Source organism: Canis lupus, chromosome 33 (genome assembly GCF_048164855.1).
Source record: "Canis lupus baileyi chromosome 33, mCanLup2.hap1, whole genome shotgun sequence".
NCBI lineage: Eukaryota > Metazoa > Chordata > Mammalia > Carnivora > Canidae > Canis > Canis lupus.
In genome coordinates this window covers 3221336-3501235 of record NC_132870.1, presented here as the reverse complement: position 1 = coordinate 3501235, position 279900 = coordinate 3221336, and the positions used below count along the sequence as shown (strand labels likewise).

The window sequence follows — 279900 nt, the reverse complement described above, 5'->3', positions numbered from 1 at the left end:
ACATATTTGGAAGTTGCTGAGACTAGGTCTTAAAAGTTCTCATTATGAGAAAAACATTGTAACTATGTGTGGTGATGAATATTAATTAGACTTATTGTGGTGATCATTGCAGTACATACAGTTTAGACCATTGTGTGTACGTCAATTATATCTCAATTTAAAAAAATAAAGAATAACAAAAACAATCAACAAAGGAGAAATTATTCTGTGAAATAAATAAACACATTCACAAAACTTAGATAAATTAGGTCCAAAATAAAACACCTTTAGAGAGAAATTTTTATCTTCAATCATTTGGAAATATTTTTCCTGATTTGGCCCATAAAAAGTAGACATAAGGTCTGTTGTACACATACATGGCCATGTAGAATATAATAGACCAGTTGTTTTGTGCTAATTTCTACTAAATGCTAAGAAAATGGGCTACCAAATTTTCCTGCCCATTCAAAAGTTGACCAATGAGCAACTTGCACATGGCAGTGGTCTGCAGAGGGGCTCTTTTTTGTAAGCAAACAGCTTTCTTTTCTGAATCTCTCTCAGACTTCTAAAACTCTATCTGTTCATGCCAAGCCTAGCTCTTGTTTATGCCTCTCAAGTCACCTTGCAATAATTTTGTATGGGAAAAGAAATGTAGAAAAGGTCCCAAAAAAAGTGGAGAGGGAGAGGATGTGTCAAGTTCAATGGTAATGAAATAAAAATTACAGAGATATATTATTCCTGAGACATCCTCCTGGAAAAGACAGCAGACAATGAATAACCAAAGGACCTCGGTATGACTGGCTCAGAGGAGAAACTGAAAAAAGACATTAGAGTTACACTCAAACATTTGAAGATTACCTACAGATTGGGAATGTAGAATTTGCTCTTTTTGTCTAAAGGTCAGAAATGGGATTAATAGGTGGAAGTCATAAAGTAGTAGATTTTGTCTCAACCTAAAAAAATAACTTTTGAATCACTAAAACTATGAAACTATTGCTTGCTCAGAAAGTGCTGTGCTTCCCATGACCAGCTATGAAAGATGCTTTAGGAGAAGGCATTACTGAAATGGGTGAGAAATTACTTTTAGATGATTTCTGAAACTACTTCAAACTTTAAGAGTTCTGTACTCTATAACAAGGCAAAAGCTAAAAAATTTTATGAAGTAAGCAAACAAATGAGATATTTAACAAGCATTTTTTACTTCTCTAAGATCATCTTCAAGGCCAACTTAAGTCCTATTGGACATTTTCAGTAAGGCATATCAGGTGAACTCTTAACCAGGAAGATGAGGTGAACTTTAATTTCATAAACTTTAAGTAATTTTGTTTAAAGAAACTTGAAAAAAAGTCAAGAAATTACAGTGTACTACTCTGTAAAGTGATTCTATCTATGCAAACTCCCTGGGACATTAAGATGTCCAGGTTTAAGTTATGCAGTTTCTTGGCTGTTTGGAATAGGGTGGTCATGTCAATTTAGTTGGGATAAGAAGCCCATTGTTCTCATTTTAAAGTCTAGGGATGAGATATTCATAATATATTCTCGTCTTCCCTCCCACTCTTCCAAGGCCTGAGAAGCTTCTGTCCCAAACTGTCTATTCAAATTGAAAGACTAACTGAGCTATTCAAAGCTCCCTCCCAGGCACTTAGGGCTTTGTGCTATTACCCAGCTATCTAATACTCTGGTGGATTCTGTGGTTCAATCTGTTCTAATAACCTCCCACCAGATGGAATGCATATCTTTAGCGTTAGAGTCTCTTTTGCATTATTTTTAATCCAGGCAGTTCATAGTTTGTTCTATTTTGTTTTAAAAAGTGTATTGTGTTCTTGGCCTACAGTATCAGGATTTATTTCAGTATATTTCAACTAGAATATAAGTATAATCTATATTCTATAAATAATTCTACTCTATAAACATAATTCCTAATAGAATAAAATGTATTTTGTGGGTAAAATTATTCATATATGGTGGGTAGGAACTGATTATGTTTTAGTCTTTTTCTATTTTCTTCAGCACTTGAAACCATGCCTTGCACATGATAGATGTTCAACTAAGGTATGTGAAAATTAATTAGTCTTAGGAAAACTACCTAAGAAAGTATTGCCTAAAAAAAGTAAAAAGTAAAAAAAGTAAAACAATGCTGAAATAATGACAGTCATAAAATATTATGCACTGAAATAATCTTTTTCTATTTTTCATTCATTTTAATAGTGACTGACCAATTCACTATTGATTGACAACTATTAAGATATTTGTAGTATCTGATCAACTACCATTTAAAACCAACTATCTTCGTTTTCTGGAATGAAAAAAGAAAGAAGAAAGCCTGACTGAAAAAAATAAAATTGTTTTTTTAGCAACTTCATGATTTCCCTATATGAAATCTATAATTGCTGAGTCACTAAATATTTTCAACAGAAAGAGTTCTTAGCAACTAACAAGTTCCAACTTCCTGAAGTGAGAGATAGATTATTATATGCTAAGGAAATGATTTGGGTTTTTGTTTTGTTCCTAAACAAAGGACCAAACTCTTATCTAGATTTTTAAAAAGCAAAGCTTGGGCAGGGGTCCAGGAGTTGGGGAAGAGGGATTAAGGAGTAAGGCCTTTCCTCTTTTCCTTCGAATGTTAGTCAATGTTGAGAACTGCCAGTAGCACAGCCTGAATTTCAGTGGTAGAGTTTACTCAGTGGGTAGCAGATGGTAATGAACTATGGAGGACATTCCTCCTCCTCCTCATGTTTCCATTTAAAAGAGGGCATTTCCACTCTATTCCTTAGGGAATAAAGCCAGGAAGAGCTACTCAGCCTCTTCCTCAACTCATTCCTCTCCTGAGAAGAGTAACTGATGCAGTTACTTAGTTGAAGTGACTAAGTACATTTGGCTCCGAATCTTCTGAGTCCCTCACTTTGAGAGCCAGCTTGCCTGAAGAATACAAACTTTTAAGCCTATTCTCCCATGATCTGCCTAGCAGATCAAGACCTACGTCTGCAAGGGGGAGCCTATAGTTCTGAGGAGAGAAGAATGATTTAAATCAGGTAATATATTAGCAAGCCCTTTTTGGCCATAAATATAAAGTAAGGTTCACTAATTTAATTCTTATGAGTAATAAGGATTTCTATTTGTCTGACTCCTGTGTCCTATCTCATCGTTGTTCCAAAATTTGCAACAAAAAGATGAACAGAACAGGAAGTCTCAATTTTTAAGCTTATGTATTGAATAATTCTAGATTATAAACTATCCTTTGAAATTACAATGATTTTAAAAGCAATATAGAAAATTATTTGGTAACTCAGCCTCCAAGTTTTCAACATTAAAATAATCTGTATTTCATTTTTATACTATGTTTCTTTTAGTAAAACATAAGAATTCAAATTGTTATTGCTAAACTTGGTATCCATTTTTATGAAGGAAATTTGTATTGGCCAGTACATTAACTGTATACATATATTTATAATTTGGGGCTTTGGAAAATAAAATATTTTTACCAGCTTATTTAAGCTAGCCTCAGAATGAACATTTATTCTTTTGCTATGGGAGACATTATTCCCAGGCACACCACATTTCAAATAGAACTGTATACTTTCAACTATCATCTTCATTATCTTTATCAAATAGTATTTGGGGATGGCTTTCACAATATTCACTTCCATTCTTTTATTCAACCCTTCCAACAGTACCATAAATTGGGTAGAGCAAATAGTTTTATCTATATTTTAATAAGGAAACAGTTCACAAAGAGATATTATGTGACGACTCGAAGTTACTCAGCCAGTAGTAAAAAGGCTGCTATTAGTGTCTGGCCTCCTATTCCAACACAATTTTTATATATTTATTATATTCTCTTTATATTACACACTTTCAAGGAACTATTAATTGCAAGTGACTAAAACTGTATGACCTGTGTTTAGTGTGACTTCTAAGAGCATATTAATTAAACATAATTAAATATATTTATTGGGTATCCAGCATTAAGTTTAGCAAATGCCAACAATAATAACAGAGGGCTCTAAATGTGTTAAGTAAATGGATAAATGGATGATGGATGGATGGATGGATGGAGAGATGGATATGTGATAGGCACGAAAACAGAAGAATAAGATATAACCTGTAAGAAGGATAAGTGTAATAACACACAAATAGCTAGAATACATATGATTTGTGCAATAATAGAGACAGGTACATTGTACCAGGGCAACAGACGACAGAACAATTCATGGTGCTACATTCTGAGATTATTCTACAAATGTTGTACCATACACCCATTGAAATGCTCTTTATGTCATAAAGAAAAGAACTCGAAGTAATGAAGCATGAAGGGCCCATTGTCAGAATTTTTCAAAGAAAATACCTTAGAATCCATGAAATCAACAAAGAATAGAGGAATTTGAAACCCCAAAGAACTTAAATGAAAAACCCAGCCCTACACATTTTTATAGAGCAGTGACCTAGATGGGTTCGAGGGCAGAGGGGAGACGCATAATGTCATGTACGTGTATATTTAGTAGTAAAAAAAAGCATTGAACCAAGGCATTAACCAGACACATTTCTAACCTTGACAAGAGGGTTGCAGGATGAAATGGCTCTTAGAATAAACAACACAATTGGCCTTATCTTGACCTGAGTCAGCAGGAGCTTTTAGAAGGAGTTCCGTCATGTAAATGCCCTCCTGAACAGAACACATTGTTCCAGTTGCTCAAACAGAACTGGTGATCAGTAACTGACACAAAGAGAACTTGGAGAGACAGAACTGGGAGAGAGAGGATCTTTCAGGAGGAGTATAGTGAGCATTAAGAGGATTTAACAGAGTGAAAGGAAACTATTCTGGGAAAGATAAAACGTGAATCCAAAATACTTTGGCATTTTAATCGAATATGCTGCTTAGGGAAAAAGCAGTCTGCACCCCAACACCTGCTGGACCTAATGGACTCTGAAATGTTGTTTCAGAATTAATCAAGTCATTTAAAATCATAGCTGCAGTCTCCATTCACTACTCCTGTGCATAAATGTGCTGATCCCGATACTAATCCATGTCGGGTGACTTGAGCAATATATCACCATAATTGCCATTTTAGGGCTGCAAATTGGAGCTAAAATAACCAGATGCAAAAGAGATGGCTGGATCATACTCTCAAGATGGATCTTCAAAGTTCAAGGAGAGTTCAAGCATGGAAGAGGCAATAGAAAGGGGTCAAGTGTAAGGGGATTGTTCATGTTCAAGAAGAATTAACTTTATAAATATATTGTTTCTGAGGTGGTAATTGTCCCATCTTACAGTTATTCATACCTCATTTACTCTTTGCATTCTCCTCAAGCATTTAATGAAATGAATTTGATTTTGACAAAATATTCTTTTTCAAAATTGCCATTAATTTTCAAGATTCTTTATTCTCCTCTAAATTATCTGCTTTAAAGAGATAGACACTAGTTTTGGGAAATCTTCTATTTCCCTCACTAATCTTCTGGCAAGACTCCATGTCAGTTTCAGATATTTCCTTCCTAGCTTAGTCAATTAAATCATTGAACTAAAAAAATTACCAACATCCTAAGTATCCCAAACTCAAAATGCTGGGAAAGAGTTCTGTCCCATGAGAATAAGACTAAGGCCGTTTTCTAGCTTTTCTGCCAGTTTCTTACTTGGGGGACTCTTGAAATAAGTAAATGAAAGCCTAATATATTGTCATCTGTTTATATAAAATTGAGATGGATTTGGGAGCTAGAGAACTCCTGTGAATACATCAGTATCAAAGTTGCTAAAAATGTGACTATTACTTGCTGTTTTGATCAACTCGCCATTTCCTTGATATATGTATAAAATAAACTACCATAAAAAGGAAGCACAATATACTACCTCTAGTTCAAAATCCAAATTTGCTAACATAGCCCTCAAGGACCTTCACAATCTGAAGCCAACTACTTAACATGGCTTTCTGCACAGCTCTTGTACTCCAGCTTCTGCAACAACAAATGCTTCATCATTCCTCAAAGAAAAAATTGTTGAAAGATCCAAGACTTTTCAAATTTTCTCTCTAGCTACATATTATTCCTCCCTTCTTCTCCAGCTGGTATATTTAAATTCATTCTTTAATACCCAGCTGAAGTGTCACCATCCTTGTCTGTCCAGCCACCCCAAAACAGATGATTAGAGCTTCATTATTGAGCTTTTCTCCTTTCTCATTGTGCAGAATGCAAACCTCCATTGTAATCACATATCAAAACATATTTGTTGTAATGTTTTCTTTGTGTCTATCACCCTCAATTACATGACAGTTAACAGAGTGGACTAATTTTTATAATTGTTTGAATTAATATATTAACTATAGGTCAAAAAATTAGCAAATGATAATCCAATATTAAAATTGAAGTTCTTTTGTTATTAGTATTTCTCAGAACAAACAATATATCATAACATATCATAGATATTTCTTTGTGTCTAATCTAGAAACCAGAGGGGATGTGGGATAAAATATTTGAAGAATAATGGTGAAACCTTTCAAAATTTTATAAAATTCTACACCTTACATTCTGAGAGAATCAAACACAAGCAAAATAAACACAAATAAAACCCCATCAAGGCACATCATTATTAAATTGCTGAAAAGCTAATAATAGAGGGAAAAATGTAAATGAAACCAGTGAAAAGGACATGTTACATAAAATAGGAAAACAAAAATAAGAATAACTTCAAATGTCAAAAAGCAATGCTATCCAAAAGACAGTGCAATGACATTTTTAAAGCACTGAAAAAAAATGGTAAAACTGGAATTCTATATCTGGAAAATATATCTTCAAAAATGAAAGCAAAGAAGTATATTTTAGAAAAAAAAAACTACACCTCAGATAATTTTCTTCCATCAAATGTTAATTAAAGAAATGTTAAAAGTAATTCTTCAGGCTAAAGAAAAATAAAACCATATGGAAAATTCAATATACACAAAAAAATCTATACATGCTAATATGGTAAATATGTAGCAAATATAGTAAATACTTTAGTCATGTGTAAAGTTTCTTCAAAAAATAAGTGAATATTTAAAAGTAATAATAACAGTATTTTGAGGTTTAAAACATGGGAAAATATGCACAATAATAGGACAAAAGATTAGAGGGGGAATGGAAGTATACAACTCTAAGATTATTACAATATATAAAAAAGTGTAGAATTATTTGAAAGTAGATTATAAGGTAAATAATGCACAAACTAAAATAAAACAGATATATTTCTAATAATAAAAATATATAGCTAAAATAAATACTACAAGAAACTAAAGTAATTCATATGGAAACTTAAACAGAAGAAAGAGGAAAAGAAAATATATAAGATAAAAAAAACAAATAGGATGATGGTAAAACTAAACTCAACCATATTAATAATTATATTACAGAGTATCTCAGTCAGTTAAGCAGTTAACTCTTGATTTTGGCTCAAGTTATAATACCAGGATCCTGGGGTGAAAGCCCATGTTGGGCTCCAATGTCAGCAGGGAGTCTGCTTAAGGATGAAGTTTATACCAGGTTTTCTTAGATAGGACCTAAAGTATTATTAAAGAAAACCTTGCTAAGCTGGACTTAATTAAAACTGTGGGCATCAAAAGTTTCCCAAAATATAAATAAAATTCTTACAGCACAATATTAAGAAAATGAGTTACTTAATTTTTTAAATGGGCAAAAAATGACATTTCATAAAGTAGATATATGAATGACAAATAAGGGCATGAAAATATGATAAACACAACTTATGCTTTTGGTCAAGATGGAGTTATAGAGAAAAGATTCTGAACAACTAAAAAACTGGATAAATATGTAAAACAATGGTTCTCAATATATTGGAAATCAAGCAGTGAGAGATCAGCTAATTTAATAAGATTAGCCCTATAATTTGCCCCAGCATACCACCTGGAGAAAATTTCCAGGCCATGGCACATAGTGAGGGCCATGGCACATAGTGAGGGCAATCAGATAGGACACAAAAGTCTTCTTGAGTTGAAAGAAAAAAAAGTTGAAAGTCTTTGGAGGCTAAGATAGCCAGTCTTTATAGAAAAGTAACAAAGAGAAAAGGACTACAAAGACTCAGAACTCTAGGGATCTGAAGAAGGACTCCCCCAACTATTTAGGATTTATGAGAAGAAACTACCAAAAACTGGAGAAAAAGCATCCAAAAGCATTAAAAAAAAAATCCCTGGAGAACACACAGAACCAGAATTAACTTCTGTTCTCACCAGATAGAGTATTCTCAAAAAAACAGAATGTTCTCATACTTCATGGGGCATTTGATGGCTGTTTAAAAGTGTTTTCCCTCAGTAATGGGATAAATTAGCCATAGGCTAAGTTGTGTTAAGGGGATGGTCAACAAAACTTAAGAGCAAGAAATGAAAGAACTATGCAATTTCCAAGCAACTGCACAATATAAATGCATAAATTATTAATAATAGTTATAAGAAAGCAAGATATCCAGGATCCAACAAGTTAAATTCACAGTGTCTGGCATCAAATTAAAATTAAAAGGTATGAAAGGATTGTCATAATAAGAAAAATCAACAAATTCAATCCAAAACAAAAATGACAGAGATGAGAAAATATACACATATATTAAAAAGTTATTTTAACTGTATTTAATGTGTTTTTTAAAAAGGTAGAGAAAAAAATAATATGCTAAGTAGAGACATAGAAAGTATATTCCTTAAAAGTACTAAAATTGAATTTCTAGAGTTGAAAATATCTGAAATGGGAAACATACAATTGATGGGATTAATAGAGTAGCTATCACTGAAGAAAAGATTAATGAGATTGAAAACATAGCCAAATAAAAAAAGCTATTCAAGAGTACTAGAACTAAATATTACTTGTACTAAACATGAAGTAAATACTATCAATGTAACTACTAAAATAAGACTTATAAGTAACAATAAAACAAAGGAGATAAAATTGAATCATTAGAGAAAATTTCTATTGGGGCATCCGGGTGGCTCAGTTGGTTAAGTGTCAGACTCTTGATTTCCACTCAAGTCTTGATCTCAAGGGGGAGGGGTTAAGCTCCATATATATATAGCTCTATGCTCAGAGTGGAGTCTGCTAAATATTCTCTCTCTCCTTCTCCTCCCCCACCTACACTCTCTTGCTCACACTCTCTTTCTCTCAAATAAATAAATTGGGGGGCAGGGAGAATATAAAAGACTTGGGGGCATTGGAGTGGCTCAGTTGGTTGGGCAGCAGACTCTTGATTTGGGGTCAGGCCATGATCCCAGGGCCCTGGGATGAGCTTGTCATGGGGCTTAGCAGGGAGTCTGCTTGAAGATTCTCTCTCCTTCTGCCACCTTCCCACTCATGTGCTCTCTCTCTTTCTCTCTCTTTCAATAAATAAATAAAATCTTAAAAAAAGAATATAGAAGACTTGAACAACTCTATCAACAAAATTGATAGACTTGGCATTTGTAGAACACTTAACCCAGCCATAGCAGAATATGCATTCTTTTCAAGTACACATGGATCATTTACCTAGACCGAACTATATTCTAGGTCATAAAACAAGTATGATAAATTTAAAAGAATTCAAGTCATAAAGGTATATTGTCTAACCACAAACTAAATTAGAAATCTATAAAAGAAAGTATCTGAAAAATTTCCAAATAACAAACTTCTAAAGAACTCATGGATCAAATTAAAAAAGAAACAAAAGAGAAGGAAGTATTTTCAATTGCATGCATATGAAAAATATAACATATCAGAATCTATGAAATGTTTCTAAGGCAGTAATTAGAAGGAAATATATAGCACTAAATGTCTCTTAAAATAGAAGTTCTCAAATTAATTACCTCAACTTCTTCAAAAAAGGAAGAACAATTAAACCCCAAGAAATTAAAAGAAAATAGTAAAAATCAGATATCAACTTAAATAGAAAAGAAAAAAATCAATGCTTCTCAAAGTGCTTTTTTAGTAAGATAAATAAAATCAATAAACTTCTAATAAGACTAATGGGGAAAAAAAAACAGAGTTAACACAAATTACCAGTATAGAGAAGGGACAGAGGCAGCTGAACTTCAGATTCCATACATACTGAAAGGATACTAATGGAATAGTATAATAACTTTATTCCAGTGCATCTGACATCTTATATTAAATGGACAAATTCCTTGAAAGGCACAAAAAGGTGCCTTTCTACTAAAGCTCCCTAAACCAGAAATATATATTCCAGATCGTACTATATCAATTAAGAAATAGAATTTTTGTTAAAAAAAATAACAAAACCAGTGGTAAGACTGCTAATATTTATACTATGCTGGTGAGAATTTAAATTGGTATATTCTTTCAAAATGGAAGTTGATCAATATGAACTTAAAAAACACAAATAAAAACCCACAAATAATCTCATATTCTAGCCCAGTCAGATTTGCACAACAATTTTGTTTAAGGATGTTCATTATCTCTGTATTTATAGTAGTGAATAAATGGAAACAACCTAGATACCCAACAAGAGTAATAATACACTAATATAAATACTTGCAGACCCAAAGAAGTTATGTCATAGAACAGCACATGTTCTTGAAAATATTCAAATATTATATTCACTATGATTCCAAATTTATAAAAATACATGCCTAGGGCATTTTAAAAAAAGCCTTGATATACACCAACATTGTATATATTACTTTCTGCATGCTAATCTTAAACGGGACTGATCTTTCCTTAACACTTAAATTTTCTATACTAAGAATTACTTTTATAATCAGAAATTACTTTTATGAATATGAAAGTAATTTTTCTCTTCCTTTTAGTCAAAAAATTTCACCAAGCATTCTTCCCAGTCTTCTGTCTTCTCATCTAGGCTACACGGGAAAGGACTATGTCCTGCCCATTGAGGTATCCCATGAATGCTCAGAGATAGAAAAAGAATGACAAAAAAGACAAATAAAAGTCAATCCAGGAAACATGGAGGGTACTGGAAGAGAAGTGAGTTACCCGATCTAACCCCACAAACCCAGATGCATATAAACATACATATTTTTTTTAAGATAGTGTTAGCTTTTTTATGATTTTATTTATTTATTCATGAGACACACAGAGAGAAGCAGAGACGCAGGCAGAGGGAGAAGCAGGCTCCCTCTGGGGAGCCTGATGCAGGACTTGATTCCAGGACCCCGGGATCATGCCCTGAGCTGAAGGCAGAGACTCAACCACTGGGCACTCAGGTGTCCCTAAACATATACTATTTATGTTGCCTGATTTTTCTCCCTCCAGCTTTATGAGAATAAGAGCCAATTAATGCTTTCAATCACTTAGTACCATTTACACAATTGGTACTCAAACCTCACCACTCAAAGTCACACAGAGACTCTGCTTAGTAACTATCTCAATTACAATCTCTTGGCATTTAAGAAGCAGCAAAGCATGAAGACAGAGAAGTTCTCTGGGGTAAGACTCCCCAGGATAAATGCTGGCTATAACAGTAGTTCCATAACCTTGAACAAATTACCTAGGTTCTCTGTGCCTCGGCTTCCCCTATGAATAAAATAAGGATGTCATTCACATTAAATGAGTTAATACAGTGACGTGTACTTAAAACAGTCTATAATAAAGCTACATATGGTGCTGGTAAAATAAAAACATAAAGATCGTATATAAACCAGGACATGTAGCAAATATGCTTTTGATTAATATTTATCACAAACAAGGCAGGATCAGTGTGTATTGACTAGACTGACCTGTCCTGACAAAGGATTCATCATTCTTCACTGGAAAAAATCTTTGAGGAATTAATTAATCCAAATAGATTTCTGAGGCTCTTTCAGTTTTCCCCTAAGCACTAAAAATAGTCAACCTCATTCCCGTTTTAACTTGCTGTAGACACCCAATCTGAACAATGCAGAAAACTACAAGTCTAAAAGTAATGTTATTCTAACAAGACATCTTTACAGTAAATATCTAATTATTCTTCATCAAAATAAAATTTCATCAAATTACAACTTTACTGTTCTTTATAGTTCCAGTTCTTAAACATGATAGATAGTTTAAGACTATGGATAGAAATAATTAGAAGACCTCTTTCTAGTTCCTTTCTGCTCTCAGGTATTTGCAGAGATAATTTCTAAATTAATTCAGCTATTAAGATCAAAGAGAAGTGACAGATTTCCATGTCTGATGCTTGCACTTGCTCTTCTTCTCTCTCCCTCTCCCTCTCTGAGTGTGTGTGTGTGTGTGTATGTGTGTGTCTCACCAACAGTTCCTGTATGTCAACAGAGATACAGTGCTTCGAGGAAAACTCGGTGTGGAGATCGGGTCAGACGCACAAAATGACATGTTTATGACAAGGCACAAACTGTTGTTTTACCTCATCTGCAAGATTTTGTTTGTGTTGTCTTTTTCAGCCTCAGTGGAGTCTATATTCAATATTAAGTGCCAAAGAAGCCCCCTGTGACATTCTGGAAAACTCATCCTATCTTAATAGTGGCAGAGTTAGTGGCTCAGAGCAGCCCAAATGGGCCAAGGGAACACATGGCAGCTGCAACTGCAAAACAGAGACAGAGAAAGGGAGAGAGAGGAGTCACTGCCTTTTTCTAAGCACCAAATGCCAACGATGGCTCCTAAATACAACCAACCCTTTTGGCAGAGCTTCTGCATATTAGGTGTGCAAAACAGTTGCCTGTAGGCTTGTGTAAAAAAATAGAAAAAAAATAAGTGAGCCTCTTAGGGGAAGGAAAAAACAACAATTAATTAAGCCATAGAGCTAAGGGGATAAGAGGTTTCCAGTTCTACCTCCATTACTAAATCAAATTTAATTTAAAAACAAGAATTATCAATTTCAATGTCAAATGAGTTCCATTCACTGCATGTCTGTTCTTCCCACTCGTAATCTACTATGCATGTTAGGTTTTATGCCTTCTGAAGAAAACTTTAACTTCAGAGTGAAGCTAATCCTATGTATAAGGCATGTCTCAAAATAAGAATATGTAGAAAAATCCTCAAGTGTCTAAGATTTCCTTTTTGCCATAAATATTGTCATTAATTAAAATGTCTTGGGCAGCACCAGATGCATGGAACTATTCCAGGAACAATGAAACAAGATTTGATATGTATCTCCAAACCAAAAGTAAGCTTAGAGTTTAAATATTTCAGGTAAATCTACCTTTTCTACTTAAATTACCCAAATTATCACATCAAATGTTCACTTATATTTTTTATGACAATTCAAATTATAAGCAAGTACCAAGAAATCTCCTTTTGGGATGAAAATGAATAACAATAAAAATAAAAACCTCCACCAATATCTACACCATCATCAGCTCAAGTAGGTTCACAGTAAGAATAAAAACACTAATATCAATAAGTAATGGTACTTAAATAGCATAGTCTTTAAAAAATTCTAAACATCCTTATGGATATCAGCAAGTTAATTTATGGCAGAATGGACAAGGATTGGTTATTACTAATTTCTTTGAAATTCATAGTTACAATTGAGACCATTTTATTAGAAGGGTGTCATATAATTGCAATATCTTTGTTATGTCTTAGAAAGAAGTAGGAGTCAATGTTATTGATATAGCTACTCATATCCATGAGTAGCTCCTATTCATTGTTTTTTCAGATTTTTAAGAATTTCTATGAATTTACCAATGCTACTTTGAGGCATATTTGGTCCCCTAAAGAGGAATATACATTATACCTCCATGAAGTGTCTGTGGGGATGGAAGTGAGGGCAAGAGGGTGACTTGAGATAATCATTGTTAAAATGTTTTATTTGCACATGATAATTTCTTCTTTCATAAATAGCAGCAAATATGCTTCTCTCCCCTCTGTCTCTCCCTCTCTCTCAGGATATCAGGCAGATAAGAGTTATCAGTAAAGGTCATCCTCAATTTCTGTACAGAAATGATCTGTCTCCGGTATGTAATAAACATTTATCCATGCCTTTATTAGCTATATTGAAGCTGACAGTTCTGTTAAACCATTTTCTTTCATTTTGCTAGGTCATGACGGTTAATGCTGCTAAAAAATCTCATCACTGCTTTTGATCACTGTATTGTCTTCCCTGTATTATCAGAATTTTGTGAAGGTAAGCACTGGCTGGAATGACCTATTAAAGTTACAGCCCGTTGAGTCTCTGGGGTTTTTTTTTTCCTCTTCTCTCTTTTCATCACAATAAAAAGGCAAAGGAGTGCAAAGAATAAATTTTCCTCAGAAGGTTATATTTAGTTGGGTAGTTGACATGTTCAGTCAACTCTCAATTTTCCATGGCAAAAAGGACTCAAAACATCAAATAGGAGTGAAAACCAAACAAAATCCATAATATTCATTTTGGCTGAATCTTTTACCAGTGTATTTTCAGGATCTAAAAAGACAACTTCACATTTTACTCAAATCCCTTTCTCATCTCTAGGGATCAGTTTTCTAGAAGTAGACAGACAAAAGAAGAAAAAAAGCAAAAGCAAGAAGAACCCACCCATTGATACACATCGTCAGACAAATGAGATGTGCAACAGAAAAACAAGATGCAGGGTACAACTTGCATCCATCCATGCCTTTCCATTTTTCCTTCATCCAAGCTACTTAACTTCTCTCCTCAGTCAAAAGAGTTTTTAAGAAAAGGAAAACAACAAAGTAGCCACAAAAACATCTGCCTTTATTAATGGACTAAGGATCTTATAAACTTATGAAACAGAGTTTAGTTGTCAATTTCAAGAAAATAATTCAGATAAATTAATAAACTGTCTGAAATTTCAAACATATCTCCTTTCAATGAAAGAAATGTTTATTGAGCTCCTAGTACATACCAGGCACTGTGGGTGATTCTAGGAATATAAAAATGACTCATTTCTGCTCTCAAGTAGTTCATAAACAAAGAGTCACAAAAATAGGTATTTAAAATACATAGAGTGATATTAAAGCACAGAGAAGCAGCATCCTCCTCAGTCAGGGGGATCTTGGAGGACTTCTAAGGAAAGAGGACGTTCAAACCAAATCTTGAGGGGCCAGCACAGTCACTCAGGTGAAGAGGCAAGAGCGAGGGAAGGTCTTCTAGGCAGAAGGAATAGTGTGAGCAAAGGCACAGATGTGTGAGGCAGTTCTGTATATTTGTAGAACCACTGAGATCTCCAAGTTGTCAGAGCACAGTGATCATAAACTTGGGAAAAAAGAAAAGGAAGGGGGCAGCCCTGTTGGCTCAGCAGGTTTAGCGCCGCCTCCAGCCCAGGGCGTGATCCTGGAGACCTGGGATCGAGTCCCAGATGGGGCTCCCTGCATGGAGCCTGCTTCTCCCTCTGCCTGTGTCTCTGCCTCTGTGTGTGTGTGTGTGTGTGTGTGTGTGTCTCTATGAATAAATAAATAAAATGTTTAAAAAAAAGAAAAAAGAAAGAAAAGGAAGGAAAAGCAATTGATGACACTGAAAAGCTGGGGAGAGTCCAAATCTTTGGGGGCTGTGTAACTAATTTAAATCACTAATCCTTCCAACAGCATTTATATACAATAAAGAAAGAACCAATATGACACTTTAAATTTATTATCTATTTGTTGTTTTAGTTATTCAGCAAGTTTTGTGGGTTTTTTTTTTTTTTTTTAAAAACGAGACACTGTTCTAGGTGTCAGTGGTACAGTGATGAACAGAACCAAGTCCTGAACTCATGGTGTGTTCATTTTGATGGGGAGAGAAAGACAACAAGAGCACTGACAAATCATAGCAGGTAGAGATAATATGTCAGAGACCATTTAAGCTCTAGTCTCTAGAAATAAAGTAAGGTTGGATAAAAAGGATAGGAATATGAAGTGAGAGAATGGAGAATATGGTGAGTATTTTAATTTTTTTAAAAAGATTTTGCTTATTTATTTGAGAAAGAGGGTGAGCAAGAGAGAGCAGAGCATAAGCCAGGGAAGGGGCAGAGGGAGAAGGAGGAGCAGACTCTCTGCCGAGCAGAGCAGAGGGAGCCCAACAGGGGCTCCATCCCAGGACCCTGGGAACAGGACCTGGGCCCAAGGCAGGTGCTTAACCGACTGAGCCACCCAGGTGCCCCACATGGTGAGTTATTTTATGCAGGGTGGTCAGGACAAAGAATCTCTGAGAATGTGACATTTGAGCAGAAACGAAGGAAATATATTTGAAAGAACTGCCTTCAAAGCATAGCTGGTCACAAATGCAAAGATCCTGAGAGGTGAGTGTGCTTGGCAAGTTGAAAGGAAGGCAAAGGGGTCAGGTTGGAGAAGGTGAACAAGAGAGAAGATAGGGGACTGGAGGGGAAGTGCAGAGAGATGCAGATCACTGCTGAGTGCAGTTTTTTAAACTTTTTCAATAATGATCTAAAATAACACATTTCACATGACAAATATATGTGTCTTAGAGATACATACTGAAATAGAGGTATTAAAAAAGTTTCAATACTATGTGCAGTGTACTCTGCTATTTTCAATTCCACTTCATCTTTTAAGAAATTCTGGTCATAATCCATTAAATTTATCTTATAATCTATTAATAGGTCACAACCCATAGTATGGTTAACAACCCACAGTATGGAAACAGTGCGGCAGGATCACATAGACAGTTTTTAAAAAACAGATTCTGGGGGCACCTGGATGGCTCCGTCAGTTAAGCGTCTGCCTTTGGCTCAGGTCATGATCCCAGGGTCCTAGGATGGAGCCCCACATCAGGCTTCCTGCTCAGCAGGGAGCCTGCTTCTCCTTCTGCTCCTCCTTCCACTCATGCTCTTTCTCTCTCTTTCTCTCAAATAAATAAATAAAATCGTAAAAAATATAAAGAATAAAGAAAGAAGAATTTTAAAAACACATTCTTATTAAGGTACCCAACACCTGGCCCAGCCCCAGCCCAGGGACAGAGGAATCATAATATTGTTTGATGAATGAATGAATGAATGAATGAATGAATGAATGAATGAATAAAAATAATTGGAAGTTATTTATAAGGCCCCAAAGTGCAAGGACTTCAAATTGAGCATTTCTTTTTAAATTTTATTTATTTATTCATGAGAGACACAGAGAGAAGGAGAGGCAGAGACACAGGCAGAGGGAGAAGCAGGCTCCCATGCAGGGAGCTCCATTCCAGATCTCCAGGATCATGCCCTGTGCTGAAGGTGGCGCTAAACCCCTGAGCCACCCGGTCTGCCCAGGAGTTCAGAAAATCTGATCATTACTCTGTAGAATATTAACGATCATTAAAATTAGTGCCAGGCACTGTTCTAAGTAATTTGCATGCATTATATCAATTTATTAAATCCTAACAATAACCCTGAAAAAGGTACAATTACTATCCCTAAAGTAGGAAACTGAGGCACAGGGAGCTAAAATAATCTACTATATGCTATGTTTGCAACACCCTATATGTATTAACTTCTTTAATCTTCATATCAGCCTTATTTTATTTTATAAAGAAGGAAACTTAGGCACAAGAAGGTATAACTTGCTTTGGATCATGCTACTACTAATTGGTGGAGCTGGGATAGAGCCCAGGGCAATGCGCTCCAGAGTCCATGTGCCTCATGACTATGCCATTCTGCCTCCTTTAGCTGTAATGTCTGTGCCAAGTTAGCACCATAAAATGTGATGCTTGCCAAGTGAGACTTTAAAGAAAATGTGAGCTTCTCAGGAGGAACCAGTGGCCCTTGTAGACATACTCAGCATCAATCATTACATGACAATTTTAATAAAATTACCACCAAGGACTTAGCAAATGTAACTTATGGAAATTTTATCTTACACTTTCCCCAATAAAATTCCCTACTAGAATTTTTAAATTATTTTGAGCTTGAATTAATTTAATTATTAATGTCTCTCTGCATCTGTTTTTTTTTCCCCCTTATCCTTTACTTTCTTTAGACCCAAGTTTACAATGTTGGGCCTTTTAAAAATTAAAAATGCAAACATCACATAGAATACTCAATGTGTCTATTTCACATCTCATTTTTTTTAAAATGATTATTAGATATCTAACTTTCAGTGTTCAAAGAGAGATGCAGACATCTACACATACTCTACCACAGCAGTTATAGCTTTTATTGAAAAAAAGAATTTCCTTCATGCTCTTCTTCAGCTGCTGTTCTCATTCAGCACTTTATACACACACATAGAACATACAAAGAAAGAGTAAGATATCACTCTTGATGATCTACCCCTTAACCTAAACTACATTCTTTCTTACCATGATAATGGTCATATTATTGGTCAGAACCTATTTCCTAAAGAATCTTTGTTCTCCATGGGGACTTAGCATAAATATACCAATAATAATTCATGTACAAATATTCTATGAAGCCAACTATGAGATGAAGACTGGTAATTATAATTCTTTTCACAATCCTGAGTACAAATGCAAACACAAAAATGCACAGAAAAACACAATGCCCTCTGACTTTCATGTGTGAGGTCACCAGATTCCAAAACAAGAAATGAGACCCCTGTGGTCGTGAAAATCTTAAAGGAACATTTCACACCACAACCTGACATTTGTTAATGAACTCACATTGCTTAAACTCTGCTCTGAGGTATGGTCAAGAAAAAAATCCCTTTATCAACAGGTAAAGCCTTCAAATTCTTAAAACAAATTCTGCAGTTGAAAAAAGTAACTGAAATATCCACTTTCCCATGGTGATGTGGTATTTTAAACCAGGCATTTTCAGTGAGAGCTTCCCACTGTTTCGATCAAAATGAATAAAAACAATGGACCAAATGTTTAACAGCTCTACTAACATTTCTTGTTCTTTTTAAAAGTATTTCTTGGAGACAACTCATGATAATCAAAAACCACATGGTGATCAAGTCATCCTAATTTAGCACTATAATCTTCTATATCCATATCCTTGGAGTAAACCACTATTTCCCCGTCTAAATCAGTTTACAAAGAAGAAAGTAGGGGATCCCTGGGTGGCTCAGCGGTTTGGCACCTGCCTTCAGCCCCGGGGTGTGATCCCGGGGTACCAGGGTTGAGTCCCACATCGGGCTCCCTGCATGGAGTTTGCTTCTCCCTCTGCCTGTGTCTCTGCCTCTCTCTCTCTGTCTCTCATAAATAAATAAAATCTTTAAAAAAAAAAAAAAAAGAAAAAAACAAAGAAGAAAGTATATTAATCTTCCCCACCCCCCTTTCCTTTCAGAAATACCCTGGAACTCATTGTAACAATTTTCCTCCAAATGTTTGTTATCGTATGATGTTATGGTATAAAAATATAATAAAATCTTTCATGTAATACAGATTAAGACAATTTCTCTTTACAGATATTCTGTACCATACTATGCCAAGATATAGCAGAGTTCACCAATCTATTTTCAAATGATAATGCCTTAAAGGCTTCAGGGAAGTTTATCCTCTGCACTGATACCAAGAAAGATACAAGAGTAGGAATTACATGAAAGAATAATTTTTCTCTTCTATTTAGCATCTTCAACATGACAGCTTAAATCTCCTGATACTGAGCAGAAATTTAGATGGAAGAGTTAAATCTACTTCATATATCTCCAGTTACAAAGTTTCAAAAAAAACAAAAACAGGGTTGCACACGCAACTTCAATATATCTAGTCCCTATCTTTTGGTGGATGTGTTGTCCCAATTTGGGGGGAAGAGACAAGTAGTCAATAAGAAGAAAAACTATTGATCTACTAACAACTTTAATACAACCTTAATACAATAGAAATCAATTCTGTTTAAAATCCAGAAGCCTCCCTCGGTGTAACAGTTAAATTACTGACTCCCAGGCAAAACAAAAATCCTGCCCTTAGGCCATTATCAGCATGATCCTTATTTGAAATCTTACAGGCTGTTCAAGGGACTACCCTGATGATTTGGCCAAAGGGAAACAACACATGGAGTAGCTCAATACAGGCCAAGCAAAATGGAGCCTCCCAGTATGAGAATATTAAATTATTATGGCTGCAACAGGGGGTACAATTGTTAGTGGCCCCCTCCCATTTATGGCCTTGTTCCACTCTTCCCTGCAGTGAGTGTTCATTGTCATATCTAATATTCAAATGCTTTGATAATAATAAGATTGTCAAGATAATAGCAGGAAACTTTCAGTAGAAACTCAATTTTCAAAAGCCAGCTGTGTTCTCCACTGACTGCTCTTCCTAAGAAAATGCCTTCAAAAAGCAAAAATTTTCCTATTTAAAAATTAAGACTTTTTCAAAAAAAGATTTTATTTATTCATTCATGAGAGACACACACAGAGACAGAGACAGAGAGAGAGAGAGAGGTAGAGACACAGGCAGAGGGAGAAGCAGGCTCCAAGCAGCCAGCCCGATGTGGGACTCGATTATCAGTCTCCAGGATCAGGCCCTGGGCTCCCTGGACTGAAGGTGGTGCTAAACCGCTGAGCCACCCGGGCTGCCCCTCTATTTAAAAATTAGAACAAAGTTCCTATTATATGTAAATACACCTGCACAGGGTCTATGTTTAAGAGTACAAATGAACATCAGCAATTCAATACTACAAATAATCAGGAGATTGAATCCCAAGGAAATTGGCCAGATAAGGGATAGGCCAGCAGAACTGGACAAATATTTCTTAATCTAACATCCTGTTTGGGGGAAAGGGGGGCGTTTCCACCACCCAAAGAGCTTTAAGTGGATGCATGAAGGAGACAAGGTCTTAAATCAGGGAACAATCGCCCATGTGGGCATTATTGATGGCACCTTGTTAGAAGAAACAGTTTGGATTTCTTTATTTCCTTTCATTTTGCATGACATTTCATTCAATAGACCCAGTGAGGTGGGGTGTAATGTGTTTTTTTGGAAGAACGCTAGTATTGTTAACGTGTTCAATATCTGTACTTCTCAAGGTTGATTCAGAAAACCTTGCTCTTTTGTCCCAATAAAATAATGGTTTTAGGATAATGCTACCCTTTTGCTTTCTTTTCTTAGTCAATGCTATTTGGTCTACAGCCATCTTAAATAAAAAGTTCCAGTGGATTGGGGGGGTGGGGGAAGCAGCAGCTGGAGACTAAAGCTCTGCAGGTGGTGGCTGATAAATACAGAATTGTAACTTGCTGGCATGAGCCCTCTCAAAATATTCTGAATACAGGTCAAAAGGCTTGTCAAATTCAGAAGTCAATTTTAAATTATAATCTACCTGCAAGTAAATCCTTATCCATGCCACCACCTAAAAGAATTTATTTTTTCGGGATCCCTGGGTGGCGCAGCGGTTTGGCGCCTGCCTTTGGCTCAGGGCGCGATCCTGGAGACCTGGGATCGAATCCCACGTCAGGCTCCCGGTGCATGGAGCCTGCTTCTCTCTCTGCCTGTGTCTCTGCCTCTCTCTCTCTCTCTCTGAGTGTGACTATCGTAAATAAATAAATTAAAAAAAAAAAAAAAAAGAATTTATTTTTTCTTTCCTAGTTACATAGAAAGAACAGAATTTAATTCACCTTTTACACATAGGCTCATATTAGTGCATTTATCAGTGTGACAGAAATGCATGGTTATTCCAGGGATTTAATAGCTTAGAACAATATGCCCATTTCTTTAAAGGGTATTAATTTTTTAAATTTTATACATACATATATACATATGTGTGTGTTTTAATTATATATATATATATATATCAGTGAATAAAATAGGTAAAATATTACTATCATCACTGAGTTACATTCCAGTTGGAGTAAATAGACACTAAACAAAAGATTAAAAGGTCATACGGTAATAATAAGTACCTTGGAAAAAAGTTAAGTAGAGAAGGAAGATTGGGACTTCAGTAGGTAGCAAGAATGGTTATAATAAACAGCTCTTTGAATTCCTGTTCTCATTTTCTTATCTTGAATGTTGCCTTTAAATCCCACTTCAGTCCCAGTAGGAATAGAAGGAGGTGAGATTAGAGACTAGAGTTGTACAGATGCCAAATACATATACAAGATTTGATTCCTATGGTGGGAACCCCTGTATCCTCTTGCTTTTACCCTGAAGCTACTCAGAATCTGCTCTGTCAAACACTTATTTTCAACTAAAAAATAATAACACTTTTAGAAAAATGTAGAACCTCTTCTACCAAAAGCACAAAATACTTGGAATTATAGTGCATTGGGAGCACCATATGATTCTGTTTCCTCCAAATTCAATATTGGTTGTAATGAAGTAAGTTTAACTCAGTAAAGGCCTGGATCCCTTAAAAATTCTTATCATCAGCAGGAATAGATCCAGGTTTTATGGAGCCTGAAGCTTACCTAATTTGGGAAGGCCATTTTTAAGAAAAGGATTACTGTATTGTGAATAAAAATTAGGTATGAAAGTGAACATTATTTTAATATTCTGATATTTATTTAAATCATAAAGAAATCAAAGCAAATTATGTAACTCACAAAGCTGATAAATACATCACAGAAGTTAGAAGAATAATCCAGACCATTTTACCAATCTGTAAAATCCACATTTTACAGACTAGAAACTAAGATTCAGTTTGATCTGAGACAAAAGGAGAGTAAACTTCAAGTCTAGGACTTAAACACTGGTTCTTCTTATGCTCAGCATGTTTTCTTAATGAAAGCTGCAATAGCTAGAAAATAAAAGAGTACGGGAGAGAGAAAAAAGAGAGGAATCACTAACAGAAGGATTTTACTAAACATATGATAAAAATTGGAACCAGGTAATAAGGTTAATATATAAATAAAGTACATAAAAGTATTATGGCACTTGGGTGCCCGGGGGGCTTAATCGGTTAAGTACATGCCTTTGGTTCAGGTCATGATCTCAGGGTCCTGGGATCCAGCCAGCATAGGCTCCCTGCTCAGCAGGGAAGCTGCTTCTTCCTCTCCTTCTGCCACTCCCCCCTGCCCCTGTGCTCGCAAGCATGTGCTCTCTCTCTCACTCTCAAAAATAAAACCTTAAAAAAAAAAAAAAGTACTATGGCACTGGATTGAATAGATTCCAACCTCCAGAATAAGTCTTAGAAAGTTCCTAATGTATCTTAAAATAGAAAGGACTCAAAGGAAATTCAGCTCACCCAACAGCCTTCTCTACCACCAACTCCCAACCCAAAGCTATCATCCAGACTTTTACCCTTTAAAATCCTCCAGAGCTTCTGACAGCTTTCCCTGTACCACTCTCTGGCTTCTTACTGAGTGGATCAGACTGTTCCCCACTGTTTTTCTGTGCCTCTCTATGCCTTTCCCTGTACCACTGTCTGGCTTCTTACTGAGTGGATCAGGCTGTGCCCACTGTGCCTCTCTACCAGATAGTCAAACATCTTGCCAACCAAAAGCATCTTGGAATTAGAAGGCCACTGGTATATTCCTGAAATGTAGTTTTTTAGCAAACATTTCATAGTAAGGTCTATGACAAAGAAGCTGAAGTCTTTTTGGAATAATCAGCCTGCCAAATAATATTACTGATGACCCTTTATTGCTAGGTACTGTTCAAAGCTCTGGGAGTTCTGCAGGGAGCAAGACAAGAAGATTCTCTTACATTAGGAGTTTACATTCTAATTAGAGGAAGCCAACAATAAATATTTAAACTAATAAAGAATTTTGAGTATGGATAAGTTTTATGAAGATGAAACAGTAAGGATTAGGGCTGGATGGACAGCTAAAGGGTAACAAGGTAACATTTGAGTTGAGTCCTGAATGAAAAGAAAATAGGCTTGGAAAGATGTGGGAAAAGAACTTCCCAAGAAAAATATACAAGTACAAAGTCTCCAAGGTAGAAATGAGCTGGACCTGTTCCAGATGCAGAAAGAAAGTCAGTAGAGTTGTGGATCCACAGACAAGGCAAACACAGAGAGAGATGACATCAGAGAGGTAGGCAGGACTAGAATACATAGGGCCCAGAGTACCCATGTGTTAATGAGCTTGGATTTTTTTCTAGGAACAAAAGAGCTCACCTAGTGTCTTTAGGTAGCAAGTGATGTGACTTCTTTCCCCTTTCTGAAAAGAACTCTGCTGCATGAGAGAAATGGTGCAAGAGTAGAAAGAGGGAGAGATCCAGGCTGGAAACATAAGTTTTAGAGACAAAACATATACAAATTTATTTAAAGTCATGGGACTGCCAGAGATCATCTCAGGAAAAGGGATACACTGAGCGAAAAGAAGGGCTGGGGACAGAACCCATGAATGTTTTAAGGTCTGGGAAAGGAAGTGGTTGGCATCTGTCCAATGCCTTGGCTCTCTGGACAATGAGCCTAATACCTCAGGTAGCAGGAGCCCACATACCTGGATGTTGCCTGTGAATTAGACAGAACCACCTTCCTCCATCTGCCTAGAGTTAGAATGAGCAACACTAGCTAGATAATGCCTTTCCATTGCTAATATCTGCACTGAAGAGACACAATGGACAGGGAATACACTACTGAGTTTCTTGACCTAAGAGAGTCTGGTGATTCAGGGTGAAAGGCTAGATCACATATTCCATTTGAGTAAGATGGACTCAAAGGAGAGAGACAAGCCAATGGGAGGTAGGAGTAGGAGAAGACGGATAATTAAGCAGGGAAGAAAAGAGGCAAGGGAAGAGGAGGGAAGGAGAGGGGGGAAAAACACTAATTTAAGAAAGAGTATGTCATAAGGGCAATGTTACGTTACAGGGTGTGCTGTGGGTGGTTTTGATGGTAGGCAGATTCTTAAACATACTTATGTATTATGTATTTCTTTTTTTTTAAATTTTTATTTATTTATGATAGTCACACACAGAGAGAGAGAGAGGTAGAGACATAGGCAGAGGGAGAAGCAGGCTCCATGCACTGGGAGCCCGATGTGGGATTCGATCCCGGGTCTCCAGGATCACGCCCTGGGCCAAAGGCAGGCGCCAAACCGCTGCGCCACCCAGGGATCCCCTATGTATTTCATTATTATCTTTTGCAATTAAATTGGTTATTTTGTTTTTCTTTTATAGGAGTGAGATAATATTTTCCTGTTTAATGCATTTATTTAAGAAAATAAAAATAAAAATCAGTTTAAGGAAAAATACATACTAAGGTGTTAATCTCTAGTATCCTCAAATTCCTTGTTATTGCAATGGGATATAACCTCCCTTCAGGGTTGCTAATGATGACTAGCAATCAGGGTTAGAAAGAACAACATCTAGCAGGTTCTCAAGGGTAGGGTGATCATTAATGATCATAAATTAAAGCAAAAATTGAAATTAGAAAATTAAGAGTTGATCTGAAGATATTGGAGGGATAAGAATAAAATTGGGAGTCAGGTACTATAGAGAATAAGAACATGACGTGGGTTTGAAGTGAAGATGAAGGATCTGGTCCCAAAATAAGGCAGGACTGATTAGGTAGCTAAACACAGAAGAGAAACAGAGGCCATGACCTGGGGAGCATGGGTGGGGCTCTGAGATCTCTGAAACCTCTAAAACTGTGTGGTAAAATTTTATATACACAAATATCAGAGAAAGCTTTTTTTTTTTTTTTAATTAGAGATGGACACTGAACTTCCATTTTTTAAAAAAATCAATATTTAAAGTCATTATTGCTTGAATCACTTATTTATTTAATTATTAATTTATTTGATGATTCTATATGCAGTTAAGTATTTTCAGTGGGCTCTGGGAGACTCTGGAAACCTCTAAAACTGTGTGATAAAATGTTATGGATTATGTATCAGGGTAAGCTTTATTTTTTATTAGAGATGGATACTTAGAAGAGGGTCCATGTGTCCCACCAGATTTTCAGAGATTTATGACCTCAAATTTTTAAGTATTGCTGACTGAGATATATCAGTCAACTGAAAACATCTGAAAGTGGACCTCTATAAAGGCACTACGCCAAGTTTGCCAAGCATTGAAATGATATACTTAAAAGTGTCTGGGGTTGGGGGTGCCTGGGGAATGAGGTCAGTTGAGCATCCAACTCCTGGTTTGGGCTCAGATGGTAGTTTCAGGGTCATTAGATCAAGCCCCACATCAGGCTCTACGCTCGGCATGGAGCCTGCTTGAGTTTCTCCCTTTCACTCTGCTGCTCCCACTCCCAAATAAATAAACAAATCTTAAAAAATAAATAAATAAAAGTGTCTGGGATAGAGGGGCTAAGTGTTGAGCCCAGCCTATAAAGACAAGTCATGGGCCCATCATCACTGCTTTTCAGAGTGGATTCAGATCTGATAAACAGGTTTGGAGCAGATCTGGCATAGCAGTTAGGATATAAAACATGCAGCCATGGCACAGAAAGAGTTTCCTTGGATGACAAGGAGACTGATCCTTGAGTGATGACCTTCTGGGGACCAGAGATGGCACTGAGCATGCCATAAGTTCCTGCCTTCATCAAGTGGCCCTGACCATCCCACTATGGGCATAGCTCTAAAGGAGATGTGGAGGCCAGGGGGGAACCATTTCCACACAATGATACTTCTAATTTCTGTCATGTACTTTGCACTGCTTCTTGCCTGGTCCAATAATAAACTGAAATTACAAGCAACTGTAAACCAAATCTAAGTCATCTTTCTACCAGCCCATCTTTAGGGAACAAAGAGTCAGCCAGCTCCAGGCAGCTATGCAGAACAATTCGGAGACAGCACTAAACCTATTTTACCACAATTCAGTGTTCTCATAAATATTTCATACATACCGGTAATTTCAGAAGCAAAGAGTTTAGCACTTCAGTTAAAAAATTGATAGGGGGGATCCCTGGGTGGCGCAGCGGTTTAGCGCCTGCCTTTGGCCCAGGGCGCGATCCTGGAGACCCGGGATCGAATCCCACATCGGGCTCCCGGTGCATGGAGCCTGCTTCTCCCTCTGCCTATGTCTCTGCCTCTCTCTCTCTCTCTCTGTGTGTGTGTGACTATCATAAATAAATACAAATTTTTTAAAAAATTGATAGGGTTTATTTCAATAGTTGTAGCTCATCCTGAAAAATATCTTCATTAGTTTCTCCAAAAAGAAAGAAGAAAAAAGTCCCCCCAAAAAAGAGAAAAATATAAATTCCAGAATATACTTTCAAATATCTGTCTTTCCTAACTATTCCTAGACATTTATAAATTTCCCTTATATTGACCTTCTTTTTTTTTACTACATGTTTTAAAGGTGAGAAAAAAAAAATGGTGAAGAGTGTGTTTCCCATTGTTAAAAGGATGCCACAGAAAGAATGCGGGAATTCACCAGAATTGCAAGGAATTCACCAGCAACTGGTCAGTAACAAAGCTTTTAGAGCACCCAAAGAAATTACGGAACAAAATACTTAATTACAAACGGACTCATCAAGGAAATTAATAGATAAATAAATAAATGATTCAGACAATAATGATTTAAACGTCGATTTTTTTAAAATGTTGATTTTTTTAAAAATGGAAGCTCAGCATCCATCCCTAATAAAAAAATAAAGCTTTCTTAGCTAAGATGAACAACAATCACAAAAAACTGCAGAAGCACATTTGATTAAGATCAGGATGACTAGCTATTGATGCTGTAACCTGTTGAAGAAGAAGATGAAGAACCTCACTTCAAGAATTAAGAGAAGCAGAATCCAAGCAGACATTACTAATATATGTTCACACCGAATAGTTTTCGTTTTGTGTGTAAATGTGAGTTTCTTTGTCATCTTGGAATGTATTTTCCTGTCCACTTGTTCAGTTCACAGCTAGGAAGGAAACCGGAGGTCAAGAATAGCAATGGGTAAGAAAAGCATAAAGAAGTCGATTTGGGAGAGCCAAAGTGACATTTGGAGTCCCGTGCCTCGCAGCTCTATGGGGATGCGAAGTAGCCTTAGTGTCTCCTTCCTCTGGGGACCCTTAGGAGCCTCAAGGATTTGGGTAACCTACATTGAAATGCACATTAGAGCTACTTCTGCCCCTGAAAGGGGTCTCTTTTTCTTTCTCTGAAGTTCCTCTCACCGATAGCAGAGTCGAGGCTCAGAGAGGGCCAGTGTGGGCCAGAGACAGGGAGAAAACCCCTTCTTCACCCCCGTGCGGCTCTGAGCGGGACCATCTGTGCCCCCAGCTGGAGCGCCGGCGCGGCTGGCACTTGCACCACAGCATATTGACACATCTCAACACGAAGGGCTACTGCCTGATTGTTTCATGATTCATTAGTCAGACAAGCTCCCCTCTCCCGCCAGCACAGCTGTTACAGAGTAAACCTTTGTCACTTAATAGGCCTGATTATTACTTTCCATCAAAGGTATTGATCTGTGTCACCTCTACTTAAGGGAACGGGGGATAAGAAAAAGGGGGAATAAAATGGACCAGGAAAACATGAACATGAAGAAGAAGGAGGGCAATAGAGGGACATTAGGTGGGATCAGCAACACCGGCTTCCTCCCTTGCTCTCTTCTGCGTGCCCTGGATATCTGCATCTGTGTCTTCAGCTGCAGGCACTGCCTCTCTCGGGAAGGGGAGCCCTACCTGACAGGTGTGCAGCCCCGAGCGACCCGCCGGACCACTGCAGTCACAGACCCTGACCACACAGACCACTGTGCGACAGTGGACACAAGTGAACTGAACCAGAAATTTGTATCAATTAATAAACCAAGCCAGTGTGCGGATCAAGTACAGGCTCGGGAGGGAATGTTTTCAGACCCGCTTTAACTATTTCCTTTTGTTTAACAAATAAAGTGAAGCTCTAACCCTGAGCTCTTCCCTGACTGTGATATGCAGCATTCATCCAGGTTGAGAGGTGCTCCTGTCTGGCTGCCAGGTGGGCACGTCAGGGCAGAGCCTTGGCTGGGAGTGCGGAACATCAGCTTGGCACCCTTGGCCAGTGCTCTGCTTCTTTCTCGCCTCTTTTTATCACTTTCCTCACTTTTTCCTTTCTTAGGGAAAAAACAAAAACAAAAACAAAACCTCAAAGGAGCAAAATATGAGAGGATTTCCTGGGAGGGAGAAGACAAAGAAAGGCTGTCAGAAATTACACCAAGTAAAAACCAAGGTTAGGATTCTTACCAACATCGCCACCATACCAACTATTTGGGAAGCACAGAATTTAAAAAAGGGAGACCAGAGATCATCTACCTAAACCCCTGATTTGCCCACAAGCTAAGGAAGCCCAACGAGGTTAAGAAGCTTCCTCTTATCACACAGCTTTTTGGGTGAGCCAGCTGAGTCTAAAAGAAGTCTCCTGCTCACCAGTACAGAGCTCTTTCCATTCCACTGGCCAGCCCTCCAAATACCAAATCTCAGCTCAGACAGGAATTGTTTTAATTAATATTATACTGCCCATGGCTTTATAGAAGATAAGATCATAAAAAAGGACGAGACCTTTGTTCATACATTGTGGAGTTAGCCTCCCTCAGTATATTCACACCTTTGTAACTGCATCCATGTCATAAAACAGTATTTTGCTTTTCTTAGTACACATCTGTAAATGTGTGGATATTACACACAGGAGCCCAATGTATGCATGCCTGCAAAACAGGCAATGGTCTTACAACCAAATAACAACTTCATTCCTCTGAGATTCCAACATAGGCTGGTTCCCTTCCTTTTGTCTCCATAACACTCACTACAATTGTTACTCAAATCTGGTATATTGATGAGACCTTTTTACTCCATTTTCCTAGCCCTCATCCTCCAATTGCAAGCACATTGTCATTCTAGTTCACAAAAGATCAACAGCCTTGCTAAGTACATCACTGTTTGTTTTATGTGGTGCTCACCAAAGGTGACGGAATGACAAGTCTGGACTCTGAAACCCTTCATTTATGTGACTGTCACTAGGAGCAAGAGTTAAGACTCATCCTGCCAAGTCGGTTCATTCAGAATTAAAGGGGGTGATGAGAACTCAGTTTCCTTAAGTTTCTATCTCCAAAAACATTGCTAATGAGTATAGCATTGAGAAATATCTGATGGGCTGTGGCCCAGGGGAGCTGAACAAGCCCATTTTATACTTATTTTATTTTCAGTAGGCCCTTGGCCAAGGGTAAGATGCTAATGGCTTACAATCACTTCTGACTCAGCCCAGATTTTAATCAGCAAACTGGCAATGAAAGACCCCCTGTCATATTTCCATGTCTATAGTTCTCCAGGTGGTTTAATTGTTCCACTTGATATCCATGTCCAGGGCCATCTAGTCTTCTCTCCTTCCCCAGCCCCAGTTCACAAATGGCATTGGGTATTTTACCTTTTGGAGCAGAATGTTAGTGAAGCATGCGGTGTATGTTTTGATATCCATAAAAACATTTTTAACACAAATAATACCCTTAATTCTTCCATCAAAAACAGAATTCAGATTTGGAAGCAAATGAAACCTTACTGATAGCCAACTTTCAGTTTTCGAGCCTTCCAAACCAGAGTTTCTTTTTGTAAGTTATGTCTATCAGTTGACAGGACCAATATGATTTTATGTGGGCACAGTTTGGCAAACAGGAACTCCACATAATATAGTGCACTTGAAATTCTTATAAAAAGAAAGCTGTCAGCAAGTGGAAACTGATTAAAATAAAGGGCATTTGTTCTTAACAGGGGAGGAAAATCAGCTTATAACCATAAAAAGGAAACTGATTGGCAAGAACTCATGTGAAAATGCCAAAGTATTAAAAATACATTTGATGTTTTCTCTGTTTATATTCCACTTGATAATTTGATTTTGAATCTAAATATGCATTTCTCCCAGTGTATCAACAAAAATGGACCTCCTCTACAAATCTACGTATGGTGGCAAATAGCATTTGAAAGTATCCTCTAAAAATAGTCCTTAAAATGTTTTAAGGCATATCACAGATGGTTTGTTATAACCTTAACCAATTTTGGTGAGGCAGGTAGTTGAGGTATACTATCTTAATTTTGCAAACAGGACACTGATGAGTTAAGTGATTAAGGATAGAGAAACATAATCAAATAAAGTTTATAAAGTGTGGGGAGCCACGGTCTGGAATGCAAAAGATCTATCAGTTATTAACTCCAAGAAGACCTACATAATGGTCTACAATAGAAAAAAAAAAAAAAAAAAGAACACCTATGACACCTATATCATTAGAAAAACTGAGTCTAAGGTCTTACCAAAGCCTTTGGAGAAAGCCTGGGAGCAAATGCACTTTCTGGCATCCAGTAGTGCTCACGAGTCCTGCAAGTATCCATGCAGAATGAGCCCTGAGTCTGAGTACTTTCTACACAGACTAAAATAAAACATATATGCAGTCAATTAAAACAATGTGCCTTTAAAAATAGGCATAACACTTGTTCTTATATAGCTACATTATTTAACTAAATATACATGTAACAGCTGGGACTGAAACCCCAAAAATACATATAGCAGATTGCAACGAAAACCTACGGTTGTATTTAGTTACCTACGTATTTTAATTTGGTTGCACACAACCCAAGCCAACAGTATTCAGGGTTGGATAATTGTGCTTTCTTGATCCTAAAAATGTCAACACCAAAGTATGTTCTGGAAAATGCCTTTTTCTTTAAACATTTTTTTTTCTATTTCTTTAATAGAGTGAATGTTCACAGAAATTTTAAAAATGTATTTATTTATGTATTTATAGTTCTCATTTCTAAGTTTAAACATCATCATGGTGCACACTAAAATGTCTCTAGTCAATGTGGCATAAATCTGGATTATAAAATAATAAGTAAATAAAGTCACAGCAGAAATTTATGACCCACTATGTGATACTCACACATATATTAACTCATTTAATCATCAGAATATCCTATAAATTAAGTTCTATCATTATCCAGATATTATAGATGCATAAACTGAGTCACAGGTTAAATATCTTCCTTACATTGTAAAGCTAGTAAGTGGCAAAGCTGGAATTCAAAACCAAACTGCCTGGTTCCAAAGTTCACGCCCTCTCACTAAAACTTACAAATAAAGATAACTCTAGAAACAGAGAAAGAAAGTGAGAAGGAGGGATGGAGAGATGAATAAAGGGAGGGAAGGAGGAATAAGAAAGCTTTAAAAAACTAAGTAAAAAAAAAAAAGGAAAGTGGCTGTTTGCCTTTATAATGTAATGAAGAAATCTGGAAAATGCTCCTGAGGAATTAAAGGAGGTCTTTTTGACAACTGGAACAGGTTTTTTGGGAAGAAGGGAGAAAAACAGGGGGGTTTGATGCCAACTGAACCCCATTATGACCTTGACGGAGGAGAAATGACTGCAGATTCAGTCTGTCTGTGCCAGCTCTCAGGGCCTCCCCCCCAGGAATGCATCCATCTGCCCCAGCATTCCGAGCATTTCAAACACTGCTCCTCCCTGCTTGGACTTAAGAAGATGTCAAGGGATAAGACACCCAGAAACCTAAAATACAAGCGTAGTGATGCATGGTCACTTGGCAACAGTGAGTGTACTTAGCTTCATGCCAAAGAATGGAGCCTGCCTTCTTGCCAGCAGCCCAGGCATTCAGCAAACAGACAATGTAGCAGAAGCAGGGGCACAGAAGCAGAAGGGAACTGTCCAGCAGAGGGGAAACCTTTTGCACATTTATGAGAAAAATAGATAAGAAGAATAGGTTATCATTGACCAAGCAGCAGGATTTTTGTGATAAGAGAAAGTACTTATAACTCAGCAGTAATGTGGATTATATTATCTGGGAACAGAAATATCATGTAATGATATGTCACTCAGTGAAAGCAAGGAGGAGTAGCCCACAAAAATAAGCAGAGATGCCAGTCAATTGGTTTTTGGACCTAGGCAAAGCTGGAAATGAAGGTCATCAGAAATATTAGTATAGATGCCTGAGAGTTTTGTGGTTTGATGAAGCTAAGGGTTTGCTCCATTTTCTTTTTTTCTTTTTTTTTTCCTTTATTTTCTTTGTTACATTAGGCTCCTTTGGGTAGCCTCCTCTGGTGTTTAGAAAGTAGACACAAAGCTTGATGGGCCATGTGGTTCTATTTGGAATCCTTTGTATAATCTTAGTACAGCTGTTTTTTTTTAAAGATTTTATTTATTTATTCATGAGAGAGAGAGACAGAGACAGAGACACAGGCAGAGGGAGAAGCAGGCTCCATGCAGGGAGCCCGACGTGGGACTCCATCCTGGGTCTCCAGGATCACGCCCTGGGCTGAAGGCAGCGCTAAACCGCTAAGCCACCTGGGCTGCCCCGTACAGCTGTTTTTAAATAAAGCTCGTCATACAATGCCTTCCAATAAATTATGGCCTTGAACATTTAGATAGTGATTTCATTGTGGTAAGTGGACCAAAATATTGAACATAGTATTAATAATTGCCATAGTTAACTATTTAGTGAATGCTTACTATGTGCTTTCAGGCATTATCTAAGTACTTTATGTACATTAATCTTCAAAACAATCCTGGGGGAAGTGCTATTGTAACCATTATGCGGAAGAGAAAAGAGAGACTCAGATTGGTTGTAGAACCAGTAAGAGGCAGAACCAGAATTCTACCCCAGATTCAAAGATTCAAATGCTCTTGCTCATAAATGTTGCCTTCAGAGACGTCTTCGGGAATATTAAAATAACTACACTCCAATAAGCAGTCCTGAGATTTACTCTCAGCACATCCATGGATAGACTGGCACCCTCAACTCTTGGACAATCAAGAGTGTGACAATAGCTCAACAATAGGAGTAGTACAAAGAGCAATAGACAAGATTTGAGAAGATTTGGGTTTGGGGCCTGATTCTGCTTCTAATTCTCAGTTTCCTGGGACATGTTCTCAAGCCCTATGAATCTTAGTTCCTGAATCTCCAAATAGTCATAATGAGATCTGTTTATGGGCCTCACCATTGGGTGATTAACTGAAAATCTGAAGCACTCCAGAAATGCATTGTTTTTCAACCTCTCTATATATGATACTCTTAGATTGTAACTCTGGCTTACATAGCCTCAACCACAAAAGGAGAGCAGTGTCTTCCCTTTATCACTCCTTGCCCTCCAACAGCAATCACAGATATTAGATACTGCCATGAGAAACATTTTCCAAACACTAGAAATTGTGCAGGATGAGCCTGAGCAAAATGACAATAAATTGAGTGTAAGCCCAGCCCTGGAGTAAAGTCAGAAAAAGAATCAATGATCCTTAAAGTGCTGTGTCACTTACAAAGGACAGAAAGGAATGAATATTCTCCTTAATTTTAATGAATATTCTCCTATTTTCTTAATGCCTGTTGTTGAGATTGGCATGTGTGACCGCAGAAAAACCAAATTCTGCTGCCTTCTGATTGCATCATTGTACAGAATGTGAATACTGCATCTATCTATGAGGTATTCAAAAATGCATAGGTCTATCAAAATTCCAGTTTGCCTCCATTTTGCCAAATCTTGCCATCTTAATTTCTAGAAAGCTGCAAATTCAGGGATCTCACTACATCTTATGGCTCCATATCCTACAAAATTGCATTTAAAAGTAGTTCTCAAAATCCCCAGATTCATACCAATGTAATCAAAATTTCCAAGGCTTTAAGTTTTGGATAAGGTACTCTTGAAAATCTGATAAGGGCAGCCCCAGTGGCCCAGCGGTTTAGCGTTGCCTTCTGCCCAGGGCGTGATCCTGGAGACCCGGGATGGAGTCCCGCGTCGGGCTCCCTGCATGGAGCCTGCTTCTCCCTCTGCCTCTCTCCCTCTCTCTCTCTCTCTCTCTCACTCTGTGTCTCTAATAAATAAATAAATAATCTTTTAAAAAAAGAAAAAAGAAAATCTGATAAAAGCCATGGATCCTCTCCCCAGATAAAAGCCCATTTACACACACACACACACACACACACACACACAAACTGACTGTATAAAAGATTACAAATTCTAAGGGCCCTTCAGTGTTTGCAAACCTCAAGCTAAGAACTCCCAGAGCTCACACATAGTTGTGCAGGTTGATCTATTTACACTATCATGCTTGGTCAAGGGGTGACGTAGGAACTGAATCCATCTCCTATACCATTCACTAAACCATGCTATATCCACCCAGAAAGGATACTATTTTCTAATTTAGGTGCCATATAGTGGTGGGGTGTAGTAGGACAGTCACACCAGATGTCAATCTGAGCTAATTGTGTGCATCTCCTCCCAATCCCATGTTCAAGGACGGTTACATTGGTAGCCCGAAATCAGCCATGGTGGGAGTATTTATATCAAGAAAATTAACAAATCCTACAGAGAAGAGCTGCTGTCCCCAATAAGAGAGCCAGTTGTTGAAGATTTACCAGCATTTCATTGCATATGGGCTAGTAAAGATCCTAAAGACCTCTGTCCTCTATTGTGATAGATTTGAAATAAAAGCAGAAAACATAATTTTAAAACCTACATCCCAGTTTCCCTTTCAGCCTGTCCTAATTGCTTTTAGGTCAAGGGCTTATGGGTCCTGACTTGTTTTTAGCACAGACTGAACAGCTAACAGATGCTAGAGAGGGTATTCAGTGAGGGCTGCTAGAAAAATTGATTCCCATTCAGACCCAGATCGCCTAAAGATAGTATCCAGAACTGGAAACCTATGTTTTAAAACATCTACAGCACTGGTAGCAGTAACTGCCATAAGAACCATCAAGAAAAAAAAACAAAGCAAAACAAATGATTGTTGCATATAATTCTTAAGATTGAGATTGGAAGGAGGAACTACGGGGAGAAGTAAATCTAAAGCCCAACATGTCTTGACATGCCAAAAAAGAAAAGCCTTGCTGATAGCAGGCATAAATTGTGGATTGATGTTGGGTTTCTTCTGTAAGCTTTTTAAATAACTGCTGTTTATAACTAAACTCTGACTTGAATTAGATACTCTCTTAGGAAAGAAAAATAATGAAATAAAAGAAAGGAAGGAAGGAATAAAAAGGGAAGGAAGGAAAAAAAAAAGGCAGGTCAAACGACTGGTTCCAGTTTTGAATTACAGAGGGCTATTGATTTTTCATTAAGGTTTCTGTGCTGCTCTCAAGAGGAGGGAGAGAAGAGGGAAAGTAATTCATTGATTAGAGCAGAGGGCCATGTTCATTTATTGGCTTCCTGCCACGTCCCATTATTCCCGATTCTAAATGTATATTGAAGTCAGTTTATTTTCATCAATGCTTCCTGTCACCAGAAATGTCTCCCAGTAACTATTAGTTTAATCATCCTTTTCTCACAATGGTAATGAGTAATAATATCCAACATGATCCCGGATTTGTGGATATTATTCATTGGATTACAACATTGCTCCTCTTGAGGCTCTAGTTAAGAGTCTGTCAACACTTTAACAGTCTAAAAGACATGAACAGTTTGATGATTTTTAAAAAATATATCTGAATTTAAAAACTGTAACATTTTTACTTTTATTTTTCAAAAAAGCTTTCCTGAAAGATCCATGATTTTTGATCACCCAAATCAGGCATCATGTATCTACACCAAGGCATTAGAAACCAATCTAGTAAACCATCAAGCACAGGCAGAATAAATCAGGTTTTCCACTTAGCACCATAATTTTATTTGCAAAACCAATCTTTAATTAGTCTGTACTGTCTTGACTCATACTTGAACTTCTCTGTTTTACATATTAACAAACTGAGTTCCCAAAAACTGAATCACTCAGGATCACCCTACAGAATAGCACAGTGAGGACGAGCACCCATGTTCTCTGACTCCCAGATCATTGTTTCACAACACCATGCTGCCATCCTAATAACCTACCGTCTTGGTTCATGTGCGACTATAATAGTAGCAGATAAAAAATCTGAAGCTGATGTTGACTTTACTACCAAATCCTAAAAATGTTGCTAATGATTTTTTCTTTCTTCCCCCTCTCAAGGTAAGACCATATTTCCCATTAAGCCCTGCCTCACACCTGAGTAAAGGAATTAGCTGCCCACTTGTACTTGCCTCTCAAGGTTTCCTAACCTCAATCCCTCCAGATCATCTGCCAAGGGGCTCGTGTACATTAATACTTCTGCAAGAATCTTCCCAACACACTCTGAAACGTAGGGGGAACTCTCCCATTTTATAGAAGATTTGGCCAAGGCTACATTGGAAGTAATGATTTACAGAGCCAGCACTCAGACTCCGGCCTTCTCATGATAGTCTCTTTCCACTACACCACAGCTCCCTCTGGTGCCCAAGTTAACAGTGGGAACTATGACAAAACTATTTAAAAGATGTATACCAGTAAATCGAGCTGGAAAAAAAATATCATAGAAAAAACATATCCCATTCAAAGTAGCAATCAAGAATATAAAATGCCTACAAATAACTATGTCAAAAACACGTGTGGGACTTATGTGACTAAAACTAGACAAGTTTACTGAAAATGTAAAATAAAATCTAAATAAAGACACAAGATACTTTAAATGTATCAGTCCTTTTCAGTGGGATACTTTGGGGAAAAGCAGGACAAAACTATTCTGAAATTCCTATAAATTAACAGACAATATAAACGCAAACATAAAAAGTATTTTGAAAAATAAGAACAGTGAAAGGGCACTCACTCCATTAAAAATCAAAATGTAAAGTTTCAGTATTTAAAACAAATTGAGAACCTGTGCAAAAATCAACAGACAGATCAATGAAACTAATAATTAGATGGCCATAAAACAACTGTAGCTTATACAGTAAAGAACATATTAAATAATCAAAGGAAAAATTATTACATATTTGGAAAAAAATAAATTGGAAACCTATTTACAAAGTACACCAAGACATATTTCAGAAGAATTAAAGAGTTAAATATTTTTAATGTTATAAAACAGAAATAAAATAGAGATCAATATTCAGTTTAAAGAAGTATTTCATCAGTATAAAACCAGTGAAAACATGATGAAAAACAGATTTTACTATATTAATATGCAAAATGTCTATTCAAACATTACAAACTCTAAAAATTAGAGATACAGTTACACACAAAACTGCTCGACCTCACTAGCATTCAAAAATATTAATTAAAATAACATCATAACATTTTTTAACTACTGAATTGACAAAATTGTTTTAGATAATAATAATCAAGGTTCTAGTGAGATGGATACTATCATACTCCTATGGGAGAATAAATTGGTAACCTTTTTGAAAAGAAATATGCCTCTAGGTTTCTAGAGCCTATAAAATATACTGAGAACTTGTCAGAAATTATATTTTTAGAAATCTAGCCCAAGATATGTTTCTAAATAATATGCATAGAAATATCATTTATAAAAACTTTAAAAAGAGGGAATCAGCTAAACAAAAATAAGGGAATTTTTTTCATTGAGCAGAACCATATAATAAAGTAGCACACAGACACAAAAATTGTTTTGAATGTTATTTAATAATATGAGACATGTTCATTCATAAAAAGAGAAAAGCACTGTGGTTCCAAATTTGTAAAAAAGTGTAACAGCAAGGGCAGTGAGGTAAAGGGATGAACCAGGAGAAGAATTTATTTATTTATTTATTTTGAACTTTATTTTTTTTTAATTTTTATTTATTTATGATAGTCACACAGAGAGAGAGAGAGAGAGAGAGATGCAGAGACATAGGCAGAGGGAGAAGCAGGCTCCATGCACTGGGAGCCCGACGTGGGATTCGATCCCGGGTCTCCAGAATCGAGCCCTGAGCCAAAGGCAAGCGCTAAACCGCTGCACCACCCAGGGATCCCTAGGAGAACAATTTAAAATTCAGAGTAATAAGACAGGATCCAAAGACTGAAAGGGGGTGTGCCAGTTGGATGTGGGGGGGGATTATTCCCAGGATACCGGCCAGGTGAGTGGGAGAGACCATGGCCAAACTAAGTACTACATGTGATGAGATCACAACTTAATCTAATGCTCTCAAATATAAGTGTTAAGCATTCTACTTTGTACTTGACTCTTTTCCTCTCGGTGGGTTTTAGCCCCTACTTTCATAACAGGCGTAGTTCAGGTCTTGGGAACATCTCACTGTCTTGCTCCTGATATCACAGGCCTCCATAGTCTGATAGTGTTGACATTATGTTCAAACATGTCAAACTGCAGCTATATGGAGATTAGATGGCAGCAAGATACCAAAGTTAATGCCGTATTGAAAGCTCCAGAGGTGGTTCTAAAAAGTTTAAGGACAGCCAAGGCTGTACAAAAGATAGTCTTGACAAAACCATTCAACAAACTACCAACCCTCTACTATACACATAGACTGAACCAGATGGCAAAAGGGTCATAATTACATAAGGGGCAGCGCTCACATTTCAATGGCCTTTGCCACTAAAAATCTTGAGTATGAGGAACAGTCTGAAAGAGAGAGATACTTTTTTCATAATCTCCATAAATTGATTAATTAAGCAAAGTAAGTATTTGTATTAATAGGAGCTTAAAGTAAGATTTACCAGGTCTAGTATTCAGATTGGATAATCAATGTGTACGTAATTTAAATTGGCTCTAGAGAGTGTGGGACAGTTTGTGTGCAACATGCACGTTCAAAAAATTCTTCTAACTTTCTCTAAATTATACATAAATTTCAACTTAAACTGCAAAAATTTTATACTTATTACTCAGTGATAATATTAATCCTCTCTCCCCCTAAAAACAATTTGTAGGCTGGATAATGGTTTCTTTTAGCATACCATTACCATTAAAAAACATTCCATGAAAAATTAGAACTTAAATATCCTGACACTGTTCCCTTGTTAAAGTTTCACTAAAAACAGGAATAATAATAGCTTGAATCCTGAAACAACAAAACTTAGTGAAATGAATTCAAGAATTGAAGGCAGCCACTCCGAACTTTCAATCTCTGTGTTTAAGGCAAGTCATTCAACTTCTCCGAAACTCAGTTCCATATCTATAATTTGAAGGAAAAAATAACTTGTCAGAGTGGCTGTAAGGACTAGAGATATTGCAAAGCATCATTATTAAATTAATAGTTTACCATCCTATATATTTCTGTACATTATTTCATATAATCCCCAAAATACTCCTTCTATTCTTTTCCCCATTTTAAAAATCATGAAACTAAGGCACAAAAAGGTAAAACAACTTGGCCTAGGTCACAAGCCTAGCAGAAGATCTGGGATTCAAACCTGAGCAGTCTGACTCCAGAAGCCAGGTGCTTAACCACTATACCTACTACTTCAAAAGGGCACCCTTTTTTTTTTTTTAAAATAAAGGGCACCCTTTTAAGTGTACTGTTAAAAATAATAACAGTTGTTGTTCTTGTTGTTTGTTGCTGTTTTTTTTTTTATGACTTGCATCAGCTGTGCTGCTTGTCAAAGAGCTCCCTACCTGTTCATGACCTTACAGGCAGTGTTGTTTTATATTTATTTTCAAATCAAATAGAACTAGAATATCATAAATATGTGTGAATTGGTTAAAAATAACTCCTTAAGTGGTTAAAAGTGTTACAAATATAAATTCAGAAGCTATTGCACCTTACAGTTCAAGGCAAAAAAGAATGGCTGATGTAAATTGTGCCAGAACACCATCAACATAAACCATCAGGGCACTATATATTACTGAGCAACCGCCACTCTGTACATATATATCTTAATACAAGCAATACTTTTGACACCAATCATTTCCCAAGATAAAATACAGTTTGTAGGGGAGTAATTTCAACATCACATAAAATGGCACCCTCCCACAAAAGAAACATTCATTTTCATACAAAAAAAGAAATTATGCTCACAGTGTTGAGTAACATAGCCACGAAACACAAAATAAATGCAATTCTGTACTTCCCTCCAAATTGCTATCATTTTCCAGCCTAAATATTAATTTCTTCAACATAAAGTGAATATTAAGAATCAGTCAGTTCAAAAAAAAAAAAAAAAAAAGAATCAGTCAGTTCTTAAACTTTGAGATAACCATGATTTTCCTCTATGCTTTTTTTTTTCACCCTTGAGTTTCCATGGAATTTCTTGGCTAAAATAAACCATGATTCTAAACCTGAGATACAATACTGGTTATTAGCAACAAATAAATTATTTCAATATACAGTACCTCTCTGTCTCTCACTCTCTTAACAAATCTTGCATGGATAATAGTAGTAATAATATCTACTCTTTGTTGCCTGATCTAAGGAGACTTTTCATGACCAGTACGTTTTATACTCCTGTGCCTAACACCAATGCTGATGCATTTGCATCTTATAACACCTAGCACGTAGCACATTTCAGACCTCTAAGAACCCCACAAACCATAAATGATTGTCTTCCAACCACTACCAAGAGGAAATACATGGTGTTGAGTTAGGGAACGGTTTTCAAAAATAGAAAATGAATTTTTCATATTTTTAAATATTAATTTGGTTCCATTAAGGTTAAAAAGTCCATAAGAAATTAGACTTTTAGGTATTCCTATAGTGTTCACTTTTTTAAGTTTCCCTGAAAAGTTTCCAATATCAAATTTGTCGGTAATTTTTTAATGTCATTCTGTATAACAGGCCACATTAGTGGAGCTGGAACCAAACTAATCATTTGATTTTAACAGTCTGTTCCTCTGATATACTTTAACAATGAAATGACGAGTCTATTTCCATACCTCTCTCATCATAAGATCACATGCATAGGTAAAGCCAAATCAGATTCATTCTGACCGTGGACCATTTTGCTGTGATTTACAGTAGCAATTACAATTATACATTTAAAGTCAATGAATATTAGGAGAAGCTTGGGACCAGCAAGAAAAGATATTTTTAATATTTATTAAAATTATAAGTTGTTCTCAGCCTCAATCCTTTAGACCTTGCCTAGAAACCCATATTGATTCACACAGTTTTCTCAGAAAAAGTGTTACCAATATTGGATCACTATCTCATACTCCAACCAGACTGGGAGAGGAAAAGAATGGGTTGGAAGAGAGGGAAGCTATACACTTCCAGCTGTCCTGGAAGGAAACAACCAGAATATTTGACTTTATGACTAGTTTATGGTGGATACATAGTTGAAATAGTAATCCCTAATTTAGGATGGCTCGACTTAGAATTGTTTGACTTTACAATGACATAAAAGTGATACTTATTCAGTAGAACCAAACCTCCAATTTCAATCTTTTCCAGGGGTTATGATATGCTGTATGGTACTCTCATTAGGCTGGTCAGCAGCAGGACTCATAGCTCCCGGTCATCCATGCAGTCACAAGGGTAAACAACCAACACTTAGAGTCATTCTGTTTTTCGCTTTCAATACAGTATCCAATAAATTACATGAGATATTCAACACTTCAATATAAAAAGGTTTTGTGTTAAGTTTGCTCAACTGAAAGCTAATATAAGTGTCCTTGGCACATTTAAGGAAGGCTGGGCTAAACTCTGACACTTAGTAAGTTAGGTGTATTAAATGCATTTTTGACTTAGATATTTTCAATCTGTTATAGATTTATTGGGACATAACCCCATTTTAAGTTGAAGATCTGTGCTAGTGTTTTAAAGAGCTTTGCTTATATATAATAGACAAGATATGGAAGCAACTCATGTGTGCATTAATAGATGAATGGATACACACACATACACACACACACACAGAGGAATATCATGCAGCCATAAAAATGAATGAGTATTTTTTGCCATTTGCAACAACATGGATAGTCCAAGAGGGTATCAAACTAAGTGAAATAAGACTGACAAAGACCATATGATTTCACTCATGTGTGGAATCTAAAAAACAAGTGAATAAACAAAAAGCAGAATCTGACCTATAAATATAAAGAACAAACTGATGGTTGCCAGAGAGATCAGAGGTGGGAGGATGGGTTAAGGGCAGTGGGAGGTACAGGCTTTCAGTTATGGAATGAATAAGTAACATAGATAAAGGGCACAGCATAGGGAATATGGTCAGTAGTATTGTAATAGTGTTGTACAGTGACAGATGATAGTTATACCTGTGGTCAGCACAGCATAACATACAACAAAGTTGAATCACTATGTTGTACACCTGACAATGATGTAACATTGTGTATCAATGGTAATCAAAAAGTTTTCTAAACAAAGAAAGGGCTTTGGAGCATACTTTTAATATGTCAAGAACTTGACTGGCATCTGTCCTTGTTCCTTTGAAGGAGACTCTAAATCCTTAGAATTTCTTATAGAAAGGAATGTCTTGATGGGATGAGCACTGGGTATTATTTTCTATGCTGACAAATTGAATTTAAATTAAAAAAATAAAAATAAAAAAATAAAAGAAAAGGAAATGTCTTTGATATTCATGAGCTTTTTGTCTCATAACCAAATTTATGCAAAGTAACTCATGGTAGAACCCTAGATAGTTTGCAGGGTGGCCATGCTCTTGGAGGATCAGGGCTTTGATCTGTGATACCAGCCTGCCTTCTCAACCTCTGGAGACTGAAGATTGAATCTTTGTCTACGTAATTGAATTCAATCAGCCATGATTATAAAATTAAACTCCAATAAAAACTCTGGGTCCTGAAGCTTGAGGGGCCTTTCTGGTTGTGAATGAACTGATATGCAGGATTTTGATGCCCCCTACTCCCACAGGGGGAAAGCAGGGAAGTTCAGCATTGAAGATGATCTCAGAGCCAGCCCTATGTGTCTCTCTACATTTGACTGGTCCTGGTTTGTATCCTTGGTAATAAAACTATAATCATAGATTTTTAAGTTCTATAAGTTATTCTGGTGAATTATTGGACCTCAAGGGGGTTTCAGGAACCCCCTTGGATTTGGAGTCGTTGGTCAGATGTGCAGCTGGCCTAGGGTCCCTAACATATTCAGCTGATATCTTATGTGAGGGCAATCTTATTGGGGACCATGTCTTTAAACCTGTGGTGTCTGATGCTAACTGTGGATGATCAACATCAGAACTGTATTGCAATAAACCATCACTGAAAAAAGAGAATGTCCCCGTCAGGTATCTAAATGCCTATTTTTCTTTTCTGCCTTAAACTTGTTAGGGAAAACTCAAGGACAATGTACCAACAACTATCACAGTTGTAGAACTGGAATACAACAGAAAGGAGAGTAAAACCCAACTCACCAAGACTTTTCTTCTACCCATAAAGAATGCCTTGCCATACATCATGGAATCATGTTTGTTTCTATCAGCCTATACTCAATTTTAACAACCAAAAATACATTGGTAATGTTCTATTATAATCCTGAAAGACATCAAATTTGATACTTGCCTCTAATGAGTAAGAGTGTAAATTCTGAATAAATATGTGAGTGAATAATACAGTTTCCATCTTCACATTTCATAAAATACTGATGGGGATGTTTGCTTACTAGATAAAAGATTTTGTCTTTTATTTAATTTTATCTAATTATATTTTTATCTAATCATACTTGAAATTCTTTGGACATATCCACTAGATGTAAGATTTATGGACATTTTCTGCTTCTTGATTTCATTTTCTAACACTAGTAATATGAATAGACTAAAACTTTACATTTGTCATATTCAGAACTTTAAATTCTAAATATGAGTCAAATTTATAATCTTATAGTCCTTTAAAACTTATGTAATGGCTTTACAAAGGGAGTCACAATACAAACAGGAATATAGATAAAATCAATTCTTTCATAATGAAATTTCTCCAATTGTGTTTTATTCATCTGTTTCAAGTCTCTCTTTAAAGAAAAACTAAAGTAGGGACTCTTGGGTGGCTCAGTGGTTGAGCGTCTGCCTTTGGCTCAGGGCGTGATCCCAGAGTACCAGGATGGAATACTACATCAGGCTCCCTGCAGGGAGCCTGCTTCTCCCTCTGCCTGTGTCTCCGCCTCTCTCTATATGTGTCTCTCATGAATAAATAAAATCTAAAAAAATTAAAATGAAGAAAAACTAAAGTATATTAAAAAATAAGATTATAATGTAATGAGTGTAGGTGTTACATTGAATCATAATATAAATCTACCTGTCTCAAAGTATAGTCAATATTGAACTCTTCTTCCCATTATAAATTACTCAAGGTTTATATTCACCATGTGATTCCTTAGGCAAAAATTTTCTAAATGTTGCATTCTTCATTATTTATAAAGTGCTTTATTTACTTTATAAGAGAAAATCCATTTAATACGTGTTCCTTATTTGATAAGAGAATCAGTAGAACAACAAAAATGAAAGACATCTCAGAAATAAGCAAAAGGAAATTCATAATTTACTAAGTCACACCATTAGTGAGGATAGTAAGTGCCAAAATTCAGGATTTTTGTTACAGCATTTGGGGTTATTTCTACTATATCACAATTCCATCATTGGTATTGTCAGTGATTTCAAGGAATATTTGGAAAGAAGCAATTATAGAATATAAATTACTTAAGAGTAAGCAATGAAATCTTGTCTTATTCAACATTTCATTTTGACCATTTTCAAATAAGTATAACTTAATGGTAAGAACTAACAAGTATTTGTATGACAACACAGAAAAAAATGTACAAAGGTACCCACCAAGTTATTAATGATGAAAATTGTACTGAGGAATGAGGTTCAACTTTGATGTTACACATTGCATATTTTTCATGATTTTAACTTTTTATAACACTTGTACCTCACTTTTATAATTATGTCAACTTTGAAACTCAAACACTAGACTTAGGATAAGATTTTTGCTGATTTTAAATTTTTTATAATTGTTTTTGGTGATGTTCAAAAACAAGTTGATTTACTTTTGCACAAAGAAAAAAAGGACAATGAATAAAAACACTCTACTCCACAGCTATAGTGTGCTAATTTCTGGAACAATTTTTTGATCCATAGTCATGGATAGTCATGGATCAAAAAATATCAGCTGATACTATAAACCAATGAGATTTTTAAAGCTTCAGGCATGGCACCTAAGAAGTCAGGGGCATTGGCATATTCCATTTTTATAACTAAGAAGTGCACGGGAAGTATTACTCAAATTTATAGAATCACATAGGACATATAGGTGACCACTGGTGCAGTTACCACACTATGAAAAACTGGAACTGAATCTCACCAAAGGCAAAAGGATGGAACTTTATTTTATTTTATTTTATTTTATTTTATTTTATTTTATTTTTTTAGGATGGAACTTTTAAATAAGATATTTCTCAACATAGCTAGTAGCACTATAATCTGTATTACTGAGGATAGGTTTAAAGAGAACAAATGAAAATACATTTAAAAAATTTTAAGCAGAATAATTATAAAATGTACACTTTTATATGTATATTTTATATGTATACTATATGTATATTTTATATGTATACTATGAGGGAGAGAGGGCACAGGAGGGGAGAAGGTCAGAGGGAGAAACAGAATCCCTGCTGAGTGGGAAGCCTGATGAAAGGTTTGATTCTGGGGCTCCAGGATCATGACCTGAGCCAAAGGCAGATACTTAACCAACTGAGCCACCCAGCTCTAAAATGCACATATTTGACAAATTAACATGTTTAGCCAAAAAACATGCAATGTAATATAACTAAGCTAATCACAAGATAATTACATGATTTTAAAACTCAGGGCAATATTGAAGTGTGGTAAGGAAACAACAGCTAAGGTTTATGACGAACAACCCTTCAATGCCATCAGCATATTTCTGAGACTGTATACAAATGATTTTAAATATCAATGAAAATACATTGATACAGTCTCTGAGACTGTATACAATGATCTTAAATATCAGTAAAAATTGGGGGGACAACTGGGTGGCTCAGTGGTTGAGCATCTGCCTTTGGCTTACATTATGATCCCAGAGTCCTGGGATCGAGTTGCACATCAGGCTCCCTCTTACAGGGAGCCTGCATCTCCCTCCGCCTGTGTCTCTGCCTCTCTCTGTGTGTCTCTTATGAATAAATAAAATCTTTTTTAAAAAGTCTAAATCGGGGTCCTTCATGCATATGAGATCTGAACTCAGAGTGCCAGCACCCCAACACTGTAAGTTTGGCCCACATTTCCCTTTTGAAAGTTACAATGAGATTCTACAGCAAACTTCTGTTGATATCCCTGACAGACAGAAAATATCATATTAGATTAACCATGGATCAGAAATACTTTAGTATCTATACTCATAGGTAGCCATTATTAATATGTCCTTCCAGCTGCAAAAATCCTTGAGGATCTTACTCAAGTGTTACAAATTCTCTCTCTTTTATAAGCCTACCTTCTCTGTTCTAGAAATGGAAAATTTTAATATTCAAATACCCAGAATAGACATTCCAATATGAGTGGTATCAAGATCAAATAATTTTAGCTGCCATGTACACTAGCAAGCAAAGATGAAATAGATTCCATAGACGATAGCCTAGTATAGATGAATGACAATATCCTAATAAAAAGAAGAAAAAAATAACAGGACAGAAGGCAAGAAGGAAAGAGAGAGGAAGCAGTGAGCAGTGCATTTGGGTAAAACAGGGAGTCAAACTGGAGAATTTATGCCTAAACCCATGGGTCTTCCATGGCAGAAGACCTGAAAAGCCCACATTGGACATGAGTAGTGTGATTTGGTAGAAACCGTGATTGATTTAATGTCAGAGGATTCGGCTCTAACTAGTAATGTGACCTAAGATGAGTCATTTAACCTTGGCCTCAGTTTCATTTTTAAAATAAAGGCATTAGATTAGATTATCTTTATTTCCTTCAAGATCTAATGTTGTGTGATTCCATTTCTCTTCTTGCTGTGTAGCCATTGTAATCAAATCAATGACAAAGAACCTCAGCAGATTATCACATTAATGAGGATAAAATGAAATCCAAGATTTAAAATATTCTTAAAAAGTATCACATGTTTTACAAGAGTTAAGAATTATCTCCATTATTAATACAAAGTATTTGATGTAGAAATTCTAAAATACAGAAGACTTTGGATAAAATTTCCAAATATCTAAAAGCAAGGCCATGTATTTCCACTTAGGCAAGTGTCAAATTTAGTATGTACTTAAACTTTATTATATCCTTTTCAAATCTCTACTTAGGGTTATTTTGAAGTTCTATAACAGAGTGATAAGTCGTTGATGTTTATGATTACCTTTTCAACTTGATCGTAAGCTTCTTTAGATTAGGAATTGTGCCATTCGTGTATACATATAGTTGATGTCACGTGAGAATAGATGAATGAATGAATATTCCTTAGGAACTGTAAAGAGCTATAGAGACTCCATATTCCCTGTAAACTATAAAGGACTATGTAAACTGCCTTTCAAACTAAAAAACAGAAAGAGAAGGAATAAACACTCAATGAATATTGGTTAAATCTAAATTTGTGTGTATATATATATATATAACAATGTATATTTGTGTGTATATATATATATATATATATAACAATGAGTCTACTACTGGTGAACCTCTCTCGTTTATTGCCAAGAGTTTGTTGGGTTAAGTTTCAATCAAAAAGCAAAAGGAAGGGGCAGCCCAGGTGTCTCAGCAGTTTAGCACCACCTTCAGCCCATGGCCTGATCCTGGAGACCCGGGATTGAGTCCCACGTCAGGCTCCCTGCCTGCTTCTCCCTCTGCCTGTGTCTCTGTCTCTCTCTGTGTGTCTCTCATGGATAAATAAATAAAATATTTTTGAAAAAAAGGAAAAATGTCTTTTAAAAAAGCAAAAGGAAGGATTTAACTCCATCTCTAGGGTCAGAATCCACTGAATATTAATTTGCCAAAGATGTCTAAGGTGGATAATAATCTGCTACCCCTGATCCTAATAAGAACTGTAAAGAGAGTGCTACAAGAAACTAAGGTTAATAAAAGTAGAAAAAAGTAAGAGAAAGATACATTGTGCAACAGATGGCCATTCTCTAGTTTATCAGTGGCTTTGTCTGTGTCTCTGCAAAATGTCTAAAAATAAAACAACTGGAATGTAATTCCTTTATGAAAACTTACACTCTATAATCTCCAATTCTGCCATTTTACCAGTATTACAATGATGTAAATTTGAATCCTGTGACTTACCCTCAACATAAAATTCAAACAGAAAAAAATAATTTGACAGAATGAAGAGTTTCAAAAAAGTAAAATAAAACATTTTTTCCAGACTTACACAAATGCCATCTCTGACTCACTCTTTACAGCAATCCTGATTATACAATTTGATGAAATTTATGTGAACTTTTTGTCCTCAATCTCCTACCACAACTTTGAATCAGTACAAACTCGAATTCCTTCCTACAATATTCTTATCATTCTTCTGAGTCCTTTAGTTGATGAGTCATTTGTTTTATTTTTTCCCCTATCATTTTTAATTAATTCATAGCCTTACTATTACTGCCCAAAGTACAATATCCTTTAAACGTGACTTTAAGAGACTACTATCAACCATTTGATAGTAGAATTCAACACACTGAATGCTTTTGTTAGTAATTCTAATACTTTCCTTTTTGCTCTATTGGGCATACTTGTGTTTTCAAAGCAATTTGCTAACAAAATGTCTATTACAGTTAGATACAGTAAGATAGCCTGGAAGGTATGGGGTCTCACCAGGCTTAATAGGGAATACCTGACTTTTATCTGTTTCCTAGATGAGAGAAAGCAAACCTGCATTAGGAGAGAAGTTCAAAATGTCAACTGGTAGAATACACACAATACCTGTATAATGGCAATCAATTCATCATCAGCCTCTATCATGATGACTTTGTCAACTGTTTATTCATTAGTTTCTCATGCACAAACGCTGCAGACAGATGTCAAATCATAATAAATGCCAGCTATTACATAATAGGAGGAACACTGTAAATAAGACTTCCAAATAAAAGAGAAATATAAAAAATTATAATTTTTAAAATTTAAATCTTTTCCTTTTGATAAAGTCTTTTAACTTCTACACCCCCAAATCTCATTTCAAAAACTTATAACAGGAGCGCCTGAGTGGCTCAGCCAATTAAGCTTCTGCCTTCAGCTCAGGTCATGATTCTAGGGTCCTGGGATGGAGCTCCCCAACATCAGGCTTCCTGCTCAGTGGGGAGCCTGCTTCTCCCTCCCCCTCTGCCACTCTTCCTGCTTGTGCTCTCTCTCTGGTTCTCTTGCTAGCTCTCTCTCCCTCAAATAAATAAAATCTTTAAAAAAAAAAACTTACAACAAAATTGCTGCAAAAATTTATTATTACTAATCTTATACTCCTATAAAACTTGTGTTAATGCTGCTAATCTGTATCCCCATCATTATTATTATTATATTTACAGGCTGGGCCATTGAAACTCAAAATAAATGGAAATGGTACTTCTAAAATGAATAAATTTAGAGAATATACCCTTTAAAATTATGATATTTACAAACTGGTTTTGGAAGGTTATTTTTAATAGAAAAATCCTTCTGGTGGATTTAGTATAGGGTTTACTTTGAAAAACATTTTAAATATAACTTCTTTTAGGAAACATACCTACTACTAGAATCTACAAATTCCTAATTTACTCCAATTATCTTTGGGTTTACTTAGGCAATTGCTCTGACCTAGGCCCTGTCCACCATATCATCACAATATCATAGCAACAATGTCCACTTGATTAAGAAAAACCATACAAGCTCTGAAATTTAATGAACTCAGCTCTGTAAAGTGAGCCTGAGAGACAAAGGGCTGGTGTTATTGTATGTGCATGGGGGGGTACCCACAAATGTTGCTGGAAAACATTTAGTGCTGATTTTCAAACTCACAAAATAAAGATTTCTCAGGACTCTATGCAGAGAGAAGAGGTAAAACATGGAAAGTTTCAATATAAAAATTATCCCTAAATGCATTTCACCACAGCATGTGACCTTTATCTTCTCCTATTAACATCTGGTAACAGCTAGCAAAACTGAATGTTACAAATCCTGTGATCACTTATGAGAAAAAAAGAAGTGACATATCCTAAATCCCAAAACAAGAGTGAAAAGGAGAAGAAAGCGAAGGAACATGGCTAATCTCAAATTCCTAAATAACCTAGTGACGGTCACATTTTACCAAGATATCGGAAGCACAGCTCTATTGCATTCTCATCCTTCGATTTTAGGCTTTAGGAACAGGGTATGCCTTCCCTCAAAGAGGAGGAAACTGGAAGGCCCTTACTATCTAAAACTAAAGGAAAAGCTGTTCATCTCCTCCATAATGGTATTATTTCATAAGGTTGAAAATAACCTCAGGCACCATTTGTACCAGCTTCTCTGCCAAACTCTCAAAATATATATTCTCCTACTTTTCCAGCAAAAAAAAAAAAAAATTCTTCTTTTAATGATAAGGTCTAAAATATGTTTCCTATCATTCTTTTTTTCTCCTTCATTCTTAGATACATATTCTAGCCATTCTCTGCTTTATAGGTGGCACATACACCAAATAACCTAAAGCAAAATCCATATCACTGTACATTCAATTCAACTGAACAAGCATTTACTTAATGCTGTGACTAAAAGCCTAGGCTTTGGAATCAGAGAGACCTGGGCTTCAATGTGACATGGCTTTTTATTAATCATGTGAATTTGGACAAGTTACTTCACCTCTTTGAGCCTCAGTTTTCACATACATAATATGGGAGTAATAAATTACTATGAAGATGAGATAAAGTGCTTAGCATCTTGTTCCTTGACCTCTAGAAGATGATAATCCCACTCCCTATAGGAATCTTTGCACCAGGTCGGTTTGCTGTTGAGTTTTTTTAAATTATTCTATTTTATACTTACTGTATATAAATATATATTTAATTCTGCTTTTGCTTCAACTGCTTTTTCTTTCTTCTTTCTCTTATCCACTTTTTCCCCCTCTTCCTTGTTTTTTTCTCCCACCTAGCCCCAAATCTTTCTCTCCCAGGTGAAAGTGGATAGAGGAATATGGAGACAAGGAAGGTTGCTGGAAGCACATAGAATGTGAAGAAAGAGCCAATTAATTTCCCATTCTTCTCCCCTCCATCTAACACACACACACACACACACACACCCATCTAACACACACACACACACACACACACGCATATACACACAAGCACACTCAATACTTGGCTTTAATTTATTCAAACAACTCTGAGTGACATAAGACTGTTTTAGGTAAAACACTGGCCCAGATACTAAAGTTATCAAATCTGAGTCACTAATTTGAATATATATCTGTCAGCAGCCTTAAAACTTTAGCTCTACTACCTTTTACCTTTTGGCAACAAAATGTTCTTGAAATCAGAAAAACAAATGAGAATAATCACTTTTCAGCTACCAAGTGAGGCTAAACAATATTGTGATTATGCAAAGTATTAAAAACCAAACATAAATATTCAAGAAATTAAATCCCTGAGCCTCTGTAGATTCCATATCAGATAATAACACTTAAGTAGTAATTTCTTAGATTGAAGGAGAACAATCAGTTGAAAACAGACAACCTGCAAGTCATACAAGCAGCAGCATTTGATTCCAAAACAGCATCCACTTTGGTATACAAAACATATGAATCTATGCACATACATCTTGTAAAATACTAGTATAAGATAAAAATTTTCAAGATAAATATTATCAATCAGAATTTTCATCATAGAAATACTCTGTCCAATAACAAGAAAGTAATTTAATTCATAATATTAGTATGAAGTTATTTTTATTAAAATTTAGAAATATTCAATTCCATGTTTTAAAAAATACCAACCATACAAATTATTCTGAACTTTTTTCCAAAATAATCAGAAATATAGACTCAGTCATCTAATTTCCTTCAAAAGTAACAATATAAGTAATCCAATCAATAGGATCTGCTATACCGGAGATTCTTGTACAGAAAAAATTTACTTTTATTTCGGATCATTGAAATAGGGAGTATGGGACTGTTTTAATTATCTCCTCATTCACCCTGACAGAGGCACAGCTAGCATATTAAAAAACAAAAACAAAAACAAACAAACAAACCTGACTAGGAAACCATCCATTATGGTTCCAGAAAGTATTAGGCAATTAGTAATCTTTTCTTAATAGCAGCGTACAAAAGTAGCTATAATAAAACCTATAATAAGAGAATAATTTATAAATTTTATTTTGCATTTCTGTCCATGAGGGTACTTTTAATAACAACAATGATAATATATGGTACTGTGTTGGTTGAATTAAACACTTGATTTAACATTTATACCACCCTCCTTATTCCCTTACCTGTTTAGTACTTGCACTTTATTTTCAGCTTTGTCTATAATACTGAGCAACTCTCTAACTCCTCTCTCTCTCTCTCATCTGAATAACTGATAAAATACCTTCTCAACACACATCACAAAGTTGTGGATCTCTATTCATTGAAAAATCTACCAGGTAAAGGAGAAGAGCTTTAATAGTCTTACATGTTCAACAGGAATATATCCTGGGAGTATTTACCCAGTAAGAATCAAATTTAAAATCATTGTACTCAAATTTCCATAGATCAAGGAGTATATTTCCTTTCTTATAGGAATTCTTCAAGAACTTTAGTTTTACCATGGTACTCTTTTCTTTAATTCATTTTACATTTTGGTAAATATAAATGCAACATCAGATTATATTATAGAAAACATAGTACATGCTTTCTTTAACCTTCTTACATATAGATAGTTTTTTTCCTCCAATTAAATAATAAACTCCAGCTTGGATATACTATGTGTTTTAGTCCCTCAAAAAGTACTTGACATATAAGGAGTGCTCAACAAAAAAATTTTATTCATCTCTCAAATATTTATTAAGCACCTACATGCAGCATTCCCTGAGCTAGGCACAGGACTATAGGAGTCAAAGACACAGATAGTTTTTGCTCTTATGGAATATACAGTGCAGAAGAGGAAACCTAAAGCAAATATTTGTTTAACCTTTATTCATCAAATATTCACTGAATATTCACTGTAGGTCAAAAACACATAATCACCCAAGCATCTTTCTATATATAACTGTGATCATTGTTCTGAATAAATGAAATACCTATATGAGATGCATTTGGTCACTGCAGCAGGTCTTTCAGAGAGATCTTCACTTCACTGTCTCCCAAGTAAGAGTTCCTCTGTATCCCATGCCTCTGCGCAAGATTCCCCTTTTACTATCTATGTACACATGCTTTACTATCCTCCAGGTGTCCATGCTGCTATCACCGATTTCTCTGTAATACTGTTTCCAGAATTATAAGAACAAAATTCAGATATACAAGTCAGGTAACAAAATCTTGCCTTTTAAAAGTACTACAGAATTTTTGGCTGATTATCAGGTGAGCACATGACTTGGAAAATGTTTTAGTGGCTGTTACATGTCTATTGAAATCTTCCAAGGTTCGTTATCAAAGGGGTCAGCAAAAGAAATAATATTGTCTCCAGTTACTAGTGCAAAAGTCTGCTTAGGAACCTGATCCACCCAGCTTTGAGATATATCTAGTTCGATGAGGGAGGGGGTGGACCGAGGGCAGGTCCCTACAGATATAAAATATGACTCTAAAGTGAGCTAAACTGCTTCTAATAAAGACCTTCTATTAATAACCCTTCTGGATTTGATGGATCACATCAGTGGGACAAATAAAAAGATGTTCCTTTGAATTGAGGGTGGTGGCTCTTCCTGACCAAAGATCAAAAAGGAGGGATCCAGCCCTATCTTACCTCTCTCTCCAACCCATTTACTACTGTTGGAAAGGAGCCTCCAGGGCCTCCAAAACAATTAAAACTGAGTCTGCTCTCTCAGTAGGGGAGGTCTGTGTGTGAAAGCCGGCAGGCATGGCAAAGCCCTTCCACTAGCCAAGTGCTGGCACAAGGGCTAAGCTGTGACATTACATGCTAGAGGACAAAATCACAAAAACAAAGTAGGGAAAATTTTGAAACCTGTTTTCCTTCTTCCTAGTCTGGCCTCCAATCTCCACGTCAAACACCAGCCACCCAAAATTAAACAACAAAAGGGAAGCAAAAAGATAAGCCCACCCCTGAGTGTGCACATGAAGATGGGCCAGAAGGGTAAGTCGTTTCTTTGAGCTCATCTCACATGCAGCCAGCTGAATATAAATTTCCCTCTATCTCATCAAGCTCTCACTGTTTGGCCTCCTCTGACTGATATTGGCTCATCATACTTAATCTAGGGTGAAATTTCCTCGTCTGAGCTAAATTACTCGCAGCCATCAAGGGAAGCGATATTTATTTTTCGTGGGGCTAATGACCTGTCCCCCAGACCCACCCACTGATGGTTATTTACTGGGGCCCAGATGCTTGAGCTCAAAATGAGTGCTAATGTCAGCAGGTGCCATCCCTCATTCAGCTCAGTGATTGAATTGGAGCGATCCCATTGACATTGACTCTGTGACTTTTAAGGCCATTACCCTCAGCCAGAGATGAACCTCTCATCATGGCTATGACAGTGACAGCTGATTAGCGACAAATTACAAGCAGGAAGGTGCAGAGGCTTTATTGGGCAGGGCAGGACCAGTGGTAAGGATGAGAAGTATGGGGAGAAAGAACAGGAGGTAGAGAAAGAGATGTAGGGGCAAGAGGAGAGGAAACAGAGGAAACATCAAACATTCCTCCTCTTTTCTGTGTGTGGTTTTATCAATTCTAAACTATGGCCCCCATGTAAATTTATGCTTTACCTCTATTTATGTATGCTATTTAAACACACAGAGATTCCTCTGTATACAAACAAATGCTCATAGTTCAGCACAAAAACCTTGAACAGGCAAGAACTCTCAGCTAGGGAATTTGGGTTGAAAAAAAGAATATAACATGTTAAAAAATAATCCACAGACTATTCAAGCAAAAGAATCTTTTATTAAACAAACCAAAAACAATTTTTTTCTTTTTTGCATATTTGAAATCATACTGACAAAAAAAATCTTTTGAAATTTGCTTAAAAAGTGTTTTTATAGTTTGTAGCAGATTGCTTTAGTAAAGCCTTATGTGAATTGATGCTTGAAGAACATGAATGTAAAGTTCTAAATATTATCTTAAACTGAAGATCATTTTAAAAAGCCATTCAATTCCTCAAACTGTTTATTCAGTAGACTTTAAATCAAAACTTTTGGATTTTAAACTTGAATATAAGAATTAAAAATTATTTCCTGAGTATCCTTTTAAGTTGAAAGGGTTTTTTTTTTCTGTTTTCTCATAGGGATGAGGACTGGCTTGGGGTGTTTTGTAGTTGTTCACATGATTCAGAATCTTAATATCCAGAATGGGAAAGTCTGATTGAGAATTGTAGGCAACTTGAGATTTTGAAAGCCAAAATCTGAGATTCAAAAGAAACACTGACAGTTATGTTAATTATACCTCAATCAATTAGGAAACCAAACACTAATATTGATTTTTACGTTTTTTTCTTCAAAACTTTTTGAGTATAGCTGGCACACAATGTTACATTGGTTTCAGGTATACAACATAGTGATTCAACTTCTCCATGGGTTATGCTATGCTCACAAGTGTAGCTACCATCTGAAGTGGCACTGATTTTCGAGGCCTGGATACTGGTTATTAAGTAGCAGTTTGGACAAATGCCCCATGTTCCCCACACTAGACACTATAGGTAACCACTTGAGAATGGGGCTCTAAGAGCAGCCACAGCTTTTCTTCAGCAGAGCAGCCTGCCTACCAGCTCCTCCTCTCTAAAACAAAGACCTGACCAGATCACTGTCCTGCTTAAAACCCTTCAGTGGCTTCCAGAACCCTTAATATGGGCTCTAAGCCCTAGCTAATCTGACTTGAGGCTGTCCTCTCCAAAGCCAATCCCTGATACTCCTCGTATCACATTCTATGATCAAGCTCTACTGAACATCCTTGAGTAATTTCAGTGCGCCATGCTCTCCTTTGCCCTTGGGTTCTCAAGTATGTTACCCAGAATACTCATTGTTCTTTCCCCAAACTTTGTGTACCCTACTCATCCTACAAGTCAAAGACTAGACAGCATTGCCTACAGGAAGCTTTCCTTGACCTCTCAAGGACAGCTGTAGATGTGTCTCCCTCTTTGGTACTCCTGAAGAGCCCTATAAAAGCACTTGCTGCACTGCATTCGGACCATTAATCTCTGTTTCCCTCACTAGCATCTAAAATTTGTTCAATAGTAGATCACTGATTCCCTGCAAGTGCTGTGCACATAATAAACACACAATAGTCATTGATTGCCTAGGTGAGCAAAATGGGTTAAAATTAATGGTGAGTCCTGGTACCTGGAACATGTTTGGCAGATTCCACAATGAGAGGCCTGCACCTTCAAGACAAAGTGGGCCTTGGATTTCATTTTTGGGGGGGGGGGGGCTGGAATTTCGAAAGGGACCCTGGGCCTCCCCCAGCTCCCAAAATTATTCTCTTCATGTACTCCTGCCAGCTTTGACATCACATTTTCCTGACCTTTCACCCTTACATTTACCAGGTGAAACTGATTTCTCTAGGGAACTCACCAACAGTGTCTTACCTGCTTCACCGTGATTAGGCTTCCTGATGCCCTCCACAGCCTCTCAGCACCTGACTCTGAGCCCAGGTACCCCAGCCTCACCTTTACTACTCTTGCCTATGCACCAACAGCAACTCATGATCATCTGCTGGGTATTTTTCTCAAAAAAAACCCCACAAAAACCCAAAACAGAACAAATCAAAACAAAAATAGTTCCTTTATACTGAAGCAAACGAAGAGGAGTAATTCCTCTCTGATGACAGGATCACATAGCTGTTTTGAATGCTGCGTATATAAGAGTTTCACCCTTCCCTCAATCCCTCTGAATCATATTCCTGTTGTAGGAAGAAAGAGCGAGACAAAGTTCTGCAGAGCTAAAACAGCAGCTGATATTTATAACCAAGGTAACTTAGATCACAAAGCCAAGGATATGAGCAAAGTGAAATATTGCATCAGAAAGCCAAGGTATAAAAAGAGAGTTCAGAGGCTCACTGAAACTGAGTGGGGTCAGAGGCATCTATATGAGTCGGAATATGAAAACAAAGAAAGATAAAAGCAAGTGCAAAGGAATCAGGAGGAAGCTGCAGGCACTTTCAAGGCCACACTCTGGAGTGGCCAAGTGTATGAGTGAACACTGAGAGTGTTGGTGACCCCAGCACAAGGAGGCAGGGGCAGAGCTCAAGCATATGAGAAACTATGCGGCATGAATGACCACTTAGAGCAATGTAACCCTGAGTGAGCTACTCAATCTCTCTAAACCTTAGTCTTTTCACCAAAAAATGGGATTAAACATACATACCTAATAGATTTCTTGTAAGAAACAAGGTAACATACATAAAGTGCTTAGGCTGCCTACATTCTATCCTGAAAAACAAAAAAAGTGGTCAGAGCATTACTTGGCACATATTAAGTATTTAATTAATTACAGTTGTTATTCTTGTTATTTGTTCTTTAGTTGGAAATTAACTCAGCAAGTGGCCTGGATCACACCCATATATTTTTCTTCATGTACCAGTAGTATTATTCAAGTAGTATTCCTCAAGATTTATCCCAAGAAGTCCTAGACCTATTGGGGTTTGGCAGGTCAATAATGAAATCACCTCGTTCTCTGTCCTGAATTTGGAACTAATAAGGTAGATGCATAATTCAGACAGATGGAGATCAAAATGTCAATTATATTACTGGTAAAGTTGGGCTGGAGAACACAGCTGAGCTTCGTAGCCACAAAGCTGGCAGACACTCCCCTAAATGAAACTCACCCACCTGGGTACAGGTACCTAGACCATCACAGGGCAGAACTGTGCTGCCAAGTTCACTGACGAGTGGAGGGAGCTGACTGGATTGCATCCTCTAGGCTGGCCTGGGATGGACTGGGCCCTGCTGTTTGCTTCTCCTCTTAACTAGTTCTCAGGACAGACTCCTCCAGCAACAGAGAAGGACCAGTAGAGAACCTCGAATCAGCTTCTTCCTTGGAGACAGGAGTGGGGAGGAAGTGCTCCCACCAGGGATGGCCATAGCCACTGTGCCCCCAGAATGCTTGGTACAGATCTCACTTTAGAATATATATTTCCTCAGGCCACAAAAACCCACGGAACTATGGGTTTCACATTAACCTAATTTTGCCTCCTTGAAAGAAAGCACCATTTAACTGCTTAATTGCATAACTTGCTGTGAGAGATGCTGAAGGACTGCAGATTTTCCACAGTGGCTCTTGCACATCCTTGCGCCCTGCCACTGCTCCTTTCCATCCCCTTGCACATGGGCTTATCCCCTAACGCTCTCCAGCCCTCCTGGTAAGATCCAAATTGCCCAACAGTCACTCCTCAGCTACAGAATAAAGTCCATGTCCCCTCAGAACTATCCTTAACCAAGTATTCCAGAAACTGGCTGAACTTTTGCCAGCCCCTTCTTTCTAAGTCCCACAAAACATTCCACATCTTTCTCCAAGTTAAAATGCTCCTTCAGAGTCTCCTCAAGCTTAGCCTCTCAAAGACATAGGCAAGGGGTGCTCTGGTTTATTTAATTCCACACTGGTATTCTCTGTGAATCATTCTACTGGATTCATGATCTCAAACTCCCCCATGTTCAATATCACTACAATGCATCTTAAATGTGATATACGAATCCATCAAACTAAAACATCTTAGAGAAGTATAAAATTCTAGGTCTGAAAGAAAGGGGCCATTGGCCTCACAAATAAACTGCGTTTCTTTAAATGGCCTTCATGGTCTGAAGCTGAAAACTACCTATTGAACTATGGCCTTCTTAGCAAATTCAAATACTCTATTAACCTCAAGGTGATTTTAAGCTTGACATGGCAAAAGGGTGTATATTAGAGACTCCACACAAGAAAACCTCAAAGATGATGGATAAAAAAATACTTCACCAACATAATCAAATCAATATAGTCCATATTTGGCAGTGCTTATTGCTTCAAACAAGTCAAAAGATCACTTGCTCACAACCTATTTTGTGCATCAAAAATCAAATGGTAAAAATTGACAATAGCAATACACTTTGTGGTATTTCAGATGGCCATCCAGTGAAACCGTCCCTGAGTCTCTGAGTGTGAAAGAACTCCTGAGAGTGAAAGCAGTAGTATTATCAGAGAATGAGGAGAGACAATGAGCCTGTGACCCCACAAAGGCCTACTCACCATGGTAGGATTGTGAAACCAAGTCTCTGAACAAGATAATGTTCTGCTCACCATCCTGACTGGTCAATTTGGATGACATATTTTGGGCATCTTCACTGATTCCATGACTGCAACTTGTACACCGTCCACAAATCCCCATCTGCAGCTACAGATGGTCCACAATTTTTTTCCAGTGTTTATAACAGCTCTTGGGGGTGGGGGAAATGAAGGTTTCACAGCCAAGCTGCCCTAGCCAGGTGAGTGTTCAGTCCTGTTGAACTATAGTATATCCAAAAAACAAATTTATAGAACTATACTGATTCAAAGCTAGCAAACCATATCTCAAGAATTATGCTGCAGACATACACAGACATTACCTAGCAAAAAAAAGTCATCTTCGGTACATTGCATACCATTGATCTTTAAAAATTGTTAAATGAAGGGATACTTTCCTTTTAGAATAATTTATATTTCCAATTGTGGACTATACACCATAAAGCTATGTTCTCCAATACAAGAGCCACTAGCCACACTTGGCTATTTAAAGTGACTAACACTATATAATACTAAAAGTTTAGTTCTATCACACTAGACACATATAAAGTACGGATAGTACTCAATAGCCACATGTGGCTAGAGGCTAGTTTACTGGACAACACAGAAATAGAACATTCCTATTACCACAGAAAATTCTATTGAACAGTGCTGTCTCCAGGGAAAATGGTTAATTCTGCCATAATTTTTATTGACTCTTAATACCTCTTAAGTTGCACAATGCTTTTTTTTTCTGTCTACAAACATCCTACAAGACTTTTACAATAGGATTACTGATTGATTGATTGATTGATTGATTGATTGATTTGGAAGGCACCAGAATAACTCTCCTAAGAAAACTTGAAAATCCATGGTGACCACCGTCTACAGACAATTAACTAACTGAATATTATACTTTAGAAACTTATTTTCTCTGTGGAACTGAAATGGCATACAGACTTCGAACAAATGTATGGTTTCATTAACCTACTGTACTTTGCTGGCTAGTTCACATTTGTAAACAGCTGACCTACCTTACTTAATGAATAGAATAGCTAGCAGAAGGATAAGCATCCCCTATGCTAACCTTCACAAGACAAGTGTATTGTTCTTATCCTAGCCACATCCCAGTTTTATTCATGAGAAAGTTAACATTCAGAAGAGTTAGTTTGTTGACTTGTTAAAATATTTCAGCAGTTGCCTCTAACCACCATGCAAGATCGTCTCTTGCTGAGTTAGGTGTCATGAAAGCTCAGGTGAGCCTATTCTAACAACGAATCAGTGTGCAAACCTGTACTACAATTCCTTAACACTTTCTATAGAATTTATGATGCAAGAATGAAACGGGCTCTGGTAGCTACACCAGTCATTGGCTCTCAAACCTGATACTTTTAACTTTACCCAGAATCATGAGTGAGGAAAACATCCCACAAATCAAAAAAAATCTTAATTGATCACCTGGCACTGCAAATGAAAATAATTTACATTCATAAACACAAACAAAAGAAAAGTTTGACAAACAAAAGTAGTTTGGCAAAAAATGTTTACCAACTTTTACCTTTGTTGGTGATTGGTTTCCCCCTACTTCCTTCTTCTCAAAACAAGAAATATTATTGAAATTGAAAAATTATATGTAAGAAAGACTAACATATATGCTAAAAGATGACTAAAAGAAAAGTTTGCCATTGATCCATCAAAGATTTAATCATGCAGTTTTTCACAGGAAAATTGACTCACATTATTGGTGTCATTAACAAAATTTCCTTTCTGCCAACTGTTGTACTTCTTGTTTTGTGCCAGTTGGCTGCTGTCTTCCATAGCTGAGGCAGCTGCATTTCAGCAGTGAAAGAGGCACAAAGAGATTGAAAAGCCAACTGGGATTTCTTAAAATTAAAGGAATTGTGTGCTTGTGTGTACACATGGAAATCTTCTTGCTAGGATATAGGGATTACATCATTAAAAAGTACAGATAAGCTAATGGAAAGCCTGAAAGAAAAAAGTCACCAAACAATTTACCTATTTCTAGTATTTAGGTTTGTCCTCTTCAGGTGGAAATGTCACTTTTATTCTTCATCTCATTATCCCATCACAAATCTGTTTTAAACACTATTACACAAGATAGCCCTGTACAACTGTGAGTGTTATACACTGTATGACCCCCAGGGGAAGTAGTCACATGACAGAAATCATATATTTGTATATTTATTTAAGTAATAAAGCAACATCCTTTTAAGTAAATGAGGGTATTATGATAATTTTCCATCAAATAATAGTAAAGTTTTTGAGGAAAGGATTATTTATTTATTTCAGAGAGAGAAAGAAGAGGAACAAGAAGGACAAGAAAACTCTGCACTGAGCATAGAGCCTGATGTGGGGCTCAATCCCAGGACCCTGCGATCATGACCTGAGCCTAAACAAGAGCCAGACACTCAATGGACTGAGTCACCCAGACTCCCCAGAAAAGGTGTCTTTTGAAATATATTCAAAGTTGCCCTTGGAGCCAGTTGGTAGTTGTTTCTTAATAATTATATATAAAGACCATTTTGTTTTAAGATAAAAATTCACTGGGTAGCTCAGTCAGTTAACTGGCCAACTCTGGTTTTTGGATCAGGTCACGATCTCAGGATCCTGGGATCAAGCCCCAATCAGGCTCCACACTCAGCAGGAACTCTGCTTCAGGATTTTCTCTCTCCCTTTACCCCTCTTCCCACTTGCTCACTCTCTCTATAATAAATAAATTTTTTAAAAATGCCCTTCTTATTATTGTAATTGTTTACATTTATATATACCATAACTTCTTAATCCATCTATTGATGGACAACTTAAGTTGCTTCCATAGCTTGGCTATCATAAATAACATTGCAATAAACATAGGGGTGCATATATCTTTTTGAATTAGTGTTTTCATTTTCTTTGGGTAAATACTCAGCAGTGGAGTTACTGAATCATTTGGTAATCTAGCCATGAAAAAGAGTAAAATCTTGTCACTTGCAAAAATGTGGATGGATCTAGAGGGTATAATGCTAAGTGAAATAAGTCAGAGAAAAAGATAGGATTCCACTAATATGTAGAATTTAAGAAACAAATGAATAAAAAAGGAAACAAAAAAACAGACTCTTAAATATAGAGAACTGGTGGTTGCCAGAGGGGAGATGGGTAGGAGGAAGGGTGAAATAGGCAAAGGGAATAAAGAGGACATTTATCATGATGAGCACTGAATAATGTATAGAATTGCAGAATTACTATACTGCACACCTGAACCCCATATAATACTGTATATTAATTATAGTGGAATTAAAAAATAAATGAATAAAAATCTTTTTTAAAATATTGTAATTATTTCTTTCATCACAAGAATATGCTTTTTACCTTTTAATTAAAATAAAACATATTCAAGTACATGCCTGTTTGAGTCAAATTATAAACCCCGTAAACCATAAAAGCATTTACTGGGGCACCTGAGTGGCTCAGTTACTTATGTGTCTGCCTTTAGCTCAGGTCATGATCTCCCTGTCCTGGGACTGAGCCAAGCATTGGGTTTCCTGCTCAGCAGGGTGTCTGCTTCTCTCTCTCCCTTTGTCCCTCCCCACAACTTGTTTTTTCTCTCTACCTCAAATAAATAAGATCTTTTTAAAAAGTATTCATTTATTCATCAGTTATCCACCATATATTTGTTAAATGTCTGTTATGAGACTGGCAACATGCTAAGTACTAAGTACTTAAGAATAATTAAAATTCAAGGTGGATTTAATTCACAAATGTAAAGCAATACTAATAAAAATAAATTTTTTTGTGGAACTAAATAAGTTTATACAAAAGCTCATATGTTTTAAAAATATGCAAAAATAACTACAAAAGCAATAGAAAAAAGAGCTATTGGGGGGAAGATATAGAAGATATTAAACATACTGTTAAAATAAAAAACAGAGATCAGAATTAAAAATTCCTCAAGCAGACAAAACCAGTTTAGTAACAGAAATAAAGCCAAATTTATCTTGTTTTGTAAGACTAACTTGATCCGGGTCATTTCTTGCTTATGCCTCTGAAAATCAAAAGCAAAACAAACTATCTTCCAAAATTGATATGAGGTGACCATTAACCTACTCTCTATTACCTAAGAAAATTCTAATATTATAACTAATCACTGTGAAGAATAAATAATCATTGCCTTCACACTATATAAGATGCTTTATAGCAATAAGCCCCCAAACTCTCATTCCATATTTTGGTCTGAGTGTTCCCCGTTTGCAAACTGTCTTTTTTGGTGTGTGCACAATAAACTTTTCCTAACTACTACTCTGGTATTCTACTGGTTTTATTTCTGTTATTTATGAACTTTTGACAACATATAAATAAAACAGGAGGACTCTAGTGCATGAATAGTTAAATAAGAAGAATAGAATAAAAAGTCCAGAAATAGACTCAAATATATATGGATATTTACAATATAATATAGGTAACATTTCAAATCATTATATACATATACTTTTTAATACCTTGTTTTGGTCCTACAGAATATATATTTTAAAAATAAGGTAGAATATCTCACATCATATACAAAAATAAACCTCAATGGATCAGGGATCTAATACAAAAAATGAAATTATAAATATACTAGAAGAGAGCAGATAGCATTCTAACTGTGGCTTAAAACTCCTATTCCATAAAATAAATATTGATGGATTTTATTATATACACATTTAAGAAAATATCATAAGGAAAATCAAAACACAAATGAAAATAAGGAAAAAATATTTATAATACATAAAATGGGAAAAGACTTAATGTTCCAATAAATACAATTTTTCCTAATGAATACAATTCTTTTTTTAAAGATTTTATTTATTTATTTGACACAGAGAAACAGAGAGAACACACATGCAAGGGGAGTGGCAAAGAGAGAGGGAGAAGCAGGCTCCCTACTAAGCAGGGAACCCAACAAAGGGCTTGATCCCAGGACTCTGGGATCATGCCCTGAGCAGAATGCAGGTGCTAAACTGACTGAGTCACCCAGGTGCCCCACTAAGAAATAAAATTCCTAAAGTCAAGGGAAAGAAAGACTCAGAAACCTCATAGAGAAATGAGCAAAATGGGCAGCCCTGGTGGCGCAGCAGTTCAGGACTGCCTGCAGTCCAGGGTGTGATCCTGGAGACCCAGGATCGAGTCCCACATCGGGCTCCCTGTATGGAGCCTACTTCTCCCTCTGCCTGTGTCTCTGCCTCTCTCTCTCTCTCTCTCTCTCTCTCTCTCTATGAATAAATAAAATCTTAAAATAAATGAGCAAAATACACAGGTAGACAATTGACAAAAATTATTTAGAAATGGATCACAGATATATGAAGAGATGTTCAACCAAATACACATATAACTACACTATTTCTCAGATGTCAGAATGGAAAAAATTCAAAGGCTTGACAGCATATTCTGCTGGTGAGGCTATGGAGAAATGAACACTCTAATACAATACTTCTAGGAATGCAGAATGATGCAGTGTGGGAAGGACAGTTATTAATATCTAAGAAAACTACATATGCATTTGCCCTTTAACATGACAATAACACTTCTAGGAATTTGCCCTGAAAATGCATTTCTAACATTACAAAACTACATATATAAAACATTACTCACTGTGGCCTTATCTGTAATTGTGAAATATGAGAATATCCTACATGTTCATATACATTGAATAAATGGTGATAAGTCAACACAATATAAAAAAAATAGTAAGAAAGATCTCTATGAATGTATTGGGAGAGATTCACGTCTATATCACTGAGAGGGCAAAAGTATATAAAGTATATAAAATGTGCAGCCTTGGATAAGAAAGATGGAGAAAGTAAATATACTTGTTTTTCATTTATGGAAGCCCTGAAGTCCAACAAGAGGTTCCAGCAACCGAAAAAATTCTAAGAACAGAGACAATGAAGAAGTTAATAACAGTTTTACTTTATTCACATCACCCCTCACCCAAGATAGCACAAGTCTATTCCAAGAAAGACCTCTTCATGATATGATTTCTCCCACAGGGGAAAGTAAAAATGAAGTGAGCATGTGACTTCTCCAGCCTTATGGGATATTTCCAAAAAGGACTACTTCTGTCTCACCCCACCCAAAACACATGGAGGATCAACAAAAAAGAATAGTCTGAGAATAGTTAGGAGCAGAGGAAAGAAGCAGGGATGCATAGAAACTAGTGTGTGGATCTCAGCTATGGCTATAGTAATAGCTCAAAGTCAGCACTAAGAGCCCCATCTATGAACCCCATAGGATGCCCTGTGAACCCCAACAACTAGTCATTGCTTGCCCCCAGCACTACTTACATCTACCTCATAGACAGAATGCTATGTTCCTCTGCAGATAGAGCATGTTGGTCTCCTCAGATAATGCAAGGATATCAGCATGCAACTTGACTCTGCTGGATTAGGAGGCATAAATATTTCTTAAATATTTCAGGGCACTACCCTAGGGAAAAAAAAATGGAACTCTGTTGATACTCAGCTTAGGTCTGTAGGACTGAGAGAAGGCACAAAAATCTATGACTTCCCTCTCAAAAAAACAAACAAACAAACAAACAAAAAAACAAGAGAAGTGAAGTGGGTGCATCCCTAGAAAATCAGACCTCCATAATTTCTAGATGGGCTGATACGTGAAGGTTTTTCCCTCCGGAGGTCAGTCAGCAAAGAATGGATGAGGTGAGTGCTTTTCAAAAGTCAGCAATGCAAGCCTTAGAAGAACATAAAAAAAAAAAAAAATCAAGGAAATATGACAACACTAAAGGAAAAAAAAGTTCCAATGACTAACTGCAGAGAAATGCAGATCTATAAGTTAATTGACAAAGAATTCAAAATAATTGGCTTAAAGTTGGTCACTGATCTTCAAGGGAACACAGATAGACAAATAAAATCAGAATAATACCAAAATCAGAAGTTCAACAAAGATACGGAAACCATGAAAAAGAACCAAACAAATTATGGAGCTGAAAAATGCAATAACTAAATTGAAAAACTCAAAAGAGAGCTTCAATGACAGATTCACTTAAGAAGAAAAAAGTCAGTGAACTTGAAGACAGATTATCAGAAATTATTCAGTAAGAGGAACAAAAAGGCAAAAATGAAAAAAGAAAGGCTATGAAATTCTTAGGACATTCTTTAGAAAATTACTATACTTATTATGGGATTCTCAAAAGGAAGTACCAGGTTCCAATAATAGGGGACTCTGTACTACAGGACAATACAGGATCTCTTCACAGGGCCACTACTTTCAAGAGCAGATACAGGTGATTTTCATAACACAGAGAGGTAGACAAAATGAGGAGACAGAGGAATATGTCTCAACAAAGAACAAGACGAAACCACAGCAAGAGACCTAAGTGAAATGGATATAAGTAATATACCTGATAGGCAATTTAAAATAATGATCATAAAAATTCTCATTGTACTTCAGAAAAGAGTGGAGGAATCAGTGAGACCCTTAACAAAGAGATTAAAAAGAAACTATCAGAGATTAAGAACACAATATATGAAATTAAAAATACAACTAGATGGAATAAACAACAGACTGGATGAAGCAGAAGAACAAATTGGTGACCTAGAGGACAATGTAATGGAAAGCAATCAAGCTGAGCAGGTGAAAAAAAAAATGTGCAAAATGAGGGTAGGCTTAGGGAACTCAGTAACTCCATCAAGCATAATAACTCACATTATTGGGATCCCAAAAGGAGAAGAGAGAGAAAAAGGTACAAAAATTATTTGAATAAATAACAGTTAAAAACTTCCTGAAAAGGGTTAAGGAAATAGAAATTGAGAATCAGGAGGTACAGAGATTCCCCCAAAAAACAAACCCAAGGAGGTCCACACCAGGACACCCAGTAATTAAAATGGCAAAAAAAAAAAGTAATAGAAAGAAAATTTTAAAAGCATTTCTCTTGATACAAGGAAAAATCCATAAGGTTATCAGTGGATTTTTCAGCAAAAACACTGCAGGCCAAAGGGAGTGGTAAGATATATTCAAAGTGCCGAAAGGAAAAAATCTGTAGCCAAAAATACTCTATCCAGCAAGACTATCATTAAGAATTGATGGAGCAATAGAGTTCCCCAGACATATAAAAGTTAAAGGAATCCATGACCATTAAACAAGGCCTACAAAAAAAATGCTAAAGAGGATTCTTTGAATGGAAAGACCATAAGTAAGTATAAAAAAATGTAAGAAACACAAAAGTAGTATAAATAATTTATATCTGTAAAAATCACTCAAGGGGCTCACAAAATAAAAAGATGTAAAGTATTACATCATATACCTAAAACATAGTTGGAGAGAAGAGTAAAGAATGGGTTCAAACTTAAGTGATCATCAACTTAATATAGGACTGCTATATGCCGAAGATGTTATTTACAAACCTAATGATAACCACAAATCAAAAACCAGTAATAGATATGCAAAAAATAATAATAAAGAGAAAGGAATCCAGGTACCTCACTAAAGAAAGCCAATTTATCATGAGAGAACAAAGGAAGAAAGCAACAGAACTACAAAAGCAACTATAAAACACGTAACAAAACATCAATAAATACATATCAATAACTACTCTGAATGTAAACATAATAAATTATCCAATCAAAAGACATAGACAGAATGAATAAAAAACAAGACCCATCAATATGTTCCCTACCCTAGATTGATTTCAGACTTGAAGACACATGCAGGTTGAAAGTGAGGGTATGAAGAAATATTTATCATGCGTGTGAAATGAAAGGCAAGGTAACAATTCTTCTGGTAGACAAAACAGACATTAAAACAGAGACTATAACGAGAAAAAGAAGTACACCACGTAATGATATGATATGTAATCATAAGGAAACAATCCCACAAGAAGATAAAACAATTGTAAATATGCACTCAACATGGGAGCAGCCAAATACATAAAACAGTTAATAGCAAATATAAAGGAACTGATTGATAGTTATACAATCGTAGTAGAGGACTTTAACACCCCATTTACATCAATGGAGAGATCATTCAAACAGAAGTCAACAAGGAAACAGTAGATTTGGGTTTTGATTGTTTTGTTTTTGGAAACAGTGAATTTGAATGACACACTGGACCAGATAGATTTAACAGATATATTCAGAACATTCCATCCTAAAACAGCAGAATACATTTTTTTTCAAGTTCACATGGAATATTCTCCAGAATAGATCATGCATTAGGCCACAAAACAAGTCTACTTGTAAGAGAATATTATGAAAAATTATATAACAAATTGGACAACCAAAGAGAAATAGATAAATTCCTAGAAACCTACCAAAACTAGAGCAGTATTGGATCAGTAATCAAAAAACTCCCAACAGAAGGACAAACATTATATGGTCTCTTTCATTTGGGGGATATAAAAAATAGTGAAAGGGAATAAAGGGGAAAGGAGAAAAAATGAGTGGGAAATATCAGAAAGGAAGACAGAACATGAGAGACTCCTAGCTCTGGGAAATGAACTAGGGGTGGTGGAAGGGGAGGTGGGCAGGGGGTGAGGGTGACTGGGTGACGGGCACTGAGGGGGGCACTTGATGAGATGAGCACTGGGTGTTATTCTATATGTTGGCAAATTGAACACCAATAAAAAATAAATTTATAAAAAAAGAGTCTTCCAAATGGGGGCGGGGGGAACCTCCCAACAAACAAAAATCCAGGACCACATAGCATCACAGACAAATTCTTTTTTTTAAGATTGATTTTATTTATTTATTTATTTATTTATTTATTTATTTATTTATTTTTTATTATTTTTTTTAATCTATCTATCTATTTATTTATTTGAGGCGGGGAGAGAATGAGTGAGTGAAAGCACAAGAGTAGGGGCGGGGATTCCCCATTGAGCAGGGAGCCCAATGTGGTGCTCAACTCCAGGATTCTGGGATCATGATCTCAGCCAAAGGCAGATGTTTAACTGACTGAGCCACCTAGGCACCCCATCACAGACAAATTCTATCAAACATTTAGTGAATATCTATCCTCAAACAATTCCAAAAATAGAGGAAGGAAAACTTCCAAATTCATCCTATGAGAGCAGCATTAACCAGATACCAAACCAGATAAAGATACCACAAAAAAAGACAATTATAGGCCAATATATGTGAACATAAATGCAAAACTCCTAACAAAATATTAGCAAATCAAATACAGTACTTTTTAAAAAGTCATTCACAACGATCAAGTGGGGTTTATTCTTGGGATGCAACAGTTGTTCAATAATCTCAAATCAATCAACACACAACACATCAACATATGTCACATCATATCAACAAGAGAAAGGGTAAAAACCACATGATCATTTCAATAGATGCAAAAAAATCATGTGACAAAGTACAACCTCCATTCATGATCAAAACCCTCAACTAACTGGGTTTATAGGAAACATACCTGAACCTAATAAAAGTCCATATATGGAAAACTCACCAATATAATATAACATAATACTCAACCAATGTAATACTCAATGGTGCAAACTGACAGCTTTTCACCTAAGATCACAAACAAGAATGTCCACTCTCACCACTTTTATTCAACATAGTACTAGAAGTCCTAGCCATAGCAATCAGACAAAAAATTTTAAAAAATAAAAGAAATAAAAGGCATCCAAATTGGTCAGAAAGAAGTAAAACTTTCACTATTGGCAGATGATATACTATATAGAAAAATCTATAAAGACTCCATCAAAAAACAACTAGAATTGATAAATGAATTCAGGAAGGTTGCAGGATACAAAATCAATGCACAGAAATCCACTGCATTTCAGTATACTAACAATGAAGCATCAGAAAGACAAATTAGGAAAACAATTCCATTTACAATTGCACCAAAAATAATAAAATAGCTAGGAGTGAACTTATTGAAGGAGGTAAATGACTCGTATTCTGAAACTATAAAACACTGATGAAAAAATTGAATATACCACAAACAAATGGATATTTCGTACTCATGGATTAGAAGAAAAAATATTGTTAAAATGTCCATACTACCCAAAGCAATCTACAGGTTTAATGCAATCTCCATCCAAATACCAACAGCATTTTTCATAGAACTAGAATAAATAATCCTAAAATTTGTAGGAGCCACAAAAGACCCTGAATAGTGAAAAGACCCTTGAAAACGAAAAACAGGGAATCCCTGCGTGGCTCAGCAGTTTGGCGCCTGTCTTCGGCCCAGGGCATGGTCCTGGAGTCCCGGGATCGAGTCCTGTGATGGGCTCCCTGCATGGAGCCTGCTCCTCCTCTACCTGTGTCTCTGCCTCTCTCTCTCAGTATGTCTCTCATAAATAAATAAAATCTTAAAAAAAAAAGAAAAACAAAGCTAGAAGTATAAAATTCCAGATCTCAATTGGTATGGTACTAGCACAAAAACAGACACATAGATCAACAGAACAGAAAGCCCAGAAATAAACCTATGAATATATTGTCAATTAAACTTCATCAAAGGAAGCAAGAATATGTGATGGAAAAAAGACAGGCTTTTTAACAATTGGTGCTGGGAAAACTGGACAGCTACAGGCAAAAGAATAAAACTGGACCACTTTCTTATATCATACAAAAAAATAAAGTCAAAATAGATTAAGAACCTAAACATGTTTTATGTTTGAAACCATAAAAATCCTAGAATAGAGCATAGGCAGTAATTTCTCTGACATTGGTCATGACATTTTTCTAGATATGCCTCCTTAAACAAGGGAAATAGAAGCAAAAATAAACTATTGGGATTACATCAAAATGAAAAGCGTCTGCAGAGCAAACAACCAATAAAACTAAAAGACCTATTGAATGAGAGAAAATATTTGCAAATGATATGCCTAATAAAGGGTTAGTACCTAAAATACATAAAAATGTATACAACACTTAGGAAATGGACAGTCCAATTTAAAAATGGGCACAAGACATGAACAAACATTTCTCCAAAGAAGACATATTGATGGCCAATAGACACATGAAAAGATGCACATCACTCATCAAGGAAATGCAATTCAAAACTACAATGAGATATCACCTAATACCTGACAGAATGGCTAAAATTAAAAATATTGAGAAAAGTTTTGGCAAGGATGTGAAGAAAAGGAACCCTCATGCACTGTTGGTGAAAATGCAAACCAGTGCAGCCACTGTGGAAAACAGTATAGAGGTTCTTCAAAAAATTAAAAACAACTAACATGTAACCCAGTAATTACACTGCTATTTACCCAAAAAATATGAAAATACCAATTTGAAGCTATATATGTGTCCCAATGTTTACTGCAGCATTATTTACAATAGCCAAATTATGGAAGCAGCCCAAGTGTCCATCAAAAGATGAATGGATAAGGAAATGTTATATATATATATATATATATATATATATATATATATATATACACAATGGAATATTATTCAGCCATAAAACAGAATGAAATGTTACCATTTGATATGACATGAATGGGCCTAGGGAGTATAATGCTAAGCAAAATAAGCCATTCAGAGAAAGACAATTATCATATGATTTCACTCATATGTGGAATTTTAGAAACAAAACAAATAAAGGGAAAAAACAGACAAACCAACAAACAGACTCTTAACTTTAAAGAAAAACCTGATGGTTATCAGAAGGAAGGTCAGTAGGTATTAAGAATACATTTATCTTGATGAGCACTGAGTACTTTATGGAATTGTTGAAGCACTGTATTGTGCACCATAACTAATATAACACTGTATGTTCACTACACTCAAATTAAAAAAAAAAAAAGACTGAACCATGAAGAAATAGAAAAATCATACCAATAGCATACCAGTAAGAAGTGTTTTGAATCAGTAATCAAACACCTTACCAAAAAAAAAAAAAAAAAAAAGCCCAAGACCAGATAGATTCACTGGTGAATCCTATCAACCTTATTTAAAGAAGAATTAACACCACTCTTTTCTAATTCTTCCAAAAAATTGAAACAGGGGAAACAATTCAAAACTCATTTTTTTAGAGGTATCTGGGTGGCTCAGTCAGTTGAGCATCTGACTCTTGGTTTCAGCTCAGGGCATGATCTCAGGGTCATGAGATTGAGCCACATGTTGGGCTCTGAGCTCATGGAATCTGCTTGAGATTCTCTCCCTCTGCCCCACCCCCCATATATGTATGTGCTCTCACTCTCTCAAATAAATAAATTAATAAAATATTCTTTTAAAACCCTCATTTTATTAGGCCAGCATCACAGTGATACCAAAGCCAGATAAGGATAATTAAAGGAAAAAAATTATAGGCCAATGTTCCTGATGAACATAGATGCAAAAATGCTCAACAAGATACTACCACACTAAATTCAGCAGCACACTACAAGGAACATATTCCATGACCAAGAGGGATTTATCACTGGGATGAATGGATGGTTCAACACAAGTCAGTAAATGTGATACATCATATTAACTGATAAAGAATAAAATTATATGATCATTTCAACAGAAGTTGAACAGTATGAATTAAACACTTAAACACAAGACCTGAAACCATAAAACTCCTAGAATAAAATATAAGGAAAAAAACCCTTGGCATTGATCCTGACAATGATATCTTGGATATGACACCAAAAGCACAGGAAAAAATAAAAGAAAAAGAAAAATGTAAAAAGTGGGATTAAGGTGTGCCTGGCCGGCTCAGTCAATAGAGCATGCAACCCTTGATCTCAGGGTCATGACTTTTAACCCCATGTTGGCATGGAACTTACTTAAAAATAAATAAATAATTAGTTAATTAAAAGTAGGATTACATCAAATTAAAAGTCTTCAAAAACAAAACAAAAAATCAAAAAGCAACCTACAGAATCGGAGATGATAGTTGCAAACCGATCTAACTGATAAGGGGCTAATATTTAAAATATATAAGGAACTCACAGTTCAAAAGCAAATAAATTAAAAATAAATTTAAGAAAACAATTAAAGGGCATCTGGGTGGCTCAATTAGTTGAGCGTCTGACTCTTGGTATGGGCTCAGGTCATGATCTTAGGGTCATGAGATCAAACCCTGTGCCAGGCTCCATCCTAAGCATGGAGTCTGCTTGGGATTCTTTCCCTCTTCCTTTCCCTCCTCTTTTGCTCCTCCTCCAACTCTCTCATGTTCTCTCTCTCTCTCTCTCTTTCAAATAAACCATTTATTTTTTTTATTTTATTTATTCATGAGAGACACACAGAGGCAGAGACATAGGCAGAAGGAGAAGCAGGCTCTCTGCAGGGAGCCCGATGTGGGACTTGATCCCAGGACCCAAGGATCACAACCTGAGCCAAAGGCAGATACTCAACCACTGAGCCACCCAAATGCCCAAACCAATTTATTTTTCAAAATCTGTAATATCATACTGCTAATTACTTAAAATGATAGAAGGGAAAATTTCTTTATATTAAGATGCCAACTAATAACTATAAAAAGACTGATACAGTCATAAAATCTATTATTTTGCAAATATCACAGTAATAACAATACACACAAAAGATACAAGGAGACGCTAAAGCCATTAAGCAAAAACTTGATGGGGAATAAGATATCTACAGAGTCTTATCTTATCCCCCACACAGATAAATTATTAATTAAAAAGGGAAAATCAGAACCGTACAGTAGAGAATCTAATGAATATCACATTAACCAAGCAATCAACCTAGTATCACCAATAATGGAACCAATTGACACTATGGTGTGATACACTGAGAGGGACACATCACTTGTGTTGTGTCATAATTCTGGCAAAAATGCCTAATATGGTCATGAAAAGACAATTAGACAAACCGGTTTGAGGAACATTCTATAGTACAATTGGATTCCCTTCTTTTTTTAAAAAAATGACAATGTTGTGACAAACAGAGGCTGAACCCTGAACATATACTAGATTAAATGAGGCTGAAAAGACCTGATTACCAAATGTAATGAGAAATCCTGCACTGGATCTCTCATTAAGGACATTATTTGAACAATGTGTAAATTGTGAATATATTAGATAATAGCATTGTTTCAAAACTAAATTTCTTGAATTTAGGAAAATTAAGGACAATATTTGAACAATGTGTAAATTGTGAATATATTAGATAATAGCATTGTTTCAAAACTAAATTTCTTGAATTTGATCAATGCACGTGTTTATATAAAAGAATTTCTTCATTCTTTAGAACAAAATGAGGATTTTAGGAATAAAGGAGAATGATTTCTATAATGTATTTTCAAATTGTTCAGCAAAGGCAATAGCAATAGTAATATAATATGTATATCTGTGTGATTGGAGAGAGAGTAATAAAAAAGGGCAAAATGATAATAATTTGGCAAGTCCAGGGAAAAGTTATACAGTATGAGAACAACATAAGAGAGAGCGCTGATATAGTGAAGCTAGAAAAGACATCATGTCTTATCATAGTCTCTCAAAATTATGAGAAAACTCATAAAAAATTAGCAATAGTAAAGAGTCATGTTCAAATTTTATGAAATCATTTTATGAAAAAAAGAATAATCATTTAAGTAACATCCCTAGAAAAATGAAAGCATGCCAGAAAAGATGTGTCAACAAAATAGGTGAAAACTGTAATTAAAGAGAGCAAAAAAAAAAAAAAAATTAGAAGAAATGACAAAAGTATGAATGAAAAACATAAATAAGAATTAGAAAAAATACAAATGTAGTGATTGAAAGAAATGGAACATTGGGCACCTTTAAAAAGAGAGGTAATAGGGCTTGGGAAAAATTTAGAAATAAAGGGAAAACAGAATTTTTAGATTTTAGGGAAGCCTGGGTGGCTTAGCAGTTGAGCATCTGCCTTTGGCTCACGTCATGATCCTGGGGTCCTGATATCGAGTCCCACATCAGGTTCCCCACGGGGAGCCTGCTTCTCTCTGTGCCTATGTTTCTTTCTTTCTGTGTCTCTCATGAATAAATCAATAAAATCTTTAAAAAAAAAAAGAATTTTAGAATGTTAGAAGACTAATGAAGGGGTGAATGAACACATTTGACAATGACAATAGAAAATGAAAAGGAGGGGGGATCCCTGGGTGGCGCAGCGGTTTAGTGCCTGCCTTTGGCCCAGGGCGCGATCCTGGAGACCCGGGATCGAATCCCATATCAGGCTCCTGGTGCATGGAACCTGCTTCTCCCTCTGCCTGTGTCTCTGCCTCATTCTCTCTCTCTCTCTCTCTCTCTCTCTGTGTGACTATCACAAATAAATAAAAATTTAAAAAAAAATTTAAAAAAAAAGAAAATGAAAAGGAGGAAAATGTTAAAAATGTTAAAAAATTTAAAAAGAGGTACAAAAGGGTCAAGAAAAAAAACTAGATACAAAGATAGGAAAAGAACATTCAACACGTATTGTATTACTCTGTTTCAGCTGCTGTGACAAAATACTATAGCTGAATAGTTTAAATAGGAATGTATTTCTCTTACCCCAAAGACTGTAGTGAGAGATGGAGAGGGACACCATATCATACTTAAAGGATCTATCCAACAATTGGACTTAACAATCCTCAATATATATGCCCCGAATGTGGGAGCTGCCAAATATTTAAACCAATTAATAACTAAAGTGAAGAAATGCTTAGATAATAATACACTTATACTTGGTGACTTCAGTCTAGCTCTTTCTACCCTCGATAGGTCTTCTAAGCACAACATCTCCAAAGAAACGAGAGCCTTAAATGATACACTGGGCCAGATGGATTTCACAGATATCTACAGAACTTTACATCCAAACTCAACTGAATACACATTCTTCTCAACTGCACATGGAACTTTCCCCAGAATAGACCACATACTGGGTAACAAATCGGGTCTGAACCGATACCAAAAGATTGGGATTGTCCCCTGCATATTCTCAGACCATAATGCTCATAATTACTCAGCCATTAGAAATGACAAATACCCACCATTTGCTTCAACGTGGATGGAACTGGAAGGTATTATGCTGAGTGAAGTAAGTCAGTCGGAGAAGGACAAACATTATATGTTCTCATTCATTTGGGGAATATAAAAAATAGTGAAAGGGAATAAAGGGGAAATGAGAGAAAATGAGTGGGAAATATCAGAAAGGGAGACAGAACATAAAGACTCCTAACTGGGAAATGAACTAGGGGTGGTGGAAGGGGAGGAGGGCGGGGGGTGGGGAGAATAGGTGATGGGCACTGAGGGGGCACTTGACGGGATGAGCACTGGGTGTTATTCTGTATGTTGGTAAATTGAACACCAATAAAAAATAAATTTATTTTAAAAAAATTAAAAAATTAAAAAAAAGGAATTCCTTAGAATTCACATAGTTCTGGAGTCTAGAAGTTCAAGTACAAAATGCTGGCCAATTCCATTTCCAGGTGAGCCCTCTTCCTAACCTGCAGACAGCCACCTTCTCAATCTATCCTCATGTGGTAGAAGGAAAGCAAACAAGCTCTTTGGTTCTTTCCTAAAAATAGGACAATGATCGCATCATGAGGACCCCATTCTCATGACCTTATGTAAAACTAATTATTTCCAAAGGCCCCATCCAAATATTATCACATTGGCGGTTAGGGATTCAACACATGAATATTGGGCAAAGCATATACTAGAAACTATATAGTTCAAGAAAACTTTCTTGAAGTCAAAATGACCTGAAACTATGTATGCAAAGGGTGTAACGCAATGCTGCTGAAAAGTCCGAGAACAATTTGTTTCCCTTATAAATAACTTGTTTTCCCTTACAAATAAGTCATGAATTTCCTAAAGATAGTTAAATATATTCAAACAGCAGTCCTGAAATATGAAAAGAAGACAAATGAATATAACTACGTATCTAATTAGTGACACAACTCCTATAATAAAGTGTGACTCTATATTTTTGATGTGTAATTGCTTATATCTTTCCTCTTACTTTTCTGCCCCATATCTGGAAAAACTAATTAGAAAACCCACATGCTCCCTCCTTTGGCACCAGTGGGAGGTTCAAATCATGAACCCCTATTCATGCACAGGAGCTCTCAGCACTGCCCACTTGCTAACCACCATAAATATTCCATACCAGTCTACTATTCCCACTCTTTCAAGCCATTTTTGGACCATTTGGGGAAGCCTCTCAATTTCTCTCCTCAGGAAGCCTCATACTATGAGTAATAAACCTCTTTGCACTCTCCTCATATGTGTATAGTCTCATCAGTGTCTGATAACAACTCATTTTTGAACCATCCCATTATTAAGGTATGGCCACAACAAGCCAACAGAGAGTACTATTCCAAGTGAGATTAAAACAGCTTACTTTGCTATGTTTCACTATATGATATATCCAAAAGAGGAAAAACAGCAAAATCAAGCAATGTAATCTAATACATTAATAGAATAAATGAGAAAAATCACATAATCATTAAAAAGACAACGATTTAATAATAATCATGATTTTGTTAAATACTAGCAAAAAGAATAGAAATTTCCTTAATTTGACAATTATATTAGGGTAGCAACAGGAAACAGCACACTCAATAAGGTTAATAAAGGAATTACTTATAAAGGTATGTTTATAAGGAAACACACAAAGAATAGTGAGTCCCCTCATAGCTAGCAACAATAAGAAAAGCTGTTATAGCCCAAGAGAAAACAACTAATTGACTCTGCAAGAGCATTTAGCTCCAAGAGAGGTCTGCTGAAAGGAACTCAGAATGTGATAGATGAGTGCAGTCACTTCCTCAAGTCCAACAGGGAAGTGACTGGAAGGATGAGGGCCACGCCTTTTTCTCTTTTCACCTTCCTGATTTTCTACCACTGCCTCTTGGTGGCCAAACGCAACCAGAAATCAGCAGACAAGGGGTCCAGATGTGGTGTAAAAATCATAGTGGGGTAAGATAAATGGTAGATCTGAAGGAGCAAGGAGGAACTGGGGAAATTAGCTACAATATATCTACAGCTAATATATTTAAAAATAATAAAAATATTGGAAATTGGAGTGCCTGAGTGGCTCAGTCAGTTGAACATCCTACTCTTGGTTTCAGCTCAGGTCATGATCCCAAATTTTTGAGATAAAATTGTCATTACTTACAGCAGGTACACTTGTATACGTAGAATTTACAAAGAATCTACAAGTAAATTATCAAAATAAGTTATTGAATTTAGCAAGGTTACTTATTCAAAAGCAATATTCAACAACCAACTCTATATTATATGCCAGTAACAAGCTAAAGATTACTTTTTTGACAATCTAAAAAAAGATATTTAAAATAGCACCAACATTATTAAAATCTAGAGAAGATATTTTAAAAGATAACACGTTCATAAAGAGAGTCTGCTCTACAAGACATCAAGATTTTTTATAAAACTAAAGTAACTCTGGAAGTAGAGTATATGTGTAAGTACTGACAAAGAGATTATCACAATAGGTTAGAGAGCCCTGAAAGAATCCATGTACAAATGTACACTTGATTTATGACAAATGTAGAATGCACTAAATGAAAACATCAGTAAGTGGAGCTGAGACAATTATATACCCACGTGGAAAAAATAAGCCTTACCTTAACATTATATCATTATATCATACACTAAAGAAGAGCAAATAGAATATAGATATAGATATGAATGATAAAGTTCCCAGAAGATACTATGAGAAGATCTCTTAATGTTAGATGAGGAAAGATATTAAATAGTATGCAAAAACAAATACTTTTTGATAAACAAGATAATGTTAAAATAGGAACTTCTGTTCACCCAAAAAACACCATGAAGAGAATCAAAAAAGCAAACCATGGATGTAAGAATGTATTTTCAACACTTATAACTAACAGAAGGCTAACAATGCAATGTAAACAGAACTTCTATACATTAAAAAAAAGTCATATATCCCAAAAGAAAAACGGACAGGAAACACAGTACGAGCATTTCATAAAAAGAGATATCTAAATGGTCAGTAAATGTCTGAAAAACTGTTCAGTTTCACTCACGAACAGCAAAATATAAATTAAAACCATAAACAGATACCAGAGAGGCTAAAATTTAAAAGGCTGAAAATACTAAGTGTTAGCAGAGAAAAGTGAATATTGGAATGCTATTATATGGCTCATGGAAATGAAAATTAATACAACCACACAGGAAAACCATTCAGCTGTAGCTGCTAATGTTAACCCAGAAATCTTATACCTAGGGGTATATGCAACAGAAATTAATGAATTTGTACATCAAAAGGCATGTCAAAGAATATTCAAAGCATTATTCACAATAGCCATATACAGAAAACAAATCAAATGTCTATCAACTGTAGGATTAATCAACATGCTAATAAATGGTACCAAAACTTTAGCTATACACAGGCAATTCACAGAAGAAGTAACTAGACTGACCAAGAAACACATGAAAAGATGTTCTGCCTTAAAATTAAAACCACAGTGAGATACCATTTTGCACCCAATCAGTTAGACAAAAACGTTCAATGTCAGGAAATACGTTGGCATAGATACAGAACAACAGGAAATTTTACTCACTGAGGGTGGAAGTATTTATAGGACAATCAAGTCAGAAGGTACTTGGACTACTTCAAGTGAGGCTGCTATGAACAGACATTATAAACCAAAAATTTACTTCTAGACAACCATCCTAAACAAAGAACACAACTTTTTTATACCTGTTTACAAGGAGCTATGTACTAGAATGCACATGGTACTACTGTCTTTAATAGTGAAAACTGGGATCCCTGGGTGGCGCAGCGGTTTGGCGCCTGCCTTTGGCCCAGGGCGCGATCCTGGAGACCCGGGATCGAATCCCACATCGGGCTCCCGGTGCATGGAGCCTGCTTCTCCCTCTGCCTGTGTCTCTGCCTCTCTCTCTCTCTCTGTGACTCTCATAAATAAATAAAAATTTAAAAAAAAAAATAGTGAAAACTGAAAATGTAAACGTTCATCAATAGGAGAATAGAAAATTCTTATAATGGAATATCATGCAATGAAAATGAATGGATTAGAGCGTTTCATATTTACAGGGATAAATCTCACATAATGACAAATGAAACTTTACAGAATACAAACAATAATGGTATTATTTATATTAGGTTTGAATCTCTGCAAATAATACCGTATGGATAAATACATCTGTCGTAAAAGTATGATGAACTGCATTAGGATATTAAACTCAAACTCAGGACAGTAGCTACCTTTGGGATTAAAAGGAGAATACAATGGACGTGGGTTGGGTGTTTGTACTATTTTATTTCTTAAAATGGGTGATGAGTACAAATACACTCTTTGAACCATTGATATCAATTGCACATTTTACCATTCATTTTCTCTAAGAGGGGGAGGCCAGACTTTGATTTGAAATCCAAAAATCAACTTGATGAGTATAGGGAATCACTTTATATACCATAATGTAGGAAGATTCGGGGACAGCAATTACCAGGGTACCTGAGACAGAGAAAAAGCTAGAATTGGAATAAACTAGACCTCAGATGATGAGGGTTTTCCCTACAATTTGAGAAGGGAAGAAGAAAAAGATCAACAGACACTTTATGGTCTTTGACCCTTTACTTGGTGCCCCCAGATTCCCCCTTCACAAATCTAAGGAAAACTGGCCAAGGGGACATTGGCCCAAATCCAACAGAGTTTTCTCTCGTATCACTCAGGAAAGTCACCTTGAGGGAACCCTGACAAATACATAACTTCTCTGCTCCCTCCAACCTAGCAAACCTCAAGTTTTAGAGCACATTGTTTTATTTTGGGTGACAAATATACTGAGTTTTACTTCTGCAATGCATGACTTTTCTACTCTGCCAAACACATATATTTATTTATTTTTGATCTAACCAGTTGGCAAGAACTTCTGCTCTCAGCATGGCTGACTAAAATTAAGAGTTCACGCAGAGTGTGTCTCTCCCACCCAGACTAGCCTCTAGCATTCCTGCTGTTCCTTTTGAATTCTGGTTTTTCAAGAAATTTGTCTGAGTCCTTGCTTTATCCATGTCTAGAAAGCATAGATACATGAATGGTTATAATTACATTTGCCAACAAGTCTCTGCTGACAGTGAAAAAGTAGGTTCAAATTTTGTGAGATTTGTAGAGGTTGCTTTTGAGATTAAAAACAAACAAACAAACAAACTCTTGGGACGCCTGGGTGGCTCAGTGGTTAAGCATCTGCCTCAGCTCAGGGCATGATCCCGGAGTCCTGGGATCGAGTCCCACATCAGGCTCCCTGCAGGAAGCCTGCTTCTCCTCTGCCTATGTCTCTGCCTCTCTCTCTGTGTGTCTCTTGTGAATAAATAAGTAAAGTCTTTTTAAAAATACTCTCTTAGTTATCATGAGAAGTAGAAAGTTGGTTATGTATGCTTGATTTTAAAATTTAAATAAGTAATGGTAGAGCTGGAAGTTCACCTCTGTATTTCCTATTACACCACACTGTTGTTATTTAATAGCCTACCTGGATGTTGGCAAAGCATCTAACCAAACATTAGGGTATGCTGACCTAACACGCATGTCAACATAGGATGATTTTTACCATAGATGAGAAAATCAGAATCCAAAGTACTTTTTACTGCCTGAAATGATAGCTTTCTCCCAACACAATGAAGTTTTATTAGGGATAAATGCAAACCCATTTACCTATCAAACATGCATCTCTTACCTACTATGGATCATGCCCCCATGCTGGTGTTGAGGGATATCCTGATCTTTACAGTGGACACTTTCTTCCCTCTGTGGAGGCACATCCATTTAGTGCCTGGTCTCCCTGTGTTGCTATCTCACTTCTCCAGTGAAGCAAAGTCTTAACAGTCTGAGGAGTTTAGAAGGAGAAACTAAACATGACTGGCTTAGTCTCTTTAGCACTTCTTCCTTCTGAACACAAGACTGGCTAAAAAAGAGCAAACATCCTCGTCTTCTCAATACCCTTGGTCAATAGGGGCAAGCACCTACATGGGGAGGTCCAAGCTAATTAGTGCTATCTCTGACAGAGTGTGTGACATAGTTTTGGGATTCTGTATCAAGAAGTTCCTTATTGCTGGGGCACCTGAGCATCTCAGTCAGTTAAGCATCTGCCTTCGGCTTGGGTCATGATCTGGAGCCCTGGGATTGAGCTCCACCTCAGGCTCCCTGCTGAGTGGGGAGCCTGCTTCTACCTCTCCCTTTGCCCTCCCCCCTGCTTGAGCTCTCTTGCTTGCTCTCTTTCTCTCAAATAAATAAATAAAATCTTTTTTTTAAAAAAAAAGTTCCTGGGATCCCTGGGTGGCACAGCGGTTTGGTGCCTGCCTTTGGCCCAGGGCGCGATCCTGGAGACCTGGGATCGAATCCCACGTCGGGCTCCCGGTGCATGGAGCCTGCTTCTCCCTCTGCCTGTGTCTCTGCCTCTCTCACTCTGTGTGACTATCATAAATAAATAAATTAATAAAAAAAAAGTTCCTTACTGCTACATATGTAAGCCATTCCTCTAACCCAACTTTTATCAGTAATAAAGCTGATATGGAGATATATTATATGTATGTGTATACACACACATGTATGTTCACACTTCACAATGTATGTTTAATAGCTACATACATACTTACAATTGTATCGTTGTAATATATATATTTTTTACATCCACTGTGCTATTGGCTCTGAATTAGACTTCAGGTGAGGAAAGGTGGTATTATTTACTGGACTCCTTCAGGTCCCAAAGTCAGATCATGAGATTGCAGGTAAAGAAGGGAACTCGTGTATCAGGCATGAGAGCGGACTCTTTACCAAAGTCTTCTTGGTAAGTGCTCACAACTCTAAAAGGTAAAAGCATTCTCATATGCATATTTTGCTGCTATGGAAAATGAAGCTTAGAAATGTGTCCAAAGCCACTTGGCTAATAAGAATCTAACACAGGTGAGCCTACCACAGAACTCTTTTCCCCTCCCATGTGAGGCTACCTCATGCCTCATAAAGATAAACAGTGCAGAGTCCAGGTCCTTGAAGAACTCCAGCTTAGCTGGAAAGGCCTGTCCACTCGTAGGTCCCTAAAACACCTACTTTATACCACAAACCTAACATTTCAATCTTCCTCTAAAGGCCTGGTGTTTCTGGAATGTTCCTGGGAACCATTCTGACTTCATATGCCTTCGTAGTAATCAATCTAAATATCTACTACTAGCTTCATACAAGAGATGTATAAAGGAATAATTTTTACTGTACTGGGAGAGGAAGCTTGCTATTTAAAGGAGGGATGCCTGGCTGGCTCAGTGGTTGAGTGTCTGCTTTTGGCTCAGGGTGTGATCCCGGAGTTCCGGGATCAGGTCCCACATTAGGCTCCCTACAGGAGCCTGCTTCTCCCTCTGCCTGTGTCTCTGCCTCTCTCTTGATCTCTCATGAATAAATAAGTAAAATCTAAAAATAAATAAATAGATAAATAAAGGAAAAATTTTCTAAAGTAAAAAATTCATCCTTGATTCAAATAATTATCCCTTATGTTTTTATGAATTTAAATATGTAAATGAAAGATTTCTTTTTATTAGAGCATATGAATTTTGTAACTATTTTTATCATAGAGTTACTTTTTAATATTTACATAAAGAGGTCACACATTTTTCATCTTTAAAATTAGAAAGCCGGACTTGAACTAGACATTTTAAAAGGTCACATACAGCATGAAAATTAAAGTTTCTTTAAAATTGGGATCCCTGGGTGGCGCAGCGGTTTGGTGCCTGCCTTTGGCCCAGGGCATGGTCCTGGAGACCCGGGATCGAGTCCCACGTCGGGCTCCCGGTGCATGGAGCCTGCTTCTCCCTCTGCCTGTGTCTCTGCCTCTCTCTCTCTCTCTCTGTGTCTCTCATGAATAAATAAATAAAAATCTTAAAAAAAAAATAAAGTTTCTTTAAAATTACAGTTTGTTTTCTATATATGTCTTTAAAAGATGCCCAGTAGATGCTGGAATCACTTATGGGGGCTCAGGGCATCTTCCAGGTAAAAGGAAATATTTAGTCTCAAATTGGACAATGTCACCACTTCTACATATGCTTGTATTTTATCGTCTTTTTTCTTAACCAATGCTCTAACTAGAGTAGAGTTTATTATAGAGAGAGACTATATATATACATACATACACACACATTATAGGGATAGGTATACGTATATTTATGTAGAAAATAAACTTACTGGACCTTCATATGGTCTAGGTACTGAACTTCATAAGGTACTGAAACATACAGAATAAATGAGAAGTCAGGTGAGAGGTATGTGGAAAGCAATTCATGTGATCTATATCCAAAAAGCTACAAATTTTTGAAGAGGCTTGTGCCTAAAATTGGAATGCATGTCACCATATTTTACATGTTTTTAAATAGTTTCCCCCTGTGACCTTGTGAAATACCAGGAATTTGAAGGAACTTTTTCATTGAACTATATACAACCAGAAAAGTGGCCAGACTGTGAACACAAGTGTGTAAATCATGCCCCACTCAAGAAAGGGACCAGCAGCAGCATCCTAGAAGCCCTGCATCCATGGATGCACACCCTCATGTCCTCCCCATCACTTCCCCCCACCGAGGCAACCACTATTCTGACTCCTCACAGCACAGCTGCTTTTCAGCACAAGTTTTCAATGTGTATCTTAAACATGAGCAAATGAGTGTTTAGAAACTGCAGCGACCCTTTCCCAGTCACACAATTCTCTAGCTGCCAGACCCAGTTTTAACCTCAGCCCCATGCCCTGTCTTCCTTCTATCCCACATTGCTACATTTTCTTTCCACTTCCTGCAAAACAGAGGTGATTGTGTACCCTACTTATTGTTCATGTCCTTTTAATATTGAAAGAGAGCTGCAATGATTAATCTAAATAGGGATGTCAAAATATGATTTTTTTTAAATATCCAGGCAGCAAAACTACTCCTGGTTGCTTCCTTTCCACACTTTGTTATGAATGGATTCATACTGAACAAATAAAACCTCTTACCCGTTGTTAGTCCATATGCCACATAGCTAAATAATTACATTCATGTTATATTTGGACTGCCACATTTTTTTTCCCCAAATCCTGGTGAGATAACTCAAATATTATCTAAAGGAGGAAAACTTCCAAGCAAGTAGCTACAAGAAAAACATAAAAACAGTTGAATTCTGACAACCACAAGGTAATAATAAAGTTCGTAGCCGTATAAAAAATAATGCATTTCTTTAAAAAGTTAATACAATTATGTTTTTAACTCCCTTCATTTTTCTCTGATTAGCTGACACTTAAACAACTTCATCTTACTCTCCAATTTTCCTTTGACTTGAGGAAAAAGAACATGTCATAACACTGATGACTTCTCAAAGTTATCACCTTACTAGTTCCAAACACTGCAGATTAAGCTTGACCCAAAGATCACTGTGAAGAACCAAAATATTTTGCGGAATGTAGAGCAATTCTGTTAGTAACCTCAGTATGTTGGTTGACAGATCAGAATCCATATAAACCGTTGTTTTTTAAAAAGAGAAATGATGGCTATTCTGCTAACACATTTCATATAACTGCAGATAATGGGCCTAAAATAGCTGAAGACTGTTAAGATCATGCAGGAGAAAAATCTTATCCCTAAAAATGTGGGTACGCAAAAGGCTTCCCTTTCTTGTTAATGTCAGCATTAGAAAGTCACTGGAAAATAGAAAAAGTAAAAACAACTTCTGAATGAGGTAACATAGAAACACCATTCTTACTATTGCACTGAATTATTCAAAAATATAATGAAATTCCAGGAGACATCAGATGCTGCAGGTACCTGAAGATAATTTTGTTTTTATAACCAATTTCAAGCAGATAAATACTAGAATCCTTTCCAATTTCTCCCCGATGAAACTGAAGTGTCACCAAGATTTACAGCCCCTCAAGCTCCCTTTCCAGAGGAACATTCATTTACATAAACAGATAATCCTAGATAAAAATTTCCATTAGACAAAGGTGAAATGGATCAATTTTCTCTGCCAAGACAAATCTTAAATCTTGAACAGATAGGGTCATTATTACACCAGCCCCATTTCAGAAATAATGTATTTTTTAAAAATCAGCCGATAGCAGCCATTTCCAGCTTTCCAATTATCTTTAAGAAAAGCTTATTCTGTGGACAATAAAGCACATTACTGCACAATATGATACAGTCCATAAAGATCACAATGTTTTATGAAAGGTTAAAGAAAGCTCAGCACATTTAGGAGAATGTCATAACCCACAAAGTCTTTCAAGACTCAGCTGAAGCCGTGGCATGCTGTGCAAATATTGTCCTAAGCAATGCAGTACTCCCTTTTCAGTATCAAAACAGTGAAGGAGAAAGCATATGCCAGGATGATTCTATTGTGAATCCTGGCATTCCTACAGATAAGATGGGAGAGGAAATCAAATCACAAGAAATACCTCTCCTGCTTTTTGAAGCAACAAGATTCACTCGTGGTGGAATTATATGCTGACAAGAAGGCAACTCTACTTCCTTGGTTACCCACCGGCCTGCTTTGTTTTCCCTTTAAGTAACTTTTTCATGCTGTTTCATTAATATTAATAAAACTATAGAGAATTAAGAAAAGGAGATCTTATTTTTTCTCATTCTTTATAAAGTCCCCTAGTAGTTTCAAAGACTAAGGAGGAAGGGATGGATGCAGGGATACACAGTGTTACAATTTAAGAAAGCAAAAAATTCTTGGATGCCCAATATAAGATGGGTTCAGTGTAACAGTATGGAGATTTTCAGATTAATCCATATTTCCTTCTATCCTAAACAAGCCAGTGAATGAAACAGCTTCAGAGAATAATGTTCCCTTATCAAATTAAGAGAGGAAGAATTCACTCTAGAGAGAATTGATCCCCTACTATGGGCAAGGCTACAAAGGAGAAAGGGGATAAAAAGAAACTCTGTCTCTCAAGAAATTTATGCATACGGGGGCGGGGGTGGATTGGACCACTTAAAGGAATTTTATAATCAGATTAAAATTAGAATGTAGAATAGGATGGAAGATGATCACGCACTTTACAAGGACGCTAAAAACAACATGACCCTGCGAACAATCAAAATTATAGTTTAAAATAAATAAAAGCTTTGAAGAAGCTCAACATTGTCACTGATACATAGTCCACATTCTCCAGTAATAAGGAAAACCCCTGCATCTTTTACACGCTATGAACGAGAAAAAAAATTACCGTGTAATCGACTTAAGTCTATTATTTTAAAAACTTAGTTTTTGAACAAAATTCAGTTCCCTCATATCAAATACAATCTTTCAGATTATACAACTAAAACTAGATTACGTTTAGGAAATAAATTACCCAGGCAGCCCGGGTGGCTCAGTAGTTTAGCGCCGCCTTCAGCCCAGGGCGTGATCCTGGAGACCTGGAATCGAGTCCCACGTCCAGCTCCTTGCATGGAGCCTGCTTCTCCCTCTGCCTGTGTCTCTGCCTCTCTCCCTCTCTGTGTCTCTCATGAATAAATAAATAAAATCTTTTTAAAAAAAGGAAATAAATTACCCTTCACATTATCATAATCCAATCAGATATTTATGCTATATTTGAATATTTTATTGAAAGGAAACAGTGAAGGCAGAGCCAAATATGCTCAGTTTATCCTTCTAATAGGATAAATCACTTAGGAGACATACCTTAATCCATGTGGGCTATTGTAGCAAAATACCACAGATCAGACAGCTTATAAACATCAGAAGTTTATTTCTCACAGTTCTGGAGGCTAGAAGTCTGAGTTCAGGGTGCCAGCATGCTTGGGTGAGAGCCCTTTTCTGGGGCACAGACTTCTTACTATGTCCTCATATGGGAAAGGGCAAGGGAGCTCTATTGGATCTCTTTCACAAGGACATTTATCTTGTCCATGAGGTCTCTGGCCTCATGACCTCATTTACCTCTCAAAGATTCCACCTCCTAATACCATCACATTGGACATTAGGATTTGAATTTGGCAGGGACCAAACATTGAGACCATGGCAAGATGTAGGAAGAAAATGAACGGAGAGAAGAGGAAAAATTACTCTGTTCTGTTTCCAAGAGGATAAAAACTTCTATGTGATAGCCAAAATGGCAAGGGAAATAGAATGAAGCCCCCTAGTTGTCATCTGGATGATAAAGATTTACAGCTTAAAAAATAGATGAGACTGGATTGCATGTTTCTAAGCCTGAGCCCGTTAGATTGAGTAGAAGAAAATCTCCGCTCTTGACTAAGCATTTTTATGTAGAACTACAGAGAGGAAACCAAAACACCTCCACTTCCCCTCTAAAAGTTGTCCATCCTGAACTTCTTGCTAGTACTGTTCTTCCTTTCTCTCTTCACCTGTCTAGAAAAGGAAACATCAATAGAAAATCAAGAGAAATTTCCCTTCCACGGTCATATAACCAGTGTATGCCTATGATCAAAATACTTACTAGGAATAGGAAATAAAAGTTTTCAAACATGTAATGATACAGAGAAAATAATTTTATAGTTATAATTGGTACCAGACTTATTATTTTGGGGGAAAAAAACAACACCTTGATAAGTGCTTGGAATAGGAGATGAGACCTCAGAGGGCCAAGCAGTGCTCTGAGTAAGACAAGGAGAGAAATGCATTTGTTTTTGCAATCATAGGGGAAGCTAGTCTAGGAAGGAAGCAGTTGGAGCCACAGAAATGGCAGGAGGCTATAGGGTGTACCAACTGACGTCTTCCAAATTTTTAGTAAAACCCACAAAAAGTTCAGCAAATGTTGATGTGATGTGAGCAGGTCTCATATAGAAACCAATAGAAGAGCAAAATAGTAACTCGAAGCAAAAACATCAAAGGCTCCTTGCAGAGGTGGGAGCAGACTACTATGCCATGAGCCAACAAACTGAACAGAAATCTTTGGGAAGCCTAACTTCTTAAAGGCAGTAGGATTGGAGGTAAGAGGCAATCCCACCCTGCTCTCAAGGTTGGAGAGGTCCCTGGTGTCAGTTTGGGATAAATTTTCTAAGCAATCTTTTGGTTTCCAAAGAATCCTTACAAGTCAATATGGAGAAAATGAATGAGGAACCTGTGGCATCACTTTCACAAGAACACTTTTCTGAGTCTAAGTGCACCTTAAATATCATTTTAACTTTTTATGCTCATGTAAATAGCTCTTATTTCAGTTACTGGAATATTAGTCACAACATCTAATGATGTGGAGATTGTTGCCTTATAAAACTCACAGCTGGGTAGCTACATGGCTCAAGGCAAAAGCCTATTTTAAAATCCATTGCTTTAGGAGGGGAATGTTTATTAAAACATTATATCTATTAAAAAAATATGACGCATCATTGGTCATTCTTTGTGTTGCAGTGCCAACCACAGCCTTTCCAGCAAGGCATTTTAAGTTGATATCTGAAACCCTGGCAAGGTCCACAGCCTCATAATTTACCAGTCCATCAAAAAATAAATAAATCCCAATAACCAGAAAGTAAATCACCAAAGATGCCTGCACAGCAGCCCATAAACTCATGTTTACACAGGTTTCATGGGGGTAGCTGTTACTGTCAGTCAAATATTTCTAAGCTTATAGGGAAGTGAATGTTCAAAAAGGAATGAATGCTTGATCTCTTTGCAACAGAAGCTAAATGAATTAATAATAAAGATGTGGTGGGTGGGGCTAACATTTGTAAAATACAGAAGTGAGATGGGAAAAAAAGGAAAGGCTAACCACTGGGGTGAACCGGCTTATTAATAATCATGTAGAAACACTGGTAACTTTGTGTAACTGAGTTAGAATCTACCTTTAGTAGTCCTCACGATGTTACTTAAGTTAAAGAGGAAAATGGATTTTTCCACAACTTAACAACACCAAACTAAGAATAAGCTGTAGGGATAAAGAACTTCCAAAGAGAGACTCCTGACCCTAATGTGCTATCAGTCCATTCCAGCTGGTCCACTTTCATTTAAAAAGATCACTTAAAAAAATAAAAATAAAAATAAAAAAAATAAAAAGATCACTTAATCTACAGACTTTCTATCACCTAAGATAAATATTCAGTGAAGATAAATATTTGGTCTGGACAGAAATATGTCACGCTGAATTCAAGTCAGTTACTTGTATTTACTTGTATTTATTTTCCTTCCTTATACCCAACTTTGCACAATTCCTTTGCTTTATACTGTTTCAATTACAAGAGACAAAGGCAAAGATGAAAATGTTCAAGAAAGGCACATGGAAATGTTTTTCATCAACGTTGAAATATGAGGTTTAAAATAAGGTTTATCTTTGACTTTCAACTATCTTAATTCTCTCTTCTTTACCCTCATTGGGATATACAAGCAATGAAAAGGGTGATTATTGGAAGTGGAACTAAATAATTAAGTACCTTTGCTAAGCCGATGGCCTAGAACCGATAAACCTTTCTGAATCTAAATTTGGATGAGTGCTCTATTTGATTCGGATCTCACTTTTGTGCTTTCCCTTCTCCATACTCATTCGCTGATCTGTAGGATGGCTCTGGTATACCCCATTCAGCTCCCAGCTTCAGGACTGAGGCATTCATTTCTCTGTTGACTGCATACGCTGGCTGCCTGTGGGCCACAGCTGACACTCTCCTGGGGTATTGTCCGGGAGCTGCCTCACCCCAAATTAAGCAAACTGCCCCAGGACAGCCAGCTCTCCAGTGACTGGTCAATGTGAACATACAAAGGCCCAATCCTCTCATCTCAATTTAGGACATCTCTGTAGGGCCTTTCAAGCTTCAGAGCTTCAAGGCGGATCAGCTGAGGGCTCTGTTGCAACTCTATCACTGTTCAATTCTCCTTCTACCCAATCCTGCTTTCCAAGCAAGTGTTGTCCCTAAAAGATTCTCCTATAAATATCATGCCCACAAATCTTTGGCTCACAGTTGACTACTCAGAACCTGATCCACAAAAGTGGATCTTAACCTTATGGCAAAATTGGACTGACACCTAGAAAGGAAAAGCTTTACTGAAAATCACCCAATGTCTGTCATGGCTACTTTTTTTTCCATGCCACTCCCTATTGCTCTACCAAAGAGACAACTTGTTGCTAACAGTCTCCTACCTCTACCAAGGTAAAGAAATATTACTAAGCTTTATAGAAAAGTGGGATTGAGGAAAGGAGATATGGTCTCAGTACCATCTCATTCAATATTCACTGGTCATTCTGGGGCAATCTTGGTCACATTCCTGGAGCAGGAAGAGGAAAAGGGAGCTGAAATTGAATACCTTGTAAGGATTCCCAATAGGAAACAGATCCATTCTAATCAATTTCCATCTCAGTAAATTTTAACTTCTTTGAATGAAGCTTTCTTTTCTTTTTCTTTTTTTTTTTCTTTCTCAGGAAACAGTGATTAGACATTTCAAAGCTATTTTACCTCAAGGTGTTGAACAGCCTAGGTCACCTCCACTCACCAAGGCCTTTTTCCAACCACCAAGATATAATAGGAAAAACTATTCTCCTATTCTTAAAGCTGTTGATCCATACTTATTTGGAAGAAGAATAAATGTTTTAGATATTTTACTTTGGGAGCCATGGTGTATTAGTTTCCTATTGCTACTCACTAAATTATTATAAATGCAGGGATATAAAACAATAGTAACTTTCACAGGCTAAAATCAAAGTTTAGGGATCCCTGGGTGGCGCAGCAGTTTAGCACCTGCCTTTGGCCCAGGGCATGATCCCGGAGACCCGGGATCGAGTCCCACGTCGGGCTCCCAGTGCATGGAGCCTGCTTCTCCCTCTGCCTGTGTCTCTGCCTCTCTCTCTCTCTCTCTCTCTCACTGTGTACCTATCATGAATAAATAAAATAAAATAAAAATTTTTAAAAATAAAATAAAATAAAAAAATAAAATAAAATCAAAGTTTAGCAAGGTTGTGTTCCTTCTGGAAGCTCTATGAGAGGGTTCATTCTCTTACCATTTCCAGCGTTTAGAGTCTGCCTACATTTCTTGGCTTGTGGACCCATCCTCCATGCTCAATGTTAGCAGCATAACATCTTTGAGCCACCTCCTCAACCCCACCCCCCCACCCCCCACCCCTTTCTCTGCTTCTATCATTACATCACCATTTACTTACTCTGACTTTCCTGGCTCCTTTTAAATACCCTTGTACTTATATTAGACCCATCTGGATAATCTCTCCATCTCAAAATCCTCAGCTTAATCACAGCTACAAAGTCCATTTTGTCATGTAAACTAACATATTCACAGGTTGTAAGCATTAGAAAATGGACATCCTGAGGGAGGGAGGGCTTTATTCAGCCTACCATACATGGGTATTCATTTTTCCAAGGAAATGAAAAAGACCTAAATCCTCCAGAAGAACTAGTTTTAAAGTTCAAGTCACAGTCCTACCTCATAAATACTGGTTTAATCTCTTCTCCCCAGTGCTGCAGCTGCATAATCAAACATCATTGTGCTAATAAAAGCCCATCCATTCAGCTGCCTGGATTTTTCTAAGCCAGCTCGGAGGCAACAAATTCAGTCAAGCTATATTTGCGAAAATCCTTCCCAGGTGTGCAGGGGTGGAGAGCTAGGATCACAACCTTCCTTTAGATGGGCAAAAATTGAAAAAACTTTGTGACTGAAAGTAAAGTCAAATATTTTCATGCATAATTCAAGAATCAAAGAAAATAGAGTTGTAGATTTTGATAACCTGCAGAGTTCCTAGGGGACCTATTTAATGAATTCTTTCCTTCTTAACTGTGAGAAAACTAAGGAGCAGAAAGACCAAGTCAAGCTCACCAGCCTCTGAGTAGCAAACCTCAGATTTGATCTCCTTACCTTCTGCCCTGCTCCCAGAAAGGGAGGAAGGAAGGCAGGCAAGAAGAAAGACAGACAGGAAGACAAGAAAAAAGGAAGGGACTTAAAATGACTTGAGTATCCATCCTGTACTAGACCCCACACAAGTCACTTTGCTGCATATTATTTTATGTCATCTGTACAAATATCTTGACTGATTGGGGTATTGGCTTCATTTTTATAGGTCAGGAAGCCAAAGTTCAAAGATCTCTGGTATAGCCACTCAAGTTCAGACACCCAAGATAGTCAGCTCTTGATTAATGAAGATAAAACGGGAGAGGAAAGAACATCATGTATAATCCGAAACCCTGATTAAAACAAAACTAGTCAGAACCTGGTACCAAATGAATTTATGTAAACATATTTCCTCATAATTACATCTAATATTTAGGAACACATTTACCACTCCACAGATGCCCAAAAGTGTAAAAATAATTTTAGGGCAACTTATTAGGAACACTGAACACATGTGTCACTTGATGAGAAACTGCTAAAAGCTTGCTAATTTCTATTTGCTTCCTAGTTAATCTTTTTTTTTTTTTTTAAGTGTTAGAACAACCAAGTTGGGTACAGAAGTAGCCTCAATGTTTCAGTCTTCTTCCTCTTCCTTCTCTCTTGCTTAACCTCTCCACTCTGTCTTTGTAGTGGTTAAATCCATAGCCTTCCAAATTCCCTTTGTCTTTACTAGAATGACAGCTTCCTCTTTAAGGGCCCATTGGCTAAGGATGGGGCCCGGAACCAACCTGTTTGTCTAGCTGGAGAGGTCTGATGGTTACCAAACAGTTATAAGCAATGAAAGCCTTCAGCTATAAAGATGTTTTCAGTAATTTGAGGTAATTTTTATAGTTGATGCATTTAAGTGCACTTTCTATTAATCTAGAAAACAGAGAACACAACCCCAAATAATTGAGAAATCACCATGACTAAAAAGCTGTAATGTGAACTTAGTTTTCCAGGATTCCCAAGCTAAGCTGTTGACCATTCACTGCCAATAAAGTAGGAAACACCAGAGATACATACTCAACAGTTGGCTTAAAATCATATACAAACCCAGCATCATTCTGAACTATGCTACAGAATAAAACCTGAAAGTTGTACACGAGTGAATTTTCATTAAAAGAATTGCAAGTTGCCATTCACGTTGAAAATATTTAGAGATGTGTTACACTACAAGTCATACAAATAAGCCTCTCCCCCTGTCTGACATGCTCCTCCAGTTCTTCCACCACCCACCCCATGCTATCACACATGCACAAACATGCACACACACCTTCATCTGGCTAACTCTTTTTATCCCTCCTCATTATTTCATCAGGCAAGTCTTCCCAGACCCTCCAGACTAGGTTCAATTTCCCTCAGTCTCTCATTGTCTCTGTAGTGCTTACCACAGTTGTCAACTGACTAATCACTGTTCATAGACTAGAGTAGTGTTTGGGTGCCAGACTCTGGAGCCAGTCTTCCTGGGTTCACAGATCAGCTCTGTCACTTACTAGCTTCAGCATCTTGAGCAAGTTTCTTAACCTTCTGTACTTCAGTTTCTTCATCCATAAACTGGAGATCTGTAAAAGGTGGAGAGTACCCACCCCCTAGGATTATTAAATGGAATAGGTAAGATAATTCACGTAAAAAAGCATTTAGGAAAGCATCTGGCACATAGTAAGTTCTATACAAGTGTTATTTGCTATTATTATCCATGAGCTATTGATCTTCTCTTACTACACTGTAAGGTGCATGAAGGCTAGAGCTATTTCTATATTATTCCCCACTGTACTTTCAGTACCCAGTATCTCTGTTCAGTAAATAGTTTGGGAAGGAATTAAAATGTGAAATCCCAGAGTTTTCTCTGCTGTCACTAAATCTGTCTACCTCATTCATGGACTCAGCCACATTCACTGTGCCACCATTGTTAGAGCTACTACCACTGCTGTACGAGCACTTTTATTGATATTTTTAATATCTTTAGTTCAAATGGCTATGGCACTAGATTCAGAAAATGAACGGTAGTTACAAAATAGAATCATTCTAATAGCAGCACTTTAGCAGTTGTTGCGTGAATTCAGCTTTCATTTCAAAGGTAAGGACCAGGCATTGGTGGTTCAGATGTAGAATACTCCCTTGTCATTTCAAAGGTAACAAGCCCTGGCTAAGCCCAGGGAACAATCAAGAAGGCAGAAGCTAAAATAGCCACATTCAGAAACAGACAGTAAAATAGTGGGTGCTGGCGAGGTGGAGAAAGTGGGGAGAGAGTTTGTTTTGCTAAATGAGTAAATTCTGAGAAATCTAATGGATAGCAGGGTGACTATAGCTAACAATAGTATATTATACACTTGAAATTTGCTTTAAAAGTAGATCTTAAGTGTTTTTACCACAAAAAAATAACTATATGAGGTGATGGATATCTTAGTTAGCTTAATTAGAATAACCATTTCACAATGTATATGTATTTCAAAATATCACATTGTACACCTTAAATATATATAATTTTCATTTGTCAAAAAAATAAGATCTCTAAAATTTTTTTTAAAAAGGAATGGAGAAAAAGGCAGGAGGTTAAGTTTGGTAAGGACCAAAGACTGTAGAAATCCAGTAAGTACAAGTTCACAGCCACTAGCCACCAATGAGATAAAAAGGAAAATTAAAACCATAATAACAGACACAACAATAGAAGTACTAAGATGCTTTCCAGGGGGGCACCATAGCGGAGAGGTCATGAGCACAAGACCTAGATCCTAATTATCTGGGTCCCAAAACCAGCTCTATCACTTACTAGCTGTAATATGCTAAGCAAGTTTCTTCACTTTTATGTGTTTCAGCTTCCTCATCCAAAAAAAAAAAAAAAAAAAATGAGGATAAAAATAGCACTAGTCTCCTAGTGTTACTTTTAGAATTAGTTTAATTACTTATTATGAAAAAGTTGGAATAGTGAGTGGCACAGAAAATGCATTCAATAAATATTGGTTATTTTTGTTGACTCAAAGAGTGTTACAATTTTGTTAAATTGACATTTGTTAAATAGAACACAGGGTGCCAGATTGTGAGCCATGATTAAACAGAAGACCACAACAGAAACTCAGAGAAGTTTATTACTCACAGGTCCCAGAGGAAGTACACAACATACCTCAAGGGACCACACTGAGAGGTCAGGGTAGGGTGCAGGCAGAGAGAGAACAACAGAACCTGGGGCACATGCCTTTACTAGGGTCCCTAGGGTCCGTGATGTAGTACTTTGGCATTCTGGACTAAGGCAGGATTGGTCAGTTCTAAACAAAAAGAGTAGAGTTTTGGTAAGTTCCATGGGAGTATTTTCCAAGTGGGCACAAGTGAAGACATTGGAGGTGGGGGAAACTTTTGATCACAAGGACTTCTGAGGAAGTCATGTAAGGAACTTACATTTGCTTGTGACTCTGCAGTCTGTTCTCTAGGGCATGCGCTTACATGAGGGGGCTAGTGTCAGCTTAAGGCCCCCACAGGCTGCTTGACCAAACAAAGTAGACGCCAAGGCAGCAATGCAGTAGAGTAGCTTAGCTAAACTCTGGACAAAGAGTTCCCACAAATATTATCTCAAAGGCCTAGTAAAGAGAGTTCTCCATACATCTGTTGTATACACACCCACGCACACACGATCTTCTCTGCTGCCTGCCCACCTCATATTATCACAGTATTTAAGCCAGTAGGAACACACTCTCTCAGCTTTTTCCTGGAGTTCTGTACACACCCAGGGGTTCTGCCTGTATATCTCTCAATGTGACTATTAACCCTGTTAGGGTAGGCATTTTTATCAAGCCAGGATATCTTTGCAATGCAGAATGTGGACCTATATACCCTCAGGTTTCTTTCTCAATTAAGGCTTTCCTATGAAAATCACACTTTCTATTCAGATTTTCTAATAAGCACACAAACATCAATCTCTTACCCATCTTCTAACCCAATATTTTTCAAACTCGAATAAATCTGCAGATCTATAGAGTTCTATGGACTCCTCCTGGTTAAGAAATATATTCTATTCATTAAACTTAAAAAACTCAATTTAAAAAATTAGAGCTTAAAAATTTATAAAATCAGATCCAATTTCCTTTTTCTAATTGCTTTGCTTTTATTGTTATAATAACAATCCACTTAGTGCTTATTGCATGCTAAATACTTTGCTAGGCACTGAGGATGCAATGACAATTAAATTCAGATCTGGTCTTTGCCCACATGGAGTTAAAAATCTACCTTGTAGGGGATCCCTGGGTGGCGCAGCGGTTTGGCGCCTGCCTTTGGCCCAGGGCGCGATCCTGGAGACCCGGGATCGAATCCCACGTCGAGCTCCCGGTGCATGGAGCCTGCTTCTCCCTCTGCCTGTATCTCTGCCTCTCTCTCTCTCTCTCTGTGTGACTATCATAAATAAATAAAAATTTTTAAAAAAAATTTGTAAAAAAAAAATCTACCTTGTAAAGTGGACAAAGCAGGTCCAGAGAACTAATTTACTCAAAGCTACACAGACAGTAAGAAGTAGTACTCTACTTTAAAAACTCATCTGACTTTAGCACAATGCTTCCTTTTAAGAACTTTTTTATTTTTTTAATTTTTTTTAAATTTATTTATTTATTCATTAGAGACACAGAGAGAGAGAGAGAGAGGCAAAGACACAAGCAGAGGGAGAAGCAGGCTCCATGCAAGGAGCCCGACGTGGGACTCGATACCAGGACTCCAGGATCAGGCCCTGGGCCGAAGGCAGGCACTAAACCGCTGAGCCATCCAGGGATCCCGAACTTTTTTAATTATACAAGAAGGTTAAAATTTAGAAATTATAGAGATGATTGCTCAGACATAAGACTAAGGGAAAGGCAGATAATATACAAAACCATAGCTTTTTCTTTAACCTATCAATAAAGTGGGGGGACACAAATAGAGGTAAATTAACTAAAATCTATATTCATGATCCCATTGTAGGAGAAAGACCAATGAATGCTTTCATCCCTGATAAAGTATCAGGAAATAGAATGCATCAGAGAAGGGGAATAGGCAGAAACTATATGAATCTTAAAGAACTATTATTAGCACCTGTCTATAGACTGGTTTGACATCTTAGAAATTCAAGGAAGCCCATCCACAGAATGAGGCTGTATCCACCTGTCAGACTTTTTTTTTTCCCAGTATAAAGGATTTATTTCAACTCAACAAGTAACACAAACCTTCCTTTAAATTCCATTTTACAGTCAATAGAAGTGTGTATCTCACTCCTTCCCATGCATGATCACTGTGTATTAATCTACAACTCTTATTTTAATTGTGAAAAAATAAAGTGTTTCCCGTCTTGTCATTGCTCTGGGAGCATCTGGCATAGTGTCAGTGAGAAAGGGCAGGTCTGCTCGCTCCTGGACTGGTTACTTGGTGAAAACCTACAACGCCAGGTCAAAGGAATCAATCACCCAAAGAAAATAAATACGGCATCACGAAATGCGGAAAGGACTACTGATCCCTTTGTGAGACCTGTTCCAAATGGCCGTGGCCTCGGGGTATGGCACAGAGCAGCCGCCCAGATGCTCTCCGGGACACTGGTGGCCAGGCCACCACAGGGTGTCCACCGGGGTGGCTGGACAGCGGCCACCCCCCACACCAACCATGACGGGGTACATTCATTGAGTACATAGTAGGCATTCATTGAGTGCATAGGAGTATTACACTGAAGACTGGGGAAAATTAGAAAATCTAAGAGAGATATCCATGAGGCATGTGAGGACTTCCCTAAATATAAACAGCATCCCAATGAAGGCTGGGGTCAGGGCAGAGGAGATGAAAGAAATTTGTCTGAGAAAATCTGGGGTTTTGCCTAGGTCAAGACAGTTGCAACTGAAACCAGAAATGAGAGGAAACCTGAGAGGAATTCCTCAAGGCATTGTGAACTATCATCAAGTACAATGCACTAGATGCCAAAGACTGGAAGGAGAGCAACGGGAAGAAGAAAGACCCATTGACAAGAATAAAACCAGGATCAGGAAAACAAAGAGAACTCCCAACAAACAAAACAGGCTGGAAGCATAAAGGAATTTCTAAAATCTTCCCAGTGCTGAAATTACAAACCCTAATATTGAAAAACTCCTGATTCTGTTCTCAAAACATTTAAAGTCAGTGGCAAAACAATCTAAAGCTAAAACAATACACACACACATCTCAAACATACATCAAATTCACTCAGCCTTCACAAACCAAGACTCAACAGAGAAAAGGGCGTGTACTTTTCTGGGGTAAATACTCATTACTTCAACCTCTAATTATTTTTTTCTTTCACTCTCAATGTCCAACGTGCAGTTTAAAAAATTATGACAAGCACAATGAAGCAAGAAAACGTGAGCAATTGAACAAGAAAAAATCAATAGAATCAGACACTAGAGAGCCTAGATGTTAAAATTTTCAGTAAATAATTTTATCATAAATATGATAGGATCCCTGGGTGGCGCAGCGGTTTGGCGCCTGCCTTTGGCCCAGGGTGCGACCTGGAGACCCGGGATCGAATCCCACGTCGGGCTCCCGGTGCATGGAGCCTGCTTCTCCCTCTGCCTGTGTCTCTGCCTCTCTCTCTTTCTCTCTGTGTGACTATCATAAATAAATAAAAATTTAAAAAAATAAATAAATATGATAACTGTGTCAAAGAATTTAGTGGAAAAAGTGAGCAACATTCATGAATCCATGGAGAATTTCAGCAGAGAAAGGGAAAGTATAAAAAGGAACCAAACTGAAATGCCACAAATGACAACATAATATCAGTGATAAAGAATACACTTATGGAGGTGCCTGGGTGGCTCAGTCCATTAAGCACCTACCTGCCTTGGCCTCAGGGCATGATCTCAGGGTCTGGGGATCAAGCCCTACATTGAGCTCCCTGCCTAGCCAGGAGTCTGCTTCTCCCTCTGCCTCTCCCCCTACAGCTCTTGCTCTCTCTCTCTTTCTCTCAAGTAAATAAATAAAATCTTTAAAAAAAAAAAAAAAAAAGAATACACTTATGAACTTAACCACAGACTATTAAGAGCAAAGAAAAGCAGTGGACTTTAGGTAAGTCTTAAGTCTATCCAAAAAAATGAAATTAAAAGGGAAAGAAAAAGGGGATCCCTGGGTGGCTCAGCAGTTTGGCACCTGCCTTTGGCCCAGGGCGCGATCCTGGTGTCCCAAGATCGAGTCCCATGTCAGGCTCCTGGCATGGAGCCTGCTTCTCCCTCCTCCTGTGTCTCCGCCTCTCTCTCTTTCTTTCTATGTCTATCATAAATAAATAAAGAAATTAAAAAATATATATAATATATATATAATATATATATATTATATATATATAAAAGGGAAAGAAAAGAGTGGAAAAACTGGAAAGAGTCTGTGATCTGTGGGAAATAATAAATAGCCTAATAAACTTTCAGGTTCATTGGGAGGAATAGAAAATTAGTCAGGAGAAATATTTGAGGACATAATGACCAAGAAATTTTTTTTATAAGTGGCAAAAAAAAAAAATCATCAAACCTCAGAATCAAGAATCATAGTAACTTCAAAAGAAGATAAACACACAAAAAATCCATGCCTATGTACACTGGAGTCACAATGCTGAAAGCCAAAGATGGTAAAAAAAAAAATGCTAAAAAGAAGCCAGAGGAAAAAAAAAATACATACAAAAGAACAATGTTGAGAATTACATCTGATTTGTCATCAAAAACAAAGAATCCAGTAGAAAAAGAGGAAATTTCAAAGTCACAAAGGATGAATTTGTTAGGAATACATAAGAATCCTAAATGTATATTCATCTCAACAGATTTTTAAAGAAAATGAAATAAAAGCTGATGGAACTAAAGGGAGAAAAGACAGATTTACATTCATAGTTGGAGATTTCAAAATCTCTCTCCCACAAATCAACATAATTATTTTGTGCGGTTACAATAGTGCTTAAAAAGTAATCTATAATTTAAACACTTAGATTTTTAAAATATCAGTGTAAAATCAATCATTTAAGCTTTAAGAAACTAGAAAAGAATAACAAAAAAAAAAATAAAACTCTCATGAAATAGAGCCAACATTTCCCAACTCATTTTTATGAGACCAACATAATCCCAGAACCAAGAATCTGACAAACCTGACCAAAAAGGCCAGTATCCTCTGTATATACTGGAAATCCTCTAAAAAATTCAAAACAGCATTATTAAAAAAAATCATGGTCAAATGGGGTGTATCAATAAGGTGAGCATGAAGAAATTCAAGGTTGGTTTGACAATCAAAAAATCAATCAAACAAATCTGCTCCTGGCCATGACAGAGTAAGAGGGACTAGATTTATCCTCCTGCCTGAAACAAATAAAATATAGACAAAATATATAAAACAACGGTGTGAAAGTCACTCTCAATAAAGAATAGGGGTTCCTAGAGATTGGGAGTGGGAAGACTGAGGCAAGCTCTGGGGCTGGGCCACACCTCAAGATGGAAATTCCTGTAAGAGAAACCCCAGGCAGAGGCCAAGAGATACACTGAGTTAGGGAGATAGTGGTGAGGGTCCAAGACTCAAAGCAGCAAGAGCTTGTTACAAAGTATCAGAGAAAAGAGAGCTGCACACAAGGAAAACCCAAGAATCCACTAAAGGTCACCCTGTGTATTCAGCACAGACATGTGAGGAAATTACACAGGTCCAGGAAAAGAATCACCCTCAGGAAAGAGATCTGGTATCCACACAGGCCTAGAAGTAATAATGCCTATTTCCACCAGACTGGAAAACTCCAAGATTCATAGGGCATTGGATCGAGTATACAGAAGGTCTTACCTAAGTAATGGAAAACAATCTTAAAATGAACACTGGTCAAGCCCCCATCTAACAAATTTTAAAAGCAAGACCTAAAGGATCAAACTATTTCCAAGTAACTTAATGGAATCCTAAAATAATATTCAGGTATATTTAGAAGAAAAATAACCAGGAAGCAAAAGGTAAAATATATCTGTATATATATCTATAACTGACATGAAATGAAAATTTTCCAAGCATATGAAAAAGTAGGAAAATAAAAACCATAATGAGGAAAATAGTTAATTGAATACTAATTAAAACTAACAGATTATAGAATTAACAGACAAGGACATTACAAGAATATTGTAAATGCAGTCCATATGTTGAAAAAATTGAGTAGATGTGGAACATATAGAAAAGGCCCAAATCAAACTTTTAGAGATGAAATATACAGTGCATGCAGTGAAAAGTGGAGAGAATTAGTTGTAGATTAAACACTAACAAGGAAAAATAACATTAGTGAACTTGATGCTATAGATACTATCTAACATGAAAATAGAGGGAAAAAAAAGAATTTTTTAAATGTGAATAGAGCATCAATGAACTGTGGGACACCTTCAAGCAGTCTAGCATATGTGCCATGCTCACAAACGAGAGGAGAGAAGCATCAGACAGAAAAAAGTTTCATGGCAAAAAATTTCTAAATTCGATAAAAAATACAATCTTACAGATTTAAGTAGCTCAAGAAACATGAACAAACCTAAACATAAAAAACTACACCAAGGCACATCATATCACTGCTTAAAATCAGTTATGTGGAGAAAATATTAAAAACAACCCAATTAAACAGACACACATGCACATGACAGAGGTACAAAAACAAAGTTCATGGCAGATTTTCCATGGGAATCAATAAAGCAAGAAGATAGTGAAGGAACATCTTTATGAAAGAAAGTGTCAATCTAAAATTCTATATCCAAGGCGCCTGGGTGGCTCAATCAGTTAAGACATGAGACTCTTAATTTCAGCTCAGGTCATGATCTCAGGGTCATGAGATCAAGCCTTGGCTCCAACCTGGGCATGGAGCCTGCTTAAGATTCTCTCTCTCCTCCCTTCCCTCTGCCCCTCCCAAGAGACTCACACCACGAAAAATGTTAAAGAAAGCCCTTCAGGAAGAAGAAAACTGATACCAGATAGGAATATGGATCTACATCAAGGAATGAAGAGCACTAGAAAGGATAACTACTTGACCAAATACATTAGATATTTTTCTTATTTAAATCTCTTTTAGGGATGCCTGAGTGATTCAGTGGTTGAACATCTACCTTCAGCTCAGGGCATGATCTGAGGATCTGGGATGGAGTCCTACATCGGGCTACCCAAAGGGAGCCTGCTTCTCCCTCTGCCTATGTCTTTGCCTCTCTCTCTCTCTCTCTCTCTCTCTCTCTCCCTCTCCCTGTCTCTCATGAATAAATAAAATCCTTATTAAAAAATCTCTTTTTAAAATAATTGAGTATTACACCAAAATAATAGCAATGTAGCATGCAATTTATAGCATATATCAAAGTAAAATATATGCTAACAATAGCATAAAGATTAGGAGAAATAAATAAAAATATAGCATTATCTAATTCTTATACTATATGTAAAGTGGTATAATATCACTTCACGGTAGACTTTTATAAGTTTAAGATGTATACAATAAACCCTAAAGCAAAACTAAAATAATAAAACAAAAGATTTAAAGCCTTAAGCCGAGAGTATATAAATGGAATCATGAAAAATGTTCAATTAATCCAAAAGAAGGCAGAAAAAAAAAGTTTCATTCTTTTGCATGTTGCTGGTCCAATTTTCCCAACACCATTTGTTGAAGATTAACTGATTATACAGTTGTAGGCTCATTTTTAGGTTTTCTATCTGGTTCTATTTATCTGTGTCTATTTTTGTGCCAGTACCACACTGTTTTGATTATTACGACTTTGTATTATAACTTGCAAAAGGACGAAGCCAGACGTTTTTTTAACACCAAACACAAAAATAAATTATAAATGGGGCAGCCCTGGTGGCTCAGTGGTTTAGGGCCAGTTTCGGCCCAGGGCATGATCCTGGAGACCCAGGACAGAGTCCCACATCAGGCTCCCTACATGGAGCCTGCCTCTCTCTGCCTGTGTCTCTGTTTCTCTGTCTCTGTCTCTCTCTCTGTGTCTCTCATAAATAAATAAAAAATCTTTAATAATAATAATAATAATAATAAATTCAAAATGGATTAAAGACCTATATGTGAGACCTGAAACCAGAAAAATCCTAAAGGGAAAAAAAAAATCCTAAAGGGAAACATAGACGGTAACCTCTTTGACATCTTTCTAGATATGTCTCCTGAGATAAGGGAAACAAAAGCAAAAATAAACTATTGGGACTACATCAAAATAAAAAGCTTCTGCACAGTAAAGAAACAATCAACAAAACTAAACTGAAGGCGACCTAGACAATGGGAAAAGATATTTGTAAATGACATATCCAATAAAGGGTTAGTACCCAAAATATATAAAGAACTCATAAAACTCAACACCAAGAAAATGAGTAATCCAATTCATTTGGATTCTCCCAATGGGCAGAAGATATGAATAGACATTTTTTCCAAAGGACACATACAGATGACCTACAGATACATGAAAAGATGCTCAATATCACTCATTATCAGGGAAATGTAAATCAAAACTACAATAAGACAACACCTCACACCTGTCAGAATAGCTAAAATCAACAACACAAGAAACAGGTATTGGTGAATATATGGAGAAAGGGGACTCCTCTTACACTGTTGGTGGGAATGCAAACTGGTGCAGCCATTGTGGAAAACAGTATGGAGGCTCCTCAAAAACTTAAAAATAGAACTACCATATGACCCAGCAATTAAACTACTAGGTATTTACCCAAAAAATATACAATTATTAATTCAAAGTGATACATGTCCAGGGTGCCTGGGTAGCTCAGTCAGTTAAGTATCTGACTGTTGATTTCAGCTCAGGTCATGATCTCAGGTTCATGGGATTAAGCCCACGTCACACTCCATGCTAAGCATGGAGCCTGCTTAAGTAAAATTCTGTCTCTCCCTCTCCTCTGCCCTTCTCGCCCCTCAAAAAAATGGGGGAGGGGGACACATGCACACCGATGTTTACTAGCAGCGTTATCAACAATGTCAAATTATGGAAGTAGCCCGTGTCCACTGAATGGTATATATACACAATATATAAAGAACATGTGGTATATATACACAATAGAATATTAGCCATAAAAAAGAATGAAATCTTGCCATTTGCAGCCATGTAAATGGAGCTTGAGAATATTATGCTAATTGAAATAAGTCAGAGAAAGACAAATACCATATGATTTCTCTCATATGTAGAATTTAAGATATAAAACAAATAAGTCAAGGGGGAAAAAAGAGAGGGGCAATCCAGGAAACAGTCTTAACTCTAGAGAACAAACCAAACTGATGATTATCAGAGGAGAGGTGAGTAAGGGGTTGGGTGAAATAGGTGATGGGGATTAAGGAGTGCATTTGTGATGAGTACCAGGTGTTGTAATGAAAGTGCTGAATTGGGACGCCTGGGTGGCTCAGCGGTTGAGCGTCTGCCTTTGGCTCAGGGTGTGATCCGGGGTCCCAGGATCGAGTCCTACATCAGCCTTCCTACATGGAGCCTGCTTCTCCCTCTGCCTGTGTTCTGCCTCTGTGTGCGTGTGTCTCTCTCATGAATAAATAAATAAAATCTTTAAAAAAAAAAAAGCAAAGTGTTGAATCACTATATTGTACAACTGAAACTAATATTACAATGTATGTTAACTAAGTGGAATTTAAATAAAAACTTAAAGAAGAAGAAACAATGAACAGGTAGGACAAATAGAAAACAAATATCAAAATGATATTAAGTTTAAACCTAACCATAATAATAATCATCCTGAATACAAATGGTCTAAACATTCCAGAGTTTGGCAAGCTGAATTTTAAAGAAAAATCAAGTCCCAACTAAAATGTTGCTAACGAGAAACACTTGCTGAAAATGAAGATATGAATAAGTTGAAAGTCAAAGGGCATAAAAAGATAAATCTTACTAATAAAAAGAAAAATGGAGTGGATATATTGATATCATACAAAACAGGTTTCAGAAGGAATAATATTACCAAAATTAAGAGGGTCATTTTGTAGTGAGGGTCAAATAATTAAAAGGATACAATGTTTTAAAGACCTAATAACAGAACTCTAAGATGTATGAAACAGAACTGATAGAACTACAAGGAAATTTAGACAGATGCACATTTATAGATAGAGATTTAAATACTCCACTTTCAGTAACAGCGAAATTACATAGAAAATCAGCATAAGCATAGAGGAGTTTTGATCATGGATTAATCTCAAAATAATTATACTTAATATAAGAAGCCAGATCAAAAAAAAAAGAAAGAAAGTACAAACTACTTAATAGAGATCTATTCATGTAATCTACTTCTTTTTTAGTAAGTTTTGGTATTTTATACATTTCAAAATTTTTATTTCATCTTATTTGATAAACTCATTGGCATAGAGTTGTTCAGAATTTTCCGAGTGTTATTTTGATATGTATAGCATCATTGTTAATGTCAGTTCTTTATATTGTTTCTTTTTTCTATTTAAATTACTCAATTTCAACTTATTTTTTTTACTTCTTAAGGTGGGAATTGAAATTATTGATTTGAGATTTTTCTTTATTTTGAACATAACACATTTAATACTTTAGATTTCCTCCAAGTTTGGCTTTAACAAAATCATGTAAAGAAATTAAATTTGTAGTTAACAAGCCTCTACCAAGAAAACTTCCAGCCTAGATGGTTTCCTTGGGGAATTATACCAAGCATTTGAGAAGGAAATACCAACGTTACACAATCTCTTCTAGAAAATTGAAAAGGGAAGAATACTTCCCAAGTTTTACTGAGACCAGTATTACCCTGATAACGAAATTAAAGGCACTATAAAAAATTGCAGATCAATATTCCTCATAAAAATTCTAACAAAATTTTAGCAAATTGAATCTAACTATACTTAAAAAGGATAATGACCAAATGAGGTTTACTCAGGAATCCAATGTTGCTCTAACGTCTGAAATCTATACATATAATTCACTGTATTAACAAACTTAAAAAAAAAAGAAAAACCGTATAATGTTTGCAAAATAGGCACATAAAACATTTGACAAAAATCCAATATCCATTCATGATAAAATCACTCAGCATAGAAGGAATTTAAGGGAATTTCCTCAATCTGATAAAAGACATCTATGAAAATTTTACAGCTAACACCATACGTAAAGATGAAAAATTAGAACAAGACAAGAATATCCACTCTCTTCTTCTATTTGATTTTTTACTGGAGCTTCTAACTGGTGCAATAAGAAAAGAAAAAGAAACAAAAGGCATATAGATCAGAATAAATAGCATATAAAATTTCTATTCACAGACAATATGATCATCTATGTAAATATTTGATAGGACCTAGTAAAAGCTACTAAAAAGTGAATTTAGCAAAGTTTTGGGATACAAAAGCAGTATACAAAAATCAGCTGAATTCTGTATACTAGCAAGAAGTAACCGGAAATTGAATGTTTCAAATGCCACTTACCAATAGCATCAAAAAATATACTTAGGGAAATATCATCCAAAGATATGTGGAATACCTATACACTGAAAACCTCAAAACACTACTGAGAGGAATTAAATAAAAACCAAATTAAATAGAAAGGTATAACACATACATTGACCAGAAGACTGCATATTGTTAAGGTGTCATTTCCCAGATTGATCTACAAATTCAAGGCAACTCCAATCAAAAATCCAGTAGGATTTTTGTAGAAATTGACAAATTGAAATTAATAAAACACAAATGGAAAAGCAAAGAACCTAAAATAGTCAACAACAACCTTGGAAAAGAAGAATTGAAGATTTAACACTACCTGATTGTAAAACTTCTTTTAAGTAATCAAGAGAATGTGGTGTTTGTATAAATATATACCAGTAGATCAACGAAGAAAGAGATCAACACATATATGTTATCTACACGGTACAAAGGAAATCTAATGGAGAAAAAATAGCTTTTTCAACAATGATGCTGGAACAACTAGATATCCACAGGCAAAAAATAAACTTCAATCTACACCTTGAACCACATGCAAAAGTAATTCAAAATGGATCATGGATATAACTGTACAATCCTAAAAATATAAAACTTCTAGCAAAAAACATGGGAGAATAAATTTATGACCTTGTGACAGGCAAAGATTGTTTAGATGCAACAAAAGCACAATCTATGAAAGAATAAACTAGTGAATTGGGCTTTATCAAAATCAAAATGTTCTGCTCTTCAAAAGATGCTGTTAAGAAAATGAGAAGATAAGCCACAGGCTGGAAGAATATAGTTCCAAATGATATAGATGATTTAAAAAAAAAAACAAAAAAAAACCTTGTATCCAGAATATATAAGGATCCTCAAATTTATAAGAAAACAACTCATTTTTTTAAAGGACTAAAGATTTGAACAGACACTTCAACAAAACATACATACATACATACGTACATACATATATGAATGGCAAATAAGCACATACAAAGATGCTTAATACTGTTAGGAATAAGAAAAATGCAAGTTAAAACCACAATGAGACACTTCTATCCACATAACGGAATGGCTAAAATTATGTATTAAAAGTAAATAAAGAGGAATTGATCATAGCAAGTATTGATGAAGATATGGAGGAACTGGCACTCTCATACACTGATATGCCAAAATTTAAAAATAGTACAACTTTGAGCAGCCCGGGTGGCTCAGCAGTTTAGTGCCTGCCCTCAGTCCAGGGCCTGATCCTGGAGACCTGGGATCAAGTCCCACATCAGGCTCCCTGCATGGAGCCTGCTTCTCCCTCTGCCTGTGCCTCTGCCTTTCTCTCTCTCTGTGTGTCTCTCATGAATAAATAAAGAAAATCTCAAAAAAAAATTTAAAAAATAGTACAACTTTAAAAAACAGTTGACAGGTTTTTTAAAGATATAACAAAATCCAGCTATTTCATTCTTAGGTATTTATCTAAGATAAATGAAAGAATATATCCATATATAGATTTGTATACAGATGTTCACAATATCTTTATTTTTAATGTCCCAAACTAGAAAGAATCCAAATGTCCAAATTATGGCATACTCACCAAATAGAATACTACACAGCAACAAAACTGAATAAACTGATATATGCTACGTCATGACTGAATCTCAAAATAACTATGCTGAATGACAAAATGAGTATTATCTCTATGATTCTATGTATATAAAATTCTAGAAGTGCAAACTAATATACAATGACCAAAAGCAGATCAGTGATTACACAGACATGAGTAAGGCATGGGGGGTTTAAAGGAGGGAGCAATGGAAAACTCTGGAGGAAATGTACTTCTATATAAACAATGGAAAAGTAAAAAGTTAGAAAGAAGTATCATATAAAATGGTATCAAATAATATAAAATATCTAAGAAATTTACTGAAAGCTATGCAAGACCTCTACCCTGAAACTATAAAACATTTCTGATGAGAATTAAAGATTTGAATAAATGGATATACCATGTGCATAGATTTAAATTTTCAGCATTGCCATTTTCTATTTCACCCAAATAAACGTATATACTCAATGCAAACTCTATCAAAATCCTAACAGTCTTTTTTAAAGAAATTGAAAGACTGATTCTAAAATTTACATGGCTGTGGTCATCAAGAGAGTGTGGTACTGGCAGAAAAACAGACACATAGATCAATGGAACAGAATAGAGAACCCAGAAATGGACCCTGAACTTTATGGCCAACTAATATTCAACAAAGGAGGAAAGACTATCCACTGGAAAAAGGACAGTCTCTTCAATAAATGGTGCTGGGAAAATTGGACAGCCACATGCAGAAGAATGAAACTAGACCACTCCCTTGCACCATACACAAAGATAAACTCAAAATGGATGAAAGATCTAAATGTGAGACAAGATTCCATCAAAATCCTAGAGGAGAACACAGACAACACCCTTTTTGAGCTTGGCCACAGCAACTTCTTGCAAGATTCATCCATGAAGGCAAGAGAAACAAAAGCAAAAATGAACTATTGGGACTTCACCAAGAAAAGGAGCTTTTGCACAGCAAAGGATACAGTCAACAAAACTCAAAGACAACCTACAGAATGGGAGAAGATATTTGCAAATGACGTATCAGATAAAGGGCTAGTTTCCAAGATCTATAAAGAACTTATTAAACTCAACACCAAAGAAACAAACAATCCAATCATGAAATGGGCAAAAGACATGAAGAGAAATCTCACAGAGGAAGACATAGACATGGCCAACACGCACATGAGAAAATGCTCTGCATCACTTGCCATCAGGGAAACACGAATCAAAACCACAATGAGATACCACCTCACACCAGTGAGAATGGGGCAAATTAACAAAGCAGGAAACCACAAATGTTGGAGAGGATGCGGAGAAAAGGGAACCCTCTTACACTGTTGGTGGGAATGTGAACTGGTGCAGCCACTCTGGAAAACTGTGTGGAGGTTCCTCAAAGAGTTAAAAATAGACCTGCCCTACGACCCAGCAATTGCACTGTTGGGGATTTACCCCAAAGATACAGATGCAATGAAACACCGGGACACCTGCACCCCGATGTTTCTAGCAGCAATGTCCACAATAGCCAAACTGTGGAAGGAGCCTCGGTGTCCATCGACAGATGAATGGATAAAGAAGATGTGGTTTATGTATACAATGGAATATTACTCAGTCATGAGAAAGGATCAATATCCACCATTTGCTTCGATGTGGATGGAACTGGAGGGTATTACGCTGAGTGAAATAAGTCAATCGGAGAAGGACAAACATTATATGGTCTCATTCATTTGGGGAATATAAAAAATAGTGAAAGGGAATAAAGGGGAAAGGAGAAAAAATGAGTGGGAAATATCAGAAAGGGAGACAGAACATGAAAGACTCCTAAATCTGGGAAACGAACTAGGGGTGGTGGAAGGGGAGGAGGGCGGGGGGGGGGGTGGGGGGAGGTGAATGGGTGATGGGCACTGAGGGGGGCACTTGACGGGATGAGCACTGGGTGTTATTTTATATGTTGCCAAATTGAACACCAATAAAAAATAAATTCATTAAAAATAATAATAATAAAATAAAATAAAATTTACATGGAAATACAAATGACCCAGATCATACAAAATAATATTTTAAAGAGATAAAGTTGTAGAACTTATACCAGCTGATAAAGCTATCAAAACAGTTGTGGTATTGGCTTAGGGATAATATGGATAAATAGAATACACAGTTCAGAAATACAGCCACCTGTTTAGGTCAATTGATTATTGACCAATGTACCACGTACATTTATTAGGAAAAGAAAACCATTTTGCAAAAAGTACTGGAACAATTAGATATTCATATGGAAAAGAATTAAACCTCAACTCCTACCTTGTTCCATGCGCAAAAACCTATGAGATCTAACATAGACTTCCACATAAATGCTAGAACCATAGTGTTTCTCAAAGAAAACATAGGACAATATTTTCAAGATCTTAGACTTGGTAAAGATTTCGTAGAAAGAACAAATGAAATCACTAATCATAAAAAGAGTGTCTTGTCCTTTTAAAATATGTAATATATCAAAAAGTTTCTCTACCACCATCCAAAACACTGTTTCCTCCACTCCCTTCTCCAATACAATAAGCTCTTTGTAAGTAATTGTTGATAGTGGTGTCAGTATTGTATCATTAGTAGTGGTGGTGGCCATAGTGGCAGTTGTGGTGGTCGTAGCACTAGTGTAGAGTAGAGAGCAGAACTAGTAGAGGAGGAGAGAAGAAAGAAAACTCAAGGAGGAGGAGAATTTAGCTATCCCTTTCCTAAAGGACAAATACAAATAATTCCAATTTCTCACTACTGCAAACAAGACAGCAATGAGCAGCCTTGTGCACATCTGCATATTTACATGGCTAGTACAACTTTAGAGGAGAAGAGAAAAATCTGATGATCACAAAAATTGCCCTCAAAAGGTTCTTATACCGAGTTAGAGTCTGAGAATACAAGACATTAAGCTAAAAAGAAGATATGGCTTCTGTAAAACCACTGCAATTGATTCCCTTCTTAAACTACACTAAATGTTTAGTTGTAGTTTTGACAATGCCCATGGTCTAGTGAGAGACAGACACATATACAAAATAATCATATAATGATGGAATAAGAATTACAATATAGGTACTCAGAAGTAAAAAATAGGAAACTATATAAAAAAGTCGGGTGAAGTTTACACACACACACAGAGAGAGAGAGAGAGAGAGAGAGAAGAAGCATTTAAACTGAATCTTAAAGAATAATCTGCTAACTGAGAAATAGGAAAAAAATCTTGGAAGAGGGAAAGAGCATCACATATCATCAAATGGGTAGCTGCAACTGTTCCTTCAGATGACATCTGGCTATAGATTCCCTAGTAACTTCAGGAAAATCACAGATGCTAGTCAGAGCTAGAAACTCTTCAACCAACTTTGCATTTTATAGATGATGCATCTGAAGCCCACACTCAGACAAACTCTCTCAAATTCATAAGCTCGTTAAGTGAAAAACTCAAGGGAAGAATTCAAGTCCACTTATTTTTAGTCCACTGATTTTCTACTACAATGAGCTGCCTCACTGAAGCAACAAGGAGGATTTACTTTTTTAAAAAAGTACTTCTATTGTAATAAATCTTCTTTTGTCCCAAATATATCAGGTTCAAATCAATACAACTATTTTCAAACAACATAAAAAGATAATTTTTATGGTACCTCTTCAGCCCTATAAAATTCTAAAAAGCCTTTTGATTCAGAATGATTTATTGTTAAGCATGGCTCTTTAGTCTAATTTTTAAAAATGAACGATCCACGAGTGCTACATAGAATAACTCTAGATTTACCAGAATATTAATAATAGGTGGTACCAGAATATTAATAATATGTGGAAGCTTAATAAACTATTTATGAAATCAACAAATTGCATATTGAATGTATGCTATATGCAATATACTATATTAAGCACTCTGGAACATACTAGAGTACATAAGACATTGTAATTTGGCACCTGTTACCTACTCTGTATTTTATTTGTGTCACTTAGTGGTTTAACTCATAAGATGTGACATCCAAAATATATAGGTTTATATTTGGGCTCCACTCACAATGTGAGCTTGACCAAATAATCAAACCTCTTTAAAAAGCTTTGATTTCCTCCTCTAAGAAACAAAGTTTCTTAGTTTCTATTACCCATTTTATGAATTGTATTAAATATTTTTTTTAAAAAATAGCAAAGCAGTCAGAGTATCACTTGATACACAGTCAGTGGTCATCACTAGGTATTGGTTGCCATCATCATAATCACCATTTTATCATCTTCATCTTCCCATGATGATCTACATGTATCTAGGTCTTAGCTTGGGTTCCATAGAAAACAGAGCCTGAATCAAGATTAAGTGCCAGTGCTTATTTTGGGGTATAAAAACTAGGGCAGTGAAAGTGAGGAAAAGGGGGAAGAGGCAAGGAAGGATAGAAAGCTATGAAAAAGACCTGTTATGTTGCTGACCACTGCTTCATAATAAGCTATAAAAAGACACAGCAGATCTTTCAGCAGAAGCATCTGCTTGGCTCTACAGGGCTTCTTCAGATGAGCTATGTAACTGTGTAGCTGGAATCATCCAAGTAAAAAGGAAAGAAGGGGGCAGCAGTACTTATTTTCCCTTTCCCCTCTCCATTTTCCCATTGGTCAAAGTTGTTCCATGGGCTTAGCACACCACACTTTGGGTTGTGTCATCTAGCTCTTTAGGTGGCCACTGAAGATGCCAGATCCCACTACTGTGGGATTCCTTTCAAGTCTAAATGTGATGAGAGGTGTCAGAAATTCTTGAGTTGTAGCCAGTAAACCTGACTACACTGCAGCAACTGCAGATAGTGACAGTATGTACCACTATCAAACCTCTGACAGCATGACCCAACAATGTTGAGGGAGTCTGAGGCAGGACATAAATGCTGTGTCACATACACTCTTATTCTCTCATACCAACAACCTCTGATAAAGGTGTATTAGTCATGTTGTGCTGCAATAATGCTGCATAATAAAAACCTCCAAATTTCAATGGTTTAAAACAACAACAACAAAAAAAAACATGTATTTCTCCCTCACAGATCTGCATGTCAACAGTTGTTTGACTGGACTCCCTTGGGCCACCGTTAGGTTGGTTCCTTGTATCTGGGGCCCTGGGACCCCAGGTGTAAGGAACTTTGGCAACTTGTGACATGTTCTTCTCATGGCCAATTGTAAGAGCATAAGAAAGGCCAGTGGAAACTGGCCATGCCTCTTAAAGCCTCAGCTTAGGTTCCATACTGTCACTTCAGTGAAAAACAGCAACAATAGCCCACAAAACTCAAGCTTATAATCCACATTCATCTTCTAGAATCCCTAGCAACACCCCTAATAAAAATATCCCCATTGTTGCTATTTTCCATGTCTTCAGGATAATCTGTATTTACTAATAACTAAAGTAGCACAGGTATTTATTTTAACTAAGTTGGTTTCCATAATCACATTCTGAATCCTCTGAGGTACCGCTTCTTCTAAGTCATCTTTCTTATACTAAAATTTGATTATTGAACAACACAACTTGAATTTTACTTCATTAGCAATACCATTTGTTCCTATTAACACCCTGAGAGACAAAGAACATCTAGAGAATTGTAGGACTCCAAGTACTATGCATTCATGAACTGGGATTAAAAGTTTCTAAGCAATAGGGTTCTTGATACCAAGAATAGCCTAGCTGTTCCCTAGCCTTCTTCCAAGCCCCATGTGTTTGCTTAGTTAACACACTTTTTTTTTTTTTTTTTTTTTTTTACTATTGCCAGCATTGCAAAGTCAAAATAGCTGTGGAGGAACAAGCTGTTCTGCCTCATGTCTCATCAACATTCCTTGCTCAGTGTATCAAAACACAGAGAGCATACAGAGCAAATGCAACAACTCCAAAAAGTTCCCTATTTTCTTACTATGAAACTATCCACAGCTGCCTACTCTGAACATCAGAAGAAAAGTGGCCCACTCAAATTCAAATGAAATCACAACAAGCATTAATTTAAACTCTCATTTTGGCATTTGGAAAATTAAAGCCTATCATATATATATATATATATATAAAGATTAAAGTTACAAACAAGTTTACTTTCCAAGGATTGATTTAAAATTATAAAGAGAAGTTATACTTCAGGTTCATTTGAAAAAAAGGGCATTGAACTAACAATAACCCCAAATCTCCTTAATCACCAAGGAAGAATTTTACTTTCAAAGAGCAACTATATCCTAAGCGTCCTATATCAATAGGTCTATTTAAAGAAAGCTAAAAGGAAATAAGATGATCAAAACCATTTCCATTCAGATCGCAGTTTAGGTAATCACCTTTTTCTTTTTAAGATAGAAAAAAGTCAATAGGAGAAAGACTAACCTAGTTGTTCACATTTGAATATACATAAAATTGAATATATAACTTATAGTCTTTCTTTCATTCATGATCTTATAATTAAATTAATATCTATCCCAGTGAGGGCAGCCTGGGTGACTCAGTGGTTTAGCGCCACCTTCAGCCCAGGGCGTGATCCTGGAGACTGGGGATGGAGTCCCATGTCAGACTCCCTGCATGGAGCCTGCTTCTCCCTCTGCCTGTGTCTCTACCTCTCTCTCTCTCTCTCTCTGTCTGTCTCTCCCATGAATAAATAAATAAAATCTTAAAATATATATATATATATCAATGAAACAGTTCCTATTTGCATGCTTAAAACAAATAAAATTTTCATTAAACATGAAAACAGTTCAGTGTTAGAATTAGGTTCATATCTAAACTAATATTTAGGGATCCCTGGGTGGCTCAGTGGCTTAGTGCCTGCCTTTGGCCCAGGGCATGATCCTGGAGACCCGGGATCAAATCCCGCATCAGGCTCCCTGCATGGAGCCTGCTTCTCCCTCTGCCTGTGTCTCTGCCTCTCTCTGTGTGTGTCTATCATGAATAAATAAATAAAATCTTTAAAAAAAAACTAATATTTAATACTTGCTAACCACTACTATTGTAGGTTTCTAATGAGTGGCAATGAAAATAGCCAAAGAGAACACGTACTAGAAATCAGTGATTTTTTTGAGAACTCAAGAGTTGTTGCCTCTCCAATAGAGACCAAGATGATCTAAAACACCATTCCCTCCTACCACTGTGCCTACCTTCCTACGGCATAAAGGGACAGCATCTTTCCCAGTTATTTTCAAATAGCTCCAGTAGACAACCTGCATAGACATATGGGAAAAGAGCCACACCCAATGTTCCAGCAATGCACTAAGACCAGGAAGAGAAACAGCTGTAAGAGGAATAACCAGTAGGAAATACAACAGATCTAAAATTTTAGCAGTTACACATAGAAAAACTAATAACTCTCTGAAGGTGGAAGTCATACCTTAGGGGAAAAAAAGGCCAATTTGGAGTGGATTATGAAGATTGTTTTAATATAGAACTTACAAGAGAAATAGCACAGAACTTGGTAATAAAAGAAGAGATTATCAAGATAGACCTAATCTTGGCAATATATTCTTCTTGTTTTTAAAATATTTCATCTATGTTTTAGCAATGAGGTGTTAAGAGTCAACACTAGGATTGTATACTGAGTATATAAGACTGTACTTTTTTTTTAAGTTTGCTGTTTTAGTCATTATGTGGAGAATTCCTCTACTTAGTATAATAAAAGTCTATACAGCTATAATAAAAACACCTACCAATATAGTGACTTTAAAAAAAAAAGTTTATATCTCTTATCAAACAATTCTGAGGTGAATAATCCAATTTGGAGGGGTAGTTCTGCTCCACTGCATTATTTGAGGTTCTAGATTCCTTTCATCCTGTTGTCCACCATCCCCCAAGGGCATATTTGTCACCTGCATAAAGCTGAATAAGCAGGAATTCTAGCTGTAGGAAGAGGGAAAGCATGAAAGAGGAACACCCACTACCTTCAGAGCTAGGATGAATTTAGACACTGCAGTTCTTTTCACATTCTATTAGTAAGAATCTAATCCTACCCAAATACAAGGGAATATGGGAAATATGGTCTAGCCTCATTTCTTTAAAAACACTCTTTTGGTGGGTCTTTCCAATTTAGCAGCTTCACCTTTTATTCCCATTAATAAGCACATAGAAGAAGAAAACAAATTTTATTGAACTAATAATCTCCTCCATAGTTCAAAAAAATGGCATGAAAAAAGATAATTTTATATTAGTACCTTTAAGAATCTATATATGAAAAATTATTTCTGTTCCTAGCCTAAGAAAAATCTTAGGAAAAAATTCAATGGAAGGAATTTTTGAAATAATGTAGTTTAAACTTCTAACACATAAGGAAACTGAGGCCCAGAGAAGTGAAGTTGCCTGCTCAAGCAGCTGGTAAGAGTATCAAGACTGGAATCCATGTATACACATTCCCAGGCCAATGTTGTTCACATCCTGGCATGAATTAGTTAAAATATACACTTGCCTAAGTCATTTGGCACTCTACTCAGTCAGGAAAGTGTGCGGTTGGGACTCCTGGGTGGCTCAGTTGTTGAGCGTCAGCCTTCGCTCAGATCGTGATCCCAGAGTCCTGGGATCAAGTTCCGCTTCAGGCTCCCCATGGGGAACCTGCTTCTCCCTTTGCCTGTGTCTCTGCTTCTCTCTGTGTGTCTCTCATGAAGAAATAAATAGAATCTTTTTTAAAAACAGTGATACTAGTGACACTGGGGCATTAATTCTTTGTTATAGAGGTCTCTCCAGTGCATTACAGGTTATTTAACAACATCCTTAGTCTCTACCCACTAGATATCATTAGCACTCTTCCTGCTCCCCAGTTGTGACAACTAAAAACGTCTCCAGACATGCTAATGACCCCTGGTAAGCAAAACTGCCTCCAGAATCACTGATTTAGGCTGTTAGGGGAGCAGAAAAGAATCAACACATAGACAAAACATCTCAGATTAAGCAGGATGAATTAAACAAGCAGGATGAATAAGCAAGAATTTGTCCTGCCTTCTACCCCACCCACTCCCACCTTCCAAACAAGGCTAGAAAAATATTCCCCAGTCTTGGTGACAGGGACAGAGCCTGAGAGGAAACAATAAGAATATGGACCAGTAAAGAATTCTGAACCATTCCTTTGGCCAAGTCCTGGAGATGTGGCAATACCCCCAGATAGGTTTCTGAGCAGAGATGCAAGAGCAGAGACAATTGCAATCTATTGTCCTAGTAAAGTCATTGGAGGTGTCGCTATCCCAGAGAAGAAATAGTTATAAAATTTATCTATGTAAACCACAGCATGACATAGGAGCAGCAGAATAATTCCCGGTCATTCAAGAGTGGCCTGGAAATAGTGAAGGAAATGGCAGACCAGAAGGGCCCTCACAGAATGGAGCAAAGATCACCTCTGCAGCAATTAGATAGCACTGATGGTGAACAAGGCCAACCAGGAAACAGTTCTGAGACACCAGAGTGGCTTGGTGGCGTTAAGGATCTGATGGTCCCCACCTCAACGTCACATCTTGCTGATACTTAAGGCAACTCCAGAGAAAGAAGAAAGATTCCTCAAATTTTATGAGGTTCATTTTCTGCTACTCCAATTAAAAAGGGGCTGTATGTTAGTTTCCTAGGATGCCATAACAAATTACCATATTGGGTAGCTTAAAACATCAGCTATTCATTTTCTCACAGTTCTGAAGGCTAACAAGTTGATATTAAGATATCTGCAGGGCCATAGGAAAGCAAAATTTAGAAAAATAAAATTACATCTTTTGCCCACCCGAGATTGTGGCTTATAGTTTGTACTCGTTGTAGGCAATAACAAAAGATCTCTACTATGGTTCTTATGAAGATTTAGATTCTTCTTTCAAACATAAGACACCTGTATCATAACATGTGCGAAAACATCCACTCTAAAGGAAATCAGTGTTACATGTAATTGGTACTTAAAACCTTTTTTGGAAAATTAGCTAATGAGTTAAAATAAAAAGAAGAGATTATGAATGACTTTCACCTCTCTTGCTAGTAGAAACCATTCTGCCTCAATGTGCTTTCCTTCCCTTGCAAAACTGATCAGGTGTATCGTGGTACTAAAACTAAGAGAGAGTATTCATGTTTAATACGTGCTTTTGAGCAAGGCAAAAAAAGAATAAGAGCAAGAGGCAGAAAATGGTTTTAACAAAAACTGCACATTCATACAACTCATAGGTGAACTCCAAAATAAGCTCACATTTATAGCAACTTATATTTCTTCGTATTTTTATCCAAACCATCAAAACAACCATGTAAAATAAGAGAACATCAGCAAGGTACCAAGCTGAATTTGATGTGGGAAATTCTGATGGAAAGAGCATAGGGTTTTTTGTAGTGTTCAACGTGGTGGTTTTTTTTGTTTGTTTGTTTGTTTTTTTGGCTTTTGGGTCTTGGGGTTTTTTTTTAATCTACTTACCTACTTGCACAGGGGAGGAGGATAAAAGAAGAAAACAAAATTGCCATTCCCCAATCAACACGCAGCCTGGGTGGTGCTGACCAGAATTGCCTAACCACGCCACCCTGGGTGGGGAGTGTAATGAAGCTGCTCCCCCCCACTCTGCCCTGGCCAGTCCATCATCAAAGACATATACATTTGTCATTTGCATGTCCATGGAGGGGATATAGTTGGTCAATAACCATTTTTTGAGTATGTACCATGTACCAGGCTCTGATTTGTACAAGTAAAATGATAAAAATGGACATCAAGATTAGCAGTGATGTTGAAAAGAATCAGCCAAAGGAGAGAAGTTACAAAAACTGAGTGGGCACTGTTACTTGGCAGGGACGCTCAGTCCCATGACTGTCACTGTAATAAGTTGGGGATGAGAAGACTTAACGTTAGTGGGACTAACATTTCAAATGAAAATGAGCTCCACAAACCTTTTTAGGACTTTTCTTGCCTTACCTCATCCCTGGTCATGTCGTTGTGTTGCTCTAATCACATGACCTTGTCACTAAAGGGAAAAGAAATATAAAGAAATCTAATTGAGGTTTGTGATCATGTCATTTGCTAAACCCTAGGTAGGATACTGATGATATTTAAGACAAATGAATCTGGGGAAGCAGAGTTACATAAAATTTCTCAATCACATTCACCACTTATTTTGTGGTAATCCATCAATCTGGTGGATTGTTGAAAAATATGGCAAGCTGAATCAGTTTTTAATACATCCAAACACAGCATCTAGATCAATTACCACAGTCTATTTGTTTGATCATCCAGCTGTGTCCTTAGTACCTGAAGTATTTACTAAGTAGTAACCTAAGATAACCTCCTACTCATAAGGAAAAACAGAATCACATGATTTATTAATTATTCCATCTATCCAGCAAGCCAGTCAGCCAACAGTACTTATTAACTACCTATTATAGGCCAGACATTATGCTAAGCAATCAGGAATATCAAGAAGAAAAGAAATTATCTGTCCTCAACAATTCATAATATTGTGCAGTAGTCTCAATTTTTTTATTGCACACCACCAACATGAAAATTTTTTGAGCACATACAGCCAATACCAAAAATACGTATCTCCCTATTCAAAATGATAAGTAATAGCATATTAATAAAATGTGTGTATACATTATAGGTAACAATACTACTATATTCATATATCATGTCTACATAGAGATAAATTACGTCAGAAAAATATGCACAAAAATTGAAGCTAAATAGAATAAAAGAAAAAATAGTTCTAAATAGAATAAGAGAAAGAGTTCAAAGGAAAGCCCAGCTCTTACATCAGTCACATCAGGGAGAGTATCCAAGGAGGTAGGTCACTGCTGTTTTGCAGGGGTACCCCTTATGTGTGCTCTATGAAGCCCACCAGTGGCCTCACTGTGGTCCCATTTACAGCTTACACCAGACTTCCCCGTTCCAGCATTGGGACTGCAGCATACAGCATTTCCAGGTAGAAGAGAGTAATGTCAGCTGGCCTAATGATTTAGAACACAAACTTTAGGGGCAGAAAAAATAGTTTTGCTTTGGAAAATCCAAGACCACTTTAGCTCTAATTTTCTGTAGAAATTTAAAAGAGATTTCAGAACACTGACTGAGGCTTAAGTAGAAAATAACATATCACCCACAAGTTCTTCTTTGCAGTCATTAATAACAAAACAATGAAAAGCCAAATTCTGCCACATTATTGGCAACCATCCTTGTATCACTAAAAAGAATGATCTTATCATTGACAGATGCTAAGACTCAGTGGTTTGAATCACACCATGTGTTACAAATGAAAAGGGCTAAAATCACAGTAATGCTAATATGGAAAAGAATAGGAGAAAAACAATTGTTAGGAGCTGCAGAACCAACATTTAGAGGTAACCCACATATAACAACCCAAAAAAGCCATGCATAAAATTTGATGACATACCAGTCCAGACAGTGCACTGAGCAAGTCTAAGTCCATTCTATGTAAACCCTGCCATGAAAAAAAAAGTAGCCATACTATGCTTTTATTTCCATTAGAAAGATAGAGGTAGGTTTACACATTGGAAAAACTATAATAATATATACTAAGCTGTTGGGATCCCTGGGTGGCACAGCAGTTTGGCGCCTGCCTTTGGCCCAGGGTGCGATCCTGGAGACCCAGGATCGAATCCCACATCGGGCTCCTGGTGCATGGAGCCTGCTTGTGTCTCTGCCTCTCTCTCTCTCTCTCTCTCTCTCTCTCTCTCTCTGACTATCATAAATAAATAAAAATTTTATATATATATAAACAACTTTTTTTAAACAACTGTCTCTAAGTTTGAATTTTATAAGGATACGTTAACTATTCTTATAATCAGGAGAAGTAATGTTAACTATTTTAACAAACAAATAAACCTTATTGAAAGCAATCATTATGGTATACTAGAACACATACTGAATTAAAAATCAGTAGACATGAGTTAAACAAAATCAGTGCTGCCATTAACCAGCCATGAAATAGATGGTCATTAATATTGGTGCTGGTGTGTTGCCATTATAGCCAGACATAATAGTGGTATAATAGTGGTTGCCATTATAGCCAGACATTTCAACCAACTGGCTCCAAAGGAGCCCTTAAATTTGCCCAAGTCCCCTCCTAACGGAATGCTGCCTCCTTTATATATATTGTATTCCAGCATTGCCCCCTACCCACTATATGTTGCATTACAGCCTGCTCAAAAAGATGGTTTTTTTTTTTTTCCACCTGTGATAGAAGAATGCACATACCAAAAGTATCATTTAACGGGCTTTAATCTTTACAAAGTCCTCCTAGATCCCTCCCCTAGACTACAGCTGGAGGATGGGCAAGCAAAACTGCTTGGCGGACAATGACATATGTGTATTGAATGGTCATTTCTGGAAAGTGAGAGCTACCTAATGATCCTCACTGGGAGGTTCCCCAGCCAGTGACCCAGGAGAATGTCTCCGTTCTGTGCCTGAATGATTGATTCCTCTAAGCCTGAAAAGCCCTGGGTTCTAGTCTTCCTCCCCTTTAAATAGTGCGGCACTCAGGACAAGTCCCTTTAACTCTGTCTCGGAAAATATTCCAAGCACATTTATAAAAGTAAGGCTATCTTTTGTTGCTGTACTACATGACATCACATAATATAATTTGTGGGTAGCTTCTCAAGTTTTATTTAGCAAGTGCTATTATTTGCTAGACACTATGCCAAGAGCTAGATATGAATGAGATATGGCCCCCATCCTTAGAGTTTCACATAATAGTACCTCAAGTTGGTATGTGAAAAAAGCTAAAGATACACATTTTCATTCATAGGTTCATTTCTTCATGTTAATAGACAAAAAAGCCATGGGCCTAATCCTCAAGGAGCTTACTTATTATTTGATCTATACTGATTTACAGGAACAGAAGTGGGAGGTAAGATTTTTAAAAATCCTTTAGTGAGTCAACGCACATTTGTTTAAGCTTTTCCTATGTCCATGCCAGGGATACAAAGAAGATGAAAATGACTTACAAGAAACTGATGGGAAACAAATTTGAGAAGGAGGTAGTAAGTACTGATCAACAACCTCTTCCTGGAGGATTTGAGGAATTTGTTCCTGAGGACAGACACTGGGACCATCCTGAAAGATCATTTTTTGCTAGGTAAAAAATATAAAAGAAAAAGAATGGCTGGGAATACCACCAGACAGATAGGAAAAAGAACAAAGGTAAGCAGGAGGTCCTGACTATACTAGGCTTAGCCCAGGAGAAACATGCTGGCATTTAGAGTGCCCTGAAGCTAGTAGTGGCAATTTTACTGAACTCTGGGGGATTCTCAGATCATCTTTTTTTTTTTTTTTTCAGATCATCTTTAGTGAATAAAGACCCTGGAGATAAATTTTGAGGATTAAGAATGCAGGAGAGCCCTGAAGATAACCCCCAGTGAAAAGGGATAGCAGCTCTTGGAGGCTAGGACCAAATCAGACTTCTGATTTGTGTTTGGAGAACTACTAGCTCCTGAGAGCACTTTCAGCAGTTTTCAAACTTTAGTGAGAGAAAAAATTAACGTGGTTTCTTATAAGTTGTCCAGAGAATTTCGTTCTGCAGTTGTGAAGAGACATAGGTCTAAGATGGTGCTCCTTTTTTTTTTTTTTTTTTTACAAATACCCCTGTAATTCAGATGCAGAGGATCAACAGATCACATTCTAAGAAGCACTGCCTCAGAGCTGCACCAAGAGATCTGATGCAAGAGGGAGAGATTCCACAGAATTTAACTCTGAGATATGAAACTCTAAATGTTTCAAAAGTGTATCAGAAAATTAGAGGCTGTCACTCCACATGAATACTGAATACTGACTCACCAGAGCCACATGCAGAGCTGCAGAGCTAAAACTGTTTTGTGCATTTGCCCAGAAGCATCAAGAGGGTGATATGAGCCTAAATGCATGTTTTTGTAAATACCAAGAGATAATAACAAGGAAATTGCTATCTTTCTGGGCATATTGCTAATTCTGCTTTACTCTTCAATCCTGAAGCTGCAGGTTTCTGAAGGCTGTACTATCGGTGCCAGCTATGGCCACAAGCTTGAAGGAAGAGCTAAGGTTCAGGTGGAAATAAGGCTGATGCACTGTGCCTCCACACAGGAACCAGTCAGCTTTGACCATTTCCCCAAGCTCCAAAGGAAGGAAAATAAGTTAGAAATGAGATAGAGGGATCCCTGGGTGGCGCAGCGGTTTGGCGCCTGCCTTTGGCCTAGGGCGTGATCCTGGAGACCCGGGATCGAATCCCACGTCGGGCTCCCGGTGCATGGAGCCTGTTTCTCCCTCTGCCTATGTCTCTGCCTCTCTCTCTGTGTGTGTGACTATCATAAATAAATAAAAATTAAAAAAAAAAAAAAAAAAAGAAATGAGATAGAAAGATGGTACAAAATGAAACACAGGGGAGAGGAGGAGCTTATCATCCATTGTCTGAGCTGAATATTGCTTTTCAAAAAAAAAAATTGTTTAGTGTTCCTGAAGAAAATATGAGAAAAAATTATATTCTTTAATATTAAAGAGAAAGGTAAAACAGTAAAGCCATTTAAAAAGTATATGAACTTGATCACCAAGTTTTCTATTTTAAAAATCTTTTTATATGTAACTGTCTAGTGGAAAAGCTGATTCTTATTTAGGAACTTCAGTTCAAATATAGATAACATACTGATTTTTTTTTTTTTTTTAACTTTAGTACATTGACTGTAAAATCACTGGTTCTCAGCCCTATCTCAGTGGAAGAAGACTCAGGGTCTCAAGGGGTAGCATTCTGCAGGAGAAGAGTGACATCTGCAGGAGTACTGTGTTACTACACAGTAAAATCCACCGGGATTGTCAAAAGTCCAATTCATCAGCACCCAGATTACACACTCAGCACATTGGTGGTGTACACTAAACTCTCAACAAGTGGTTATTGTTGCTTGTGGGATGGTGACGCTATATGCTTTTGCATTGCATTTCTTCAAATTAAAAACCAAAAACAAGCCCAAGAAAGAAAAGGGCCAGAGGTTTTTCTAATTACTTAGATCAATCTTCTGTTTTTCACAGGAACCCTTCCAGACAGATAAGAATCTACCTTGTTTTTAAAGACTTTATAACAAGGAAATTCCACAGCCTCCTACATCAATACCGTAGCTTTACAATCTTCAGCAGGGCCAGGCTTACGGAAACTTAGTTAAGCATGTAAATTTAGCTTAGAAAGCTCCCCCAGAAAATTAACAAGGCAGGAAACCACAAATGTTGGAGAGGATGCGGAGAAAGGGGAATGTGAACTGGTGCAGCCACTCTGGAAAACTGTGTGGAGGTTCCTCAAAGAGTTAAAAATAGACCTGCCCTACGACCCAGCAATTGCACTGTTGGGGATTTACCCCAAAGATTCAGATGCAGTGAAACGCTGGGACACCTGCACCCCGATGTTTCTAGCAGCAATGTCCACAATAGCCAAACTGTGGAAGGAACCCCGGTGTCCATCAAAAGATGAATGAATAAAGAAGATGTGGTCTATGTATACAATGGAATATTCCTCAGCCATCAGAAAAGACAAACACCCACCATTTGCTTCAACGTGGATGGAACTGGAGGGTATTATGCTGAGTGAAGTAAGTCAATCAGAGAAGGACAATATTATATGGTCATTCATTCGGGGAATATAAAAAGTAGTGAAAGGGAATATAAGGGAAAGGAGAAGAAATGTGTGGGAAATATCAGAAAGGGAGACGGGACATAAAGACTCCTAACTCTGGGAAACGAACTGGGGTTGGTGGAAGGGGAGGAGGGTGGGGGGTGGGGGTGAATGGGTGACGGGCACTGAGGGGGGCACTTGACGGGATGAGCACTGGGTGTTATTCTGTAAGTTGGCAAATTGAACACCAATAAAAAAGAAATTTATTATAAAAAAATAAAATCAATAAAAACCGTTAAAAATTAAAAAAATTAAAGAAAGAAAGCTCCCCTAACTCTCCTTGCAGAATAGACACACCCACTCATTTTAGAACACACATTTCTTTACCTGTTCAATACACATTTCTTGTACACTTAGTATGTTCCAGACACTGTTATCTAACCTGCGTATAATGGTGGACCAGATATATCCTGTCCTTGATGAGTTTACCATCTGCTGACCCTGCAAAACTCCAGGTATTCCTGCCTCCTTTTGCCTATCTCTCATTTCTTTTTTTTTTTTTTTCAGATGTATTTATTTTACTTTAGAGAAAGAGAGAGAGAGAGTGAGCAAGCATGTGAGCAGGGAAGGGGCAGCGGGAGAGAAACAGACTTGCCACTGAATGGGAAGCCCAACACAGCTTGATCTCAGGAACTTGAGATCATGACCTGAGCTGAAACCAAGAGCCAGTCACTTAACCCACTGAGCCACCCAGGTACCCCTCTCACTTCTTTTTTCAGCTCTTTATTTGTTCTTCCTTATAAAAACTGCATGCCAGGAACTTCCCATAATCTTCCTCACTCCCAGAAAAACTAAAATGCCTATGCCTTTCTCTCAGGACTCCAATATAGGTAGCAACTAGCCAATCTGGTAAACTATTCCATGCCAACTGCTGATGAATCCTATCACCAAAGTAACTTGAATGCATTTCAATGGAGTCTCTTCGAAGACATGATGGTCACTTTAAAAAAAAAAAAAAAACATTTTATTTATTTATCTATGAGAGACAGAGAGAGGCAGGGATATAGGCAGAGGGAGAAGCAGGCTCCCTGCGGGGGGCCTGATATGAAACTCGATCCCAGAACCCTGGGATCACCACCTGACCCAAACACAGACTCTCAACCACTGAGCCACCCAGGTGCCCCAAATGGTCATTTAGATCTTTGTGTTCAATGGGGAAGTAATTCAGAGTTAGCCAGGGCCTTGTGGTGTAGCCCTATTCCACCACTATGGTATCTCCTCCATAAAGCAGAGCAAGACTCATTTTTTTGGTTTTATCCCACTGTTTAAAACTATTTCCTTACCAGCTTCAGTGGAGTTGAAGAACAAATACACAACCACCTTTTACTGTAGAGTAGTTGCTTTAAAATCCTGAAAAAGGGCAGCCCTGGTGGCTCAGCAGTTTAGCGCCTGCCTTTGGCCCAGGGCCTGATCCTGGAGACCTGGGATCCTGGAGACCTGGGATCGAGTCCCACGTCGGGCTCCCTGCATGGAGCCTGCTTCTCCCTCTGCCTCTTCTTTCTCTCTCTCTGTGTCTCTCATGAATAAATATTTTTAAAAATAAAATAAAATGAAATCCTGAAAAATATGTCTCCTCATTCCTTGACATAGAGAAGCTCCCTCTAATAATCCAAAACTGCCACTGAAAAATGCAAGATTATGTCAACTTGCATTTTTCATCTATTGGGCATATTTTTCTAAATTTTAAGCAGCAAAGAGACAAATTACAAAGCTACCACTTCTCTTTCTCAATTTTATAAGTTCGAATTAGACACAAGATGATTAATAAGCTACTATTCCTGCTTATTATAAGGTGATCTCTCCAAGCAGTTCTTGTTCTTATGTGTTCTTGGCCATTCTAAAAATTAGTGTTTCTTTATAATTCTGGGCTCTGTCAGTGGCAATCTTGTTTTTGATAGCACTTAATCATTAAAAATAAAAATTATTAGTCCAAATTAAGAAACAAAATTCCTTCACTTAGCTGAACTGAATTTTAGTGGATGTATATTAATTACAAAAACATAAGAATTCAAGAAATAAGAAGATACAATTTGTGTCCCAAGAAGTCAACTTTTTCAGTGGGGTAGAAATTGCTTTTTTAATATTAATACCTACCTCTAATCTTAAGAAAGCCAATTGGAAGACTGCACCAACTATCCTTAAATATTTCATTGGACCTGATTGGATTTTTATCTATTCTTTCCATTTCCTGACAAGAAATAACCCCCCAAAACTCCCTAAAAACATGAACAAAATGTACAGATAAGCCTTAGGAATTTATTTCTCAGGAAATTAAAAATACTGTTGGAAAAAAGCATTGAACATCACCAGTGCCTTTTCACATTAGACACTTTGTATATGTTACTTCATTAAATCCTCTTAATAGTCCTGTCATGTCACGTAGGTTGTTTAGAGTAATCCTCATTGAATAGATGAGAATATAAAGTCAGAAGAGATTCTGTAACTTTCCAGTAAATGATGGAGTTCAGATTCACCCATCTGAGTTTAGAACACATGTTTCTTCCATAAAACCTGAAGGACCTTATTCTAAGTGCTGGGTGTGAATTTCTAGTGAAACGACAGACTTGGCACCAAAATGCAACAATACTACCAAGGCAAACACTCCAGTTGAGCACTAAAATAAAATTTATTTTTTATAAATTATTTTCTACAGAAATAGAAAAAAAAGTGAAAGGACTTACGGTTACATCTTGAATGTACATTAGTGGCTAACAAGCTATGTTTATCATTTATGGGGCTTTTAAATATAATTTTCAATGTGCAGCCATTTGGAGATTAAAAATTATAGTGTAGTATCTGTATATCATTTGTGAGAAATCAAATCTTACTATTGCTATAAACAGTTTAGGCTAAAAACTCCTGACTCCTAAAGTAATGAAGAAGCTTATCATACTCAAGCCTTACTGATTTCTACTCTGTAGTATCTTTTGGTATATTTAGAATATCATGCTTGGGACTAATATGATTGTTTGTTCAATTAGTAAAAATAGATTTGATCCTAATATTCACTCTAAAGATTTAGATGCAACATTATTTGCTCACTCCTTTATTCATTAAAAATTTGTAAAGCAGTTCGGTGTTCCATGTAAAACTAAGCATGCAATTACCATATAACCATGACCCAACAACTGCATTTTGGGACATTTATCCCAAATAAATGAAAAATTATGTTTGCACAAAAACCTGTACACTACTGTTCAGAGCAGTTACATTTATAATAGCCCAAAACTGGAAATAACACAGGTGTCCTTCAACAGGTGGCTGGTTAAACAAAGAGTGGCAGATAAATATCATGGAACACTATTCAACAATAAAAAAAAAAATGAACTAGTCATACATACAACATCTTGGATGAATTTCTGGGTAATTATCCTGAATGAAAAAGGCCATTTCCAAAAGGTTATATACACTGCATGATTCCATTTATACAACATTCTTGAAATTACAAAATCATAGAAATGGAGGACACATGAGTAGTTGCCATGGGATAAGGAGGGAGTGAGAGTAAGAGTGAAGTAGGTGTGGGTATGAAAGGACAACAGGAAGGATCCTGTGGTGATGGAAAGAGTCTATATCTGGACTGTTTCAGCGTCAATACTATGGCTGTGATACTGGACTACAGTTTCACCACTGAAGGAAACTGAGCGAAGGACACCAGGACTCACTCTCTGTTATTGCTTACAATTGCATGTGAGTCTACAATGACCTCAAAATAAAAAGTACATTCAAAAAAAAAAAAAGATACTGAACACCTAAGGCAATGGAACTACAAACATAATAAAGAGCCCTTAAAGGACACTAAATGTCTACAGGAAAGAAGGCAATTACATTACAGTGTGATAAATTAAATTCTACAGTTTGCATAGATGGCAGGGGGACACAGAGGAAAAGCACTGAACCTATAACTGGAGTAAGGGATATGAAAAGTTTCTCAGGGGTGTCTGGATGAATCAGTCAGTTGAGCATCCAACTGTTGACTTTGGCTCAAGCCCCACTTCGGGCTCTGTACTGGGTGTAGAGACTGCTTAAAATTCTCTCTCCTTCTCCCTTTGCCCCTCCTCCTGACTCTTTACAAAAACAAAACAAAACAAAAAAGTTTCCCAGAAAAGGTGATGCTGCAGTAGAGACTTGAAGGATCAGTGCGATGATGAAGGGCATTCTAGCAAAAGGACCAGCATGTGCAAAGGAGATTGGAAATAATGTGGTGCATTCAGGAAACTGAGTAGTTCAGGATCTCATTTGCGTAGTAGGTAAGGGAGCTGAGTGCTGAGTGAGACATTGCAATCCAAAGGCGAGGTCTAGATTATGAGGATACATTATTTTATTTTATTTTATTTTATTTTATTTTATTTTATTTTATTTTATTTTTTATTTTATTTTTTTTTTGAGGATACATTATTTTAAAGGGCTTGAAGTATATATATATTCTGTAAGGTATATCCAGAGACTACAGGTTTGTCTCTGTCCTTATTTATGGCAATAAATAAGATTAAGGTTTTAAAGGGCATAGGGGTAGAGATTGTCCCCAATCTCCCCAAAGGTGGGGACCAGAAGTAGCTTGTGAGATATGATCGAGATTTAAACCTCAGCACTGACAACAGGAAGGAAAAAAAGGGGTGTATTTGATAGATTTAACAGAGACAGAACCCAACAGTACATAGTAATTGTTTGAATGTGAGAATCTAGCACATGATTGCAAATGAGTGGAACTAGGATGCTAGTACATATCCCTATTAATGATACTCTTCACATCTCAGATCAGCATTCCCAGAAGCTACTACTTACCTATCAGGATTAGCAAATACGTTGTATTTATTTTTCACCTCTTACTTTAGATGACTCCTAAATTTCTAGATAGATTTCTATCTATGGAAATAGGTGAAACAAGAACTGAAGGGAAAAATGTTGAACTTGGTCTGATATGTTCCTGAGTTGGACAGTCATGAGAGACAAGTGGAAATATTCAATAGGCAACTGGATATTTAGGTGTAGAGCCATGATAGAAATGTGGGTATCGGTAGCCATATATGGGGGAATTAAACCATAGAACCAAGAAGATTAAAGTCTAATTACAGTGCATAAAGAGAAAAGGAAAAAAAAGATCAAGAGCAGAACCCTCAGGAACGTGGATATTTGTGAGACAGACAAAAGAAGTATCCACAAAAGAGACTAAGATAGTATGTTAAGAAAAATAAAAAGAAAAGAGCATGGTTCCTGGAACCAAGAAAGGCAAAGTGGTCAGTGAATAAGAGCTGCAGATAAGTCAGTTAAATAAGGACTAAGAAGTACCTATTGACAGAGACATAAAGAAAATGGTGATGGGGGTCATATTACAGATTTTGGGTTTTCTGTGAACCTTACACAAAAATAGAAGAACTAAAAAGCAAAACAAAAAATACCTGAAAAAATTATTAATGTAAAAAAAGTAAATAGATAATATGATATCCCTACAAATCTCAAAATATGAGCAAATCATAAGATTTGTGTACCTTTAGAGGTATATGTGAAGGAGAAAGCAGAGGGAAGCCACAGGCCATCTGACACATCTGAAGGCAGAGGAACTTCAAAGTAGCCAACACGTATTTATTGGAAAGGATGTAGAACAAATTAAGAGCCACAGCTGAAACAAGGAGAACCCAGGAAATATAAGAGGTGTAGGCTATTCCAGCCTTATGAATGTTGAAGATTTACCCTCAGAAATTCTCAGCCAGGACACAGCAACCCTATTTTGGGAGAGCCTGCCAGGAGTGCAGTAGAACTTAAGGAGGACAAATGCAATAAGACAAAGGAAAGAGGGACACCTGGGTGGCTCAGTGGTTGGGTGCCTGCCTTCGGCTCAGGTCATGATCCCCCGGGATCAAGTCCTGCATTGGGCTCCCTGCGAGGAGCCTGCTTCTCTCTCTGCCTATGTCTCTGCCTCTCTCTCAGTCTGTGCCTCTCATGAATAAATAAATAAAAATCTTAAAAAAAAAAAGACAAAGGAAAGAAAAGGTGCAGATGGAAGTGCAAAAGATGAACTGGGTCAGGAAACGTCAGGAAAAAAAGCTCTCCATCTTTGTATACAGAAATAACAGCAGAGGGAATTCCAAAAAGTTAAGAAACCTATCTAAAACAACCAGCCTGGGACTCCTAGGTGGCTCAGCGGTTGAGTGTCTGCCTTTGGCTCAGGGCATGATCCTGGGGTCGAGGATCGAGTCCCGCAGGGAGCCTGCTTCTCCCTCTGCCTATGTCTCTGCTTCTCTCTGTGTGTCTCTCATGAATAAATAAATAATATCTTTTAAAAAAACAAGCTGCCTTCTACAGGTCAGGAAATATAAATTTACATAAAAGTGAACAATAAGAAATATAGAGGTCAAATCCCAAACAAAGTTACTATAACAAAAAAAGAGAAGAGGGGCACCTGGATGGCACAGGCAGTTAAGCAACTGCATTCAGCTCAGTTCATGATCCTGGAGTTGGGCCTTAGGCCTGGATTGAGGCCTGCATGGAGCACTGCACCTGGCTCCCTACCCAGCGGGGAGTCTGCTTCTCTCTTCCCCTTTGTTCTTCCCCTCACTCTCTCTCAAATAAATAAATAAAATCTTTTTAAAAAGAAAATGATACAAGATAGGAAAAGACAACATAAATAAGAATTTTAAAACTCAGAAATTATGATCTTAAAAATTAAAGAATAAGGAAAACTATTTCAGGAATAAATAATAAAAGAAACAAAAGTGAAGAAGAAAAATTTTTAAATAAAAGAGAATGAAGAAAAGATAAAAAGTATTTGAGAGAAAGTGACTTCTACTGACTGAATATTTGGTGTCCCTCCAAATTTATGGCTGGGATCCATTCCCCAAATGTGATGGTATGTGGAGGTGGGGCCTTTAGGAGGTGATTAGTTGATTTGCCCCCATGAATGAGATCAGTACCCTTATGAAGGAGACCCTAGAGAGCCATGTGAAACACACAGCAAGAAGACATTAGTCTATAAAGTTGTAAGTGGACTCTCACCAGACACCAAATCTGCTGGCACCTTGTTCTTGGACTCCTCAGCCTCCAGGACTGCGAGAAATAAATTTCCAGTTTTATAAGCCACCAAGTCTGTGGCCAACTGTCCAAATGGTCTAAAACAAATATTGAAGAAATATGAAAGTAACAAATATTGAAGATAAGTGAAAAGAGCCAATATGTGGATACTAAGAACAGAAATTAAAAAAGATTCAAAATCATATACTGAAAGATCAGACATATACCTGAGAATATGAATCTAGAACAATCAACCTCAAGACATTCTAGCAAAATTAATGAACTTTAAATTTTTACTTTTTTTTTTTTTTTTTTAATTTTATTTATTTATTTATGATAGTCACAGAGAGAGAGAGAGAGGGGCAGAGACACAGGCAGAGGGAGAAACAGGCTCCATGCACCGGGAGCCCGACGTGGGATTCGATCCCGGGTCTCCAGGATCGCGCCCTGGGCCAAAGGCAGGCGCCAAACCGCTGCGCCACCCAGGGATCCCTGAACTTTAAATTTTTAAAAAATCTTCCCAGCACCTAATGAAAAGAACCTATGATTTATAAGAAAAGTAGATTATCTTCAGACTCAACTATAGCAATTCTTTATGTTGTTGAGAATGATTAATATATTTAAGATACTCAAGGAACAGACATGTAAGTCAAGGATATTATATCCACAAAACTAACTTTTAAGCAGAAAGGACTCAGACAAAGTTTTACCAACATACAGGAACTCCAAGAATCTCATTCTCACAAGTCCTTTCCAATGAATTTCACAGAGAACAAGCAGCAGAGAGCTAAAACAACTAGGACATTAACATAAGGACTAGCAGTGAGTATTAACTAAATGTAGAAAGAAGTGAAGGTTAAAGGGAGATTGTATGTATATAATGTACAAATAATATATGTATATATATACACACAATATCAACATAATATATTATATATGACATGTAAGTTATATAATGATATATAGTATATACTATATATAGTGTATATTTTAGCTTTATAATCTGATAGTATAGATATAGTTACAACTATAAAAACAAAAAGGAAGGGAAGCAAGAATGGGCATAGAATATGCAAAAAATGAACTGTTTTCAGTAATCATAATTGTGGTGATAATCAGTAATATAATCTGATATTGTGTATATAATGCAGCATAAAACAAGTAATTACATGATGTTCTAAATCAGACTAAGCATCCTTGATAACCAGGATTCTCAGTGAAAACCCTGTACCGCTGAATTTTTAATTTAACTGGCAACATCAGTATGAACTTATATCTTATCTTTAAATATAAGTATTTCCATGAGTATACCTAGCATACCTAGCACCCATATTGTAGTCTTGAAATACTTTTTTCCGTTAAAGAAAACTAGGCCTCTATTAGATTCTTAGGGCAGCTGTAACAAATTACCACAAACTTTGTGGCTTAAAAGAGCAGAAATTTATTCTTTTATAGTTCTGGAAGCCAGAAGTCTGAAAGCAAAGAGTCTGAAAGCAAAGGGTCTGAAAGCAAAGGACCATGCTTTCTGTGAATGCTCTAGGGGAGAATTATTCCTTGTCTTTTACAAATTTCTGGTGTCTTAAGATCTTCAATCTCTACCTCTGTCCTGTGTGTCTGTCTGTCTTATCCTCTTCTCCCGTGTAACTCACAGGGAAACACATCACCAGGGATTGAAGGACCAACTCAATCCAGAATGATCTCATCTTGAGTCCTTTAATTTAATTGCATCTGCAAAGACCATTTTTCCAAGTAAGGTCATATTCAAGGTTCCAAAAGAAATATCTTTCGGGGAGCCACCACTCACTCACAGTTTGCCCATTAAAATTCACGTCCATCCAGCATACAAAATATGTTCACTCCATGCCAACACTCCCAAAAGCCTCAAACAATTATGGCATCAACTCTAAAATCTCACCTAAATATCGTCAGCCCAAAAATCCCAAATCTCATCAAAACTAGGTACAAATGAGATGCAAGACAGATCCACCTTGGGACAAAATTCCTCTCCATCTATAGGTCTGTGAAACTAGAAAACAAAGTACCTTCTTCGAAAATATAATAGCAGAGCAGGCACAGGATAGACATTCCCACTGCAAAAGAGAGATACTGGAAGGAATAAAGGGGTCACCAGTCCCAAGCAAGTTCCAAATCCAGGAGGACAAATTCCTTCGGGTTTCAAGGCTTGAAAATAATCCTATACGGCCTGATGCTAGGCCTCTGAGACTCTGAGCCTGTGAGCCTATGAGGCTGGACCTTACCCACCTCTGTGCCACTGGGGCCCTGCCCTTGGAGACATTCTTCCTTTTTCTCGAAGGGTAACACACGTTTGCTGCTAAGTAGTTCTATCAGTCAGTTTCCTGCCTGTAGAATCTCTGAAGTCCAACAGCCTTCCATCAGACAATCTCTCTCTGTCCCCTTCAGTCCAAGCTGTCAGTGTTTCTGCTGATGCTACACTTTCAAAACTCTTGTGGGCCACCTGTATGCCATGGAGGTCTACTCTCTTAGACAAGAAAGCGTTCTCCACACTTCTCTCCTGAACCACCCCATCTCTGTACCTGGCTTCTTTTGCTGAGTTGCTTGAGTAAATCCACAAGTCACAAGCCTAATTTTGTAAGCAAAAGGTTGCCTAGCTACATCCTTGACCTTCTCTCTAGAGCATACTTCTCTAACAACCAACTTCTTAATTTTGGCATCCTTTGTGATCTGGATAGTGTGAGAACCTCCCAAGTCATCAAGGGCTTGAATCTATTTACTTAACAGTTCCTTCTTTCCATTTATCTCTTTTCTTCACATTTTAAGCAGCAAGGAGAAACCAGGCTGTTCCTCTATCACTTCACATGCCTTCTTCTGGACCTCTGTCTTTATATGATCCTCTTCTGTGCCTGCATGTCTAAAATCTTCCTCTCCTTTCTCTTATAAAGATACTGCTCATTGGATTTAAGGTCCACCCTAAATCCAGGATGATCTGGAGATCTTAAGCTTAATTGCATGTGCAAAGATTCTATTTCCAAATAAAATCACATTCGGAGGTACCAAGGATTAGGACTCGAAAACATCTCTTGAAGGCTCCAATTGATCCCTGTGAAGGGCTTTTTGGGGAAATGACTGAAATCTAGAGCAGTAAATTCACGTGATGAGCCAGAACCATCTTGACGCACCAGAAAGAAAGAAGCTATGAAAGACTACAAAAGTCATGCCATAAGAAGTTAGGAGCTAATTTGAAGAGGCTCCCACTGACCAAAGATGAAACAGTTTGAGCATGAGTGAAGAAATGAACTATGATGAATTGGAAATGATCAAAAAATGAAATGAACTTTAAATCATGAGTTCAAAGTGATGTTTTAATTGGTCCTTGTGAAGATAGTAGGAAACCGACTTGCTCTCTTGAAATCTAGGTAAATAAAATGAAAGAATCAATTATCTTGCTCTCCCTATTTGAACTCTGCCACTGGGTAACCAAACAGTAGATAAGGAGTAGCTCCTTACAAAAGTTATTCTGGTTAACGTATGGAAACAAAATGACCACGTTTTATTACCACGATTTTGCAAACAGTATGAATTAATGGATCTAGGCACGAACATCAATGGTTGATAACATCAAGAAAAAACAAAAACCAGACTTTGGGTGTCTCCAGATGAAAGAACACCTTACCACCTATAGTCTTGACAAAAAGGATTAAACAGGAATCTGATCAAGCCTCTGGATCCCACTTCCAATTTTCAGAAAACACAGAGGACAGAGTAACATATGGAACTGTAACAGGATTCTACAAACAGCAGAATACAGACTATGAGAAACACTATTAGTGCTTTCACAGATAAACTGCAAACAATGAAAAAAATGGAGGAAAACCTGTACATTTAAAAAAGGGATTAAAAGATAGATCAAGAAAACCCTTGGTTTTGTTTGTTTGTTTTTTAACAGGCAGACTAAAGCTACCACGTCAAAGGGTATGTTCTTGGATAACAAAGCCATCAAAAAATCCAAGGGGGGTGACTTTTGATTGCAAAAGTCAGAGTATCGATTAGTTTTAGAGGAAACTTAAAGATTGTGATTTGTATGAGTAACATGAAGAGGATACTGGTGTGGCTGGCGAAGTCCATTTTGTTGTAATTTGTTTGTTCCTGTATTTTTTATTTTACAATTAAGAGGTAATTTTGTAAGTGTCCATTGAGTTTAGCATTACGGGAAGAAGAATTTTCAGTAGAGCTGTAGAACAAAAGTTAGACTGCAGTGAGATAAGAAATGAAAGTTAGAAATGGGAACAATAAATGTAGACTTCTGTTGCTAGAAGTGTGCCTGAAAATGGAAGGAGAGAGCTGTAAATTTAAGATGACATAGGGCAAAAAGAGAGAGGTTTTCTCTTCCTTTTGTTCATTTACTTTAAAATGATTGAGTCCTGAACAAGTTTATGTGCCAAAGGGAGAGAAAAAATAGAAGAGGGAAGTTTGGAAGAAGCATTTGAGAGCAGGGTAATTCACAGAACAAAGTCCAGGAGGACACTAAAGGGAATTTGATACAAAAAATAGGTACAGGTTGACTGTAAGTAGGAGGCTAAAAGTAGTCATTTCTACTGAAACAATGAAAAGGAAACAAAGAATTCATGGTGAGCTTAGAGATGGAGGGCTAACAGCTGGCCTTACGCTGAGTAAGTTCCCACTAGCTGTTCTATAGGAAAGGGTTATCCGCTGATACAGGTGGGAAGTGGGGAGCATAAAGTATTCAGTGCATGTTTAAAATACCCAAAGTGGCATTAGAAATTCCACAGAGACCGCAAGCTGAATTTGCAGCGATCCTAATCCACTCCATTTTGTCATTTTCTTCAGAAACTTGAGTGTCAAACAAACAAACAAACAAACTTGAGTGTCAGATTACAGGAGGGTGGATATTTAAATTGATGAACCATTGTTGTTCATTTGTATTTTCAGATCAGACTCTTGAGGCAGGGAAGCTGACAGCATGGGCAGCAGCAACTGATTCCTTAATCAGTTGATGGGGAAGGACAGAAAGGAGAGTATTGATAAAATAGAGCCAGAGGAAGAAATAACTGAGGCTTAAGACACTGAGTGAATAGGGATATGGGATGAAAAACAGATTTAGGAAAAAAGATAACGAGTTCATTTTTTTAATATTCAAGTTTTTTTAAAGATTTTGTTTATTTATTCATGAAAGACAGAGAGAAAGAGGCAGAGACACAGGCAGAGGAAAAGCAGGCTCCCTGCAGGGAGCCTGATGTGGGACTTGATCCCAGGACCCCAGGATCGCTGCCCTGAGCTGAAAGCAGACGCTCAACCACCCAGGCACCCCTAATATTCAAGTTTCTATGTCCAGTTCTAAATGTGAACCCAGATGCCCAGAAAGGAGATCTGGCCTGAAACTGCAGATTTCAGAGGCATCACCTTAAAGAAAATACATCTAGTAAAAATAGAATATTAAAAAAAAAAAAAAAAAAAAAACCTGAAGAAAGAATCCTGAAAAACACTCTGGCTTACAGATCAAGTAGAGAAATACCAGGTGTCCTGGGAGGGACAGGCCAGAGAGGTAAGGAAAAAAACCCAGGTGAGAGGTGTCTCAAAAGTCCGGAGAAGATAGTTGGGTGGGGGCAAAAGCGGGGTGAAGGGAAAAACATCAATGCTGCTGAGATGTGCAAAAGATGTCTTATTCATTTTTGTTTTCTTGGTGTCCAGGAAAATGTGTGGCACATAGTTGGAACTCAAAAAGTGTGAACTTCCATGTTATGTCCATTTCTATACCCAAGTCTCCCTTCAACACTGCTAGAAAAAGAAAAAAGAAAAAATATCTTACTCACTCAAATGCCCCATGCAGGTGCCATGTCTCTCCATCCCAGCCCACTGAAAATCATCCTATAAAACAAGGCATAATCCAATTTTTCCCAAACTGCATATGCTTGTAAAATACATTGACTCATTCAAACAGTAAAAATTCAAAGTCTCCTTGCTCTTGGGCCCATGTGAGATTGCAGGGCTTCCGGCTCCTTAAGAACATCCTCCCCATCCCTCACCACAAGTGTCTCTGAAACCTAAGATGTGTCTCACAGGTGCTCATACTGGGGCGCTCTTTCTTAGCGGGTGGTTCAGTTTCCCATACTGTCATTTCAAGAGTACTGAGGTCTCAAAAAAAAAAAAAAGTACTGAGGTCTCCTGCTCTTGCAGCTGTTAATCCCCCAGATGCCAGAGACTCCACCAAGTGTTCTTTCTCTAGCAGGCCACCTAGGTCTTCCATCAAGCACCACGACTAAACATCCAGATACCTCAAAGTTCCAAAATTCCATGGCTCTCTGGGAGGAATTGTGCCCTCTCCCTTCTGTGTTCTCCTCTGTTATATGTGTCCCCAAAGCAATGTTGCTCCTGCTTCCATTGTCCTACAGACCTGAGTGGAAGAGCTCTCTCTCTCTCTCTCTCTTTTTTTTTTTTTAATTTTACTCCCAGGTCTCTTTTTTTTCCTCTCGCTAGGATTCAGACATGGATTGTTGTGATATCTAGCTTTTCATATCCATCCATTCATTTCATAACTGGGTTTTTTAAGTGTTTGATGTCAAAGACTGCTTAACTTAAAAATTAAACCATGTAAATGAGAGAGAACTGAAATGGGTTATAAGTAATTGAGATCCTACAGAAGTCATTTTGCAACATGCTTCATGGGTACGTTGTTGACAAAGCTGCTGCCGTTCTTAGTTCTTCACTCTAGTGTCCCATCGTTACCATAACTCAGCTACTTTCTCAATCTCTGAGCAACCTCCTACTTCTGTTTCAGTACCAGAGTACAGACTGTCTTCCTACATGTCCAGGTCAAATTCCCAAGAAAGAAAGGAACTGTACATACAAGCTAATTACCATTGCTCTTATACAGACATTTGTGTCAGGACACCTTTGCATCAGCAATGACCCGAGTTAGTCTCATGTGATACCAGCAAGAATACATGCAGAAGGGACCTCCCAGAAGGGGTCACTGGGAGTGACAGCATTCTCAGATGTGACCTTCCCCCACCAGGAAATAAGAATTCCTGCACATAGTAACCTTCAGTAGAGATCATGTCCTAGGCACCCAGCTCTCAAATATTAGTTTTAGTTCTATGGCTTAAAAAATTCCTTTGTATGATATTAAGTCCATTTAGGATATATCTATCCTTCCAGTTTTATCTACTAATATAGCTTCACTTGAATTCTAATAATGGTTAATATTTTGGGGGTGGGGGATCCCTGGGTGGCGCAGCGGTTTAGCGCCTGCCTTTGGCCCAGGGCGCGATCCTGGAGACCCGGGATCGAATCCCACATCAGGCTCCCGGTGCATGGAGCCTGCTTCTCCCTCTGCCTGTGTCTCTGCCTCTCTCGCTCTCTCTGTGTGACTATCATAAATAAATAAAAAAATAAAAATAAAAAAATAATTTAAAAAAAATATTTTGGGGGTGATAATAATATGCCTGGAACTTTTCTGTTATTAAGTGGATTCACTCATTTAATCCTCACAACATAAAGTATTGCTATCACCCCTATTTTATCAGTAAGAAAACTGAGACACAAAGAAGTGAAATACTTGCACAAGGGCACACAGATGGTAAGTGGCTGAACAAGAATTCAAACCCACGTATCATGGCTTCAAACCTCAGAACTTAATCACTAAGCCATGCTGTTTCCCAAACATCAGAGAGTTATTACTAACATAATGAGAAAAATAAATGAATAATAGGAATCATGAGTGATTACTGTATGTCCAACAATGGGCTGAGGGTGCTACATATAAGGATGCAAAAAACTGTTTTGTCCTGTTGCCATGTCAAAAAACGTGCATCATAGTACACAGCCGGGAACAAACCTACAACGTTTCCTCTAAGCATCATTCTACTAGCTGCCCCCCACCCCCACCCCCCACCCCCGGGTTTGGCAGTGTTCCGTCTTCCGGTTCAGTAGATTTTCTCGTTTTCACTGTGATTTCTTCATCAACCTATTAAATACTTATAGGCGTTTTTGTTCGATTCTACACATTTGGGAAGCTTTAGTTTTCTCATTTATACGTACTTTAAGTCCACTATGGTCAGAGGACATACCCTGAGCGGGTTCAGGATGCTGAGTGTCGCCGGGGGCTCTTTACGGCTCAGTGCACGCTCAATTTTGGTAAATGTCCCACGTGCATCTGCTTTCCTCTATTTTCAGCTGCTTGGAAGGACTGACTGTAGCTTAGAAACCGTCGAGATAAATAAATAAAAATAAAAATAAAAAAATAAAGGGATCCCTGGGTGGCGCAGCGGTTTGGCGCCTGCCTTTGGCCCAGGGCGCGATCCTGGAGACCCGGGATCGAATCCCACGTCGGGCTCCCGGTGCATGGAGCCTGCTTCTCCCTCTGCCTGTGTCTCTGCCTCTCTCTCTCTCTCTCTCTCTCTCTGTGTGTGACTATCATAAATAAATAAAAAATAAATAAATAAATAAATAAAAAAAAAAGAAAAGAAACCGTCGAGAGTCCCTTTGAACAGTACACGTGAGGTTCTGAGCATACGCAGTCGGTGAGGAGCACTGTCGATCGGAATCTCCTTCCAGGGAGCGCTTCTCTCTGCCCCTGGGGGGAAACTCCACCTGCGCCGCTTCGCCCCCGCCCAGGCCCCGCCCAGGCCCCGCCCATCCCGCGCCAGGCCCCGCCCATCCCGCGCCAGGCCCCGCCCCAGAGGAGGCCGAGGGGCGGGGCCCGCCGCGGCGTGCTGACGTCAGAGAAGGCTGCGGCGCTGACGGCGGAGGCCGGTGCGAGCGCGGCGCGGGGCCGGGGCGGCGGCGGCGGGACCGCGGGCTCCGGGGCGGGGGCGGGGGCGGCGGCGGCGGCGGCGGAGCCCCCTCCCCGGGGAGGCGGGGCCTGGGCGAGCTCCCCGGCGCGGGGAGCGGCGGCGGCGCGGGACGATGCACCAGAAGCTGCTGAAGAGCGCGCATTACATCGAGCTGGGGAGCTACCAGTACTGGCCGGTCCTGGTGCCCCGCGGCATCCGCCTCTACACCTACGAGCAGATCCCCGTGTCCCTCAAGGACAACCCGTACATCACCGACGGCTACCGGGCCTACCTGCCCTCCAGGCTGTGCATCAAAAGGTAGAGTCTGGCCGCCGGCGCGGGGCGGCCTGGGGGAGCCGGCAGCCCCTCCCCCTCCCCTCCCCCCGCCCCTTCTTGTCTGGGCTCCCTCTGCTCTCCCCGCGCTCGTCCTTTCAGAGCTGCCCCCCCGCCCCCTTCCTTTTGGCCCCCTCTCCCCTCTCCCCTCTCGTTACCTTCTTTTCTTCCCGGCCTGGGGGCTGGATGCACGGAATAGCGGTGACAGCCGGCAGGGATCGTATGACCGCCGTAGCGGTCCGTCCCGGGGAGCTCTGCAGCTTGCAGAGGACTTGCGCATCCTTTATCTCCTTCTCCTTCGGTGCTCGTTGGAATCGACTCCACTGACGGTGGCCCAGCGATGCCTGCCCCAGGGTATACCTGAGCTTTGTTTATTTTTAGATCAGCCCCATGGAAATTGAGATGCTTTGGGCCAGATGAACGTGTGACATGACAGATCACAGGAAGTTATGTTACTAGGAAACGAATTCGCACTGGCAGGTGCATATGCACGCGTATATATACACGTATGGAGGAGTATGTGCACCCGAGAGAGATTCATTCATCCGGCAGATACTCTGGAGCCCCTCCTAGGTGCCAGGCGCTGTCACAGGTCATGCAGAAAACAGCAGACATGGCCCTTGTGCCTGTTCTCATAAAACGACTGAGGTTTGGTCTGTGGGACACACATTACAGAGGCAATTAATTTACTCTATTGCATAATAACCATTGTGAAAAATGCGTAGGAAAAGGACTATAGCAAGGAGAGCCTGTAACGGGCACTACCTTCCACTAGAGCACCGTAGAAGCATTTCCGCCAAAGGAATTTCTTCATCATCTAAACCTTTAAGACCCTTGAAAAGAGCTTGGATTTTTATTTTTATTTTTATTTTTTTAATTTATTTTTTCTTTTTTTTTTTTTTTTAAGCCTGGATTTTTAAAAACCAAACCAAAAATCAGTGTTTTGACTTTTAGAATAGCTTTGTGTTAAAACTCGCTGTAAATGTACTTAAATGTAGAGCCCTACCTTAAGAGAATTAAGGTACAGATATTGGTGAGTTCTAGGATGCTGTAGTGACAAACCGCAGTGCTGGAATGCAGGCTGCCGGGTTGCTCCAGAAGCAATCACACATCTGATTCTTTGGGGTTCTTTTCAGCACTGTCTGTCCCTGGTTCTTTCTGCCCCAAGTGTTTAGGACCACACTCACAAGGTGGCGTTACTGCCCATCCGTACTTGACCGAATGGCCCACAGGCCTTCACAGTTTGAACGCCGAGTACTATTTGCCTCCCCAGCGTCGCCTTTGCATAAGTTATTACATAAGAAATCAGAGCTGGGACCTGGCTATGGATGTGAAGTTCCATAAAGAGAGAGCAAGCAGTACATTACCGTAGGTTTATTATTACCCACAAAGCAGCAGTCCTCTGCCTGTTGATGTTAGTGTCCAAATTTCATGGATTGAGAAGTGAAATACACACAGTGCTTTGATCTTGAGCCGTTGAGTCAAAAAGACTTGGTTATCCAGACCTGCCACTTAACCATTTCGGGACCCTGAACAAAAGTTGACCCCTCTCTGAATCTTATTTTACCTTTTGTAAAAACAAGGGTGATCACAATTCCTGCTTCAAAAAATATTAAGGATTAAATGAGATTTTGTGTGTAAAATGCTACACGAGGGCATGGCACCTGACAGGTACTGAGTAAAAGGTGACTTGTTATCATTGTGATTATTGATTGTGAAGCTGAACAGAGAAGCCTGACTTCTCACCGAGTAAGAGTAGATTCTTTACGGGGAATATTCTTCCAAGTGCTCTTCCCAACAGCTTGGTCTTTACCAAGTTCAGCTTTTGCCCTCTCTTCTTTTAGCTGTCAGGAGTAACCAGGACGGCTTTTGGATGTAAGGAGAGGTTTTATATGTCACAACTCTTCTGCCAACACTCAGTTGGAAGGAGCATGCCAAGGTCGTGCTTCTCAGTTAATCAGGTTATACCAGGTTTCGCAAAGTGAAAAGTTCTCAGGCAATAGGCAGAGCAGAGCATTGATCATCAAACTGGTCCTGTACTTAGATGTGTTCCTTCACGTTCCCGCATCCTCGCCCTTGGCCCAGTGTAAGTAGTCATTATACTTGATGCTTGTACAGGGTAAAACCTGGAATTCAAGATAACAAGATTCACTTTATTCCTGATGATCATTTGATAATGTGAGACCCTGTTATGTTTATGATGTGTAACAATAGGGAAAATGAGACCATGGTGATTCCTACAAATTTAGGTCACAATTATACATTTATGCTTACTAATGAGGAATCTGAACCAGTGAATGTCAAAGACCTTAATTTAAACAAAAAGATTAGATTTTGCAAGAGAAATGCAAGAGAATTTTAAATATTAGGCATGATGTCACTTTCAGTAAATAATCAGATGGGTTCTATCCACAGCTAGGGAAACATTTCACAAAATGAAGGAGCAAGAAGGGACTTGTAGTAGCATCTAATCCACCTCCCTTGTTTTATAGTTGAAGGAACTGAAGCCAGAGAGGTTAAGTGACTTGCTTATGATCACAGAGCTAATTTGTTGCTGAGGGTGAGAGTGGAGAAAAGTGAGCCTCTTGACTCCTGGTTGATGTGGTATACGCTACACCAACCTGTGCTGTTAGGACTACTTTAACTTAAACCAGTTACACATACACTGAGCAAATAGGACTGATACTAAAAGTAACGTGTTGTTCCTAAAAAGGAAAAACTCATGCTACTAGGAACTAGTTTGGTTGCAAACAACTACAGCAAAGCTGTTCCAGCCTGCCTGTCTTACAGTTTGTATTTATTCTGCTTCTCTCGAGTCTGTTGCATTTGCATTTAATGAGTACTAAAAAGGTATTTTAGGTTTGTGCCTCACCTTATACTTAGCAGGCTTTCAGATACCAGGTTTTGAACATGAGCGTATGGCAGCTAACATCCCCTTTTAATCTGCACATTCATTTCTGTGGACGTTTAGCATCTGATCTGAGCAAGGCACTCTGCTCGGGACTGTGGTGTCATAAAGATGGATGGTGCCAGCCATCAGGGAGTTGATAGGCTGGAGGATGAGATGGAGTTTATACATAAATAACTCAGATGAGGAAGGAAATTGTAAATATGGTAACAGAGGTGAGCACCAAAAAAGCCCTAAGGTTTCAGGATTTGTGGAGACCGGGAAGAACCTAAAGATCAATTACACTGTGTGAGCTTTCGTATTTATAAAGGCAGACATGGGGCTAAGGGCTTAAAGTAGCAGATGTTAGAGAACTGATCCCCAAACTGTCCCTAACCTTTTAAATGCTCATGGTGAGCAACCCCAGTGTCAATCTGAGATGCATGTCTGTTTGTTTTCCAGTTTGTTTATTTTATCTAACGAGACCGTAAACATCTGGAGTCATTTGCTGGGTTTCTTCCTCTTCTTTACACTGGGAATATATGACATGACATCAGTGTTACCTTCGGCAAGTGCATCCAGAGAAGATTTTGTAATTTGTTCTATTTGTCTTTTCTGCTTCCAGGTAAGTCATTTCACAAACACTATTACTGGTTAAGAGAACTTTAGTCAGACAAGCTTGGGCAGGTGATCTTACTTCACACCCACCACTTGCTTTAAAGAGCCCCAAAATAGCATATAGGTTAGCATATTCATTTTCATAATATAAGCACCAAAAATGTTTTTATGAGAGTAGATTTAGACTTTACTGTCAGAGTATACATTAAACCCAACAGATTTTAAAGATTGAGAAATGTCTTTGCATATATCCTTCACTTTTTAGACATTTTGCTTTAAGATTAATATAAGGATAGGAGCCTCTGTACTCTATTTTTTGGCTGAGATAAAACACTAGTTAATGCTTAAAACTTATTTGAGAAGATTCCCCATCTGTTTCCTATTTATATGTCTATGATTTCTGTATATATATCCATACTGTCCTAATTTTAATGTCTTGTTTTGCTGGTAGTGATCTTTTCTGTTGCTTTACTGTTAATTTCTTTTGGTCTTTTTACATTTGCCTGGTTTCAAATACTTTCAATTTCTCTTTTCTACTTCTTCTATTTGTTAGTTCCCTAGCACTTTCATTTTTTTCAAAGATCTTAAAATTCCTTTAAAAGTTATATATATTTTAAAATCAAGTAATTCTAAAGAAGAAGACAAATGTGGACTGAAATCCTGCTGACATTTTTAAAATTTAAAAAGAATGCAGAGAGTACAGAAAAAACATAAAAATTGAAAGCTATCATACCCCTTCCTTCAAATATAGGCCAGCACTCCCTGCAGTTAACCTCTGGCTACCATTTGAAAGGTGCATCTATAAGTCACCTGCACAGATGTTGTTTTCATGATGTATCATTTAATTTCAAACCTTCATCATTCAACTCCTAAGCTAAAACTTCAGAGTTAAATGACTAAAAACAGGGGCACCTGGGTGGCTCAGTGGTTGAGTGTCTGCCTTTGGCTCAGGTTGTGATCCTGGGGTCCTGGGATCGAGTCCCACATCAGACTCGCTGCAGGGAGCCTGCTTTTCCCATTGCCTATGTCTCTGCCTCTCTCTGTGTCTCTCATGAATAAATAAATAAAATCTTAAAAAAAAAAAATGACTAAAGACATATTGGGAACATCTCCCTTCCCCTTTTTTCTTAATTCTAGTTTCTGATATCTTAAATTCTAGAAATTCTAGTTTCTAATATCTTAAATTTCACTGAAGGAAAGAATATTCTTGTATTTTTGTGTTATTATTTGAAAATCATTTTTTCTTTAAGTATTTTTAAAGTACACTCATTTTGTCCTGATTGCAGCCCAAACATCTCTTAGAATCCACCTCTGGTTTTAAAATGGAAATGAATCAATTTCTTTATAGTTGAAGTTTTAGCTGTATCTTATAGACTAAGATGCTCTTAGTAACCATTAATAAGCAAAACTGGTTTATACTCTACTGTTAATAATATGGGTAGGATCTACTTTGAAAATTCCACATGTTTTCCTCTACCCCAAGGCCTGCACTTTATTCCTTCATCATCCAGCCACAACTGATGTTAATTCAGGGAAAGCATATTATATTCATATTGGCTTAAGAAAACAATGCATTGCAGAACTGAAAAACTGAAATAATTACAATTGCCAATGAAGAAAAACCCAAAACGTTGCAGTAACTTGCTCAGGGTTGTTCAGCAGGACAGTAAAATCCTGTTCTCCTAGCTACTTATGCAGTGATCTTTGTTACACACCATAAAAGATGCTAAAGGCAGCAAGATACTAACAACAGCTAAAGACAATATATCTTCCCTACCAAAAACTGCCATCTCTGTTATTTTTATTTTTATGAAATTAAATTTGAGGAGGATGCCTTGGCTCAGCAGTTGAGCATCTGCCTTTGGCTCAGGACGTGATCCCGTAGTTCCGGGTCGAGTCCCACATTGGGTTCCCTGCAGGGAGCCTGCTTCTCTGCCTGTGTCTCTGCCTCTCTCTCTGTGTCTCTCATGTATAAATAAATACAATATTTTTTAAAAAAATTAAATTTGTAACTCGTTGACTCAATTTTCTCAAATTCTTAGTCAGCAGGCAGCATGGTAAACCACAAGTTAAGATTGATTCACATTTAGGGGTGCCTGGATGGCTCAGTCAGTTAATGTCCGACTCGATTTCTGCTCAGGTCATGATCTTGGGACTGAGCCCTACGTTGGCCATCTGCACTGGGCATGGAGCCTGCTTAAGATTCTCTCTTTCTGTCCCCACCTCTTTCTCTTTTCCCCTTCTCTCAAAAAAAAAAAAAAAAATTACATTTAAGTTTTAAAAGACACAACATTTTTTTTTTCTCTTTCACTTCTGCAGTTTTATTTGATCAGTACTTTCCCACCAAGCCGATTAGTAGAGTACATTCTGAATAGTAGAATGTAATTTCAGGGGCTTTGAACTTTCCCAGAGGTCTTTCTGTCTTAGGGAAGAGTACAATCCAGGAATGCCTTTTCCTAGATTCAGTTCATTTGCATTAAGTTTCACAAATGTTTTTTTAAATGCCTCCTATCTACATCCAGGTATTATAAGCTAGGCATTATGAATACAGTGCTGAACAAAATCAGCCTGTCCTAAAGATCAGGTCACCTAGGTAGGAGGGCAGAAGGGAGAGTGAGGCAGGGCTTTTAAGCAGATAAAAATAGTTTGTGTAAAGGGCCAGAAGCAAGAGACAGTTCAGCACTTTCTAGACTTGTAGGGATTGGCCTTTGTGGTTGGCTCATAGGAGAATGGAGAAAGATGAGGCTGGAGAGAGGCAGGAGGTAGATCCTGAAATATTTGGTTATCATGCCAAGGAGATTAGAGATAGGATGTCACAGTCTAATTACCTGTCTACCCTGGTCGAGTGAGATAGTCCACAGAAGGAATCTTTCCAGAAAACTGAAACCAAACTCAATTTGCCAGATGATTTTGCAGCCAGTTTTTTAAGGAATTCTAATAATAACACATTTTTTTTTAAAACAGAACATACGAAGTATAGGTTTACTTTTTAAAAACTCAGTGTTCTCTATTAAAGTATATATTTTACTTTCCTTTTGAAAAGTCTAATTTTTCTCTTTATTTTCCTTTTCACAATGAAATTACCTTTATTGTTCTTTTTTTTAATTTTAAAAATATTTTATTTAAATTCAATTTCCCAACATAGGGTATGTTCATCTCCTCATGTGCCCTACTTAGTGCCGGTCACCCAGTTCCCCCCTCCCCTATCCACTTCCCCTTCTGCAACCCTTTGCTTCCCAGAGTTAGGAGTCTCTCATGGTTTGTTTCCCTCTCTAATTTTTCCCCCTCAGTTCCCCTCCTTTCCCGTATAGTCCCTTTCACTATTTCTTATATTCCACATTAGTGAAGCTGTATGGTAATTGTCTTTCTCCAATCGACTTACTTCACTCCGCATAATACCCTCCAGTTCCATCCACGTTGAAGCAAATGGTGGGTATTTGTCGTTTCTAATGGCTGAGGAATATTCCATTGTATACATAAACCACATCTTCTTCATCCATTCATCTTTCGATGGACACCGAGGCTCCTTCCACAGTTTGGCTATTGTGGACATTGCTGCTATGAACATTGGGATACAGGTGTCTCGGTTTTTCACTGCATCTGTATCTTTGGAGTAAATCCCCAGCAGTACAATTGCTGGGTCGTAGGGCAGGTCTATTTTTAACTTCTTGAGAAACCTCCACACAGTTTTCCAGAGTGGCTGCACCAGTTCACATTCCCACCAACAGTGCAAGAGGCTTCCCCTTTCTCCACATCCTCTCCAACATTCTTGTTAATTTTCCCCATTCTCACTGGTGTGAGGTGGGATCTCACTGTGGTTTTGATTTCTATTTCCCTGATGGCAAGTGATGCGGAGCATTTTCTCATGTGCTTGTTGGCCATATCTGTGCCTTCTTTGGTGACATTTCTGTTCATGTCCTTTGCCCATTTCATGATTGGATTGTTTGCTTACTGGGTGTAAGTTTGATAAGTTCTTTATAGATCTTGGATACGAGCCCTTTATCTGATACGTCATTTGCAAATATCTTCTCCCACTCTGTAGGTTGTCTTCTAGTTTTGTTGACTGTTTCTTTTGCTGTGCAGAAGCTTCTTATCTTGATGAAGTCCCAATAATTCATTTTTGCTTTTGTTTCTCTTGCCTTCATGGATGTACCTTGCAAGAAGTTGCTGTGGCCAAGTTCAAAAAGGGTGTTGGCTGTGTTCTCCTCTAGGATTTTGATGGCATCTTGTCTCACATTTAGATCTTTCACCCATTTTGAGTTTATCTTTGTGTCTGGTGTAAGAGAGTGGTCTAGTTTCATTCTTCTGCACATGACTGTCCACTTTTCAGCACCATTTATTGAAGAGACTGTCCTTTTTCCAGTGGATATTATTGCCTGCTTTGTTGAATATTAGTTGACCATAGAGTTGAGGGTCCATTTCTGGGTTCTCTGTTCTGTTCCACTGATCTGTGTTTGTGCCAGTAACCACACTGTTTTGATGATCACAGCTTTGTAGTACAGCTTGAAATCCGGCATTGTGATGCCGCCAGCTTTGGTTTTCTTTTTCAACATTCCTTGGCTATTCAGGGTCTTTTCTGATTCCATACAAGCCTTAGGATTATTTGTTCCAGCTCTGTGAAGAAAGTCTATGGTATTTTGATAGGGATTGCATTGAACGTGTAGATTGCCCTGGGTAGCATAGACATTTTCACGATATTTACTCTTCCAATCCATGAGCATGGAATGTTTTCCATCTTTTTGCATCTTCCTCGATATCTTTCATAAGTGTTCTGTAGTTTTTAGGGTATTTATATCATTGTTTCTTACTATTACTATAAAATATCCTCATGTGGGAATTCAAACAAACAAAATCGTGTATGGAAGAAAGTAAAAGCTATTTGAATTACCGCTTTCTAGAGGTAACCACATTTGACATTTGTCTATGCACAGCTGCCTCCCACCTACCTTGCCTACTGAGCTATGATCATCTCTGCTTGCTGTTTTGTGTCACTTAGCGTTGTGACAATGAAATCTTTCCTTGTCAATGAGAATACATACCTTGGTGTTCTGGATTTACTGTATTTAATCTCAAGGGTGATTTGAGAAAACAAATAACCAAGCTTTGAGTGTTATATTGAATTGGGTTAGTGAACTCTGACTTGTTGCTTAGTAGCCAAAGTCACAGACTGATGAAAATATGGGACTATGGATGAAGAAATGACATTGTAGCTAAGTACATTCATTGTTTTGAATATTGATATAAGGCTATGGGGCCTGATTAGGTTTGTTTAATGATCAGACTATTGAATAGCTAGGTGACCATTTTTCTGCCTTAGCAGTTGCTTGCAAGATACTTATCAATTTGGGGCAGCCCGGGTGGCTCAGAGGTTTAGCGCCTGCCTTCGGCCCAGGGTGTGATCCTGGAGACCCGGAATCGAGTCCCACATTGGGCTCCCTGCATGGAGCCTGCTTCTCCCCCTGTCTGTGTCTCTGCCTCTCTCTCTCTCTCTCTCTCTGTGTCTCTCTCATGAATAAATAAATAAAATCTGTAAAAATATATATTTATCAGTTTGACCTACTTCATATCATTTCTCTGTGCTTCATATCATTTATTCCTGCCATTTGCTGCACCCCCACTGTCAGTGGCTTCCTTGAGGCTCTCATTATTGCCCTTCAGGGCTACTCCTGTAACCTCCCATCCTAGCCTTTCTGTAAGACTGCACTTAAAATCTTCAGTAGTATCACACCTCCCCCATATTGACTTTAAAATTCTGTGAGGTGTAGGGCTTGTCATAATTGTATTATGAAGAAGGCCACATGACATTCACTAATGGTTCTGTGTTTCTCAAATGCTTCTTTTCCTGTGGACCCTAAAATAAACATGTGGCTACCTTTATTTATATTCTTGGTAAATTCCAGAACAACCTTTTAAGTTCCAGCTCGGGTGGCAGCCCTTCTGTGAAGGTCTTTTCCCCACCACTTCACCCACCGAATGTACACATACCCCCACAAACCCAGTCCCCTCCCTCCTCTATTTTCTCACTGTGATTTCTTACATTACCACTTGTTTGTCCACTTGTTTTGGGAAAATCTTTCAGACAGTAGTGTTCTCATCCTTGTATTCCCTAGTCCATGACACACAGCAGGTACTTCATGGCTGGAAGGAGTGTGGCCATGGAAACCTTATCAATCTTAAGAGCAGCTGCTTGAATCAGATTAGCTTTGCTCTCAGTTTGGCAGCATGTGAAGTCAACCTAAGTCATAATTATTTTTTCTTGGTTACAACAAAGCTGTGTTTGACTCACGACCCAAAAGTAAACTCTGTACGATGAAATCTCACAGATGTGGAAAGTCTTAAGTGAAAAAAGCAAAATTGCAGAACAGAATATATTAAGTGATTCCATGTGATTAAAAAGTCTGTATCATGTGTTTGTATATGTGTGGACTTGTATATCATAGGTGTTTGATACATTCATTGAAAATATCTAGAAGGATACCTAACCAGTGTTATCAGGGGCTACTGCTGGGGAATAGATTAAGAGGGGGGAGCTTATGTTTTTACATCGCATAATTCTATGTTCTTTGATTAACTTTTTAAAAACATGCATTACTTCTAGTGGGTACTTTTTTAAAAGGAAACTCTTTCATGGATCAAAATAAGCCTCAATATTTTTTTAAAGATTGCATTGTATAATTTTCCCACTGCTATGCTACTCTTTTAAAATTTTTATATTATAAAATATTTACTGTTTTAAATGTCTTTCTTTATTACTTTTATCCCCATTTTACCCATAAGGAAACTAAGAACTGGAGAAGAGACATGGCTTGCTTTATGGCACAAAGCCAGAATCTAAGTTCAGGTCTGTATGGCCAGAAAGCCTGGGCTTGACCTAACCACGTCCCTGAACGTCATACATGAGTTGCTTTTATTCCTTTTTGTTTCACTATGCTAAGATTTGTTCTATTTTCCATAGGTCTGTATGCTTTGCTCTGTGGGCTATCATCTTTTTTCTTGCCATCGATCAGAAAAAACCTGTCGAAGATGGATGGCTTTAGATTATGCAGGAATTTCTATTGGAATACTGGGCTGCTATGTCTCTGGGGTGTTTTATGCATTTTACTGTAATAATGTAAGTAACTTAAAACATTTTACATTCTACGTTTCACATAGGTCTTGGGTTCTCTTGCCATGGTTCCTTTGAACTTAAAACTAATGTAAACACTGAGTTAATAATGTTTCCACTGAATCCACATAGCTACATGATTCCTCAGATGCACATTACATATCTTTTATTTTTATGCATATAGAGCTGAAGTTAAATAATGTTAATGCTTAATGAAATTATGAAGCTGGCTACTGCTTTCCATTTTCCCTGATCCTTTCCTCCTCCTCTCAGTGAAAAAAAATAAAGGGTTTGTCTATGAGTGTGTTGACCCAATTCTTCATAAGAAATATGTTTTCCTTTATTTAGTCTTTTACTTTTAGGTAGGCATAGAGAGAGACGGACCAGCTGGGGGGTGAGTGACTTTAACGAATATGTACCTATCCTGAGCTCTAGATCGGCTCTACTTTCGACTCTGATGTCACAAAAGTCAGTTGTTGCCTTGTGCAAAGCAGCATTTGAAACACTGCTATCAGGTTATATAGCACCTGACCTAAAAATATTAGCCTGCTGACCTATGGAATATAACCCTCTGTCTCCTCACCTCATGTCCCAGCCAAGGAGGCAAACTGAATCTTCCACTGAGCTTGGTACATCTCACACCCTCCCATTCAGAAAGTCCTCATCATCCCTACTCTCTCTTTCTCCTGCTCTCCTACCTTACTCTTTTCTTTTTCTTTTGTCCTTTAGTTCCCCGCCCCCCTTTCAGAGCCAGGTCAGAGCTGGGGCAGTATACCTACTAGGTACTTTGAATCCTACTCACAGAAGACTAGAGCCTGTCCTCTCCACAAGCCCTCCACATGTACAGGTGCTCCAAGCCATACTCCTCAGCCTTCACTTAGTGGGAAGATTGGCTATAGCGCAGGATTCCTCTGACTTGGGAATTCCAAAGTAGGATCTTTGTCTCTACACCATAACAGAGATAACTGCTAGTAAAGTGTGAAACTAGCAAAGGGAAAAAATAAATTTGAAGTAAAAGAATTATTGATTGTAACCACTTACATGTGAGCCGTTTGCTTTTTTAGGCCTAATTACTTTGAAACATAAGCATTGAATTATATATGCAGTTAACCTTGTAAATTGGTTTGATTTTAGTAATAAACTGTCCGTATATGCTCAGCTTTCACTTACTCATTTTGCATGAAACCATTTATATCTTTTAGAAAATTTGGAATAAACTGTTAACTAGGAGCATGTGAGTGCAGTCTTGTCATATTTGAATTGTTATTCTTTCTCTGAAACCTAATCTGTTTGCTGTTTACCTTTTCTTAAACATACCTGATAATTCAAGAGAGTCATGAGACACTTCTTACAAATCTCTTTTCAGAAAATCTAGGCTTCCAAGAGAAGAGAACCCCTGGAGCTAATGATCATTTAAAGGAAAAATTGTTTTCTTTCCTCTTGTACCTAATCATTTCCAAATATTCAATTGCTGCAGTTGCTCTTTATCTTTTAAGGAATACAGTCTGCTTTGAGAATGAGATTGAAAACTCTGGACCCTCTATCCAGGGCAATGTGCATTTGGGCACAGAGTAACCAAACAATTTGACCTGTGATCTCACGAAGCTAATAACCCCACAAAAGTTCTTGGAGCCCAGTTTTAAGAATTCAGCTCTATGTGGTGCTAACTTTTAAGCTTCAACTGCTCATTTAGATACCTAAATACTCTGTGAGCCCTTCTAACTAAATATATTTTAAAATGCACATTTCATGCTTTCCCAGTTTCTCCCCACCCACACAAACACCACACCTGTATTATCTTTGCTCATTTGCTCCTTTAGAAGCCAGTTGAATGGCCTTTCATACTGGCAGCAGTCTAGCTGTCTTCCACTGCCTTTTCACACATCCAGTCAACCATTAAGATTTTAATTTATTTTTAAAAAGTCTCCTGAATCTGCTGCTCACATCTCTGTCTTCTTTGTTCAACGAGAGTCCAAACCTCCATTGTCTCTTTGGATCAGTTATTCTGATGTCTTCTTGCTGGTTTCCTATCATCACTTTCTTTTCCACACTGATGTCAGAGTTTTCTAATAAGTCAGTTTGAAAAGCAGGCCTGTCATCTCATTCTTAAAGAACCCTGCTATTCCCCCAGAGCCAACATGTTAAAGTTCCAAATCCTTAGCCTGAAAGTACGCCTGCCCTTCAGCCTGCCTTCTCAAAATCTTCCCACTGTATGTGTTGTTTCTTTTCCTTGAGAACTCCCTCTTCTCACACAATCATGTATATTCCTCAGAAATCATCTGCTTAGATACCATGTCCTCTGTGAAGCATTTATTAGCTGCTCCAGGTAGCAAGTGCCCCCTCCACTGTCACTCTAAAACATTGTGTTCACAGCTCAGTTAACAGTACTTCCATGATAACTTGTTCATGTCTGCCCCTCCCGCAGTCAAGGAGCTCACCCACTGGGAGAGTCCGTGTCATAGTCAGTTTTGTTTCTACAGGACTTCTATACCCCTGGTATATAATAGGTACTCAAAAAACGCTTTTGTATGAGTAGATGTGGTTTCTAGCAGCTCACCTCGGAATTTGGTGTGTCATCCTAAGAAACCTAACAGTTGTATGGAGCATGCCGTGTTTTCAGGAAGGAAGTTAATCATGTCTAGAAATGAAAAAATCACGTAAATAAGTTTGGAATGTACAATGTAAAAGCCAGAATTGTTTTTTCCCTTCTCTTTTTTTTAACGACAATTAAAATTTGGTTTCCTTCTAGTATTGGCGCCAAGTGTACTTGATCACAGTGCTTGCTATGATCCTAGCGGTGTTCTTTGCACAGATCCATCCCAATTACCTCACACAGCAGTGGCAGAGGCTCCGTTCTATCATCTTCTGTTCTGTGTCAGGATATGGAGTGATCCCCACTCTTCACTGGGTTTGGCTCAATGGAGGAATCGGTGCTCCTATTGTACAGGTAGGTTGAATATAGTCAATATTTTTCTCTCTTTTCTTTTTGTTCTTTTTGTTCTTTCAGTTTTACTCATTTTGGGTAAAGTACTGTAATCAGACCAGGAAGGTGGGTCTCTGTCACTTGAGAAAATATTTATAATTGCATATTGATGCCATGACTTTCACATCTATATAAATAAGTATGCCTTGCAGGAAAAAGCATAACAGCTATTTTTTTCTGAGAGGTCTTTCTGTGAAATGATATGTTCTTAATTCTCCTTCTTCTACCCTGAGTGTGTAAATACCCAAGTTCTTTTTTTTTTAATTTTTTTTAATTTATTTTTATGATAGTCACAGAGAGAGAGAGAGGGAGAGAGAGAGAGAAAGGCAGAGACACAGGCAGAGGGAGAAGCAGGCTCCATGCAGAGAGCCCGACGTGGGATTCGATCCCAGGTCTCCAGGATCAGGCCCTGGGCCAAAGGCAGGCGCCAAACCGCTGAGCCACCCAGGGATCCCAATACCCAAGTTCTTAACAGTGGAGGAGAACTTCCAAATGTCTAGCTTTGTGAGCTATGGCAGGGATAATGCCAGTTATAAAATAAGTGTGGAACTGAGAGGAATTGATCAGTTGATTGATCTTTGTGGTGGAAAAGGAGCTGGGATAGATTTTGCCTTGGATCTGTTGAGTTTGAGGTACCTATAAAGGTGTAGATGGAGTTGGGATTTAGGTCACAGTTTGAGACTACTGATCAAGATTTGAAAAATCATGACTGTCTTGGCTACCTGCCATTGGAGCATGTCCCACCCACTAAGGACAATATACTGGGAATAAAAGAAAAGCTTTAAGAGTTAGGTATTATGGGGGCAAGTTGGAATGCATTTAGGAGGTAGCTCAGTGAGAACTCCTCAGTATTCTTGAGAAAGGGATTAGAAAAAACTCAAGATCTCAGAGATCCATAAAAAAATGCTTTAAGAATGCGCGAGAGAGGGATCCCTGGGTGGCGCAGCGGTTTGGCCGCCTGCCTTTGGCCCAGGGCGCGATCCTGGAGACCCGGGATCGAATCCCACGTCGGGCTCCCGGTGCATGGAGCCTGCTTCTCCCTCTGCCTGTGTCTCTGCCTCTCTCTCTCTGTGACTATCATAAATAAATAAAAAAACTTAAAAAAAAAAAAAGAATGCGTGAGAGAGTAAACTTAAGATTTTTTTTTAACATCAGTTAAGTATGCCAGGAAATCTAGCAGAAATAATATATACTTGTTGCAGTGGGACTTTTATCTGGAAGATGGGGATTAAGTGCAGGTTTTACTCAAAAGATCATATTTTTTTAGAAGACGGGAAAACTAATAGGCTTACAGTGTACTTACGTGAAGTCAGCAACAACATGGTAGCAAGCATTTGGGTATAAAACTAGAAAAAAGGAAATTCCGTGATATAGCAAATTGAGTGGTATCATCTGGCCACTTTGTCAACTTCAGATGCTTTCTTCGTAAGATCAGGAAATTGGGAGAAAGCGAGACAGTAGTGATGAGGAACCTCATTGATCCTGATACCTGTGAAAACATCATTTCTCTACCAATTTTAACTCCCTAGAAATAAGTTAAAGAAAATACAGTGATGAGATGCAACTCCAGATTTAATTCTAACCATAAATGAACAACTGGTTATTGAGATAGAAGGGACCAAAATTTGAGATGAAGTAAACACATTCCTTTTGAGCTTATAATGACAAAGAGAACCAGACCTGCCTTCAGGCAGTAGATTTTTGAGAAAATCAGAGAAATATGGGAGCTTTCCTGTGTTCAGAAATCTTACAATAGAGATATAGTTGGGGAAGATAGTGGTTCTGCAAAATGGAAATCTAATGTGATCACAGATCATTCCAGTGAAGAAGCAAAGGGAGACTTCCAGAGAAATTCTCTAATCTGTAATTTTAAAAAGATGGGGAAAGAGAAAGATGAAAAGTTCCAGAAGGGCTAATCCTGGGAAGTAGGGTGTGGTTTTGTTCTACAATGAGAAATCCATGTTCCTTAGTATAAAAATGTAGAATTTACGAGGGTCATGATAGTTCTCACATATTTGTAGAGAGAAGTAATCTGTCTTTATTTCTTAAATAGCTTCTTGGTGAATTAGATTTACAACCAGAATTAGGAACAAAATGTATAAATTTGGGCTGGCTAATTTTCTTAGGGCAAGGAAAAGCTTTCCAACAGAGCTGAGAGATGGACTGCTTCATATAGTAGCATTTAGTAGGACCATTTGTCTGTGTTGGTAGAACAGATTTCATTGTTGGGCCAAACCTCTTGTGTCTTTTCTAGCCACAAACCCCTGGTTTTTAGTTTTTTTGCTTATTCATCCATTATTAACTCCATTCCCCATTTGCATTCCACCCATTCATCAAGGTTCCAGTTGGAGTTGGGTGTCCTTAGGACCCTCAGCCATTTTAAAGTTCTAGCTTCTTTAGTACCCCAACCTTTAGGGCACTCAGTTCCACTCCTATGGGCTATTTCCTGCAGGGAAGAAGGGAAGGAAGATAATGCCAAGCAGACACTGTGCTAGCATGGAGCTGGACAGGGGCTCCGCCTCACCACCCTGAGATCAGGACCTGAGCTGAAACCAAGAGTTGGGCACTTAGCGCCCCTGTTGGCTACAGTATTGAGAGCAGGGTTTCTGTAATTGGAGACTGTCCACAAAAGCAATTGAAATTGAACAGGCTTACATCCTATTTATGAAATCTCTGTAATCTGTGAATTAGACTCATAATAAATTAGTGATTCTGTCACAGTAAGAAGATCTGTGAAAAAATGTTTTGCTTTCCAGGACTTTGCACCCCGTGTAATTGTGATGTATGTGATTGCTCTTCTTGCTTTCCTATTCTACATTTCCAAAGTTCCTGAAAGGTATTTTCCAGGTAAGCAGCACTATTATAGTGACCTCGTGATTTATTCTAAATACATGGTGGAAGTATATGCTTCAGAATATCAAAAGTTAGATTTTCTCCAATATTATTGGTCATAGAATGGCTCTCCTGTTTAGCCAAATGTTATCTAAGACTTGAACTTTCAGAGGGCTTTCACAAACTTCCTTTCCTCCTCACTATGAGTTGAGCACAATAGATGACGTCACCACCACTTCATGATTATGAGCTAGTGACAAAGCTGGGAATCCTCTGTCTCCCAACTACTGCTTTTTTTGTGAAATACTATCAATTACCATTGACTTCTTTAGGTACCAACTCATCTTAAAAATTAATTTATATATGTAGAGATCCATAAAACAAGAAATAAGAAAAGAGACAGAGGAAAGTAAGACAATAATGAAAATAAGCCAGGGTTAGGATCACTTCACCAAATACCCATCATGAAGTTCTAAAATATATAGGCCACCAGTCTGCCTTTCAGCTTCCTGGCACCCAGTGCTAAGGGGAAAATAATATAAGTTAAAAGTCTTCACCTCCACAAGATCTACACAAACTAATAACTCAATAGGACAGATTTCCCTGATTGTTCAGTGCAAAGGAAAATAACCTTTGATAGAAAATGCCTAAGAGGACACTGGGTAGAATGAATAATGTTGTCCAAAACATGAATTTGCTTGTTTAGGAGCTTTAGATCTGGAGTCAGACTGCTTGGGTTCAAATCCACATCACCCACTTAATAGCTGCATGAGCTAAACTGAGTTACTCGTACTTTTTCAGCTCATTTCCTCATCCGAGCATGGAGATAATACTTTGTTTGATGGGGTTGTTATGAGGATTACATGCGAAAATGTACATGACCCATATAGCCAGGCTCCTCACAAGTAGTAAGCACTCAATACATGTTACCAACTATTACAATGATGATGTCCCTTGACCTCAGTCCTGTAAGTGAAAGATGTGGTTTAGTAAGAGAATGATGCAAGTCCAAGTGAGCTTTGACTTGAGTCAAGAATAACAGATTACATAGAGCAGTGATTTTTTAGTTTGGAGAGCTAGAAGTAGGGCAGTGGCTCAAATTCACGCTGCAAACTTGTCCCTCTTTCGTGGGTTAAGAATCTCTTCCATAGTGAATTGAAGATAGGATTATGCCACTTATGATATATGTTGAGAAGAAAGGATGAGAAACCCTGATCTAGAGAATGACTAGATCACAGAACCTCAGGCATTCTTCTGTGTACTTGTTTTTCACCACTGAGTTTTAAAAAAGAGTGGCATACAAAGAACCTGAGTGTAAACATTAGGATTCAAGAACATGACTAGCATATGTCCCATCCTTCAAGTAGGGCCAGAATCTTCCACAGAAAAGGTTCTGGCAAAATACATTTTTATACCACTTCACTAATTGTTCTTTTATTATTAACTTCGTCATGACAAATACATGGAGGAAACTGAACTGTGAAATTTTTCTATACTACGTCAGTATGGCCATAGTGCTTTTATGCCTTAAAATATTCATATCAGAAGTTCCCAGTTGTCTGGCATAGGATACCTTCTTCAGATGTTTTGTAACTTAACTTTTCTCCTAGATGAGCTTGACATAAAATGTGCCTTGTGTAGCCGAACATGTGACGGGGTACAGGCACGGCAGGGAGATATGGAGACTGTAGGAGATAATCGGTCTTCACAGACGAAGGTGATAGTCTCAGAGGTTCCTGAATGAGTGGCTTAGAAACTTTGTCTCGCCAGTTCCCATTTATGACCTGGCTATAGGGAAAAACGTGCAGTGGTGGTGAGATGGTAGGTGAATACTGTGAAATTAACAAATTTACACCTAATAATGTACTTTTAGCTCAGTTACATTTTTTAAAATGTAGAAACATCACGGCAGTATTTGATGGGGTCCAAAGATCCCCAAAGATGTCCATGGGCAGATTTAGGTGGATCTATCATACTTGTATTACAATATGATCAATCAGTTTTCTTTGTAATCCTCTGTATTTTGTGCTTTTTGAAAATGCATGTGTGGGCTTCACTGGACTGTCAGAGTATGCTGTGGCACCAAGAAAAGGCTAAGATCCCCTATAGAAAGGACTGTGTGAACTTATACTTTAAAATCTACATACTGTACTATTTCTGTTTCTCTTGGTAAGAAAAGACAGGGAAGGTTAGAGAATGTTTACATTACCTGACCGTAGAGGCACCATGATAAGGAAACGTGATTTACATTTAAATTTCTATAGCTCTGTATTTCATTTTATTATTTTTCAAGAAGCTTCCCACATGTTAATTATTTAATCTCCTTGGAATTTAAACCTTAAGCACCAAGAGAAATAGTTGTTAGTTGTATATGAACTAACCAAACTTAATTAAGCCATAGTTACTAATGACATTTTGCAGATTATGTTGTATATATCCAGATAGGTACAGTGCCAGACAGGGAAGACACAAGGTCAAATTCCTGAAAGTAACCAAATTAGATTTTGAAAACACAGGTGGAATAGTATTTCTGAAATTCACCAATGTCCTTAAATTAGACCCAAATATGAATTTATCCCTTTAAAAAGAATATTTGGGTTTGAATTAATCTCCTGTCTCCAGGTGCTCTGACACTGTCAAAATCTTTTTTGCTGCTAAGCCATACCTCCAACGCCAGAGATAAAAATACATTCTTATTTTAATATCACAGTCAATATTCTTTTCTACCTTCCCTTCTAGGACAACTAAACTACCTCGGATCAAGCCACCAAATATGGCATATCCTTGCAGTAGTGATGTTATATTGGTGGCACCAGTCAACAGTGTATGTCATGCAGTACAGACATAGCAAGCCTTGCCCTGACTATGTTTCACATTTGTGAATTCAGGTATGGTCACCTGGTATATTCAGTTGTTAAGCAATATGTAATGGGGAGTTGTATACCCCACTATTTCTAAGATTCACATTAGTTTTTCCTTTTTTCCTCCTATTTAATATATCACGAGTAGTACTTTATAAAAATGGAAAAATATACTTGGGAATCTGTAATAATAACTGCTTTATGGCCCTTACAACTACTAATTTGCTGCTTGTACAGAAAGTGAAAATTAGTTGGCATTTATAAGAAACATCTGAAAACAATGAATGTGAAACCAGTGTAGAGATGGTATTTATTTTACTTAACACCAGCCTAATTTCCTTAGGAAGGGCCATGATGAAAATGAGTCATCCTGAGTGATTACTTTAATAGAAGATATTTACAGTAGTTGATCAAGTTGAAGTGCCTAATCAAGGCTAGGGTTACAATAGCCTGTGCTTAAGACGACAAGCTAGGAAAGTGGTTTTGATAATCACTAGCCTTTAGATACATGGTTTGTGAGAAACTGGCACTTAAGAATGATTTTCTCTTTAGCTAAGGGCTCTTTTCTCCTTAGGAACATTGGATTTTTTGGTTTGCTAGAACAAAAACTTTAAACCTTTCCTCCTTTGAGAGAGGCATTGAGAAGAGGATAAGAACTTGCACTGTCGTTTCCCATCAGATAAAAATCAGATTCAAAACTGATTAAATGACAAGGCAACAAATTCTGTGGCCTAATAACCAAGGCATTAGCATTTAAGTTTTTAATTTCAAAGAATGTGACTTAGTTCTGTGTAATAATTGCACTCTTGCCAGTGGATCACAGATTTTTGGTTCCAAAATTCCTGTGGCAAAATAGGGAATTTCGCCTCTCTGAATTTACAGTACTAAATGTGTTAATGGATGGTTGTTCCCAATTAAATGGGTGCTACTTTCAAGGCCACAGAGTCCAGATGGCCCAGTGTTGACCCTAAAATGAACCTTAAGCCTTAGAACAAAGTCATGCAGATACCCCAAATGATAGACAGGATTATTCACCTGTACTCTAGTCTTTTCCTGTTTATGCACGTGTTAGCATTTTATTGACAACTCAGAGTATTGATGTGCACTATCTAATATTTGCATCTGAAACATTAAATTTACTCTTTATTGTATATACCTAAAAAATAGATCTCACTGCCCTAGCATACAATGCTCTTCTTGTTCTTTGGCCTTTTCATATGTACGAATTAAATCCCTTTTGAAGCAGTCATTCACAAAAACCTGTTCATTGGAATATAAAATACTCTCCAAATTTCTTAATGGGTCGACATGAACTGCTTTAAATACTGGTGTATCTTCCGCACATTGGAATTACTAAATAGCAGAAGTGCTAATTGATGATGAAGCTTATTTCCACATTGCCATTTATACATCTTCTATTACGAATGTAATTACTTTAATGTGCCTCAGTTTATGCACCTGTAAAATTTTGTATTTCTTTTCAGCATAGCGTTTTTGGAATATAAATTCTTCATGCTAGTATCTCAGCATGGAGCATCTTCCTAGTAGGCTAAGGGCGCAGTATTGTACCCCTTATGATGATGGAACACACTACTTTGGAAATAAACGCCTACTTTGCCTCTTAAGGCCACAAATTTGATCCATATGCTGAGTGATAGAAGACTTTGCTGTAATGATAATAGGATAGATTTTCCCTAAAACATCTCTTAGGGGTTTAACATTGATTTTACATAGGTATTTTGTCATTTTAGCCAAATAAAATACACCAAGTAGTTATTAATTTTAAAGTAGAAAAGTCTAGTTATTTTAGGCCTGGTACCATTTTTACTCTAAAATCTTCTCAAAATACAAAATTGAACTTTGAGTTCCATTTTCTCTTAATTTTTGAAAAACATTCCTGGTTTTTTTAGAAGTGTATGAATTATTTAATACTTGCCACCAGACTTAATAAAAAGGGCATACTGTGTTTGTTTTTTTAATTTATAAGGCATACAGGTCTAACCATAAGGAGGATTATAATATGTGAACATTTTTTGTAAGACAGCTATACTCTCCCATTTTCATCTTTACTATGATATATTTTATTATAAAGTAGGGAATGAATGAATGCGGATTGTTGTCAACTATAAACACTTCTGTATGTCAGCATTTACTGACCACTTACTGTGTGCATATCACTACTGGCAAATTTTTTAAGACACTGTTAACATGAAAGAATAACTATTTAAAAATTGCCTTGTAATAATGTATATTTAAGTTATTTTTGTCTTTATAAAGATTTATTAAATAAAATAAGATTAAAAGTACACTATTCAGCTACCATACTAAAAAAAACTGGTTTTAGTTTTACAGTGTGTAAACTATAAAAGCTCTTTACCTACAGGCTTTAGACCTACATTTTAAAATTATCTTTGGCTATTTTAAATTGTTGTGATTTATAAGGTTGTAGTTAACTCATTTGAGGCAGTTATCTTTCTATATAAATCCATTTTCAAAAGATAGTGCTTGTCTTTTTTGTTATTACACCGAGTGCAATTGAGTAAGCTGCATGGCAAAATATGTGTTATGTAAATAAACTGGGTTTACTAAATATATTAAGTGCTGCTTGTCATTCTTTATAATACATAACAGCTTTAAAATCATGTTTTAGAATCAGGAATGAAGATTCAGGGAGTATCTGTCATCTTATGGCATCCCACCTGGACAAAGTAACCGATTTGAAGATTGTGATTGACTGGCATAAAGCTGTGCAACACCATTTGGCAGGTACCTAACCTAGAGATATCCTTTGCCCTGTATTAAATGTCAAGGGGCAAAGCCTGTACTTCTGGATTCCTGCCAATTGCTGAGCTGAATACATCTGTATCCACCTGAACTCATCATTCTGGGTAATTCTAGCCCTGCCAAAATGTGTGAACAGTCCGCTCAGCTATTAGGGGAGGGACAGAAGTGTCTTTTCCATGCATTACCACAATTACTGTGTTTGTATTATTAAAAATAGGTGCAAAAAAAAAAAAAAGGTGCAGATGCTACTGGGTACCAATGTCCCCTGAAATTCGGTACCCTGCTTCCTGAGTAGGTAGTGAGATAATGACCCAAAACTGAAACTCCCCTTAAGGAAACATTTTCACAAGGGAGAGGTTGACAGCAGTAGGGGTCTCTTGTGAAAAGTGAAGATTCCCTCCTTAGAGGGTAGGAGCAATAGCCACCAAAGCTCTAGTCCTGCTTTGTAAGTCTGGGATCAAAAAACACTATATGGAACATACATGTAATTTCAGTAGTGCCAACCATGTGAAGCAAAAGCAAACTGTTTTTAAACGTACAGCATAAAATTTCAAAAGCTCATGCCTTCACTATGAGAATAATTAACTGCATCTTACAGATGATGCTAGAACTGGACTTCCTTAAAAAGGGATTTGCTGCTCAATAAATAGCTTTCATTGCAAGATCTGTTTTTCTCTATAAAGAACTATAACTGAATTTGAACAGTGGTACATTTCACACTTTGTACCATTTACTAAAAAGACACAAAGCCCTTATTTTTCCACATAATTTTAGATGTAAGTGTAAAAAAAAAAAGTTCATAGCGAGGTCAATCCTTCCGCAAGCCACCAATCTCGAGTTTGTGAAATACATAAAATAATGTGATCTTGACACCAAACTTAGTCCACCAATCCAGTAAATAGGTTTTCTCTTTAACATGCCAAAGCCTCTTTTCTGACATAATCGAGGATTACAATATTTTATTTAACCCAAATATTTTTAAGTTCTATATGTTACCAGTTTTTAAGAAGCTTAAGTTATACACAATGCAAAAACAATGTCAAACATTCAAAAGACACTTCAAACTCAGGTTTTTGCCGTACCTTCATTATTACAATTAAAGGTAATTGTAGCGCCTGAACAAATTGTGCTATGAAGTGTTTTTGCTGCAAAAATGCTAGGTCACAATAGGTTTTCTTATGTAAGTCCTACACTGTGAGCTTTGCCCTAAGAACAGAGATCTAATCCTATTCACTTTTCTATTCCCCTGGCTGGAGCATAATAGATCCTTAATGTCTGTAGTGTGAATAAAAGCTGAACAGAGAAGTCTACATCCAAAACATTTAAGACAAATAATGAGGAACTCCGAAGTCACTAATTAGAAAGAATATGTAATCCATTTGGGATTTATTGCATTTAAAGAAAAGCAGATTATTAAAACAGTAGGTATGATAAATACAGTAAGAAAATAATTTTAAATTCCAAACAAAACAAAGTGAATGAGGGACAGAATTCAGTCAATAAGAATAAGCAATGTAAAGGCAATGAAGTAGTAAAATCAGTTAGTGCTTAATTAGATATAGAAAGGAAAAAAAAAAAAAGCAACGGGTTCTATCTCAGTTTCCCAGCTACATTTGAGGACTGAAGTTACTTTAGAAAGTATGTTTTGTAACAATTAGAAATATAATAAACATGTAAATCAGGTTTATTAAAAGTTAAAGTTATTTGCTTAGTGGTACATAAAAGGCTTCAGAAAATTCAAGTTTAACAAAAAATGGAAGTGTAATCAAAGAAAGTGCACTTAAAGCTGTTTGCCAGCAATTTAAAAAGTAGCTTACTATTACTATACTGCTTACTATTAGATGACCTTTCAATCACAAAAAGAGAGTAGTAATAAAAACAATTCTTTCAAAAGTAGCACAATAGATTTTTAAATAAAAATAACCCCAAATGATGACCCTTTGCATTTTCATCGGTCTACCTCATTCCTTTAGTGGCTTTTGTAAAACCTCCCTAGGAGTGAATGTTCTTTTAGTAATGATTGTGGTTGCAATTCCATTTAAAATTAAAGGTTCACATTAACTCCACAGTAGAGAGATGTGACATGCATGCATCTGTGTTTATATATTTAGGAAAATATAAAATTTTTCAAACATTTTATTCTCACAGTAGATTTGTCATCTCATTCTCACAGCAGATCTGTCAGCTCAGTGTCAGACCTAAAAACAAGTAATTTTGCTAAAAGAAGAAGTTTCCTGCACATTCTACACATATTAAAACAAATGTACCAACTCCTCAGACTAGTGATAATACACGTGTACCTTCTAGCAATGCTTATATGAAGTACCAGAACCTAAACGAAGCAGAGCAGCCGAGCAGTAAGAACACTGCTCTGCCTCCTGAACAGCAGAGCAGAAGAGTGGGCTCCACCTTCACTATTTCCCACCAGCAGTATGAGGACGACAATCTATCACTGTTAAACAATAAATGGGGTAGGATCAAAAGGTGTGTCTTATATCTACAATTCCAGGTAATGTCATAACTGGATGACACAGGCAGAGATGGGGTGGGTCTGTGGAAGAATTACAGTTTCCCAATTGATACTTCTGGATAAATATTCTAGTCAGTTAAATTTTCATCTGGCCTAAAACCTTTCCACCTCCACCTAATACATATACCAAGCAACTTTTGTGTCTCAGCAGATACATTCTTCAATGACATAAAAGCTGATCTTTTTGACACTAATATTGTGCTGAAGTGATATTTAAAAAATTAAGTGAATGGTCCACTTTTACAACGATTATTCAAAATCAACAAGCATTATTAAAGCTGTTAGGACAGAAATAACTTTGGCCTCAGATTTTTGCTAGCTTCATGATTTACTTCCCTTAGTGATGTTCAAGCATGACAGGTTTAGTTAGGACTAGTTTACGTACAAAAGAAGCACAGAGGACACCTGATTAATAAGAGGAAAATAATTTCAACTTTCCTTCCTTAAACAAGAATTGGACGGTCCCACAACAGAACCAAATTTTTACTGAATGCTGTGTCTCAAGTATGTGTTAGGCTCTTTTCATGTGCCTTGGGAGCTCTAGCCTCATCATTCTCCTAAGGGAATTACCCGGAATCACTGGAGTGATCTATATCCCAATAGTGGGAGGAGATATTGGAGGATGGAAAGCACCCCTAATCCTGTACTCCTTGGGAGACGCCTTTACTTCAACACAAAGGAATCTCCCCACTTTTATCCTATTGGGTTCCCTGTCAATCCTAATGTTTCCTTTGACCTATAATCTCAAGCGAGGAAAATCACTGGGGTGGGATATAATAAACATAAGAATGGAAATATTTTAAATAAGGTCAAAATCGTTTCCTTAGAATTCATCCAACGTCATAAGCCCAGAGTGTCTACATCAGTGTCTAAATCACTTAAAATTACTCAGTGCACTGAAAAGCAAGTGTAAGCAAGGCCTTGGTATCATACAGAATCTGATTATTTCATGTTTACAGCCCAAAGAGACCACACGAATTCATACACTACCCCTTTTAAATTATGAAACTCATGAGGTCTAGCAGAGACCAAGGCCAAGGACTAAAATAGCCAAAGAAGCATACTGTGTACACATGAACCAACAAATTTTCATTAAAAAAAAAATTGTTTGATACAAACCTACTGTAGTTCATGAACTTACTCTTTAATCAACTCTTCACTTTTAAAAAGAAAGTATCACTTGACTCTACTCTGTAAAGTTTTGAAGAACATCTACTTGAGCATTTGCATTAGCAGTATTAATCAACCTGAGAATCAGGGGGGGAAAAGAAAAGGTGCAAACATAATATTTGCCTTTGGCACAAGGACAAGTAATTGGTACAGCCGGGGCTCTAAAAATACAACTCTTAAGTAGTAATATAATGCTTGGTCTGCCTCTGCTACACTGTGATTCACATAGTGCTTCCCTGTTTATCCACAAATTTCTATCTGATTTAAAATATAAAAGAGAAAAGAAAGAGTAATGAATATATAGTTTAGTAACATACACTTAGAACAGTGATCACAGGCAAATAGCTCACTCCATTTGGGGCACTGTGATTAAGAGATCCTAATAAGATTACTCATAAAATACACTTTAATTGGACTCAAAGAAAGTGCATTTAAAATAGAGCAATCAAGAAGAGAGCCAGTTAATAAGAGTTTCCACCCCTTTCTGTAAGTAGCTTTATAACAGTTATAGAAACTTCTAAATGTTGATAGGGAAGGACAGTTAATTAGAACTTAAAATAGCTGGAGACACAGGAAGCACAGATACTGTATTCACATTAATTCATACAGTAATTTCTAACTTATTAAACAATTTCTATAAAATCTCAAGTTTCTAATTAGGATTTGTGGTGTTAAAAAAAAAAAAAAAGGCAATTTGGTAGCCAAGTTCTTTTCACTGGATGCATCGACTAGCAGAACTGAGAAGCTAGTTCCTCATCATCTAATACCTTACAGCCATTTTAAGATCTTGTGTGTCAGTGCAGAGGTACTTGCAGCAGGATGCAGGAGTCCTGCCTCTAAGGCTTTTTGGGTTTCACTGTTCTGTGCACTTTATTCAAACTATTCCACCCTCCCAACCTAACTAGAAAGTTGTCACTCACGACTTGGGGAATATTTGGTGAAGGTGGTAATTTAATAAAGCACATTGTTAAATGCAACATGATTTTATGTTGTCTTAAAAACTCAGGGTTTCAGCTACAGATTTTTTTCCTGAAGTACAATTTCTATACAACCTTTGTCCTCACTCCCCATTTTCCAACAATCTGCTTTATTAGGGACATGACAGTAAAAGTTTTGAACAAGAAGCCATTCGAAAGCAATATAAACTTCCTGAAGTAGCTTTTCTCTCTTCTGTATCATTTTTTTTTCTTCTACGTTTTCCACAAGTCAGGTATTTTTCTGGTTTTTGTTCTGGGCTTCTGTGTAGATATTCCTTATTAATGGCACTTGTTTTAAAAAACAAAACAGTTTTAGGCACAATAGTCCATTACTTCTGGCTCTGTTCTGTCGAGAAAGGTGTTAAGGACTAAAATCTCTGCTCTCTCCAGATAGTAACTTTTTTCATTCTTTAGGAGAACCAGATTTTGATTTTACTGTGTGGAAATTAGAAGAGACCTTTGAAAATTCACAAATCCAACCTCTGTATGTACAAATAACCTTAGTTTTAAATGCTGGATCCTGACAGGCAGGAGCCCAGAATATGCACACCCAAGTGACGTTCTGCTACAAAAATAATGACACAGCTTTCCAGTCCCTTTTCAGTGGCTACACAACTGGAAAGGTGGCGCGTGCTCCCCCTGGATTTCTGTGGAGTCCGATCTGGTGGCTGAAGCCCAGGGTTAGAGCTAGCAGTTGAGCTCCCTTTTCTCCTTCACGGAAGAGACAGCAAGTCACTACTCTGTGGAGACACCTCCTTTTTCTATTTGGTTTATTTAAAAATCACCTATTTCTGATTGACCTGTTTGCGAGTGAATGATATAAAGAGCTATACAAATAAATTTCCTTTCAAATTCATAAAACTATTCATACTTTTTTGAAACAGGAGTTAACGCCAAGAGTCTGTCAGAAGTATCTACTGTTTAGAAGGAAATGGAGCAGCACCAAATGGGTCTAATTCAACTGACTGGGACTGTTGGGACTGATGTGAAGTGATGCTTTGCACCACAAGTTCTGTAAAGGGCACGGCACCAAAATCATCCATTTTCAACGCATCTGTACTGTGGAATGAGCTGTGCAGTGAATTCGGTCTTGGTCGCCCGGGCAGGACGGGGTTGTGATCAGCACGGATGTCACTCAGGCCCTGATGTGGAGGGTGCCACGGCAGGTCGGGAGGATGGAAGGGTTTGGCACCAAAGGGGTCCAACAGACTCTCCTCGGGTTGCAGGCCATTCCCTCTATCTTTCCCATCGGTTAGTGCAACACTAATGTTCTCCTTGGAGTCTGAGATGGTTAAAAATTCATTGCTGCTTTGAGAGTCTCGGCGGCCCACCTTTTTATGCCTGCGAGCCCTTTCTGGAGTGCGGTAGGTAGGCTTCACAGTCTTCTTTGTGCTGGTTGGTGTGCCATGATGGCGCTTCCCATTACTTTTGGACAGATCCTGCTTGGTGCGCCTTTGGCGAGAAGACAGTTTCTGTAAGCTTCGCTGTTTGACTTTTTGCTGTTGACTCCCAGTTATTTCCTCAAAGGGCACAAGCCCAAAAAGGTCCTCATTGCTGTCACTTTTGCTGGTCGATGTGGCAAAGGGCTGAAATGGAGTGGAGCCAAATATATCTACACTTTTTGGACAACCTGGGGAAGTATGTGCTTCGGGCCCCACGGCACGGCAGTCCGGTACACTCACCTTCTTGCTAAAGGGGGCCTTTGTGAATACGTCAAATTCCTCTTGCTCCAGACCCACGGTAGGACTGAGGCTCTGTTGACAGAAGTTCTTCTCATTCTTTCCTTGATGAGGCTGCTGAGCACGCACTGCAAAGGGGACAGCGCCAAATACATCAAACTCCTGCTTAGGAGCCTCTACGCCAACATCAGAGGGTAATCGGGTCGGGGAGAGGAGTGTGTTACTAGGATCTTGCATTGGTCCACTGCCACATTTGTCTCTGTAGACAGGGCTCACATCACTGTACTTTACTTTGGCCTGCTCATAATCAGAATCAGAGCTATGTTTCTCTTCGTCCTCATCTTCAGAATCCATGAGGAGAGGCCTATGACCCAGATTTTCTGGTTCAGTATCATCATCATTAAAATCTCCTTGTTCTCCCTGAAGAACTTCTTCATCCTCTTGTTCCTCCTCTTCACTGCTCTTAGGAGAAGGGGGATCTGATTCAAAATCACTTTCAGACTCGTCATTCCGCTTTTGCACTTGACTCTGTATTGATGAATTCTCCGAGGTTTTCTTTCCGGTCTGGTGGTCTTTAGATACTGGACTTGCTTTTCTATTCTTGATAGGGTTAACAGAAATATTTTCTTGATTCCCGGATGTATTTTCAATTTTCTTTTCTGGAGAACCTGCAAGTTCAAAGAAAAATTACTATTCCAATACATTTCAAGAACCATTTGCACAAACACAAGGTATTGCAAGTCCCTCGCATAGAGGAAATAATGTCAATTCTTTGGTTATTGGGCATTCCTTAGGGAATGCACCTGTCCTCAACTAGACGGTTAGATCCTTTAGCAGAGAGAGATTTACTTGCCTCTTGTCTCCTACACACCACCTACTCACCTTAAGCCCTCACTGACAGCTAGGTCTTATGTATAGTACCCAGAACAGGACTCTGAATATAGTATACAAGCAAACTTTCTTCTCCTACCTTCAGAATAGATTATTTAATTGCCCCAATCAGAATCCCACAATTACCAGATCACCTTCTGCTTCTATTTCAACTCCATTATAAAGTTTTCCCAAAGAGATCAACAAGCATAAATAAATTAAATTTTTTAAGCATTCTGGTTGTCTTATGGCTTAGGTTAACAACATGAGTGCATCCCCATAATCTGATCAAAGCCAAGAACCAGGTACTGAACCCAGATCATACCAAGGACATCTGCCTTCCCTAGATGACACATCTTCCGTTAACTATTATATCTTCACTACCATTAAAAGCATGCTACCTTTAAAAAAAAACAAAAACAAAAACAAAAAACTTAACTACCAATATGTTCACTGTACCAAAGACCATATAATTTCACCGTATGGTATATAATAAAGATTGTATTAGCTACATGAAAATATATTGCCCTCCCAATACACTGGGTGTATTGAATTGATTTTCCAGAGGTAGGGATCAGTTTGGACTGATCCAACCACACATCATCCCTTCCCTTCCTTTGACTAAGATCAGATATTTCCAAATAATTAGCTAGGGTTGGAAGTATAGTCTGTAGTCATGAAAACTAACCAACTTATGATGGAAGGACCATTATTTTCCTGTTATCAACATGGTCCCTATGGCATATGACACCTCTGAGTTCTTACCTTCTCTTTCAAAGTCAGCACTGTTGTCTTCCCACCTCCCTGACTGCTGCTCCTTGGTCATACATGGAGAGACTTCTCTTTCACTGTCATCTCCATATGCATGTATGTTCCCCAGGGTTCTGTCCTTGGCTTTCTCCCTCTGTATGTCCTCCCATGGTCTTAAATACTTGTATGTTAGTTGCCACCATCATGACTGGATCTCTCTAATACTGACCACGAATACGTATCTTGCTAATACTTATGAATATGTATCCTACCATCAAACTCAGTAATTTCAAAAGAGATTATCTTTCCTCTTAAAATGTGCTCCTCACCAGCTCCCTCTAAATTAGTGAACAACATTTCTAAATAGTTCTGCAAATCAACAGAAGTCTGGAAATCATTGTCCTTCCTCACCAAACGGTTAGTGTTTGTTCTTTTTTTAAAGATTTTATTTATTTATTCATGAGAGACACAGAGAGAGAGAAAGGCAGAGACACAGGCAGAGGGAGAAGCAGGCTCCCGGCCAGGAGCCCGATGTGAGACTCCATCCTGGACTCCAGGATCACGCCCTGAGCTGAAGGCAGACGCTCAACCGCTGAGCCACCCAGGTGTCCCTAAACGGTTAGTGTTTCTAAACTCTTGAATCTGTTCCCTCTCTCCCTCTATTCTTGCCTGTCTGCCCCCAGTACCATGTCCCTCAAACTGCTGCTCTGTACTGCCACCAGAATGACTTTTCTGAAACACTAATTATGTGGCTACAGCTTAAAACCATTCAGGGGCTCAGCCCAGCATAGGGTGCCCTTCTCTCACCGGATTCTGTCCTACCACATCTTTAGCCTCAGACCTGATGTCTCCCTTGGGCATTCTTTATTTATAGCTCTACCTGACAGATTTACATTAAAAAAATTATTTTGAGCTATCTTATCCAACCTCTTAATGTTTGCTATCAGAAACTGAGGAACCTAATAGATTTGGGTTTCAAGGAGCACTTTGCTGTTTTAACATCTCTCTACCATTGTCACACCACCCCTTGGTAAGAACATCCTTCTAGTGGACCTGGCTATATTCCTAGACCCAGCCCATTCCAGGGCCCTGCGAAGACACTCCTTGAAAAATATCCATATTTGGGACTCCTTAAACTTAGTACAAGCTTTAATTGTACTCTATGACAATTATTTGATTATGAGCTCCTAGACACAGTCCTATTTATCATTTACCTCATTTATCCTTCTTTTCTATCTTAGCATGTGGCGAATCAATTATTAGTGACTATTAAAGTCACTAATATTAGGGACTACTCTGAGCTCATAGACATAGATGAAAATTCAATATATTCCAAACACAATAAAGAAAGTTACATTAAAAAATGAACTCTTCATATTTGGAGACTTTTAGCTCAGAATTCAGTCACTGCATTTTTTTTTTTTAACAACAAAAAAAAAATGTTTGTTACATTTTGTTACAAAATGTAGGGCACTTTCCTACATGCTATATGTACTGATCATACTTTGGTGAATAAAACAGTCTCTGCCTTCAGGAGTTTACAATCAAGTGTGGGGACTGCACTCTGAAAGTCATGGGGTGGGGGAAGGGGTACATAAACCCACTCCAGACAGTCCGCAACGCAAAGGCCTCCCTAAGGAGATGACGGTTAACACTGAACAGTGAGAAGGAGCCAGCCATGCAGAGGACAGGCAGAAAGCTGCTCCAAAGAAAGACGTTGACATGTTTGAGGAAAATAGGCCGGTGTGCCTGGAGTACAGCATGGGGAAAGAGAGGGTAAAGGACCAGCAGCCTGTGAAGGTGCCTTTCAGGCCATGATAAGGAGTCTGGATTTTGTTCTAAATTCAGTATGTAAATAGGAAGCCATGACAAGGCTTTATTTAAAATGGGCATCACAATCAGATATATATTTGAAACATAACGGACTGCTGTGTAGAAAAAAATGGGTGAAGAGAGAGAGAAACAAAAGTGAGATCAGGGAAGAGGAAACTGTAGAAATTAAAACCAGAGATTTTGGTGGCCTGGATGATGATGGTGGCAGGGTAAGTAGAAGTGAAGAATGAGAGACTGAAGAGGGCAACAGTGCCATTAACACTGACAGAAAAGAGTGAATAAAGAATGATTGGAAAATAGAGATTATCATGAATTTGGTTTTGCACACAATGCTCAAGTTATCTGTGAGGCATCTAAGTGCAAACAGATACCTGTGGCTTGAGGGCAATGGTTAGCTTTTGACTGGAGACCAGAGATCTGGGAGTCTTCCCCACGTAGAGGTTGTGTACAGAGAGTTACAAGTCTGAAGGAAATCACTTAGGAAGTGAGTACAAAACAGGAAAAGGGAACCCCACATGGAGCCCTCAGGTATAATACATTTGGAAGTCAGCAGAAGAACCTACAAAGCTAACTGCAGAGTAGAGAGAGGAGGACCAATAGCAGGGGAGTGCAGTGTTAGGAGAGGAGTGCTTTTGGAGACAGTAGACGACTGAGCCAGGTGAGGCAAAGAGGTACGATGACCTCAGGCCAGACAATGGCCACTGGCTCTGGTCAGTCCATGCAGTTTGCTGGCAATCTTGAAGTGAGGAGTAGGGCTGAGGAGGAGGAGGAAGAAAGAAGACGTGGAGAATTCCATCAGGTTCTACTTAAATAGAACTTTCATTCATTATTCCTCTACCAGTTCCATGAAATCAGCCAAGAGCTAAATGCTATATCCTTACAAATTTTATAATAGGCTTATCTTCAATCCTAACAGATTAAAACCAAATCAAATGCAGATTCTCAAGTCTGACTTCTCCTCCATATAGCTTACTTCTGATACTAAAAACGAAGATTACTTTTAGATTAGCTGTAAAATTTATTTTCATGAATTTTTATTCAAAAGCAAAAAAATAATACTGTAGGGGCAAAGACTTACAGTTCCTCTGCGATACAATTTAACTTATTACCTCAAGCTCCTTACCCACCCAGAGAGCCACAACTTGCTCCCCTCATGCCTGCACATGGACACTTCCAGGCACATTCCAGAATGTTTTCCAAAGGTATCCTGCAGAACATTATTCCTATTACAAGAACCAAACAGCTCTGTGGTCTCAGGTACCAGAGTTTGTCAAATGCTTCACTATGTAATGTGCCTCTACCTGGAAAATGCTCATTAAAGGTGCTGCCAGTGGGGACGCCTGGGTGCTCAGGGGTTGAGCCATCTGCCTTTGGCTCAGGGTGTGATCCTGGAGTTCCGGGATTGGGTCCCACACTGGGTTCCCTGCAAGGAGCCTGCTTCTCCCTCTGCCTGTGTCTCTGCCCCCCTCATGATAAATAAAATCTTTAAAAAAATAAAAATAAAAAAAAATAAAGTTGCTGCCAAGTCATACACAAAACAATCAGCTTAATCTTATGAAAAGCAGGACTTCCCAAATTTGCTTTGCTAAAAATACTTTTATGTACAAGTAGCACCTATTAACTTTATAAACGATTTTGCTAAACACATTCTCAGAAAACACTGCTTCTACAACTTTGAGAAATTCCATTTCTAGGAGACCTAGAAAATTTAACATAGGACAGAATCCTTCAGTTGACTTCCCCTTTGTTCTTCTATTTTAATCTCAGTCTTCTAAGTTAACTGTTTCTTTTACCCAATTGGCCACTAGTATTTCCAAAACAGTCGACACTTCCTACTCATTGTCTGCACCATCAGCTTTTCAAAGTTGTATTAAGAGAGAGATTTCTTTGTGTTAAGTGCTATACAGATCTTTTCTTTTTTTTTTTTTTTTTTTCAGAGAGAGAGAGAGATGAGCAGGGAGGGTGAGGTGGGACAGAGGGAGAGGGAAAGGGAGAGGGAATCTTAAGCAGGCTCCACACCCAGCACAGAGCTCAAAGCAGGGCTCCATCTCACAGCACTGAGATCATGACCTGAGCTGAAATTAAGAGTCAGATGCTTAACCAACTGAGCTCACAGCATCCCCCATCTGTTTTTTTAGTTGTCAGTGTGAATATAAATTTATGGGGTTTTTCATTTACCATTTTTAATGCATGTTTATAGGTATCAGTAATTATTACTTCTGACAGAAACAAGATAAAACATATATTGTATATATAGCATTTTAAGATTTAACATTTACCTACAGAACCTCTAGGTTGTTTCTAGTTTTTCAGCATTTTAAATACAACCATGATCATGCTCTTTTTCCTTGAGGGGAAAAAAAAAAGAAAACTCTCCTTTTTTAATATTAGTTTCACTTTATGGACTTACTTACTTGGATGTTATTTCCTCATCATACATGATTAATACACAACTAGTAACTTAACTCAGTAACAATCTCTGACAAGATCATTGCTAAATAATCTGTACCCCTCATGCATAATGTGAGGAAATATATAAATTATGTTATGAGGGATTAATATAACAGTAACAGGTTCTACTTCATAGGATTGTTATAAAGAAAGGATTTAGAAGAGTGCCCAACACTCAATAAGCATTCAATAGTAAACTATCATCATTACCTCCAGAACAAAGCCAAACTCCATTACCTCATCCACCAAATTCCAACCTTCTAGCACCTTTTCTGGACTCAGTGGTAGACAGTGGTGAGGACAAGCGCAATTTTTTTTTTTTTTTTTAAGATTTATCTACTTGAGACAACATGCACAAGTGGGTGGAGGGGCAGAGGGAAAGGGAGAAATAGACTCCCTGCTAAGCAAGGAGACCAACGCTGGGGTCAATCCCAGGACCCCAGGATCATGACCTGAGCCAAAGGCAGACACTCAACCAACACAGCCAACCAGGCACCATAGAGACAAGTGTAATTCTATGAATAATTCAAGAAGCCTTCATGTCCACTTGAGAAATGGCTAGAATAGGAGTGCCTGGCTGGCTCAGTTGGAAGAACATGTGACTCTTGATAGCAGGGTTGTGAGTTCAAGCCCCACACTGGGTGTAGAGATTATTGAAAGAATATATATATATATTTTTTAAATGGCCAGAAAAAAGTAGGCACCCAAATGTATATCCACCTACAAGGTGCACAGTAGATCCTGGAAACTACATCTCTGATTTTTAAATAGCTGTAGTTGGGTGCACAGTATAAGAAATTGAAAAAGACTGCTCTCAAAAAGACCCAGAACAGACACACACACACAATGATCTATATGCCATCTTTGTGGTTTCAGATTATATCCCTGAAAAGTATGGGCAACTGGGAGGTTTTTTCTGTTGGTTATAGAAAGACTGACTTTCTTTTATTGTCTCCCCTTTATTAAACTATAACAAGCAAGGATACTTATCCAAATTCCTTTCTTCTCCCATGTCTCACAAGAGAATCCAGAGCAGCAGTGAATTGCTCTGACAGTATACTAAGAGCAATTTACATTTTAAGCACCATTACAACACAATTTAAATACAAGTGGTCCTGGCTCTCCAGCACCTCCTGCTGGGAAACATTAAATTCCAGGCTGCAAGTTACAGCAATCCTAGATAAGGCTTTACTCTCTGCAGTAAAAGTGATCTACTTAATGACCCCCTCTTCACTGTAAAACTATGGAAGAATTGGAAAGAAATGGGAATTACACAAAATTTTAAATTATTTCAATATATTCTAAGGCTTTTAGTCCTGTTCCAAAGACTGTCAGAATAAGTATTACAGGTTATAAAGTTGGTTATCAACTTTATACAATGTATACTATGTGACTTCATAGCTAAGTGCTATCATCAACTTTTATAATCTATTTCTTTGCCTAAACATATTCCTGTAATTTAAAAAGAAAAAGAATTCAGATATTCCTACTCTATGCTCCTGGGGCCAGATTGCTTCTTCCAGTTGTTAGAATAAATATTACACATGTGATTTACTATGGAATTTAAATCAGGATTAGTTTACTACTTAATTCCCCAAAAGTACAGTCTAAATGTTTCCTTATAATTCAATATATCCTAAATCCTAATAATCCCTATATTTACTGAGATTTGTATTATTAACATAAGAAATGGCTGTTTTTCAAGTGTTTGGAAGGGAAGCTATAATATTTAGAATAAGCACTAGAAACATGTATTTATAGCATAAACAAATCAAATGTCTAGAATGTGCCCAGGATCATACTTCAGTTACCTTTCTCTATTAAGTGATTTTGGCAAAACACTGTAAATTTTCATGTATTAAACTAACTTTTATTTTTGGCTCTGAGTAGGGCATTCTTCTTTCCTTAAGCTAAATACAACAGAATATTTTGATGGCTTCTAGTCAGGATGTTATTTCTGCATTGTGCCTTAGAACTACAAACTATAAAAATTTTAGCTTTTTGAGTAATCTTTATCTTTGGAGATTGGTCGAATTTCTGCAAACAGCCAAAATCCAATCAGAACACAATCCTGAAAATAAAGATAGACAATGTAGATCTGGATAAATTAAGAACAGCAATAAGGGGCTACAAAGTTTTAAATTCTCTTGTGCATGTAAATGGTCTCTTAGGGTTTAAATTCTTTTGTGTGGCATGTAAATAGTCCTTCAGGGAAATTCCAAATAAAGTGTTGATAAAGTTACCAGAGGGGGCCTGGGTGGCTCAGTCAGTTAAGCAGCTGCCTTCAGCTCAGGTCATGACCCCAAGATCCTGGTATCGAGCCCTTCATCAGGCTCCCGGTTCAGCCGAGAGTCCACTTCTCCCTACCCCTCTGCCCCTTCCCCTAGCTTGTATGCCCTTTCTCTCAAATAAACAAAATATTAAAAAAAAAAAAAAAGTTACAACAATGTGAAACTAAAGTGAGTGTCAAGAGAACTAGTATATATATAAATTCTGCTGCTGAAAGTTATTCTCACTGGCTTAATATATGTCATATGTAGAATTTCAAGATAATAGTTCAGAGCTAACTTAAGCAATGCTTCGGTTATTCAGTACTGTCAATAAAAAGCATTTACTAAATATCTAAATACCACATTAACCATTTGGAAACTTTTTATATAAAAATATATGGCTTACTTCCCTTCATCAGCAGAAGATACTAAATGAAAGTTTCCTCTCTTGACTTGGAATCATGCATTACTTAGTGTCTCACTTTCCTCATCTGTAACATAGGGATAGCAATACTATTTGCCTCTGGGAGTTGTAACAAGGGTTAAAGTGAGAACATACATGAAGTGCTTACAACACCACTGGTGTGCAGTACATATTCAGTAAAGGGCTATGCTAGTATTGCCGGTGTAGCACACCATCATTTCATGATTATTTTTGGAGTACCTGCCATATGCTTCCAATGATACTGAGAAAGAATCAGTGAAGATAGTAACTAATCCTGTCAAGAACACAAATGCAGTGCCAAGGGTCTTTCATACATTATCCCTTTAACTCCCACCATTAGGCTCCCAAAACATTAGGGTGAAAATGTTTGTAAGGTTTGTCATATATGATCTTTCCTTTTCAAATTTATTCACTACATCTTCAAAAACGTTCCCCTTGCTCAATGTCAGATCATCGTCACAACCTTCTACGACTTCAAAGATATGAACTTATCATCCAGTGCTCATTACTTGGCTTTCCCTTTTCTTTTTCCATTTATTTCTTTTGGTAACCTTAATCCTATTTCATAGCTTCAACTATATTTGAAAGCCAAAAAAAAAAAAAAAAAAAAAAAAAAGATTTTTAGAGATGTAATCATTTTGTACATGAAGAATATAAAATAGGAAGAAGTTGAATAACTTGCCCAAGTTTAAGGCCATACAGATCAAAGTCATAGTGACTTCTCTGCCAATACTAGTTTAAAACTCTCATCTGTAAATTCTACAATTAAACTATCAGTAGAATATCATCACCAGCAAATATTCAACACAGCCCATCATCAACCCTCAACAAAATACAACCACAGACTTGTCTTGAATTTCTTTTGATTTTCTTTAAAGCTATGTGTGAAAAATTAGGAAAATTAAAAAAAAAAAACTTATTGTTTCTACTTCAGCAAATAGTGTTTTGTTGCACTATATAGTAAGTATTTTGTGTTGAGTATTTTATATTCTGTAGGTTAAAATTCTGTAGGTTAAAATTCTAGAAATACTATAAGACTTCATCACCAAATGAACCAATACTCAACTCTACAAAATCCACAGAAGATAAACATCTGAAAAAGCCTGTTTCCTCATCTATAAAATAAGGATAATAATGGAACTTACCTGATAGAGCTAAACATTAAATATTATTCATTTTATTTAGTAAACCCTGAACTCTTCATCAAGATGTTATATAGCATACAAAGATGAATAAAGCATTTCCTAACTTCAAAAAGCTTATCATTCACTTTAACAGTTGTAAAACTCACCTACTAATCCTGATTCCAGTGATCTAGAAAAGGACTAACCAAGTAAAAACAACTGGGAGGCTCTGAAGAACAAGCTTAACCCACTAATGAATTTAAGAATATGAATCTGCCAAATATATATAAGAACATAAATTCGTCCATTTCATGCTTGAGTTTTCATTAAGAAGAAATTTCTAGATGTTAAAATTTCAAAGACATCATAGTCTTGCACGGTCCAAGAAAGGATTCCAAACTCAAAAGCTACATTTGTAAGGTCAGTTTTCATATTTTCATGTATTTATTATAGTATTCTTTTACATACTTCTGGAAGAATGAAATCCTAGTCAATGCCACATTATTTTAATTAAATACTGCAGATAATGTTTTCTTGAATCACATAAATGAACCTTCTTAAACTATCTCAAAAAATTCAAAATATTTAGAAAATGTCAAAAAAGAATGTGGGGAGAAGGGCATGTTTGCATCATGCTCCTCTAATCAGGTTTCCAACTTTTAGACGACAGGTCTTTTAGTTATAAAACAGGTGGTACATTTTTAATCATATAAGAAGCTTCCAGTTTCAAAGAAATTTTATTTTGATGTTCTTTTCTAGCTATCAGATTATAGAGGATGAATGGCTTGAAACTGCTATTATAATTACATGCCTTCTGTTGTCTCATCATTTAGGGTACAAGGCAGGGCTCTAAGACTTTAAAGCTCACTTTGAATGGGTAGCATCCTGCCTGCCATCATTTCCCACCAACGTGCCATGCCAGGCCCAAGGATTAGTGGATTAGAAGGCTTTATCAAAATCTGTACTGTTTCTCCGAAGACAGGCCAAGTGACAAGGTCTGAGTATAAAAAGAATCATGCTAGTTGCGAACTAATATTTCTCAGCCATATTAAAAATGCTGTAAAACTGTCATTTCTATTATATAGATTTTTATTTGAAACAGGCCACTTAACATTTTTATTTGTTTTGCTACTATTTACAAAAGAGAGTGTAGAAGTAGACAGAGCTAGATTCCTACTTTTAAACTACCTAAGCTTAAGTAAGTCATTGATGCTCTCTGAGCCTGTTTCCACTGTATGTATGAAATAGACTTCAATAAATGGTAACCATTATTGGTTGACATCTTGGAATAGTAAAATTCTTGATTTTCAAGAATTTATATACTGGAATCTAAAAATATAAGCAATACATTCATCATCGCTTATAAAATGACCCAGCATTTGAACTGACAATCTGTAATAGTTTGTGTTACATAAATACTGGCTATATATAATATGACTGTTCCCAACTCTAAACTCAATTTAACCTCCTATTAGATGAGAACCATGAGGTGGATCTGGGATTTGGAAGAGTAAGTTCACCAAACCTAATTAAAAATGAAATGTAATATATGAAATCTACAACTTCAGTGATCTACTAATATAGCCTATATGTCAACAAAATTCTTCAAATACTGTTTTAGAAGTTGTGTTTTTTAAAATTAAGAAGTTCATACTTTGATTCACAGAGCCACACATCCTGTTTGGTATACAAACTAACTGTAAAATAATGTCTTGGGGAGAAGGAAAGGTGTGTAGGTTTGATGGGAAATGAATAGCATGCTTTTAATGATTTTTATGTGTGTACTATAGTGAATACTGGTAGTTAATGCTGTAATAAAAATAGATATAACAGTATTAAAACAGTTCTTGGTAGTAAAAAGCTTCATAAACAGATTCTACACGTTATTTAAAGGTATCAGTAGTTAAAAGAATACTAGATTACTGGAATTTTGTACTACTACTAGCTAGACAGCAGCTACAACTTATTTTAACACAAAGATTTCGAAATTTATTAAGTAGTAAAAATATTATTTAATAACATTACCAACAACATCCATAACAGCAACAACACAGAATGTTGTGCTTTGTGTAACATTGTTTTCTTTAATTCTTTAGATAATCTTATCCAGTAGCTAATATTATCCCCAGTTTAAGATAAAGAAATCCTCCAAGAAATTTGGCAACACCAAATATCACATGGCTAATCTGTGATAGAACTAAAATTTATACCAAGGACTTTATTTTATTCTACATTATATTATTAATATATTATATTATATTATTCTACAATATATTCTATATTATTAGAATTATGATATACCACTCTACTAAGAGTTTAGCAACCTGACATAAAAGGGAAATATAATTCCATGATAATTAAAATATCAACCAATGGAATAAGATATTACCCTTATATACAGCACCAAACATACTCTTGATACAATTATTTGATTTCTGCATAAATGGATATTTATAAAATTTAATTTGGCCCATAAAGATATGTTTAAAAATAAGAAAAGAAAAAAAATAAATAAATAAAAATAAATAAATAAAAATAAAAATAAAAATAAGAAAAGAAAAAGCTAGACTTGAATCATTTGAGACATGGTCTATCAAAATGTTATCTTCACCTATGCTTCCAAAAAGTCTGAAAAAGTAGTAGCATAAGCCTAAGGCATAAATAAATCAGAAAGATGCATCTATGTGAACAAACTAAGGTAGGTCAGCTGACTCTTATCAGATATGGAGTACATGAAGCTATTAAAGAAATGGGGGGGTAGGTATTTTGGTCACTAAATAATAAAGGATATGGGGCCTAGAGCTAGGGGCACACGGGATAGTCCTCTAGTTGAAGCCGTTTTGTTTTGTTTTGTTTTTTTAAGCTGGAATACAGTAAAGCAATGCCTCAAAACTTCACAGGAAAAATTATGTCCAACGTAGAATTATTTATGCAGGCAAATTATCAGTCAAGTGTAAGTTAGGAAAAAAAGATATTTTTAGGCAGCGAAGTTCAAAACTTTTCCTCCCACACATGCTTTCTCAAGAAACTAGTTGAGGAGTTGCCCTAACAAACGAAGAAAGAAGAGGGAGGAGATCCAGGAATTCCCACAAGAATGGTGGAGAAAGTAAATACTAGGATGATAAGCATGTGGTAGTTACAGAAAGAAGCCAATGTAGATTACAGAACTCCATGAGAGATGTGACCAATGGCGGCCCCCTTACTATGGGAGGAAATTAATCCTTCTAAATGGAGATGAATCAATGACAGTGTACATTAAAAAAAAAATAAAGGGAACAAAAGCATATTCATTTTTATAAACATAATTAACTCTAGGAAGAACAAAAACTTATAGAACAAAGAAAATGTAATCATGGTATACTAGAACACAATGGTGACAAATATTTCCTTATCAAAAAATGTACACACTGAACACTTGACAACAACTGTGCCAAAGCTGAGGAAAAATGAAGCAAAAAATAATCCATTACAATTTCAAAGTTAAGATGAAAAGTTCTCACAGAAATTTTGTCTTTTAAAATAAAAAGAGCACAATTCCTAATAAAATCAATGCAAGGAACACTGGATTTAGGACAATGGGACTTCCTCTTAAATGTACTTCCCTAGTGGAATTAAAACTTGCTAAATTCTTACAGCTTTCTGCCTCATGACTGAATTCACTTTATTCTCAAGTAGCATTCTCTATCTGGTTTACTGAAAATTATGTTCGGTAATTGTCAACTTTCACATTAAAGTAAGATTGTTTATCACATGTATCTATCCTCTATATTGTGTACACACACACACACACACACACACACACACACACACACACACAATCTACACACACTCCTGGCCCTACAAATCTCCAGAAGCTCACAATAGCTGCTAGGGTGAAGTGTATTCTCACTGAATAGAACTGTTTTTCTTTTTCAAATTCCTCCCTAAACCTTACAGAAGAAGGCAATTTTTGTTTCAGTAGGTTAGATTATTTTACTATTGGAGGAAAAATAAATGACCCCAAATACTTTATTTTTACTGAAAAAAATATATAAACATACATCTAAGCTTGATAATGAATAGGTCAGTGGCAACATGTTATTTTTAGTCTTAATTTAATTATGTATTTAGACCTAATAAATACAATTTAACAGTGCTAATAGCCAAGTGACCACTTTTTCTTCTCTTTCTAGATGCACATCTCACCAATGACTGGCCATTCCCTCCCTTATTCCATGTTGTGAACTCAACTGTTCATAACCAAACCATTCCAATGTTCATAGTTACACTAAATTTAAAGAGATTTTTTTTTTTTGGAGTCAAGATCATTTTTTAAGGTCACTTTCTTAATACTTAGAGGAGTATGAATTTTTAGGAATAGTCAGAATTTTTTCATTCATCCAGTGAATATTACACCAAATACCAGTTGGTTACTGAACAAAATTCAAAGGCAGACAATTCATGTTTCCCACCCTTGATAAGCTTAAAATTTAACAGAAATTAAATGCCCACAATGAAAAGAAAAACAAAATAAGAAATGACAGCAATCAAGCTGGAATCTGTGAGCATATTTCTAAAAATCCTGGGCCAACCCCAAAATAAGGGTGCCCAGGGAAATGGCAAATCATTGAGGTTTACTCTAGTCCCTGATTCCAGTCACATTCCCCCAGAGAAGTTGCACAGATAGATGCAAACCTGCAAAGGATTATACCACTCCTTCTAGAGTACAAAAAAGAGCTAGCAGTACTGAAACCATTTTCTGCTGCGAAGAGATCAATAGCTATGTTCTTGAGAGTTTATAATGACCATTTTGAAATATAATTTGTTTGAAAAATGTAATAACACTATTTTATTGGGGGTGTGAGACAGTACATGTGTACAGATTAAGTAGAAATAGCAAACTGTTTTCCCCACCCAATTAATGTTGTCATGACATTCATTAAAAGATAATTTGAAAAAAACAAACAGAAAATGACAATATGGACCGTTTTCAATAAATGGCAGAGTAAAATATAGAACATGAAAAGATGTAGAAACTCCTAATTATTATGCTACATATCCTAGATAACCAAATCTAAATGTTGAAAGGCTATTAATACTGCCTCAATCTATTCATCAAAAATCCTGAACACCTATTTCTTATTAAACTTATATTTTTAAGTTTTTCTTTTGTTTAGAAGGTGTGCCTTTTGTTGTTCTCACTTGTGTGCATTTTTTTAAATGGTAGCAATGATGTTGTTATATATATGTAATTAGCTTGAGTGAGAAATACAAGGAAAAGAAATTAAGAACATGGCTGATAGGTACGGTACCTTGAATAAAGTAAACAGAACCTATACCTTCAAACAAGGCATTATTTCATCTAATATATTTCCCTTTTCTACGATCAAACTCATTTTTTTACCACTAGGAAGACACACACACACACACACACACACACACACACACACACACAAATCCATTTATGCCAAAGTGGGATCCTATTCCATCCTAATATCTTTGACAGTGGATTACTTAGAAGATATTACTACAGATATTTTTTAATGGCAATAACAATATTTAAATTCTAAACTGAAATTAAAGCCAAAAAAAGGAAATTAAAGCAAGGATATAATCTGTCACAAGATTACTGTGACATACAAACTCATTAATACTTTTTAAACACAATTATAAAAGAGCACGTATAGACTAGGAAAATACAGGATTTTTGAGCAAAAGCTGAGTATAAACATATCTTTAAATGTATTTTAAATAAATAAAAAGTAAAGATTTTCATGCATGAATTTGATTCACTGGTATCCAACAATAAAGATAAAAGGAGAGTTATGGTTCTACTGTATAAATCATCATTTTTCTATGTTGGCAAAAGGTACAACTGAATAACGCAATAAAAAGAATGACATTAAGAAGACTAGGATGGCAAAAGTAAAAATAATTTCCTATTTTCTGTAACTAGCACCTAATTCTTACTTTGGCTTTATATTAATAAAGTTTTTTGTTATTATTATTGTTCTTGTGTGTATTTTTTAATGATAATGATGATGTTACATATGTAACTTGCCTGAGTGAGAAATGAAAGGAACAGAACCAAAAGGATCTTCTGGAGGATGGTTATGTGGAGCAGAAAGTGGGTCTACATTCTTATCTGAGGATGCTCTCTCCTCGAGCCTGTCTGCAAAAATAAGATGAAACAAAAAAATAAAATAAAATAAAAATGGTCTTTAAAAAAAAAAAGTGGTAACAGTATAAATAAAATTAAACAAAGTAACAGCCTTTTTGAAAAATATCAGATTCAGAGTTCATTTTTATAAGTATTAGGAGGTGGTCCTGAGTTTAATAGATATTTGTTGCTACAAAGGCCAGCTTAACATTATCATCTCAGTGCTAGATTTCACAAATACAATTACCTAATAAATAATGCAATTTGGTTTACTTAAATACCCAGTTATCTTTAACTTGTAAATACTGGACCTGAACTTAAACCCAGCTTACTAAACAGAGACATATTTGGCAGAATTTCTCCAAAAATACATATGGAAAAAATATTGCAAATGGTCATTTGTTCATAAAATAGGCAAATCTTATTTCTCAATAGCAACTAAAAGTAATTGACTATTACATTACTGTTCCTTTCTCATATTACTTTGCAGTTAATAAATCATTCACATATATACAGATACAAAGATATATTCCTCTATTAAAAGCCTGATGACAGAGTTTATTTCATCCAATGGATATCTGAGATCTAATATGTGCCAGGCACTGTTCTAAGCAACGAGCAGACAACATCAAACAAAACAAAGAGTCTTGCCTTCTTGGAGTTTATATGTTGGCATGGAAAAACAAAAAAAGCAATGAGTATAATGAGAAATATATACAACATGTTAAAAATAAAGCTATAGAGAAAACTGCAGTGCAAGGTAAAAGGAACTAAGGGAGTGGGCACAAGTCACAGTTATAAAGAGATTCTGATCGGTACTAGGTGAGAAAAGACTCCAAAGAGGCAACAAAGGCTACCTGGGGAAGAGCACACCAGACAGGGGAAAAGCTAGAGCAAAGGCTCTAACTAATGCAGAGGCAGGTTTGTTGTGTTTGAAGAGGAGAGCTTCTGTCTCCTAATTCCCTTAGGAGTGATTATCTTTCCTGGCTCTTAAACTGCAGATTGCAGGCGCTTGATCAGCTAGAAACATCTCGATTTTTGTAAGCTGTCTCCCTATCCTCCTATGCCTAGCAATCAAACATATACTATTAGGAACACATTCTGCTTTTTCAGGAATTTTAAGCATTCCCAGGACTATACCCTTCATGTTTAAGAAATTCTATGAGTAAACTATGCTGGTTTCATTTGAGTTCTAAGACACAAAGACACTGGATTTTGGTAAAATGCAGATTCTGACTGGACAGTTCTGGGATGGGTTCTGAGATGCTGCACTTCAACAAGCTCCCAGGTGATATGATACTGCTGATTCAAGGAGCACACTCTTGAGAAAGTGAGGCCCTAGAGTAGAGTCTACATTATCCTAAATCCACTTGATTACTACGATGGACAATTCTTTAGACACCTTTATGACAATGAACACAATTATCAGCTTTGATGGCTAAAATTAACACTGCAATATCCTCATGAAACTTTGGGTTGTCTAAAATTTTACTTAAAATTCCATTGGGAATATAATAAATGATAGATATTTTGTTAAGGCAACATATCTGACAACTGATTTATGCACAGTTTCCAAAGTCCCAAAATTTAACAGATGCTTTTCAAATCCATGACTGTAATGGGTAACAACGAAAATTCTGGTGTACAACAGAGTAAGAACAAAGGAAAGAGGAAGTGAGAAAGGACAAATGAAAGAGACTATCTCAGAGTGATAGCCACAGTATATCAATATCCCAGATCCCTTATTCTTAAAAATCAAGACAGTGTATGTAGGTACTTCGGTCTAAATTAGGACCAAACTTCCTAAACCATCTGCATCATAATTGCTACGATTACTCTATAAAATATAGTTACCTGGGCCCTACCACAAACTTAATGAATCAGATATCTGAGTGGGAGTTTGGAAATCTATACTTTAACATACTCTCCAGATTTATAAACCAGTACTGTACCAATGGTTTACAGCACATAAAAAGGCACCGTTACCACTAAGGTTATTTGAATACTCATGCACTGGTATTATTATCTCCATCAATCTATGGTTAATTCACATAAATGTAAAAGCAATACCATGGAATTAGGATAAGAGTACAAACATCATATAGGGATAAACTAATATTTTTCACTGTTTCACAAAACACAGAATTAATTTTTCCATGGAGGATTTTTGTTAAATCATCATTTCTAGAGTTCACAGATTAACCGGGGTCCCAGGGCATAAAATACAAAATAAATACACATATTAATTTTTTAAATTAATTACCTATAGTTAAAAACTAATGAAATGGTATATAGAGCTACTTTTCAAATACACAGTCACCCCTAAAAGGAATTTAAGTTCCATTTTCAAGTAACTGGTTTACATTAGAGCAAAACCTGAACTTGGCTTGTCCAATATTAAGAAACTTACCTCCTCCTGCCTTCCCAAAAGAACTGTGTTGGTGAATAAAGACATTATCTTTTCAGGATTTTCAATTGTTACAGATGGCAAAAAATACAGAATTTAAAAATCTTAGAATCAAAATATATTCCACAATATCACGAGAAAATTAAAATACTCTAATAAGTTAATTTAGTAGCTTATATGGATAATGGCTTGAACAGCCAAAAACCTAATGAATGAATTTTATAAGTATAGTCTTCATCTGATACTCTTGAAACTATTCTAATATATTTGAAAAGTTCTGTTTTCTGTGCTGGAGGACAGCAATATATCTGAATTAGCTTAAAATGATGAGAGTTAATGCTTTACAACTAATACAGATGTTTACATCTATTTCATTCCATGGCTTCACAGAAAAAAAAAAAAACAACACATTCAGTAGAATTTGCAAAGCAGCCACAGTCTAGGTTCTTCTATTCTTCCTTTAGTTACTGTGATGCAGTTTTAAACAGAAACAATCATCAACAATTAATATTCCATCAAGCATTACTTTTAATTAATATGCAGAGCTACAAAACTATTTGAACAATTGCAAGTTAAAAAGTTTCCCAAAGCAAACATCTGTAATCTAATTAGTGTTTAATGTATTAAATTTTATCACAGATTTCTAAAGTTTACATACTAATCTGGATGTTCCGATACAAAACACAAATACAAGTTTAAACTTTAAAAATGTCTTTGAGATCAGCTTTATTAATGATGCTTAATTTTGGTTTAATGTTTGGATTTTAGGTAGAACAGGTGAAAAATTCTGAACCATAAATATTCAGTTACAAAGCAAGAATCTGGTTTAGTTTTCACATTAAATCCCTTTGCCAAGTGGCATATGGATGGACTCAACTGTTTTCTTAAAGATCACTAAAACGCAGTTTTTGTTAGCAATTACTAATATTTTAGGATTCTAAGTATGTCAAAATATATTATGATTTTTAAATCACCTTTTGGATAATATACACAAGTAAAATATTTCCTAGACAGAATGTCCTTTTTCGTTTCAATAAATAAACCATGTATCATCTTAAAAATAAAGACTCAAAAGGCAATGTAAGATTCTGAACAATCAGGACATGGGCAATGCCTATATTTTTAAGGACTATACATAAAGGTACTGAGTTTCTCACTGGAGAGCATTTCACAAATCAAATATAAATTATTTTAGAAAAGACTGGAAAACTGTTGATAAAATCTGTGCTGAGAAAAATGGTAAATCTATTCCAAATGTATCAATAATTTACTTATTTTAGAAAAGGTTTTTAAGGACAAAGGAATCAACCAGTAATGACCAAAATTAATTTTCATTACACTGTTAGTCTTCCACAGAAACTCTTAAGGTTCTTGCCTTTTGTGCTGCAGAGTAATGTAGTCCCTATTAAGTGGATCAAATATTAGATGCCTCATTGCTTGTGAGTCAACGAGGTGCTAAAGATAACTGAATACGTAACACTTGGAAAGAAATCTTTCTAAATACTCTCTATATAAATGATTTATCCTCTTTATTAAAGACATATCACCTTTTTTGAACACCATTATTACAACTATCAATTATTAAGAAGACAGACACTTTCCATCTTCTTTCTTGCTGTCATTTCTTCTCTTGATGTTGTTTGACCACAAAGCCCCTTCTAATCTGGTCTTTTAATTGCCAGCTGAGAAATCTGTTAGCTTAGATATAATTTTTAAATGCTGGTTAAAGGGCCATAACCTCGAGTTGGAGCCTAAAGACTTACAGAGAGTATGAGGAACAGGGAAGCAGCATTTATGGAGTCCTCTCTTTCAAGACATTATTTCATTTAATTTTCCTGACAACCTTATGAGATAAGCATCACTATGTCCACTTTATAAGTAAGGAAGGGAGACAGCAGTTAAATTACTTTCCTGAGATTACAACCTAGTTAAATGGGATTGCCAAAGATCAGAATTCATGTATGTTTTCTGGTACTAGATGCCAGTTTAAGTACATCAGCCTTGTGACAGTGAAATGATTTCAAAGCTCAGGGACCATCTAGGCGCTCTTCCAAATTGCTGAGCTGCTCCAAATCTGACCTTCAGATAAAGCTCCCCCTGTACTTTCATTTGGAACTTAATATTTTCCCATAATTAACAGTGCAATAAAGTCTAAATTCTTTGGCTACACATGTGTGCACAGATACATACAAAAATTACACATTATCTGACCTTCAAGTTTGAAAGTAAATTGCTTTTTGAAAGCAAAAAGCAAAATAAATGATAACCCAATTTTTACGAAGTTATGTATACATCCCATTCTTCCCTATGCAAAGTAAATAAAACTTGATTGGATTATAAATTCTAAGGAGCTTAAAATGAATTTTTAATTATAAGTACAAAATAATGTGAATATTTTACTCATTCCATAAACTGATAAACTAAAAGGACGAGTTTTACCCAAAGAATAGAAAATACTGATTTAGTGAACACTTAGTTACTATCCTGGTCAAAACATATCGAAACATATTAAAATGACTATTTTAATTTTACACCTTTTGCTTTCAAAATAACCTTGTAAGTTAAATTGAATTGGTTAATCCCTATGCCACCTTGCCATCCCCCACCCCAAAAGAAAGAGATACTTTATTTCCTTTTTCCGGACTTGGTTTTTGGGGCTACTCAGCATAAAGTATACTAAAAATGCCAAACAAAAAAGTCGTGATTTTAAAAAACTTTCTTTAATAAAAAGATGTAAGTGGTTTTACCAAAGTTCACAAACCTTTATTAAAGGTTCAAAACTCATGTTTATATCTGCATTAATCATCAACTTAATTTTTCATAGTCATATAACCAGTATGTAAAATACAAATTTATATCCCAAACAACTATTCTTACATGAATTCAGGGCATTTATAAATTTTACATAAAATATGTATCATTTGGGAACAAAGCAATTCATCTAATAATTGTTCTCATAAAGCCAGGTACTTAAAATAGAAGCTAGGAACTATAACAAGGGACCGTTAGGAACCTCTTTTTTCACATGCAAAACAGGAAAACACATTGGGATTATGCGTGCACATGCACACCAGCACGTGCACACACACACACATAGAAGACTCTGAAACCTGAAAATTAGCTACATACTCCAGAAGTGAGCTTTTTGCTATTTTGCAACTTCCTCAAAACATTCCACACATCCCTTTTCTAAAAAAGAACTTCTAAAATACATGTGATGAGGCTTGACATATATATCAGGTAGTTTAAGAAAAGGCAATGATTCCAAGTAAAAGCATTGAGATATCTGATTCAAAGTGGAAAACAATTTATTTAACTTTTGCCATATCAGGACAACAAAGCAGCCCTTTTATGTCAGCACTCATTAAAAGGGTATTACAAAACATTAACATAATGTAGTAGCCCATGTTTTCTTTCAGGCACTTTCAAAGGGCATCTCAAACCCACCTTCTACTGAGTGTGCAAGAAAACAGAGCTGCAAAATTATTAGTAAGCAAGATACAAATGTCTCCCTTTTCATTTGAACATTAATTTTTAATGTTTTAGAGATATTCTAAATTTAACATTCAAAGATATGCAGTATTTAAGTGTTAGGAATCAGCGTATTAGCAATCTTGGGTTTAAGAGCTACTATCAAGCAAATGATTCCTAACGCATACAACAAAGTTCGATAGTGTATGTAAAAGAAGATGGCCTGATTTTTGCCCTCAAATGCACAAAAAGAATTTTCTATTTACCACCTCAAAACAGTCTTTGGCCTTGCTGAATAATTATAGAGCTGTTATTTTACTGTGAAGCAAAATAAGCCTTCAAGTGTCCCTTACTTGATCTCAGAAGGTCAAATTCTCTGTCCAACAGTTCCTCTTCTGTTAACTTGGAGAAATTATCCTCTCCAAAAGGATTCCACCCTGACATATCAGGTGGGTTACTGATGTTCTTCTGACTTGTAATATTTGCAACTGCCTCTTTATCAGCAACTGGCCTATATAATAATTAGAGAGGAAATAAAGGGGGAAAAAACATTAGAATGGAACATTCTTAAATGCCCTAGTTCATATTTTCTAAATACTTAGAAAAGCAGATCTTTTTATTATGATCAAGGCATAGATTGACGACACCACTCGGGATTTGAACTGCCTCCATATGTACCCTTGGGCAAGTTCCTTAACCTCTCTGTCTCAGCTTCCCCTTCTGCAAAACAGGAGTAACTGTACCTACCTCATAAAGTTACTGAAATCATTTAATACATATAAAGCAGAGAGCAGTGTCTAGAAAAAGAAATCAGCACTCAATAATTATTATGATTATCATAGTGAATAGCCCTAAAGTGCTATTTCAAACAATATCACTCTAAAATCACTCTTAAGTATGATGATCTTATGTCCTGGTTATGCTGATATACCACAACAATTTTCCTTTTGACAAAGGCATTCTCTGTATAGCTACCAAGAAAAGATGAACTGTTAGGAGTGCTTTATGAATTAGCTAAAACTAGATGAGGGTTATTTTCTACATAATAAATAATTTATGGTATTTAAAGATCTATATAGTCTGGAGCCTGAAACCATTGGTTTTATGAAAGTTATCTAATAGGCCTCTTGGCTTTTATGAGAAGGTAAGAGTCTAAAGATTTCTTAACCTAAGAACCCCTGGGTACCTCTCATTCAACCCAGCCTGGAAATACAGCATAGTCACAAGCTAATGTAACAAAGTTCTCAAGTTTGTTTTGTAATTCAGATCCAGATATTTTAACATTGATAATGGAGGGAGAATTTCTATGTGCATCTCAATTTTGCAAGCCTAGACTCATTCCCTTAAATTCACTTTCCCCTGAGAGCTTACTGCCACTGTTACCACACAGGTCTTGAAAGAGAAGACAGAAGCTGCCCATTTAATCCCCCTAGTATACCTGAGCCAAGAATGTGAAGTTTAAACACTTATTGAAAGCTAGACAAAAACATAGTAATTGACCAATAAGTAAACAGTCTTTCTTAGTAAATATAACTTAGGTATCTTAATAATAAATATAATTCAGTTTAGAACTCACTCTGGGAATGCATCAACTGCCAAAGTCTAAACCTGCGCCCCTCTGACAGAATCTTATCTCTAAATTTCAAAGCTACCCTAAAGGACTTCCAGAGTCCCTGAAACACAAGTAAGAGAGGCTAACACTCAAAAAGGAATATAGGCATTCTCCCTCCTGCCTGCCAGTGATCCCTTTCAGAACTTCCTGGTTCCCTATCCCTATCCTCCTCTTCATATTCCTAGGAAGGAATCATTGATTCAATGAGGTGTGTCACCTTAACCTACAGTTTAGATAGGTATTAAAATGTCCTCAAGTTCTCTGACACTTCTCCCTTCAAAGGGCATATTCCCCTGCCCTTGAATATTAAGCTAGACCTAGTGACTTGATTCCAACAAATGAAATATGGCAGAGAAGTGTCAGGGTATGATTCCTGAGACTAGATCATAAAAAGCATCACACAGGTTCTTTCTTGCTCTCTCCTTTGGACCACGCTCTTGAACAAATCAGAACAAATAATTCTTTATTCAAAACAGTCTTCAGCTTTGCAAAAGAGAATAATTAAGCAATCTTTTGGAAAGATCCATATGGCAGAGAACTGAGGCCTCCTGCCCTAAGCCATATTGAATGAGCCATCTTAGGAAAAGATCCTCAATACCAGCCAAGCCTTCAACAGACCCGTAGCTCCAGGTAAACATCTTAACTGTATTCTGAGAGACTCTTCTCTGTACATAAACATACAGTTAAGGCACTCCTAAATTCCTGATCCAAAGAAAGTATGTGAGATAATAAATGTTTATCATTGCTTTAAAATGCTAAATTTGGGGATGATTTATTATGCAGCAACAAATAATTAATACAACTGGGGAATCTATCATAATAAGCAAAATAATATACACGCTGATGTTTATTTCACTATTATGTGACTACAACATGGTAATATTCTCCAATAGTCATACTAAAGCTATATTAAGTCAATGGAAGAGTAGAAATTTTAGCAGATTAAGTGGGAAAAGAAATAATCACACTAACCAAGATATTGACCCTTTCCCTTTGTCTAAGGGAAAGGTTTCTTGGTTTCTTATTTCTTTGTTTCTTATTTTCTGCTCAAATAGCTCCAATACACTTAGAGCCAAGCATTTAATTCAATTTTCACCTTCCACTGATTCAGTTATAAGCAGGAATATTTGCTTACAAATCACCTTTTAAATGAAGATATTGTACTCAACAAATCATCTTTAGTAAAGATTGATATTAAATGAGAATATTAACGCAGTAGCACTAAGGCCCCAAGAGTGACTGGAGGGTTCCTCTGGGAAGCTAGTATACCTATTTGCCAAGTATATAACTGTTTCTACCTATGTATATACTAGATAGAATTGACATTTTTGATACTAATTAACATCAAAAGTAAAAAAAGGTTAATATAGTCTCATCGGTATCCTAAACAATATTGCACAGAAAATCTCATTTTTAATGAAGAATAAAACTATTCCACTCTTATCCGTAGGGGACTTATTTTTTAGGGATGTCTTTTTTATTAGATTACTATTTGTGCTTCACAGATTGTATTTAGTGGCTTTGTTTAAAATGTTTAATATTATTTGTTTTAATGTTATTATTTGCAATAGTGCTATTAATTTATTAAAGAAAAAAGTGCTATGTGGTAAATTGCCTACTCTATTTAGAGTAGGCAAGTAATAAATAATTTGGTGGGGATCCCTGGGTGGCTCAGCGGTTTGGCGCCTGCCTTTGGCCCAGGGCGCGATCCTGGAGTCCCGGGATCGAGTCCACGCCTGCTTCTCCCTCCTCCTGTGTCTCTGCCTCTCTCTCTCTCTCTCTCTCTCTCTCTCTCTCTCTCTCTATGTCTATCATGGGTAAATAAATAAATCTTTTAAATAAATAAATAAATAAATAATTCGGCAAGTATCAGTCTGGATCTTTAAACCATCCTCTGATCTTATGCCCTGCTCTGCATTTCAATTTTTGATTTAGGAAAACATTTCAATAAATTCATTTGTTTTCTCCCTCCCCCCTTCTCTCCCTTTCTCTCTCTCTCTCTCACACACACACACACACACACACACACACAGGTTGGGAGGTGTACTACAGCAAACTGTATACTTTATCCCTCTCTTAATATGCTCAATGAACAAGTATGCTACTGACATCACTTTTTCTCATGCCTAAATTCTAGCCAAAGCCTGCAGATACCTTTTCCCAGCTAATGATCATATCTTGAAATAATTTTGTATGAGAACTTCTTGAGTTCTAATAGCTACTTCCTCCTACATATCTAAAAATATTAGCAATTAGTCATAATGGTCAAGAGACTTTTCATTGCAAAATCCTGAAGCACTCCTCAATTCAAATCTGAGTTTGAGAAAATTTATACCACAGTTCTTTAAGTTATTGTAGTGTTTTCAATATGAATTACCCATGAAAAATAACTCTACTAACCAAGATATCTAAATAACTAAAATATACTAGGCTGTGGTAACAGTAAGCTTGCAGTGTCTTTAAAGAAAACCAAATGACACAATACTATTTTTTTTTACCTCTTTAAACTAAATTAGACAATCTTTATGAATAAATATTATCAAATTAATTGAAAGTAACAATATATAAGTAGACAAATTAACGGTCTACAAGGATTATTTTTTTTAACTACTTAAGTAGCTTGTTAGGGTTTTGTTTCTATTTAAATTACAAAGAATGTCTTAACATGTAAGCCACTAATTTTCTGAGGCTTAAATGCTGCTAGCAGTATCTAGCAGCATAAGCCTCACCTACAGATAGCAACTGGCAGACCTAACTGATGGAAATGCAAAGAATAGGGATGCTCAGGGACAAGAAGAGAGAAATAGGAGAGAAAAAAGGGGGATATTGCAGAAAAATGGACTCTCAATTCAGGAGCCACTTAATGCGGCCACTCTACATTTATACCCACTTTCACAGTCATTTCTTTTGCGTTTACTGGAAAAATACTTGCCTATTGGCACTGTAAGAGGAGTCCACTAAGGTTCCAACCTGAGCTGGAAGTGATGAAGTGTAGGAAACTAAGGCAGGTGCAAACTCTTGAGGGGAGGTAAGATATTCAGGTGAAGCCTGTTGCTGGGACTGCTGATGCTGAACTAGCATTTGTTGCTGCAGGAAAGCCTGCTGGTACTGCTGCATCTAAAACAAGAAATGCCGTTACACAAACAATGCTCAGTGTCACTAAAGCACAGTCAGTATCACACCTGTTTACTATGTTCTTTCCTTTTCACACTGGCAACAAAACAGAAGCTGAAAAATAATTTATGCATGAAGAGCAGCTTGCTACCAGAACACCATAGCAAGATAAAATAAGTCTATTTAAGAAGTTGTTTAACTGCATGTATTATGGTGATCATTTGCAAAATATACAAGTATCAAATCATTAAGTTGCATCCCTGAAAAGAATATACTGTTATGTCAATTGTACCTCAATTAAAAAAAAGAAAAAATTGTGAAGCTAGGCTCACTTGACAGAATTCAAAACTCCTCCTATGAATAGTTTAAGAAGAAAAAAAACCAAGAGAGTAGCTGACAGTCACTAATACAGGGTTGCTATTTAAAAAAAAAAAATCACACTAAATAAATAAATAAATAAATAAATAAATAAATTTTTAAAATCACACTATTTTCTGAAACAAATGCAATTTCCCTTTGGGTTTCTTTTTTTTATTCAACAGACATGTGCCAAATGAAAGAGACATACAACAAAGGATTATGGGAAATAGATCATTTCCCTTATACTATGACAACAGAGAAAAATACCACCAGTTAGTTACAGTGTGCCAAATTCAGGTGCTACAGTTCAGACCAATGGAAAACTGCTTTAGAAAACGTGACTGGCTTTGTTGAAAATGTGTTAATTAGCTGACTGGAGTTGATTTTGAATAACTGAATTCTGAATAATGCCATTCATACTGTGAATTCCAACACTGGAATATATTCTCAGAAAGAAGTATCTAGAAATTATGTGACACTTACCATTGTAGGATACTGAGATGCAGAAGGTTGTGGCTGATACACTGAATGCATTAAAAACTGTTGATGAAGTATCTGTTGCTGCTGCATTGCATGTTGATACTACAATGAAAACACAAAGTAATTCATCAGTATTATTCATGCCTTTTTTGTGCCATAGTTTTTTTGGTTGTGGTTTCTGTTTGTTTGTAGCTTACCATGATAACAATGATATGGGTGTTAGTAGTCCAAACACCAATGTAAAGTAACTATAGTCCATAACTGACTATAATTTATATATGCTTACTGGAATTGGCTTCAAAATTATCAACAAAACATAACAGAACCAACTAAAACCATTCCCAGAGCAGTTTAGGGATGCTCAGAAGAAAACTAAACCTAAACACATTTACCAGTTGATGAGATCCCCTGAAGTAACTTGTGTCCAAGATTCATAAATTTCCAATCTCTTCTATCTCCCCTTCAGTGATATCTTCCAGCAATCCATTGGCTTGGATTAGTTAAGCAGAACTTAACTATGTTCTGCTCTGGGTCTATCATTCAAGACCAGAGGAGAGAGACACCTATGAGAAGTGCCATGTGTTTACTGTTTACTAGGCTCAAAAATATTTCAGGAAATGATGGAAAGATGATTGTTACAAGTCATTAAATTTAAAATAGTTTAATGAAACTAGAAATTTGCAGGTTCTGATAAGGCAAAGGGCAGAACAGAACTTAAGGACATTTTTTTCTGTCCCTTCCAACTCTAAATGTCACTCCTACACACACACACACACACACACCAAGAACAACAACAACCCAGGACAACAACAACCCAGGCAAAAAACAAAAACAAAAAATTAGAACAAAAACCCAAGATAAGGTTACTTCGAAAGCCTAAATATCACCTTTCCAGCAATAACGGTATTAATCTATTTCTTAACTCAAAACATAACTTGAAAATGATAACATCTGGGACGCCTGGGTGGCTCAGCAGTTAAGCGTCTGCCTTTGGCTCAGGGAGTGATCCCAGGGGCCGGGATTGAGTCCCACATCAGGCTCCTTGCATGCAGCCTGCTTCTCCCTTTGCCTGTGTCTCTGCCTCTCTCTCTCTCTCTGTGTCTCTCATGAATAAATAAAATCTTAAAAAAAAAAAAAGAAAGAAAAGAAAATTATAACATTCATCATAAATTGCCATGTTCATTCTTAATGCCTAATGACTGAACATTTTTTTGCTTCACAAAGCCATAAAGCAACCTATTTCAACAGAATATTCTCAAGATTCTAACAGAATACAAGCAAAATATCCTTTAATAATATGGAAATTGAGCAAACATCTACTTGGATCTAGCCTTCACGGTGCCCATGATATGACAGGGAATTCACTGAATTCATTCAAATAGCCACATGAATTTCACAACACTACTTCTGTATCTAAAGTAACTGGAGAATCACCTGCTGCATATAGGCATCCTGAAGTAGCTGCTGCTGCTGCTGCTGCTGCTGCTGAGGATGACGATGCTGTAAATGAAGTTGCTGCAATCTCCAATCTCCCTGTTGTAGCTGCTGAAGTACTCTATGCTGTGGTGGAGGCTGCTGAGGGGGCCCCTGTCCCAATACAATCTCAGGGCCATTTCCAGGTCTCAGTGCTCCTAAAAGTGGTTTCCAGAAACGTATGTTAACAGATTCAAGATTTCAACAGAATGCCTGGATTTCAAAACATCCGTTTCAATAATCATTAACCAAGGTAATTTTATCCTCATTTTATAACATAGAAACTTCCATAAGCACATAGTCTGAAGGAATTATTTACTATAATGTTAAGAACCCATGAAAATTAATTTTGTCAGCCACAACTCTGAACAAGCCAATGTCTTAGAAATGCTTCTTTTTTCCTATCTTATCTCTGCATGAACACACCAGCCACGTCCTTTGTTTCTAGCCTCTCAACTACTACATGAGCTGGCATGAGTCTGTGTCTTTACCAATATGATTCTGTCTACACTACCACCTTCCACCTACTGCAATTCTTCTTATCCTTTAAAGTTTAGCTCAAGTCTCTCTTCCTTGTTCCTCCATCTAACACTTCCACTTGGTTTATAACATTTCATTCTGCCTTCCAAATATTGTCTTTGTGACTATTTCCTAACGAGGGCCCTTGATGGATGGGATGATGATTTACTGATCTATTAGGTCCCAAGGAATCTTTTATGTAACAGATGTTCAATAAATACTAGTGTAGTGACTCAATCAACACTGTCTCCTAAGTGGATATTTATTTATAAGCTTCATAAATTCTACCTAAGGCAAATCCTATGAATAAATTTTTGAAATTAATGAAAAGAGACACAGAACATCAAAAAGAGGAAGTGCAATATACCACAATTTCTATATTCTCCTCCAATGAGTAACCATAAATTCGAGTACAGTTATTTAATCCTATGAGGATAAAAGAGGAAGAGAGCAAGGAAGGAGAAGAGGATTCTTCAATATCTTCAAACCACCCCCGGCCTTAAATACAACACCTCTATGGAAACAGTTTTATAATTTTCTAAATCCCCTAATTATAAGGAAATGTATGTTCATTGTAATTTGTGTTGAGACATTTATAAAAATATACAGAAGAAAATTAAAACCATAATTCTACCACTTAGACATTACCACTATTAGCCATTTTAAGTGCATTTCTTTCCATTTAGTAGAGTATTAAAAAAAGTTAAGTTCCTCAGCTATGTTCACCTTTTAGGACCCTGATGTCTAACTACAGAACACCTGTGGCTGGGGGTGAACCCCAATCACATCAGTGATCATCATGCAATAACTCATGTGGCTCACCTCTCACCTCACAAACTGTGACTTTGCTTTAGCGACATCAAGCTATAAAAGGAGTTCCTTGGTTCTCAAGCCAAGGCCACAGAGCAGCAGAAAAATCGCAAACAATATCATAATAATCCTACATGGAAACAATGCTTTCATGTATATCATTAAATCATCACACTATTATTCTCCATTTTGCAAATGACAAACCTAAGGCTCAGAAAAGTTACGTGAATTCACCAGTAAAGACAAATTTCAAGAAAATATTTACAACATATTTAGCAAAGAATATTCAAAATACATAAAAACAAAATCTTAAGGGCAATAAAAAATAAATAAAAGCAGAACAATCTCACAGAAAATTGCCAAAGATAATTCACAGAAAAAAACAAATGGTCAGTAAACATAAAACAACATTATTAATCAGGAATATTAAAATAAAAACAAAGGTATTTCAGTTATCAGTAAGGAAACATTTTTAAAAACCAATACTACAGGTATTGGCAAGGATAAGAATCAAAGGACACACACTGTTTTGATAGCGTAAATTTTTGAAGTCCTTTTTTTGATGGCAATGTAGCAATATCTGACAAATTTTAAATGAGTATATTTTTTAATCTTCCTCAGAAAAATGCTTTAACATGGAAATCAAGAGTCTGTTATAAGGATATTCATCACAACACTATTAATAGCAGCAAATTTTGGAAATAACCTAAATGGTTATATAAGCTATGGTGAATATCATCTATATATTAAAAACTACACAGTAGACCTATATGAACTAATGTGTAAACCTCTCCTAAATACAGGAGTTAAAAAAAAATCAAGCTGCAGAGAACCATGTACGGTATGAATCCACTTACGTTAAACACATTCAACCCAGAGCAAAGCCCCACTTCCTTCAAGCTTCCCCAAAATTACCTAAAACAAGCCCAAATCCTTCAATAAGTCTTTCCAAACACCATGTTACTGAGATATTCCCACAGATTCCCATGATATGTGAGTAATAAGCCCAACCTGTTCAAATACAAGTGTGTTCCTAGTGTGTTTTGGCTGGAGGGCATTGATACATGATAGAAAAGAATAACAGGATCTCCAACTCAAAATAGTAGAAAAAAATAATACTAAATGCTTACTACAAAACAGAATCTTCCCAGATATCACACACCTTGTCATGTATTTCTTGTAACAGGAAAAACAGGTGTTATTCTCATTTTACAGGAGAGAACAGTGAGGCTAAGAAATGGACACAAAAGGCTTCAACTTCCCCTATTTTCCCTTTTCCACAGAATAATCCTTCATCTGGTGTGCCTGATCATGACAAAATTACGTAGGAATGCATCAGGTAATATAAACATCTTTCCTGAGTATATATATATTAACAGTAATAATAGTAGCTAATATTTAACATTTTTAAGGACATACTATGTGGCAAGGGATTATATTAAACAGTTAGTTAATCCTCACAGCAATTCTATCAAATAGATACCAGAATTTTTATTACGTTAAGAAATGGGAAAAACAGAACTCACATTCGAGTTTATGAGACTCTAAGTATGGGCTCTTAACCATTAGAGTGTACTAACGGAATACATTTTAACTGAAAACATTTTAACATTAAAACAAAACAGCTATAACATGAAATGAAGTGCAAAACAGGGTTTTCTTGAGATGGACCTTCAAGTTATATATCCAGACCCTTGAGAGGACAAGTTTACTACCTAATATTAGAGATATTTTCTTGGGGAGTTCTTTTTTTTTTTTTTTTTCAGTACTACACTGTACCATAATGCTTTGAGGATATTTTAGATTAGAAAAATAAGTCTTCTCAAAATCGGATGAGAAGATAGGTTTCTCTGTTGTAATGCCCACATGACCCAAGATAGATTCCTCTGCCAAAGCTCGAGATGCAGTAGAAAGACAAAGAGCTTCCTCCTTTCCAACACAATAAAGAATTTTCTATATTCTTGAACTTTATTATCAACCTTGAACCCTACTAGTTGATGACCCTATGGCATAAGCAAACTGGAAGCTTTTTGTATCATACTTTGATATTATCAGTAACTACTTTTGCCTAGAATTTTAGGAAAACAGTTGAGTTTATTAGACATCAGTAGAAAATTTCTTCAAGCATTAAGTTATCTGCTTCACAATAGTAAGTTTGCCGGGAATTTATACTCCTAGGATATCAAATCATAGAAGGTTTAAGTTAACCATAAAGGTGACAAGAGTGACAGGGCTGTTATTACCTTTTGGTCTGTGGTTACCAAATTCACCAGGAGCAGGGACTTTAACAGGTGTTGCTGAACTCTGAATGGTCAGCACACTGGGAGTGGCAGTAGTAGAGTTGGCCTTTGGTCTTTGTCTTGGTGCAATTGAGGTTTCTGTTGGTCCAATGGTATCTGTTATTCTACAACAGAAGAATATATTTCATTCCAAATCCTGGTTATTTCTAATTATCTATTTGTCCTAATAAAGCATCTATTTCAACAGGTGCATTTTAATTTTATTGATGATCATGTTAGTCCTCTTGGCTTCTTCCTGTCTCATTCTTAAGTATTAAATGTTTAATAAAGATAAGAAAGTAAATAAAATAAACCTAACAATTTCTTTCAACCACTGTGCTACCTACCATTCATAGTCTGCCCCTGAAGCTGGTAGACAAAGAATATAGGACTCCTTTATGGAGATGAAATAAAGGAAGCAAACAGAAACCTTCTCATGAGGTTCTGGACGAAATCAGGAGCCAGGTCTCCAAACCAGTCAGAAAAATAAAAACAAGAAATGAAAAACAACAGTCTCCCTTAGCTTATTAGACTTTAGGCCTAAGAAAGAAAAGATCACACTCCAGGGTATAAAGAACAAAAGGAGCCAAAACTTTCAATAAGTGGAGCTACTTGCTCACATTCAACTTCCTGAATCTGTAACTATGCTCTACTTAGAACAGTGAATGGAATTATATAAAATTTTTCCCACTAGGACTTAGTTTAAGCCACAGACATGGATGGTCAAAGTGATAAGCACAGTTTTGAAAGCAAGGACACTAAAAGACACAAATATTTTCTTTTCTTTTTCAGAAGAAAGCTAAGGAAAATCTTTATGGACACTAAAAGACAAATATTTTCTTTTCTTTTTCAGAAAAAAGCTAGGGAAAATCTTTAACTTACATATTTATCAACTTATTTTTTCTATAAATTCAGTACAAAAATTCAAATACTTTTTAATAGGGTCATATGTTCACTTTTCAAGAGGACTGCCATAAAATCTCTTTACCAAGTTCCCTTAGCACCTTTTCAAATGATTTGGTTCAAAAGTTTGCATACATGATTTACCAAGTCCATATATGTTACATTTGGAGAAAGTCCTAAGTACAGTAACTACAGATTTACAGTTCTTTCTTAACTCTCTGTATATATACCACAAGAGGGAGCCCTCTTAACTATCTTTCTAAGAAAGAACTGAAATTGAATCAAAAGATTTTAGATAATAATAGAAATACATTGTATGTGTGCTGCTTTCTAAAAATAACATTTATGTTTTAGATAGGCTAAGTTATGAAACAAGTCATATGAAAACTGAACTAAAAGGCAAAAAAATTATCATGTATATGTATAACCAATTATATCTCATTTTAGTGATAATCAAGTACTTCCTGAATTCAAATTATGGATATGACACTAAAGCCAATGCTGTACTCCCTAAATTCAAGTAATTGGGGATTGTACGTCCTATATAATCTTTTCATCTGTCTATCCATCCTTCATTAAGTGCATAGTACAGGCCAGATCTCACCCAGCCTTATTCCTGTTATAAATAATTGCTCTATAGAGATTCACAACCACATGAGTGCAGCAAATCTCCTAAAAGCTTATTAAAATTTCCACAGATTTTAGTGTAGTGTTTCCTAATGTATTTTACCAATATACCAATATCTATTATATGATTACTGATATCCAGCAAACAAAGCACAATACACAGTCTTCAAAAAATTTATAGTAAACTAGGAAGATGATGTATGTTCATGAAAATACAATAAAATAGAAGATAGTAGAAATAATCAGTGCCAAGCTAGTACTGTCATGTCAAGAGTTTCACAGAGGAGTAATTCTACCTTTATCTAATTTGGCTAGAAAGGTTTCAAGTAGGGGCACCTGAGTAGCTCAGTTGGTTAAGTGTCTGCCTTCAGCTCAGGGCATGATCCCAGGGTCCTCGGATCAAGCCCTGCATAATAAGGTGAGGCTCCCTGCTCAGTGGGGACGTCTGGTTTTTCCTCTGCCTCTCACCCCTCTAGTGCTCGCTCTCCCTCTCTGATAAATAAATAAAATCTTTAAAGAAAACTAAAAGGCATCAGGTAGGCACTCAAGGGTAAAAACTAAACACACTTTCATTAGACCATAAAAAAAGAAAGCATTCTGTGTGAAGAAATAGGAAGAAAATGCCTGGGCAGATGAGGCAACATGAAGACAGGAACTGAACTAAAACAAACGGCTGAGTAATCACGGGTACCAATGCTACTGTGCAGCTTCATCTGCATGATTACAAGAGACAAAGCTGTTTGCTCTGCTTCCTCCCTTGTCTTTCCTACTCTCTATCACCTGAACAATCTTCCTAAAACACAGACTCTCTCTCCTCTTAAAATACTTTAGTGTTTCCATCTGCCAGGACAGTTATTCTCAACCTTTCCATTTTCAGATACAAGTCACAAAAGTCTCACATGTTTAACAGTCCCAAGAGCAGATGTAGGTTTCGTGGAGGTAGAAAGGGGCTTTTAGGAAGTAAAACAAAAAATGCCACACAGTAAAGGCAGGATAGATGGATAATATTCATAAAAGCTCTATAACATGTAAATAATGATAATAGCTCATTTTTTTGATAATAGCTATTTTTTTAAAGATTTTATTTATTTATTCATGAAAGACAGAGAGAGAGAGGCAGAGACACAGGCAGAGGGAGAAGCAGGCTCCATGCAGGGAGCCCGTTGTGGGCCTCAATCCGGCCAAAGGCCAAAGGCAGACGCTCAACTGCTGACCATCCAGGCATCCCTGATACTAGCTATTTAAAGATTTCTCCAATCACTTGTCCCCCATTAATAAGCCTTTTACATGAAAAAAAGACTAATTTAAGTTTTTAAATTAAGTTTTATACACATTTAAATTTTTTCAAGTACTTTACTAATTCTATCAATAAAGAATTTTATTATTATTGACCAATAAGCACCAATTAACCTAATTTTTAATGTAATGTACAGATTTAACATAATATGAATAGCACTGTGAATTTTAGTTGCATTAACTATTTCATTTGCTTATAACTGTACAGCAATGACTCGTGACATGGTGAAGATAGATTCAAAGCATCAGTTTTGTTCAGTTGACTCACACTTTTTAAAAAATCTTTATCCACTTTTTTTTACAGATTTAATCATTGACAAAACAGTTATTTAAAAAACCACAACAGGGGTGTCTGGGTGACTGAGTCAGTTAAGTAACTGACTTGGTTTTGGCTTAGGTCATGATCTCATGAGTCTTGGGATCTAGTTGGCAGCTTCAAGCTCCAAGCTCACCAGAGAGTCTGCTCGAAAGATATTCTCTCTCTGCTCCTCCCCATCCCTGTTCTCCCTCTCTTTAAAATAATTAAATATTTAAAAAATAAATAAATTTAATAAGACCACAATAAAATTGAACTGACATGTCCTATAATAATTCATAACTGCCACCCAACTATACCGGCAGTTGCTAACTACAGCTATGCTATAGGTAAGACAGTCAGTCATAGCAGATTCCTCCAAGTTAGATGTAACTTACTTCTTCACAGTCACTTACTTGAGAGAGTATCTTAAAATTCAAGTGAATGAAGATAAAACTTTTTAGAGTGATAGCATATTTTTTTAAATGAAGTCATTCACAAATGATATTAACAATTTATAAATAACAAATCCTTTTTTATTATTATAACAACACATCTCACAGCAAAGTGCCAAATACCAGAACTGACCACAACGTTGAAAATTTACTGGCTTAAAGACCCAAGTCCAAATTTCTCAGCATGACATATAAACCAAGCTGCTGAGTGAAATAAGTCAATTGGAGAAGGACAAACATTGTATGTTCTCATTCATTTGGGGAATATAGATAATAGTGAAAGGGAATAGGAGGGAAGGGAGAAGAAATGGGTGGAAATATCAGAAAGGGAGACAAAACATAAAGACTCCTAACTCTGGGAAACGAACTAGGGGTGGTGGAAGGGGAGGACGGTGGGGGGTGGGGGTGAATGGGTGACGGGCACTGAGGGGGGCACTTGACGGGATGAGCACTGGGTGTTATTCTGTATGCTGGCAAATTGAACACCAATAAAAATAAATTTATTATTTAAAAAAATAAAAATAAAAATAAACCAAGCTGCTCATGACTGGCACCTAGCTACCATTCCCTATCACTCTTTATGTCCCCTGATACTCCAGCCTTGCACTGTCACAAAGGCCACTCTTCTTGCCTGAAGTGCCTGTCTGCTATAGTTTCATTCCCCATCACTTCAAGTGACTGTCTACTCATCTTCAAGGAAGAGTTTAGCAAATTGCAGCCCCAGAGAAAGGATTCTTTCTGTTCTCTAGTATGCTCAACTCCCTGCTTTCCCTTCCTCCACTCTCAGAGTTGCCTGGTCTCTGTCAGGTTGTAACTGTTTTCTTGTCTGTCTTCATTAGAATGTGAGCTCCTTGAGAATAAACACTGCTCATTTTTCTTTGTGTTTCCAGTACCTATAACTTGCATATAACAAGTACATAACAAACATATTTTATGTGTTTTATATCAAGCAAAATACCTGCATAAGTAAAATACAAAAAAAGCTCAATTAAGTGTCCAATTCTTGATATCAGCTCAGGTCATGATCTTAAGGTGGTGAGATCCAGTCCTGAGACAAGCTCTATACTCAGCAGGGAGTCTGCTTGAGATTCTTGGATTATCTCCCTCTGCTCCCCCACAATTTGCATGCTCATGTTCTCTCTCTCTAATAAATAAATAGATCTTTAAAAAAAAAAAAGCTGTAACCAAGAAATCTTCCCACATGTAATATTATGCCTGTCTGATCACCTAAAATATAATCTTATTTATTAACTTTTAAATCCAAAAATAGTATGAAAAAAAAATTGTCAATTCACTTACCAAATACACTTCTTAACTTATATAATACACATCAAACTTATCAGTACAATAAAGAACTATGAACAATAATTTAAAACATTTTATTTCTTTAGCAGTCTAAAAAGAACTACCATTATAACCATTCATTATAAATGATACATACCAATACCTATTCTAAATAGGTATTAGAAGACACAAAATGTCTCATGAATTTAGAATATTCTAAAATAGTTGCCTGTAAGTTATTTTTTCTTCCCTTAAATTAAAAAAGATCATACTAGCTATAAACACAACACAAAAATCTCATGAATTAGTTATTTACCACGTGATAAGATAATGGCCCCCCCAGATGACCTGATGTAACTGCACAATCACTTCCTAATCACAGGGGGTGAGCAGTTCAAGTACAGACTAACATCAACACCATGCCGAGTGCAGACACGCTCATATTGGCTAAGCTCCCCATCACATGCAGTGAGGAACATACACTTTCTGGGCATGAAAATGATACTTAATCCATGGTACTCGGGAGGATTGAAAACAAAAACTATATACTTTTTTAAAATGTCTTTTCAAATTTCAGCACAGCTCTGCCTACCTGGCTTTTATTTGGCTTTTCCGAGAAGCTGCTTCACTAGCAGTCATCGGTTCGGGAAGAGCTGAAGGAATAGAAGAATTCTTGGAAGAAAAAAATAAAACTTTTCATTTGGTTTCCATTTTAATTGCAAACAGTTTTATGTAAACAGTAAGGATATACTCTAACTATCTATGAAATACTACTACTTTCACCTCAGACACCTACAACATGTTCACATATATTTGCCAGATCTAATCTACAAATACCACTGCATGCTTCACAAATGTCACTTTTATATTCACGTTCCACAGAAACCCTTGGAAAAGAAACAGAACATCATCATATCTACTTTGCAAACAGGTAATTATCAGCTAAAAAGAAGGATTATGTTACACTTGTAAATCAATGACTATTATCCAAATGACTTTGGGGAAAAAAAGCAAACATCAAGCATTTCGGGAAAGTGCTGTTCCTATATAGTGCTGATAATTTTCATGACACCTCTTATAAAGGCTTGCACAGGAGAGCAGAAGATCATTTGTGCTCTCTATAACATTTTTCTTACTTTAGGTACCCAAATATATATTTGCTGAATGAAAAGATAAAAATCCACAGTTAAATGTCAAATAAACCTACTTTCATTACTAGAATGCTAGAACTGCCTGTCTTTCAGCTTCGACAGAGAATATATTACAAAAAAAACAAAAAAAACAAAAGAATATATAAGAATATATTACAAAAAAACAAAACAAAACAAAAAGAAATAGTACTGCTTTCTTTATTTTATTTTTTTTTTTTTAGTGGAATGGACTAAATTTTACACACCAAAAAAAAAAAAAAAAAAAAAAAAATTGTAAGAACAAGAGCCAGAATGATCTTTACAAAGTTGAGATGGGCTTAAAATCAGTGATGAACCCAAACCTTTATTAAAATTAGCAAAAACTTGCCACACAAAGTTATCCTGATACAGTCAGGTATACTGCACAGAGTGAATATAATTCAAAGCCTTTGAATAATATTAGCTACTATCAACTCAACACTTTCCATGGATGAGGCACTGGGTTTACATTCATTGTTTTGATCTTCATGATTATTTTCACAGAAAAAGAAAGAGACATTAAGTACCTTCCTAAAATATACAATATATCTAAAAGGTAACCAAACTTTTTCAGTTTACCCAGAGCTTAATGTCTCAGGAATTTTTCACCATATCCCTAGGTACCCAACCAACTTAACAGTCTCAAACAACTTAATAATAGTAGTTTGTTCTGTGTCAAATAGATGTCACTGTGTCTCTCTCATAAAGGAAAAATATCCTGCAGTAGTTCCCCAGTGCACCTCAGTGTACAGGTTGGCAGCTCTGGCTTTGCATCAAAAATACTTCTCACACGCACACAATCAAACCACTTGTCATGAAACAAGCAATTCTCAAACTATATGTATCTATACCTGATGAAATGGGATTTTAAATTCATATCTTACTTGAAAAACTACTTACATTGATGTTGGAGACTGGACAATCCTTTTTGGCAAATTTAAATGCAAAATAGGACACTTGAAATATGTCAGGCCTACGCTCTGGATCTGGTTCAAGCATGAATCCTGCAAGGATAAATTAAAACGTTAAGAAGTTCCACTGAACACAAAGAAGCTATTTAGAAGCACATTAAAAGAATAAAACGTATATATACATGTACCTTTTTCATTCTAAGGTCAGTGATTCTAGTAACCTTTGTTAATGTTTTAGAAAATAGAAATTGGTATTTTATACACAAACTTAAAGCATTAACTGAACCTAAAAGCAGTTATGGAAGAGCTCTGCACCAGAAGCATATATAAGCAAATATAAACATTCTTCTCAGAAAGTGACACAAAACAAAAAGTGAGTTTAACAAACACTAGGGAATTAAAGAAAGTTTCAAAGCCACAGTAGAGTTCCTTATTTTCATTATCTAAAATACCTCTACTAATTTTCAAATGATCCTGAATTACTGAGGAAAGACTAAGTTGTATGTATTATATTTAACAAAGTAATTCAGGGTTGACACCATAATTTTCCAAAAACATTCTTTCTTCCCTTACTGATGCTAACAATATTCACCACAGTTCTTATTTCTGCATGTTATTCATATCATGTTCAGAAGTATGAGCAGAGTTTTATGGTTCTATTATAAACAGATGCCATACCAGCCTTGCAGCATCATTTGAAATACCTGACTTTTCTTCTAACCAAAACGATCTTTTTTTTTCTAACCAAAAAAAAACTATTTATCTATTTCTTGGGTCACTTATTAATTCACAAGTTTATAAGAAGACTGATATTTATAACTAAAAAGTTCATAATTTGTTAGGACATCTCCATGTTCTAATTCTGCTTTGCTGATTAGCTCCAAGTTCTTATAATGTTCAAATCATATTTTTTTTAAGATTTATCTATTTTAGAAAAAGAATGAACTTGGAGAGGGGCAGAGAGAGAGAGAGAGAGAAAGAATCCTGAAGCCAACTTCCTGCTGAATGCGGAGTCTCCCATGGGGCTCAATCTCAGGACCCTGAGATCATGACCTGAGCTGAAATCAAGAGTGGGCTGCTTAACTGACCAAACTAAGCAGGCAGCCCTCAAATAATTTTTAAGCCTATTTGCAATATAAAATGTATGGCATCAATTAGATAATACTCTGAATGTTGCCATTAAAATTATGTATAGAAAAATCTAAGTATATAAATGACTAAAGTTAGAAATCAAAATGAATTTAAATCTTCCTTTCAAATTTAAGTAGTATTTGAACAATGTATAATACATCTGCAAAAGCATGATAAACTTAGGTTAAAAACACAGTTATATGGCAAATGACACTAAACACATACTTAGAAATTGATCCAGGAGATTCTAAACTCAGTTTTAAAAAAATGCTCTGCATGGGAGAGCCTGGATGGCTCAGGCAGTTAAGCTTCAGACTATTGATCTTGGCTCTGGTCATGAGCCCCAAACATCAAGCTCTGTGGTCAGCAGCGAGTCTGCTTGGGATTCTCTCTCTCTCCCCCTGCCCCTCTATCTGCACATAGGTATACACTGCCTAAAAATAAATAAATCTTCTTTTAAAAAAATACTCTGCATGTAACTTGATTTTATATACTTAAAATAGATACTTATAAAATTGATTTTTTACTATTTTGTCACCATTGCTAGACATAAATAACCAAAAACACTGATTTATTAGTTTGTATTCAACCACATTCCAGAGAAGATTCAGGAACCTACAAGGTTTATTTTATCCTCCAAAATCATATTTGATATTGACACCAATAAATGTTTTAAAAGTACAACAGTACAGGATATAGAAACAAATTTAAACAGACTTATAACAATAAATTCTTATTCATATAATTTTTTAAAACCAAACAAGTCACAAGAAACTAAAATTTACAAACTTACGCTATTTTTCTATACTAACAATTAAGTTTATTTAGCTTTTAAAATTCTATTTCAGGAATGCCTAGGTGGCTCAGCGGTTGAGCATTTGCCTTTGACTCAGGGTGTGATCCTGGATTCCTGGGACCGGGTTCCCACATCGGGCTCCCTGCATGGAGCCTGCTTCTCCCTCTGCCTGTGTCTCTGCCTCTCTCTCTGTCTCTCTCATGAATGAATAAATAAAATCTTTTTAAAAAATAAATAAATAAATAATAAAATAAAATTTAATTTCAACTGTAGCTTATAAGTATTTATTTCTATAAAGGACCTGAAAAGGCATACAAAACTCTAAGTTTCTTTTTCAAAGACTTATTTATTTATTTGAGAGAGAGAGAGAGAGAGGCCAGAGTGAGAGAGGGAGCATGAGCAGGGGGAAGGGCAGAGGAAGGGAAAGAGAAGCCGGCTCACCGCCAAGCAGGGAGCCGGACACAGGGCTCAATCCCAGGATCCTGGGATCGTGACCTGAGACAAAGGCAGACACTTAACAAGTGAGCCACTCAGGAGCCTCAAAACTATAAAATTTTTTAAATATATGAGAAAATTAGGACTAATAAAAAAGTAATGGCTGAGAGCCCCTGCCCCCAAAAAACCTACAATAATGATGTCAGTGAAGAAACTGCATATGATTTGGTTCTAGCTCTCTACTTTCTAGTTGGCAACACAAATAAAGCAACATGATCCCTTACAAGAATGATAGTATCCCTAGCACAAAAAACAAACCAGGTGTTATGAAAAAGCACTATTCCTGATATTGAAAGCAAAAAATAAATACTCCTTCAAGTCTTTCTAAAGAAGGGTCACGCAGAGTAACAATATCCTTAAGAACTTGCAATGAGTGACAATGGGTCATTCCTTCTGTGAAGACCAATGAATGACGTAACACCTAAATACAGTTCAGCAGAAAAAATTCTCTAAGAGAAGAGAACAGTATGGCACATGAATATACTTTTTAGGCATGACCTAATCTACAAAAAGCTTTTTAAGTATCCAGAGTGGAAAAGAATGATTCTTCAGGCAACCTACATATGTTTTCTTTCATAATAATGAAAAGTATTAAGGGGCAATAAATTTGAGATTTTAAGCTCTCTAATCAGTATCTTTATTGGTAATTCTATTTCTCAAGTTAAGCACAGCACAACATCCCCTAATGATTAGGTAACCACGCTGTGGGTAGAAATGATATCATCTTATAACCTAACTAAAGGACCTCTAACTCCCAGGCGTGTGTTTCCATGTGGGACTACATTTGCTAAGCCAGCTTAGTTTGCCAAATTGTATTGATCCCGTTTATGGAACATAAAATCAGTTTAAAAGGTCATGACTGTCACTTATTTTAATAGAAAATATTAGAATGCATTATTATGCTAAGTATAAGCAATGTTTCATGAAACTTATGTTGTGTGTGTGCACACGCAAGCGCATGTGCTCCAGATCAGAACTAAAATGTATGTTTTACTATGGATCATAGTCAAACAGTCCAAAAACCACTGTACTAGTGACCTCTCTACTACTACTGTAACTCATTCCTCTCCAATAAGACGACAGTGATTTATCTAATTATTAGCCTAGAAAAAAGAAATAAGCACCCAAATGCATCAATCTCTGATACTCCTTCTTTCAGAACAATTCTCCAGACATACACGTTCTCTCTGAAACCATGTTTGGAAAATAGCCTACTTCTGAGGGGAAGTGTATGGCTTTCCAGCATTGCCTATTACTAGGTGTAAGTAAATTTGGGGATTGAATATAGATTAACAGGCCCATTTGCCTGAATACTTACACATGTTAAGAAGTATTTTTTATAATTTAATTTTCACAATAATCATTATAAAGTAGATACTTCTAATATGCTCATTTTAGAAATGTGATTAAGATAAACGGAGATGCCCAATGTTCTGTATCAAGTAGTGACAGAGCAAAGATAAAAGTCCAGGCCCTTTGGCTCAAGGCTTTGTTCTTAACTTCTACAATGGATTACCTCAACAACCTTACAACACAGAAGCTAAAAGGAAAGGTTAGGCAGCCAGCCCTCTGTTCATTGATCATAACTGTTCAGTAACCCCATTAGTTATGCTTCTCATTCTCCTGTAAATGTTAAGCTCTTTCCAACTCTTAGATCCACAATGAAAACACTTCTCCCTCACCCTTCAATTTACCTCCATTATTTGTCTATTAGAAAAGTTAACAGAAGCTAAGAAGAAAAATTCTAAATAATTGATTCTGCTACTTTTAAGAAGAAAAATCAGGAGAAAAATATAATGAAACTAATAGTTAAACTGAGCTTTACAGACGGTAGGTAATAATAATTATCCTTGACAAAACTGGTGATACTCAAAAGCATACGCAAATTCTTATGTAACCACAAGCCATATAGTTTTTTTGTTTGTTTGTTTTGTTTTTTTTATTCATGAGATACACAGAGAGAGGCAGAGTCACAGGCAGAGGGAGAAGCAGGCTCCATGTCAGGAGCCCGACGTGGGACTCGATCCCGGGACTCCAGGATCACGCCCTGGGCCGAAGGCAGGCGCTAAACAGCTGAGCCACCCAGGGATCCCCCAAGCCATATAGTTTTAACAAAGATCAGGCATAGCCATTTCATTTTCATGTATCCTGAGTCATATAAAATAGATGCAAGCAGCATTAGTAAAACTGTTAATACTAAAAAGATATGTTTTTAAATGCTTTATTTTATATTAATATGTGGGGGCAACTACATTGCATGAATAACTGGTAATATAAAATGATTCATTTTCAAAAACTATGAGCACAACTAGGCAATTCTTGGTTTTCTGAATGTAGAATTTATTTGAAAACAATGTAAATCAGTAATTATATATTATAAAAGCAGACAGAGAAACCTAAATGGGATAGCAGGATACAGGCCAAGGTCACATATGAAAAAATGTAAAGATTAAAATTGCAAAGAATCTAAGTGTTTTCTAAAAACATTATACGCTAAGTATGTTCTTTTAAAAAAATCTCTATTTTGTTAAGCTTTTATCACTCAAGGCAATATTTAAAAAAGTAAAGTCCATAAAAATCCTTTGACAGGAGATAAAATACCAACTTTTACTTGAGTGCTTTTATTTTATTCAATTTTTTTTTCTGTTCTGCCTAGCTCTCAGATAAAAGTTCAAAGAGATTAATACATGGTCAAATTTTTAAATTGATAAAAACTAAAATCTATACATTTATTGAGTAATAAAGGAAGCATATGAAAAACAGTGAAGCATCAATGAACTAGATAGAACCCAATCAGATTCTAAAACTATCAAAAATGTGGGGATCCCTGGGTGGCTCAGTGGTTTAGCGCCTGCCTTTGGCCCAGGGCGTGATCCTGGAGTCCCCGGATCGAGTCCCACATCGGGCTCCCGGCATGGAGCCTGCTTCTCCCTCTGCCTGTGTCTCTGCCTCTCTCCCTCTCTCTATGTCTATCATAAATAAATAAATAAATAAATAAATAAATAAATAAATAAATAAATAAATAAATAAATAAATCTTTAAAAAAATAAATAAAATTATCAAAAATGTTTAGCCTTTTTGCTTTCCCTTCTCAGTAAACACAAACACATACTCATACACATATACAGAGAAGAAAAAAACAACCTAACTCAAGAAAATAAGATTTTACTACTAAAAGCAAATTAAATCATGAATCAAGGTATGTACTCTCCAGTCTCATACAGTACTGTCCATTGAGAACAGTCCGTTTCTACGACCTGAAAGATCCCCAATAAAACCCTCAGTTCAACTTTGATGAAAACATTATACTAAGCAAAACAGTCACTGTTACAATGATTTACAAGGACCTCAATAAAAGGTTGTCAATAAATTCAAGCCTATTTTCTTCAAGAACATTTATGTTCTATTTTTTACATATAAGTCTTTGACTTATTTGAATTTTCAGCATTAAGTTTGAGGGAGATTTTCAGCTTGGTTTTTTGGCCCACAAATGCCTAATAATTTTTTGTATTTCCATCTATTTTTTTCCACTGAGGTGAATGGCCATCTTTATAATACAAAATCAAATATATTTAGATTGGCCCTCTTTTCTACTGCATTGATCTGTGTTGTGTAGCTGGAGGCTATGACAGGGAATGTTTAAAATTGCTACTACTAAACATAGTAGCAATGCTAGAAACATTTTAATTAAAACAGTGCTGAGAGGTGCTATTTAAATACTTCAGCTTCCTAATATTATTTTAATTTTAATATCTGATAGCCATCCTCCCCACTCTCAATATTTTCCAGAAATATTACCATGTACAAATATTAAAAAATTAAATTATAATATCCATCCAAAAGGGAGAAAAAAACTCTTAACAGAGACTAGAAGGAAAACTGAGGTATTCTTTTGGAGTCAGGGGCCCATAGGACTACTTCTTTCTGATACTACACTTAGGTTGTTTTCCAATAAACACTTTATAATCAATCATAAATAAATATTTATTTTTTTAAATATTTTATTTATTTATTCATGAGAGACAGAGGGGGCGGGGAGCAGAGACATAACACAGGCAGAGGGAGAGGGAGGCCCCATGCAGGTAGCCTGACATGGGACTCAATCCCGGGTCTCCCCGGGCTGAAGGTGGTGCTAAACTGCTGAGCCACAGGGGCTGCCCAGAAATAAATATTTAAAAGAATGACCAAATAAGCTAAAATCTAAGACTGGTAATACTTTATTCCAAAAAAGCAACAGATCTGGATAGACAGAGTAATTAAATGTTTTGCTGTAAGTTTTTCCAGAAATTCCAGTTTCCTTAATTACATAATCTCTGTGTTTTACCAAAACTTATCTAGGGGGCTTAAAAATATCCATGCGCTAATCAGTAAGTAGGCTACTTTCATTCCTATAAAAGTCTTATAAAATATTTTTAATGTTTTTCTTCATGAAATCAAAAAAACTAGGTTTAGGTAAAGAGATGAAATAGCCCACTTTTAAGTACAGTATCTTACAATTTTTTCACAAATTTTTCCAAGTACTTACTTATTAAGCAATGTATATTGTGGGAGTAACGAGAATTGTCTGGGATGGTGAAGCTGCCATCACAGATAGCTACCTGACTCTCACCAAAAGGAAGAGTGAAGAAACAAAGTTTATACAGTAAACATCCCAGCGCCTGCAAAACAAACAAGTATGAATACCATCAGAACTCAAGCACTCAATAACAAGACAAAAACATAGCCCAGACCAAAAACTAAATATGCTATTAAAAAACAAAAGTCTAATGTTTCTAATACTGGAACAATCTTTTCACAACTTACTGCTTAAACCAATTTATGTGCTTAATTTTTTAAAAGATATTTAACCATATAATTTCCATATCTATCACATCTGTGGTTAGTTGGCTTCATTAATAAAGCTGTTGTGGAACTCTAGATCATGAATGACATAACTAAAATTGGAAGCAGCTGGTTCCGTTTGGAAAAAAATGTATTTTTATTTCTTTCAAAAGGAAAAAAAACTTTTTAGCACAAAACTACCATATAACCAACTATGTAATTACAAGGCTCCTTCTAATAATTTTTACTATAAAAAATGTTATAAAATCCTGGTGTTCCAAATATAAGTTAGCCAGACAACCATCAACATAGTTTTATTGATTATTCACTAAACACATGTCATCATTGCATAAAAATTAGTTCTATACTTCTACATATAACCCTGTAATTTTTATTCTAAATATATTAGTTATAATTGTACTTGGGTAATCCACATTAAATTTCACAAAGAAAGGGCTCTCTATGCTTCGCCTGCATAGATTCCTAGACAACACAGCACCAATAATTCTACTTGCTGACAATGAAGACAAAATACCCTAAAACAACACAAATTGCATTCTGAAAAGCAGCACAGGAAATGCATAGCTACTAAGCTGCCAACAGCTCAAACCTGAGAAGCAGTAAAAAAATGTGATTTGGGGCTCGAGAAATCTTTATGTTGTTATAAGAACTGTCACCTACAAGCCCTAAGAGTATATAAAAGATATTTCTAATTCTAAACAGATTGCAATAAAATTATCCAATAATCAGTATACAATTATTATCAGTAATACTGAAATTTGGCCTTACTAGCACCTCTCCTTTGTTGGATTTTCTCCACGTATCAACTTACCACAGTCAACTAACAAATACCCTAAAGTTTTATAACTACCATGAAAATCACAATATACAGAAACACCTTCGTAGGTTTAACTATTTATAAAACATTTTCAAAATAGTCTTCCAACAAAAAAAGTTTAAAAGCTCTAGGAATTTCAATCCTAGAAGAGTAATTCTAGTAAGTTCAAAAGCATTACTGTGACTAATGGTAAAAATTCTAAAAGAACCAGTTCCATGTCACTTAAAAATATTTCTAATGCCTTTTTTTCTATAAGGAAAATATTTCAGCATTTATACAACAAATTGAGCGTAAGGCTTCTTTAACAGAATACTATTAGTATTAATACTATTAGTGGTATAATATCTGCATTAAATTACATCTTTCTGCTGCCCAGATGACAGTCTAAGTATATGAGTTCTGCATTTTAGTCAGTTTTATCCTATTAATCTAACCTTTAGTAATATGTCTTCTATTAGAGTAAATGTTATATGAGTTCTCAGATAACAATTTTAGATAGCAATGCCAGTATACCTAATAAACACAAATCTAAACCATAAAATACTGTTTCACATAGTGTAAACACAACTAGGTATCCTAATTTTTTCACACCAAAGGCATTTCCCTCCTTATCCATCTGATATGATGAGAATTGTTCAAGAAATAGGGGAAAACAAATGACCTGATTTTGAAAGCTAAGTATCATCATCTTCAATTTTCCTCATTAAAAAATAACATGAAGCATCTCTCAATGAATTTCCTAATGTTTATAAAATCAGCATCCTACTTTTCAGGATAAAAATAATGTACAATGAAAACTTCCAACCAAAGAAAAAAACTGTCCCCAAATATAAAGTGCTAAATGAATACTTTAATCTCAGTATTATAACTCCCTGAATCAATATTACCCTAAAATAGAATCAAAATATTCTTGGGACGCCTGGGTGACTCAGCAGAGTTCAGTGTCTGCCTTCGGCTCAGGGCCTGATCCAGGGTCTGAGGATCAAGTCCCACATCAGGCTCCCTGCGAAGAACCTGCTTCTCCCTCTGTCTGTGTCTCTGCCCCTCTCTCTGTGTCTCTCATGAATAAATAAATATTTTTAAAAAAGAAGTGTAATTCTTGGGGCACTTCGGTGGCTCAGCGGTTGAGGGTCTGCCTTTGGCTCAGGTCATGATCCCAGGGTGCTGGGATTGAGTCCCGTGTTGGGCAGGGAGTCTGCTTCTCTCTCTGCCTATGTCTCTGCCTCTCTCTCTGTGTCTCTCATGAATAAATAAATAAAATCTTAAGAAAAAAAAAAAGAAAAAGAAATGTAATTCTTGACCAGTATAAGCTGAATAATTTTTTCTGGATATTCTTTCATTTACACCTAAAATGTTCTACTATACTTCTGTTTCACCTGAGCTAAGACAAGAAAAAACTGGCATCATGTAAATTAAAATTCTATTTTTGTCAAGCAAACAAACATAGATTCTATTTTCTAATTATTTTTCTTCTTTTTTATCTTTGGGAAATCTATCCCACAGCTATACCGGGTTATCCATTATAGAAATACTACCCCATATACTAAACTACAAATGGTATACATTTTAAATTTATCACAATTTAGTATGCTGTCTGGCACACATACAAAGTCTAATGAAAAAAAAATGAATTAAAAAAAAGGATTCCCTCCTTTTTTATTAAGATACTGAGTAACAATAACATGCTTAGAGACTATTTTTTTCAATCAGGCCTTGATGATTTCCAAACAGTAGTCAAGCTATGATCTCTGTTGTTTCCTCTGCTATTGAAATACTCTTTCAGGTGATGTGGATTTCAACAGTGGTCATAAAATTGGGCTAGAAAAGGTTTCCACAAGCACCTCTTCTAATACCTTCATTTTATAAATTAAGATCTGACTGGATTTGTTGTATACATTATACAATAAGCCATTTACTATAAGCCATTTGATAAGTCAATTTTTTTAAAAGATTTTATTTATTTATTCCTGAGACACAGAGAGAGAGAGAGAGAAGCAGAGACATAGGCAGAGAGAGAAGCAGGCTCCATGCAGGGAGCCCGATGTGGGACTCAATCTCAGGACTCCAGGATCATGCCCTGGGCCAAAGGCAGGCGTCCAACCACTGAGCCACCCAGGCATCCCAATAAGTCAAATGTTAATGCTGAGAAAGGCAAACCCAATTTGAATTATACAAGCTGGTGATCTATAAGCAGTTATCAAAATAACTAAATCAAACTTATCCATGGTTTGAGTCAACTATGCATATGGTTAATAATTCAACTACCACAAGATTTAAGAATCACTGATGAAAAAGTATATATTATGACAGATGAAAAGATATCAAAGATACTTTTTATTATCTTGCAGGAATATTTAATATCCCAACCTTTGTGAGGAGGGGGTCAGGAGAAGAGGACCAAGGAGATTTTCATTTGGTTTCACACATTATACTCAACTACCTTCTAAATTATGTCTTAAAAATAAAACAAACATGACTTTCCTTGTAAACTCTAGAACTATTTCCAAAGGAATTTTTTTCCTCCATCCCTAATAGGGTCACTAGTCATAGATATGTCTAAATATTTGTTGAATTTAAATGAATTCACATTTAAAATAAAGTTTCTGGATAGTTTATCAAATACAGCCAAAATATATTTCCTTACGAAACAAGTTCTAAAGAAGTACTAGCATTTTAACATAAAGTTCAACTTATAGAAACATGATCAATCTTAATAATTGAATCCAGATACACAGTTAAACCCTTGAACAACATGGGGTTTAGGGACACCAAACTCCCCATGCAGTTGAAAATCCATGTAAAACCCCAAAACTAACTACTAATTATATACTGCTGACCAGAAGCCTTATCAATAGCATAGTCAATTAACACATATTTTGTAATATGTATTATATACTGTATTCTTACAACATGTAACTTTTTCTTAATTTCTTCAGTTATTTCGAGGTTACATGGTTCATCTGCAAGTTTTTTCACATTTACTGCCAATTCCAGAAAGTTTCCAATATATTTAGTTTTAAAAATCTGCATATTAAGTGGACCCACACAGTTCAAACACATGTTATTCAAGGGCCAACTGTATATGCTAAATGATAAGATCCTCAATATGTAAAAGTTAGTAAATGGTATGATTTTTATTAGAAAAAAAGTTTTACTATTTCCATTAAAAAGATCCTAAAATACTTCCAAAACCTACTTAAGAGTTAGGACCAGCTTTTCCATACTACGATCAACCAAAATTACACTCAATCCAAAAAATGCTAACATTCTATATAATATAAATTCTAAAAAATACTATAGTAAAAAGTTACATTATATGGAAGTCCTTTATTTGCTTCTTTATACCTAAGTTTTCCAATTCAAGATTAAGACGTTAAAATGTTCTATTTGTTTTCTTCTTCTGAATAACCAGCTCTACTATACACCACTCTCTTCTACTTATTATGAAATACCTTTTGGGGGACACGGGGAAAATAATCAACTGAACTCAGATTTTTTTTTTAATTTGGTTAGAGAAAATGTTAGCCTTTCTTGGCCTTACCCAGATATCAGCCTTGGTGGTGATGGGTTTCCCTCCATAAAGGTTGATCATTTCAGGGGCTCTGTATGACAGAGTTGTATACCTGGCAGTAAATAAGTGAAATGGAGTGGAGATATAAAAAAAAAAAAAAAAAAAAAAAAAAAAGATACTACATTGTTTCTACATAAAATACTACAAAAACTTTGTTTCAATAACATTATATAGAATTAATACTATTTTTAAAAAGCTCATTAAAAATCCATCAAGATTTAACAATACAAAGCATCTACATACACATTTTTAATTCAACAAGTGTAATAGCACCTCTAATGATATAAAAACTTAATTTTCTTTAATAAAAAATCTTAAAGACAATGGATTGAAATATTGTTTTCCTTGAATTTATTTTAAATAATATGACTTTAAAATAATCCTTATCAAAATATTTTAGCCTATTAATTTTAAAGCAAAATTGCTACTCTTTCAAAAAATTAATTTATATGTTTATTAAGGATTTCCTTTTTATGGACCCTAATATAATTCCTGGCACATAGTAATAAATCTCCATTAGGTTTATTTTATCATTGTTGTTTTAAAAGTAACCTAGCTGCTATAATTCTAACTACACTAATTAAGAACACTTCTAAAACTGACTGCCATGATAAGCTATTTGGAATTAAAATACACTGTGAAAAAATATTTACCAGTATAAAAATTCTAAATCCACTATGAACAGAATATTTTAATGAAGTAGTACTCAATTTCATGGCAGAAATTATTAGACAATAGAAGGACTTCCTATATCATGGCATAATTTAAGATCAATTTTGAGTATCAATATGTTTCATTTTATATGAAATATCTTACAGTTCAACATTCTATATCATCTTACGTTTTCAAAATTACCCTGAGTGGTGAGACATTTTCAATGATACTACTACACAGGAGCAACCTGAGAAACCAGAATAGAAACTGCATGAGGGCAGGGCTTCTGTTCACTGCTATACTGCAGCACCGACAACAGTGTCCACTGCATGGTAGGCCCTGAATAAGAACCTGTTAACTGAATAAATGGTTAGACCATTAACTCCTCAAATGAGCCACAAAGCACAAGAACTCCTCAGGAGCCTGCGTTCATCAATAATGCAAACTTCTACTGAACCTTAACTATACTTCAAATCTCAACAGCAAGAAATGAAACTTTCAGCAAGTCAGAGATCCTAAAGCAGTCATAACACAACTCAGTATTTTTCATTTTTTATAAATATACACATATATGTGTGTATATATATATAAAATATATATATATGTGTGTGTGTACATATATCCCCAAGAAGTCAATTCAATAATTTGTTCTTTGTATTCTTCGGGACATTTTTTTTGTTTACCGAGGAGTTAATTTTTACGGAATCTAATATAATCATCATAGGCTAAGTACCCACAGTGTTATACAAATGGGCCACAGTATGATCAACTCTCCTTGAGTCATTTCAAAATGTATACTGCAGGTCAAAGGATAACTACTCTTAAACAATTGAGAATTTGTGAGGAAGTGAAGAAAGACAACTTAGAAAAGACAATTATGTAGAAATTCCTATTCTCACAGATCTTTGTACATTCTGTATCATTTTATTAAAGTAATCTAAGATTTACAAACAGTTCTATTTCCTAAAACTAGAAAACAGAAAAGTCAGGGAAAGGTCTTTATAGGTACTCTGGCAACCACAGAAAGTACAAAATTAAGAAAACATAAAGCAGATATGACATATTTCTACCAGAGAATTTCTGATACATTATCACAAAGTAACATGTTTTCCATAGTTTTCAATGCATTAAGAAGTCAATCTTCCTCATTTTAAATGTGAAGTAAAAGTTTTCAAATAATTTTTCCTAATAAGCACAAATCCTCAGTATTAGTAAAAACAAAGATGTTTAACTGAACTCAACAATCACTTAAAATTCCCTTTAATGATTCCACAAATCACTACAGCTTAACAAATTTCCTGATAAATATATTTACAATGTACATGAAAAAACCTGTATCCCTGATAAAATATATTTTCTACTGCGCTAGGGCAGACACAAATTAATCAATGTCTATGGCACAGAAATATTTTGAAGAAATCTATAAATGGAACACCTATAATTTGTATTAGCAGAACTGCTCCACAGACTTAAGTTAATTAAAATTCCCATGAGACAAAGCGCAATAAAGATAGAAACTTACTTTTTAATTTCTTCTTCTACCAGATTAACTCCATCTTTTTGAGGATTAAGAAATTTATTCGTAGCACTGCCAAAGTCACAAAGTACATAGTTTCCACTATCATTCAACAAAATATTTTCTACCTTCAGAAAAAAATAAATAATTAGTAGTATTTTCAAAGTGAAATTATATTTTATAACCATGTTTTTACCAAATAAACATTGAAAGGTTTGTACCATATATACATACATATAGCAGCAAGATAAATTATGAGAAAGGACAAATGAATCAGACCAAAAATATACTTGACTACGTCTACTGTTTCTCTTACTAAGAACAGAAGTGTTTCTTCCATCCCAGGATGATTTTTTCCAAGGGCCAAGAAGCCCTAAATCCTCTTTAAACCTCTCCTATGAAGAAAAAGAACTAGCAAAAGTCTATACTGTATCCCATTTTTCTCCTTTACTGACACTTTACTTTATAGACAAAACAACAACAACAACAACAACAAAAAAACATTAAAATTTTATCTGATTGGCTTCTAATTCCATTTTTATCTGAAATGTGCCACTAAAAAACACAGTTTTGACTTTACGTGTTAAAGCTATGTCAATTATTAGGGAAAATGTAAACACTGCATATTCATCAAAAGAACTGAAATGAACTACACTGGTTATCCAAATTAAAGGACAGAAAGTCTGCAGTCATGCACTTCAATCTTGGTTTAATTTCCTAGATGAACCTGTAGGTTTCCCTAGATGACCCTTACTGGTTAACAACCAATATTTTAAATGACATCGTCTATTCTCTTGTATTTTAAGAGTATTTTATTATCACCTTTCATAAATTTTGTATAATCAATCAGAATTGGGATTCATTCATTCATTCATTAAATATGTATTGAGACCTTGGCTATGTGCCAGGCACCATCCTAAATATTTCCATGTATCACTACAAAAGGGAAAAATCCCTGCCCACATGGAGTTCACATTCTAGTGGAAGAGAACAGAAAGTGAATGACAGGGATAATACATAAGCAAATTATATAGTACAAATTATATAAGGTAGCAAGTGATAATAAAGACAGAGCAGGGTAGAGAGCAGAAATGTTAGGTTGTAACTATAAATAAGGTGGTGCAAGACAGAACTCACTAAGAAGGTTAATCTGAGCAGACTTGAAAGCAGGATGAAAGTTTAGCCAAGGGCTATCTGGGCATATAGCACTTTGAGAAATTTTTAAAATCTTAGTGTTTGCCATCAAAGAAGGCACCTATGGTTTTAAATAATATATATAATTAGATCTTGAGCAATATGATACCAGGAATATTTAAATCCTCTGTGGGGACTTTTTCCAACGTACCAAGTAGGTACCCTAAACAAGAGATCAGAGCCCAGAAAAAACTAAGACCTTAAAGACAATCACCACCAAATTATAGTGAATTATAGAAAATTATAGTAAATCATAAATAAGTAAGTAAAGAGACCCATTCAAGTTTGCCTCCAAAATCTCTGGAAAACATTCTGATACTTAATATGGATTACAAGAAATAGAAGGAGAGCTGAACTGGGAGAGAACAGTGTAGAAGAACACTGCATTAGTGTTCAACCTGCATTAGTGACGTTCACATTTTTGCTCACAGAAGAAGCCTACTTTGTACAACAGAAGCAGAGTAGAGGGCACAAAATCCACTTCTATAGCTATGCTAGAAGAACTCAGGGTCATGGAAAGCATAGTTTCTATTCTACAGTCTTAATGTGGCCTCAGAAAATGTAGCCTAGGACAGAGATCCTTCTCAGTGCTGGTAATAAAAATTAATGTAGATGAAGATAGTCCAGAACATTTTAATGCTAAAGTTTAAAATACATGAATCAATCCATAAGTAGTCTAAAATTCATACCTTCAAATCCCGGTGAATTATTGGAGTCTTACACTGATGCAATCTTGCAACAGCTTCACAGGTATCGCAGAATATCTGTAATACTTCTGCTTCCATAAAACCTGTCTGCAGCTTCTTATTCATCTGATTCACTACCTGCCCAGCTAACCAAAAGAGTAATTTTGAGAAGACATATTTCTAGTAAAGAAAGACTACCATGAAGAAATTAAGAAATGCCTGTACAGTCTCAGGTAATGGGCAATTGGCTTTTTCATAATGCTCCTGTAAGGAGCCTTACTATACCATAGCATATTAATTCAATGACATGCATTTTTTTCATATTTTACATATCTGAAATAAAAATATCTTAAGATAGATGCTATTAGCCATTTTTTAAGATTTTAACATCTCTGAAATCAAGATATACCTTATAATTGATGACATAATGGATTTGAACAGTTATTCAACACTGTGCTATTAGATAAACAGTCCTGAACAAAAATAAAGTTTATATTATCATGAAATTTATAATCCAAAGGCAAAGATAAACATTAAGCCCCTAAACAAATAAATACACATAATTTTTATATAATAAGGATAATATGAGAGCAACCTAAATTTAAATTGGTGAAGGAAGATGGGGAGGAGAGAGTGTCAGATAAGGCCTGAGGAGGTGATATTTATGTTGAGACTATAGGATGATTAGGAACTAAACAGGCAGAGATCTGGAGAAAAGCATGCTAGCAACAGCAAGCAGCATGTACAAAGGGAGAGAGCTTGGGAAAAAGCTTAATAATTCCGAATAACTTAAAGGCAATGTAAGTATGGTCTAAGAAGCAGAGAAGAGGTAAAGTGACATAAAACTTACAAGACAGCTACCCATCAGCCATATTTTAGATTTTATTTGAGAACCATGGAAACTTCCTGATCTAGTTTTTTAAAGGATCTCCTTGATTGGGGAATGGGAGAATCACAAGGGTGGAAATGGAAAGATAGGTTAAGAGGCTTATACTCTAACTTAGGTAAAAGGCAATGGGCGGGATAATTTACTAAACTCAAATAGTCATACCAATGAGCCCTGACAGGATGATGAGATATTACATACACCACAATAATCAATAGTGTAATGACAATTCTGAATTATTAAGAAAAAATTTACTATCATATAAGAACACAAGTAAATATGTGATTCATTAAGAAAGCATTCTAATAAAACTCAAGTGTGGGAATTTAAAAAGACAAATTTGATATATATCAACTTGAAACTTCCCTTTGATGAGGTGGGAAAAATGAATGTTTACTATTTTGTAATCTGCAAGATGCCAACATGCCTGTTTCTTTTATTATCACTGCCTAAACAGCATGCTCATGTATTTTTTGAATTACATGTGTTCCATTTTAAATTTTTAAAGCAGGAAAAAATATCAAATTTTACTTATCAATCCCCATTTTCAGAATGCTCAAGTATATTTGGTGGCAATTTATTCAGAGTATCTCAAGAGTGAGGCACCTGACCAGGTAGCAACTTCCTCCATCCTTTTGTGTGTTAGACAAGGAACTTGTTTTAACCAAAAACTAAACAGGATGAAAAGCGTTTTATTAGTGCTCATTCACATTCTTGAAATATCATTTCACAGCTAAAGAAATCATAACCTTGAATTCAATGTTAAGTTTCTCTTCCAAACTTTCAATGTTCTAAAAAGTAGTATAAATTTTAAACGTTAATCCTCTTTATTCCATTCTGAGGTCCTGAATCACAAAATCCAAGTCCTCAAAGAAAGCTAAAAGCTGTATTTGAGCTGCATTTCAAATGTAGAAACAAATAAAATTTCATTATTCAAAATCAAAGTCCCCTAAAAATTAAAGTTAAGGTTATTCTAATGAGAAACAAACAAAAAAAATCAGATTCAGAAATCAAACAAGGTATAATTGTATTGCTACTATCTTTATGAGATAAATATCCCCAGGACAGCTTTACAGTGCCAGGGAAAAGGATGAGAAACACATGAAACAGAGCCACTCCAACTAACCCCAGCAAAACCACCGGCAGGTGAACAAGCCCAGCCAAAAAGAACAGTGTCATTCCACCAAGCTCAGTCTATAATGGATGAACCACTGATACACAATTAATAATAAATGACTGTTGTTTTATGCTATTGAGCATGCTCTACTCAGATCCTCTGGATTCCTTCTCTAGGATATAACTGCCCACTCAGAGGGTACATTCTAATCTACAGCACGTGCAGTAAACTTATTAGCTGGTGAAACATTTGAAGAAAACTTCTAACACAGAAAAGAAGGCATAAAAACAAACGGCAAAAAATTCAGAAAAACAAAAACACAAGGAACAGAAGAAGATTTTTTAAAAACTATAATCACTATTGACAACAAAAGACTTGCATCTAACACAAGAGCAAGGTGCATTTTTTTAAAGATTTTTTATTTATTTTTTCATGAGAGACACAGAGAGAAAGAGAGGCAGAGACACAGGCAGAGGGAGAAGCAGGCTCCATGCAGGGAGCCTGATGAGGATCACGCTCTGAGCCAAAGGCAGGTGCCAAACCGTTGAGCCACTCAGGGATCCCTCAAGGTGAATTTTAACAAAGTACAACATTAAGAGAACAAAGCGTTCCTGGAAATTACGAATAACACAGCAGAAATACAAAATTCTATAGAGGAGCTAAAAAGATACATTTAAGAAATGCTCCCAACATAAGTAAAATTCTTAAAAAGAGAAAATTAAGGAGAGAAAAAAACTGCCCAAAAATAAAGAGAGCAAAAATGACCTATAACCAAAGTACCTATATCTGAGATTTTAGAATGCTAGAGATAAGGAAAGATTCTAAGTGTCCATGGAAAAAAAGGGGCCACCTAAAAAACTAAAGAATCATAATGCGTCAGATTTCTCAATAATAACAAACACTAGGAAAAAAATGGAATAACACCTTCAGAATTCTACATCAAAATTATTTCTAACTTATAACACTTTGGTCATCCAAACTAAAAATTAAACATAGATGTTGAATAGAAATATTTCATATATGCTAGGTTTCAAATATGTTTCCTTCCATAATCCATTATCAGAAAGCTACTGAAAAATGTACTCTATTCAGAGGAGGTAGTTAAAAACAAGGAGGGAGGCATGAGCAGCAGGGAGTCCAAGATAGGACGATGGCAAAGGGAATTCCCAGAATGACAGCTAAATGCCATTCAAAATTAAACAGAACTAAAGTCTCCCAAAAGGATGTTTCTATAGAAGAAAAAATAAAGCACAATATTTAAATGTTTAAGCATACTGCATAAAGATTTACACATGCATTGGGGAATATGGGTCTAAACCACTAACACATATGAAGGAAATTAGGCAAATAAAAAATGGGGTAATTATTAACTCCAAGAAAAAAAATTTAAAGTACAAGAAAGAAAACATAATTACAGACTACTACATATCAGAGTTAAATGGCAAACAAAATAATTTAAACACAGATTATTAATTTAATCTAAAAACTAAGAACATACTACTCTGACAGTAAAATCCTCACTTTTATTTGGAGATCCTATCTAAAACATAAAAAACAGAAACAGCACTAGCAAACTTTCATTTAAGAGCCTCCCCATGCCCAGAATCACACACTGCTCTGATTTTCTATGTTTCTTCTTTTTCATACTCTAAGATCTCATTAAAACTGCAAATTCTCTTCTATATAATAAAGTGTAGAAATATGAAATTAAATATGAGAAGAAATATCTCAAGAATTTTTAAAGCAAATGCCTCTGAGGGATGGGGTAAGAGGATAATGGTTTAGACACAGCTTAACAGAACTATTTGAATTTTTAAAACATATGTGAATTACTTTGATAAATATAAAAATTTCACGTGAGTCAGCTTACTAATTCAAACTAGATAAAAAAATGTTTTTTAATTTTTTAAAAAGCAAAAGAATGACTTCCTCAAAATAATAGCTCAGGTCATATTCCTTTACTTTAAAATAAAATTTGTCCCCTGGTGCACCTGGGTGGCTCAGTTGATCAAGCGTCTGACTCCTGATTTGGGTCAGGTCATGATCTCAAGATCATGATCTCCTGAGATTGAGCCATGATCAGGCTCCGCGCTCAGTGGAGAGTCTGTGATTCTCTCTCTCCTTCTGCCCTTCCCCTCTCCCCACTCTGTCTCTGTCTCTCTCTCTCTCTAAAATAAATAAACTAATCTTTAAAAAATGAAAATAAAAAAATTTGTCCCCTAAAAACTGAAGTTCATTTGGTTCCCCTTTTAAAATGTCTTCTGGATGACTATTAATTAAACTCATATGATTATGCCAGATTCAATTACTTTTACAAAAAAAAGCCAAGGACTATCTTTACAAGTAACCAAGGGCAGGCTACTCTATCCAGCTAAGATTTAGCACGACATGGGATCCCTGGGTGGCGCAGCGGTTTGGCGCCTGCCTTTGGCCCAGGACGCGATCCTGGAGGGAGACCAGGGATCGAATCCCACATCAGGCTCCCAGTGCATGGAGCCTGCTTCTCCCTCTGCCTATGTCTCTGCCTCTCTCTCTCTGTGTGTGACTATCATAAATAAGTAAAAAATTTAAAAAAAAAAAAAAAAAAAAGAATCTTTAAAAAAAAAAAAAAAAAGATTTAGCACGACAAATGCTAGAGCTCAGGAGAGTAAAGAACATCAGTATCTTCTCCTTAAAGAGATCACAATGTTTTACAGTATGAGATAAAAAGCCATCAGGAAAACATCTGTTTTTTAATATTATATTTGGAAATAAGTTACCACTATATAATAAGAGATATTATAATACTGATTTACTTCATTTCCCCTGTCCTTCCCTCCTTACAAAACTAGAGTAAATGAGACTATATTTTTTCCACCACCACCACCAACATCCACCTCCACCATCATTCAGGAAATGGCAAGTGTTCCTAATATCATAATTAAAAATCACAATTGTCCTCAGAGAATCTCAATACAAACCAAGGCCCACTAGAACCCAAACTGCCAGATACAGTCTGATTAAAAAAAAAAAAAAAAAAAAAGGCAAAAAAAAAAAAAGTGCAAGTTTGCAGACAATGGATTAATTGCCTCCTTCAAATATATTAAAAGTTTTTAAATTATTAAGATATGCTATACAAGTAAGTATTTCTTTGAAATACCATAAGAGATCCAAATATAGTTTTTAAAACCTTCTGATGTTTACAAAAGAACCCCAAAAGACTTTGAAAGTTTATAAGTATTACATATCAAAATGCATCTAAATTTACTACATTAAATATATTGAAAATTAACATGGTTAAGTGCTGGAAAAAAATCTTACAAAACTAATATTGACACAATACACTCTTCTTTGTTGGACATTAAACATTTAGGGAGAATGATTATGTAACTGCTCTTCACCTGTTTGGATTTCCTGTTTTAAACCAACAGCATTTTTTTAATTGTCATTTACATACTCCCATCATCACTGCAGCAAGGATAACTAGATTTTAAATATATTTTTTGTAGATTTTAAATATTTCTTAACAGCATTCCTTAATTAGATAATTAAAGCTGAGATTACAATAAGTGTCTAGAATCAGGTGACAGCTACCCTAGAAGAAACCAAGACACGTACTAAAACATTTTAAGGGCAATTTTTTTTTTCAGTATAAAACAAATACAGAAAAATATTTACCTCGACAATATTCCATTAAGATAAGCACTTCCCATACATTATCACTAACTGAATTAACAGCACAGTCCAAATAACTCACAATGTTTTTGTGACCAGATAGCTCTTTCTGGAAAAAAAAAAAAAAATTTAGATAGATAGATAGATAGATAGATAGAAAGAAAGAAAGAAAAACATACATTTTAAAGCTCTTAATATTGGCAATGGTTTGAAGTCTAAATTAATATATTTAAAGAATTTCAAAAAAGTATAGAATCTGACATATTTCAAAAAGATTTCTACAAGGTTTCAATAAAAACTTCCATATGGCTGCTATTTTCTAATAGGCAAATATTCAATGAACACTAATTATTAAATTCAATCAGGAAGAAAGAGATGGTTCACTCAAAACCAACAGTCTCCAAAAGTGTGCAAGATAGTCCTTTGGGACTCAAGAATATCAGAACTTTTATCTAAAAAATTTTTTTTAATTAAGTCCTAGTATTTATGAACTAAAAATTATAGTCTCATTTGTTTGTTTTGCCTGCAACATATTATAGTTTATGTGTACCTAGTTAAGTGAACTTATGAATGCATATACTTTTAACTAAATAACCTACAAAATGAACAAGTGGTTAAAAAAAACTTCTATTAAGAAACCATAAGTTATAGATAATACTAATAATATAAGCATAAAGAAATAAGAAAAAAATGGCAAATCCTACACTTTTGTTCCTGGTGTAAGACAATCATTGCCATTTCAGTCTGGAAATTAAAAAACAATGATCAGTAATACTTTTTAAAATAAATTTACATCTAGTATCATTAATAAACCTAGTTTTAACTATGTAATTAGGAGGCAGAACATGTGAGTAATTCACAAATACATAAATATAATGTTAAATGGGCAACAAAAAAGTTGGAAGACCACTGCTCTAAAGAGCTAATCTCCCTAAATTATCTTATTCAAAAGCACAGAATTTGAGTGTTGCTGCTGCTGATGACTATATTTTATGTATCAAAATTACACAAATTCTATTAAAAGGAAGAATTATGGTACAACAGTACCATACCTAGACTCAAGTTAGAGAACTCACTGTAAGAACCCCTACTATCTTGGGGTAAATCTCTTCTCCCTTTTAACTGATAGCCTTTGTAAAAATAAAAAGCTTTTAAAAAGCAAGTCTCAAAGCCTAATCAACTCTAGTCTAACTAGGGAATAGGGAGAGTAAAGCACAATCTGGTATGTCATGATGTATAAATGTGCCTATCATTGAACAAAAGGGATCAAAATACATGTTGATTAAGATATTGATATAAAATAGGAAATCTCCCTCTTAGGTGGATAAATAGGAATGATACTAACAAGCACTTACATGAATGTGGAAAAACTGCAATTCTCGTACATTTTTGGATGAGAACAGCATAGGGATACGGCTAGGAAGGAATATACAGAAGGCTTCAACTATATCTGTAAGATTTTAATGCTTAAGTTGGGTAGTACATAAACTAGTATTTATTACATAATTCTGTAATTTTTCTATTCTCAAGATATTCCATAATTAAAATGTATTTTTAAGGGGGAGGAGGTAGGCAGAGCAGTTTGCCTGCTGAACTATAATAAGGAAGAGAGGAAAAAGCAGAAGGAGTTAGCTATATTTAGCCCTATATAGGACTATAAAGAATGCACTTCAAAGGTTTTCTAAATGTGCATAAACCAACAAGCAGCTTACTTAAAAGCTGGTTAATATTATAGTGCAAAATCAAAAGAAAATACACCAAATTTCAAATGGAATTACTCTTTCACTTACCATAATTGTAATTTCCCTTTTACAAATGTTGAGGTCTGGCATGTTATTGACATACATTCGTTTCAAAGCATGCCGGATTCCACCATGTGTCCGCACCAGGAAAACGGTGGAGAATCCACCTAGAAGAACAAGTACCAATTAACTAAAAAGAATCAGAAACTACTATCAAAATCATGTAATATCACTGAGGAGCTTAATCTCAGCAGGAAATAAACTGGCTGCACACAAATATAATAGTAAGCAACTATTTTTTTAGGTTAAAGGCCAAAATACTGGCTTCCTACACCAATCATAAAGCAGCACATAGAGAATAACACACTTCTGAAATGAGTAAGCTTCCCTTTAAAGGTGAAAATGCTAAAATTTCGTTTTGCACAGCAATACTTCTTACATAATACATGGAAAATATCACTACATAATTTTATTACTATAGTTTGGCACATACTTACTAGTGACTGCTTACCCACTAGCTTCCCCCTCTGTGATAACAAAATACTGATGTTATTTGAGGCATCAACAGGATCAGAGGGGTGGGTCCCCCTCCAGTTCCAGGGAATGAACCAACAATGTTATAAGGTGATAATGGGAATTTCATTTCCTCTTGTCAGTATCTGATTTAGAACCAGATATGTAATTGATTTTGCTTTGGGACATAAGGGAAAATTGGCTGGGGAATGTAGGAAGACTGTCCACCTAGAAAAACAGAAAGACTTGTGAAGAAGGCCAGAAGGCCATGCTCTTCCTCTGGCTTTTGGATTTTGTTATATATGATGTTTAGACCTATCGCAGCTATCTGTGGCCATGATGGACCAAAAGGATCAGATCAAAAATGACCCAGAACACTGACATAATTAGTCTACTGAATTAGACAACACTGGAACCACCTCCTTCTTAAATGATATGTCTTCATTATTTATGCCATAGTTTTTTGGAGAGTCTGTCAATTGTATTTGAGAAAGCAAATCTGAAAGACATTGCTAGGTATTCTAAAGAACAATTACTTCTATCACATCCAGACTTCCACCTGAAGTTTTTAAAGCTCATCCTGGTAAAGGATATTATGTTGCCTAATGTAGTTTAAAATAAAAAATGATGTGTCACTTTTATCAGTTTGATAGCCTGTATAAAGCAACATACTAAGCAATGCTAAGGCACCTGTACTCTGACTCAATGCAAATTAGTCAAAGGAAAAGTTAACTACTAGGGATAAATGATAAGGGAAAAAAAAGAGTTCCTAAGACACTCCAGAATCAGTATGGATTCAATGTGGGGCCTCCATGTCCCCTGCTGCAATTCCAACAAACTGTAAAACTCTCACCTTGTAGATATGGATTTCCATGTAAACAATGTAGGGGAAATCAAATCACCTGATTCACAAGGTTGTTACCAGGAAAGAAAAAGATGATATCTGGGAAAGGTATTTGAAGTAAAAGCTCTAACAATGCAAGGAACTTTTTTAAAGTTCACTTAGCATTAATTTTAAATGTAAACATTAAGAAATTAGTAGCACTAATAAAGTACTACTACAACTACTCAAATTTTAATTTTTTAAAAATTCAAAAAAATGCTAAAAGTTATATCCAAGTAAGGAGGTAGAATGAGATCAAGATAAATCATTTAAACAGCATTTGTTTTGAGATATTTATCTAGAGATTCCCCTAGAACCATGCTTCCCAAATACAGCTATGCATCAGAATTGCCTGGTGAGCTGGTAACAGACAGAAAGAAAGAATGAATTTATCTTGAACAGTTTTCCAAGTTCTGCCCCCAAGTCTGAATCAGAAAGCTCCAGTAAGGCTGTGTGTGTGTGTGTGTGTGTGCGCGCGCATGCGCGCGCAGCAAAAACTCCCCTATGCTTTATATTACTCTACTTTGTGTATACATTCTCTTAAGTATATAATAATGTACACTGGTTATTAATTGGGGAGTATTAGTGGAGAGTAGTCTCCCAGTTGGTTCTGATGTACACCCTAGTTAAATATCCTTTGAAACAGAGATTAAGTTCCGAGAGTCATGGATCCTATATATTCATTCTTAACCACCCACAAAACAATGTAATTTTATGCCTATAAATTAAGGAAAAATTTTGTTTTCATAAAACTTCTATTCCTAAAAGTTAAAGTTTGCTAGTTTCACTAATTTGAAATTAGACATAGATCCCACCAGACATTAAGTTTTCTAAATAGAGAAGATATTGTGTTCATCAACTGATTTCTACATAAACAAAGTAAATAAGAGTGCCTGCTTTGAGAAAGAAAGGGAATAATTTATTTATCTTTCTCCAAATATTATATTTTCCAGCATTTTCTGATTATTAATCAGCTAATATTATTTGTTTGAAGAATGCACTTAGTGGGAAGTAATTAGTTAAGACATTACAATAATCCAAGAGAGGAGCATCACCTGTTTGCCACCAATCCATATCTACCACATTCTTCAACACACATTTTTCCTCAGGGAAATCATTCACAATCAATCATTCATCAGTCCCTCAAAATTTTTATCTAGAGTTTTGACTACATTATCCTGTACTTTAATTCTTTTTTTATAATAAATTTATTTTTTATTGGTGTTCAATATACCAGCATAGAGAATAACACCCAGTGCTCATCCTGCCAAATGCCCCCCCTCAGTGCCCGTCATTCAGTCACCCCCACCTCCCACCCTCCTCCCCTTCCACCACCCCTAGTTCGTTTCCCAGAGTTAGGAGACTTTATGTTCTGTCTCTCTTTCTGATATTTCCCACTCATTTTTTTTCCTTTCCCCTTTATTCCCTTTCACTATTTTTTATATTCCCCAAATGAATGAGAACATACACTGTTTGTCCTTCTCCGATTGACTTACTTCACTCAGCATAATACCCTCCAGTTCCATCCACGGTGAAGCAAATGGTGGGTATTTGTCATTTCTAATGGCTGAGGAATATTCCATCGTATACATAGACCACATCTCCTTTATCCATTCATCTTTTGATGGACACCAAGGCTCCTTCCACAGTTTGGCTATTGTGGCCATTGCTGCTAGAAACATCGGGGTGCAGGTGTCCCGGTGTTTCACTGCATCTGTATCTTTGGGGTAAATCCCCAGCAGTGCAATTGCTGGGTCGTAGGGCAGGTCTATTTTTAACTGTTTGAGGAACCTCCACACAGTTTTCCAGAGTGGCAGCACCAGTTCACATTCCCACCAACAGTGCAAGAGGGTTCCCTTTTCTCCGCATCCTCTCCAACATTTGTGGTTTCCTGCCTTGTTAATTTGCCCCATTCTCACTGGTGTGAGGTGGGATCTCATTGTGGTTTTGATTTGTATTTCCCTGATGGCAAGTGATGCAGAGCATTTTCTCATGTGCATGTTGGCCATGTCTCTGTCTTCCTCTGTGAGATTTCTCTTCATGTCTTTTGCCCATTTCATGATTGGATTGTTTGTTTCTTTGGTGTTGAGTTTAATAAGTTCTTTACAGATCTTGGAAACTAGCCCTTTATCTGATACGTCATTTGCAAATATCTTCTCCCATTCTGTAGGTTGTCTCCTAGTTTTGTTGACTGTATCCTTTGTTGTGCAAAAGCTTCTTATCTTGATGAAGTCCCAATAGTTCATTTTTGCTTTTGTTTCTTTTGCCTTCGTGGATGTATCTTGCAAGAAGTTACTGTGACTGAGTTCAAAAAGGGTGTTGCCTGTGTTCTCCTCTAGGATTTTGATGGAATCTTGTCTCACATTTAGATCTTTCATCCATTTTGAGTTTATCTTTGCATCTGGTGCAAGAGAGTGGTCTAGTTTCATTCTTCTGCATGTGGATGTCCAATTTTCCCAGCACCATCTATTGAACAGACTGTCTTTCTTCCAGTGGATAGTCTTTCCTCCTTTATCGAATATTAGTTGACCATAAAGTTGAGGGTCCACTTCTGGATTCTCTATTCTGTTCCACTGATCTCTGTGTCTGTTTTTGTGCCAGTACCACACTGTCTTGATGACCACAGCTTTGTAGTACAACCTGAAATCTGGCATTGTGATGCCCCCAGATATGGTTTTCTTTTTTAAAATTCCCCTGGCTATTCGGGGTCTTTTCTGATTCCACACAAATCTTAAAATAATTTGTTCTAACTCTCTGAAGAAAGTCCATGGTATTTTGATAGGGATTGCATTAAACGTGTACATTGCTCTGGGTAACATTGACATTTTCACAATATTAATTCTGCCAATCCATGAGCATGGAATATTTTTCCATCTCTCTGTGTCTTCCTCAATTTCTTTCAGAAGTGTTCTATAGTTTTGAGGGTATAGATCCTTTACCTCTTTGGTTAGGTTTATTCCTAGGTATCTTAGGCTTTTGGGTGCAATTGTAAATGGGATTGACCCCTTAATTTCTCTTTCTTCAGTCTCATTGTTAGTGTATAGAAATGCCACTGATTTCTGGGCATTGATTTTGTATCCTGCCACACTACCAAATTGCTGTATGAGTTCTAGCAATCTTGGGGTGGAGGCTTTTGGGTTTTCTATGTAGAGTATCATGTCATCAGTGAAGAGGGAGAGTTTGACTTCTTCTTTGCCAATTTGAATGCCTTTAATATCTTTTTGTTGTCTGATGGCTGAGGCTAGGACTTCCAGTACTATGTTGAATAGCAGTGGTGAGAGTGGACATCCCTGTCTTGTTCCTGATCTTAGGGGAAAGGCTCCCAGTGCTTCCCCATTGAGAATGATATTTGCTGTGGGCTTTCCGTAGATGGCTTTTAAAATGTTGGGGAATGTTCCCTCTATCGCTACACTCTGAAGAGTTTTGATCAGGAATGGATGCTGTATTTTGTCAAATGCTTTCTCTGCATCTAATGAGAGGATCATATGGTTCTTGGTTTTTCTCTTGCTGATATGATGAATCACATTGATTGTTTTACGAGTGTTGAACCAGCCTTGCGTCCCGGGGATAAATCCTACTTGGTCATGGTGAATAATTTTCTTAATGTGCTGTTGGATCCAATTGGCCAGTATCTTGTTGAGAAGTTTTGCATCCATGTTCATCAGGGATATTGGTCTGTAATTCTCCTTTTTGGTGGGGTCTTTGTCTGGTTTTGTAATTAAGATGATGCTGGCCTCATAGAACGAATTTGGAAGTACTCCATCTCTTTCTATCTTTCCAAACAGCTTTAGGAGAATAGGTATGGTTTCTTCTTTAAACGTTTGATAGAATTCCCCTGGGAAGCCATCTGGCCCTGGACTCTTGTGTCTTGGGAGGTTTTTGATGACGGCTTCAATTTCCTCCCTGGTTATTGGCCTGTTCAGGTTTTCTATTTCTTCCTGTTCCAGTTTTGGTAGTTTGTGGCTTTCCAGGAATGCGTCCATTTCTTCTAGATTGCCTAATTTATTGGCGTATAGCTGTTCATAATATGTTTTTAAAATCGTTTGTATTTCCTTGGTGTTGGTAGTGATCTCTCCTTTCTCATTCATGATTTTATTAATTTGAGTCTTCTCTCTCTTCTTTTTAATAAGGCTGGTTAATGGTTTATCTATCTTATTAATTCTTTCAAAGAACCAACTCCTGGTTTTGTTGATTTGTTCCACAGTTCTTCTGGTCTCGATTTCGTTGAGTTCTGCTCAAATCTTAATTAACTCTCTCCTTCTGCTGGGTGTAGGATCTATTTGCTGTTTATTCTCTAGCTCCTTTAGGTGTAAGGTTAGCTTTTGTATTTGAGTTCTTTCCAGTTTTTGAATGGATGCTTGTATTGCGATGTATTTCCCCCTCAGGACTGCTTGTGCTGCATCCCAAAGATTTTGAACGGTTGTATCTTCATTCTCATTAGTTTCCATGAATCTTTTTAATTCTTCCTTATTTCCTGGTTGACCCTTTCATCTTTTAGCAGGATGGTCCTTAACCTCCACGTGTTTGAGGTCCTTCCAAACTCCTTGTTGTGATTTAGTTCTAATTTCAATGTATTACGGTCTGAGAATATGCAGGGGACGATCCCAATCTTTGGTATTGGTTCAGACCCGATTTGTGACCCAGTATGTGGTCTATTCTGGAGAAAGTTCCATGTGCACTTGAGTAGAATGTGCATTCAGTTGAGTTTGGATGTAAAGGTCTATAGATATCTGTGAAATCCATCTGGTCCAGTGTATCATTTAAAGCTCTTGTTTCTTTGGAGATGTGCTTAGAAGGCCTATCAAGTGTAGAAAGCGCTAGATTGAAGTCACCAAGTGTATTATTATCTAAGTATTTATTCACTTTGTTTATTAATTGATTTATATATTTGGCAGCTCCCACATTCGGGGCATATATATTGAGGATTGTTAAGTCCTCTTGTTGGATAGATCCTTTAAGTATGATATAGTGTCCCTCTTCATCTCTCACTACAGTCTTCGGGGTAAATTTCAGTTTATCTGATATAAGGATGGCTACCCCTGCTTTCTTTTGAGGACCATTTGAATGGTAAATAGTTCTCCAACCTTTTATTTTCAGGCTGTAGGTGTCCTTCTGTCTAAAATGAGTCTCTTGTAGACAGCAAATAGATGGGTCCTGCTTTTTTATCCAGTCTGAAACCCTGCGCCTTTTGATGGGGTCATTAAGCCCGTTCACGTTCAGAGTTACTATGGACAGATATGAGTTTAGTGTCATCATGATATCTATTCAGTCCTTGTTTTTGTTGATTGTTGCTCTGAACTTCTTCTTAAAGGGGAATTTTAAGAGTCCCCCTTAAAATTTCTTGCAGAGCTGGTTTGGAGGTCACATATTCTTTCAGTTCCTGCCTGTCTTGGAAGCTCTTTATCTCTTTATCTCTCCTTCCATTTTGAATGAGAGCCTTGCTGGATAAAGTATTCTTGGTTGCATGTTCTTCTCATTTAGGACCCTGAATATATCCTGCCAGCCCTTTCTGGCCTGCCAGGTCTCTGTGGAGAGGTCTGCTGTTACCCTAATACTCCTCCCCATAAAAGTCAGGGATTTCTTGTCTCTTGCTGCTTAAGGATCTTCTCTTTCTCTTTGGAATTTGCAAGTTTAACTATTAAATGTCAGGTGTTGAACGGTTTTTATTGATTTTAGGGGGGGGATCCCTGTATTTCCTGGATCTGAATGCCTGTTTCCCTTCCCAGATTAGGAAATTTTTCAGCTATGATTTGTTCAAATACATATTCTGGCCCTCTGTCCCTTTTGGCGCCCTCGGGAACCCCAATTAAACGTAGGTTTTTCTTCCTCAGGCTGTCGTTTATTTCCCTTAATCTGTCTTCTTGGTCTTTTAATTGTTTGTCTTTTTTCCTCAGTTTCCCTCTTTGCCATCAACTTGTCTTCTATGTCACTCACTCGTTCTTCCACCTCGTTAACCCTCATCGTTAGGACCACGCTCCCGCCCCGCAGCCCCCTCCGCGGAGCCATCTCCGAGCCCCTCCGAGCTGCTCCGGATCCCCCGGTGCGCGCTGTAGCCCTTACGGAGCTCGGCGCACTCTCCCGGGCACAGGGGTCTGTTAGTGTCCCCGGGAGCCTGAGGGCATCCCCGCCCTCCTGGGTCCTGCTCCACCTCCCTGCGAGCCCCTTTCCGCCCGGGAAGGTTGGTGCAGCTCCTGCTTCTCCAGGACGGGGCTCTTTTGTCCTGGGGACACTCGCCCTGGCCTCAATCCGGCTCCTCACGGGGCCCTTCCCCCTTGGAGGCCTTTTGTTTCTTTATTTCTTTTTCCCCGTCTTCCTACCTTGATAGAAGCGCGAACTCTTCTCACTGTAGCATTCCAGCTGTTCTCTCTTTAAATATCAGGCCGAATTCGTAGATTTTCAGGATGATCTGAAGGTTATCTAGGTAATTTGGTGGGGACAGGTGATTTGGGGACCCTACTCTTCCCTCATCTTGCCCCTCCTCCTCGTACTTTAATTCTCAACTCACTGCATACATATATCACAAGGTTACTGGCAGTAAACCGCAAATTTCACTTATTATGTTGTCCAATTCAATATACAGTTCAAGTCTAAGTCAAGGCACAGCTGTTAAAATAAAGCTTTAATTATAATTCCAAATATAGGACTATGAGGGTATTATAAAGTATTCCAAATGTGCTCAAAATCCCAAGAAAATACAAGAATAACAGATATTGATCTGACAGAGTAAAACGGGAAATGTGTATTTATGCAAGTTAACATGAGAAGAAAAATTATTGGCATCTTTTGCAATCTATAAATCATATAATAGAATATAATATTGGCATTCCTTCCATTTTGTGGGTATATATTATGAAAAGCAATGATTATCAGCCTCCCCTAGTTTGTTTCCAGGGTAGGACATGTGGTTCACATGTGAAACCATTCCACAGACTAATTTAAATATCACCTCTTTTGTCCCCAACCCAACACAAAAAGTAATCACATTTAAATGAAGGAGTAGCTTTAAGCCAACCTAAATTTGTTTCACTTAACAGTATTAAAAGAATTGCAGTATACCTTGCACCTGACTGAATACCACCTTGTAAAACTCTAGAGATGCCAGGTGCCTCTGGTAATTGTGTATGAACATAAGGTATATATTTCTACAGACTAACTTTCCTTCCTGATAAACCATTCCTCCTATTAAAAGCCATCATTTTTCTATGTCTTACTTTTAATTTACTGATGGTGCATATATTTGTAACTCCCCTCAAATGTGTTCAGAGAGATAACATGAAAAAAGGAAAACATGAATGACAGAACCAGTTTCTTCATTTCTTTATCTTCCCTGCATTTCCTCTGGTACAGATGGTAATTTACCAACTGGAAGTACAAGTCCAAAGGTCTAACATCACAGTAACAGAAGTTTCAGAAAGAGAAAATAAAAGTCTATCAAAGATATAATACATACACATACATCCCAAACTTGAAGTATATGGGTTTCTATAAGGGCTAACCCAATATATATACATTGGGATATTAGTCATAAAAAGAATGAAATCTGGGACACCTGGGTGGCTCAGCGGTTGGTTGAGCGACTGCCTTCAGCTCATGGCATGATTCCAGAGTCCTGGGATCGAGTCCCACATCGGGCTTCCTGCATGGAGCCTGCTTCTCCCTCTGCCTATGTCTCTGTCTCTCTCTCCCTGTGTCTCTCATGAATAAATAAATTAAATCTTTAAAAAAAAAAGAATGAAATCTGCAATCTTGCCATTTGCAACAACATGAATGGATCTAGAGGGTATAATGCTAAAGGAATAAGGCAGAGAAAGACACATACCATGTGATTTCACTCATATGTGGAATTTAAGAAACAAAACAAAGAAAAAAAAGAGACTCTTAATTATAGAGAGGGGAAGTGGGTGGGGATGGATGAAACAGATGAATGGGATAAAGAGTAGATTTATTGTGATGAGCACTGAGGAAGGTATAGAGTTGCTGGATCACTATATTGTACACCTGAAACTAATATAACAATGTATGTTAATTATACAGAATTTTTTTTAAATTTAAATTTTAATTATTTTTTTTAAAAGCACTAACCCAGTAAATACCAAGCATGATGAACAAACAAAAAAGATCCATATCAAGGCTCATCATCAACAAACTTCAGAAGGTTCAGGATAGAAAAGATCCTAAATGCCACACAAAAAAATTTTTTAATGATTGCAAATTTGCCTTAGTTTGGGCTGGCTTCGATATCATCTGGCCACCTCACAAGCAGTAAGTGAATGTGTAAGCATAATTAAGCTCATACTATTTAAATAAGCATATTACATACTAGTGGTGTCATTTTACCAAATACTTCATTGTCTAGCTGAAATTAATCTGAAAACTTTATAGCTGCTTCAGTAGTCTTCTATTTCTAAAGAGATCACAGTAAGACAATCACTGCAAGATAAACATATAAATAATACTAAGAATAACGCCAAATAAAAATGTCCAGAAGACGGCCCCCAAAAAACCCCTTGATTATATAGTAAGACTATTCCAAAATCATCATCTTGAAGAAGAGACCTACCAGAGAAATGAAATAGTGCTTGAGGCTTTATATTAACAACAGACACTATGAGAGGTTAGAAGTTTTGAAGTAATAAACACTGCTAGCTATAAATGGAAGACAGACTAATGCCTGGTATAAGTTAATGGGCACAAGATTATTATTTATTGGATGAATGAATCAATGAACGATGGCAAAATGCTCCACTAAATTTTTTCTTAGAATCCATCATAGCAAGAGAGGAGGAAGAGCAAGGCTTTTGGAGTCAGACTTGGAATTAAATATTAACTCCACCATTACTAATTACATGAACATAAGGCATGTTTTAACTTCTGACCCCTAGTGTCCTCATGCATTTGGAAACATAATGAGATCTCACAAGACTACTGTAAACAATGAAAGAGATTATGTATGTAAAGTGCTTAATATCACCTATTTCATAGATGGTAACTATTATAGTTACTACTACTGTGATTACTATTGTACTGCTGCTATTACTACTACTCCATCTTTGAAGGTTAGATTTACACTACACATTTTCAAGAATACAAAGAATGGAAATAAACACATGCCTTGATAAACTAATATAAACACAGTTAAGATTCAAAAAGACAACATTTACCTACATAAACATGCCCCAAATCGGTTGTAGATCCAAGTATTCATGAAATGTCATACATAATTCAAAACAAAATTAGCTTTGTAAATTATATTTTAAAGACTTGAAAATTTAAGATAAATGAAGGCTAAAAATAACTCTATTTTTCCCCCCTAAACACAATAAGATACCTTTATGTTTTGGTTTCTTGAAATTTGTGTCTAATGAAAGCAACCCTCTAGAGTTACTCAAAATAACAATTAAATGAACCCTTCCCCAATTCATTTTAGGGTAGAAACATCCTACAAGTTGATTATTTTAATGAAAGCATTATTGTGACTCTACATACATAAAAATACAAAATATATATGGACTTTGTCCCCAGTTCCTGGCACAGAGCTTCAAAAACCCTTAGTATTCCCTGACAGAAGTGTGCTGTTTATATTAATGAGAAACATAGTGGTGGGGCCCCTAGCTAGCTTTAGGTTGGAGGCTGGCCCCAGAAAAACCTACTACATAACTAGAGAGTTGGAACTTTTTAGCCTCCTGCCTCTCCTTTCACTCCACTTCTCACTCCCAACCTCTGAGAAGAAAAGAGGATTTAGAGAGTGAGTTCAATCATATGGTCAGTGACTTAATCAATTTTGCCTATGTAAAGAAGCCTCAATAAAATTTCCGAATAACAAAGTTCAGAGAATTTCCTGGTGGGTGAACACACTGACGTGCCCAGAGAGTGGCACACCTGCCTCCATGAGGACAGAAGCTCCCACACTAGAGACCCTTCCATACCTTATCTCTTGCCTTCTGTACCTGTTCATTTTGGCTATTCATTTGTATCCTTTATAATAAAATGATAATCATAAGTATATAGCACTTTCCTAAATTCTGAGTCATTTAGCAAATTATCAAATCTGAAGAAGAGTCATGGGAAACCCCAAATTTGTATTCAAGCCAGTCATCAGAAGTGCTGAGGGCCCCTAGGCATCTGAAATAAGGGCAATCTACTGGGACGGAGCCCTTTAATTTGTAGGACACCCAGTTTAGTGTCAGAGAATTGTTGTTGGAATGCAACTACTTAGTAGTTATGGATATATTTTATCTCCTACTTAGGAAAATGAGAAATACGCCATATGAAGCAACAAATAAGAAACTTTAAAATCTAACCCTAATTCAGAATGGATTTTCAATAATCCAGAAAGGTCTGAAGTCAACATCAAATATTTTGGAGACATGCAATGCTAAATTAAGTACTTAGTAAATATGTACTCGTTCATACAATTAGACATCCTTATTAGTTACACAGCACTTCCTTAAAACTCTCATCACAGCTTCCGGTCCATACCCTATTAGCATACTTGATCTTCTGTTCATCAATCTGCCTCTTCCATTAGGTATTAAGAAACTTGATGAAGATTTTACATAATAGTAAGTGCAAAATGAATAATCAAAATGTGTTCATAATACAACTGTTCAAATCACTTTTGAAGTAAACTAAATGCTTGCAAATGAAAAAAATGAGGTATTTTTTTATAAAGCCTTGTAAAAACTAAGATACCCTAATTTCTTTGACAAAACGTGACAGGTAAAAGAACTTTCCTAGTCACTATAAGAAATTAATTTCATCAGGGATAATTTACATTCGGTGAGCTTCTCTTAGCTCCTAATCAACACTTTCCAGATAACTGAAAATCCAAGTTGGCAGAAGTTATATAAATATAGAATTACCATGAAATGTTTCCTATAACCACAGTTCTCGAGCTATTTTCTTGCCCAACACACTGAAAGACACTACTCATTCCCAAAAATGATAGAGACTGTCAATGGAGTTGGGAGGAAAAGGTATCGAAATTGAGAAGTATAATATTAAGAAACTAATTCAGTAAGGATCATCAATGTATGCAAAAATTCAAGATGAAGGCTGATGAAAAATAGGATAACCCCATGATGCCAAAGTACCATAAGGAAAAAAATATAAGGGAGAAATCTGAGAGTCACTAATATTGCATTAATATTGACATTATGTGTTTCCTGATGTGAGTCAATATGAAGTAAACAGCATTACCTACAAAGTACTTTTGTTAGAAACCTTTCACCTAATAAATCTTAAAGCATATCATTTTACTTATTAGTATTTAATGGGTATTTAAACACATACACATTCTTAAAATGTATTCATTATCCTCTAATCACAGTACCTCTGTTCCATCTGAGAACAATAATTCTTCTAAGACACAGTCATGTGTTTAATTATTCATGTGTTTTCAGAAATGTATAAAGAAAATGTTGTAAAATGTTATTAGTAGTTGACTCTAGATGATGAGCATATGGTTATTCATTATACTATTCCTTAAACTTTTCCATATTATTTTAAATTTTTCATGACAAAGTTGGAAGAGAAAGAACAAGAAACACAGGATGTTTTTCCCCAGGTAATTCCTCTGTCCCTTACCATCCAACACCACCACCACCACCACCACCACTGAGAATTATTATTTTACAAGAAATACAGTGCTGCTGATTATACAGACTCACAAGTTCCCCCAAAGGCAACATAAGTCTCTTGCCACAGAAAATGTTTATGGTATCCTAGATACCTACAGCTCCAACATCTTGACACACACAAGCATTTCATGTTTATGAAAGACTGGGCTTTAGTAGTGTTTACTCCTATTAAGTTTGTTTTCCTAGGGAATGGAAGAAGAAAGATGGAAGGACAGAATTACATGTGGTTTTTCTGTACTGTGTATATCATTATACATCATGCAAATCAACAAGACAGAGGAAATACCAAGCTGTCAGTAACTTCTGGTTTCAACCACTGCCAAAGAAAACAATGTCATTTGAAAAGTATCTTCAAGATAAGTAAAACATGCACTTATTTTGCTGTGGGATTTGAGCCAGAAAAATGATCCTCCTAACCAATGTCCACTGGCCTGTGATACATCAGAGTTTCATTACTTTAAGTTAAGGCAGTGACTTCGAAAGTTTCTTTTAAAAGTGAAAACAGGGCAGCACCGGTGACTCAGTGGTTTAGCGCCACCTTCAGCCGGGCATGATCCTGGGGACCCAGGATCGAGTCCCGCGTCAGGTTCCCTGCATGGAGCCTGCTTCTCCCTCTGCCTGTGTCTGCCCCTCTTTCTCTCTCTCTCTCTCTCTCATATGAATAAAATCTATAAAAAATATTTAAAAAAATAAAAGTGAAAATACTCCTAAAGAGGATTACTAACTTAAATGCTTGCCAAAGTTATCGTATCAGTAAGTGCTATCTAGTACAAGGCAATGAAAGAATGAGTCAGGTACATTTGATTAGGCAGGGAACAAGAAGGGGATTTAGAGAAGAAAAGGCAAAAGTATAGCATTCATATAGTGCTAACACTATACAGAGCACTTCCAAGTACATTATCTTATTTATCACTCATAATATCATGGGCAGTTTAACTGATATTCCCGTTGTACATATGAGGAATAAACACTTAGAAAGAAGGTAAGCAGCTAGTCCAATAACACAAAGCTGAAAAGATGGGAGTCACAAGTCCTTCCTTCCCCCTTCCATAAACCTCACCTCCTAATAATTTTTACATCCACATCTGTCCTGGTTAGTTATGTCAGAAGAAAAGTCTAGCTATATAATTACATACGAGAGGACCTAGGAAAAACATTAAAACTGAGGAGAAACAAAAGAAAAACAGATAATCAAGAGAAAACAATGCCTTCCCCACTCCCAGAGCTTTCTTCCTGATAGAACCTTACTTAGGATGCAGCATTTCTGGGGACACCTAGGTGGCTCAGTGGTTGAGCGTCTGCCTTTGGCTGTGGTCATGATCCCGGGGTCCTGGGATCGAGTCTGGCATCGGGCTCCCTGCATGGAGCCTGCTTCTCCCTCTGCCTGTGTCTCTGTCTCTGTGTGTCTCTCATGAATAAATAAAATCTTAAAAAAAAAAAAAAAGGCAATATTCCTTATAAAGAAGAGGCCTTAGGTCAAAACAATATTTGGACTGTTCAGTACCTTAGAAGATTGTGATATTCCAGATGACAACCTACATTTTCAGTTTCTCTTAAAAAAACTTGGAGATAAGGAAACAGTGGGTCCTCATTCCCACATGACATCAATCAGATGGAGCTGTAAGTACGTCTTTACAATAGATGATGTGTGCCTTTCAGTGCCTCTGAACTCTCTCCTCCCTACTGTTTCAATGTATTATTCACTGGGCCACTTCACTTTTACATTATCCGCCTGGCCTGTGCAGGCGTCTGAGTTTGCAAACTCTACAACAGGAAATTCTAAAAACTTACCTGCCACAATTTGTTATATACTTATTCAGTGCCACTCTCAACTGGGTGTAAATTCCGTAAGAACAGAGACTGTGTACACTTTTTAAATCATAGTATCATCAATGTTTGAATGTCACCTTGCCTGGCACTCAAATATTTAAGTGAATGACTTAACATTAATAAAATGGTTCTGCTGAAAGGTGTTTTAACTGATAAGCTAGAATTACTACATTCATCATCTGTGAATAAAAAGCAATCTGATTAAAAAAAAAGCAATCTGATTCATCATTTTCCTATGTTCCCACTGTTCACTATATTCCTAATATACAACATAAATTCTGAAAACAGGGATCCCTGGGTGGCGCAGCGGTTTGGCACCTGCCTTTGGCCCAGGGCGCGATCCTGGAGACCTGGGATCGAATCCCACGTCGGGCTCCCGGTGCACGGAGCCTGCTTCTCCCTCTGCCTGTGTCTCTGCCTCTCTCTCTCTCTCTGTGTGACTATCATAAATAAATAAAAATTAAAAAAAAAAAAAATTCTGAAAACAGTATTTCACTTCTAAACCACGTAAATCATCCATTCAACCATTCAACAATATATATTAACTGCTCACAAGGTGCCACGTACTATACTAGGTGCTAGAATCAAAACTATAAAAAATTCAGAGAAACCCTCTTGCCCTTTGTTAGCTTACATTCTAGAGTGACTGAAACAAAATAAACAAGTAAAATATACACTATATAGGAGATAGTGATACATTCTGAGAAGAAGAAAATTAAGTGGAGATGGATAGTAGACTGGAAAACTGCGTTGGCAGGAGGGGGGGGTTGAAATATTTAATCTAAATGCATGGGAATGGCCTGGGGCAAATTTTAAGTAAAGATAGAAAGTGAGAGAATGAGCCATATGGATATCAGGACAAGTGCATTCCAGGCAGAGAAAATAGGTTGTGCAAAGGCCCTAAGACAGGGAGCCTGACTGATATGTCTGGAGAACAGCAAAGGGACAGGGGAGCCTAAAGCCAAATGAACAAAGAGAAAACAAAAAAGGAATTCAATGAGATAAAAGGGAGCCAGACCACACAGGGTCTTATGTGTCGATGAGAGTAAAGATTTTTGGCTTTCATTCCAAGTAAAATAAGAATCCACTGGAGAGCTCTAAATTGATGAGAGACATGTCTGAACTGCTATTTTAATATGACCATTCTGGCTACTGTGTGGGAATAGGAGTGAAGATTAGAATTAGGAAAGCCAGGTAGTAGGCTACCACAATAATTCTGTTAAAACATGGTAATGGTTTTGAAAAAGGCAGTAGGAAGAGTGAGAAAAAAAAAATTCTAGATAAACTTTGAAGGCAGAGTGGACAAGATTTCCTGATAGACTGGATGTGAGATACAAGAGAAAAGGGGGAGTTAAAAATGTCTTCAAGATTTCTGGATTGAGGGACTGGAAGGATGAAATCAGCATTAACTGAGATGGAGAAGATGTACTGGAAAACAAGTCAACATCAGTGTCTCATTTCTACATATCTTGTAAGCAGAGGCACTAACTACCTTTGTGTTGGACTATCTTTTCAAGATTGCATAGTAACAGCTTTAGAAGATGCAGCCTGTATATTCCCTCTGGAGCAAAAGGCAGTTTTGTTTACTGCCTAGCATACTAAAGATAACAATGTCTCCCCCATACCTTCTCTGGGGCAGACTAATATACATTCTAAAAGGTTCTACTTCCCTAAACTCAGGGTTCCTCACCTATAATGCACTGTATGCACAGGCATCACCTGGACCCTTTTACATAGCCCTGTGGGAACTGAGGCTCTGGGAACTAGAGCAAATGCTGATCCTCTGGCTATAGTTATTGCTGTAATAAAATCCTTTGTCTCATGTTTTCCGACAGCATTCATGTTAACTATGGCAGGCTAACCTGTCAAATTACAAATAGGGTAAAATCTCAAATTCTTAATAGTTCTTGACAAATAGGGAACGTTTGGGGCAGAATTATCAAGAGCACAGTTTGGACACGTTACGTCAAAGATGGCCTACTGGACATTCAACTGGAGATATGAAGTGACAATTAGATTTCCAGATGTAAAGTCCAGAGAAGAGATCAATGCAAGAGATATCTTATTTATCCTTATTTGTACCTGAGTTTTCATCTTTTATCATTTATAGATACAATGAGAACAGTTGTGTTCCCATATAAAAAAAAATCCCCCCTACAAAAAATCATTATTTCATACCAAGGATGTTTTATAATCAATAGTCTTTTATAATCTTTTTATATGCTCTTGGTGGATGTGTAAATTAGTAAAATATTACCACCATAATCATATACCAAGAGCCTTAAAATATTCATACTTTTCCTCATGATTTTATTTTTTTTAAAGATTTTATCCATTTATTCATGAGACAGAGAGAGAGACAGAGACACAGGTGAGGGATGAAGCAGGCTCCTCACAGGGAGCCCGACATGGGACTTGATCCCAGGACCCCGGGATCACACCCTGACTTGGAGGCAGTCGTTCAACCGCTGAGCCACCCAGGAGTCCCCCTCATGATTTTATTTTATTTTTTTAAAAGATTTTATTTATTTATTCAATGTACAATGATAGTCACACAGAGAGAGACAGAGAGGCAGAGACACAGGCAGAGGGAGAAGCAGGCTCCATGCAGGGAGCCCGACGTGGGACTCGATCCCGGGTCTCCAGGATCACACCTCGGGCCAAAGGCAGGCGCCAAACCGCTGCGCCACCCAGGGATTCCCCCCCCTCATGATTTTATTTATAAAATTCTACCATAAGGACATTAGTAAAGATATGGAAACCTGTATTTCTATAAAATGCAAATGATGACACAAATAACATTACATGGGATGGTATTTTGTGTAGGCATTACAAAAATGCTAATATAACCCATAATACACTATATACCAAATAATCTTAACTGCCTTCAGGTACAGCTGAATTCAAGGTACCAAGTTTCTGTCTTTCAACCAATAAAATTCCCTTTTGGTAAACTAATCTGAAATGGGTTCCTTTTGTTTGCAGTTCAGAATCCTAAAGCATCAGTTACATTAGCCCTGGGGTCAGGCCTTGGAAGCTAGCCATCATTTATAAGATTATTTCCATAAGAATCCAAATATCATGGATTTCTTATTAACTGAGAACTATGTATATAAAATGTTTCCAAGGTAGAAACTTAAAAACCAAAATCAGTGATTTAGCATTATGATACTCCTATGTTTGGAGTATTAGATAATCGTAAGATAAAGTAGACCAGTATCAGATAGATAGTTTCCTATAATGCTTAATACCCTTTGGGATCCACCTTAGGATACTAAACAAAATTATGTATTTGTATATGTAGATACTATATGTCCAGATGCTCAAACATGAATACTGTCAGGTTACCAACACAGGTTTTTCACATCATTGCCATAATGTAACACAGTTCTCTAACACTTCTTTATGAGACCATCATAAATTCTTTTCAATAACTACAAATGAGAAATTTTCCACTTCTTGAGACTGGACAGAATTTCAAAAGCAGTTAATAAGCTGTCACTAAACAAATCAAGAGAAAACAAAGTTTTGATGGATTTCAAAGGTTTCTTGGTGAAAAAAAAAAAAGTATATGGAAACCAGTACACACGAGAGTTCAATAAATCTGTGTATTCTATAAAATAAGTGGTCCTGTCATTTCTTAAATGACTTCTAAAATGTGTCACAAGAAACGTCTTTATCAGTGGACGAAAATTGAGCTTCTAGGGATCACTTGGTAAAACAATACTCATTTATTTGTATATTTATTAAAAGATCAAACTAAGGGCACCTGGGTGGCTCAGTTGATTAAGCGGCTGACTCTTGGTTTCAGCTCATCTCATGTGGTCTCAGGGTCCTGGGATCAAGCCCTGTGTTGAGCCTCAAGTTGGGCTCCATGCTTGATGAAGAATGTGCTTCCCCTCCTCTCTCTCCCTTTCCCTTTGCCCCCTCCCCTAATTATGCTCTCTAAAATAAATCTTTTAAAAAAAAAAAAAAAAACAATTTTTTCAGAAGTCTGAAAACTACCCAAAAGTTTGCAACAATTTGAGAAGCTTGAGGAAAAAAAAAAAAAAAACAGGGGGAATCTCAGTAAAAAGACATTTGTGACATTTTAACTTACCCTATTCCTATCATCCTCTCCCAGCTCCATGGCAGTCTTGAAAAGATACAGCTCACAACAACAGTAACTGCAAAAACTAGCAGATACTGGCAGAAACAACACAGGTTTGGACTCACCAAAAAAACACAAGACTTGTCATTTACAATAAGACCTCTCAGGCAGCTCCCTGGAAAAACTCCATTCTCCAGGTCTGTCTTTATTTGACCTGAGATTAAATGTGCAAAAACCACTAGGACCAGAGCGTTTGTTGAAAACAAGCAGCAACAACTACCTAACACTGCAGCTATCTTAGGCAGTTACACAAGTTAAGGATAAGGAGAGGCTGACTAAAAAACTTACAAGGAAAATGGGAAATGAAGTGTTTATAGGAGGCGCTGAAAAGCTCCAACACATTTCTGGGGATCTAGAAGACCATACACAAGTACAGGGGAGCAAATATGCCCAGGAAAGATGAGAAGGTCCTAGCCTTTCACCTCTGGGTGCCACTGAGACTCTGTACAAGAAAAAGTAAAGGCAAGGCAAAGTTGTAAACTGTATCAGAGCATGGAATTCATGCCAACTAACATAAAGAGCCCCTTAGTAAAAGCTGAAAGATCTACTGGTTCCAGGTGCTTAAGAAAATATATATCCTAGCATTAGCTGACCACTAACCTAACTGAGCAGAGACTTCAGTGGCAACCCATTAAAAATACAGAATTTACAGAATCAGTACAGGAAAGTCACTAAACAGCAAAAACAAAATTCTGGGGAGTGGAAGAATCTGATTTCCAGAATCACTACATTATATTATTTTATATAATACGACAGTAATAAATTTAACAAAAGAGATGGAAGATTTGCATACTAAAAACTGTAAAACATCATTGAAAGAAATTAAAAACCTAGTATATGGAAAAGCATCACTCATTCATGGACTGAAATAATAATTAATAATGAACTAATATTCCTCAAAAGCTCCCCAAATCCCCATTTTAAAAAAAATAACAACAAATAAACACAAATCTCCACTATCTCTATCAGATTTTTTTTGCAGAACTGGACAAGCTGACCCCAAATTTTATATAAAAATGCAAGGGACTCAGAACTAAACAAAGCAACTAACTAAACAAACAAAACAGCTAACCAAAACCAATCTTAAAAATAAGAAACTTGAAAAAAAAAATAAAAAAATAAAAAAAATAAAAAAAAAATAAGAAACTTGGAGGACTCACATTTCCCAATTTCAAAACTACCTACACAAAGCTACAGCAATCAAGACGGTGTGGCACTGGCATAACACTAGACATACAGATCAATGGAACAGAATTGAGGGCCTAGAAATAAGCCCCATACATTGATAGTCAACTGATTTTCAACAGTGTGAATACAATTCAATGAGGAAAGAACAGTCTGATTTATGGATGCATGCTAAAATACAGATGAAGCATGAAAACATGCTAAGTAAAAAAAGCCAGATACAAAAGCCACGTATCATTTCATTTATATGAAATGCCCAGAATAGGTAAATCCATAAAGAAAAAAAAAAGATTATTGACTGTGAGGTTTTGGAGCAAGCAAGGAGGAATGGGAAATGACTATTGGGCTTTTTTCTGGGTTGATGAAAATGGTCTAGAATGAATTAGTGGTGGTGGGTTCAAATATACTAAATATACTAATAATTACTAAAGTACTAATTACTAAATTTAATTTAGTAATTACTAATTACTAAATTGCACACTTTAAATTGAATTGAAATAACAAGTGTTGGCGAAGATATGCAGAAAAGGAATCCTCATGCACTGTTGGTGGTAAGGCAAACTGGTGCAACCACTACGAAAAAGCAGTACGGAGCTTCCTCAAAAAATTACAAATAGGGATCCCTGGGTGGCGCAGCGGTTTAGCGCCTGCCTTTGGCCCAGGGCGCGATCCTGGAGACCTGGGATCAAATCCCACATCGGGCTCCCGGTGCATGGAGCCTGCTTCTCCCTCTGCCTATGTCTCTGCCTCTCTATCATAAATAAATAAAAAAAAAATTAAAAAAAAAATTACAAATAGAAATACCATACAATCCAGTAATTCCACTATTGGGTATTTACCCAAAGAGAATTAATACACTAATTTCGAAAAGATATATGCACCACTATGTGTAATGGAGAATTACTTACAACACCCAAGATATGGAAACTACCCATGTATCCACCAATAGATGAACAGATAAAGAAGATGTGATACACACACACACACACACACACAAACAATGAATCACACACAAAATGAAATATTACTCAGCCATAAAAAAGAATGAGATCTTGCCACTTGTAATAACATGGATGGACCCAGACAGTAGTATGCTAAGTGAAGTAAGCCAGAGGAAGACACATACAATTTCACTCATCTGTGGAATCTAAAAAACAAAAAGACCCTTAAGTACAGAGAACAACCCAGTAGTTGCAAGAGGGAATGTGGGTGGGGAGATGAACAAAATAGAGATAGGGAATTAAGATATAAAAACTTCCAGTTATAAGTAAGTCATGGAGATGAAAAGTATAGCATAGGAAATAAAAAAAAATTAAATAAACTGAAGTCCAGGATATGTAAATTATATCTCAATAAAGCTCTTATTAAAAAAAAAAAAAAAATCCGGGTATGTCCAAGGAGTTACAACTAGCTACGTTTTAGCTGAAGCGCAGGTTACAAAACATGAATTATGGAAAACTGAGACATGGTAAAGAGTCAAACATGGTTTCAATCATGAAAGATCATTGCCAAGATCATTATGCTAAGATGAGAAACCAAAGAAGTAGTTTAAATGATGGTTTATATTCATCTGATTTGCATAAAAGATAATTCTCTAGATGGACTATATGTTGGCTAATTGAATTTACATAAAATAATTCTCTAATAACTGCATTCCTAGACAAGAGAAATCAAGAGTAAAACAGGAAAATATAAAGATACCGTTTATGACCACAACAAAAATAACAACAAGAAAGCATCTAGGAATCAATCAAATAGAAGATACATGAGAGTTTTATGAGGAAAATTATAAAACTTTAATAAAAGCTAAATATATATATAAATTTCTTTATGAAAATGAAGGTTCTATAAGGTTTTTAATTTTTCACAGATTATATGATAAATTCAATGTAATTCATACAAAAATCCTAATAGTTCTTGTGGAGCTGGATATACTAATAGTAAGATTCACATGGTAGTACAAAAAACTTAAGTACAGCTAACAATTTTTAAATGGAGTAAGGAGTGGGGTTAGTCTTTTTACCGATTACCAAAATTATAAATTCTAATAAGATATATCATCATGGCATACAAATAAAGAAAGGACCACAGAATAACAAAGAAAACTCAGAAACAAGGAGCTATTTATATATGAAAACTATTTCAAAAATTGATAAATGACATTAGAGACATTATATATCATTGGGAAAAGGATAAGTTGGTCAATTATGTTTTGCTCAACAAATGGGGTGGATAAGGAAATTTGATCTTTACCTCATAACATGTCAAACATAAATTTTATGGCTTAAAGATATAAATATGAAAAATTAAACAGTAAAAGTTTTAAAGGAAAATATATGTATGTATGACTGAGGTAGAAAAGAATTTTTTAAATTAGATATTTTTAAAACTCAAAAAGATAAAAACTAATAATTTGGCCATGTTAAAATTTAAATTACAATTTATTTCTAGCAACATTGTAGACTATGGATTCAGAAAAACCTTTCCTGATACAGTAGTTCTTAAAATGCTGGATAAAATAATCATGAAGATAGAGCAGGAAAATTCCTTGGAGACAGAAATAAGAAGAAAGAATAAATCCATAAGCTGCATTGGAGCCAAAGGTCAATATTGGAGAAGGGACCACCACACCAAGCCTGGACCCACAAAGCACTTCATTCTCAATGTGAACTAGAAACCAATCCACACCCTGCCTTAGACATTACAGATCAATGCCTTGCCCTTGGCACTGGATGAAGTGGGAGAGTTCCCTATGACTTTCTGAGCATGATCCTAATTCTCAAAGACTGGGAATTCAACTACCTGTATGATCAAGAAAAAAAAAAAAAAAAAAGCCAACAATTTAAAAGAAGCCCCAGATGAGTATACCCAAAAGTCTGGTAGAGGCAAACTCAAATTTTCTCTAGAGGAAGGCATTCCAATCTCAAAAAAAAAGTGAGACTCTATGATATGTAAGCACACAATAAACAACTTTTTTAAAAGAAAAGGAAATCACCAACTATTCAAGAAAACAGTCACCATAAACAAAAGCCAGAAGTAACAATCAACTACACAATGAGACTTGAAAGGACTAAAGAATTCTGGAATTACTAAATACCCAATATAAAATAACACTGTTTCACAATTTAAAGAAACAAAATAAGAAATTGAAAGTATATAAAGGTGTTAAAAGGTTATCAAAATTGACAACTCAAAAAAAAAAAAAAAAAAACCTGGCCAGGCAATTTTACAACACAAATGGAATTTCTCATATGAAAAAAATAGTAACTGAAACATCAGATGAAGCACACCCGAAGGAATGGTGAACTGGAAGATATATTTGAATGCCGTCAAGTGGTGATATATACCAAAATGCAGCACCAGGAGTCAGAGATGGAAAACAGGGAAGAGAGGTTATGAGACTTGGAAGATACAGTGAAAAGACTTACTACACGTCTATCAATTACAAGAATTAGGAAGAGGCATTATTAGGATAGATATGGCTAAGAGTTCTCCAGAACTGATGGAAGACACCAAACACCAGGTTCAGAAAAACCAAGAAGTATAAAATAACAGAAAGCCACACTTATACCACCACAGAGAAAGACTACAGGACCAAAGAGAAGATATCCAAGCTACCAGTGAGAAAAGATAGATTACCTACAAAGGCAATTAGCAACTTCTCAACAGAAAAAGAAAGAAGGCAGTGGAATAATACCTTCAAAATACTGAAAGAAAAAAACTATCTGCCTTCTAGAATGAAATTGAAATAAAAATTGTTCAGGTTTACAAAATGACCTTTACTAAAATGACCTTTACTTTAAAGGGGTGTCAGAGTGAAAACAAGTGAGCATAGATGGAAGGTCTGACATTTAAGAAACAAGATGAACTAAGCTATTAAACAAGAACTTGTAAAACAATAATCATATCTCATTTGTGGATTAAAGTGAAGATGGCGGGGCACCTGGGTGGCTCAGGGGGTTAAGCATCTGCCTGCAGCTCAAGTCATGATCTCAGAGTCCAGGGATCAAGTCCCACATCGGGCCCCCTGCTCCATGGGGAAATGAAGGAAAGAGAACCTTACACAGTTCAAAACAAAGCAAAAAAAAATTTTTTTTACGATAATAATTAGCAAGCATTGTTTAGAAAAAGACTAAAGAGAAGACAAGGACAAAAATGGGAAACAAATCAGAAAGTATTTCACCATGAAGGAAAAAGATCTCAAAAGGATACAAGTAGTTAAAAGAGGAATGGAAGAAGTTAAGAGTGAACAATTTTTGCCTTATCTATTCTTATTTCATTATGAAAAATTACTACTTGTGACATTAATAGAAACACACCCACACTTCAACAGTCCAGACAATAGATAATAAAGGTTTTCACAGAAAGATGACAACAAATGAATCTCTAGTTTCTTACTTGGGTGACTACATGTGGGTTCCCCTTTCAACCAAAATAGATTAAGTTGTTGATTTGGTAGAAGTCCGGGTTTTTAAAAGTTTTAAAATATATTTTAATTGTTTGATAGGTCTACAACAGACACAGGAAACCTGGACTATAGGGATAGAGATTTAGGGAATCTGTGAATAGATCCATCACACAGAAAGATTGTGAAGGAATAAAGGACAGGTAAAATACCAATCTATGCAAAGGGAAATGAGTTCACTGAGCAATATGGAACATTTTAATTCCACCTTAAAATACTTCAGATAACTGCTCCCAGGGGGAAAAAAAAAAAAAAAAAAACTAAAGGAAAAAAAAACACTGCTTTGAAACTCATTGAAAGGCTAAGTTTTTAAAATATATTCATCCTCCCAAACACATTTACAATTTTAGTATGTGGGGAAAAAATTTTTTCAGTGTTACATTTAGATAATTCTCGTATATAAGCAAGGCGATTCAATCTATGGTCTATTAACAAATAAGTTGTCTGCCACTTTTTACTTTAGATGTTTTACTTTATAATACAAATTACATTCTTATTAAGTAAAAACAGTTCTATTTCAAAGTTTTGACAACTGCAGTTTAAGTTATACTGACTTAAAATATTAACATGAAACGATCAGAGAAGGCAAAACTCTTTTAGAATACTTAGAAATTAAGCTACCTTGACACTGTACAACTTGCACACATAACTACATTCCAGTATTTAGTTCTTTATTAAAGCAGAGTTAAAAATCATACAAAACAACTCGTGGTTAGCAAACAAAAACCACTAAAAATTTTATAATTGAATGTGCGTGGGGAAGTTACAAAGATGGTAATTCTACATCCAATCCAAATAAGATAAGCTTTTTTTAAGTCACCAAAGATATAGAGTGTACTGTACAGGATATGTTAACTCCTCTTGGCAATATCCTTTATCACTAGACTGGTCCCAACGTGTTGATGCTTATGCATGCACTTTGTGTAACAATCTCAAGTGTGCCAAGTAAACACAGAGCCTTCTGTAATTACTTCAGAAGGGGGAGGAGGGAACTACTAAGAAAAATCACAACACAGAGCCAAAGTATCAGCACAGAGTCAGTATCTATTACTTTAAGTCCTGATAACCAACACCGTGGCTCAGAAAACAGATATATATTTAAATATTCTGTGTAAGACACTCTACACCATTTCAAATCAGTTTATCTCGATGTCACCAAAAACAAACAAGGCTTAAATTGAAAGAATAGCTTGTGCAATTCCTCCTTTTCAAAGACAGCTCAAGTCTATTTCCTGATTAATAAGGTTTGTCAGGCAGAGTAGAGCTTATCTTTCTCACCAACCCCCACAATTCCCTGGGCTTCATATTCCATTGACTAAATCTGTACTTATACTAATGGAAAACCATCCAATATTTTTACTCAATCAGTGCTTTCCAACTACTTGGCTGGCCCCATGGGAAAATGACGGGAGTCTGCTTTCAGCCAGAGATAACCAGAAGGGATCCCTAACCACAATGGAGCCACTTTGAGGACTGAGGAAGAATTATCTTAGCATACCTACAATCCATCTGTAGCACATGATATGACCATAGCACATCAGTAAGGAAGAATTGGGTCAAACTCTTCTGATACTCAGAAATAACACTACTCATAGCCGCACAAATATCTTATGTACTTTTGACAGAAAAGCCAATTTTTACTGAGAAAAAGGAAAAAAATGTACATAGAACTCTTTAAACCCACATACAAATACTTGAATCAGCCCAAGAATCTCCATCAAAAAAACAAGAACAGTATACAACTTCCATTAGATTCTTAATGAAATATGGAATTCAAAAAAATTACATTTTAGTACCATTACTGAAATATGCAACAGAACATTTTCCAAATTCTGGTCCTAAAAATATCTATGCAACTGGCTTCCACATCAAATTTGGCAATGGGGGAGAAAGTTCTCTAAACAATTGGAAGTCTCTATCAAAATCTGTCAATATAAAATAATTTAATAATGTTTACCATTGATATTTTTACCTGTTAGAATGGTCTATAAAGACATTTACAATTTTAGAACAAGTACCATTTAAAACATAATAAAACAAAACAAGCTTTGTCTTAAAAGCATTGATACCCAGACTGTAGTTATCTCATTCAGCTGTGGATCTTTAAGACATGTAGGTTTACATCAGAATATATTTTACTTAAAAGATGATGATAGCTGTCAAGTGTACTTTTTGGTTAATAAGACCTACAGCGGGCAACCTGGGTGGCTCAGTGATTTAGCACCTTTCTTCAGCCCAGGGTGTAATCCTGGAGACCCAGGATCGAGTCCCGCATCGGGCTCCCTGCGTGGAGCCTGATTCTCCCTCTGCCTGTGTCTCTGCTTCTCTCTCTCTCTGTATCTCTCATGAATAAATAAAATATTTTTTAAAAATAAGAACTACAAAAAAAAAATAAATAAGAACTACAGCAAAACTCTTTGGTAAGAAAATTCTAGGCACCCACTGGAACTTCCTCATAAATACTGTCTACCTGGACTGCAAACTGTTGCAGCCACTCTGGAAAACAATATGGAGGTCCCTCAAAAAGTTAAAACCGGAGGTACCCTATGACCTAGCAATTGCACTACTCTGTATTTATCCAAAGGGTACAAACAGTGATTCAAAGGGGCACAATATTTATAGCGGCAATAGCCAAAATATGGAAAGAGCCCAGATGTCCACTGACAGATGAGTGTATAAAGACGACGTGGTATACATATATATTATTTTACACATTATATACATATGGAATATTACTCAGCCATCAAAAAGAATGAAATCTTGCCACTTGCAATGACATGGATGGACAAGAGGGTATTATAAGCAAAATAAGTCAGAAAAAGACAAAAATACCATATGATATCATTCATATGTGAAATTTAGGAAACAAAACAGATAAACAGGAGAATGGAAGGAAACAAATAAGATAAAGACAGAAAGGGAGGCAAAACATAAGAGACTCTCAAATATAGGGTACAAACTGAGGTTTGCTGGAGGGGAGATGGATGAGGGAATGGGGTAATTGGGTGATGGGCACTCAGGAGGGCACTTGATGTAATGAGCACTGGGTGTTATATGCAACTGATGAATCATTAAATTCTACTCTGAAATTAATAAATAAAAATATTGCCACCTGAAGTGATCTGTTCAGATACTACTGTAAGAAAGTCACACCTTTGAAAGAACACAATCATAGCTTTTCTATGAACAAATCTTTTCAGAGTGTAATAATTTATAGGAATACAATAGTAGGAAAATTAAGAAAAATCAGTTATTTCCTCCCTTGGTAAGGTTCTATATATGCCAATAAAACTTTTAAAATTATTCTCCATAACCTAAAAAGTATTTAATAGACCGTCCTTTTTGACTTTAGAGGATCCATAAGAAACTCTGAAACAGTACAATCAAGTTTCTCACAGGCACCCGATAAGTACTATGTCCCTTTTTGTTTCTTTCAAATGAAATCTTAAAGATTTCTTAAATTCTCACATTTATGACTTTGCATTGTTTTTCTCTACTGACCTGACTTGGCTACATCTGGAGAAACCAGTTATTTAAAAACATACCAGATTGCAAGATATTCCTAGGTAGAGTCCATGTCTTTTTATATCTTAGATTCCTCAAGCCTAAATAATAAGAATATATTCCTAGTTAACAGCAAATTATCTTCTCCCAAAATCATAAAAAAATAAAAACTTTTTACACTGGTGAGAAGATCAATCCATTTATAATATAATATAAAGCACATGGAACCAAGCTTATAAAGCTGCAGGACCTAATTGAAGAAAAACTTCATTAAGAAACATAAAAGTTTTAATAAAATGGAGAGACATGTTATGTTCCTGGAAAGAAATACTCAATACTGTCAATGTATCAATCCTCCCCCCACCTACCATCTCAAGTTAATATAGAGTTTTCATGTAATGCCAATTAAAATTCCAAACTGAATTATATGGAGTGCTTATTAAACCTGAAGTTTTCTGGACCTTTCTCTAAACCTAGGATTAATTCTGATTTAAGTCCTAGCATCCTAGTCAAAGTTTAAGAACCTCTGTAGTTATCTACTAATGTCTGATCTGAAGGCCATTAATAAAGCAGTTACAGACAATTCTCCACTTAATTGTTCAACTCAACAATTTTTCAACTTTACAATGGTGCAAAAGTAACATGCATTCAACAGAAACTATGTATCAAATTTGGAATTTTGAACTTTTCCTCGGCTAGTTGATATGTGGTACAATACCCTCTCTTGATTCTGGCAGAGGCAGTGAGCCACAGCTCCCAGTTAGCCAATGCAATTGTGAGGGTAAACAACTGATACACTTAAAACCATCCTGTACCAATACACCATTCTTTTTTTTTTCACTTTCACTACAGTATTCAATAAACTACATACTATTCAATACTCTATTATAAAATAGGCTTTGTGTTAGATGGTTTTGCCCAACTGTGGGCTAATAACGTTAAAGTATTCTGAGCACGTTTAAGATAGGCAAGTTAAGCTACAATGTTCAGGAGGATAAATATATTAAATATATTTCTGACATGATATTTTCAACTTATGATGGGTTAACTAGGATGTAACCTCATCATAAGTTGAAGACAACCTGTATTCATGAACTGATCTGACCCCTTTTGGGGGTATTTAGCTGTGGGGGTATTTAGTAGTGTTCTGACAGTTCATATCTGCACTTTGGCATTCAGACTATTTCCCCACACAAATAATCCTACACCTGATAATGAGGTTCTCAGGTCAACCTGCAGTCTAGTATTGACAGTAGTATTAACAGTATTTAATGTCTCTCTATAGAAGTATTTCTGCATGAACATTCGGAGTTCCAACTTGGGAAGCCAAGAATGCATCTCAATTACACACCTAGTACTGCAGGTTTTGCCCAAACAGTGAGAAAGAGATTGCCCCAGATCCAAGCCACCAGCAGTACCCAAGTAACTACAAGCAGCAACTCAACAAGCTATCTCCAGTTTCCACAGTAGTTCCTAACTTTACTTCGGTCATACATCCCTTTGAAAATACAATTAAAGCCATAATACCTTGCCTAAGAAAGACACACGAGTGTCAGTGAACCCCAGGTGAACTACCCCAACTACAAAGTGTAGAGTTCACACAATAAACTGTACACTACAGGCCAATACTGTCCCATACATGTCCAATATAATGTAAGCCACATATGCAACTTTAAATTTTCTAGCAGCTACATTCAAAAGGACAAAAACAGTGAATTTTAGTAATACATTTTTAACACAATATAACCAAAATACTATTAGTTCAACATGTAAGCAATATCATATATTAATGATATATTTTACATTACTTTTTTCACATTAAGGCTTTCAAATCTGATGTGTATTTTACATATATGATACATTTCAATTCAGCCTGGCCCCATTTCAAGTAGTAGCCACATGCAGCTAGTGGATTCTGTATTAGACAGTTTTGCTAGGCTACACACCATCCAGTAATTCTCAAGCCCTTTGGGTTCAGGATCCCATTACAGTCTTAAAAATTCAATTGAAGACCCAAGAGAGCTTTTGCTCATGTGGGTTATATCAATCCATATTTACCATATTAGAAATAAAACTGAGATAGGCCACCTGAGTGGCACAGTCAGTTAAGCATACAACTCTTGATTTTGGCACAGGTCATGATCTCAGGGTCATGAGATCAAGCTGCTCAGTGGGCTCTGTGCTCAGCGTGGAGTCTGCCTGTCCCTGTCACACTTCCACTGCCCCTTCCCATGCTTGCACTCAAGTGCACTTACACACTCTCTAAAATAAATACATTTTTAAAAAGAAATTAAAACAGAATTTTTTCAATCTTTATTAATTTGTGTAAAATAATAAACATATTATTTGTCAACATAAATAACATTTATAAGAAAATAGCTGTTATTTTTCAAAAACAAAAATTTAGAGAGAAAAATGGCAATGCTTTACATTTTTGCATAGTTCTTTAATATTTGCCTTGGTAGTAGACTGCTAGATTATCATAGCCATTTCTGCAGTAAATCCTCTAAGATATACTGTTTGGGCCTAATTAAACATATGAACACAACTTAACCTCAGGTATATAGAGAGGGAAAGATGAAGTTTATCTTCAAGTCTTTTCAAATAATTACAGATATTCTCCTTTGCTATTGTAGCAAAATATGACAATTAGTAGTTTCTTAAAGGTTAGTTGCAAGTATCAATGAATTCCTTGCACTGCTAAACTAAAATTCAATAGTCAATCTTGTACTATGTATTTGTAACATCATACATTTGGAAAATACCAGTTCACTAAGTCAAAGAGATCTTTCATTACACAATTTTAAAAAAATCACATTTGTTAATATCATCAACTATCTCCTCAGAAAAACCTAAGTAATGGGAAACTGTCAAGTTCACAATGGCAAATACAATTTTCCAAATTCTAATTTTCTTTTGAAAGCTCAATTTCCATCACTAATAACATCTGTCAGGTGTTTCCCTTGAAGTGACAGCCTCACTTAATAGAGAAAATATCTGCCAAATACCCAAATCTTAATGAATCATAGTCTGTCAGTCATTCTTTCAAATAAAAATAGTGTTCATGTAAAAAGTAGCTGGTCTAGGAGACAACTCAATCACTCAAGTGCTTTTCCTCAATTATACCACCATATTTCACTATGCAGCAAATGTTTTACATATACTTTCCATTTCTTCACACATTAAAAAGATGTGTACTTACAAAATGGCCAATAATAAAAACATAAAAAGATGTTCAATATCACTTACATTTAGGAAAACGCAAATTAAAACTGCAATGATACACCACTTCACATTCATTAGAATGGTTATCATAAACTTTTTTTTTTAAATCTTAAAATATCAAGTTTTAGTGAGGATGCAGAGAAATTGGAACCCATGTCATTGCTGGTGGGAATTTTTTAAAATGCAGCTACTATGGAAAACAGTATCCGTTCCTCAAAAAATTAAACACAGAAGTATCACATAAGCCAGTAATTCTACTTCTGGGTATATACCAAAAAGAACTGAAAGCAGGGACTTGAAAAGATATTTGTGTGCTCATTTTCATAGCAACATTATTCACAATTGTCAAAAGTAAAAACAACCCAAAAGTGCCCACTGATGAATAAACAATATGTGATATATACATAAAATGGAATATTATACAGATTTAATAGAAATTCTGATACATGCTACAACATGGATGAACCGTAAAGACATTATTCTGGGATGCCTGCTGGCTCAATGGTTGAGCATCTGCCTTTGGCTCAGGGCGTGATCCCGGGGTTTGGGATCAAGTCCCACATCGGCCTCCTTGCAGGGAGCCTGCTTCTCCCCCTGCCTATGTCTCTGCCTCTCTCTCTCTGTCTTTCATGAATAAATAAAATCTTTTTTAAAAGACATTATTTCCAGTGAAATAAGCCAGACACAAAAGGCCAAATATTACAGGATTTCGTTTATAAGAGGTACTTAGAATAACCAAATTCATAGAGACAGAGTGCTCACTTCGGCAGCACAGATACAAATTCATAGAGACAGAAAATAAAACAGTGTTTACCACAGGCTGGGGGAGAAGGAATATGGGGAGCTAATGGTTAATAGATATTGAGTTTCAATTAGAGAAAACAAGAAAGTTCTGGAGATCACTAGTGGTAACTGTCACATAACAATGTGAATGTACTTAATGCCACTTAACTGTAAACTTAAAAATGGTCAAAATGGTAATTTTTTTGTTACATACGTTATACCACAATCAAAAAAAGAAGATGTATTCAAGGGGCCAAGATTGATAGAATTTTCACAGCTTTATCAAGGATGTTCTTAAGGGAAACTGGCTTCAAAAATAAGCACACAATTAAAAACAAAACAAAAAAACTGAAGGCAAATGATGATGAAAACTACAATGACTACTAATACAGTTTGGTGCAAACTGTTTTGACTTGTATTAAGGTACTACAAGTTTTACCACCACTGCTATTGCTTTTGAATCATCAACACAAATGCCTAGAGCGTAAAAGGCAAAATTACGTCTTGGTAGTATTATGAAAATAATCTTGACCTGAGGTCTCCTCAAAGGGTCTTGGGGATCCTTTCCCCTAAGGCCCACAAACCATATTTTGAGAACCATTGCTGAAGCCTATTCTTTTAGAAAACCCAATTAATGACAGAACAGAAAAAAAAAAAAAAAAAAGACACACAAAAGATCACTTAGTTCTATTGTTGTTTTTATTTTACCTTTTAAGATGAGAGAAACAAATAGGCCTACATGCTGAGCAGAAATGAGATATAGTAAGAATTAAAGAACAAGCAGCAGAAAACAGAAGAAAAATCAGATAATTGATAAAGTAACAGGGCAGACTAGAGAAATCAGGGACACAGCTTCTAAAGTTGGAAGTAAAAGGAGACACAGATATCAGAGGTAGAATGGGGTGGGGGGGTTACACTTTGACATAAAAAAGCTCTAAGTCCTGAGGATGTACTGCATAACATGGCAACTATAGCTAATAATGTATTCTATATTTGAAAGTTGCTAACAGAGTTTATCTTAAAAGTTTTCATCACAAGAAAAAACAAATGTGTAACTAACATTAAAAAATTAATGATGGATGTTAGCCATATTTATTGTGATCATTTTACAATTTATACAAATATGCAATCATTACATTGTACACCTGAAACTAATGTTCATGTCAATTATATCTCAATTTTTTTTTTTTTTTTTTTTTGTTCCTCTCAATTTTTTTAAAAAAAGCTCTCCTAGGGGTGCCTGGGTGGCTTAGTCGGTTAAGCATCTGCCTTCAAAGTTCTGGGATCAAGCCCCCCATCAGGCTCTCTGCTCAGAGGAGAGTCGGCTTCCTCCCTCTCCCTCTGCTGTTCCCCCAGCTTTGCTCTCTGGTTCTTTCTCTCTCTCTCTAGGTCAAATAAATAAAGTCTTTAAAAATTTTTTTTCTTTTACTATTTTAAAATCATATATCAAGAACTATTCTAACTTTTCACCTGTATGTCTATAAAAATATGCCACTTGTATCACAGAAGCAATGTCATGTCATTTTTAAGAAAATTGTTTTATGATGCCATAGGCACTGTATTTCTCCTGCAAACGCTCAGACGTTTAGTATTCTAGGTATAAGTCAAATGCATTTGTGCCATGATCTAATAAAATTAAAAATATGATGAAACCTTGTTCCTTTTTCTTTTAAATAACATGCAGCACAAATTTGTTAAATGAAATGCAAAAAGGGATTTGATATTACAGCACTAATTCTTAACGTTCCATAACCTTGAACTAGGAACTGAAGGAAGTAGGGGATAAGGATTCAGCTATTTTCTTCTTTTCACTTTCCTTGCTTTCTATAGGAGGTCCTAGATATATATTGCTATGGTACATTCAATTGAAGAAGCTAGAGTAATGTGATTTTATGTTACTTACTTTAGAGTTGGCAAATACATTATTTCATTTACGATGAACATTTCTACACTGACAGAACAGATTCATTTGGGGGAAGCTGCAATTCTAAACTTTGTAAAATTAATCCTGACATCTTAAACTGCAGCACATGGTTTGATGGCTTTAAGGAAAAGCAAAGGGGGAAAGCTTTAACTCAAAAGTGGTTGGGAATAATATCTCCTTCTATCTCAGACTCTGGAGGCAACCATGAATATTCCAGTTGCCTCCAGCATATTAAAAGTCCCTCAATCTCTTAAGCCCACTCCAATCAAAAACCTATGCCTGTACATGCACAGGACCCAATTAAGGAGGTCACATGTAGTAGAAAGAGTGCTAGATTAGTCACGAGACCTAAATTCCTCCTTCCACAATCAACACCAGCAGTGTGACTTTGGGGTCATCCCTTAGTCTACTTTCTCGTAGCTAAATGAGGGAATTAAAACTGGATAATTAAAAAAAACTGGATAATTGCAACAATTATGGGAGATTTAATGATGCACTAGCATTTTAAAAGAACTGTTAGTCCAACACCACCAGTTAATATAAAAATTAGTAATATTTTCCGAAGGGAGCTGAGAAGGTCTTATTCTCAATTCAGATTCTTGTATACCACCTACCAGCCTCATCCCTATATATCCCTATATTTAGTCTTCCAAAAAGCAAAAACCAGTGAACTTACCCACAATATCCATCATAACGTTTTAAAATGCATGTAGCCTTTACTAAGAAAGAGAGCTGCTACTTTAAGGTGAAAACAAATCTGAACCTTAAATCTGTAAATACAAGTTTCTCATACTAGAAATTTATGGCCTTTGGTTACATCCAGCTCTGAACACCATGAATTCAGAGCATCTTGCAAACTCACTTCCAATATTCCTCATGGACAAGAGTACAATCAGCAAAGTGACATACAAAAACACTTTTTTTAAAAATACTTTTTTAAAAAACCCACTGATTTGCAACATTTCTTAAGCTCCCACTTCAGTAAGCTGAAAAACATAAAATCCATAACAGCTAGCTTCAGTATGTTTTTAAAATATGTATCAATTTGGACTGAGATCCTTAGAATTTCTCCTTTGGATTATACAAACAATATTTTGCTAAAAGATAAAAAATTAACAGATTTAACAACCCAGTTAACTATTCACTAGGATTTGAACTAGGCTAGTTGGTAAGAAAAAAAAAAAAAAACTCCTCAGATCTACATTATTGCTTTCAACACCAGTTAACTATCTTACAAACTTCTGTTATTGATCACAGAAAAGACCATTAAAGGCCTATGCAAAGAGATAATATACACATCCTAGTTCTGGAAAAATAACTCAAAACTCATGTCCTACTAATCATGAGTCAGTGCCATCATTTTTTTTATACAAAGAATAGACCATTAATATGCAGTAGGAGAGATTCTGTTATGTAGGCCAGAGAATGAAAAAGTGGGTCATCGCCAGTGATGCGTAATCCTACTCCTGAGTAAGGGTCCCGAAACATTCATCAAGTAAACTATTTTACCATATTATGTGTACATCATTTTAATACTAACATCTTAATGATTCCAGAAAGAACAGTAAAACTTAGACTAACCACAGACAATTTCATTTAAAAAAGAATACTTAAGTATGTAAAAAAACGCCAGTCAGCCCTAACAATGACCCCACTACAAAAAATTAGCAAAATAAGTAGACACGGCAATTAGGCAGAGGAAATGGTGTGTTAGAAATCTCTCTTCCAGATAACCAAAGAAGGAATAGAAGAATGTTGAGGGTGATAATGATTAGTTATTAACAAGACTGCAAAAAGACTTGGTTTGCTACCTCTGATCTGTCATGCCAGGTTTATGAATTCCCTAATCTCAAAGAAAACTGAAGGTCTTTCCATCGAGAAAAGCAACTCCAATACTATACACACTAGTTAGAGGGGTCCCCTAAGGTAATAAGTATTTTCCTCCCCAGAGCACTAAGGATATAAGATCCCCTTCTTCCTAATCTCTCATTCTCTTAGATACCAGTTGTCCCATAAAGCCTTGGTAACTATCAACCACTCAAGAGAAAGCCACAGCCAGTTGACCATTTCCAATAGTATTACTTTAATATTAGGGTATTCAGAGCACATACTTTAGGCCTCTTCAGTTTGCCCTCTCTGTCCCATGGTAGTGGCTTTCTTTAAAGATGACACGGGTCACTCGGGCTAGAACACTGCTGAGAATCACCTAGTAAGAAGAGCAAGCAGACCCGCAAAACAGAAATGTGCTACTTGTGTAATCACTACAGAAATGAAACATGCTAGGAATCCAAAAATAAATCTGGTAGTATTTTTTTCATTCACCTAGATAATGCTCTACCTACATTATCATCAAATATTTCTATCTACTTCTTTTAGCTTCTGTAAAAAGACACAACTTGAAATTTGGGGCCAACCTACTCCTAAACATCAACCAAACAGTTGAATATGTCAAACACAGTTGTTATCCAATTGTTTTATAATAACTATTTACAGGACTTCTGGCTGCTTTTCGATTCAAAACTTCAATCTCTCACAAATGTACTAAATACCTATCATGAGCACAGCACTGCAAGAGATAAGAGATAAGAGGAGTACATTGCCAAATCTTAAGGGGACTTTTAATCTTACAGTAGAGGAAACTTTTTACTACACATTTTCTTAGAATAAAACAAAGCTGTGTAAAATAAGTGCAATATAAGCGGCAGTTGCTACACAGAGGATTAGAGGAAGGCATAATTACACTCATTTGGTTGCAGATAGGGTGTCACAGAAAAAAAAGACTGCAAGAAAGTATTTTAAAGGTTCACTGCAAGATACAATTAAACAGAGTGGGGAGGGAAGTGTATGCATTCTAGGCAATGTAACAACATAAGCTGAAAAACAGGAATGAAAAAGCAAGAGCAAAATGCAGAAAATGTCAAGTCCAAGTGCAGTAATACACATCGAGGATCAGAGTGAGAGAGGGATTAAGCCCGGAGGGGAGCTGGAGTCACACTGCAGAGGACCTTGAATCCCAGAGTGATGAGTTTGCACTTCACTTAGGCAAAGGATCAGAAGTCCATTTCAGGAAGAAAAACTGGGAAGAGTTGATTTGGTGAGTAAAGAGTCTCAAAGAGAAGAATAGTCTGCATAAGAATGTCATTCACTGAGACTTATTAAGGACCCAAACTAGAGCTGACAGCACTAGAAACAAAAAGGCACTGACTCTTCACACATTATCATGGATAAATTTTCTATCCACAAAATAACTTTCTATCCACAAACTGTCATAACCCTTCCTGATACATTCTTTCCAAATAAAAACTTGAAAAACATGAAAATTTCTTTATTTCCAGACACCCTCCAAAATATGAATCACTTGGAGAACACAAATCATTAAAATAACAAAAGAATCCACTAAAGTTGGCATATACTTTCAAACTAGACAGTACTCTGAAAAGCAACATGATTTGAGCACCCATACCCTTATCTTAAGGGGTACTATATAAGGCAACTTCCTAGAGAAGACTTTTTCACAATGATTAAGAAATCATTTTATTTCTTAATTGTGGGATTAAAAAATAAATTGCTGGGACACCTGAGTGGCTCAGTGGTTGAGCATCTGCCTTCAGCTCAGGGCGTGATCCCAAGATCTGGGATCGAATCCCACACCGGGCTCCCTGCATGGAGCCTGCTTCTCCCTCTGCCTATGTCTCTGCCTCTCTGTGTGTGTCTCTCATGAATAAATAAATAAATCTTTAAAAATAAAATAAAAAAATAAGTTGCTAATCTATACTGAAGCTTGTCAAAGAACTCAAATGCATGGTTATCAAACACAATCTTTTCATTATGGTCTCAATCCTAAAACTGTTCATCTTTATCCCTTTCCCTTGCTCCTCTCATCAGCGTAGCAGTAAGAATCCATCACATAGACAGAATCAGATAATGTCAAAATGGAAAAAGATGTTACAGATTCATCTTTATCAACTTCATTTTTTCTTGAGGAAACTGAAGTCAAAATGTCACAATGCAAGTTATTAGCATAACAGAGTATCAGCTGGCCCAACTCCAAATTTTGCCTTTTTTTTTTTTTTTTTTTAATAGTTGCCTCCAGGAACTATTAAAGATCCAGGAACTATTTCAAAGATCTAATGAAATGTTAAAATAGGCAAATTAGTAGCAATAGTGTTTCATATTTTAAAATAATATTCACTGCAAAATGCCTCTCTAGAAGCCATACCCCAAACCATGCCCTTAAATTTTACTGGAATTCTACAAGACGAGGACAAACCAAAAAGTCCAAAAATAAAGTATCTCTGTGTCAAAGCCCGACAACCACTTTCCTGCAGAGACATGAAACAGCAGAAAAGTGCTGACTGATCTCATTTGTAAAGATGATATATGCAGACAAGAGAATCTCCAAATTAACTAAGTGCCCAACTATTTAAAACAGCTCAGTCATTAACCACTCAACTTCCCAACTCAGTTCCCTAAAAATAGTAGGCTTGTGGGTAGATGAATGGTTCACCAGATGGATGCAGGATAAAACCAAGGAATAAACAGTCTCAACTCCTTGTAATGAAACCATTCCATAGCTTTGAAATTACCACTCAGGACTCTTAATTTCAGAATTCTAAGTCAAGCCTTTAATCATTTTGATAGCTACCAAATAGGCTCTAGTAAATGTTTATGTTCTACGTCAAGTTTTGACCAAAAAAGGGGGGAAAGAGTGACAGAGAACCAATATAATGTGTAAATAAGATTAGTAAAGAACACTAAAGGTCCAGAATCAATGTAACGACACACAACAATTCTACCTTCTACTACGTTCCATAATATAAACACACCATCAAGGACCTTTTCTATTTTTCCCTCCTGCAGACCTCATAATGGAAAGATGCTAACAAGTATTAATTTATATTTTCAAAATAATTCAAAGACAACCTTTCCAAACTACTCAGCATGAGAAAGTTAGTATTAACCAAGCAAAGTTGACCATAGCTAAAAGCAAAGAAATTTGATGTTAGTGCAACTTAACACCTTTTCTGGGGATAAATGCGTAATTTCCACTATATTTTTTCAAAATATTGAAAATTTGTTTATTTTTTTAAGATTTATTCATTTATTGATTCAGAGAGAGCGAAAGAGAGGCAGAGACACAGGCAGAGGGAGAAGCAGGCTCCACACAGGGAGCCCGATGTGGGACTCGATCCCAGGTCTCCAGGATCAGACCCCGGGCTGCAGGCGGCGCTAAACCGCTGCGCCACCAGGGCTACCCAAAATATTGAAAATTTGGAATTGCTTTAGGGCCCTTGAATAAAACTGCCACCTCTAGAGAAAACGTAACAGCAATCAAAATTACAATCAAAGAACTATCCCCACAATGATAACACAAAAGAGAAGCATGTGTTATTAAGAGTCTATGTAATGTTCTTTGCTATGAATTACTTTCATTTTCTTGTCAAAACATACACTTTATCAAGGTAAAAATTCTATATAGCTAATTGAAACTTAAAAATTATATATGGCTAAAATGCCACATAATTATCTAATTAAAATGATTCAATTTTTTACAAATATAAATGTGATACTTTATTCAGTATAAATGTAATACATATTCTACAAGCAAATTACTGCAATTCCATTTATTTATTTATGAGAGACAGAGAAAGAGAGAGGCAGAGACACAGGCAGAGGGAGAAGCAGGCTCCATGCAGGGAGCCCTATGCGGGACTTAATCCCGGGTCTCCAGGACCACGCCCTGGGCCGAAGGGAGGCACCAAACCACTGAACCACCCAGGGATAAATTACTGCAATTCCAGAAGCAGATTTCACTGAAAGCTTATCACCAAATCTGAACCTAAAATTGGCCCATATTTATTGAAAGATTTGGCAATGCACTGTTAGATATTATCATACATTATCTTCTTAATATCACAGACACATTACCTGTTAATCTTTATAATAAATATTAACTCCATCTTATAAAAAAAGGAAACAATGTTTCCAGAGAATTCTATTCAATCAGAACAAAAATTACAGCACAGAAACTGAAGACAGAGATAAATAAGACTGCCCTCAAAGAGCTGTCAGAATCAATTGTACAATGTAAAACACTTTCATAATTGCATATAGCAATACTTTTTTTCTTTAAACTCAGCCACCTCTGTAAAATAAACATGTCAATAGACATGGGGGAGGTACAAATAAATAGGTACAAATGTCCACAGGAAGAAGGGAGTGATCATAACTAGCAGTTAGGATTACACAGGCAAAGGTAGTGATAGGTAAATACAACAGTCACAGAACAATGGCAAACGGGGTACGCTGTGGCTGGAGCAGAGTACTATCAGGATATACCAGAGCTAAGATTTAAAAGGTAGGTTAAGAACTTAAACATGGGATGGGACGTCTGGGTGGCTCAGCAGTTGAGCATCTGCCCTTGGCCCAGGGCGTTATCCTGGAGTCTCTGAATCAAGTCCCACATCAGGCTTTCTGCATGGGGCCTGCTTCTTCCTCTGCCTATGTCTCTGCCTCTCTCTCTGTCTCTCATGAATAAATTAAATAAATAAATTTAATTTAACCTAAAAATAAAATAAAAAATAAAATAAAATAAAATAAAATAAAATAAAATAAAATAAAATAAAATAAAATAAAATAAAATAACTAAGCACGAAGAGTGCCTGGCCGGCTCAGTCCATGAAGTATACAACTCTGTATCTCGGGGTTGTGAGTTTGAGCCCCACATTGAGTACGGAGATTGCTTAAAAATAAAACCTAAGAAAAAAAAAAAAAAAAGAACGAAGCATAAATGTGAGTATATGGCCCAAAAATGTGATCAAGATGACTTCTCAGCAACAATCCCTCCTCTTCAAAGCATCAGATTCTCTTGGTATTCTTCATAACTCTCTGGCAGCTCCTTTTTACTCTAAATCAGTGGTTCTCAAGGTATGGTTTCTGGACCAGCAGCATCAGTGAGCAAGTTGTTAGAAATGAAAATTAGGAGCCTTACCCATACATATGAAACAAACTTTGGGGGTCAGGCTCAGCAATATGTGCTTTACCAAGGCCTCCAAATGATTCTGATAAACACCAATGTCTGAGACCAATGTTCTACCAGGGTCCTTCAGTGAGTGCCTTCTCATTCTATACTCTCTCCCTATGCATTATCCTCTCCCAGGGCCTTCAGTGACAGCCAAATGCTCAGTTATCAAAAATACCTATCTCTAAGCCCAGAAACCTTTGCTGCGTACCAAACCCAAACCACATACTCAGCTTCCTACTTGACACTTATTTCCCCCCAGATATTTCAACTAAAACATGTCTGGAACTCCTAGATACCCTCCTTAACTCTCCCCCACCTATCCACTCCCCTGCAAAAAAAAAAAAAAAAAAAAAAATCCTGTTCCTTCTCTTTTCTTCCCCATCTCAGCATATGATTGATACCTCCAAACCAAGCATAAACAAGTCTTACTTCACAGTTCCTACAATACCCTCCCCCCCCATCACCAGGTCTTCCCATTTAAGCATTATTACATTCATCTCCATTCCTACTGCCACTATCTTAACTAATCATCTAATTTGTACAGACTGTAACCAGTCTCTATATAGAAATCACAATGATCTTGTAAAAATACAAATCAGAGCATGTAACTGCCCTATTTTAAATCCTTCAGTAGCTTCCCATTGTATTATCACATAAAACCTAAAATCCTAAATTCTTGGATCCTGGACACCTTTTCCAATATCATCTTGGGTCCTTTCTCCAAGTGATTCAATAGTAGTCCTCAGCTCTGGGCATATTTCAGTTTCTGAAACTTTTTCCCACATAGAGACTTCTCTCTTCATGATATACTTTATACCACCCTCACTTTAACATCGCTGCTTTTACCTAATTTTTCTCATACGTCAGAGTTTTGGTAAAATATCAAAAAAGGTCTTTCTTGATCCTTCAATAATATAAACCGAATCAGTTATTCTCTCATAAAATCCTGTGCTTTCTTCTCATAACAATTATCAAAATTAACTACATTAACTTGATGATTTTTGTTTAATGTTTATCTTCAATATTAGACTGTAAATTCCATTAGGACAAAGAAATATATGTTTTGTTCTCCACTGTACCTACTACAGAGCCTGGCACACAAAAGGCATTTAATAGCTATGGAGTAGTAACAATTATCAATATTTTTGTTAAATCCTCCCCTTCTGCTCTATCCTCTCTCAGAAACTTTAAGTTACAAGTTACTGGATAGCCACAGATAATTTCTACAAATGAAATATCATGCTTAAGTCCATTATTTTCAGACTGATTTATATTGCAAAATCAAATGTATTTTACTACCTTCCTGTAAAATTAACAGTGAGAGCTGGTTAATGCTTAGCCTAAATTAACTTACCCTAATCTAATCAGTTAACTCTGAGAGAGCTACTGAGCTCCTTGTACAGAAGTCTGCAGTATATTCCTGGCTTCCCAATAACCAGTACTGACAGTACCAACAACCCCCAAGCCATGACAGAAAGTCTTATCCTTACCCATGCAATCATATTCAAAATACCATTCCTATCCAGCCCCCAAAACCTCATAATTAGATTACCTCAACAAATCATGGATAGTGTCCCAGTCTCCAGGTTCTCCGTTTATTTAAGCACTTTGTACCAAACATACTTAGTACATTGAGAATCAAACACATTGAGAACCAACTTCTTCCTATTATCAATCAATATTAAATCCTCTAACTAGCACTGAAGGCCTATGGATGTATGTGATCAAAAAGCCAGTTCTATGTTTTAGTAAAAACTTTAAAGAGTATACTGAATTACATACGCTTGTCAATTTGACACTATTTCAAGCTAAAATTTACTTATGGCTCCATCTCATTTCTATGGGCCCAAATTGGATCTGGTTAGCATGCACTCCAGAAACTAAACTGTTTTTGGAAAAACAATGAAAATGCTCCACAATAATAATATTAGTCCTCTAAACTTTAAGCAGGAATTAAAAAGGCACAAGGTGTAATATGCATCTTCAAACATACACCTACTTAACTAGAGACTATGATACAAGGTGTATACTTCAGAGAAGAAACTACTCCAACAGTTTAAACATACAACATAACTCTGAGAAGCCGTTTATTTAAATATATGATATATAAAACGCAAGTATATGTGTACATATATATACATACAGACATAACTTGATTCTCATTATTTGGGGATCCATATTTATAAATTTATGTAGTTGCTAAAATTTATCTGTATTCCCAAAATCAATACAATGGCATTTTCATGATTTGTAGATATGAGTATAGTGCTGGAAATTTTGAGAAGGCCAGCTGGAGTCAACAAGATAGTGTCCTGCCTTGTTTATGAACAAGGGCTCTTTTTGAAGTGTGTTTACTGTCATGTTTTTCTCATATTTGTGCTTTTTATTGGTGATTTCATTGTTTAAAACGGCCCCAAGCATAGTGCCCAAGTGTCATCTAGTATTCCTAAGCTCAAGAAGGCTGTGATGTCCCTTAGAGAGAAAATGTTTTAGCTAAGTTTCATTTAGACATGAGTTACAGCGCTGTTAGCTGTAAGTTCACTTTTAATGAGTAAACAACATACATTAAATAAGATCTTTAAATAGAAATACACATAAAGCACAGTTATATATTGACTGGTTGACAAAAATGTGAACAGTGTCTTTTGCAGTACCTCTGCGTGTACTTCTCAAGGGCAATGGTTCAGTACTTACTAACTCACTCTTCAGTGACTTTACAAAACATAACTACTCTCAATAATAAGAATCAAATATGTAAATATATACTTAGAGAAAGAGAAGGAGAGTTTGAGGCAGAACATGAGACAATGATGCAATTTTCATTGCATCCTAGCAGATCTATTGATGACTCAAAGACACTACAGAGGCCATTCTAAACAAGATGCATGTTTGCAGTAGCATGGCAAAAACACCTCAGGGCACAGCACCTACAGTCTTGGCCCTGTTTAAACAACATGGACCCAAAGCAAAAAAAAAAAAGTAAAACCTACCAAATTTGTTTTTTGGTCTTTGTTTTCACCCCTTGTCCCACTCTAAAATCTAATGCTTTTCCACAGCACTTGCCCTAATCTTATAATCCAGCAAATGTATCTGCCAATTACTGAATGATCATTCTTGAATGTGAACCAGACTTTGTGCTTAAACATCTTGTTCAAATCGTCTAAATTATTTGGAAAGGAGAGAGGATAGTAAGCATCTGAAATAAGAAAAAACTGCCAGGACCAAAAAGTAAACTGAATATAGGCAATTTCAGATGCGTGTGTGAGAGAAACACACAAAATGGAAGAAAGTCTCCCCTCCCCTCCAGAAAAGACGAAGTAAAAATCTAGTCCAAGAGGTGGAGTTGGGTGGTGGGGAAGTTCCACCTTCCAAAAATGGTTTTCTTCAGCTCCTCCTTCATCCTAGCACTTGATTATGGATTTTCCCAAGAAAAACGAAAAATTTATAGCAAAAGCTAGTGGAAAACTCCCAACAGTGACATTAGTCCTTGAATTTTTTTTAAATTATTGTTTGCGGTTGAATGAGCACTCCTCCTTTGAAATTCTTCATTTTTATTTTTATTTTTCAAAATTACTTAATTTTTGTTGAAAATGACTTGCTTAGGGTAATGGTAGGGTATGCTTAGAGCAGTGATAAAAGCCACAAATCCAAAGTCTAGTTTGATGAAACGTTAATGTCTTCTTTCTACTAAATAAAAAACTCATCTGGGATTTTGTGAAATGAAGTGAGTGTAATACCACTCAAGCCACACTTCAATTAGTTACTGCAATTCAAAGAAATACGTACAGCATGTGAGTTAATAGCCGTATCTTCTTAAAACCCGCAACTCAATCTAAACCAACATTGGAAATCCGTGTACAATAAAGAACCCGGAAATTTTACAGCACAGTAAATCTGTCTATCAAAACCAATCACCATATATTCATTCTTTTGAAAAGCTAAGGATCCTTCTCCCACCTCTCCAAGGTTTGGCTAGGCTCATTACTAGGTGCCGTGGCTTGCAAAACAGTAACACCCATTCCTGAATAATTCAAGATTTCTCTCTCTTTACATATTCTATAAACAAAAACCTTCATATTTTTCTTTCGCACTAATGTGCTATTCTTTATGGCATTTCGAAAAACGTTAAGTGGAATCTCAGTCTACTGTGTCCAAACCACATCAATGTCTGACTTTCAGAGGACTAAAACTACTCTCTTCAATTTCTTTTCTCTTAACCTTGGACGTTAGAGGGCCAATTATCAACAGACTATTCATGAAACTTTAAAAGTATCTGTTTTGTAATATTCTGCCATTAAAAACTCCAAAGATAAAAAAAAACAAAAAAACAAAACTCCAAAGATCAAATGGAGCATTCGATAAATAAGAGAAACTATCTTCTACAAGCCAGTTACACAGGAAACACAAAACTAAAGTGCAGGATCTTGTTGTTGGTTTTTTTTTTTTTTGTTTTTTTTGTTTTGTTTTGTTTTTTTAATGGTGTAAAGCTTTCTTGTAAGCGGACTTGCAACCGCTGACATAAACTGGTAATGGTAAAGAAGGGCCTAATGCAAAACTTCACCTGCTTTCTTAGCCCCTTTTATTTTATTTTATTTTTTTTAATTTATGATAGTCACACACTATGAGAGAAAGAGAGAGGCAGAGAGAGAAGCAGGCTCCATGCACCGGGTGCCCGACGTGGGATCCGATCCCGGGTCTCCAGGGTCGCGCCCTGGGCCAAAGGCAGGCGCCAAACCGCTGCGCCACCCAGGGATCCCCTCTTAGCCCCCTTTAAAGTACCAGAGAGACGTACTGAAAGGGTATGAATGAACAGAACCTTGTCTGACGACGGTCCTTAAAAAAAAAAAAAAAAAAAAAAAAGATCAACGGACTTCAAGTTCACCTGATCCTCCAAATCAACCCGCTAACAATTCGGGGCAGAAAGCATCACCTCCAACGCACGCACAAGCGCACGCACTGGAACAAACTGTTTCGCAACCGCGGACTGAGTCAGAGCAAACCCAGCTCGACAGTGCGGGCTGCAGAGTCCGGTACCGTGGGGCGCCCGTGGGGGCTCGGGGGAGGGGCCGGGGCCCTGCAGCGGCCTGAGCCGCAGCTGGCAGAGCGGGGCCTCGGTCCTGCTCGGTCTGACCCTCTAACGAGTCGCTGGCCCACGACACCGCGTCACTCGCCAGGACGTCTGCTGTGTGTTTCCCCGCGCCAAGGAGGAACGGTCCCGACAAGGACTTGGAGTCAGTAACGGGAGGAGTGTGCAGCGGTCCGAGCCGCCAGCGGCGAGCAGGGCTGACTCTCAGGCACCCCCCGCGGGCGGGCACCGCCGGGGAGGTGAGGGCGGCAAGGGCGAGCGCAGAGCAGCGCACGGGACCCGCCGCCGCCGCCGCCGCCGCCGCCGCCACGACCCGCCCTCCCTCGCCCGCCGGCCGAGCCCCCCCGGGACCCGTACCTTCGGCCAGAGACTCCTCCAGGGTCACCTGGTGGCGGCCGACCGCGAACACGCGGACCCCCAGCGACGAGCTCCCGGAGCCGGAGCCGGGCCCCGCCGCGCCGGCCGCGCCACCCGCCGCTCCGCCGCCGCCGCCGCCGCCGCCGCCCTCCGACTTGGGCATCCGAGAGAACTTCTTCATCCCGCCGGCGCGCTGCAGGCCCCGGGGCGCGCGCAGGGGCGAGCGAGAGGGCGAGCGAGAGGGCGAGTCCCCGGCCCCGCGCGCTGCGGCCGCCCGAGCCTCACATCCCGAGCCCCCGAGCCGAGCGCGCTCGCGGCCCCGCGGCAGCTCCCGGCTCCCGGCTCCCGCAGAGGGCGGCGGAGAGGGCGGGGCCGGGCCGCGGCGGGGCGGGGCGGGGCGGGGCGCGCGGGGGCGGGGCGGGGCCGGGGCCGGGGCCGGGCGCGGGGGCGACGCCGCCACCTCCGCGAGCGCCCCGGGCGTCCGAGCCGCCTCGCTGGGCGCCGGGAGCGGGAGCGCGAGCGCGAGCCCGGGGTGGGGGCGGGGCCACCTGGCGGGGGGGCGACGGGGAAGGGGCGGGCGGCCGGCCCCTCCGGGACTGCGCTGGGCCTCTCCCGCCACCGCCGCCGCCTCCGGAGCTGCACCGACG

The 279900-nt window shown here is 36.6% G+C and overlaps 2 protein-coding genes and 1 long non-coding RNA gene across 10 annotated transcripts; 1 reads left to right on the top strand and 2 right to left on the bottom strand.

Moving 5' to 3' along the window:
• Positions 1–93396: 93396 nt before the first annotated feature.
• Positions 93397–151289, bottom strand: LOC140623563 (uncharacterized). The gene is made up of 3 exons (XR_012023141.1): positions 148699–151289; positions 141970–143937; positions 93397–94730 (listed from the first exon to the last, which is right to left on the bottom strand). It is a non-coding gene; the product is annotated as an uncharacterized lncRNA (long non-coding RNA).
• On the top strand, positions 141530–185966 carry PAQR3 (progestin and adipoQ receptor family member 3). 5 transcript variants are annotated; one of them, XR_012023138.1, is made up of 8 exons: positions 141533–141796; positions 145161–145323; positions 152272–152427; positions 155171–155368; positions 158161–158251; positions 160976–161124; positions 163748–163863; positions 169443–185966. XR_012023138.1 is itself a non-coding variant. In XM_072810024.1 (7 exons), the coding sequence occupies exons 1-6, from the start codon at positions 141612–141614 to the stop codon at positions 161116–161118; spliced, it is 936 nt and encodes a 311-aa protein (XP_072666125.1). In that variant the 5' UTR covers positions 141533–141611; the 3' UTR covers positions 161119–161124; positions 162582–163691. The 5 variants fall into 5 exon arrangements, 2 of the variants coding, with proteins under 2 accessions (XP_072666125.1, XP_072666124.1); XR_012023139.1 differs by having other exon boundaries at positions 166055–185966; XR_012023140.1 differs by lacking the exon at positions 152272–152427 and having other exon boundaries at positions 141530–141796.
• On the bottom strand, positions 165239–279511 carry BMP2K (BMP2 inducible kinase). 4 transcript variants are annotated; one of them, XM_072810022.1, is made up of 17 exons: positions 279254–279384; positions 232734–232852; positions 232299–232359; positions 230947–231052; positions 225290–225432; positions 223413–223534; positions 221207–221288; positions 216532–216664; positions 209574–209677; positions 208097–208176; positions 202609–202769; positions 198998–199194; positions 197567–197665; positions 196542–196726; positions 192351–192508; positions 186021–186131; positions 165239–170905 (listed from the first exon to the last, which is right to left on the bottom strand). In XM_072810022.1, exons 2-17 carry the CDS (start codon positions 232784–232786, stop codon positions 169473–169475), a joined length of 3228 nt encoding a protein of 1075 aa, XP_072666123.1. In that variant the 5' UTR covers positions 232787–232852; positions 279254–279384; the 3' UTR covers positions 165239–169472. The 4 variants fall into 4 exon arrangements, with proteins under 4 accessions (XP_072666123.1, XP_072666121.1, XP_072666120.1 ...); XM_072810020.1 differs by lacking the exon at positions 232299–232359 and having other exon boundaries at positions 221207–221267; positions 279254–279511; XM_072810019.1 differs by lacking the exon at positions 232299–232359 and having other exon boundaries at positions 279254–279509.
• Between the last annotated feature and the right edge of the window lie 389 nt (positions 279512–279900).

What these genes read in the sequence shown, in the direction of transcription:
- PAQR3 (XM_072810024.1), top strand. Translation starts at nt 141,612, where the DNA reads ATGCACCAGAAGCTGCTGAAGAGCGCGCATTACATCGAGCTGGGGAGC. An exon ending in TCCAGGCTGTGCATCAAAAG is followed by an intron (nt 141,797 to 145,160) that starts GTAGAGTCTGGC and finishes TTTGTTTTCCAG; the next exon opens with TTTGTTTATTTTATCTAACG. An exon ending in TCGGTGCTCCTATTGTACAG is followed by an intron (nt 155,369 to 158,160) that starts GTAGGTTGAATA and finishes TTTGCTTTCCAG; the next exon opens with GACTTTGCACCCCGTGTAAT.
- BMP2K (XM_072810019.1), bottom strand. Translation starts at nt 279,434, where the DNA reads ATGAAGAAGTTCTCTCGGATGCCCAAGTCGGAGGGCGGCGGCGGCGGC. An exon ending in GTAGAAGAAGAAATTAAAAA is followed by an intron (nt 221,289 to 223,412) that starts GTAAGTTTCTAT and finishes ATTTACTGCCAG; the next exon opens with GTATACAACTCTGTCATACA. An exon ending in TGGTAACCACAGACCAAAAG is followed by an intron (nt 199,195 to 202,608) that starts GTAATAACAGCC and finishes AACCACTTTTAG; the next exon opens with GAGCACTGAGACCTGGAAAT.